General features: G+C 41.6%; 13 protein-coding genes across 26 annotated transcripts in view; 6 read left to right on the forward strand and 7 right to left on the reverse strand.

Annotated features, from left to right (window-relative positions):
* Window positions 1–6,726: 6,726 nt before the first annotated feature.
* Window positions 6,727–33,230, reverse strand: LOC308130960 (fibulin-2-like). 4 transcript variants are annotated; one of them, XM_080497505.1, is made up of 17 exons: window positions 33,150–33,230; window positions 29,668–31,089; window positions 21,581–21,695; window positions 21,072–21,201; window positions 18,670–18,871; window positions 17,637–17,855; window positions 16,790–16,900; window positions 16,140–16,238; window positions 15,203–15,334; window positions 12,309–12,443; window positions 10,889–11,029; window positions 10,440–10,568; window positions 9,738–9,863; window positions 9,137–9,253; window positions 8,917–9,045; window positions 8,419–8,542; window positions 6,727–7,821 (listed from the first exon to the last, which is right to left on the reverse strand). In XM_080497505.1, exons 2-17 carry the CDS (start codon window positions 31,001–31,003, stop codon window positions 7,464–7,466), a joined length of 3,603 nt encoding a protein of 1,200 aa, XP_080353631.1. In that variant the 5' UTR covers window positions 31,004–31,089; window positions 33,150–33,230; the 3' UTR covers window positions 6,727–7,463. The 4 variants fall into 4 exon arrangements, with proteins under 4 accessions (XP_080353631.1, XP_080353632.1, XP_080353633.1 ...); XM_080497506.1 differs by lacking the exon at window positions 15,203–15,334; XM_080497507.1 differs by lacking the exons at window positions 10,440–10,568; window positions 10,889–11,029.
* An 8,970-nt stretch (window positions 33,231–42,200) lies between these two features.
* Window positions 42,201–67,779, forward strand: nup210 (nucleoporin 210; the record flags this gene model as incomplete). Its single annotated transcript, XM_080496931.1, has 40 exons — window positions 42,201–42,364; window positions 43,264–43,403; window positions 44,364–44,495; window positions 45,100–45,196; window positions 45,459–45,609; window positions 46,904–47,036; window positions 47,248–47,406; window positions 47,662–47,730; window positions 47,830–47,936; window positions 48,871–49,011; window positions 49,137–49,274; window positions 49,443–49,598; window positions 49,811–50,009; window positions 50,866–51,011; window positions 52,234–52,452; window positions 52,588–52,761; window positions 53,272–53,464; window positions 53,655–53,761; window positions 54,326–54,430; window positions 54,937–55,038; window positions 55,268–55,396; window positions 55,638–55,765; window positions 55,842–55,977; window positions 56,063–56,125; window positions 56,579–56,758; window positions 56,842–56,922; window positions 57,055–57,186; window positions 57,447–57,605; window positions 57,976–58,067; window positions 58,230–58,404; window positions 59,204–59,379; window positions 60,992–61,212; window positions 61,337–61,473; window positions 62,228–62,342; window positions 62,845–62,991; window positions 63,650–63,900; window positions 64,008–64,212; window positions 65,134–65,256; window positions 66,026–66,106; window positions 66,628–67,779. 40 exons carry the CDS (start codon window positions 42,201–42,203, stop codon window positions 66,729–66,731), a joined length of 5,667 nt encoding a protein of 1,888 aa, XP_080353057.1. The 3' UTR covers window positions 66,732–67,779.
* A 7,335-nt stretch (window positions 67,780–75,114) lies between these two features.
* On the forward strand, window positions 75,115–168,170 carry LOC308130810 (IQ motif and SEC7 domain-containing protein 1-like; the record flags this gene model as incomplete). Of its 6 annotated transcripts, XM_080497294.1 has the most annotated exons (15): window positions 75,115–75,374; window positions 99,907–100,014; window positions 153,225–153,504; window positions 153,795–155,074; window positions 155,506–155,667; window positions 156,532–156,654; window positions 156,938–157,104; window positions 157,222–157,361; window positions 158,653–158,682; window positions 159,794–159,919; window positions 160,008–160,107; window positions 160,340–160,501; window positions 160,852–161,028; window positions 163,216–163,265; window positions 164,597–168,170. In XM_080497294.1, the coding sequence occupies 15 exons, from the start codon at window positions 75,115–75,117 to the stop codon at window positions 165,134–165,136; spliced, it is 3,705 nt and encodes a 1,234-aa protein (XP_080353420.1). In that variant the 3' UTR covers window positions 165,137–168,170. The 6 variants fall into 6 exon arrangements, with proteins under 6 accessions (XP_080353420.1, XP_080353424.1, XP_080353421.1 ...); XM_080497298.1 differs by lacking the exon at window positions 163,216–163,265 and having other exon boundaries at window positions 164,597–164,761; XM_080497295.1 differs by lacking the exons at window positions 75,115–75,374; window positions 99,907–100,014 and adding an exon at window positions 125,036–125,800.
* Window positions 168,171–169,059: 889 nt separating this feature from the next.
* gp9 (glycoprotein IX platelet) lies at window positions 169,060–170,200 on the forward strand. The gene is made up of 2 exons (XM_080497383.1): window positions 169,060–169,200; window positions 169,426–170,200. Exon 2 carries the CDS (start codon window positions 169,427–169,429, stop codon window positions 170,171–170,173), a length of 747 nt encoding a protein of 248 aa, XP_080353509.1. The 5' UTR covers window positions 169,060–169,200; window position 169,426; the 3' UTR covers window positions 170,174–170,200.
* Window positions 170,201–170,503: 303 nt separating this feature from the next.
* On the reverse strand, window positions 170,504–175,124 carry LOC308129944 (haloacid dehalogenase-like hydrolase domain-containing 5). Its single transcript, XM_080496081.1, has 9 exons — window positions 174,958–175,124; window positions 174,743–174,867; window positions 173,910–174,113; window positions 173,667–173,779; window positions 173,178–173,271; window positions 173,049–173,082; window positions 172,721–172,895; window positions 172,420–172,608; window positions 170,504–171,689 (listed from the first exon to the last, which is right to left on the reverse strand). Exons 1-9 carry the CDS (start codon window positions 175,079–175,081, stop codon window positions 171,293–171,295), a joined length of 1,455 nt encoding a protein of 484 aa, XP_080352207.1. The 5' UTR covers window positions 175,082–175,124; the 3' UTR covers window positions 170,504–171,292.
* Window positions 175,125–175,645: 521 nt separating this feature from the next.
* cnbpa (CCHC-type zinc finger, nucleic acid binding protein a) lies at window positions 175,646–179,634 on the reverse strand. Of its 3 annotated transcripts, none has more exons than XM_080497307.1 (5): window positions 179,566–179,634; window positions 177,384–177,498; window positions 177,110–177,175; window positions 176,805–177,003; window positions 175,646–176,673 (listed from the first exon to the last, which is right to left on the reverse strand). In XM_080497307.1, exons 2-5 carry the CDS (start codon window positions 177,493–177,495, stop codon window positions 176,556–176,558), a joined length of 495 nt encoding a protein of 164 aa, XP_080353433.1. In that variant the 5' UTR covers window positions 177,496–177,498; window positions 179,566–179,634; the 3' UTR covers window positions 175,646–176,555. The 3 variants fall into 3 exon arrangements, with proteins under 3 accessions (XP_080353433.1, XP_080353431.1, XP_080353432.1); XM_080497305.1 differs by having other exon boundaries at window positions 176,805–177,015; XM_080497306.1 differs by lacking the exon at window positions 179,566–179,634 and adding an exon at window positions 179,471–179,491 and having other exon boundaries at window positions 176,805–177,015.
* Window positions 179,635–183,048: 3,414 nt separating this feature from the next.
* raf1a (Raf-1 proto-oncogene, serine/threonine kinase a) lies at window positions 183,049–194,835 on the forward strand. 3 transcript variants are annotated; one of them, XM_080496414.1, is made up of 18 exons: window positions 183,049–183,568; window positions 185,156–185,382; window positions 185,767–185,879; window positions 186,018–186,120; window positions 186,208–186,365; window positions 186,762–186,851; window positions 188,372–188,525; window positions 188,988–189,107; window positions 189,269–189,293; window positions 189,824–189,933; window positions 190,067–190,184; window positions 190,391–190,475; window positions 190,590–190,766; window positions 190,859–190,905; window positions 191,017–191,135; window positions 191,397–191,528; window positions 192,893–193,027; window positions 193,682–194,835. In XM_080496414.1, the coding sequence occupies exons 2-18, from the start codon at window positions 185,182–185,184 to the stop codon at window positions 193,820–193,822; spliced, it is 2,028 nt and encodes a 675-aa protein (XP_080352540.1). In that variant the 5' UTR covers window positions 183,049–183,568; window positions 185,156–185,181; the 3' UTR covers window positions 193,823–194,835. The 3 variants fall into 3 exon arrangements, with proteins under 3 accessions (XP_080352540.1, XP_080352541.1, XP_080352542.1); XM_080496415.1 differs by having other exon boundaries at window positions 188,988–189,047; XM_080496416.1 differs by lacking the exon at window positions 188,988–189,107.
* A 6,500-nt stretch (window positions 194,836–201,335) lies between these two features.
* On the reverse strand, window positions 201,336–209,761 carry syn2a (synapsin IIa; the record flags this gene model as incomplete). The annotated part of the gene is made up of 11 exons (XM_080496242.1): window positions 201,336–201,470; window positions 201,865–202,011; window positions 202,144–202,246; window positions 202,459–202,533; window positions 202,619–202,761; window positions 202,875–202,937; window positions 203,026–203,115; window positions 203,265–203,421; window positions 203,741–203,832; window positions 203,913–203,970; window positions 209,415–209,761. 11 exons carry the CDS (start codon window positions 209,759–209,761, stop codon window positions 201,336–201,338), a joined length of 1,410 nt encoding a protein of 469 aa, XP_080352368.1.
* Window positions 209,762–213,318: 3,557 nt separating this feature from the next.
* Window positions 213,319–221,400, forward strand: LOC308130225 (transcription cofactor vestigial-like protein 4). The gene is made up of 6 exons (XM_080496455.1): window positions 213,319–213,400; window positions 214,271–214,426; window positions 216,086–216,248; window positions 216,918–217,143; window positions 218,080–218,194; window positions 219,070–221,400. Exons 2-6 carry the CDS (start codon window positions 214,345–214,347, stop codon window positions 219,267–219,269), a joined length of 786 nt encoding a protein of 261 aa, XP_080352581.1. The 5' UTR covers window positions 213,319–213,400; window positions 214,271–214,344; the 3' UTR covers window positions 219,270–221,400.
* Window positions 221,401–237,665: 16,265 nt separating this feature from the next.
* On the reverse strand, window positions 237,666–243,653 carry LOC308130745 (sodium- and chloride-dependent GABA transporter 1-like; the record flags this gene model as incomplete). The annotated part of the gene is made up of 14 exons (XM_080497189.1): window positions 237,666–238,115; window positions 238,270–238,437; window positions 238,601–238,701; window positions 239,019–239,121; window positions 239,315–239,446; window positions 240,109–240,221; window positions 240,337–240,461; window positions 241,143–241,246; window positions 241,345–241,479; window positions 242,168–242,300; window positions 242,457–242,566; window positions 242,728–242,828; window positions 243,044–243,175; window positions 243,422–243,653. 14 exons carry the CDS (start codon window positions 243,651–243,653, stop codon window positions 237,666–237,668), a joined length of 2,139 nt encoding a protein of 712 aa, XP_080353315.1.
* Window positions 243,654–263,935: 20,282 nt separating this feature from the next.
* Window positions 263,936–268,160, forward strand: tnnc1a (troponin C type 1a (slow)). Its single transcript, XM_080497091.1, has 6 exons — window positions 263,936–264,035; window positions 265,286–265,316; window positions 265,414–265,560; window positions 266,031–266,145; window positions 266,640–266,776; window positions 266,978–268,160. The coding sequence occupies exons 1-6, from the start codon at window positions 264,012–264,014 to the stop codon at window positions 267,007–267,009; spliced, it is 486 nt and encodes a 161-aa protein (XP_080353217.1). The 5' UTR covers window positions 263,936–264,011; the 3' UTR covers window positions 267,010–268,160.
* Window positions 268,161–276,563: 8,403 nt separating this feature from the next.
* On the reverse strand, window positions 276,564–281,405 carry LOC308130050 (dual specificity protein phosphatase 7-like). The gene is made up of 3 exons (XM_080496229.1): window positions 280,686–281,405; window positions 279,634–280,062; window positions 276,564–278,191 (listed from the first exon to the last, which is right to left on the reverse strand). Exons 1-3 carry the CDS (start codon window positions 281,080–281,082, stop codon window positions 277,881–277,883), a joined length of 1,137 nt encoding a protein of 378 aa, XP_080352355.1. The 5' UTR covers window positions 281,083–281,405; the 3' UTR covers window positions 276,564–277,880.
* A 4,603-nt stretch (window positions 281,406–286,008) lies between these two features.
* LOC308130801 (5-aminolevulinate synthase, non-specific, mitochondrial-like) overlaps window positions 286,009–288,358 on the reverse strand; it is an 8,955-nt gene continuing 6,605 nt past the window's right edge. For both annotated transcript variants that reach the window (XM_080497284.1, XM_080497285.1), the window contains 5 exons: window positions 288,147–288,326; window positions 287,725–287,889; window positions 287,371–287,639; window positions 286,960–287,122; window positions 286,009–286,761 (listed from right to left, as the gene is read on the reverse strand). In XM_080497284.1, coding sequence (XP_080353410.1) covers window positions 286,601–286,761; window positions 286,960–287,122; window positions 287,371–287,639; window positions 287,725–287,889; window positions 288,147–288,326 — 938 coding nt within the window. In that variant the 3' untranslated portion in view covers window positions 286,009–286,600. The remainder of the gene's footprint in view (window positions 286,762–286,959; window positions 287,123–287,370; window positions 287,640–287,724; window positions 287,890–288,146; window positions 288,327–288,358) is intronic.

The raw sequence follows: 288,358 nt of genomic DNA on the forward strand, positions 1-288,358 counted from the left end.
ATTTTTTTTTAAAAGGTTGATTCCTCTAAAATGTTTTGCACTGCATCTCATACCAAAAGTGTTTTGACAGGAAGTCCCCTGACAAACTCTCATCACCAGAGTTGCAGTAAATCTGCCGCTTGTTGTCAAATTGTCCAATTGGAAAGAGAATGAAAATGAAAAATTGACCTGTATGGAGCATGTTTGCCTGAATTGACCCAAAGAAGAAGTTTGCCAGTGAAACACATACAACATCACATGAACCATCCTGCAGTGGAAGGACTTTTGCAGGTGATGGATGGCTGGATGGATGGATGGATGGCTGGATGGATGGATGGCTCTTCACTCAAACACCTTCCATCAATCACATAATTTCAGTTCTCCATAAACTGCACTAGCTCCTAATTCAACAATGCAGTCACTTCAGAATTCTACTCGCTAATAATAATAATAATAATAATAATAATAATAATAATAATAATAATAATAATAATAATAATAATAATAATAATAATAATAATAAACTCTAATACAATGAAGTAAAACAACAATTTACATAATGCATGGCCTATTTAAACTGGACACGTGCACACACACCTACGCAGCTGATATCTACTGTGTGTGAGAGGGAAGCAGACCTCACAGGCTTCTCCGTCATGTGACAACCTTTTAACACGATAACACTTTCCACTGGTGCTCCTGGTCTGTTTTGTACACTGGATCTGGAAACTTCTCCGAGGTCCAAGAGCGTATACAGGCTTCCACACCATTCTCTTGGATTCCCTCAATTCCTCGTGAAGGGTTAGGGAAATTTCCCACTGCAACAAGACCATTATGTGGGCGTGTTGCTTGTGAGTCATAAGCGTGTGCATCAGTGACAAGTTACACAATTAGACAGAAATAACAACAAATCAACCTGTCGTTAAAAAAATATTTCTCCACGCATATAAAGTCGTGCAGATGACATGATTTATGCTGATTGCTGCTTGTGTTTATGAATAACAATATTGAGCAGCTGTCAGTCACAATGGAATTGCTCTCACCGCCACCTATAATAGGATTTACACCAGATAAACCCACAGACGTGAATCTCTCTAAGAAAACACTCTCCACACTCAGGAGGTGGGGAAGAGAAGACAAAGACAGAGTGTTGTCTTTAGTACAGCAGAAAATAAACACGTAATCATCCAATCAAATTCCAGCACTGTTGTTTCAGTGTGATTATTCTTATTTATATAGGAAAGTCCTGTGATTGAAACAAGGGCTACATTGCTGTAGGGGTAAACACAAACAAATGTACAAATCCCACAGATGTTTTAAAGAAGTGTTTTTTTGTGTGTTTTTTTTCTGGAAAGAGAACACAGGTTTTTCTCCCCTGGTGCTGGAGGGGGCAGAGATAAAGAGAGTAATAGTTAGACTGTGGTCACATTGGTATGCAGACAGTCATGAAAGCAGCAGAGTACCTGTTGCATCTTGCAAATTCATTCGCTCAATATTGTGAAATTTCACCGCTTAAATTGGGGAGGCCCTTTTCGTAAACCGCAATTGGTGAATGCAATTGGCAAATTATTTGTATTACAGATGACCCGCTGATATGCACACATGCTCACCAATCAATGCCAAGCTTGTGATCCCAATACATCATCAATCATTAGATTGAACAGAGGGAAATTCGGGTTTGACTGGCCCCGACTGTGTGGAGATTGCATGTTCTCCCAATACATTTGTGATTTGTCAGGGATGGGCAGTTTTGGTTGCTGTAAGTGTCACTTAAGAACCAGAGGGCCACTCACTGTACACTTTACCACAATAATTCTTTAAAAAAAAAAAGTATCTTAAAAAAAAAGGAGCTGTACATTTCAATTAAGTTTCTTGGATTAGCAGAATTATTTTACTCTTCTCCCGATGCACCAGTTTTCTTAATTACCCAGCGGTGTGAGTGTGAGTGCATGCTAACTCGTTGGTGGGCTGCAGACCTGTCGAGGGTCTACTCTGCCTATGGATGTGTGGTTGAATAATAGAATGTATAGAACTGTCTAGTCAGGAAAGGAGGACTTAAAAGCCCAGATATTGATGAGATTTGTGCTCATTTCATTTGAAGCACTGGGAAAAGGCAGTGTCCAACAAAGAAGCAGTTGAAGACACACAAGCGAAGCCCAATATATACCACTGCCAACAGGTGAAGACAATCACAACACTCAGGCACGGGTGAAAGGCATCAGGGAAAGGAGCAGCAATCAGACACAAGGAAGAAAAGTCTTCAATGAGAGACAGCATGAGAACGTCAATATAACACAGAAAAAAGCAAATGTGCACACACACACACTGTGCATTGTGCGTGTGAATTAGATTTTCAATAAAAAAATATTTTTTGACTTGATAAATCTGATTCTATTATATGCTTGGGGTTGCTAGCTTGTAAACTGATATCAAAATATAAGCATTTTATAGAGGTGAAGAAAATAATCCTACAAATCCGTGAATTTCGGAAATTTGAGCAAATTTAACCAAAACTATCATAGGAAGACATTTAAATATGTCTGTAATTTGGGTGAACTGACCCTTTAATGCTGTGCCTCATATTATACAGTCCGGCAGGTGTAACCCTCATTGATAGTGCATCAATGCAGCATATTCAGAGAAGAAAACATGAAGAAAACTTGGTTTGCCGTGTCAAAAGTCATACATGCCACACATATCTGGCATGACTGTCTGTCAAAATGGAAGTTAACAAGGCAGCGCATCATCGGCGGCGGCTCCTCTTCCATTGGTCAGAGAACCTGTTGCCAAAGCGGTCGACCTGTGATTAAGGCTCCAGTAAATCTTCCCACCCATGTAGCCTCGCCCAGCAGCTTCCCCCTCAGGTCACTCCACTCCTGCAGGGATGAGCCTCACTTTCTTCTGTGCCCCCAGGGTTAAATCTCACATACACTGACCTAAATATATGGCTGCTGGCCACAGCGCAGGTCACACTGCGTGGAGAAATACAGTTTTTAGTCCATAATCAGACCTATCTGTACACATGTTGCGCTCCATTGTGTTTTCCAAGAGTTGAATCTCAAGTTTATGGTGCAATATCTTAATAAGTGTGATAAGATGACATCTCGACTGAACTATCAGGCGCCTCAAAGTGACAGGTAACCTTGCATACCTCCCTCCATTCTCCTCTCAGGCAAATTCCTCTCCCTCTCTCTCTCCTTACGTGTTTTCCATCGCTCCTTGTCTTTTTTTTGTGTGTTCTTTTCCTTGTGCGTTAAGACAAGCTTGATGTCTTGTTTTAGACTTTTCTAACCCAAGGTTATTGGTTTTATGGCTACAATAATGATGTATCAGTTCCCCAATGTTCATCTCTGTGTAGGAATTTTTATTGCCTCCTAAAGCATTCAGTCATTACACCCTATACATAATTGCTTCCAATGGAAATGTTGACACATGACTCAATATGCAGTAATCGTTTCCTGTGGCATAAACAATAACTCCTCAAACTGACCAGTCACACCGGTAGAGGCGCTTCTCACTCATCAGAGGAGGGGAAAGGTCGCCTCCAAGCACTCCGCTACTGTATGCGCTGACTGGTGGGTAGTTTAGGCCCAGCTTAATCTAATGATGCATACTTCTTCGTGTTTATGGCAGCCAGGGGAGAGGGAGCACGAGCCTGTGCTTGTCTGCTGCCGAGAATGCCCATTAACACTCGTTTCCCCTCGGGTGATGACCACCTGAGCTATCAAAAGACGAGCGCGTCTGTAACACCGCTCTCCCCCTCCTCCCGCCAGTCATCGCACTACATCCTCGCCTCCACCACAAGCTGTGCAAGTTACCCACACTCGCATTGGATAGTACTTATTTTAATCGGCGAATGAATTGTCATCAATGTCAAGATGATATACAGTATAATTATCTAATGATTAATCCTGACTGCATCGTGCAGTGGTTAGCACTTTCACCTCACGGCGGGAGGCCCTGGTACGAGTCCAGGTTTGTTGTGTTTAGTTTGTGTTCTCGCTCTTTCTTCCTACAGTTTGAAAACATTGATTTAACGTTACTTGTTTGACAGATTTAACCATAGATGTAAATGTGTCTGTTATTGTTCATGCATTCACTCACAGTCGTTGGATGGATCCCAGAGTTTGCGCCCGGATGGATCGTCCAGGTGCAAAATGGCAGTTAAACACACAAAAATGTTAGTTATTACAATCAATCTAACTACAGAGAAAGAAAAATAAACAAGTGACACAAAGCAATACAGATCATTTGATTTTTTTGAATGTTACTGTTGCATTTTTCAAACTTTTATTTCTGATCCCCTGGGATCCCTATTCCAAATGCCCCTTTACAAAAAAAAGGCTCTTTACATTATTTCTGTATTGGAATCAAGTGTCTGAGGCGGTGCTGCCTATAGCATGCAAAAGAGAGTTGACCAAAAACAGTGACAAATAAGAGGAAAACAACTACAAATATTCAGACAGACTAAAAGGAGTGACTGTTTAGTTTTCCTGCTCCGGTCCAGCTGGTGGTGGAATGGTTAGTGAGCTTGCCTCACAGTCCAAATGTCTGAGCATGGACTTTGCATGATCTCCCTATGCATGTATGCTTATGTTTTTTTTTTTTGTTTTTTTTTTAACTCAAGCAACTCTGGGTTTTTTCCAAAAATCAAAAACAAACAGGTGTGAATGTGGGTGTATTTCACTGTGTGTATCTCCATGTTTATCCCGTGATGGACTGGTGACCTTTCCAGGGTGGAGCCTGTCATTTTCCCACATAGTCAGCTGGGATCTGCTCCAGTACCCTGCAAGCCTCGGGTCGAATATATTGCTTAACTTTGAAGTTGTGACATGTTGTCGATTATCAATTTATACTTCAAAAGAGAATATTGCAACAGTTTGCTGAGTGTAGATAAATGATGACACTGTCACACAAAATAATAAGATTGGATCAAAACAACCTGATAGATGTCTCCCCACGTTTGAGCTTATGCTTTATTGATCTTTATAGTTGCTTGCGGTGTTTTTGCTTCAATGCTTTTTCTCCAGATTGACATTAATGGAATCTATCGTTCAGGATTTAGTGATGACGAAGTTAGAAGTATTTCACGTTGATTTGTTGTTGTTCTTTTTTACTACACAGCATCCTTTGTCTCAAGAGATGAATAAAAATAATGATACAAATGCTGCATTGACAATGTGGGGCACTGGTGTGCACTTTTGCTTCACAGCATGTATGTTATGTTTATCAATGTCTCTACTTCATCGAGTTGTTGATAACTTTGATAACTGTTTTGAAAATACTGCATAATTGCATACATTTTAATTGATCTCAAGAGAAGATATTTTGCAGCAAATCCCCAAGCACACATCAGAAAGACAACAAATGTCTTTAATAGAGGGATTTTGCACCGGCCTATCAGTCTCATCCATAACCGATCACTCCTGTAACTCCCTGACAGGCTGTTATCCCTCGCGCTTTGTCCAAGGCATTTCACAACTTCCTGGCAGTGTCCTTAAAGGCGTAATGAATTTGTGTGTCTTCCCGCTGGGATACGTGATTCACTGTCCCTGACATACAGCACCACCTAATCTTGAGCAGCAGATAAAGCTAATTAGGGAAAAGAGACATCAATCACAGCTCCAGGCCTTGTTATGTCCTGTACATACCGAGAGTGGCACCTCGGTCGTTGGGTGTGTTTTGAAAGCTTGACTCAACCATACACACGTAGCTATTATTACGAGTTATGTCGGGGGGAAGGTCTTACACTTCAAGACTGTGAAAAGGAGTATTGAACATTTTCCCAATACCACTGGACCTAACTGGCTATTATCATTTTCACTAAGAGACGAGCTTAAGTCGCAGAAATTGAACCTCTTTTTTTTTTTTTAAACAACCTTTGACAGTAAAACTCCTGGGTGTCTCTGCTCGGATGTGCAACGTGCATTAATACAGCTGTCACACCCACACACACACGCACACGCACACACACACACATGCACACGCACACACACACACACACACACACACACACACACACACACACACACACACACACCCTTTCCTATGATTATAGCAGGTCAAAGAGGTTCAATGACCTCGGCCAGGAGATTAACTGTGCGGCTTATAAGAGGGAAAACCCTTTTTTGTTTTTGTGTTTGTCTTTATTCTATTAATGTGGAATTTATGACCTAAATAGGTCTTTTGTTGCTTTCGAGCAAACGTGTGCAGGACTTCATTTACCCTGTAGGTGGGAGTGTAACCCTTCCTATGCTGCAAACTTGTGCAGATGAGCTGTGAGCTGCTGAGCCTTCAGGACCTTACACATCGACACAAGAAAACCACCACCATTTTACCACACAAATAAAACATTACAGGGCCTTTGCTTGTATCGTACCATGTTATAAAATGAATTTGCATCGATTGGCGAGTGATGACAAATGACGATCACGTTGGGTTCACTAGCAAGGTGTGAAAAGGTAAACAGGCATGTGTATTTACTCTGAGACGTGCCCTGACTTGAATGGATTATACATTTTATAACTACTTCACTGGGGAATAATGTTGACAGTGTATTAGGATGAATTGGTTCATAAGCGGAAATAACTGAGCAAATATTGGGAAAAAAAAATACACATATCCTGAACAAATGATGCTTCTCATAGCTGTTGAGAAAGGAAAACACGTGGGTCTTTTTAATCTTTTACTAAAAGTTCAGAAATCTAACATAGAAATATGATACATCCATTCATAATATGTCTGATTACTGGGCTACAAAAATACACCACACAGAGTAACATTAAATTAGTTTTTAAAAACAAAAGCAGCAGTGCAGAGTACAAGAGTGACAACATATATCTGTTCTATAAAACTTTAACAATAAAGCTTTTACATCACATAGTAAAAGTATGATATGAGACGAAACTAGGATACATAAAAGCTGGCGGCAACTGGCTCATTGTCTTTTCTTTTTATATTTTACTCACATCTGGTTGCAATATTCAGCAAAACTGAATGTTATATATGTTTGTGGTGTGAATTATTTCTTTGTATCCAGATACCTTATTTAAGCTGCTTCCTCTTACAGGGGATCACCACAGGAAGTCCTTGAGATTTATCTAGCTTTTAGTTTCTCCTCATTATGCAACTGGGTTTTAAACCCCAGTCACACAAAACTCAAGGTGTGTCTTAACCCGACAAACTACCAGGGGTGAACAGTTAAGATTGAGACTTTAATATGTTCAAATGACACACTGAGTGGAAAAAATTATCTAAAATGACATGGTTTTCATGCAATTATATTCAAAACAGTTGACAAAAAACATGTTTTTCACGACATATTCCCACTTCTCTAATAACAATAACTCTTAATTAACTTAAACTGAACAGCAAGAATAACTACAAGAATCCATCCTGCTCGACAGTGGCATTGTTAAATAGTGACGTGAACAGTCCTCATAAACTGCATCAAGGTCCATATTGTCTGCAGCACACGCCCGCCGTTAAAGCGAGTTCCCGGTTATAAAGACGTAGATCTTGGCCTGGAAAGTGGTGAACGCCCCCTGTCTCCACAACTTCATCTCCACGTTGATCAGGAAATCTCTGGGACCCTCAACCTGTCGGTGAAGGTACACGGCGCCCGTATAAGAGTTGAGCTTCCTGGTGCTAAAGTAGTTCTCCTCGTTTCCCTGCGTGATGGTAACGATGACGTTGTCTCCGGCGTAGGCCGGAGACGGCCCGATGCGAAAGATCTGAGCAGGGATGACGATGTTGGACTGGAAGCTGAGGTAGTAGTAGGTGATTCTCAGGGGCGAGTTTTGACAGTCCAGATAGTTGGGACAGCTGATCCGCTCACAGCGCCTAAGTGGGACACAGCAAAGGTAATGCGAGGGAAAACATGTTCTCAGCAACAAACCATTTTACCCTGTAAAGGCCAGAGGCAACAGTTAAATGTATCTGCTTTCCTCTGGGTCCGACATGCCTCACTTATCCCCTCTGGATGTGATTATGCTTTTTCCCACAAGCGTTTCAGCAAATCGTGATGCACTTACATGATGGCCTCCTCTGAAATGTGCTCACCTTTCATTCAGTTCTCAAGGGAAAGAATATGTACATATCACTGACAGTCTCGATACTTAGATATGGATTTTTCTCTTTTTTTTATCCAAGAGGGAAGATCAAGAAATGTTAAGGGATAATCATTCAACAAATCCCAGCATAACACGAGAGTTAAAACATTGTCAAACCATTTTTTCCCCTCATCAGGCTTCTGGTCATGCGTCCTTCGAGAAAAAGCTCACACACGCATGCACGCATACGCACACACTCGGACTTATTTAATGATTGAGAATAATGAAAATGTACAAATGTGAAAGGCATGTGACAAAAATATTAAATATAGTCGTCAAGGCCTGAAAATGAACTGAACTCTAATCTTCAACTGATGCTTATACTCACGTGTCGGACACTTTGCGGTAGTTGGGTGGGCAGCTGAGTGAAAGGCAGCGGTATCCTCCTTGTATGTTGTAACAAGTCTCTGCTAAAGAGCAGTTGTGGGCCCCCGTGGTACACTCATCAATATCTGAAAGACACGGTTATTGCACAAGGGCTGGTTTACTGTCTGGAGAGGGGAAAACACACGTTAGTTACAGGATAATAGAAATTTCAGCAAAATCCTCCTCATGGGGGCAAAGACTGCTGAAGTAAAAAAAAAAAAATTAATTAGCACGACAAGATTTTTAGCCAATAAAGTTTTATGAGGGGTGTAATTACTTCACCACTGTAAAACTACCAATTATATTTATCTGAGCAGAACAATTACTGTACCCTGTGAAGAGCAAAATGGCTGTGGAGTCATTTTTAAGATCTATGTCAGAGCGGAGAGGCACATTTGTGCTGAATAGACTGCAGTACAATGCCTCATGCATTTAACTTTTCTTTGGTGGGGGTCTTTACCTCTGCAAGATCGTCCATTTGGAGACATGGCGTATCCGTATTCAGGACAAGCGCACTGATAACTGCCTGGAACATTCACACACTTGTAGGTACAAAGATGGCCGATGCTCTGGGTACACTCGTCAATGTCTGGGAGACAATACGGATAAATTATGAGAAATGTAACTGGAAATGTGGACAAAGCAAGTTAGGTCAAAAATTGTAATGTAACTTAAAGCACCATCGCAGGTGTGCCCATCCTCCCGGAGGTAGAAGCCCTGTCTGCAGTAGCACTGGTATGAACCGTAAATGTTGGCACACTCCTGACTGCACGGGTTCGCCAGACATTCGTTCACATCTACAGATTAGAGGTTAGAGATTATTACTGTCAAACGGATGTTCAGTATTTATATTCCAACACATAAACAAGATGTTCTCATTAAGCCAATTATGTTTCAGGGTTTTTTTTTAACTTCTTTTTTACAGCCTAACACAGCGGTGCATCAATCACCCAACACTCTTCAACAACATACTGTGTACAGGCCAGCGTCATTATCGGCTCAGAACGTGCTCTGGTTATCAACACACACACACACACACGCAGACGTGGTGGCCCATAAAACTCACGCACGCACATGTACCCACAGATGCACACACACACACACACACACACACACACACACACACACACACACACACACACACACACACACACACACACACACACACACACACACACGTACATATTTTCACACACAAATTCACAAAAACATACAGTGACGTGCATCGACATGTGCGCACTGATGCACACACACACCCATTCAGACAAGACATTAACACACCTTCACAGTTCTTGCCATCACCAGATAAGCGGAAACCAGAAGTACATGAGCATTCATAGGAGCCTGGGGTGTTCTCACAGGTCTGGGCACACAGCCGGCCGGGGTAGCGCCAACACTCGTTTATATCTGAGAGGAAGGAGAAGCAGCATCATTATGCCTTGCTAAGTGTATTTTAGGTTTGTGCGTTTGCACCCATGTGTGCAAGCGCACGTGTGCAAGCAATCGTGCGCAAGGTTTGTTGCCCTGCACAACAGCGTACGTGTGCATGCCCGTGCATGCTTGTGTTCATGTCAATGAGAATGTGATGTAAGGGGACCATCTGTCTGCTGATAGTCTAAACACTTAAGCAGAGTCCATTATTATGAGAGTCACAACACAGTGAATCCCAAACAGACAGAGCAGCAGCAGCAGCAGCAGCAGTCCTCTGCAGCAAGAGACGTGATCAGTAGCCCAGTGGCTCCTGGAGCAGCCGGCAGCAGAGGCTGGGAAACAGCAGCAGCACTCTCACCACAGAATAATAAACAGCATCAACACAGCTGGCACGCAAAGAAGAAATGTGGCCATGGTGTGTGTAAAGAAGGTGGGAGAACAAGAAGAAGATAGTGAAAAAGAAATGAACTGGATTAAAACATGTTTTGGTTTTTTTTTTCCCTCTACAGCAAGTGCTTTGTTCCTAGCTGATATATGCCATGTCTGTCGTACCAACACACGTCCTCCTGAAGGAGTCGTACTGGTAGCCGGTCTGGCATTCGCAGCGATAGGAGCCAGGCAAATTCTGACACAGCTGGCCCTCTCCGCATTGATGCAGGTTGCTTTGACATTCGTCCACATCTAGAAAAGGCACACGGATTGCAAAAGTACAGAGAAATCAATGCAATAATATGAAAACACTCCAAAGTATGTCTCAAATAACATGAGATTGGAGCAACGTTGTAAATTCTTCCTACTGATTTAGTTTAGTGTCAAACAAAATTCGCTGAATAAAAGGTGATTCTTTCGCTATTTTTTAATGTTTGTGAGAGTAAAATAACATTATATACTATGTGTAAAAAAAAAAAAACGAACTCAAATCTTTCTCGCTTTTGCTCCCCATGAGTCTGCGTATCAAATCTGATTATACATGCTTCATGTGTAATACCTCCAAATCTTACCAATGCATCTGGATCCATCAGGACTGGCATGATAGCCACGGCTACATATTATCTTCCTGTTACACATGTAGGATCCCACTGTGTTGATACAGTTAAAACCTGAACTGCAGGGTTGGGTCAAAGCGTCACACTCGTCAATGTCTGGTAAAGAGAGAAAGATAGAGTGAGTGAGATAAAGGTGAAGAAAGGTAGAAGAAGAGGAAGGCCCCAAAGGCACAGAGATGAGGCACAAGAGGCTGGAGCGCAACTCTTCAGCCATGCCGTGTCGTGATTTCAAAGCAAATACACATCACACAGTTGCATTCCCCTGGATGACTTTGTTGTGTGTGTGTGTCTGACATTTTCTCAGTTTTCTTATTTCTCAGAGCATTTCTTTTACGCCTCTTTTATAGAGGCGTCTGCTGCCTCAACATGCCCCAGTTCCTGCCCCTGGGGGCTAATTCCACAGCATCAGTTTGTACTGGAGGAGGACAGAGGATTGGCTTTTATCCACCCCTTTGCAGCCCCTAACAGCAACGTCTCTGATCTCCTGTCTGTGTGGCATTTAACCCCTCTGTCACTGCAAGTCTGCTGATTCACCTGCAATCCTGTGCAACTCCTAATCTTCACAGTCACGAAGTCACCTGCGGAGAAACCTCTTCTTTGTCTATCTACCCCGGTTTACTCAACCAGTATGAACAAAACAGCAATTCCAAGAGACAGTCTGCAGTCAAAAACCCTTACACAAATGTATATGACTTAATATTATGTATATTGAAGGTGTATGTTAAATAGTTTTTGTGTTGAGAGAAATACAACACAGAAAAACCTATTAGATGTAATTACAACTCAGTTACCAAAGTGATCCTCTAAACACTAATACTGAAATATTTAGTATATTCTCTTCATGCAGCATCCTAAAAAAATATATTGGAATACCTAAAATAATATAATTACTTATCAACATTATCTCAATTACTGAATTGGGGATTAAATTAAGGTTGAGATGGTTTATACATATGTTGAGGAGAGATAGCAGTTACGGAAAAGATAGGAAGCCAAGGAAGAGAAGAGGAAAACTGGAGAAGATTCATGCCGTGAAGGAGGAGACTGACATATTAGTGTAACAGTAGCGGGAGCAGACGGTAGGGTGAGATGATTCACTCAGGCTAAAAGTCCAAGTACACACCTTTGTAAGCAAATAATAAGGTGAGATTAAGAATTAAGACAAAACTACGTATACATTATGGAGTTATAGTTGCTTCTCTGGATCAAGGTTGAATTAACAGTACCGAATGATGTCAAGTTACAATTTGGCATCAACACCTGTATACAAATGTACATATATTAGTACTTGTCTTGTTTGAAAAAAAAAAGAAATATGGACAGTGATTAATACAGCTCGTGACCCAGTATAATGAAACAAAAAGGATTTTCTTACCTATGCAGTTTCCCTGTGTATCCTGATTAAAGCCTGAAGGACATCGAGGTTTAGGGTTGCACCTGAATGAGCCCTCTGTATTCACACACTCAAAGCCAACTCCACAGTTATGGCTTCCTTGACATTCATTCATGTCTGTGAAGCGAAGATAAATGAATGAGTTAATGAGGACTGAAAAACTTGTGAATTGCAAATAATGGAACACACGTGAAATGTTATATTTAGACCACTGGATGGCACTGTGGTTCAGTAGCAGGTTGCAGACCTTTCTTTCTTTGCTCTGTCTTAGGGCTCTCACAGCCAGTGGTGGAGAGGTTCATCAAGACAAAAATAATTGTATTACAACTTAGGGACCTTATCTATATTTAAAGTTTGTGATACAACCAGAAGAGGTTGAATGACAGCTTATTATTTCAACTAGAGGGGTATGTCTAATGAATTCAACCAGCGGAATTCACAAGTATCCTCCCTCCTGTGCAGTGTGTGAGTGAACATTGCAGTATATTCCCCAAGAGTCCTCCAACACCTGCCTACGAAGACATTTACCTCCTGCCAATCAAACTTCCACATCTGTTACCATAGTGTGAACTAAGGCTGGAGGGAAATAACAGCCTTAAAAGATCACAAAATGTGCCTGTGTGTATGCGTCCGAGTGTGTGTGGTGTGTATCCGTGTGTGTGAATAATGCATAAGCGTTACAATTTCAAGCAGGCCTGCAAGATTTCACTGCTGTAATTGCTGTACAGAGGCCTGAACCAGCTCTGGCAGGCAGCCCTGTAGATATAGGGTATGTCTCCAAACAGCAGAGATTGAGCATCTTGCTACTGACACAAACCTGGCAGAGTTGGCAAAAAGCTGAGCGAATCTGACACCAGAGGAGACAGAGGGAGAAAAACCAGGAAGCAAGATAAATGTGAGCGATTGGCAAACATTTCCCTCTCAGTGACGGTCCAAGAAACCCCGAAAGGTCAAAGAGTCCACTTGCTACTTCATTACAGGATTTAACCCCACTGACCCTGACGCTTTGTTCCTGTTGTCAGTGCCTCTAATAACAGCCTTGCACTAAGGATGCAAAGGCAATATTAAGTGAGGAAAGTATAACAGCCCTTTTTATTATAGACTTCTCTCTTTTGGGGGGGCAAATGTAGATGGTAGAATAACCGTGCTAAAATTGATATCCAACCATTTCCTATTACAACTGAAGCCCACTACAGCAGAGGTTGAGACCCAGAGATGGATCCTTGCATCCGTCTTTTTTAATGGGACCCCAATGGGGTCAATATAGAAAGCAAAGTATCCCAGAGAACCCTGCTCCATTGAACTTCCTCCAGTCATTTTCAAGGTCACCTGCAGACCTCGGGGCCTGCTGCAGCTGGACGTGTCTGCTTGACCTTCAATAACAGTTGTAAACTCAACCACTCCCAGAAGGTGCAGCTCCGCATTCTGTCATAAGATAAACCCGCCACCTTGCAGAGGAATCTAACTTCAGCTGCTTGTGTCTGTAATATCATTCTTTGTCATGAGTGAAAGTTCTGTCATGGCAGTAGTTTAGGGTGTGGATGTACACAACACTCAGCTGCAGAAACCACTTTACTTTTTTTTTGTTTTGCTACAATTATTTGTACATTAACCAAAATTATACAATGAAGTGATTGACACTTCATGCTGGAGAAACTCGAAATTTGTTGAGTTTTTTTTCAAGCAAAATCAATTTTTTTTGGTGCTGTCTCTGTTCACAAAGGTAAGCATGCGCTATAGATCTTTAAACACATTGTGAAGACTGTGGGTATTGATGCAAAGTTAAACAATGGATTCCCTAACAGAGACTTTCTATTTATAGATAATAGGAAAAAAAAACCTTGTTTTCTCCCTTAGCTGTGACTGTGTCGATTACAATGTAGGTGCACAGCTCAGATTTCTCATTTGGCCTGAAGTAGCACATGTTTAAAGTTTTCAAAGTTCTTTCTTGTTAAATGCTCATTTTGCCTGATTGAACAGTCTTTAATTTGCAAAGGATGCTGATTAGCAGAGTCTCCTTTCCTGAGCTCACAGAAAGAAAAAAAAACAGCAGCAAACCACTCGAGCAACTCATCTTCGAGGCGCCTCTGCAGGTGAACTGCCGCTGCTTTATGAATGAGACCAATTTATGATGCATAGAAATAATGAGTCATGCTCAGAGGTTTACTACTGCGCCGCCCACAGCGACGCAGCTCCAGATGCAATTCAGAGTAAGCAAATATTACAAGTGTCGATGGGCATAGTTGAGTAGTAGTTCGCAGTCTCACATACTTAAGTCTTAAACATACTTTTGTAAGACAATCCAGAACGCTATTGTTTTAAACCCCTCATAATCCCATTAACACCAATGTGTTAGGTCAGTTTGACACCATATACAGTATCTAATTATATGTACAAGTCCTTCATTTGTCAAACGCGTGCAATCACCATACCTTGCTATATCTAGCATGGAAATAACTCATTAAACCTTTGCTTACAAGCACAAGCACAAATACAAAATGAATGTATGCTCTTAAAGAGTAATCCAGCAGGATATTTAGCCCTTTCAAAGATGCTTCAGTTCGTAGTTGTAAAAAACTGTATATTCATAATGAGTGCAAAAAGTCTAGAAATCCCGAGAATATACGCCCTTTAGTTCCCAGTGTTTCAGAATTTCCTCTTGTCCTCTGGGCTCACATGTAATGCTACATTTGCACTAAAAGTAATGTATTTTCAAGTCTTCAAAACTTTCAGCAATTGTGCCTGAACAATGAGTTTTCCTTATATTGTGAGCACACGACAATACAAGTGTTCCCTCGCTGCCATTTACAACACGAGTGACTGTGGGTGGAAGGGAAAACTTTGACGCTGCTTAACGCTGATAAGGTGTAATGTACCTTCACAAATGTCATTGTTGACCTGGTATCCTGGGGGACAGGTGATCATTCTCTGACAGACATAACTCCCAGCAGTGTTCACGCAGCGCTCATTCAGCTGGCAGGCACGCGCAGACAAGCACTCATTTATGTCTGGATGGTGGAAAAGAAGAGAATTGAGGCATTTGTGTGTGAGTGGGAGAAAAGGGAACAAACAATGACAAGTGCACTGGAATAGAATGGGTTTGAGAAAGCAGCAGACAAGATGTACAAAGAGCCGCCGAGCCTGACGTGGCCTGTGTGGAACAGTCAGCACTTTGGAGCAGAATGAAGAGACAGGTTGGACCCTCTTCGAGGAGAGAGATTAGAGCCGAGGCCACTGGGCATAAACCCCCACACAATGAGAAATTTGTCACCACACTGAGCTGCTTTCTGTCCAACTGCCACAGTTTGCTGCTGTCACGCAGGAGATGGGCCAGTGGATGTGGCTTAACTTCAAGATATATCCCCTGGGAGACAGCTTAGACACATACAGCAGTCGCTGATCGGCCTCATGATAAAAAGACACAGTCCGCCACCATTGTGAGAGGAAATAATGGGTACATATGGTATGTGGTCAGGAGACTATATTGTGATAATGCATGGATAACTGAGATAATCCCTCTGGGGGAGAGTAAATTCAGGAGCAAGATGAAAACTTTTAGTGTGTTGCTGAGAGTGAAGGGGATTAGGGCTGAATCTCCTCTGCAAATCTGGAGGCGCTGATGAGAGAAGGAGACAAATCAGTCTCAGACCGCCGTGCCAAGAAACTCTCCTCATCTGGAACCAAACTCCCTTGCCTGAATAAGAAAACTGTTACGAGGGCTGAAATGGTGAGTCGCTTATCATGTCTATGATTTCCACATGCGACCCTGATGTGATGTAAGAAAACGTCTACTGTATCATAACCAGGTTTTACCTTCACAGGAGTGCCCATCCGCTCTCAGGGTGAATCCTGGTAAACAGGAGCACTGAGGACTTCTTCCCACTGGGGTGCACTGTTGCTCACAGATGTTTCCTGGAAAATAACACTGAATGGTGATGTCAAATACCTACAACGTCATGCTCAGCTATTCCTCAAAGCAGTACGAAGGTAGAAACAGGGGAGAGCGTTGTGTGTGTGTAATAGATCACTCATTGCTTTATGCTGACTCCTTTTTTTCGTCCAGGTTGATCCCTGACCTGGTCATATTGTATTTTATGGTTTCGGTCCACAGTGTGGTGGACCTCCACCCTACGAGTCATGGAAACAAAACAAGAGCAAGGGAATGTGACCGTGCACACATTATGATATGAGGTACTCATAGGAATGAGTGGTCAGCACCAAATCATTGCTTATGCTTTGTGTTTGTGGCACCGTTTCGCATTTTATGGAAAGGGTGAGTAGGAAATAAGAGCGTGTCAATGTATGGCAGCCAGCCGTTGTCACTTTCTCCTTGAAACATATTCAGCTGCAACAGGATGTATGTTCCAGTCTCTGATTAAAGCATAAGGATGAATGAAAGTGCTCATTGTGAGCTGTCAGCCCTGAAGCCAACCTCCACCATGATTAAGCTGTGCATTTCTAACCTTCACAGGGGTTGAGCGGGACAGCAGGCTGGGTGGGGGGCGGAAGTGGTGAGGTGGGATTCGCTGCCGCTCTGTCGACCTCCTTTAGACTGTTCTCTTCATCCACCGTCTCTGCATGAACATGAATAATGTCAACACAGGAGCAATGAATTACACTGTAATCACGGATTCCGCCTCTCCATCTCCAGCAGTCTTAGTTAGAGGCCAAGTCCTTCTGCATTTTCATCCAACTATAGGAGGCGAGTGGCAGCAGATGAAAGTTGTAACAGCAATGGAAGTGAGACAGGAAAAGACACTGCCTGCAGACAAACATTTGGTTTTATTAGTGAGCCCCAGCCCTCACTGTAATTTGCTGAGAACTCTGGCATTAGTATCCTGTTGAGACAGGCTCGTGTTGGTAAAAGCCACTGTTGATTAAAGTCTGGTACGTCACACTGTATTACCCGAAGACAAAAAAAAAAAAAAAACAACTCAAAAATTTACATCTGAGCAGAACTTTAAGTCCTTTCTTGAGCAAAAAAACCCCCAAACTAATAGTGAAAATGTTTTTCTTCCAGCTGAAGTGCTTCTGGACTGCTGTCAGTGCAGGAAAAGGATGTTAGTGTACGAATAGAATAATTGTCATGATGCTGTATCAGGCCTTGCAGACAGGAAGAAATGTAAAACCGCCCAGAAAAATTCTACCCAGTGAACGTGTAAACAAATGAATTCAGAATCTTTATGCTGCGTGTGGAGATCATACACCACATGGCATTGAATGGTAAACACAGCTTGACTGTGTATTTAAAACAATGTATATGTCTGCGACCACCGTGGGACAAAGTGACATCGGCGGCCGTCACTTTACCTTGTGCACACGTGAAAGCGTCCTCCTGCAGCACGTATCCATGGAAACACTCACATCGGAAGGAGCCTGGTGTGTTGACACATCTGTGGTGGCAGATGTTGCCCTCGTATATCAGACACTCATCCATGTCCTCCACCTCAACAGGACCCTCCACTCCATTCTGCACATCCTGCTCCTCTCCAATGGAGAAGGCCTCCTTCGGGTATTGGTTGTCAGACACTAAAGGAACAAAGATGAGAATTGCTTTTGTTTAGACAAGTAGAAACACAACAAGGTGGAAAACACCTTGGGAATGCACATAAATAACTGAGGGAGATATGCAGCATGGATATGGATGATTCTGTTTCTTGTTGTATTTGTACTGTTTGTTTTTTGTTTTTCAATGTGCACAACATCAAGCACATCACATGCAAACTCATTCACCCCCCCCCCAAAAAAAAAAAATTATGAAGCTCATACAAATAAGCACAAAGAAGAATACGACGCAGTAGATACACTCGCAGATATGGCTACAGCTTGTCTACTTTGTAGGCAGATTGTTGTATGAAAGTCAAAACTCGAGAAAAAAAAACAAGACAAAAAACAAATCTCAACAAAATGTTACTAATCACCCACGATCACACAACAGATCATGTTTCAAAAAAACTGTGTCAGCATAAATTTGATATGAGCCAAGTTCTTTATCTCGCAGCAGCCAAACTAAATTAGTGCAAGACGATGTCCAACAACAGAGTGATTTAATGGAACAGAAGAAAATGCCTTGCCAGGCAGGCAGGCAGATACTAGATCTCGAGTAATTATGGTACATGGAGTGACCAGGCTACAATGCCAATAGTGTGCACCATTTTTCACATGAATCCAGGGAGCTTTCTGCAGTGCTTCTTTTTTACTGCGAGTTTAATGGAAATGAATTGTCTGTCTTTTCAATCAGTACCCGCTGACATGTCCCACCTTCCAGCACCCCCCCCTTTCTCTCGTCTCACTTACACTTCAGGAGTGTGTATTTCTGACTGTGAACATTTGTCCACCGAACCTTTTTTGGGTGGTGAAGTGGAGTCCAGAGCTGGTCTCTCTCTGACAGTGTGCCAGCCATCTTCATCCATAGTCCTTCGCTCCTCTCCTTCGCAGCAGGTTAAAAAGATGTGTCTGCAATGGAAACCCAGGTACTGGTGGGCTTCACAGCGATGCCCCTCACTGCGGAACTGCAGGCCCAGGGAGCAGCAGCCACAGCACTCCTGGAGTTCAAACAAAGAATTTTGAAACAAGTTGTCGTGCGTCACGTGTGCTATGCAAGCCGCGACACATACTGCACTCATACTATATGCACGATTTCTCATAATCATTCAATCATGAAAGAACGGCAGTTGTTACACCACTTTACAGCAGGCTGAAATATCTCAGAAACCACTCTGCTCCCTGAAGAATAAATCTTGCAGCTCTATTGGTCTATGCGCTCCGAGCTCTTCCCTTAGTGGCTCTGTTAGTTCTATATTAGAAAAACGTCTAAAAATGTGACAGATAGGGTGAGATTTTTAACCACAAAAAACTAAGTTGAAATCGAAGATGCCAATGCAATGGCACTCTGCCTGGCAATCTCCTGAATTTAACTGTTATGCCTCACAGGAGAGCCATAGCCTGAAGATGACAAATCTTCCCTATTTTCCTCCTACTGAATTATTTTGAGGTTAAAGTAAAATACTTTGCCACTAGATGATGTAATGATCTGATGGTTTTGTTAAGCATGGTATGAATTTTAAATATTTTTTGGGAATCACTGTCTCCTTGGATCTCATCATCAGGTCAAACTGAGTTCATATTACTCAAAAACTAATGAATTTCTCATTAGAGTCAGTGTAAATTCTGTGTTTAGTTCTCATTTGCAAAAGTTTTTGTCTGAGTTGAGTTTGCATGTTCTCCCTGTCCATGCGCGGGCTTCCTCACAGTTCAAAAACATCAATTTGAGGTAAACTAGTGACTGTAAATTGCCCGTAGGTGCAAATGTGAGTGTCTGTGTCTCTCTGTTTGCCCTGTGTTGGCCTGGTGACGTGTCCAGGGTGCATTGTGCCTTCACTCAGAGTCAGTTGGGATTAGCTCCAGCCTGTATGAACCTATTTTGAATAAAGCCGATGGAAAAGTCTACAATTTCTCATAAAATTTCCCAAATTGTACCCAGTTACATGTAAACTTACTTAAAAAATTTCTCAGTGAAGGTACAAAGTACATTTGCCAAGATCTACTTATAGCGAGTGACTTTATAACCCTGCTGAATCGATTTGTTAATAGCGGACAATTATTTCAGTTTAACTGCTTAAATTATTGATGCTCAAAGCACATTTATCTGACAAACAATAAAGTACATGCAAATTGAAAATGTACAGATACATTTGTCTGTAAAAAGAATCACATTATTGACAACAAAAAAATAAGATAAAAATGAATAAGAATATTATAATAGGAATTAATATTATCATGTGTATAGCAGTCGCAACTTTAAATTTTTAAAGTAATGAAATGGACAACTTGTATTTAGGTATGAATAAAACTAAACCATTGAAACAAATATGCTCAATAAAGTCCAATAATATCTCTGCGTGAGTATTTGAATTATGTTATTTCCACCGGTTTTAGCATATTGAGGTTAATATTATCACTGCAGACTACTGAGCTGCAATTTCTGAGTTTCCTTGAACTGAACTGCCATCATTACAAATCTTGAATTAGAGCAACTCTCTCCCTGTTCCTCTTTGCAGCCTTTAGCCACATCACCTCGGAGAGCTCACTGGGGCCTGGAGAAACATAAAACTGAAGTAATGACCGCTGTGATGGAGCATGGCTGGAGGTGACATAATATCAGTAAAACTACATGGGTCACTCAGAAAAGTGGTGAAAGGCAACATTAAACCGCTGTACTGCACAATCGTGTCAGTAATGGCCTCAGCCTGCTCAAGTGTCTCGAAACTCTCCAGTGAGGTGGTGACTTTCATCACAGGTCGGACGGCACGTGAGTGGCTTTGGGAATCTGAACAAACAGTGTTTACACAATAATCACTGCACGACCCTCACTGAGAGGAATAATGGCCACCAATCTACCAACGCTGCTTTTCAAATCAAATCAATTATCAGAGGAGCCGAAACGCTGACATCTAACATTTGCAATTGAGGAGTTCTGCTCTGAAGATAACAGAGTTTGTATGACTGTGGGAGTCTTCACTTGTAATAGGGCCTAAATCATTTTGTCTCTTTTAAATAAGATAATTAAATAACAGAGACTTGGCACCCCGGCAGTAATCCTCACAGGGAATGTAGAATTAAATAGTTCAATTAGTAAATACTGTATTCATTTAGCTTGATGTGAAACGGACAAGAGCAAAGTTTGAGTTTGGGCCCAGTGAACTGTCCTGCCCTCTGTCGCGGTGCCTGGTCTCTGATACTTGCCTTGTAGGAATCAATCCCGCATTTACTGCTGGCCTCCTCCTCACACTGAGTTCCCACTCTGGCTGCATTAATTCCAGCCAAGCACCGACTTTCTCTCAGGGAGCCGAGGCAGCACTGTTGCTGTGCAGTCCTGGCAGGGAAAGGTGCGCATGAGAAACCACTGCAAAAATGTTTGGACTGAATCCGTGGCCTTGAAGCAACAACAACACTCCTCGTGAGTTTTGCCAGAGAGCTCAATGGAGTGTGTTTTCAAGTTACTGGGAATTCAAATGAAATGAAAATCTTGCTGTTTTACCAATCAAAGCTTTTTGGGGGAGATCTCTGTGTTTCCCAAAGGGAAATGAATGAAAGTGCACTTGGGCCAGCTTGAAAACACCCAATTAAACACACGTGAACACTTCTGTGTTGTTATTGCTTCCTCGCCTTTTAAGACAATCACCTTAATCCTCTTCGGATTTACCAAGATATCAAATCTAATGAGGTAGATTGGCGTTACATAATGGCCTTACCAGCACATGGAGTGCTTGTCTTTTGTGGGCAGATCCATGTTGTTGCAGTGGCCATTAGCAGAAGCCCATTTCTCCCCCGTCTCACAGCAGGTCCTCACCAGCTCCTTGGCAGACACTGTAATGAAACACAAACACCTAGATTTATCCCGCTCAGTGCAGCCTGTGTTTGAGAGTAATCGCACGAAATAATGTTTACAAGAATTCAGCTGCATTAGCAACACTTAGCAACCAAGATTCCTGTCAATGCGAAAGGCTGTAAAATCAGGTTACTGATATCTGAAATGCAACTGAATATTCTCTTATGTGGGACGCACGTCTCCAACTAATAGGTCTGTTTTAGTATCAAGCATCAATTTTGTAAGAAAAAGTAAGAAACTTAAGACTGAAAAAATAACTTCAGAAAAAAAATGAAGGTATTTTATGTTACATGCTGGTTAATCACAGAGTGGAACAGGGAGAAGGAATAACAAATTAGCACTTAATTTCAAACTTGGCCAGGGAGCAGACAGCAAAAACACATCGTCTAGTTTACGAGGAAAATGTATACGTGCTTCTTCAATAACAGGGCAGTGCATTCCTGTGTTGATTTGTAGCCTTCACGCGACCGTCTAAGACTTAACTCAAGACAATCACGTCTTCTCAGTCTGCCTCACCATACCATAAGTGTGTGTGTGTGTGTGTGTGCGTGTGTGTGTGTGTGTGTGTGTGTGTGTGTGTGTGTGTGTGTGTATATATATATATATTCATGTGAATCTACATAGTCATATCATTGTAACTGAAGTGTTTATAACTCATTCAAGTGACAGAAAAAACATAATTTAAAACTTGAATTTATATATTTGTTTAAATTCACATTATTATGCAACCCTAATATACTTGACTGGTTATCCACTTTCATAAAATAAAATAACATAGATAGGTGACTCAAACTCAAACACCAGTCTTGTGTTTGCAGACAGAATCATCAAAGCAAGAGGGTTTCAACTTCTGGGGATGGTGAATGTAAGTTAAATTAAACAGCAATCCTCACTGCAGTTCTTGAGCTAGTCTTCAGCTGTGAAATTGAGGGTTGGCTAATTTAAAAATTATATGGAAAACCTTATTAAAAATCTAATTGATCTCTCTCACATGGTCCACAGGCTATATGAGCCAAACACAAGTGCAGAGGTCTCAAAACGACAAAAACAGGGAAATGAAAGCAAAAATTCAAAAGTAAAAGCTTACATTTAAATTCCATGTCTGCTTAGTTTTGTTTAACTACCTTACCTACACAATAAGAACGAAGCAATTACTCACATCTGAGCAAGAGACTGCTGCAGCGCACATAATTGGAAGTTTTAGAGATGGGGAATCTAAACCATGAAAGTCACAATGACTCTTTGATACATAACTACAGTATCTGTGCCTCTTTGAACATGCGTGAATGTATATTAAAAGACAGAGTACCTAATTATTCTCCCGCCTTCTCATCCCTCCCATTCATTTTCTCCAGGTGGAAACGGCTCACTTCTCCTGAATAAACACAAACTCGCTGCATGTGTTTATGCAGTATGTGGGACGTATACAGAAGCGAAGTGCAAACAGCTCGAGGCCAAAGGACTTTGTCGTCACTAAAATAGCTACTAGTAATTAAAAAAAAAAAAGGTGCCCTATTTTAGACATGATAAATCTACTCCTTTCCTCTTCCTGATTGACTGATAATCCTTCCCTGACAGTTACTTACTCGATGAAGCCGTACACTAATTAACTCAGTTGATTTATTGTGGCTCCACAATAGAAACCTGAGATGTGATCTCAAAAGGTGGCTGAAGAGTGTCTCTCGCTGATCCAAGCCCGTCGTTATATGGGTCCATTAGACTGACATTCACACCAGATGCTTTGCTTTAGTGCAAATCCACAACTGGTGACGTCGCCCCCTCTGAAAATATGGAGCAAGAATAACAACCAAAAGGGGCAACTCTTAACATGTCTGGAGGTGCCATAAAGCAGCACGCTGCCACTAATCAGGGCTCATGTGTCTTCTCCTTTGTGGACCTGGCAGTGATTTACAATGCAGGTGGTCTGGAGAGAGCGGGACATGACTAACAGCGCATGCCAAGGGGTCCCCGACATACAAAGCGGTGCGGCTGAACACGCCAGATGATAAACGCTGAAAGATTTAAAGCAGGTCTGTGTTTGTATGTGTGTTAGTGTGGTGCAGGCCGGTGTTGAGCTCGGGAGGAGGTGATACAATGCTTTTTTCAAGCTATAACTTGAGCGCTTGAAATGATTTCGTGTCTTTTGAAAACACATAATCATTGTCCACAAACAGCTGGATGTGACATAACAGGGAGGGCTCTCCTGCAGTCGCCATGACTTCACTCACAAAACAGTCAATTCAGGTCTCGGTTATGGACGACTTTTGCTTTGAATTCAATGAGACTGCGAGCCAGCAATCGTGTGACCCGTCTTTTTGTAGTCTGAGCCAGGGTCGCAGCCGGATGATGAAAGCCTCGGGGGGGGCTTCGATGGTTTCACACACTCATCTCCAATCCAATTACATCTCCCTTTGGTGGAAGTGTAGTGGTTAGCTCTCTCACATGATATGCAGAATGTAGTTTGATTCCGGGTTAGTGGGCTTGGAGGCATTTCTGTTTTGATTTTTGAGTTCTCAGTGCATGCTTGGCTTTTCTCCAGGTACTTCTGTTTCGTCCCACAGTCCAACAACATGCATTTAAAGCTAGATGGCAACTCAAAAATTTCCCATACGTGTCAGTGTGAGTATGTGTGACTATTTCTTGGTATTTGTCCAGGAAACCTGTCTATGTTGTAGCCTGCATTCGCCCATAGCCAGCTGGGATTGGATCCAGCGCACTGACACCCTAAAGGCCTGTCAATGCTAAATATGCAGACGGATACAGACGGAGCCATTTTGGATAAGTAATTTGGTACTCATCCAAAGAGCTTACTGATGCTTAGCAAATGGTGTAATACCACTGATGACCCGTGGGAGCAGTGCTGTGTAGTACACCAATCAGCGAAAAGAACAAATAAGACAACAGAACCAATGATCCCTTAGAGGAGGGGTCTTCAAATCCAGGTCACGAGAGCCAGTGTCCAGTGCACGTTTTAGCTCTCTCTCAGCTTCAGAACACCTCAATCTGATGTTGAGGCGATAATCAAGCTTGTAAAAGAGCCCAATAATGAGCCCCTTATTGCATTCAGGTGTGTTGCACCTGTGAGAGACCTAACACTTGCAGGACAACTGCTCTGCAGGCCCGGAATTGTCTGAGAGGCAACACTATAAATATGTGAGCAAATGCAAATATATCTACAACATAACCTCACCTTGACATCTGAACAAAGAAGTTTCAATTGACTTGTATGAACAGTTTATAATTATCTTAAGCAAAGCTGACAACAAATTAGAGGACTGTCAACTGTTCTGGCTTCAGGCTCCTCTGTAACACCTTGGAGATGAGCCAAGAACAATATTGAACTTCTTAAAACCTTCAAACTAAAATGTATGCTGTTTGAGATTACAGTATGTCAACACACACAAAAAGCAAGTTCAATGTTGAACAAAATCCCCCAAATTGTCATATCAGTAATCCCAACCTTTATAGATTGGACAGTTTATCTACAGCGAGATATACCCGTGTGTGTATGAGTGATGCTTTGTATTTCTCTATTCTTATTTTTATTTGTATTGTTATTGATTTTTTGATGCACAGATGGGTTGCCATTTTTTTCAATCTCATTGTACTGCTCACAGTGACAATAAAGTTTCTATTCTATTCTATTCTATTGTATTCTATTGTATTCTATTGTATTCTATTGTATTCTATTGTATTCTATAAAAGACTGCTGCATTGTCATGCGCAAATATGTAATGAAAGAGTTTTCTACTCAGATTCAGTACAGCAACAAATGGTTGAGTTTTTGTAGCTTCCCTCCATTAACATGCCAACACCTCACTGCACAAAACACTGACTTTTCGTTGTCCTCCATTAGCCTCAATTTAATGAAGGTCATCTCTCATATTATGCATCATACCTGCCATCTGCCATGCTCAGGCAGCAAATGTAAACTAAGTTTGTGGGTCTTCTTCTAAAATCTGAAATGACAGTTGTCAACTCACATTACAAGGCATTATCTTAATGCCTTGTATTGTGACTTCTTAAGAAGTGTGATCTGACAATGCGGCATTGATTTTTATCTTAACATCGACACGTTAAAACATCATGGGTCACGACCCAGTTGAGAGTCACTCGTGTAGAAGATGAATGGAAAGATTCACACTTGCAAAAACTCATCCATCCATCCATTTTCTATAGTGATTGATCCACTCAGCATCATGGGGATCTGAAGCTGACCTCAGTTGACGGTGGGTGAAGACGTGTTACACTTTGGACAGATTGCCTGTCCATCACATGACAAACACACAGAGACAGCCTACCGAACACTTCAGAGTCACCAAGTAACCTAAAACCCATGTTTTCAGACTGTGAGAGAGAACTGAAGAGTACCCAGTGGAAACTCACACAAGGAAAACAGGCAAACTTCACAGAAAAGCCCCTCAATCCCAGACTTGACCAGGGGTCTTCATGACCTCAAGACATTTTCCACAATCTTGTAATTCAAACCTGCAGCCATCTGCCCTGTTATGTGTTATATATTCCAAGGTGTGTTCACAGGCCAGAGCGCGGAAAACTTTCCCAGAGGAAATCCATCCAAAGCCTGATTGTAGACATGATAGATAAAAATAACACGGTAACTTCCATTACCAAAAATGGTAGTTTGGATTTTACATAAGTAAATCCAAAGTAATTATTGTCTGAATTAGACGTCATTATATGAGTCATGCATATATTTTCAAAAGGTTTTCTGTGTTTTGTGTTTGGAGGAAAAATCACGACTGATTACCTGGATGACATGTCTTTAAACTAAATCTATGCACATGACGAATCGGTTGTCGTTGTACATTTTATCACCAATCTCCCTCTACTTATGCTGTGGGTGTCTTTTATGTGTGGTTTGCATCTGGAGCAGAAGCTTTTTTTTTATTTATAAGCATGGGTGACATGTGGATTGGGCGGTTTTTTAGTAAGGCCCTATTGGTGGGTGGGAAACATGCCTAAATGACTGGAAATGAAATGGGAGGCACTGAATAAGCATTGCTCACTGTGTTCCTCCAACTACAGCAGTGGTAATTTCGGATATGAACTCTTGCATGGGCAGCTGTGGAAGTAACCCTCCTTTTCATCCATGAAAATTATACATCCGCTCATCCCACTCCTCCGTGCAGCATGTTGTGACAGATTTGTAGATAAAACAAAGTGCATTTCCAGTTTATTGAACTTCACTTCAGACAATGTTGGTTTTTTTTTCAACCTTTTCATCCTTTTTTGCCTCCTCTCGACTTTGTCTAACATTCTTGTAATTTAGCAAACTGCTGTGGTTGATATTTGGAAAGAAGAAAGGAAAGTTTGCTGAGGAGAGACTGCGCGGAGGTGTGTTTCAGATGAGGTGATTACATGGGAACATTGGGAAACCAGCAGCCTCGCGGGAGATGGGTAATCACACCGGCTCATGAAGGAGCACTGAGTAGCGTCTGGCAATCAAGCCATAACAGTGGTCTCATTCATCACATGGGCATTATGCCGCTCACAGGTACAACCCCCAAGAAATCCTATACCCAGTCAGGCAAACATCAGAAAGCCTAAACAATCCCACCCCCCACCCCTCTGCATCTGGCTGCAAAGAAAAGGGAGCAAATGAGCACAAGTTATTGACAGAAAAAAAAAGAAAAAAAGTATTTATCTTCGGCCGTGTTCCACAGTAAAGGAAACCCATTTATATTTGGCAAAAAAAAAAAAATCCCCAGTGTTTCGTCTTCATGATTTTTCTTTTCCTGTACAAATAACTTTTGCATCCTCAGCTAATGACACTGAAACAACCATTATTCAAGGCTCTTATGAATTGGGTTTGTTCCTGTTTCTGCTAAAAAAAATTTCATCACTCTGGTAATGTTTACTTATTCTGGGCTCTCGTACGTTCTCTCCTGCAAAAAAAAAAAGGCGCCTCACCAGTTTTGAAGAATAAGCCTCTATGTTTTTTGTCTTTTTAAACATGAGCTGATTCCTAGACTATTCTATTATAATTCATAAAACTTATTTTGCAATGTGACATTCTAAGATACAACTACAGTATACACAAGACACATAAGAAAATAAATTCCAGAAGAAGTCCATCCCCATTCAATTATAAAAGTGGCTTGCCATAGTAAGTCATTACAAAATTGCACCATTGACTTGGTTACATTTCAGATATTGAACTCAGGCCCACCTCTTTGGGGTCAAAAACTTAACAAGATGTGACATCGAGGGAGGGAGCAATGCAATACACACAAATAGTCCAAAATAGTTTCATTTGTCCGATTTTCTCAGGGTTTTTTTGTGATGACAGAAGAAAATAACTTATTTAACATTATTCGTATTTCCCTAGGCTTAAAGAGTTTACATCTTTATTTTGTTTTTCACATCAACTTCAGTTGTACCTCTGGAGGTATACTCTCCTCCTATCCAGTCCCTCCGGATGAACTTGGCCTAAACTACACATACCTTTAGGGGCCAGGTGCTGAAAGGAAAGAAAAGTTCGGACAGGTCTCAACAAAAATCACTGTGTTGTAAAGTAGGTTAACAACGCAACTCAACTTTGCAGTTATCTGGACAAAAAACACAATTGAGAAAGATCTTTCTGAATCCTCACTCAGTTTCAATTATTCTTTTTGTTAAAGACAAGGCAGATACATTTTACATGTATTATTTAGTTCATCTGCTTTACAAGAAAGTCTTGAAAGTCAATACACCATTTAATTTTTTGGGGGGCAACTTAGCATAGCACTTGATTGTTACAAAAAAAAAATATGATGTCTCAATGACAAAAAGTGAAGTGAAATTATGATCAGGAGTTTTATGGGGTGATTTAATGTTTATATACTTTTAACTTGACCTCACAGCGCAGTGTAACTTTCCATCTTAACAACTCAAGAGGCGCTGGAGTTGATCCCAGCTGACTATAGGTAAAGGCAGGGCACATTACGGAGAAGGTTCATCCTCAATAAGCCTCAAATGCGTGATTGTCTGAGGAAACAATTACACAGAAGTAAAATCAACACAACCACAGGGAGAACATGCACATGCAAAATGGATCTCCCAAGCCAGAAGTCAAACAAGAGACATCACTTCACCGCTGTGCAGCTCAATGTGTAACTAATCAACTAGATATCCTTATAATCACTTCATCATCTGCTTTTCACCCCAGTGCCTGCAGCACATTGGCCTATACTGTAAGCCCTGAAGATGAGCTGATCTGCTGGAGAACGTGCTGATAATCACATGAAGGATTTAGATAGGAATAGTCTTCTTACAGGGGCAAAAGAGCAGGGGGGGTCGTCACAAATTCAACTGCTCATACAGAACACATTAGAGGTTATGATAATGGTGAAAAAAATGATGCCAGGCCTAATATTACATGTTATTAACAAACCTCTGGAGAAATAAAAAGGGCATTCTCTCAAGTTGAATGCAGGAAAATGACTACATACCCGATATAGTAATTTTCTCTTCCGAGTAAGGTGGATAAATACTATCTTGGGAAAACAGACTTTCGAACAATTGTTTTTCCTGGATCCCTGCCAGCCTGAATAGAGTGATTATGAATTCCCCCTCAAAAGACAGGAAGTGAGAGACAGAGAATGAAGGTTTCCTCTGAAAAAAAAAAAAATGTGTCTGCGTCTCATCACACTGCTGATGCATGCTGATGCTGAATGAATCATTCAAACTTTTCTTTTTGTTTCACCTTTTCTGATTTGTTTGCAGTGGACTGGTAACCTGTCTAGCATGTCCCCTGCCATTTGCTAAATGTCACCTGTACTATACCACAGCCCCACTGTGACCTTCTACCAGATGAAGAGAGTGGGGAGGAGTGGATGGCTTTTCTTTTGAATTCAATTGTTTTTTGTTTTTTTTATTTAACACTTCAAAGAGTACCGCTTCTGTATAAGGTTAAGGTGATATATAGATAATAAATCTATGCTGCCTTACCTTCTTCATCCTCCTTCCCATCCTGGGGCTGGTAGTTGTGGAGGGTTTGAGGTTGTCTTTCAGGCTCTGCGCGATCCTCCTTCATCCTGACTGGAGTTCTGCTCGTGGGGCTGAATTGGACTGTGGGGAATGAACCCTGTTGCTCTTTTCCAAGTGGCTGCCTGTATTCAGCCGACACATTTTTTTGTCCCTTATGGCTGACCAAATGGGAGCTCCCCTGATTTCTGCCACGGCTGCTCTGCCGCTGTTTGTTCGGGCCAAAGTGCCTGCCTCTTGGGTTGGATCGGACACTGTGCGTTGCGTCTTTCAGTGTCTCTTGCACCGCTCTGCTCCTGTCATTGTTATTTGTGGTTTCCTGCTGTGGCCCAGGATCTTCTGTGGCCTCTGTCTGTGTAGCTGTAGTTGTAAGTGATGTTGATGTTTTGCTTTGAGCCCCTGTGGTGGTTGGATCCATGTTCTGTGTAACCTCATCCTCGTGGCTCCTCTCTGGATTTGGGCTTTGAGGCTCATGTCTCTTGTCATCATGAGAGCTGGAGGTAGTGGAGCTTGACTCATGGTAAGCTGGTGGTACTGTAGTAGATTCCAGTGGTTGGGCCAGATTTTGAAAAGTGGAAGACGTCGACTCTGGCTGTGTGTAGCCGTAATCCCCTGTTGCAAAGCTGGGTGGGTCCTGCTTATACAGTGGTAAAGTGTTTTCCAGTGCCAGCTTGGAAAACTGTTGTGTGGGACTCGTTTGTCGGCTGTCATGACGGCTGCCAGTGTTTCTCAATGGTTTATTGTTCTCGGTGGTTGTTGGCCATACAGGCTTATTAAAACGATGCGGGTCACAGCCAGGGATGGGTGAGCACATTAACCTTCCACCTTCATCTGGACAGTGGCATACCTGGCAGTGGTCTATCTGGAAGGAGTGTCCTGCCTCATACTTCTTGTTGCCGTTGACACAGCCAATACGCCCACACTGCAGACATCCATCCGCAGGTCGTAAAATATCAATGCAGTTGGGAGGAATTTCAGGGCATGGAATAAAATAACAGCTTATCTTCCCTCCTCCCTGGGGACAGGAGCATTCGGTGCTTCCGAAATCCACAAAGTAAGACGTCCCCTGTGGGACTTTCCCTTCCCGGAAGCCAGCCTGGACACAGTCATAGTACTGGTAACCCTCACAGGTGCAGCCCCTTTGTGCACAGGCCGGACAACAGGCACTATTCTCTAAAACTGTCTCAATGCAGTTCTGCAACACAGGACAGTCCACTCCTGTGCAGTCATTCTGGCTGAGACACACATCCAAGCACAGGATTGTCAAGCATAAAAACAATGTTGCCCTGGGAATGGTCATTGCGCATAATAAGTAGGGTTCTTCCAAGTGAGCGTCTCTTCAGATGAGATTTTGTCCCAGACGAGAAGGAATTTGGTTGTTTTGGCCTGTGAAAGTAAACAGTAGTTAATACATATTCATAGTGAAATGTTGAAATTCAGCAATAGTGCCCTGTTATCCGTATCATCAAAAGCAATTTCTTTCTACCTAAAATCCTGTCTGCTTTGATTTGACCCCATGCCAAATGTAGATTTTTCCGTGCATACTTGTTTGGCACTGTGATGAATGAAAGCAGTGGTTTAGATTTAATTGCAAATGGAAATTTGGCCACTGCAATGGTTGACTGGGGAAAATATTTACAATAATAGTCTCAGATGTTGAAAACACACTGCTGAAATAACAAATCCTCCCCTATGTGACAATGCCATCCAAAAATATGTGATGAATGTTTTGCACAGAGAACTCCTTATCTGAGTTTATCCACTCACGTAGTGTAATCTCATCAAACTGTCTGTTTCCCTAAAGGGAAACAAATGTCTGCTGAAAATTATTGGTGGAATACAAACTATTGTTTAAAACCGCTCTACTGCTGGTTTATTTACTTGTCCTAGGTATTATTAAAAAAAAGCACATTTCAGGTGTTATTATTTTTGCAGTATTTGAATGAAGTCAATTCAACCTTTTCTCTGCCATACAGTGCAGAAAAGGAGTGTGAGGTTTGATCCCGTCAGCAAGTGATGTGACTTCAAATCAGTGAGCATAGTGAAAAGCAGGTGTTTTCTATTTCACTTTTCCTGTTTCCCCTCACTGCGCACATTTGTGCCAGCCGCAAAAGATTTATACAACATCTCCACCTCAAGAGTTTGCTTCAAAATTAAAGATTCACTTCGGACTGTTTTGCATCACCAACTTGTCTCTCGACACTTCCTGCTGAAACATTTCTAACCAATTTCACTGCTGCTCATTCCAAGGTTTTTTTTTTCTGTTATCACATTTCTTCCAGACTCTATTGGAAATGATTCCCCCCCGAAGAAGCTGTTGCAGAAGGCAAATGATATAGGCTGTGCTTAAACACTACTTTTTCTTCCAGAGACACTTTTGTTCCTGGAGGTATTGAGATAGTGGAAGAAAATACAGTCTCTGCACGTATTCAAATGTGACTTTTAACTCTTGTCAAAAGTCGGGGTATTTCAAGTGAATCTACCTCACTGTGAGGAAAATAGGCAAAGCAGCGTTTCTAAAGGAATAAAATGAAATGTAGCCGTTATCACAAAAGCCTACATGTCATGAAAATAAATCTGTTGCTCTGTCTTCTTACATAATTCAGGCTTAACTTCAGAACAACACAGTGCAATGCATCTCCATTTACACAGTCAATGATGTCTTTGTGTGCTGTGGGTACAAAATCATTTCACCAGATCTCGCAGTGTTTAACTGGCACCAGGCCCACTGCTATGGTGCTGTAACAGGACTGAACTCAGCCTAAAAGCACCAAAACCTGAGCTATCCACTTCTCTGCAGCATTCACAGGATGTGAAAGGGAACATTCAGCATAGTAAAAAAAAAAAGGCCATGTGATAAGGAAATCAGAGTGACTGGGCATGAGACAGATCCAATACTTTTAAACTCCTGTATCTGGCTGTTTACTGTGGAAAAATAGTGAGTTGTCTTGTTTGTTCAGCTATCAGTTCAGGCACTGTCCTACAAAATCACAGCCACTTATTTGCGTTGCCTCCACAGTAGTCGAAGATTGACCTTTATCCTTCTGATAGGCACGTGCAAAGAGCACTTTCTGCTCATCTTAATCCCCCCCAGGCTCCAGAAAATAAGTCAATATTTGGATGGATTAGACTTGAACACTTGAAGATTGGAGGTGACTTCAACACATGAACGTCACAGGCGCAGACCCCCACATTAGGATTACACAACTGATCATTTAACCCTCATTCCAGAGAACTGTCACAACATAAACCTGCGTGGACTAAGATGGAGTGAAATTATCTTCTATCCAAACCATAACAAGGCTAGACTTTGTGATCTAAGCGTTTACATGGACTCACTTTACATCGGTGCAATTTGTCAGGTGAAACTGAAAGTGCTCAACGAGCCGCTACTTTAAATATCATTAGGAGTGATTTTTCTTTCGTGTGGAACGTGTGTCGCTTACCTCGCAGTCGTGATCTTGCAGCGCTGGTGTGCGTCTGACACAAACTTGTGCGCAAAGTTAAAGCATTGACTCCGACTTGGGAGGCTGGGAGCGCCTGTTCTTTTTTTTTCTTTTTTTCTTTTTCACTGAGGGCGGGACAAACTCCCATTGAAAATGTTTCAACTCTTGTGGAAAGATGCATGTATTCCTTTTCACTGAAATGCAACAGGACTATACGAATATAAATTGATGCCACTTGTGATTTGATATCAAACAAGAATAATAGTGTGGTAGAAATAACTGAATTGTTCCCTGTTTGTTTGTGGCAAAGCTGTCTTTGAAAACTACGGCCCCGATTCATCTTAATCAGCCCTCTCTCCCTGCAATGCCAGCAAACCACAGTAATAAATCAAACTCATACAAGCGGTATTAGAAATCACGTGTTTGTGAGCTCCTGTTGCATTTTGGTTACGAGTTAACTGTATTAAAGCAGTAATTACTCAAATGTGATATACTAAATGGTACAAAGGAGTCACCCAAAAAGACACACGTAAACTTGATCTCATCAGTAGTCCTCAAGTTGGGTTTTTTTCTCCCCCAAATTTAATCCTGAGGGTCAGTGAGTCACCAGTGAGAATGTAGACAAAAGCTGTCTCATTCAATGATTAGACTGATCAGGCAGGCACATGGGGCACTGAGGCCAGTGGTCACTTTTGTTTCAGGGGTCTCCCTTGACTAATCAATGACAGGGATGACTCAGTGGCTCCATTATTAGTTTTCTCTCTTCATTATAATCAAAGACAGGCACAGCTGCACAGACCTCACGGCTTCTTTTGGTGTTTCTTCTGGTTCAATATCAACTTTATCTCTCCTCCAACGCACAAGTCAAGTATTATATATATATGATACAACGGATCAAAGGTGCGACATATCCCGCAACCTCCACAGCTAGAAGTCAAATCATCTTCAAAGCATATTGACTGAAGTGACATTGATAATTTAAAAGGGACTTTTATTAATGACAGTTTATTTTACAGATCAGGGTTAAATATTATCTCAACCTGACCTTTATGGGGTCAAACTGTGTTGTACACCCACTGGAGAGAAATATGAGGCCGACTGAACTCAAGTTCATCCCACCACTGACCAACTCACATCATGAATAACATGGACTTTTAAGATAAATCGTTGTGGAGCTGGCAGTTCTGGTTGTTACTAGTGCAGTCTTGCCCTGTGGTGGAGTCGATAGTAATAAGAAGAGTGAATACGAGTAAAATTACCATCAGAGTACTTTGCACTAGCTTTTCTTCCACACATGTGGTGCAAATGACAAAGATTGCATAACACATTACCCCGAGCCCTCAGCACTATTATGTCTGTTTTAGCAATTACCGCATCAGAAATAAATTATCCCTTGTCTCATTCCAACAGCTAAATGTGCTGGTTTCAGTTTGAAACTGTACACTTTTAACACCCTCAGCATAAAAACAAATCAGCTATGTAATAAAAAAGCAATGAGAGAAGAGAAATTAATCTATGAATGCTTTTCGCTGTGTGGTTTCAGGACATCTGAGGCCCCCAGACTCCAGAAAGAGATGTCCTCATGTTGCAGGCAGAGGCCAAATGGTCTATTCCCCCACAATAGTTAACCCCTCCTGACTCTTCTGGAGCTAGAAACTTTCAGAGCAGTAATGGCTCTGAGCTTGTGAGATAATGTCATCTGACACGCATTGATTTGCGAGAGCTAATTGCACCCCACACTGTTGTAATTTCTCATTCATGCATGTTTGAATGGTGACTTATGCCATAATAACTGCTTAAGTCCACTGACTGCACCTCAACCTTGAAATATTCCACCTAATGGGCATTTTCTTTTACTTTTTCAGATCAGGAATATCAAATTAAATTTTAATACACAATGTTTATTATTTGTTCTCTGAGCAGAGTGATCCTTCTTGCCTCAGGTCTTTTGACGATAAAACTGTCTGGATGTTCTTTGGGGTTTTCATTGCCAGTGATAGTGACATCATTGCCTACATGGGGGCTCCAAACAGAGCAGGCATTAATGTTATCTGTCCATTGTGTGATACATTGTCCTGCTCCTCTCCCATTGTTTAAACAGGTGCATTGGATAGTCTTTGTCAAACCTTTGTAAGGTCAAAAAGGCAGTCGTGAAATGTCTGAAACTGATATATTGCATTTGCATTAAGACTAATTGATCATGGCTGGAATCATCCTCACATATAATCTCATTAGGGTATTGAGTAATGTGTGTTCTATTTGACTCCCAGCAACTAGTACACAGCAACATTAGTGCTGACCAGCAAAAAAAAAAAACAACAACAAAAAAGAAACTGACATGGCCAATAACCACTGAAAACCTTCTGAAAGAAATGTTTTTCTTCTGTACTCAAATATGTTTTCTATCAATGCACTGCTGCAGGTCCCAAAGTTACAGTGTGAGGAGGAAGTCTTTAAAGTAAACCAGCAAAGACAGGGCGCTGATGCTCAATGGGGGGGGGGGGGGGGGGGGGCGACAGTATGGGGGGATTAAGACCCAAAAGAAATGTGGTGAAAGTGACTTTCCACCTGTGTGTTGTAAAGACATTCCAGGCTCCAGTTAAACTGCATGTCTGCGGAGGGGAACTGGCCCATAGACCAACTTGTGGTTTAGCTACAGCAAAATAAGTTTCAATGTTGTTCACTTGTCAAATTAATATTTAATAGATTTTCAAGTACCTATGTGTTAAAATTAAATATTAATTTAAATTAGTCTATCATTGTTATAAATGACTTTGAGTATGTGTATGTATGAGTATGGGAGTAGTGTTGGGTATTTAACGTTTAATGCCGCTTAAATTCAATCTATTTACCAAGATTGTTCATGATCACAAAGGCATAGAACTGTAAATGCAAAACCACTCAGCTCTATTTATCTAATGGCCGTAAATATAAAAGGCAAGGGAATCTAAAGCATGTACTGGATTGTGTAAAGGGATTTAAGACTGCAATGTGCACTTCCCGTTTCTATGTTTTATGTTATGTACACCATGTTGATTTGCAAATAAAAGCAAATAGTACTTCTCAAGAGTAAAATCATATTTAAGGAAATTATTTATCTTCTTATGTTATGGTTCACTTAATAAAACATTGCCTGGGATGAAGTGACTCCAGAAATGGCAGAGTCAGGATTCTCACTGCATCTCTTATGACTAGGACTGTTTGTCAGTTATCTTACGAGCCATTCTGACCTCTTTTACATTTCTTGGAACACCCAAGAATTGCCCCCTGACGCAAAGCTGATTACACTGAATAGTAACACCTTTTATTATGCCTACCTACAGCAGTTTTTACTGTCTCACACCTTGGGGACCTTCATGCTGTGTACTTCCCAAACTACGTGAAGCAGTGACCCTTCCAGAGCCTATTACATTTCTGTTAAAAGCAGAGCAACCTGTTAAGAATATTGCCACTGAGTAAGTGCTACGGCTCCTCGCACACATTTGTTTGGGACGAGTCAAGCACGGTGGCCAAGAGAAGGTCCCTTTTTCACAGCAGGAAGGATGTGACTGGTGATGCATGCCAGATGAGACGACACCAGACAAGATTGCAAAGCTGCTGCAGCCATTTGTGATGCATGGGAAATATCTTATGTGTAACATACGGGTGCTGCAGCATGCTTCTATTTGAAGAGCAGAGGTGAAAGCTTATAAGATTTCAGGTCTGGAACCCACCTGCATAATTATCGCTGCCTACTAGTAAAATGGGTGGCTATTATTTATAACACAATAGGTGATTTAGTGTATGGCAGGCAGGAATTTATTCCTGGAGATACCAGGGCAAAAACTGCTAACAAAACATTCCAACCATTATCTTTGCAATCACCCAACTATCTACCAAGTGAGCGAAAATCATTTGAAGCATAATTCTTTTGGAATGGGTTCAGTTCTGCAATGAGTGTTTTTTGTTTTAGTCCTGACTGAAATACAGTCACTGAGCGTGACATTCAGGTATTGTTTTCCATATTCACAGACATTACATCATTTACCCCTGACATCAGATGTAAGTGTGCTGCCCATAGAGCGAGTGCAAAGATGGATCTTAAACGTAAGACTGAAGCCCTCATAGTGCAGCCTTGTCAAAATAAATGAAAGCGGTATTACCTCCTCGGGTTTCATTCTCCATTGGCATCACTGTACCGAAGCAAGAAATGTCATTTTATTGCAAACTGAGAGAAACCATGAAAAAGTCAGACCAAGTTAAAGCAATCGTCAATTTAGACCCCATTACCTCTTTAGTATGCACGTTCACTGTGTATATCACAGATTGCTGCAGCTGGAACTATATGGTTGTTATTTAAGTGAGCCTACTAGAACACACCACCAGCTAGTGATGGGCTTTTATTGCTAATGTACTCTGACTCAAACAATATGTCACCTTTGGCACAAGGCAGCATTATGCAAACCACTTCTAAAACCACTGTGTATTTTCTAATCAAGTCATGCATCTCTTTGTGTCCACAAGTGGCACAATCCTCGAGGAGCATTGCTGTAATGTCTTCAAAGCAGATGAGAGGTTGGATCAGAAATAATGCTGCCATTTGATCTCAGTGTGTATAATGAGCAATCTGTGAACAATTTATGTTTTATCTCCTGACCAATTCTATGGCCAGAAAATAATCTCCTATATAAACAAACCAGGGGGAAATTAATTTGAGATGTTTTGGAGATCTGCTCCTCATTTTACACTGCATTAAAACTTCGTTATTTTGTAGAAAATCCCAATCTTAGCATGGAGCTTATTGTCTTCTAATTATTTTCATTTGCCTTGTAAGATGATATACAGGTAGCTGTGAGTGACATCTAGGGGTGAGCATTTGTGTACTGCATGTTCTTGACTGGAGGTTCAAACAGTCAACCAAATACATATGTAAAATGATGACTTCCAGTGTTCATGTGTAACTCATATGATTCTGCAGGTCAAATTCACGTATTTTTAATACTGAAATGTTGGTCTAATTTTATGTTTAAATAGATTAGCATCAAACCTTTACAACAAACCTTCACAAGACAAATATGCAAAGTTATCATTGGACTTGTGGAAACCTCTCTTAACGAGTACTCAGGTTTTTGTATTGATTTGTTATTGACAGTTTCAGAATATCATATAATCATCATCTTATCATCTAATTTCAACTTGTGATTGACTGGCCACCTGTTGTTAGTCTGTCCTGCCCAGCAACCGCTGTCAGCTGTCAGCCACATGGCCCCAAGTTGGATGAAGAGAGTACAGAAGATGGATAGATCAATAATAATACATTTTTTGAGAACAAAGGACTAAATTGGGAAGAAAATGGCCTCTGTTTATTTAATCTAAGTCGAGACAAATATTGTGGTGATGGTGATGGAGACTTTGTTTGTAGAGGTGACCAAATCTGAAAGCCTCAGCTTCTCCAGTGGCCACGCCGTGCAAAAGTGTGGGCTGGAGTTATTCATCAATAAATATTTTATTATTAAATTATTGTAGCATTTTCTCCAAGTCAAGGTCTGTCAAAGTGTGTGCTGCGTGTATTGTTGAAGTGATCATTAGCAGTGGAGGTGCTGCAGCTTTTTTTTTTTTTTTTTCTATTAAACTAATATTGTTTTATTTGGATTTGGTTAACTTTTAAACATTTTATTTATAATAATCTTGCTTCTCACGATGCAAAAGTGAGAGTAATGAAAAATAAAAAAATTTAAGGTATATTTTCACTGTGAACTGTGCAGCAAACATTATGTAAACCATCTGGTATATTAAATTAATTTATTGTCATTGTTTGTATACCATATGTAAATGTGTTGTGTAAAACTAACTTTGCACTGCGTAGGTTACTTTAAAATCATAAAACGTAAATTTTGAGGCTGTGGTCTTAATGTAATTACTAGATACACATTTAAAATACATATATATGCATACTATTCTTGAAATGTATATTACTGCTTGGCTCTTTGTGTGTTGTGTGTGTTTTCATTTGTAAATCAGTCTTCCATCCAAACATCCATCACTTCTCTATAACTGTCAGTTCTATTCAGAAATATAGACAAGCACACTGTCTTGCACGTTTTCAGTGTTTGGCTGCACGGGCACACCTGAATCCAATAAATGTATCATCACTAAGCTCTGCAGAAAGCCAGGTAATGAGCAACTCATTACAAACAGGTGTGTTGGACCAGAGACATGTTGGGGAAATGTGGCCTTCCAGGATTCAACTCCTGTTAGAAGCAGCATGGTCCAGGGTCGCATGTCACTTCATTTTAGTTAAATTTATCCATCTATTTTCATGCTCGTTATATCCAAATAAGGCTCACAGGGAGCTGGAGCACCTTCAAGCTGACATTTGGAGAGATGGAATACACCCTTGGATCCATCAGCTGTCTAATGCAGGACTAAGACAAAAGGACAGGCTTTCCCTTTGTGCTACTCACGCGCACATTCACACATATGGTCAATTTAGAAAGTTATTAGAATTTAGAGTCGCTCATTAACCTACTGACATTCACGCCTTTGATATGCGTGGGAGGAAACGAAAACGAATGCAGGCAGACGGCGATTATGCAAACTCCACACAGAGAGGGCTGCGATTCAAACCCAGATGTTCTTGGTGTGAGAAGACAGTCTTGACCACTGTGGTGTCCCAGAAGGGTCAACACAATTCAAACGCCACAATTTAAATAAAAAAAAAAAAAAAAAAAAAACACAACATGACTGTATATCAGTTTTAAATGTGTGTATAAGTGTCAAACTATGGGTAAATGCAGGGTACACTCCAGACAGGTCACTAAATCATCGGAGGGCAAACACGGACTCATATTCACACCAATGTTAAATTTAAAGTCAACGGTTATATTCAAATGAATGTTTTTGGATTGAGGGACAAAAATGGAGGACCTGAAGGAAACCCGTGTACACATGCAAAGTCCACAGAGAAAGGATTTAAAGCCACAGACATATTGCTACTCGACAAGAGTGCTCATTACTACGCCACTGTGCGGTCTCTAAAACGTCTTGTCCAACTGTGGTTTAAACTTGCTAGTCAAAACATTTCTTTACTTCAGCTCAGAGTTCTCCTGCAATGTCGGCTATGTCTTGTGTTTTTCAGGTTGTGTTATGTGTCATGTGCCTTGTTCAATTACACTTTGTTTTATTCATGGAGCGCCAATTAAATCATGGCAATTTCAAACAAAAAATTAAAATAAAATTATGTGCGCAAGCGTTGGCAAAAGTGAAGAAGTAAAACTCTCTTTTACCAGAAAGAAAGCCCGAGCTGATCGTGACTCACAGGTGGCGGGATTTCTGCTTGCACTGGTTAGACTTATGGGATATCAAGGGAGTAAAAATAGGACAAACAAACAAACAAATTGACACAGACAAAAGTGATGAATTGATTGGTGAAAGAGGTACACAGATTACAAAATTTAGCTCCACAGTGAGCAATCCCTACAGGAAGCTAGAGGGAGAAACAATATCAAGAAGAGAGCACAGACCACAGGAAAGGAATACATGTAGTTATGCAATGGTGATATATGAATGAACAGGGGTGGGAAAAAAAGTACTGTGCATCAAAGAAAGACTGCCAGAATCTATCGCAGCTTGACTAAAAGAAATGGTCCAGAGTGAAGTGAGCATGGCTGAGCTATAATCCTAATTAAAAAGGGAGGTTCTAAGGCTAAGCTTAACAATTACAAATTGTAGAGATTGTGTTAGCATCCTGAACTGAAACAGGAGGTTAGCACCACAAGAGAGGAGCTTTATCGCTGAAAGCTCTGCCTCCCATTCTACTTTTGGAAAGTCTGGAGACCTCCATTAAGTCAACCTCAATTGTGATTTTGTGCATAACATGTTGCCGTGTTTGGATTTGCTTTGACTCTCCTGGGTCACTACTGCACAATGCAATTCGATTCATCTTCTGAAGCCGCCCCCCGCTGATGATGAGCAGCAGGTCATCATCAAGGTCAATAGCATCCTGAACAGGTCACTCGTTAAATGACAAAGTCTCAGGTCAAACACACCTACATACATATATGAGCAATGTATGAATAAGTATCACCTTAAATGAATGTTTCTAGATTGTGGGAGAATCCAGTGAAAACCCATGCACACATGGGAAGAACATGGAAACTCCACATGTGAGTGTGCATATTCTCTGCTTTGCATGCATGATTTTCTTTGGATACTCCCACATTCTATAAAACATGCATCCAGAGAAAACGCATGCACGCATGGGAAGCACTTGCAAACTCCACATGCATGCATGTATTTTCTTCCTTTGCATGCATGGGTTCTCTCAAGATGCTCCCACATTCCTAAAAAAAATGCATCCAGTAAATTACAGGCACGCACATGGAATTTGCATGTTATCCATGTGTTATACTTGCTCACGCCAAACCCGTGAAAGTGTGAGCCTCTGTGTAGAGTTCCAATGCTCCAAACAGAGAGGCCTGGCCTTGACTCGAATCCACTAAATTTTTCCATTAGGTGAGAGTTCTACTCTATTCTATTCTATTCTATTCATGGAAATAGCAGACTGTACCTTTAAGAATCCCCCCTTCCCCCCTCGTGTGTATGACGTCACTGACTCCCGGCATGCCCACTGAAGTCCAAATATTGCTAATGGCGGGTATTGTACCAAACACGCGTAATTTATGCTACTGTTCGCTAACTGTGAGTGTTGGTGTGAAACTTTGAATTCAACCATAACGGACGCTTTCCGAGCAGAGGCGACAGTGAGGATAAGCACAGCGAGGCGGTGAATTGAGCGCGCTGTGGGTCTTTTGAGAGTGAACTAATCATCATATGTCGGTGGCTCCGTTAACTCCTCGAGTCAAACCGAAACTGAACAGGAAGACGGCGTGGGGGAGTTTAGCTTCGGTGGAGGCGATGCTAGCTCACCTTGCCGTCCCTGTCAGCGCTGCAACTACTGCACAGATTGCCACTTTAATGGGCCGGAGTAAGTTTTGGCTGGAGTAGAAACTTAACTTTCATTCATTCATTCATTCGACCTACGCTCGCTAATCAAACGCTCCGGAGTCGGAAATGGGGCCGTTACGATTATTGGCGGTGCTGGTGTTACCATTAATGACATCCGTGAACCTGGTTAACGGTTCCTCCAAATTAAACATTCCCAAAGTGCTGCTGCCGCTCGCGAGGAGCACGAGGATTAACTTCACTTTGGAGACGACTGAAGGCTGCTACAGATGGTGAGTACACAAACTATAACAGTGGTGAGTAGTTACGGTCATAAGTCGAAGGGGGGGCCGCATACTTGGTGAAGGGAGTGTCATGTTGCTCCGGGCATGTGACACCGCATGGCTGCAGCCACTCGCCCCCGTATCACCTCAAGCCTGTGTGGGGTCCTTAAGAAAGCATTTCATATAAAGTCACAGTGGCTTCTCACAGATTTGATCTCGTTTAAATGTTGTACTCTTATGGTACACATTAATTAGATTTACATTGAAGAAGTGTAAGTGTCACTTCAATTTATTATATTTAACACGAGTCATGCCTAATCAGCTTCACCTTTGATGAATGATTTATTTATTCATTCAATAGTGAAACTTTTAATTTATAATTAACTTTTTAGCTTGCTCCTCACAGCGAGAACGTGTGTGTCCATCCTCCAGGTACTCCAGTTTCCTCCCACAGTCCAAAAACATGCATGTGAGCTTATTTGGTGACACTTAAAATTGCCCCTTGGTGTGTTGTGGTTGTCTGTCTCCAGTGTCCAGTGACTCTGAACAGGACAGACTGGTATAGAGGATTGATGGATTTGAAACCTAGGGTTGTACGCATGGTTTCCTGAAAGTCCTGTTTCCTTCCACAGTTCAAACACATGCATGTTTTTGCATGACAGGGAAGGTATGTGTGGTCGTCTGTCACTCTGTTTGCCCTGTGAGGAGCTGATGACATTTACAAGGAGTAGAAGATGGAGAGTCTTCTCTTTTTAACAGCTTAAATGTCTATGCGTGAAGTTTTTGTGCTTTTTGCCCCACCCCCATAAATTCAGTTTGAATATTTGTATTAAACCAGTTTTGTTTGTCATATAAAATAAGTTTCCTATTGCTTGACTGCTTTTGTCTTCTCTGTCGGTGTATCCCAGGTCTTCAACAAGGCCAGAGGTCGCAAGCATCCAAGCTGTGAATGAAGAGGTCGACAGAGGTTGCTCGCGGAGAGCAGTTCTCCAAGCTCTCTCCACCCATCAATCCAGGCTGACCAGCATCATTTTAGCTGAAGATGTTGGTAAATAAAGTTGCACTTGAGTCATCAACTTGAGGCTCCTTATTCTATCTGAGACTAGAAGTGACACACGCAAAGTTTGTGCTGATAGATTTTAGCCTGTAAATAAAAGTAAGCATCCAGTCACTTTTCTATCCATTGACAGAGATTCTGATCTGTTGATACACCGGTAGTTTTAAACAACGCTTGGGTATGCAATGTTCAACTTTTTTCAATAAATCTGGGCTTTCTTATTGAATTTTAAATCAAAGGAGATGAACATGCCTGGAAGTTGTTTCGTTATTACTCAAACTAACAAGGCTGCTTTGGGGAATAACTAACCTGTTTGCTTATTTACCTTAGGTTACAATACAAAAGCTTCTTATTTGTTTGATTACTGAAAATGCCCCGAGTTGAATGCGCTTGATAACAAACTGAATAAGGGACTTTGCTCTGGCACTTTTCAGGGGTTTTTATGCAGCTTCTTTTATAGTTGTATTTCTTTTCTGCATGAAATATCTTTGGTCAAATTGACTACACAATCTTGCAACATTCACCATCTTCAAAGTATGTCATTTTTGTAGGATCACTTAAATTGAATTGTTTTGAAGTCAAAACATGTTATTGTCAGCAGGAGCGCACAAAGTTAAATATTAAAGTGCCATGTCTGAAGGACATTATCTGACACATTGTCATTCTGTTGCTCAACTCTTGGGATTCTTCCTTTTTTTTTTTGCTATTGCAAAATCATTTCAGCCATTTGTGGACTTGTTAGCCTGACATCTGATATAATCGCCTGTCTTGCAGCAGGCCAAAGAGCCTCATCCTTTGATGGATAATTAATAATTCCGCGCGTGGGAAGCTATCGAAGGCTCTGATCTGTAATTAGAAAGCAAATTTAATAAAATATTTTGTCGAGTTAAATCACTGCTCCCAGTATCTAGTTTTTCAATGTTGTTTTCTTTTTGGCTTTTTCATTTGCAGTCACGGGGCAGATACTACGTTGTGATGCTATCGTGGACATAATCAGTGAAATCCAGATCGTGTCCACCACCCGAGAGCTCCATCTCGAGGACTCGCCACTGGAACTTAAAATTCATGCACTGGACTCTGAAGGTGATCAATCTTTCTAATCTCGGAATGCATGTCATATTGATTTGTAAATGGAACCTTAGTCGTCATCAGAATAAATTATAAAAGAAAATTGTGTCCTCGCATAGCTGTTCCATTTGCAAAGACTCCACACTGTATTGTTTATTTGCTGCTTTGAAGAGTTTGCAGAGTAATGACTGAACTGGTTCGAGGCAGCATTTTCTTCCCCCTCAGGCTGCCACTGTGAGGTGGCTCTGTTCTGTTCGACTGGTTCCATTTAGGGTAGGCACACTTAGTTTAATGAGCTGTAGCTCCAGCCTGATTCTTTCTGATGATGGCTCAGGGGTCCGTGGGCTTGTGTTTTGTTTGCTTTGTCTTGAAAACACGTTTCAAATTCTTGAAATGGAGTAGATTGAGGTTGGCAAGCATGTCTCCTTGAGTGAAATTCCTCCTGGTTCTGTTTTATCCAATTTGATAGTCGGGATCTTTTAGGTAATTGCAATGACACTCAATTATATACTCTAGTATTGTGATTGAAGATGAATACAGTCTTACCAAGTCTCGTATGTACATGTTGGGTCATACATTTTGAAATGTGATGATATATCTTTAATTCTTTACATGTCAGGAAACACCTTCAGCACCCTTGCTGGTCTTGTGTTTGACTGGACCTTAGTGAAAGATGTAGATGTGAATGGATTCTCTGACTCCTACAGCTCATTACGGTAAGAATTAATTTTTTTAATGATTAATTTACTTAAACGCTGATGGAAATGTGTTTTTATGTTAGAAAAAGATATAAAGGGAACAAGGTTGTCAACTTCAACTGCCTATACACTTTAACAATATAACCAGTGATGCAGTCATTTTGTTGGTTTGCCACATATTCCTATTTGCCTGTAGGGTCTTGCTGAAGAGGCGTCGTCGTTGAGGTCAGATACAGAGCCACGCTGTATTTCTTATGTGTTTCTCTTTTCTCTTTTGAAGGGTTCTTAAATTCTCTGAGTCCACATATACTCCCCCCGGATACATATCTGAAATGGAGCGTGTTGGGAAACAGGGTGACATTATTTTGGTGTCAGGACTGAAAACAGGACATGCCAAGTTGAAAGCTAAAATACAAGAGTCACTGTATAAGGTAAGCTGTTTAATACTTCAAAGTGAGATTTCTCTGCTGCAAACATCACTAAGAAATGAAAAAATATCAAAATAATGAGGATTACAACAAAAACAAATATTATCTTATGTTTTTTTTGCCTAAATTTGTAAGGGCTGCTTTTCAGGTTAAAAATTACTTATTTTTTTCTGCTTAGTTGGAGTTCTCTGCCAGATGGCAACAGCAGGAATAATGAATGAAAACGGTGGGGGTGTCTTCTGAAGCTGAGGCTTGTTATAAACCAGTAGCATGGATTCTGTATCTGCAGTTGTTCATTTCCAGTGATTTTTGCAGACCTGTTCGCCACCTGTGTCCCATTAGTCACACCCTGTAGATCTCAGTGACTGACCTGTTACGCTGTGGTCAGGCTACATGTGCAGGCACTGGAACTCTTTTTCTTGGGCAGGTAGTAAGAGAGCAGACCGTTGCAGTCATGACTCTTTATAAATATCGCCTGCAGTTGTCTGATGGGGGAGTTTATTGCAAATAATTGCTTCCAAATACTTGAAGTGACTGGCTTACTCTCAACACCTGCCCTTATCATAGCAAGAGTCTTGGAGAATGGCCCTGTGCTGCCCACTCCCATCAGCTCCTCGGTCTTAATGAATATTGGGGCAAAGAAGGGGCTGTCGGACCAGATGGCAGGGTTGTTACTGATGGTTTCCTGCAGGCAGGAAATCAGGCTTCTGTCATTGGCATATTTTATAAATGGCAGGTCTTTGCTGCTGTAGTCTCCCTTTCTTTTGTATAGAAAATATTACGAGGGGGTAAAAATGTACCTATGTGGAGCTGCAGTGTTCAGGACAAGATGGTCTAAGAATATATTAAAGACATTAATCATCTTTCTCAGAAACTCCCTGATCCACAGGACAACTATTGTGCTGATAGTCAAGTTGCGCAGAGATTCAAGAGAAGATGCTGCTGAATCACGTTAAAACAAGTCCCGCTGTTTTGCAGATATCTGTAACAAATAAATGGAAAACTAAAGGGTAAAGATATTCAGATATGAATTTCTTCTTCTGTATGTTTGTTATATCCACTGGAATGAAAACATTTGTGTAATTGCAATCTCATACAACTCAGAGCAGAAGAGAATAATTATCCAAAAGCAAATATTGCTCAGAAGAAAATATTAAAAAACCCACCACTAATTATGTTGTTGTATTTAATTGCTTTTGCTCAGTTGTATGTAAAAACCTCAAGCAAGCTTTTTCTTGCTTGGTGAGGCACAAAACTGAGGCGTTGTTATTGCGTAACCATGGTGTTCATGCCACAGGATGTGGGTGCAGCAGAGGTGAAACTACTGATCTTGGAGAACATCCTGCTGAGTCCCGCGCACGATATCTACTTGCTGGCGGGAACCTCCATCCGATACCGGGTCCTGAAGATAAGACAGGGCACAATCACAGGTCTGAGAGCAAAGTTTATCGTTTTACTTTGCCCGTGGTACTTCTCCCTAATACATATTTTCCAGGCGAAAAGTTATATCGTATTGCTGTCAGTTTTGCAGAATTATGATGTGAAGTGGATGAGTCATTGATGTCACAAGAGTGGGCAGGTGGTCCGTTTGAAATGTCATTATAATGCAGACATGCCAATTTGTGTCTTGTCTCTGTTTAGAACTCTCCATGCCTTGTGATCAATATGAGCTGCACCTTCGCAACAGCGTGATCGGCCCTGATGGAAACCCAGATGTTGCCGTGGCCAATCTGGATCAAAGCACTTCCACAGTTACGGGGGTTCAGCTGGGACACATCAATGTAGTGTTGGATCATAAAAGTATCCTTTCTACAAATTGCTCAGCGGTTATTATGAGGTCATAATCTAATAGGCTCCACTTTCGAGTCTTAAACTCATTATGTAAAGTCAGAAAATGTGTATTAATTTATTAGAAGTGATTGATGTGTTTTTAATCTGTGATCCAGGAGTCTGATTACTGCTTGAAGAAGTAAGTGGCGAAAATTGAGTGAACGGGTTTGGCCCTGTCATCATCAGTGAGTGTGCGTGACTTAATTTTCCTTAACGTCGACTCAGGCCTTCGCATGCAAGGAGTGTCGCGCCTCCCCAACAGCACCTTGTATGTGGTTGAACCTGGCTACATAGGTCTGTTCCTTTCTGTTACTGTTGTTACTCAAATAGAAAGTAGTTCCTTTTGTACAACTTTAAAGTCTGAGCTAACTTTTTTTTCTGATATTTCTTTAGGTTTCAAGATTTATCCCGGAGACAGCTGGGTTCTTGAAGCGGACAGAGTTTATAATGTCCTCATTGAAGTATTCGATAAAGCCGGCAACAAAATCTACCTCTCTGATGTGAGTATTTGAGGAGTTTAGAAAAACAATTTTGTGAATTACTTGTGGGTTAGTGGGATTTCTTTGGATTTTATGGCTGTAGAATTGTCAAAGATATGCAATGGTGCCCCATTTCTTTCCCTCCTTCCTGAAGGTTTTGATATCTAGCAGTTCTTCATTATTATTACAATGTGCTTTTTTTTTTTTACAGTGAGGAGAAGCTCATGTTTCAAATGCTTGAGGCACTGGTTAATCTTGTCTGAATGTACAGTCATACTGAGGAAGTACCCTGGGCTGGCAGAGTGACTCATTTTGTAGATATCAGACACGATCTGTCTGCTGGTAGAACTGTGACAAAACCTATGCATGCCCGTCTTTTCAGTACAATAATATTTGAAGCTTAAACTGGTCATTGAAAAGGGAACAATAAATATATATATTTTTAGATTGAATGTGCTTGAGGGTGGCTGTTGATACCAGATGAGCTGTTCTGAAGGTTTCATTCTGCTGACACTGAGATTTTTACTTGGAGACACCTCGAGGCTTTGCACAATATCTTTCACAAATATCCAGTGAGCAGCAGCTCTGTGGATGAAGACGATTGAAGTCAGAGGTCAGGGAAGAAAGGGTAGCAAGACATCCGAAAACAAAACATTGTATGGTCTAAAACTGATTTCCGTTAAATCATTCACCTAGTGGGCTGAGAGTTTGTGGTAAACAACACGAAACATGGACTTTGACTTGAATTGCAGTGCAGGCTGGTGGTGTGGGCATTTATATGTCAGTAACTGAGCAAATATAGTAAACATGTTCGCATGATATCTTCATGTACCCATTTTCTGATGATTGCTCTCAGTAAGATGAAGTGTAATTTGAAATGTGAACAGTTGAAGGCTGTTGTGTCATTAGGGGTCAGTGTACCTGAATCTTGACTTCGCTTGTTTTGATTTTGCAGAATGTCCGTATCGGCACTGAATTCCCCGCTGAGTATTTTGACGTCTTGGAGTCTTCCACAAATGGATCGTATCATCACGTCAGAGCTCTCAAAGAAGGCCTGACTCTCATTGAGGCGACCCTAAGAGCTGTTGTAGATCAAGTGAGTTTATTAGCCACTCTGGCCTTTTTCAGTCTGGATTTTATGCAGAGTATCATTATAGCATTACGATTCTGGCCCTTTTCTTCTCAATGCAATGACTACCTTTGGCGTCTCTCCTCTTTCAGAAGGGAACCGTCTTTGAACTCCCCAACCCGGTCCACAATGAACAGGATGTGGAAATCTATAACCCCATAATTCTCAATCCCAGCATTCTCACATTTCCATGGCAGCCCAAAGTTGGAGCTTATCAGTACACAATAAAGGTAATTACTCCGTATTACGAACCTTGTTTAAATTAGCATTTTTTTTAAATGACATGTACAATGATTTTTTTTTTTTTTTATCATTTTACCACCAAGTCTGAGTATGAAATCCAAAATTGAATCATCATGCTGTTGCACATGATGTCTTCGATTATTTGCTTGTGGCAGGCAACAGGGGGGAGTGGAAATTTCAGCTGGACTTCCTCCAATACAGCTGTGGCCTCAGTGACTGTCAAAGGAGTGATGACTACAGTCAGTGACATCGGTGTCAGTGTAATTTATGCACATGATCTACGTAACCCACTACACTTTGGCCAGATGAAGGTAAACACCAAATCACAGTTTTGATTTACAACATTTTAAAGCAAAATAGAAAAACCAAAGAGCAATATTTCAAAATGTTTGTCCCTTTGTCACATTTTTAAAAGAAACTCGGATGATAACATTAAAATACAGTTTCATGTCTTTCTGCCACATCTTTCTTGCTGCCATTTCCAGCTCTCATTTGAACAGGTTTTGATTCCGTTTTCCTTCAGGTGTTTGTTGTTGAGCCTGTAGCTATGGACTTTGCCCCTTGCCCAGTAGAGGCCAGGTTGGGGAAGGTTCTGGATTTGCCCCTCAGGATTTTCGGCCTGCTCGAGGAGGGCGAGAAAAAGCGCGTCATGTTGAGTGACTGCTCCCACTTTGACTTGCTGGTCGAGGAGGAGAATCAGGGCATCTTTGAACTTCTGGATGGTAAGTCTGCAACTCGGCCGATACAAACGGCAGTAAATAACTAGATATTTTCATGAAGTGAAGCTGGTCTGCTGTCATCGCTTACTGTGGATGAATTCGCTTGCAGTCTTCTTAGAATCACTGTCAGTAAAGGTCACTAACCAGCTGATACTCATTTGTGGGACGAACTCATCAATATCACTTCAGTGTCACTTTACATCAGTTTAATCATGGTAATATGCAAGACAACGACTTTGGCCTCGAGATAGGTTTAAGATGGAGGCACGCATTTGTTGAACAATGCACCTGGTGTACACATTTAAAAAGGTGCCACATTATTTACTTGTGTATTGGTCTGATTGTTTAGTTTCAACACGTTAAAATGTTCGTTTGCCAAATTGTTTAAATCTGCAGTTTCACATGAAGGAAGGTTTCACTGTCAGTTGCAGTGTCATAATTTTTGGGAAAAGAACAAATTAATAGAACTGATAAATATAATTCTTATCTAGAAAACATAATTTCAGTGGAAAACTGTTGGCTGTGCTTGATTAAAAAGTACAAGGACATTTCTTACAAATCCCTAAGTGTTATACATTTTTTATGGATTTCTGCTTGTCATTATGGCATCTATCTCTTTGTAAGTTTGCAAGATCTATAGCTTTTAATTTTGGAATTTTGTATTATTAATCAAGTGAGTGCCTCAAATAATAATACGATTTCTCTGCACCCTGCTGTGGTTCAAGATTGAAAGATTAATGAGTATGCCTTTGTAAACTATTCATTTTTTATTTATTTTTTTTTTTTTCTATTTGGACAGCATCATACTGAATCCTCTTTTACTGTTTAGCCTCAATCAACCCTGTTCTTCCTGATCTAGGGAGGTTGGCTCCTGGCCAGAGCCACTGCAGTGGAGTGCGAGCCAAAGCCTTGACCCCTGGCTACACCGTGCTCACTGTCAGCTACACTCACGGCAATATACACCTCAGTGCCAAGATCACCATTGCTGCTTATCTACCACTCAGAGTGAGTCCAAATATCTTGTCCTTCTATGACTTTGCTCGTCAGTATTTCTTTGAAGCAGATTGGGTTTCAGTTTTATGTAGCAAGTATTTCTCCGGATTGTCTTTTAAGTGCAGTTTCACATTGTGCATACAGAGATCACTGAATATTTGTTACCTGTATTGACTTTCAAATGGCCAAAAACATACAAACCGTCGAAAATTTTGACAGATTACAGAGGGAAGATATGACCAGTCACATACATCAGTCATAAATAAACCATTTGAGGTAAAAGCAAAAATACATTTGAAAAAAAATTGAGTATCATCAGTATGTTGCTACCACACAGAACAAAAATGTTTGTGTGCATTATTGCTCATAATGTTCATCGATGCAATGTGATGATATCTTGTGCCAATTAAAAATGCAATGCAGTCTACTGTTTGTTCTACTACAACCTAAACATGTAACGTGTGCAATTGTTTAAAAATGGCTCATATTTTCAAATTAGAGATGACAATTGACAAAATAGTCAGGCAGCATTTAGATAATTCTTTACAACAACAAAAAAGTGCAACGCAACCTCTGGCCGGGTGTGTTTTTGATGACATGGTGGTCCAGAACGGTGTAAAGATCTTGAACTCGGCTTGAATTTTGCTGGTTTTTACCTTAAGGCACCCATTAGTTGGAAACATGCACACTCATGAACACAGCCAAGGCGAAAATGCAATAATCAGCGAGTGTTTGAATTTGGTGCTCCTAACATTCCTCGGTGAATTTTAATAATGCATCACGCTCTTGCTACACTGGTTTGTTGTGTATGCTTGAGTTCTCAGATGACACAAGAATGAAAAGTGACTTCAGCTTGAGGATAAGGAAACATTCTAGAGCGTTTTGACATTCCTAAACAAGAGATACGAGATGTGCTTGCACCCAACATTCCTGTTGTCAGTACAACAACATGGTGTATTTCATCATCGGTTTAAGTTCTAAACATTTTTGCAGTGTTTGTTCACTTGCTGTGCCCTGGCAGCTAGAGGTTGACCCAGTTTATTTTCTTTACTGTGTAACACTGGATATCTGCCTAATACCTTCACACAGTTTTTTTTTATTTTTTTATTTTATCAATAATGGCTTACTAATGTAATACTTGCACACATTTTTCACATATTTGAAATCGAAAGGTTTATTCTCGTTGTCTCATTTTGACAAAGTGCAATCTGTACATTTTGCTGCCATATTGCAGGCGGTTGACCCTGTGAATGTGGCTGTGGTGACTCTGGGATCATCGAAAGACATGCTATTTGAAGGCGGACCACGTCCTTGGGTTTTAGAGCCCTCAAAGTTCTTCTGCAACTTGAGAGCCGAGGATGAGGCTACTCTGAGCCTTACTCAGACCAGTCCCTCGTCTCACAACTATAATCAGCACTGGGTCAGAGCAACCTGCAGAGATCTGGGAGAGCAGGTAGGAGCCACTGAAAATAACACAAATTCCAACAGAGAATCTATCCTTATATTTTGATTTTGTCTATGTTGATCATAAATAGAAGAGCTTTATATTCCGACCTTTTGATCTGTCTGTGTTTTTGTTATCCTCTAGGTGCTGGAAGTGATGGTTGGTAACAGACCCAGTGTAACCAATCCCTATCCAGCTGTGGAGCCGGCCGTGGTCAAGTTTGTATGTGCCCCCCCATCTCGCTTCACCCTAGCCCCAGTGTATACCAACCCGCAGCTCGAGCTGACCTGCCCACTACTGCAGCAGAACAAACTTATGGTATGTAGGCCACAAGCGAACTTTTCTTCCTTTTGTAGCATTTAATTTCATTGACAAAACTATAACTGACGATATGACAAATGTAGAAATATAGATGAAAATATTAGCAAAACCCCCATAGCTTACTACATGTCTTAACAAATACAGGGGCTTGTTTCTTTCCTCTTTTCATTTCTATTTATAACAACCTCTTCCTCTCATTTCTCATCATTGAATTACTTCCATTGCTTCACTTTTTGTCATATTGTTTTTTTTATGAACTTTGTCCAATGTTGTAAAAATAGCAAACAAATGCCATTTTGTTTTATATAAAAGGTCTCCCATGTGAATTATCCTGTTCTGTGAGGAGGCTTCCTTGTCTGTTACAGCAAGCGATATAACCTTTATAGAAAATGACATATTGTTCAATTGAAAAAACAAAAGTTAACTCCACCAGAAAGTGTGCACTGATGGCATTTCTCTGTAATTGGAGTAAAATAACTTTATTTTTTATCTTTATTTTTTTCATAGGTACCTGTTTCGAATTACCGCAACCCCATTCTCGACTTGGCTGCTTTTGATCACCAAGGGAGAAAGTTTGACAACTTTAGTTCTTTGAGCTTGTTATGGGAATCAACTAAAGTATCTCTGGCCAGCATTGAACCCACAATGCCGATGGAGCTTCTGCTGCTCAAGGACAACAACAAGCAGATGAAACTTCACGGTAAACAAATGCATCTGCACATTGTTATTTGTTGGCGGTTAGACCTTTATCAAGGTTAAAAAATAACCAGGATGCTTTTAATGCTGAGAGAGCTGTGTCAAACTGAAAAACTACATTGACCTATCATTTCATTCCATTTTCATTATTCATGCAATTACGTGATTCTTTTTTTGTTGTCATCCGACGACAGGACGTCAGATAGTGATGGTCCATCGACACACAGGCATTGCCGCCATTACAGTGACAGCTGTGGGTTACCAAGATCCACATCTGGCAGCAGCACAAGTTCCCAGTTCAGTAAGTGAAAACCGTGGCACAAGTAGAAGGTCATGTCAAACCGCTTTCCACTTCCTCCCAGAAAGCAGAAGTGTTTGAGTGAAGTTGTTTTTTTTTTTTTTAAATGAGCAACTCAAGATCAGTTGTCATCCGTTTAAATAAAATAATGAATTTCACATAGGATGAGGAAAAAAAGGGTCTACTGTACAGACATGTTTCAAATAGTGCTCATGCAAAATAGAGCACACACCAATGCAGTAAAGGTATTGTGTGTACTAATCATTGTACCAAAAATGCGAAAGTGCATCCTTGAAAATCTATTCAGCCCTTGCATTTAAAATGCTTGCCTATTTTTAGTCGGATTATATTTTCATCATTGAAGTGTTCTTTGTCAACAAGCTACAAATCACTGTTAATAAATTTGCTTTCCTGAGTAGCTGTGTACGTGTCTCTCTACTAAATCCTACAAGGATTAACACTTTATTTTCACCCAGTGTTTTCGTCATAGTCACCAGCATGGTGTCTGTTTGCATTGTGTAACATTATATGCACTCCTGACTGACCTTGTCCTCTTCTTCCGGACAGTATGACCCATTGATCCCCGTCTCATCTACTCTGGAGCTCCTATTAGTTGAAGATGTAAAGGTCTCTCCTGACTCGGTGACCATTTACAACCACCCAGACGTGCGGGTAAGAAACTAACTCATCAGTGCCATAGGCTCACCTGCACATCACAATTTTTGACAACCTCACTCGTTTGAACAAGCTTCTTCAGAAGTATCATTTGGTACTTCACTGCAGGACATTTTCTTTTTTTATGACGAGCCAACTAACATAAACAACTGCATTTAATCTCGGTTATCCCTACTGAAACTATTGAAATGTCACTTTAGAATGCACCTGCCAAGGTAGGAACTCTTGGCCTGATGTGCCCAGTGGGCCTTCCTTCCATAATCCTGTGTGATATCGGGTTCATGCTCGATGGGTGTGGAGGTTAAATAAAAGCTAGTGACCTGTGTAAGAGGATTAGAAAAACGGACTGTGGTCAGCATCCTTCTTTGATGTTACGTGCATAACCAGCTGTTCATCAGAAAACCATAATAATGGCTGGGATTGTTTAGAAAAAAGAAAAAAAAATAATCAAGAATAATTTGAGTTGTGCTGGCACCTTTCTGTAAGTGTGTTTTGTTTTTCAGGCAAATCTGCTCCTCCAAGAGGGTTCAGGCCACTTTTATGTCAATACAAGTGTTAAAGAGATTGTGGATGTGACATTCCAGGAGGCCAAAGGCACCGCTCAGGTAAAAAAAAACAACACATCTGGACTTTGTTTGCAAGGGATTCCTTCAGTGGAATCGTGTTAGAAAACAATAAAACAAGTTCTATTATCACTAGTTCTAAGAAACATTCTTCTTTATCTTCCCTGTTTTCCTTTATGGATAAAGATCTGATTGCACCAGTGCCCACACAATGTTTCAATGAAGTGAGAATGTGCTAAAACCAAATATGTGATTTACGGTGTTTACCCAGGTTTCTCCCATCCATCCAGGCGTGGTGACGGTGATGGTTCATGACCTTTGTGTGGCTTTTCCAGCACCTGCCAAAGCCACAGTACACGTTGCTGACATCCTGGAGGTTTATGTGAGAGTGGTTGACAAGGTCAGTTTCCAGCCTGGTAATCCTTCATCATCGAAGGTCCAGTCCCCTGCTCGACTAGATAATCTCTATTATCAGAATCACACATTCCTGAAATGCACCATTGACGCCTTAGGCTCTAAATATGGTTATCATTGTCCAGCACTTTCCTTATTCGTCAGCCTGTTTTGAGGTTCATTAGGTTTGCCCTTCGTGCGAACCAAATGATTTCCGTATTGGTGGATGTAATTCTCCTCGATTGCAGGTGGAGATTGGCAAATCTGTGAGGGCCTATGTTAGAGTCCTGGACGATGAGAAGAAGCCCTTTCCAGCAACCTTTTTCAAATTCATGACTCTTAAACTCAGGGCAGGTTCAGCAATAGTCACTTTAAAGTAAGTAATGTCCAATTTGTTGTTTAGTTTTGGAATGTACTGCGTTTTACTAATTTTGAAATGTGTCCTTTTGCAGGCCAGTCGTCGAGTCGGCTGAACACGACACTGCTGTATTTCTGGTCAAAGGTCTGTCTGTTGGTCAGACGACCCTTTCAGCTTCTGTTCTGGAGAAAAGTGGAAGGAAAATAGCTTCCACTCCCCAGCAAATTGAAGTAAGACTTAGTTTTTTGAAAATTGCAGCTCGTGACTCTTGTATATGTTGCACACAGTGCAAGAAAAGATCTTCCTGTCTTTCAGGTGTTTCCACCGTTCAAACTCATCCCGAGGAAAATGACACTGTTAATTGGTTCAATGATGCAGGTATGTGTCATCATGTCAATGCTTGGCTCATTTTAAGAAACTGCTGGCTGTAATTATTTCACGAGAAGAGTTTGCCTGGTCTTTAGTTCATCTCCCAGAAGGCACCCCTGCTAGAACTCTTCTTGAGCATGTTTGCCTAATTGCTGCCGATTTAAGATTGCCTGCTATTTGCCTCATCGCATGCCCCAATTAGTAGGAATCAAAATACTCGTAATTGCTGAACATCAAACTCAGTACTACACATGCGGTGTACAATATTTGGGTTTGATCACCATTTTTATCATCATGAGTGGTTTAATATATCAAACATAGACACGCTCAGGAAATAATTTTAGAAACAAGCAGCGATCAAATCTCTTTAGTAAACAGCCGTGTTGTCAGACTTACTTAAGAGAATGAAGCAGCTCCTCATTTTGAAAAATCCCTGTTTTTTTTTCTTGCTATCCATTACAGATCACATCAGAGGGTGGCCCTCAGCCACAGTCGAACATAATTTTTTCCATTTCCGAGGAGGAGGTTGCTTCCGTTAATGCGATAGGCCATGTCAGGGGCAACGCCGTCGGGAACGTTACCGTGACTGGGCTCGTCCAAGCCGTTGATGCAGAGACTGGAAAGCTAGTCGTTGTGTCTCAGGTAAATCTTTTATCTGTCACGTTCACCAGCGTGTACCTCATTTAACATTGACGTACGAGTTGCTAATTATTTCGTGTCCTCAGGATCAAGTCGAAGTGGAGGTTGTGGTTTTGACAGCCATTCGAATCAGAGCTCCTATTACACGAATGAAAACGGGAGCAGAGGTATGAGTGACATGTACTGCACTGAACTCAAAATCATGACATTACTGTGAGTGTTGTTAAGGAAAGCTTTCGTATTTCATTGGTGAAATGCTGATAAATATTGACTCTGATGCACTTTCTCTCTTTTCCCAGATGCCTGTTTATGTAATGGGTTTGACCAACAGTCAGACGCCCTTCTCCTTTGGCAGTGCTCTGCCCGGCCTCACCTTCCACTGGTCCATCACCAAGAGGGGCATCCTGGATGTCCAGCCAAGACACATTGAGGTACCCTGCACTTTTCCCATGCAGCCTCTGCCACTGAGTAATTCCTATTTTTAGCTCTTGTTTCAATTTGATCTTTTATCAGATTGACTGAAGATATGCTGCCCTTCCATTACAGTCAGATCTTTAAAAGGCAGCGTCTGCATTGTCTCTGCCTCCCTGTCAACCTCCACCAAGTCCCTGCTTCATCATCACTGTTGCCTTTTTATTTGATTTGCTGCTGCTATTCCTGCCATTTTCATAATGGCCCTTGTCTTTCGCAGGCTAATGTGGAGCTTCAGTCCGAGCACAACTTCGGCATGAGGGTGACTGGCAAATTGAGAGGGCGGACAGGGCTGAAAGTGGTGCTAAGAGTTACTGACCCAAAGGCTCGACAGCTCGTAGACAATCTGCAGGAGCTCCGAGATGAGCTCCAGATTCAGGTGAAGCGCTGTGACTGTTTGTGAGGACACGTAGTGTCTACCTATTCTTTGCATCAATATCACAATCACCTTGTATGCACATATTTTATAAAGCTCTTTTATAGAGTAGTTTGCTTATCGTAACCATGTTCCCCAGCTGTCTCTTATAATCGAAGCGACTGGCATTTAACGCAGCAGAGCACTGAAATTGCTGAGCTCTGGAATGTCTGACGATGTTAACTTTGTGAAGTGATAACACTGCAGATTAGTCGGAGCTGAATGCATCCAACTTCAAACTGCATTAAAGTATGACATGTCACCAGTGCGGAAACATCAAAGAACGATTTAAGCAATATAATAATTGGAGTTTCAACATCGTGCTTTGATCAAGGTTTATGACAAGTTGCACATGCTTAATCCCGAAGTGGAGGCTGAAGAGTTACTGATGGCGCCAAACTCGGCCCTCAAACTCCAAACTAACAGGTGAGTCACAAGTGGCTGCACAGTGGGTGTTGACTTTTCCATGCATGAATGTAGATAGTAAGGGAAGCCTATCTAACGGCTGTATTTCCCTAAGCAAAGTGACAACGAACATTGACTTGCTGAGATAAACCTAGTGTGATATTGTATTTCTTTGTCTAATAGAGATGGTGTGGGTGCGCTCTCCTACCGGATGCTGGATTGCCCTGACCAGCTTGTTATCGCTCAAGTGGATGATAAGGGCTTGCTCTTCTCTGGCTCTCTTACTGGGACCTCTTCTCTGCTGATCACCTCACAAGAGACCTTTGGTGTCAATCAAACACTGATCGTTGCTGTGAAGGTCAGTTTAAGAGATGCTGCATGAAAAGCATGACAGTTTTGGTTTTTATAGCAATAATCCTGTCGATGTTGATAATAAAGGACCTGTTCTGACATGCACCCCTGCATGTTTTGACTTTTTTGTAGCAAGAATGAATTAGAGCATCAAGTTCTAAATAATTTATTCTAATCAAGTTTTGCTTAAGGAGGTTGTTTCTTTAAAGAATTTGCATGTTCTCCTTGCATGAGTGTGGGTTCTCCGGCACAGTCCACAAACATGCATTTTGGGCTAATTGATTATTGTAAATGTGGAAGTGATTGTATGTTTGTGGCTGTCTGTCTCTGCATTTGCCCTCTGATGGACTAGTTATGCGTTGCAGTTTCCTCTTTCTTCATACATACAACTGGGTTCAGCCATAGCACCCCACAGTCACTAGTGTAGGAAGTGGGTGGATGGATCTGCAATAGATGAAAGTTTTGACGGTTTTATCATTTAATTTCAGTATAGTGCATCTTTTCATCTGTTTTAGATGGCTCATATGAGGATAAAACGGGGCAGGTTAAGCATTTAGTTTTTTCAGTAAAAATCAACATTGAATTTACGTTACAACATTGCAATCCACTGCAGAAAATGCCTAAATAATATTTTGCCTTCAAATTGTTAAAAAAAAAAAAAAAAAAAAAATGTAACTCCATCATATGCCATAAACACCATACCATTGTGATCTGCGAGGAGCTCACTCCCAAAGGCAATAATGAAACTTAAAATGACAGCTGACATGATCTGCCATCACTGACTGTGACATTGATTCTTCCCTCAGGTGGTGCCCGTGTCCTATGTGCGCTTTTCTACCAATCCAGTGCTCTACACACAAACCAAGGAGAACCTGAAAGCCTTCCCGCTGGGGATAGTGCTCACCTTTACTGTCCACTTTCACGCCGGCACAGGAGAGGCTCTGCACAGCTCCAACTCCCTCCTCACGTTTTCCACAAATAGGTTTGTCACATAGCGGTTTGACGCGTTTTAACCCTCCTCAACATGTGTCAAGCCTCACTGTCCGGTACGGATTTCATTCATTCGTTCATAAATTGTATGACTTTGTGACAGAAATACAACGTCAGGACAAGTATGGGAGAGAGGAGGCTATGCTTTTCAGTTTGGGTAATACTCCCAAGGTTTAAAAGCTATTATCCCACTGTAATGGCCTTTATTTATAGAGCAAAACCCAAGGCCTCTTTTTGAGTGGTTTGAACAACCTCACCCCGCCTTCCGTCTTTCACTCTTTCAAATTCTGTTGGACAAGTCTGTCAACCCATAAAATCCATTCCTTTTACCAAAATGTGTTTTTCTTTCTGTCCTTTTTTTCCCGCTATATAAAAGTAGTGATTATATATTCAGCATATCTTTTATGATGCTGTTTCACACAAGATGCACTTAAGTCCTAAACATGGTCCCCTCTCATTGATGAACCTTGGAGTCCTCACAGTCTGCTGTGGCGACTGCCTGCTGAAAATAGTCCCAGTATGGACAAAACGTCAAAGATATGTTGGAGGATGTGCAGGGAGAGTAGACCTATCAGACCTAACTTTTTCTTTTTTTTTCAATGCCCTTGTGAGCATAAGGAAACCTTGAGATGTCATTTAGCTTGTGAAGTATCTTTTAGAAAAATATTCTGATGTTTCCCTGAAGGATCGACAGCACATTGGGCATATTGTGGCCATAATGTTTTGGCTCGGCTAACACGAGAGAAGTTTTGTAGACGAAGCCCTTGTCGTCATTGACTTTACAACTTTTGTTTTATTGTTCCCAATTATTCTGTGAATTCCAGCAGGAGGTCATGGCGCAGTTTAGATGATGTTTGATGGATTCACAACAGTAAAAACTGAGCTGTTCCATCAACCTCATTTGAGATGAAGTTTTTCTCCAGCTGAGTGAGTGCGCTGCATTACCAGGAGTGCTAGAAAGAGAGGTGCTTTGCTGTACATGCAACGAGGGACTCTCTCCACTGTCGGTGCAATAATTTGATTTTGTTACCTTGTTCCCCAGGTACTAACTGACAATTTTAAGGGTAAAGTGTCAAAATCAGAAGTCAGGATCTGACAGTGTTGGGAGAATGTTGGGATTGTGATTACTAGACTAGTATTGAATCTTATTGGGTTTCCTCGTGGCCAATTGGTTTACTGTTATCTGAGGCTGGAGCGGTTGAGCTTCATTTGTTCAGAGTGGATCCGTCAGAACAGGAACGAAAAGAATTAGGTTTTTGGGCGAAATAGACGAATCACAGAGGATCCAGAACTTTTCCAACTTGAGGTAAAGCAAAGAAACCGCTAAAATGTGTGTATGTTTTCATTAATTTCTCTTAACTTTTTCTCAAAACCTAAAAACAAAGCTGATGTCTTTTATCCATGCGGTTTTAATGTAGAATGGTATGCTAATTATTTTTCAAAATCTTATAAAAACTGGTGAAAATCAGCATATATTAAGCAAAGTGTCTTCAATGCACCCTCATATTAATGTCTCCATTTCTGAATCAGTAGGTAACCACATAATGAACATAAACGATTCTCTGATTTAAAAAAAAAATTGTTTTTCTTGTTCCTTCCGGCAGAGACGACCTTATACAAGTTGGAGCTGGGCCTGGTAACCATACCCTGACAGTAACAACCGTCAACATAGGTCTCACTCTGCTTGGCGTCTGGGACAGTGAAAACATGGGCGTGGCGGACTACGTTCCACTTCCTGTCGATCATGCGATCGGCATGCACGATGCCCACAATCTGGTGGTGGGAGATGTGGTCTGCTTTCACGTACAGTTAAGCAGCCCAGATGGTGAGAGATGATGCATGTTATTTAAGTAACAAGCATTTATTTTTCATTTACATCTAACAAACCATTCCGTTTTAGTGTGAATCGATCGTTTTCAAAGCGCAAAATCCTCCTCTTTTCTCTGCAGGTGTTCTCGGTACTTGGAGCTCCTCTGAAAATGGTGTTCTGCAGGTGGACCCGAAGACTGGCGCCGCTGTAGCCAGAGGCTCTGGAACTGTCACTGTGTACTATGAAATACCTGGTAGATTGAAGACATACAGAGAGGTGTGTAACATGCCTGCAGTCACACCAATCTCTGCCATTTCAATGACAGCCTGTATGATGAAGGATGAACTGCACATCGCTCTTATCTCGTATACATTTTAGTATGATGAATGCGCTACAAGAAACTCACTGAATGCTCTAATTATGCAAACGGCACACCTCCGGTTTCTGTACGTCTCCTCTTGACACCTCTTTTCTCCAGAGATTTTGATTTCTCTGCCAGCGCATCATCCCGAGTCTATCCTCCAGCTATATATCCTAATGAGAATCAAATTACAACAGGTGCATTGTATCTCCATCATTGCCTTTCAGGAACATAATAACACCTGTCTAATGTGTGTGCATGTGTGTGTGACTCGCTGATGTCGAGATTCTCATAAATGCCGGCAAGTGGAAAAGATTAATTGGCTTTCGGAGTTTTGCAGTCGTATTCCTCCGTCCCCGTGACCTGAATACAACCAGCAAATTTAAATGAATATATTTTTTTCTATTGTGTCCAGAGTTGATGAGATTTTGTGTTTTGTGTCTTGTCTTGTATAGACAAGTACTAACATGTATTTTAAAAGATTAATTAAAATCCGATCTTGTTTTTATCTGGGTAACGGGCAAAACGAATACAAGTGGAAATAATGTAATATTAAAACACTCTGACAACCTGACTTGATTGATGAAGCCTATTAGTTGGGGATGTATTATGTTGGTGTGTGAATCCTTTTAGTATTTACAGTCTGGTTTGTGCCTCTGTGTTTTCTAGGTTGTAGTGGAAGCTCCTACCACGATTACAGCGATGTCGCAGGCTGCGCCAGTCACAAACGCCAAGATGACAAAAGTCCTGCTGACAACCAGGGAGAAAGGAACCAATCTTATCGGTACTGAAGGGATTAATTTGCAGTCAATCTTGAATTAAAGAAGACATAAACACTCACATCTGTGTAAATGTGAAATGTCTAAGGTTGAAGCAAATTAGAGTAGCAAAACTCACACCCATTAACACCTCAGCTTAACCACATCATTAAGACAAGAAGTTGGATTTAATTTTGTTGGTTTTTTTTAATAGTGAACTCTTTGTTTTATATTGTTTTACTCCCATGTCTTAAGCGTTTTTCTGTTGGAGATCTGCAACTAGAAGTTTCAAGAATGATGCCTTTAAACTAGTTTTCAACAATTTGCAATGTTTTGATGTTTTCAGAGGCTGCAAAGTAAATGTTCACAACCTAGGAATTATTATTTAACAGAAAATAGCCAACAGAACTGTGTAGGCAAGCGAGGTAACCCTAGGTCACCTAACATTGTACTGGCATTTGGATTTATTAACATTGATCTTTTTTTTTTTTTTTTTTTTAACTCACTCGATTGTGTTTGATGCTGCAGGAACTTGCTCTTCCGCCCAGACTGAAGCCATCTCGCTGCTTCAGCCAGAGACGTCTGTAAGCTGCCATCTGAGCTTCACCAGCGACACCGTGGACTTTCCTGCCAGTCGAGTCTTCAAAACACACCTCGGCTTTGACTCCAGCCTCGGTAACGCTCAACTGAATCCGTCTAGTTGAAGCTGTGTACAGATTCTGAACAATATAGTTGTTTTGGTCCATGGAACTGTATTCACGTTATGTATTCTTGACTAGCCGTTGACCAGTTCATTCGACTAACTACTAGCTTTTTGCCTTTAACTGATTGGGCTCAGAGGTTCTGTATCAAAAAAAAATTAATGAGAGTTTTATATGAACAGAATTGATGCGTTATCACTGCCCAAGGTGCAGAATGGTATTGCTTACAAGAACGTAATCAATATGTGCTTGGCCCAAGGAAGGAATTTCGCACAGACTATAAAAAGTGTCTGTGAGATGTATTGGGCCGATGAGACTCCCTGTTGCTCGAGCGCTGGTCTAATTGTGTTTGGGGTTTGGGACTTTGGCCCGGTTGTTGGCTTGTCTATGATGGGATCCACTGAGTGAGCAGGACTGTGACCGCTCAGCTGAATCGGACCGAGTCTCTAATGACACTGTGTGACTTGTGAAATGACCCTCCCCATTAGAACCGAGAGAGGACAGTCCACTATCTAGATATATTTGGAAATTCGATCATGCAGAGAACAAAATGTTCATTTTGAATGCAAACGTGTGAACTTAACCATTACCTTTACCCACGTCCACCCCCCCCCCCCCCCCCCCCCCCCCAGGCCTCTACACGTGTTCCATGACCTTGCAGCCCATGACCGACCAGCAGACCCGTGTGCTCAGCATATCTATGACTAATGTGCTGGTGAAGGGAGGCCTGGAGGGCAACGCCTTCTCAGGGGAGCAAGTCAGCGTCAGGCTGCCCATGGAGCCAGGCCTCTACTCAGACCAGACTGAGCTGCTGCTCTCAAACCTGCAGCCGTCAGCTGAACTCACAGTCTACGGTCCCCTCGCCGTCCTGTCCAGCTTGAAGGTCAGGCTGCCATTGCGGTCCCACATGTAACAAAACATGCCATGCATGCACTGAGAATAATTCTGTGTTAATGCTCCGCAGTATAACGGCTTGCTTGGTACTTTCAGGTGGAGTCTACTTCGCCCAACATTGCTGTGCTGGAGAAGCAGACCCATCAGGGCTTTCCCAGTTTCTCAAAGTACAGCGTCGTGGCTGTGGACCCTGAAGCAGCATTCGCCGCGTCTGTTTCCATAAGCAGCTCGTCCTCTGGCCAGAGCCTCGTCATCCCAGTCACTCTGATTCATGTTACTGATCCGGGTGCTGCAATGCAAGGTCAGATATTCTTTCTGAGCTGTAAACCACATCGTTGTCTCCTTGTTTCCTACCCTGGCAGGAACCGCTCGTATTTTCTGCTTCATTCACTTTTGTTGTCACACTGGTTCCAATTTACAACGACCCTGATGGAAAATGTTTTACAGATCAAATCTTCTTTTCACGAAGGCAACAAATTAATTACCAAATATTGATTTAAATAGCTTCTAACCGGTTCGCTTCGGACACAGTTGCATTGTTAACAAACCTTTTGGAGCACCTGAAACTGTTCTAAAGGCTAAACATTACACTCTGAATATAAGAGGATCTCACTGGGAAAAATGACAGCTTGTATTTGGAACATTATGGTTCTTTAATATCGTTCTATGTTTCTGAATCCAGCATTGTTTTGTTCATTTGCCTCCATTACTTCTGAGATGTTTAGTCCTAAACTGTAGCCTGAGTTAATGAGGACAACAGGGCATACACTCGGTACAGCCGTCGCATTTTAATTCACATTTAGAAAATGTGTTTGGACATGGAGAAAAGGATTGAATATTTACTCTGTAATGACCTCTTTAGATAAATAATTAACAGACTCTGGTTGCATCAGACGTCTTTGGAGTAGTTTTCACTGTGGAACAGCAGCGATGGCAACTGCTGCTACTCCAATATCTCGTTTGAAATGTCACATTTCTAAAGCAAGAGATCCTCAGTAAGATGGTGACCTGATTCGGTTGTTAATTTACATTTTAGTTTTCCAGCTTCTGGTTGTGCTGTTGAATTTTTGGAAGAACACCGGCGAGGCAGAATTTCCGTAAAATATCGTATATTAACCACTTCCTTCACCGTAGCCGTTATGTGGTAATGTGTCGTTTGTTCTCAGCTTTGACAGTCTGTTGTGTTTCCTCCACCACCACCACCACCACCACTTTGTTTCAGCAGCTGCTCCTCCAGTTGTTGACTGGGAGGGCGGCCACTCCCTGCACAGCTTCATAAACTCCTACCAGATAATATTCTGCACCCTGTTCGCACTGCTGGCTGGTGCTGCCATCATCGTCATCGGTGGGTCACTTCCTTTTCTCTCGTTATCCTCTCGCGCTGCACCGGTCAAGGGGTTAAAAAGTTGTTTTCTCGATGATGCTGGACTGAATGTTTCCAAACACACTTAAATGTAATGATTGGAGTTACAGAGGAAAAGGACATCAGAAAACACAATACTTTACCTTTTAATGACTGTGAATTTATAACTAAATGAAACCTAAAACACTCCAAACAGGAGAATCTTCAGTCTGTAATAATCACTTAGGGGGAAACGACAAAACAAACTCGAAGTCATACTCCGGATTTCAAATTAAACTGGATTGCTGCACTTGTTTTTTTTTTTTTAAGATTTTGTCATCATTGCTCATGTACACAAGAAACCACAAAGTGACTCTTTGGGTGGAAGGAATAATATGCTGAGTGAATAAACACTGATGACTGATTGTTTTTGGCTTGCGGCCAAACAGGTGTAGTCATACTTTATTTCTATTTATTTTGTGGAGGTGGGATGTGTGTGGTTATCGAATTTGACAGTTATTTGCGTTGTGGCGTTTAAAAAACCTTTTGTTCTTTTAGCCTCCGAGGTTCAGTATTAATCATGGGAAGAAAGAGTGAAGCACCCAGTCTTGAATGTGGCTCCCCCTGGGGGCTTCTCAACGGCCTTCGTGTGTTAATTGGAGTTTTTATCAGAAAAGAATTACAAGTTTGTGTTTGGAAGTTGACCGTTGATCCCACTGAGAGGTTTTTTGCTGCTGACATTTTGTATTAAATGTGTTTTTCCTCCCTGCAGTCCTCAGTTCTTTCTTCTCCCCAAGACAACCATCCTATCACCCCGCGTTCATTCAGAGGACGCCCCCACCACCCAGCTCAGGTGGGACACTATAAAAAGGAGATCGAAACATTTATTCAATAGAAAATACTTTCGAATGTCGGTTTATTTCGGTAACTTTGGTCTTGAATAAGCGAAAAGACGTTTGTTCGACTGCGAAGCCGCAATGCCACTGAGCTATAAAAGCCCAGGGGAGTATTGATCAGGAAAGATGGAGGAGTAATCTGATCCCATCAAGTGCTTTCACGTAAAAATAGATTTTTTTTTTTTTTTAATGCACCCTCGCCGTGCATAAATTGCAGATAATTTGGATCTAAACAAAAACTAAGCATTGTATCAGTCTGCAGGCCTCCTGTTTATCATGACTAAAGCTGCATTTGTTTATATTCCAAAGTCAAATGATTCAGTTTAAATTGTACTTTTAATTATCTTGTCTAACTTCCACTTAAAACAGCGGATGTGTATCCTTGTTTTTGTATTTATTTATGTTTACCTTTTAAAAATTGCTTTCTTTCTTTTTCTGCCCCCTGAACCGTTTTTAAACTTATTTGGCTTATTTTCAGGTTTTAATTCACCGAGCACCAACTCCTTCAACCACACGTTACCCCGGCTGGACCCGAACAGCAGCCCCAGGTCTCGTCTGTATTCTCCAGACTACAAGTCCTGATAAAAGCCCCGGCATCACCGCCAACACCCCGGGCCATTAATGCATACAGAATGTGCCTCTGTCCCTCAGGATGAATCGTAAGGGGTGTGACAGCAAACCTCGGTACCGATGAGTAAAAGAAACCCCCTTTTGCAGAATCGATCAGCGAAAAGACGATGCAGAATGATAACAGGGCTATTTCCAGTTTTTCTTTGTACCTTTGTGTGTGGAAATGTGTGATGTGTATATATATATATAAATTAAGCGCTGATTTTTATGTTTTGCCATGGAAACACTTTTTATACAAGACCACTTAATTCATGACTGACAAGATTTGAAAATTGCTTGAAAACCAAAATGGCTGGTTTGTGCTCACAACGATTTGCTTTTTGCGTTTTAACATTTATTTTTGCTGTTTCGTCATATTTCACTTGTGAATTTTTTTTTTTTTGGTTTGTAACTCAGGTTTAACCACAAAGCAAATATGTCAGCTTGAAAGTATTTATTTTAATGAGCAACTAATTGCTGTTCCTTCTCCATTTTGGAAAAACTAGTTGTTCACTGAAACCGTCCTGCTCACTGGTGACGAACCCTTCTAATGTGTATTGTTCTCTCTCGACCGCCGTTCGTTAGGTCCCTTTCTCTTCTGGGCATTTTTGAGGGAAAGTAACATCCCAGTCATTCAAACGATACTGAGTTTTTGAGCCACACAACAAGCAGCTCCTCTCTAAGTGATTAATGTGAAGCAGTTATAAAATGTGAAACATTGTTCAGTTTTTGTTTTGTTTTTTTTTGTTTTTTTTTTATCCCAGTTGGTGCATTACAAAAGCACTCAAGTGTGATCTTGCTCGTCACTTCAGAGAATGAAGCGTCTCTTTCCGTTTCTCTTTTTTCCCCTCAAAGAGGCGACTGTAGCAGTGTGGAATCGCTGGGACATCAAAGTGTGACTGTGTTTTAAATTACTTATTTTTCTACTTCAAAGGGGGAAAATATGACAAGGAATTGTATTTATGTTTTTTAGTGTGTGCTTAAAATTTGTAGCTATGCCTTACAATCACATCTTAACGTTTTGGCACATGATACAGGCAGAGGTTTGTTTGTTTGTGTGAATATACTTTTGCCTTTGAAAATAAAACCTCGACTTTTCATGTTCAAATGCTGGTCCTGTTAATTATTCACACACACACACACACAAAATGATAACAGTTTTGTATTTAAATGTTTGACAGACAAAGTTATCGCTTCATGTAGTTTTTATGCAACTTTTCACCGACGCTCTCGGAGAAAACTGCTTCCTCTGCATCATTCGAAATCCAGATGTAGTTCCAGGCTGAAGTGAAACTGATTTGTCACTCGTGCAGCACTTTCCCCGCATCCCCATGAATTAATTTTCTGCATCAATGCCGTGTGAATAGTATGGTCAATTATTTATTTTGTTTTTCCCTCTTGTTGACATCTAATCTTGCTCATCCTCCTCAGCAGTGTTAATGTTTCCTTTTTTACAGAAAGCTTTTGGTAAATAAGGAAAACAAAGCCGGTGATGGTGTTTTAAGTTGCTGAGCAGATGATGGAAAAATAATTCCCAAGATTTCAACCTGATATTTTACTGATGAATGCTTGTGAAGGTTGCACATTTTCCATTCAGCTTAATTTAGAGACATTTCAAATACAGAACATTTGTTTACTTGATCATTTCTGTCCTCACGATGCTTCTGAGGCTTAGATTTCGCTTCATATCTCGCTGATGAAAGTGCTGCGTGACTATTTGGCTCTCGTAATTTTTGTGTTCAACACAATGATCCCTGGTCTGTGCAGACGGAGGTTTATGCCCATTTCCTCCTACAATGCAGCAGCACACACAAACACACGGGAGGTGAGTGGGAGTGTGTGCTTGCCTCCAGCTCCCTGAGGATATGTAAAGGTCTGCGACCTCTGATCAAATATCTCCCATCTGTCTGTGAGACTGCTCAGGACTTGCTGTGGTGTGTCCCAGTCACCTGGCTCATTTGTATGCCGTCAGCAGCTGCATCACAATCTCCAGTAGGTGCGCGGACCTGAATGTGCACCAAAGAGTCATTTGTAAAGCAGCAGAACATCAGCGGTGGCACAATGTGCCTCTACAGCCCCTAATAATGGATTTCCTGCACATTTGCACTAAATATTTAATTTTCCAGGGTTCCTGTTATTTGGAACTGCAGTTTTGCATTCATTTAACTGTTGTAATTTCAGCTCAATTAAATCTTCAGTTCATTAAATTCCACTTTGTGATAAATTCAAATGGCTTGTTTTTATGCCAAATTCCTAGCATTGTATAGATGATACATTTTAATATTTCATAGACAACAACATATGTTATTAGTTGTTTTATTTGGAAAAAATTACATAAATTTCCGAGGAAAATAAGTTTACTGATTAATCATATCAATTCGAATTGTGTCATCGGGCTATTGGGATGCTTTAGAATCACATTATGTCACAAAATAAAGCTCACAAATATGCACTGTTGCACAGGGAAAGTAATCCTGAGTGGGACATATATACAGCACTAACTACAGTCTTGCATTATTTGCCACATGCTCCTTATTTCTCAGAGGGGATGTGAGGCAGACAGAGAGCCTGTTTATGGGAGAGCTGCATAGTTCTGGCTCTGACCACAACAGAGGCCTCCGGGGTATTCTTAAGATGCTGGCTGGCCACGGGAAAAAAAAAAAAACATATTCACGTTGGTGTGTTGGGCTTCATAGGGAAATGCACTAACCACTGATTTGTTCCTCTGCAGAGGCACTCGGGTTTTAATTCACTGTCTGGTTCACTTAAACTGAAATTCAAAAGTTGACATGGCCATTTCTAAATTACTCTCATCAAGTGAATGTGGTATGTGGATTTTTTTTTTTTTTTAATCTGACCACAGTATATTTATAGCTCATTAGGGCAGTCGTCTGTGCTAAAATGACATTCAATTTATTCTCTCCATTAAGGCACCCGGGTTACATAAACTCCACCTGTCAGTCTGTCGGGTTCAGCGCCATCTCACTGTCCTGTATGGAGGGAGAACACTACTGTTCCAGATGGCTTCCTGTACTGTCAGTGGAGGGGATCAATGAGTTGGGTACTGAATGAGACCTGACAAGAATGGTAAGCCTCCTCCCACAGGATCTTCGGGGCGATTGGAGAGGGTCTGCCTGGGAGAGTACTCTCTTTTTCAGGGGATTCAAATGGCTGCTGCTGCTGCAGGGATCCCTGTGACAGCAAGTGTTTTTTGTGCAGGTGCAGTGGATTCAAACAAAGAAAGATCTGAATGTTCGCGAATACGTTTAAGCCATTTCCTCCTGTTTCTTCATGAATAACAGTTGCATTATTATTTGTGATATTTAAATGTGATGGTGAATATCCGCTTTATGCTTCCTGCAGTGCACTAAACGGTGCTGTGCTTAGGTCATTGCAACAGTGAATGTGATTGTATGCCTCTCACCTGAATATATGAAGGAGAAAGGTTGTAACACCATGCTTGGACATTGTGCATCAAATTTCTGCCACTGACAGGAAGTTAATTATAAAATTTACATCAATTTGACATCCACAGCAGGAAGTCTCATAGAACTTTTCACATCAATTTAAAGAAGACATTAGACATTTTGGAAGCTACAATTTCACAATTATGATTGATTTTGTTCAGTTTTACACTTTTTCATGAGACATTATATGAGTGACGGCAAATCATTGAAAATTGCCTGGATTAGGTTTCACATTGAATGTACTTCCTTTCGTGAATGAGATTCAAACCCAGATCCTCCACACTCAAAGTCAAGAGTAAACTTTACAACAAAAAATGCCTCTATTGGTGTTTATTTAAACAGATTTTAAGTAATTAAGTTTAAAATCATCTTGAACAGAATCCTGGGATTTGCTTCTTTTTTCTTTTTTTTTCAGTTTTCTAAGTCCTCAATGATTGTGTTATAAAATCCATTTGAAAAAAAGAAGAAAAAAAAAAGCTAAATGTCAATGCAAAATGAATCAAGCTACTTTATAGCAGTGCTTCTTTGAATTGTTGCTGAAACACCCCACAGAGAAGTTTCCACTCTATTGGTGTTTGTAACCTTTATTGCCTATTTGGAGTAATAGTTGCATGTATAGTGGGGCTAATATACTGCAATGCTCCCTCTTCTGTGCAAGATCCTTCACACAAACACTTTTGCAGGAGGTGCTTGTGGCCTGTTTGGCATTCTCGGGAAAATAAAAGTTTTCCACTCTGCTGGTTAAACCACTCAGGCCTTTTCCTCCATCACAGCTGGCAAATGTTGTGCGAGGACAAACCGAGAATGCCTCTCAATGGATCTGTTTCTCTGCAAATATGTGATTGATTTCACCAAATAAATGGCTCTGTTTGGCACCGGCACCGGCACAAATCTTGGGACTGGTCAGCCAGAGGAGCAAAAGTGGGTTTGAAGTGGTTGATATCCTGTGGTTACTGGCACCTCTCACCCTCAAGTGTAAAGCTTCCAAAAACCCTCAAGAGTCACATGGGCTTGAAGGTGGGTTTGTCTGAATTGAACATTGGGGTTTGGTGGTGTCATTATGGAGGAGCAAAATATGAAACTTTTAGACTTAACTTTGGAAAATATAATTTCATAATGTGATTTTTTTTTTCTCTAGTCTTTTTATATCTTTTTCCATCCTTCAAACACGGAGTGAGAGGAGGAGAAACGTCCCCGGTAGACGCAAGGGACTCAGTGGTTCTTTGATCTCAGGGTCAGTTTGAGGAGCTTTTCAATGCAGGTCTTCCATCTGATTAACTGTAGCACAGCAGATAGCAAACATTTGATTGCGAAACCATTAAAAAGAAGAAAGGCATCACAAGACGTGAGGCTGTTTCGATAAGCAATACACTTTGACATCCAGTCATTTCTCTTCCATAACTGCGTCATCCAGCTTGGCTTGAGCCAATGCCAGTTGATAATGGGTGACACGTCACCGAATCAGCACAGAGCGGAGGGGCAATTACTCACACACACAATTTCGAGTATTCAATGCATATTTATAGAGTGTTCTTTCTGCGACGTGTCCCTTTTAGAAGTTGTCCACTAATTCTTCTCGCAGCATATTACAGGTCATGCAGCCCTCCTGTCATGTAGCTTAGTGAACCACGGATTACTCCACGTCCCCAAACTGCTTCCCGCTGCGTACTATCTGCTGCTGCATTCAACCTCCATCATCCATACGCTGCCTTTCAGGTGCTGTGGCGTGACGGCGCCGCCCTGACTTTCATGGACAAAGCACTCAATATGTCTCTTTGCTCTGAGACTGCATCCAGGAACGCAGTATTTGAAGTGAGCGTTGAAAAATTGATCAAAAGAAAAGTGTTTGAGCTGCAGAATTTTTTGACAACCACACCTCAGTGTAAGTGTTACTTTGATTCAAAAGGAACATCTCAAAATGGGCTGAACTGCCACAAGATGCAGGGAGTAGAGGCAATAATACAAACTGCCATCGCTCAGTGTCACTCATTGATTGGGGCTCTCAGTTCCTATACAACTGTCTGTAACACCACATCCTGCAGGGGTTATTCTCAAATGGCAGATTGGTTTTCTTTCTCCTCGTAACTCTAAACTTTTCTTACATCTCGGGTGTGAGAGATCATAAAATAATCTTGATACCAGTTCCAGCATGTGAAAGCTTTGCTCTGAGGGCACGAATGTCACCTGGTAGAAAGGAAAAGGTCACCTGTGAAACCTGAGCGCCACTCCCGTCGCAGCAGAGCGGCTGGGCTGCTCTCGTCTCTCTTTGGTTGCCTCTTCTGGGGACAGTCTGTGCAAATCTGCAGCCTCCTGCCTACACACAGAACTGTGCTGAACACTTAAGTCATTTCTGATTCAAAAACCAACACAGGCTGCTGCCATCTCGCGCCATCGCGTCACTGGAGGGGATGCAGCCTGCTGGTGAAATAGCAACACACAGGCAGCAGAGTAAACAACTCTGCAGGGAGGACGCAGCACCACTCTGTGTCTGCTCGACTGTGCTACAGTGTTAAACACTGACGAACAAACACACCACCAAGTTCAAGGCACGAGTGCAAGAAACGAAGTGTTCAAATTAAGTTTGTTTTTGTTTTTTCAAATACTTATAATTCACTCATGCATGAGTACAATTTACACATTGTAATCTATTTTTAAGACCACGTGTGTGTGTGTGTGTGTGTGTGTGTGTGTGTGTGTGTGTGTGTGTGTGCGCGTGTTCTTCTCATAGGTGTGTGGGTTTTCTTCGATCTCCACCTACAGACAGAAACGTGCATGTGAGGTCAGTCGGTGTCTAAAATGAATGTGTGTGTGTGTGGTTGTTTCTGTGTTGCCTCTATGGCGGCCTCGCAGACAGTCCAGGGGCGCTACACAATAAAAACACAATTAAAAAGTAAGTTATACTTTGAATATTTTTTCAGAACTTGACAAATGTTCTGTACTCTTGTACTCTCTACAAAGTGTGTTTGCAGTGGGAGTGAATGCAGTCACATGGTGGTCACATGTGGATTCAAAACCGCTGATGTAGTGTAAAAGTACGACGTGCTTCAATAAGCTTCCTTTTCCGTGTTCCAACTTAAATCTTTCTGAAAAGTTGCCATCTATTGTTTTTTATGGACAACAAAAAGCTGTAGCCACGTAGACAAAATGCAACAAAGTTTTACTGTTTGAAATTCGTCAGATCTTTGGAAAAAAAACCCGCCAAGGTGAAGGTCCAGTATTATACAGTGTTTCAATAATTTCACATGTCAATGGTCAAACAACATTGTATTCACATTGTATTTCCACACGTCCAGACTGGGCTGGATTATAGGTGGCGCTGTAACTCTGTCGCAGAAATACACACAAAATGGAGAAGACGCAGAGCATGCAAAAATCCTCGTGTTCAAGAAATCCAACATATCGATTTATTAAACTTAATACCATCAGTAGCTTCTGCAGCTCGACTTAGAGCATGTTGTCTGCCATTGTTGTTGTTAAGTAAGGCAGGTACGGTTATACAAAACGGCATTGTCATGTGGGCAGGCCCTTTATCTACCCGCTGATCAGATATCAGGGAAAATATCTGATCTGCCCTGTATGAGCACACGGCCCCTAAAATGTGGAGGAAGCAAGTGAGGGAGATGACATGAGAACACATATTACTGTGAGAAAACCATTCTAAAGTGAATTTGCATAATATGTGACCTTTAAAGGAGTCGTATTATGCAAAATTCCCTTTCGAATGGTTTTCCAACAGTAATACGCGTCCCCATACCAAAGAATGACGAATGAAGACAATCTCTCTCCCTGGCTTGTTTGCATTTTTCCAAGTGTGTGCTCTAATGAGAGAATCAGAAATCAAACTCTATATTGTGTCATCAGATGTTTAGCCAATGCCAATCAAGAAAGGCCCTCCCTTTGACAATCACACAATTAGGCAGCTCTGCTGTGGCACATGGCACCACCTCTTTCTAATGTGTGCATGTGTGGGCGGGGCCAGTCCAGCTCACGCGGACACAGCAGATTCCGAATGCTGTTCATATGATCCAATATTCAAATGGATCAAGGAAAAACTGGATTTTGGCAATAAACTTCGAATCCAATGTTTTTGGACCAAACGAGAACCATGTGAAATTGTAAAAAAAAAAAAGCTCTATAATATGACCCCTTAAAATGTTTTTTTTTTTTTTTTGTACTTTGGAATGCAACAACGTTCGACGTAAATGAAGGATTTTGAGTCATTCAACTTGTATATCCAGCTGTAGAATAATGTTGGGGGTTTAAAAAAAAGGAAAAAAAAGCGGCTGTCCCTCCCTGCAGCGGCTGCAGAGTCATTAGTGGAGCTGCAGACTGATAAAACTTGAAAGTCCCGCCTCCTGCTCAGCCAGCGTCTGTTTACGAAAAGTCACGGGAGCAGCATGGACAGAACCGCTCTCACACCAACTGTCATAGCGACAGTCTGCTTTACCGCTACGAGCCGCTCGACCAACTCTCTCACGCACGCTTGATTCATTTGTTTTTTGTTTGACGTGTCAATGTAGTTGTTTTCTTTTTTGTTTTTCTTTTTTGTTTTACCCTTCTCGTTCTCTCTCTCTCTCTCTCTTTTTTTTTTTTTTTTTTTTTGCTTCCTTGGAAAAAGCGCGTGCGAGGAGTAATTTCTGAATCGGAATAATGAGCCCAAACCATGACGCGGCGCAAAAGGCGCAACCCGGTGAATTGTTGCGCGTGAAAGCTGGACTCCACTGAACCGCCACCCGGCTCCTGCAACACAACACAGATCTACTACAATTTATTTAATTATAAAACGCAGCGGCGAGAGGAGTGTTTTTGGTGGTGGGAATAAGAGAGGGGGGGTGGTGGAGGTGGAGGAAGAGGTGGAGGCGGAGGAAACAGACGGCCGCGGGTGCGACATGGAAAGCCCGACCGAGAACCCGAGCAGGGCTGCGGAATATCTGAAGGAGCTGAATAAGATCATAGAGACGCAGCAGGAGTTGCTGGAGAGGCAGAGGGGGAGGATCGAGGAGCTGGAGCAGCAAGTGTCCGACTTGTGCACGGAGAACGTGTGTCTGAAGGAGCAGTACCAGAGGCACCTGGCTACCTGCAGGCTGCTGCAGGGCACCAACAGCCTGCTCGCCCTGGGGAGCATCAAGGAGCATGGCACACACGAGAAGTAAGACGTACCACTGGCACACTTCCTCACGTCACCACTTTATTTTGTTTATTTATTTTTCTTGTCATCAAAGCTGGGATTAGTGCAAGTCCACCAACACAGCCACACAGGTGCCCTTTCACTTTGGCAGTTTTTTTTTTCCTTCTTTAGCTGATGGAGATAATTGTTTGTTTTTTTGTTTTGTTTTTGTTTTTTTTGTTTTTTTACCATATGTGGAAATGCAAGAGAAACAGCCATCCACAACCAGAAGCGAAGGGATATAATCTATTCCAAAAATACTGCTTCATTCAGCCTGAAAAGTGTGTAAAACCAGCCAGTGGTCAAGATTAATATACAGTACCATACTCTTTCGGCTTTTTAGTGCTTTTCCTATATTTATATACATAACGTCTCTGCTTAAATCTGCCTTGTCATCATCGTATAGCCACTGTCGCCACTCAATAACTCTAAAAGAGAATTTAATGTGCATATGTGAGTTGCACCAGGGGAAAAGCAGGCACACATTTCTGGTAAATCCATTATGTAATTTTGTTTTGGGACTGGTCTTGTCTGCAGGCGGCGGCTTGAGCTGCAGGTAGTGACACATGTGCTGGTAGTAGACACAGTCAGGGTTGCTCACCTTGCACCAAATCCTATTGAGAAGTTTGCACTCCTGTTGGCTTTATCCCCAAAATGCCCCATGCGTGCAGACGTTTAGCCCTGGAACTTTGACAGTGTGCAGAAGCATGTGTTTGCGTTTGACCTTTTGTCTCTGGGGGTTTGTTAGGGTCATGAAGATCAGTGGCAGCAAATCAATACTGTGACTCACGGACTGTATGTCTCTGCTGGCTAATAAAACTACACTCACCAGATCAGGACGTCGTAACACACGCCTTTAAGCATACCTTGTTTATACATTTGCCATTATGGCCTGCTTTCTCTGGAAAAAGTCAGTCGACGTTGTTTGTTTTGCTTGGTCACAGTGTCTGAACTCGGTTTCAGGCCAGCGCTGGTGGACTGGTTAGAGGTTACAGAGAAGCCTGTGATTATCCAAGTGAGCCTGATGAAATATGACATCTGTTAATAATGTAAAGCGAGGTTTATGGAGGATACGGGAAAGTATGCAGCGGCATACTTCAACAAGATTGTTTGTAATATCTGCAAAGGCCATTTTTAAATGTAGAAAATGGGATTTTAATGGCATGTTCTTGGAGATTAAACTGTCTAGCCACTGTTTCCCCCCCCCCCCCACATCCACTTATCAAGGTCAGGGACACAGTGGTAACAGTCGGCATAAGAAGCCTAGATGTATTTTTCCTTGCATCTCCTGGTTTTCCCGAGGGTTTTCCGAGGAATTCCCAATCCGGGAGCACGCTCTGCTAATCTGCCATTCTCTGCATACCTCCGCAGGGAGGACAGAGCAGCTTCATGGAGGCCCAGTAGAATATTTGTAAAGCCCACGGTTCTGATAAGTTCCTCCCGTTGTTGGGTGTTTGGTTTTTATCAGGACATGACAGTGCTTGCATGTCTGTCAGTGAGTAAGTTAGTCAACTGTGGAAAAGAATGAACCTTTTAAATCGCTCAGCCTTTATTTGCGTCGTTTGCAAATTACGAGTTGTGTTAGTTTTCTTAAACCTGGGTAATCCTGAAAAAAGCTCAAGCTTAAGGTCAATGGTGCCAAATGAAAACATGAACTTGATTTCCATATAAAAGTTGTGGCAGACATATAATCCACCTCGCCTGCTGCTCGAAAGGTAGCATTAGTGTACTGTGAGGGTGAATTTGTGACATTTTAATCTCTGAAAGCTTCAGAAATTGTGTTTCCTCAATGGCAACAAGGTTTTGGCAACATTAGCCTCGAGACAAAGGCATATTTTAGATCTCCCTGCAGCTTAAGGCTGTCAAAATAAAAAAATTTTAGTTTCAACTAATGTAAAAACATTTTTTTTTTTTTCAGTTTTTGTGAAAATGTAATTTAATTGTCAAAATGTACTTGCAAGCACTAAAACAAAGGTGAAATACTTGGTGTTGTGGTTTTTTTTTTACAGGTCTTAGATTTACTGATCCACTTGAGATCAAATCAGGCCGTTTGTAGCTCCTGAGCTAAAATGAATTCTTGTCAGGGAATGTTGGCAGTCTGTATCTGAGTAAATCTACTCTAAAATCTCTATTTATATGACAACTTTTAAATGTTTGTGTCAATTAGTTGCGCAAAAAAATATTTTTTTTCCCCCACTGTAGTTGTTTGCGAAATTATCACTGGTGTTTAGCCCATCGCCTTTTAGCTTCTTGTGGCTGTCGTTTGCTCATCTTCTTGTTCGATACCCCCTAAAGTTGGTATCGTATCTCATAGTCAAAACAAATCCAAGCCAATGAAGGGCAATTTTTTTAGACATGTAATGTCACTTCTCGCAGATTTATTTTAAGACGCGCAACATTTCCACTTAATTTTACTCCCACAGCAACGGGCGCTCTTCATTTTTTAGTGGATATTGGCGTCGTATATTTAAATGTTGATGCTTGCGATCATGGAACAAATTGAAAGAGTCAGGCGTTAATGTTGCTCGGACTCGATTAAAACCTCGACTTTGTTTGTGTTTTCTGCATTTAAACACCATTAGGAGGAGGCTCGCCATATTCAACATTCAGTCACATAAACATGTTTGTTTTGTTTTTTTTCCAACAATATACACAGAGCTCCTTGTAGTATTGAGCATATCTTCTTTTTTTTTTCTCCACATGCCTGAGTAGTCATTATTCTCCACTTTGTAATGAGGAAGTGGCTTCAGACTTGACATTTTGGGGAAATCCAAAGCACTGAATCTGGTTTCTGCTCATTAATGCTGTAATTCTAACAAACCTCACTAATTAAGACTTTACGTCTCGTTTGTTTAATCCGCCCAATAACTGAAATGTACAAGTGAGTCTACATTCAAGGTTAACGGAAGTGTCTCCTGGCTAAAGCTTTATATTTATTTCACCCTGCAGGCAAGAGAGTGATATCTTTCTTCTCTTCTGAGTCTTAAGGAGACATGAGTTTTCCAGAAATGACACTGTAAAATGAGTTTTGACTTCACATTTGCTCCACCAGGATGCCAAACCTTGACAAGATGGAACAGTCTGTCATAACTTTTAACAGCCTGTGATCACGACATGACTCCACACAGAGTTGTCAAGATGCTTTACAGTCTTGTATCTTCAGGCTGAGGCGTCTGTTTGTTTTTTAAATATCTTTCACTCATAATGTAATTTAACATTGTGTGGCTTCATGCTGACTGAACCCGGTCGCGACTGAACCCTGGACCATTTCACTGCGAAAGAAAAATGGGAGCTGCTGAGTTCACGCTGAGTGTTAAACTTTTTATTAGCAGGCAAAATAAGCCTGGTAGGGGAGCGCAGAGGAAGATCTAATAAGGTCACGCTGTGCATTCTGATGCTGTTGTTTTTTTTTACGTCTTCTATCTGAAGCGGCGCCGTTACCCCTTTACTGCCTAATGTAAATATGTAGTGAGATAAATGTATTGCGTTTCCATAACAACAAATATATTTTCCCTTTGTAATTCAGCTCTTTTGAGGCCTTGTTTGTCACCTGGGAACGGAGCGCATGCATGCAGGCCCAGCATGACGTATCTGTGTCAGATAGTCATCAGTGTGTGCGGTTGGTACAGTACAGACTGTGGTGTTGCTGTGCTGTCAGTTCTCGGATGGCACTGGTTTAAGATATGATCCGCCAGTGTCTTTTGTGAGCGGATGAAAAGATCGGAGGATGAAAGACGTAGAAAAACGCACCAGATGTCAAACGGTTACTGTGAAAGACGTGATGCACAAAGGGTTTCTTCTACTAAAATATACATTGGGATATTTGCTTCTATTTTGAATCGGCTGTAAATGGAAAGCTTTTCTTATGCATGTTCCGCCTCCCCCCCACCCTTTTTTTTTTTTCTTCCCCTTTGCCCTCTTTTAGAAACAAAGTACAGCGAGCAGGAAATGTGATGTGTTGCTGATAGTGGAAACCTGTGGTGCCACGTCCACACATTTGTGCTTTCTTGCTTACCCCGGTCAGCCAGGTCCTCAGGAAGTACTGGAAATCATTTTCTGTGTGCGCACTCACCCTGATGGGCAACCATAAACTTGTCCACCTGGGTGGTTTTAAGAGGCTGGTTGAACAGAATTAGTAGCGAACGTGTCTGTATGTTGCACCGCAGGATGAGCCATACGTATCAGGTTTCTTCTGTTCACGGCTGCTGCGCGTCAGCCTTTTACTTCAGTGATATTTATGCTGAGCGTGTAGTTTTGTTTCCTGACGGTCCACCTTTTACAGTTGCCCGTGTCACTTGTGCTCACGGTGGACGAGTCGTAACAGATAAGATTGCAGATGTTTACGCCTTCAGCACTTTTTCCCACCATCACGTCTTCGGTCTGTCTCATGAGTGAATATTGTCCATTATTAAGTAAAAAAAAAGAAAAAAACCCTACAAATTAAGCTTTAATGTGCAAGCAGTGGTTTGTAATTCAGGGGGAGGGCCAGTGGTTTAATCAGGGTGGATTCACCGCGATCTTCTGGGGTTTCGGGCGGAGAAGTGACTGCAAGTGCTTTCAGTTCTTATCTGAGAACTGATGGATGCATCTGCCTGCCCACATTTAGCATTCAAACTTTGTCCCAGGCCCAGATAGCCAGCTGAGTGTAAACAATGTTTGGGATGCTGACGTAATTGCTGGAGAGATAACTTCAACTGGAGATGACAAAACAGCTTATGTGCAATTTTATGGGCATTTTTTTTTTTTTGTGTGTTTGAATATATGCTGGACCAGGTTTAATAGGCTGACATAAAGGTATGTAGATTTAATATTTGCTGATAAAACGAGAAACATTTAGTGTCATATCTCAGATGTGTGGACTTGGAGTGAAGTGTGTTGGTCTGCACTGACAGTGTTTGTGCAAATGTGTTTAATGCTTGGCAATTCAGTCTCCATCCATCACAGTGAAGAAGCATAAGTAATATTCATTGATCAATAAATAATGAATAATGTGAGAAATGATGGCAAAACCCAACTTCCTCCATGTTAATGCTCTAATGGCTTTAGACGCTGATGAATGAGCAGCAATGAGCTTTGTTGAGTTGATCCAGTGCCAGATCGCAGCCAGTACGAGTGCCAAGAAAACAACCTCCCTGGTTAACATTTCTACAGGATTAAGAGTCTGTCTTAAAAAAAAACCCCAAACATTATGCAGGAAATACAAACTGTAATAAATATCCCTGTTTTGTCAAATGATTCACATTCAAGGCACATATTAAGCTGCTACTAAACTATAATTGCTTTGATGCGCAAGCCCCCGCTGTTGAATATGTTTGACAAGTTAAAGCAGCTGCATAATTATGTAAATAAGTGTTTTTGACGGAAGATGAATGTGTGTTTGGTTGCATTCTTAACGGTGAGCTTATAATGTTTTACTTTGATCCGTACCTCTTTTGTGACATTGTTTTTCTTTATATCGTTTCAGAAGTCTGAAATATTATATTTGTGGAATTTTTATTCTCCGAACTCTTCACAGCGCAGGGCATTGTAGGGTTAACTCAATATAAATAAGTAATGTTGGATTAAAATTTTGAAGCTTTGCTTCCCTGTAGAAATTCTGGTGCGTTTTATGCACAAGAAATGCTTTTTTTAAATCAATTAAATTAACCAAACTTTTATAATATTGGAGTTGAAGTTTGAGACTCCTGACTTAAGTCGTTGTTTATTGCACAACCACAACACTATATTCTGTTTAGCAAATGTTGATATGACAATTTTTTTTATTCTTGGATTTGTTACATGAATTATTTGTGATTTGTTTCATTTGTGTTAAAACACTGCTTAATTAAAAAAAAAAAAAAGGTTTTAAAATGGCTTGAATTAAACATTTTGTGTTGTAATTTGTATTTTTTTTTTTTCCTTTTGTGCACCAATGGGCAGGACATTGAAATAATTTCCCACATTCCAGTTCTGTAAACAACCACAAATGGATTTGAAATGAAGCAATCACGACGTGTTTAAATGCAGACTTTCAGCTTTAATTTGAAAGTATTAACATCCAGGCGAATGAAGGAATTAGAACACATTCCGTATGTCTCATCCACTTATTTATGGAAGAAAAAGTAATGTTTGTAAACTGTACGTTGATCTGTGTATTTGAGTTGTTCCACGGACGGAGACGGCCTGTGTCTGGAACCAAGCTGGAGGAGTTAATCGTCAGGAGGGTTAATCAATGATTACCGAAGGGTTTAATAAAGGTTCTTTTGGGATGTTGATTCTGGCTGATACTGTATCTCTTTAGAGTCACCGCAGGTTTTATATTGCCTCGTGTCTTGGCTTCCTCTGCTGTAATTTGCTGCCTAAGGAAGCCTCAGTTGACCTTACTAAGTCCCCTGGATACAGCCTGCGGACTGGAGATTGGCAAGTTCATAAATAGTTCACCCCGAGCCACTGTTAACGGCTTTAGCATGTGTTTTGGGACCCCTGGGCAGGAAATAATGGCATAATAGAGAAAGCTGCTTCTTGTGGCTGGCGGCGTCCACTCATTTACCCGGCGATCTGCTGAACAATCAGTGTGCCAAACCAAATTTACGAGCACATGGCCTCCCTCTCTTCAGCAAAGCCCCCTCTAATGAAATACCCCTGCTAGATTAATGTCTACGCTGGGATGATTTGCATTCAGACTCCACTATAAATCTCGTGCGATGGCCAAAGACAATTTGCAACTTGCACTCAAAATCAACTGGAGGCTGCCTTTATCGGTAATAGACCGTCCGTCCATACATTTCAGTGTGGCTGGGAGTAGGCCAGGTGGGGCTCAACTGGGCCTGTTGAGACGGAGTAAAGGTGGGTCTGCGTGCCTTGATGTCGACCGTTATCCCAGGAGAAAGCATGATTACAGCCCTAATGAGCACTGCTCCCTCTGTCTCATGGCGTTACCAGTAAAAACTACACCAAATGGATTTAGATAGCACATCCTACCACATTATGTTCGAATTACTAGACCGCTAGAAGGAATGGAAACATAATGTGAACGCTTGGGAAATTAAGAATCATTTGAAACTTCATGAAAATGACACACTAATTCATGAAGTATCTGTATTGCTTTGTTAGAAAAACAGCAACTATAGGTTGGTTTGGTCAATACTTGACCAGTAAATGTGGCTAAATCTACCACAAGAATGACCAGAATCATAGCATTTAATTTATTGAGAATTACAAACTGTATGTCTCTGGTCTTAACCTTTAAAGTGACCATGTTGGGAAACTTTCTCATTTCTGTTCTTGTAATTTCTTACAAAACACACACAGAATTCTTAAAAAGGAAGTAGTGTAAACAGAGTTGCATGACATATTGAAAACGTTGCAGCTTTCTGTCAGATTTGCATATACTGTACGACATGTGATATTTTTGTAAGATTCAAACTCTCTTTTAAGTAAGTTTAATAATGATGTCAATGAGTGACTTTTGGGGCATTAAAAAGTGGAGAATTTGACTATTAGGTTCCAATGAGCATATAAAGCTTCAGTTAAAAGCTCATATGCTTCTTGAATAAATGTGTTTATTGTTTCCCGTCTTGTGTGTGCGTGTATATTTGAGTCTGTTCAGCAGCTGAATGGCTTGAAATATCCCCTGTGTCGCTTCAGACCAGTACTATGGTGAAGTACTATATTTCACTTCCTTACCGCTGGCTGCACTGCACCAATGGGTGTAGCTTTACTGAACCAATAAAGACGGACCAAATGCCCAGCAAAAAGACAATTATTTCATAAACATGACCTTCTAAGTAGTCTGTATGACAAATATAATCCCACAGCCAGAAGCAGGTTTGCTTGGCTCCTTTCTAAGAAAACACCACATTTAATTTGAACATTCCTGTTTGTGTACTGATTAAACAGACACGACGTAACACGTTGAATAATTGGCTGTCGAGGTGGGAGGTTGATTCTACCTTTGTGCAGCGCTGGGTGAACTATTGCCTCTTTTTTATATTTTTTTAACACTGCTGGTGGTGGCTTTATGTCGCTGGTTTTAATTTTCTTATCAATTTCTTTCCAAGAATGCGTACATCAAAAACATGCATGTATTCCCAGAATGTGGTTTTTAGTTTGCTGATTGCGAAGTTGTTTGTGTCCTTTCTCATTTTGCGATGATGTTATCAGATTTAACCAGGAAAACAAGCGGCATATTAGCATTAAAGGGTTATTTTGCTGTTTACATCAAACTTCCCAGGCTAAGCCTGTCCCAGGTGAGAGTTTAATTTGACCCACAATATGACCTTACAATGTGTAAAAAATACAGATTTCTTTTCAAAATAACTGCTGTTCCTAATTTGTCTTTTGAGGGTGAGAGTGGTCGATGTTCAGATATAGCAGTTTCTAATTCGGCTTATTTTTAGAGAATTTAAACTTGTTATGTTTTTTTGTTGCTGTTTTTTTCCTGTGAGGGCGCTTCCAGATAGAAGTTGTTGTGCTTATTGCTAAAACGTGTTTGCCTATTTGTGGTTGGAAACTGTGGATCTTTCATCTCCAGACTTTGTCAAATGGATATTTTGTCTATATTTGCCCGTCCTCATGCACGCACATGCTGGAGGCTTTGCTGTGAATTTTGATGACAACCTGTACCAGCAAATTAGTTATAGAAACTATACATTTTCTTACCATTTTATCTCATTTAAGATCTCATTTATGTGTCTAAGCAGGTGTTTATTTTCTTGTTGCAGATTTGGAATTTTTCTACTTTCTTGGTTGTAGTTCTTTTTAAATGGGATCTTTTTCCCCCCAATACCCACTTTCACTCTGAATGTTTGTGCTTCAATCACTTTATGCTGTTTTCCGCTGAGAGATTGGATTGATGTCCAAAGAGGTAAAATGTGGAAGTCTTAGGATGAAATGCAAGTGGAAAGTAAATGCATAAAAACAATAATAAAGTGCAATTATAAGAGGTTTATTTGCAATAATCCACCGCTTTGGTGCTATTCAACTGATGGTATTATTTTGTTTTATCTATATCAACTCAAAGTCACTTATTTTGGACTTGTTTTCAGAAGCCTGGTTGCTGGTTTCCAGCAACACTACATAATGTACTTTTTTTACTAGATTGTGAAGAAAACATGCAAAATGGCACAGAGATCTCAGTTCTGAGACTCGTCAGACTTTTACAAACATCAATCTGAAAGAAAATGATCTGTTATTTTTCAGGCTGTTCATAATACATCTTGTAAAAAGTGCATTGAACAGCAGCCATTTCAGGATGTAATCAAATTTTTTGCACTACAGCTCAAGTAAAACTATAATGTTGTGAGGGTTATTTTGCTGTTATGTTACAGATCAGGCCCAAATGAGATCAACTGGGCTCTATGTGAGCTGCGGAACAAAGCAAACCATAAATGGTTCAGAGAGACGAAGGCAACTTTTTATGATGTATCTTCAATCTCTCTCTGCTTTCGTGAGCTTGCAAGTCTAATCTGCAGAGTGTAAAACCAAAACGCATCCTGTGAAGCTCGTACACGGTTCATGTTTAATTTGACTCCATTTTAACTTCAAGCAAGCTAATCTCTTTACACCCGCCTTCACCGTTCCAAACTGTGATCAACACTAATACAGCGCTCTTGTACGGGCTGCAAGGCCACGGGTGTAGTTGCCTGTTCTTTCTTTCTTCCTTCCTTCGCAGTTGCACCAATTATCCGCCTTGCAGCTGTCAAAACCAGCTGATGCAGCAGCTGAATCGAAGGCAATTTGTAGCGTAGTACCTGTGGAGAGCTGTTTGAAAGGCTGCCACCAGTTCCCTGCCAAGTGGGAGCACGTTGTGTGCATGCAAACGTGTGTGTGGGTAAGTGTGTGTATAACTGACAAGGTGGAGGCTGAGTCAACAGCTAGGAGCAGATTAGAAGCCACCGCTTACACATTGTCTTAGTCATCACTGATGGATGTAAACACACAGCCGGTGGAGCCTTTGACGATCATTGTATTGGAAAGGAGGAGTTTGGACGCACCTAAACAGCATGCATGGCGGCTCACAACGTAACCTCTCTGATTCTTGTGTGTGTGTGTGTGTGTGTTGTTTAAAATGGAGCTGGTATGTTGCTTCAGAGAGTGACTCGCTACTTCAAGAGTTTGCATTGCTTCCACTCATCAGTGTTGCACACTTATGGGTGTGCGCTGGTGTGGTGCTTTCTGTTCTTTATAACCCTGGACTTTGCTAGAGACTCTGCGGGCTCATCTAAATCCAAGCAATATGTTCAGGAATGCAGCCGAAGTGAAGGCGAGATCCGCTTGTGCCGAGCTCTTGGTGTCGGGCCCAGGTGTTTTACAGAAACATCAATAGAAGACTGGTGAAAAAAGGGCGGCGCTCCTTTTTGAGCACAAACCCAGGCTTTCTGTGAGGATGTCCAACAGAAATAATACAGTTTCTGTTACTCTTATTTGGAAAGTGTTTGCATTTGATAAGCTTGAAGTGGGCGTTTGCATGTTCTCCCCATGTGAGCATGGGTTAATTTCAAATACTCTGGTTTCCTCCCGCAGGAAACTCGAGAAGGGAGCACAACCAGAACATGCAAAGTCAAGCCTTTTAACCGACAATTTTAGTTCATATTTGGGCTGCACAGTGGAATAGTGGTTAGCCCTCTTGCTTCGTTGCAGAAATATTATCCCTTTGCATCTATGAATTTTCACCAGGTTCTCCAATGGGCTTCTACAGTCCAGAAACATGCATTTCATTCTAATTGTTCAGTCTAAATTGTCAGACATTTCCAGCGTGTATCCTGGCTTCATCCCACAGGCCTGAGTTAGACAAAGTGGCACAATAGACAGATGGATGTTTGGATTATTGGCATATTTTTCATCTTTTGACAAAAAAAAAACCCAAAGGGTGTTGAAACATGTCCGGAATACTTCAGCTTGACAACAAAAATGATGAATGTTGCTGAATATCAGTTCTTAAATTCCAGCCACCCCCCCCATCAAGGCATTTCACGGTTCCTGACATTTGCTTGATGAATGTATTGACTGCCGATACAGTGTCAGACCAGATGATGAGGAATGAGCGTGGGAGGAGGAAGCAGGTGCATTGTTTAAGCAGGTTTTTGGAGATGTGAGGAACTGCTACTCTCCTTTAATGCAGAGGCGCAGACAGCCAGTGGGGGTCATGCACCAGTGACTCCTTGGAGATACATAATTTGACAGCACCAGCAGAAGCAAACCACTACGGAGAACTGGCCCGACTCATTAGATGTGCTTTGCCAGACCCATTTGTGCTTGTAATTAACTGCCGATTAATACAGATCATTCAGGCCTCAGCGTTATGGACGCCGGGTGTATGCAGTGCACTGAGAAGCCCAACGCATCATGAATGCCCTTCAATACTGCATTTAAGTGAGAGAGAAAAAAAAAAGCCTTGAACCAAGAGGTGCAGACATAAAAGCGCACAAGGATGCATCTCTTCATAGAAGGAAGAGACAAATCTATATCAAATGCTGAAATGCCGTCTGCTTCATCTCGGCCGCACTGTTCTTTTTGAGAGAAATGAGTCTTATGAAATATTGACAAATAATAGGAAATGCGGTAGAAAAATGTCAAGCTTCACAGTGTTCCTCTGAGAAACCTGCCAGCGTGAGTGAGCTGCTGTTGTCGACCGCAGGTTTGAGTCATTGATCTTTCGGCGGCATTGTTGTGAATGGATGCAAGAGCCACAAAATGACAAGGAGCACCGTTCTGTTTTCAAGAGAAAGTTTTGTAAATTCAGTGTTACTTTGGATGTGATTTATTCCTTTTCATCGCAGCTCGGCGGGAGTTTGTTCGCAGGAGCTTGAAGCACTCCACGGCTGTCATGGCTGCTGCTGAATGACGGAGTGCATTCAGTAAACCCAGTAACTGTTTGGGTAACTTTGGAAATAACTCTGGTTTAAGCGGTTCAGTTAAGGATTTTACAGAGTTCATTATGGTATTCCTGCTGTTATCTTCTTAACGCGTAGTCAAAGATGAAGTAGGGCCTGCGTGTTTTGACTTTCAAGTTGAGGAATCGTGGAAAATATTAGAACAGAGGGTCTAATAGGAGAATAATTACAGGAATGTATAGCAGAACTATGTTTGTGTGTAATGTAAAGTACAAGTGGAGTATGAGCACTCGCACACCTCAGAGAAATTATAATTGCCTCTGATTTTCTTCTAAATTAAAGAACGGAAATAGTCACATGGGTATTTCCTTTATTGTCCAAGCTGTAGTTTTTTTTCTCCATATAGTGGGGGGGGGGGATGTGATAAATTACCAGAAGCCATTTCTTCAAGTTTTAAATGTACTCTGTACTATTTCACAACGAAAAGCATATAATGGGTTTATGATTTCATAGGAGCTGGTCTTCTTCTGCAGAGGCGCAGAAAGTAAAACAACTTGAGGGGAGTTTCCGAGGCCTCCGCGATGCACCGCATGGCACACTGTATGTGAACGGAAAAGAAAACCAGCTGAATGCACAGGGATTCATGGGTAGTGAGATGCATTGAAGCGTGCAGCTGTGTGGCCCACAGTCAATGGAGTTCCACTTCATTTGAAGCCAAATGGGGAGCTGTGATTAAATGAGCAGACTCCTGCTTTTCTGCAGTCGTGTCCAGTTGCACTCACTCCGGCAGGAAAAAAAAGCCGATTGATAAACTCTGAGTCAGCATTTTTTTTTGCGCTCGATGTGCCCTCTGTTCATTTCCTGCTTCGCAACAGGAAGCAGCTCGTTTTCATTGCAACATCTTCTGAGTTGCGCGGCTATAATGAGCGTTAATACTTATCAATCCACAGGCACAGTATATTGTTTAAGGAGACTCTTGGGGTGAACTCTTAATGCTGCCACTGGAGGCTTGGCTTCTCTGGGACCACCATGGGAGGAAGCGTTCTCACAGCTCGTGGAGGCCTTCCTGTAGAATGATACTTCCAGGGGGATTTGGCATTTCATGCATTATTTACAAGGCTTGGCGTGTGTACCTGATTGAGTCTCAGGATGCAGTGTTTCTGCACAGTGCAGAAGAAACATTTGAACTTGAATCTGAACTACCATTCCAGTATTGATATGCATGGACTGCATTTAGAAATGGTTATAACTCATATCTTCTTATTTCTGAGTCGTAAAACTGTTGCACCTCATGCTGTTGACTCACAATTCATCATAGTTGCATCAAAGGTGTTGCATTTTACCTGAAGTTCTGTAAATATAGGAAGCAGATGAACTTCATTTACTTAAGTCTACGGAAATAGGTAGCCTATGCAAACCAAAGTAGGGCAGGTATGAAAAACAGCATGAACACCTGCAGCATTAATGTACTTTCCAATTCAACAATATGAAGGAGAGTGATGAACCAAAAGAATGGTCTTCTGTCTCACCCCTAGGTGACCAACTAGCAACGTGCACTGTTTCCTTTTACTCTATCACCTCTCAGGTGTTGTTTTTTTATGCACAGGAGACAGCTGTTTTCAGAGGAAGCGCTCTCAAAGCATTCAACTGCCTTGTCGGTATCAAAAATCAGAAAAATGACAACAGCTAACTGGTGAGCACAGCAACGCATTTAGCAGCTAAAGAGGCTGATATCTCCCTCAGGAGCTGGCAGAGAAACCAAAAACAGACAGAACAGAATGGAAATTGGACCTGAATTTGCCAGGTGGCCAGACAGCCAAGACCAAAAGAGCCCTAATGTTGCTTTGTAACTGCTGGACGAGTGACGGAGCAGCTGTTTACTCACAATAAAGTCATTAGAAAGTTGACTCGATGTTAGTGTTGTGATCCCAACTTCTACTGCTGCCTTAAGTGAACAGACACACTTCACTTTAGCTACTCAGTGGCTCAGAAATCAAGAGCATATATCCGGTAATATTTTGCTTCTGTAGATCTAGGATGTGGCACCAGAGATCACAGCGGGGGTCCAGAGCCTCACTTGCACTTGTTAAAGAAAACCACAATTTGTGTTCATTTTGAAGGCTCCTGAACTTTTGTATGTCTGAAAGAGTTGTTGTTTCTATTTATCTTTATTAACTTTGTTTGTTGCCTTTATTTTTATCAGTCTGATTGAATGTCTTCCAGTTGAGGGATCAGATTGTTCTGTTTACACACTGAATTATGTTATGAGTGTCAGTTTAAATGGACGAGTCATGAGCGCATGATCCTACGTCCACATTAACCGGGGAAACCCCACGGTATTGAAACAGTGCTGTTTCCTGCATTGATCAGTTCTTTACCAACTCCGTTTCCCCCAAATCACACCCGGGAAGCATCACATTATTTAATTGTAGAGAAGTCAGAGCACCTTCTCTGATCACGTTGTGAATTACATGCATAATTGTAACTGCAAACACTGTAATCGAGTCAGAAATTGGAAAGGTGGTCCACTGCCTTCATTCTACGTGAACAAAGTGACTGATGACGCTTCACATTGCTGCAGACTGCCCATCTGTCTTCTGTTCAAGTGTGACAGTTTTCTAGAATAAAAATAAAAAGAATCTAGTACAGGTGGTCAGAACTGGTCCATTTGTTGTTTTTGTAGTCGGAGCTGTCCAGGGTACTGACCTCTTCCCCCTCGACGTAGTCTGTTCTGGGGATATTTTGCCTTAATGGATGGGCGGTTATTTAACAGACTGGCATATCATTCAGCAAAACATTTGTGATAGATCGTGTTGATGCGATCATTCTTTTCCTCTGATGAATTGTATTAAAGGCAGTCGATAGCCTCAGTAATAGCAGCTGTAACTGGACTACAGCTTGTGTGTCTATGAATCTCCTCTGCATTATATTGACCCAGCCTTTTGTTTTTGTCATTAATTCAACAGTCGTAATGAGACTTTCTCTAAAGACAACACTGATTCTATCGAGTTTGTTCTTCTCTTTACATTTTTTTTTTGTTTGGGCAAATATGTGATCTCAAATGAGAAAGGAGGTGTTGCAACAGAAAATAATCTATGATATTATGCAATAGCATTACATCCTAAAGCCATCCCGGGGGTGGGGTGGGGGCTGAACTACATAACCCCCTTACACAATGAATCTTTACAACTGCTGCACCTAATGATACAGTCGGCCATTGCACTGTATTTTCACCATGAATACCTCATTGTTTTCTTCTTGTGAAAAGTGAAGAGAGCCAACAAGTTGGCTCATAAATCCACCCTGATGCAGCCATGCAGTCGTTTTATTGCCCCTTAGTGCGGTGGTTTGCAGAACAGGCTACATTTTATTCTCGGCGCTGTGAAGAGTGTCTTCCTTTTACTTTTGCAGTGGCTATTACTGCAGCCTGTTTCTAAAAGTGCCCCTGGAAATTCATGGTAAGAATCTGTGTGTTTGTGTGAGACGGCAGGCACACGATGATGTGCACGCCTCCAAAATAATCCAACCTCTAAAGCATCTCTGCAGTATAAAGTCATGTTTTATTCATCTTTGGAAATTTGAAGGCATTTTATATCACTGATGTATATAAAATTATCATGTTTCAATAATAATAATGATTTATTTTATGAAAGTGTGATACTGAATTGACACAAAAACAAGCTTTGGCTTCACGACACAGATGAAGTGAATCTCATCCTGAAGCTGCTCTGCTGGACTGAGACCTGGTGACGGAGGTCATCAGAGTACAGAGAACCAGTGGTTATGTTAATGATGGCAATTTGACATGATTGGAGCTTTGTGACATGTTATCCAGCTGGAAGAGACGCACACTGTGACCATAAAGGGATAAACATGATGTACATCAGTACTTAGGTAGACTGTAGCATTTAAACACCACACTGGTGATAATAAGAGGCCAAGAGGACACTGTTACACCTCCGCCAACAAGCTGAACTGCTGGTACACTGCAGGCAGACAGTTTCCTGCTTTAATCTCCTGAGTTTCTGTTGAATTACCATCATCCTGAACCCAGTCTGCTCATTCTCCTCTGACCTCTGCCATCAATAGAGTATCTTCTGCTCCTCACTGAATGCAATTTTTGGGGGGAATGTTCTCTGGAAACCCGAGTAGATTGTGTGTGAAAATCCCAGAAGATCAGCAGAAATGCACTCGGACCAGAGATTGCTCTCAACTTTTTTGGGGCAGAGTTGTAAAAGTCGGTTAGAATATTTTGTTCCCTGTCAGTTCATCGTTTTTTGTCTGAAATGATCGGGCAGTTCATGGAGGAATAATGTGGCAACAGCAGAAACTTTCCCAAGGTAGATTGAAATCACGTCTTAATGTGATGTATTAGTGTTGTATGATGCATCATTTTATCAGTTATCATATAAGAATTGTTAATATATTGTATTTTATGTATCATTAAACTTGATATTGTATAACATGTTTTGCAATACAGAATGAAAAGTGTCAAGTTGTAATGATGCAGTTTATTTTGTTTAAGGTGGAAGCAAATGATTCAGTATTTAATTCAGACTGTAAAGTTTGTGACTGTTGCTCTATCCTCACTCCCCTAATCTGTCAAAATTAGAGGTTTTTCTCATGACTAATTTCCCTGATTATGAAATGAAAATTTTAATTAAGACTTGAGGAGGAGTCTCAATATGTTTGATTAATTTCCTGAAGCCTTCACCATCAACTGGGTTAGATTGACGACCTTGCAAGGTTATTTTTGTTACCATCTCAGCTAAGGTGGGATCAGAGCGTCTCGGGGTAAACAATGTCAAACTGGCCTGACTGTAGAAAGTAGGACAGAGGACATCTCTTCCACTTCACAGTTTTCTGTTTTAAATTTGCAGTCTATGCGAGCGCCGCTGCAGGGAAAGAGGCTGGTGTCTGACTTTTAAGCAGCCGTGTACATGAATGAGCCAATCGCTCATTGGTTTTAATTGAATAACATTTCAAGTGTGGAACTAGTGAAAGCGGCGCACGTTTAATTGTTTAACCGACTAATTGTGTGCATCCCAGGTCAGAATGATTAATAGCTTTTCAATTTCTCTGTCGGAGTTGAACAAATGTGGTCCATGATGGAGGAATATTGAGCGAACACGACCTTTATTTGACCTTCAAAGACACTGAAATTACCTTTCTGCGGCACTTTGAAGTTGTCTGTTGTCTTAGCCGATGTGTAGGGGTTAAGTTCAGGTTAGTGTGGATTGGTTTACTGTGACTGACAGGCTGCACAGCGGCGTAGTGGTTTGTGAGAGCAGAATCTGGGTGGGATTTAGGGCTTTTCTGTTGGTTTCCTCCTACATTAAAAAGAATGAATCTAAAATGCCTGCATGCGAGTTTCTGTTTTCCAAATTCGATTGAATGCTGAAGAGGATTGATCAATGGATGCATGATTTGCTGATTAGATGTTTGTGTGCACCTGATAATGTGATATTTCAGATTTGTCTTGCATGGATCCGTTCATATTTAACATCTGTGCTTTTTTCCCATTATAATTCATGTCCATCTGTCGCAAGCATGTTTTGTTTGAGATTATAATCTGGATTTTGCCCATTATTCATGACACGAAGTGCACCGCTAACTAAAATAGCAACACACGGCACTCATAAATAAGCACTTCCTGGACAGAGGAGACAGTTTGACACATGTATGTAATCTTGTGGGTGTCACATCTGAGTTGTAGCTGGCCTAAGGAAAAAAAAAAAAGGTTTCTCAGGAGACCAGAAGGATCTGCTCAAAGGTGCAGCAGCTGTCAGACGCAAACATGGCTGCAGTAATGTAGATGCTGAATCAAGTGATGGTGGTTAGTGAGGCATTTTATGTCACTGTACACGTCTTTTTGGCTGACATGCCGCAGCATCTTTGTTTGTACCAGCTCAACAAAATCATTGAACCAGCATTTTTTATTTTATTTTTTATTTAACTGTCTCTCCAGTCTGTATGTGACTTCTCCGTAATGGTCCCGCTGCTTCAAGGTGGGTTCACTCCTTTAGACACGGAAGCATCGTTGTCTCATTTAAAACACGTCTCGAGCTTGTTCCCTCTGGGAAAAGTGGACATATTGCTTTAGTAGAGAAACTGTTATGTAATTCTTTTCATTTGAGATTGTAAAACTAAATAATGCTGAGACGGAGTGCTACTCCTCTGTCTGAGGGATTGAGGCGGGCCCGATGTGGCGGCCATTACTGTTGAAAGTGGATATTACACTGTGCAGGAAATGATGAGATTTTTCCATGAAATGCAGTCCAAGGTCACACTCCGGTGTTGTTACTTCACCGGCTGCATGAACTTCAGTGGCAGAAGATTTGTAGCAGTGTCTCTACTGACGGCGTTAAGACGCGGGTTGATTTAAAACTGTAATGTGAATCTTTCATTGCTGTGAGCACAGCTATGGAATATGGCTTATATGCCGGGAGTAGATGGGCTCCTCTCGCTGGTAAACACACTCCTTATCTGCAGCTTCTCTCTTTAGGGATGCCTCGCTGTGGGATCCAAACAGCCTCTTGCCTCTGTAGTGCCGTGTATTTGGGAGCCAGCAGCGTCTAGACCGAGTTGAAAAGAGTGTACGGCAAAGCCCGTGTTGTGTTTTAGCAAAAATCATCTAGGCCATTTCTGTTCTTTCTGTAGGTAGTTGATTGTCTCGACTCCCCAGGCTGCTTTTCTTCTGCTCTAAATGTCCCATTACAAATCTGAAGCGAATCCAGAGGGCCACAGCCTGGAGATGTGTGCCAGTCTTTGTCTTTGTACACTCCCGATATGAAAGTGCGTCTTTGTCCGTGCATGCAAGAGTGAAACAAGTGTAAAGTGAAGTTTGTTTGCTGGAGTGTTGCAAAAAAAAAAAAAAAAAAAATGACTGGGATTTACTTTCTTCTGCAGCTTATTTCAGGTTTGACTCTGATGGATATGATTATGATACCTGCTGTGCTCACATATCGATTCCAATTATTTTTTGTGTTTTGACCATTATCCTTAGTGTTTCTCATTACATTGTTTAATGCCAAGATTAAAGTGTCAGATTTCAAAATACAATGTAAGTTGCCAGTTGAAAGGGCAAACTTTTGTTCTCATTAAAGCTAAAGTAATTATCTATTTTCTCATGTGTATTACTTTGCCTGCGTTCAACAACAGATGTGTTGTGTTCTTTACTTTCCCCCTTATCTCACAGGCCTTTGTAAGCACTGCTGCTGATAGTGAAATGTAAAAGCCGAACGGCAAAAGCAGAAGATGAGGCTTCAGATGAAAATGGTCCTAAAATCGATGTTTTGATGTGGTTGGAAATCTACCAAATGGCAGCTGTCTTTTGGTCGCAGCTCTTGCTTCTAAATTTGGCCGCATTTCTTACACTCATTCTGTTACTTAATGTGAAGCAAGAAACTGACTGTTATCACGCTACGGTATATGTTGCCATGCACATCTGTTTATATTGTTGACACCTGCATACAACACTTGGACTCTCACACGAGTCATGGTTACACTGCTTTCTGCTCATATTTGAGTCTTTGTCGAACAATGTTTACTTTGTGGAAGTGTGGGGGTGTTCCATGGTTGACTGACATTTTCAGTAGCCAATCATGCTGATTGTGCAATCACACACCCTTGTAAATTCAAGCTGCTATCCACTGCTGTTGGTAGATGCACGTGAAGCTGAATATGCAATTCTGTTGCCCGCAGGATGGGAAAACGCCCTCGGTGTGTGATCAGTAATCAGGCAATTTACATTGTTTTTCAGGAAGATAAAACTCTATAAAACGTCGTCGTGAAAATTGAGGAAATGTGATTTTCCTTTAGGAATTGTCACATATCTTCAATCCTTCACTGATTTCTTTAAACCATCAAAAGCTTTCTCACAGCATGGCTAAAATAATATTTTGTTATATTTTTTTTATTGATCCTGGGCTCACAAACATTGCAAAAAATCTAATGGGAGTGTATTTGGGTGAGTAATAAGACTTTACAAGAAAATGAATAAATCCATTGGAAAAAAACAAAACAACAAAAAACGGACTAAATTAGTGTCCTGTAGAACATGTCTGAAATATAAGAAGGTTTTATAACTCAAAAGGAGTTCTATCAATACATGCACTAAAAGCATTAAACAAGAAGAAATGAATGTGGAGATGCACAAAGAGTTGGTAATGAAATTAATTCGCCACTATCCAGACCAGGGAGTGCAGCAGCTGAGAGCCCCTGAAAGAGCTGAGAGCTGGAAAGTGGTTTCCACACAACAAACACGCATGCATTCACAGCACCCCATAAAAAAATGAATAGAACACATATATTCCACAAATGCACAGCCAGGTAAGTGCAGCCTGTCCTATATTTGTGAATGAGGCTCGCTCCAGCGGTGTGTTTTTGAGCTAATCATAGAAGCGGAGAAACGGAGACGGGCTTTGAATCCTGGGAGAAAGTGAATATTTTACACATGGGAACAAAGCAATTGGTAGAGCAAAATCCGCTATGGGAAATTGTAGTGTGCGCATCTTATGGGGCAGCAATAAGAAGCAAAGATCGAATGAAACAAATTATATGCATATGTAACAAATTGTGCTTGTTATATAACCTTGGGAATTGCACATGCATCACTGGGACAAGGATGAAATCAGGCTTTATGGGTTAACGTATAGGCCTTCTATTAAAAGATTTTATGATGGCTATATATAACATTAGGCATTCAAAAGGTTTGTATTGAAACTTTGAAATTCTCTACTTTTACATTTCTTTAATAATTTGAATGTGCTCCTGTGTCAAATGATCTTGCCATCATATAGATATAGTATAATTCTCTCTGTAAATATTGGGGAGCATCTATTTAAAGAGACATAGCTGCCTGGTTCAAAAATTGCTGTGACTGTTGCAATGAAATCTCTCTATCATCCACGTGGTTCATCTTGGCGCCGGGTTCCCTTTTGTACCCGACTTGAAAGCTGTTCTGAGTCACTACAAGTGCCAGAACAGCACTCTGCTGACAACACACAGCAGACTTACAGTCACTTACATCTCTCACCCTGTTAATGTGCCACATCAGGACACAAGTGAGCCTGGCTGTTGAAAAGTTTGTGTGTCACATGGCTTGGTAGGTTTCAACATCATTAATAATGAAAAAGCCACTGAACTTGGCACAAGTGATATAAATAAGTTGTGCGTGTGTGCGTGCGCGTATGTGTGTTACTCCCAATGAGAGAGGAATAACATGGCAGTGTTTAATTGGTCTGTTGGTGTATAATCAGAATGGATCTCTTCATTCAGATGTGATTAGGGCCTGGTGGAGATTTGAAAACAGTCTTTGACCTGCTTTTTATTGGATTGTTCCTCAGTTGAATGTGTGACGATGACATGCTCGCACGCCTCCAAACGCACTTTACTGCGGCACTCGTTCATAAACCCAGACGAGCATATGACACAAGCCCACAGCTGAGGAGCAGACCCAACGCTTTATCACTGCAACTGCGATAAGAATTCAGGATGAGGACGCTCTTGTCTTATTTATAGCTGTTTACTCGTGCCCGGTGAGGTTTTGCTTTGTGATGGATGGCGGTTGTTATGTTTCAGAGTGTCTGTGAATGAAGAGCTAATTGAAATCTCACATCATTGGGATGCTGCGTCCACGGCGGGGGACCGTCTGAGCGGCGTTGGTTGTATTTTTTTTTGTGGTTTTTTTTTGTTTATTGAACAGATTTGGTTTGACACACACGAAGGCCAGAGCAGCTTGTCAGCGAGCTGCAGCACAATGACTGACTGGAGGTATTCTGGAAAGCCTTGGCAAGGTCTCTGGCTTTTATTTCCCTGTAACCCTCCGCGGAGAGTTGGGGATGCGTAGAGGCGGGGATTATACAGCTCAGCCATTATTGTCCAGATGACAATGAGAAGAATACGGCTTGGCTGGGCTGTTGTTGTGGAGGTCACAACCTCCGTCAGAGAGAGTGTCTCAAAAGAACACCAGTAAGCAAAGTGTCCCCAATCAATTTGAACATTAACGAAGGCTGACTGCTTGTTGGGATCGCAGGATGATTTATGAAGCATAACGATTAGCCAAATGGATTAACATAAAATATCACAAGGAGAGCAAAGGAAACTGCGCTCCTGCAGTTTTGTGTGGAGATGAGGTATTTCCTGTAGTAGCTACAGGGCCACAGTTTTCCATCTGAATGCTGCACGTCTTGCTCCAACAGTACAAAGTGTTGACTGAACTGTGCTTAATCCTCACGGAAGTCGAGCCGAAGAAAGGGGAGGTCGTCCTTCGGTGGCGGGACAGGCCACGTAGGGCCGGGCCAGCTGATACTTGCCTGCGGTGATGAGAAGTGACAGCGCTCTGTTTTCAGAGCCGGTCTTGCAGCGTCTTGCACCCTCAGCTCGCGCGCCGCTCAGGGATCACATAAAATACATCCTCGTCTCTCGCCTCTCTTGCAACCCTTGTTGCCATGGAGAGCGATGCTCAACTTGGATGCGTAGGACACTGAGCCTGCCGTCTCTGTCCTTGTGCGAGTTCTTTTTGATTTCAGGTCTTAATCAGGCATTGTTCTGAACCCCCCCCCTGCAGGAATTTAGACGCAACACGCCATGTGTGGAGCATATGGTGGAAGGAGGTGAGGGCGTGAGTCGCATGTCTCTGTGGAAAAGCACTGCCATTTTTTATGAACTGCGGGTGTTTGTGCATTACTCACTGCAGTGACGGTTCTGAAACAAGCTCCGAGTGTTTGGCCCCACTACATTATCGGTGTAACTAAGTAAAGACGGGAAGAAAACTCTGACTAATTCAAGGTTCATAGCTCTCGACTCAGCCGGAGCAGAGACATGATTAGCATTTTTTGAATTAATAATTCATTACATCCAAACAGCAGCAAATGGCAGCAGCAATGACACAATTAGCTCTGATATTTCTCAAGGCCTCATTGCAAGAGTTCTCATACTGACACTTTGGACAAGATGAGTTAACGTATGGCAGATAATTACAATTTTTTTTTTCTTTGTCATTTCAAACGCTTTGACAAATGCACAACTGTGCGAGGAGATATAGCTTTTATGTATTTTTTGATGAAGAACTCATTACCGGAGGGCGGCCGGGGCGCTGCAGGTTTTAAGGCAGCGTGCTGACAGGTTGAGAAATGTGCTCGGCCCATCAGAGACATGCAGCCCAAAGGTGGCCTGGCTCCGTGAGAACTCCGAAAACAATACGGAGAAAGAAACAGGCTATCTGTGAAGGACATGAGAAATGTTGCAGTGAAAACAAGAAGACAAAACTTCAGAAACTTTTAGACACTAAACGCAAACTATGACTATACAGACAAAACAGAGGGACTCTCCTGATGTGACCTTTCCTTTCCTGTTTGTAACGGGTTTGTATTTCATTCAGCTAATTTTACTGTTGATCTTATTTCTGGCTTTGTCTAACACAAAGTGTCTTTATTGGGATAAATCTGACCCGAAAAAGGATAACACACTTTAATGAACTATCAATAAAAGGCCTATTTTCTGTCTCGTTGCTGGCACTTCTAGTATTAAGTGCTATTAGCAGCTCTCTGTTTGAATGCCACTTTAAACACTAGTCTGAAATACTGCAGATTCAGTCGCCTTTGTGCTACTTCATCAATAGTCATTTAGAATTTATATGCATTGTAAGTCTGCAGGATTGTGAATTAAATATCAATATAAAATGAATCGCCAAGTTCAGTTCCACGTAATTAGTGTAAACTTAATTTTTAAAGCCGCACAATTCAGGTACATTAATGTTGTGTAATATATTGCATTCAAGGGTAAACGTGATGTGTAAAGGAGTCATGCAGAACACAGTGGGCCTACCATTTATTCAACATGTTTGCTCTCTGGATGTTTGTTTTTGCTGCCGTTTCTTGTTGAACTTAGTTTTCAGATTATTGCTCAGCTAATTAATGTCGTGCAGCCGAGTGTATCATTTATCACATTAACCCACACTGTCCTGATTGCTCAGCTAATTTTGTCACAACCACACTACAGCGATGCCACTCTTCTGATCAGCCATAACATCATCGCCACATGCCTGATATTATCTATGTCCCAATTTTGCTCCTCTAAAGTAAAATATTTGCTTTGTGTATTCTGACATATTTCTAACGGAACCAACATTCGGAGCGCGCAAGTCAGCCTTCGCTTCCCACATACATAAATAAACCTTGGCCTCCTCTGACCCTGTTACTGGATCACTGCTTTTCTTCCCTTATGCCACTTTTGAAAGATACTGACCGCTACATACTGGGAACACGGAGCGAGAGCTGCGGTTTTGGAAGCGGCTTTGAGAGGGAGACGCTTTTTCCTTCTTCTGAGACGTCAACTTTGAGAACAAAGTGTTCACTTGCTATTCAGCATCTTCCGCCCTTTGACGATGAAAAAGAAACAATTATTGTTATGTACTTCACTTGTCAGTGGTCGTATTGTTATGGCTGGTTAGTGCAACTGGGAGAGACAATTCATGAGTAACTAAGCAGTTTTCAATTTTAGTAACTAGTGAAGTCACTTCATACTATTTAAAGGAGTAACTAGTTACTATTTACTTCATAAAGACAATACATTTGATTGATAAAGCGGTTTTTAATGAAATTCAGACACATATTGTCAGTCATGTTTTATCATTCAAAGCAAAAGCATATATATTTATAAGTTGTAAGTGTTTGTAACAAGTTTCGTTCTTCCTGTAGGAAACATGTGTCTCTGCCAGTGGACATTGGTGAGAAGCCGGGCCGGCTGGTGTCTGAAGGCTGCAGAAGAGTCACGCCCTGCCGCAAGTGGAAGTCGGCGTCCTTTGGGTACAGTAAGACACTATTTTTCGCCACGATATGATTGATGCCTAAATGGTCCCATAAGCAGCGTGGCATCTCGCGGCACAGTGTTTTTCTTGTCTTGCGCTTGTTACTGTTTTAAAGTCATTCTGGCTCATATTGATGCCTTGCTAATTGGCCTCTGTGTGCCAGATGTATTGGCCGTGACAGCCTGACAGTTGCAAACTTTGCTGCGCCCGTACGTTTGAGGTCTGCAGCTGTTCTCCAGTCATCCGCTTTCTTATGACACAGCAATTTTGACTGCTGCAGTGTTGTTGTTATTTTCTTCTAATGCGCGTGTACCGAGCTGCTCAAATCAAACGCACCGTCGGAGGGGATCATTAGTCGTGGGCTTAATGAAATATGATCTCTGCGTAAGAGAGCCTTCATTGTTGCTCACCCATTTGCCCGAGCAGAGCCTGGATGTTGAGAGAGTTTCTCCACAAACGAGCAGCGGGGAGGAGAGCATCAGTGAGGCTGACTTAGGGGGCTTCAAAAGGCTTGGGAGGGTTTCAGAGACGCCTCCCAGCGCTGTGTGCCTCATCATCAAAAAGCAATGTGCGCCTAATCCATAGCCCACTTCTGGATCATGTGCAGCCCAAAAATAAATCCCATTGCATAGTGGGAGCATGTTCTATTTTTAAAGAGCATTGCTCAGAGGTTTCTGATGAGTAGGAACATCTGCGGGTTGTTTTTAGACTTTTGTAAAACTGCAGAAATGAGGCGATTGCTATTTCTTGCTGACTGATGCCTCGCTCATTTGCACCCTTTCTCAGTGAGATAGTTGCTCGCCAAGTAATTTTCAAGCACAGCTCAAAGCTAATCGGTTAAATGGATCATGACTGTAAACAAGGAAGATGGCTGTGATCAGAGGTTGATTGTTTTCCTCTATGCTTACAGAGATACACAGTTTAGTTGATTACTAATTGATGAGAGAGCAAAATGACATTCATAATGTTATTATTCTGACTTTGTTGACTATTACTGTGACCCAGAGGTAGACTTCGGATTGCTCCAGTAGTTTGGATCAATTTGGGGAATAGTTAGTGGCATGCACATTGCGGTTTGTTTATTTCTTTGGCGTACTTTGCATTTGGAGACAGTTTGAAGGATAGAAGTGAATGTGAGTGGGCTGCACATAGAAAACTGAATAAAAGCGCCTCTTTCAATTCAAGTGTCAGAATCACAGTCGCCAACACACTCTGTGACATTTAAAAGAAAAAAAAATGAAAGCATAAATGACAGTTCTTTCTGAAAGTTTGCTAAATGGATCATAGCGTGAGTCAAACTGAAAAGAAACATTCATTGTAAAGACCTGAGACACCGCTGCTGCTTGTCATCGCTCACTTGGTTTTTCGATGTTATTTCTTTTCGAAAGGCAGAAAGCTCACTCATGGTTCTGTGCCACATCTGACCCGGGAAGTTGCACTTAAGACCACAGAGTCACTGTGATATGACGTTTTTTTCACGCTGTTCGAAAAGCAGTGCAGAGAAATGTTGGGTAATCACTCTCCGTTTGAGCAGCGTAACTCTGCGGGGCTCTCGGCAAATGATTGATCTTTGTAACTGTATTTTCTCGCCAAATTTGTGCAGCACTGACTGATCGAGACAGAGTAAAATATTAATTACAGTACAATTTGCACTGTGCTCTGCCATGCCCTCCAGTATGTTGAATCACTTCACTTGTTTTTGATGTGTTTGACGGAGTGCACTGGGAAATGTTAAGGATCATTGTAATCATGGGAGGTGTGTATAGGTGAAGCATGCATTTCTTTCCATTTTTGTTGCAAAAAAAAAAATGGCCGATTGGACCCATATGCTTGATGGTGCCTTTATAGAAAAGTTTCTGTTATTCCTGCAGAGTTTGAAAGAAAGAAGGCATTAGGAATTAATGGGACTTTTGCTTTGGTGTTGCTTACAAAGTCTGGCTTGTTCGACAGGCTGAGTGCCAGAGTGTAGTCTATCTCTGGGGAGGACCAATCAGATTCAAAGCAAACAATGCGGCTGGTACATTTGAAACTGCACAAACCTCCTCTTGGACTGTTGCATCTGTACATTTTTTTTCCCCTCAAACTTCACGTAAATTACTTTGTACCTACTCTTTTTTGCAGTCTTTCTTTCTCTGCATACTGCAACAAAACAATTACATGTACCAGTAGCGTTTGATCAGCTACGGATCTATACAGGTAATGTAATAGCTCTGTTGTATTAATTTATTTCCTCTGCCTAAATGTGTATGTCTGACTCAGTGTGGTGGGAGCGCCGGCGAGAATGATTTTGCATCTAAAGTTTAGAAATACTATCAGAGGAGGAATCGTGGCTGAATAAGCTCAGTAAACATTTACCTCCAATACCACAGATATGGGGAAAAAAACAATCAAAATGAAATTTCAGGAGCACAAATAGAAACTATTGTCTAAACAAACAGTTCTGTATCAAAACCTCCCTAATGTGCACAGTGCTCCTGACCAATACGATGTTTATTCTTGAGTATGCAACATGCTGCCTGAAGCACAGCAAATAAGAAATTAATTTCAGTTGCACTCTCTTTGCGTTCACACTCTGCATTTTACCCATCGTACCGAGCCCTCAGAATTTGTTAAAACTCAAGGTGACATCCTCAAATTTGTTTTAATGAACAAGAACACTTGATTAGATTCAAATTAATCGACAGAAAATACAGAAAAGCAACAAACCATTGAGATGGCGAAAAAGATTATTTCTTTAAAGCATGTATTTCATATTAGAAGAACTTTTTCTTTTTTTAAATGCCCCAAATTTGATCTAAACTTACTTGAAGTGTGGCCTTCGTTGAGGAAAATCAAAGAAAATTTGGAAATGTAATTCCATTAACCGTCAGCTTCAGCACCCTGGACAGCGAAATGTTTTATTTAATGTGACTCTGAGGATTCACACATGAGCACTCACTGGTATGATTATCCAGCCGCATGACTGGGATGTAACGGCTATGGAGACGCCGCTTTTGCAATGGAATATGTGAACCAGAACAAAGGTGGTAGATTACCTGACCTCTGTCAGAGCGCACACGTTAAATATACGAACAGGTTCCACAAGGTGTTTAATGTCCTTTGGTTCTTTCTTGTCAGTCAGCAGCTGGCAATAAAGCTGAGCCTCGGAGCAGAATGGAGAAGGAAGGATACATCAGCAAAATATGAATAATAAAAGAGCAAAATGCAATAAAACTGTGAAAAGGGAATTTGTGAAATGGAATAAGTGGAATTTCTTTCATTGGAATTATAAATTGGATTTATTGACTATCATTAGCTGCAAAAATGTCTCAACTGACAATCTAAGTAAAAGCAGTAAAAATGGTTTTCCCGAGCTGTTGCTTTCACTCTGAATTGTAGGCTGCACTAAATTAAATTTGAACTTGAGTGAAGTGCAGCAGAGAGATGCAATAAACATTGTCTGTGATAATATATTGAAAAAATAAACCGCAAGTCTAAATGCCTGTAGTTACTCAAAAAGGAGGACAAAGTTTACTTTAAACGAAGTTCAGTGTCAGAATAGCAAAAAATACTGTTGCTGCTGCAGGAAATAGCTGCTGCTTATGAGAATGAAACGGATTTCTGACAGAGGAAACATTCAGTTATTGGAATGCGGTAATCCCATCCATCGGTCCGTCAATCCTACACACATATAGGAGTCAATTTAAAGTCCATCATTTACCGTTACATGCATGTATTTGGATTGTAGAAGAAATCAAAGATGCAGAAAACCCAGACAGAGGAAGAACAGGAAGAGCATATAAATTCCACTCTATTAGGCCCTGTTAATAGCAGTTTCAATCAGTTTAGTTGAGCAGTTCAAGTTTATATCTATATTAGTAAATATTTGTGCAGTGTTGAGCTGCTGCAATGACTAAATTTCCCCCTGTGTGATTAGTGAAGTCCAAACTTACCTTGTCTTATCTCATTCCAGATATGTATTGATGGAAAAAGAACCTAAATCCTATATTGACTCTGTATAACCTAATGATTTGGGCTTTATTTGATACAGTAACAATTGGGTCAACCAAAGCAGTGCAATGGTCAATGTAGGGCGTCGGGACTTTCGGTAGAGAGATGCTGAACTGTTTGTCGTGACCTGCAGACACACACCTTATCTAACTCTTGACTGCCTCTCTCCATTCGTTTGTGGCTACGTGCCCTACTTAACCAACATAACGTCACCTTCACGACTGGCTACGAAAGCTGTGTTCTCAGTTATTTCATCCCTCTTCCAAACATTCAACTCCTCTTTGAAATCACATTGTTTTTCATGTTTTCTCTGCAGTTAGCTCCTCCACCTGTGCTTCCCTGCTATCGTTTCTATTGTAAATTGTCTTTTCACATTCACTGTTGTCCTGCTCGTATTGTCTCTGTGTCACTGTGTGTTTGTGTGTGCGTGCGTGTGCTGAACAGTGAGAGGTGAAAGCAGGAAGTATGTTTATGTCAGATTGAGAAACCGAAACTGGAGCAGTCAGCCAGTCCAATAGGACTGCAGGATTGCAGCTTATTGTGAGACGGGATAATTGCTCTGTACGCTTTACTGAGGGAAAAGAATCTGAATTTATCTGAAGGAATGTGGCTCTGACTTGAAAGAAAATTGTACAAAAGCAACATATTGTGTTCTATAGGACCAAATCTAACGTGGAAATGTAATGGACCTCGTCAGCCAAGGGGGATAAAAAAAAACCCAACCTTCTTCTTGTGTTGGTGCCAGTTCCTGAATTTTATTAAGCCACATGAATTAAAAGCATGTCTTGACTGATTTGAGTGTTGCATGTACAGTAGCTTCTGTATGCATTGCCTGCAGCTGCCTTCTGCTTCAGTCCCATCCAGAGTGAGGACCTCTCTTAACCGAGCTTAAGGCTGAATGAATGCTTCTAAATACCCAAGATGCCGTCCATCTCCTTCTCCTTCACGTAACACCTTTCTTTTGACCCCCCCCCCCAATATTCTTTCTTCTTTCACTCAATTATTAAAAAAAACAAATACAATTTCCTCATCTGTCAACCATTACCCTCCTTTTCTGTTTCATCAATGAGGGAAACACATCTGACTTGCTTAATAGATCCAGGCAGGGGTTATTCACAGAGGTAAAAGAAGGATCTTGGTGGTCATGGTGAAGCATAAATCTATTTGCAAGTGTTTACATCCTCCTCTTCGGGCTCCCATGGTATTACAAAAAGGTCATAAAGTTGCCCGCGATTGCAGGGCTTCACTTCTATTCCCGGTTCTGATTTGGTCTCTGACCATTACAGATCTGAAGCCCCCCCCCCCCCCCCCAATCTCCTTTCATGTATAAATAATCTATGTGCTCTACAATCTTCATTAAGTTGAATGATTATTTCACAAGAGAACCTGTGATTATCTCCAGGCCCTATAATAATACCACTGCAGAGCCTATTGATTCCTGGCAATGGCCCGTCTTCCTGCGATCACAGACCCCCACAGTCTCCCCGCTGATCCAGCCGCTGTGTTATTTGCTGACGACTGGAGGCAGCAGGGCAGCTCATGCGACTGTGATCCAGCCGCGGGGGGAGAATACGGTGGTCAGATGACTTGCGCTGTCGAAATGAAGTATTGCCATATGTAGGTATACGTGATGCCTGCGTCAGAGAGGATGTTGTTTGTTAAACTGCAGTGTTTCCTCTCTGTTGACTCCTGATAGCATGTGAAGTCATTTGGAAAAGGGCTTAACAACACAGTAAACATTTATTGTATGCCTCAGCAAACAGTCCTTCGTAAATGAATGAGTGCTTGTTGTGTAGACGGGTTAGTTGTGCAGTGTTGGGTTAAAAAAATAAATAAAAATTCCAGTAATCAAAGTGTCTTTCACCACTCATAAAATTCAGCGGGTTGTATGAATTCTTTCTTTATTGGACCTTTTTATATACTGCTGGTATTGTAAACTTCTGATTTGACCCGATGGGAAATCACAACTGCACGATGATTTAACAGGCCCGTGAAACACAGGGCCCACTTCCACAATGTGTTTGAACTCTCAGGAAAGCTCCCGGTCGTCTTTTGAAGTTTCCAGCTTCTGTTTCGTCGTCACATTCTCTAAGAGTTAATTAAAGGCTCCACACGGTGCTCAGAAGCTCAAAAGTCCCAGTTCTGATTCGTGAGCTGCACACACAGGCCATGTGGCTCAGGATAAGTTGGCTTGACTTTAAGCTGAAGTTCTTTTTGTGCTGCATGATTTGTACTCCAGTCACTTCTTATGTTGATTCTTTTGGCAAATGAAGAGACGCGGCAATGTGTTATTTATTTGTTTGTCAAACAGTTACTTCCTTATATTAACAATTCTATAACGTTATGCCTATTGTCATATCATATATTCCTAATTCGTCAGTCTTTTGTATAATAGTCATCATACATCAGACGTCTTGACAAGTAGTTTAATATTATTAACATATCCATTTCTACAAAGACCGTCAGACATCGATCATGGGCAACTATGAATAAATACAAGAAGAATGTACATGACCTGATTTGACATGACATTTGAACATACACGCAACAACAACTTCATGTACATTCGCATATCTGTACGGGCCATTTCCTCCATAAATAAAGTCCATATGTATACATGTTTGTAGCTTAAGGACTGTTGTCATATCATGAAATCTTAATATAGCAAATGGAAAAAAGGTGAGGAAAGCACTTGTTTGCACAGACTGGTAAAGACTCTTGATAGATTTGGATTGAGGCATCAAACTACATTCTTCATGTTGATTCAGTCAGTTTTTACTTTGCATACCTGGTCTATTCTGCTCATTCCTTGTGAAATCCTTGCATCACTTGAGATCAGCCTCTTGTGTTTTGGTCAAAGCCTCCATCTCCAAACTGTTCAACATAACTGCTTACCACCTTTTCCTTCTGTCACAGATCAATTCTGACCCTCATCTCCATCCAGTCTGTCCTGCCTGTGCTCTCTCCTTTTTTCACACGTTCCACTGCTTTGTACAATTGTCTCTTTATAACCTGCTCTGTTTCATTATAGGCCTGAAATATTGATAAGCAGTCTATAAAATACAGGAATCACATTCTGGTCCATCGTCTCATGTGGGATTATTTACCACCTTGTTTTATGTCATTGAAAACAAAGCGCGTTTGTATTGTGCTCTCTTGATCACAAAATGTTATGTAAAACTATGATTTTTATTCTGCTTCCAGAGTTTTTATGGTTAAATTGAGAAAATTATACCTTGCAGTCTTATTCGCATTGCGACAGCAATGACTACAACTAAAGATGAATTCTGATCATGTGAGAGTGTCGAGGGTCTGTTGAGTGCAGTGATTTATGAAGACATGAATATGGGTAAAAGCATGATCGCTGGACATGTGGCAAGTGTGTGACGGGGCCGAGACGGTAATACAGACACACACAGTCTTATTCACACCTACGGGGAAGTTAAGAGGCCAGGGAACATGAGTTTCTCCAGAAAACCGTGTAAACTCCACCCTCGAAAGACCCCCAGTCCTCGCTTCGAGGTGGGAGCGCTAAGCACTACACCTCTCACTCAACATGTTGTTCATTCATTCAGTTTGTTCTGTTCTTATTCAGTCGTCTGTGTGAAAGAACACAATTACCTCGACAGTCACAATGACCAAGATGTTCCCTAACACAGTATTATCATTACAACAAGCACATGCCCTTCTTGCAGCTGCGACCTCAACGTCTTGAATCTTGAAGGAGTTATCAGCCAGTGGATCTTGACAGCAATTTGTCATGACATTGTCTACAACATAGTGCCATCGAAAGACATACTATACTTGTAAAATATTGATTTCAATGTATTTCTTTATAGCAGATACAGGAGGGGGATTGGCAATCTGTGAGGCACACGCTTGAGGAAGCAGCACAATTATCGCCGGCCATGTTTTTGTGTGCTCCTCTACAGGAAAGGCCAGAGTTTGTGTTTCAGTCAGGGCTTGAGAGATGCAATGTTATCAGTTGTGAATGCATCTCCTCAGCAGTAATGTAAAAACTCCCAGATGTCTGTTGACAGTGCACAGGTGTTGCATTTCAAGACCGACTCATGTGTGACACGGGCGTGATTTAAAAAAAAAAAAAAAAAAAAAAGAGTTTCGGCAACACAAGTGTGTAGGGCGCACCTCGAAGGAGGTAGAGAAAATATGTCATAGCATATTTATTGTCAACCAGCGCTGTGCTGTTCATCGTATTACCCATCTCCACTTTCCCTGGTAAATTAGATATCGTGAGAGATTAGTAATACTGTGCAACTCCATCTCACGGCTTATCCTTTCATCACTTTCATGCCACAGTAATATCAGGCAAAAGGCCCTCCGACCATTTCAGATCTGTCTCTCCGTCTGATAGGAGACATTTGCAATTCCATAGCTTGGTATCGCTGCTCACATACAGGGGGGCGGATAAGGTGGAAGAACAAGGAGCAGCACACTTTTCCTCAGGAAATAAGACTGAAGAGCCCGTTGAGCTCTCACACTCAAGGGAAGGGATTTGTCCTTGTATGTGCAATAAGATATTAACAAGATGCTGCAGCTGAATCTGTGCTTTGGCTGTATGTTGAAGGACAAGATTAGATTCATAGAATAATAAATGGCAAATCACCTTATAATTGGCCTTTCACTTCAAAATCATGTGCAGTCTAGTGAAAAACATGTTTTATCTGCTTATGAGTCAAGAGGTTTATGAAGATAATAAAATGAAATCCTTTTACGTATAAAAGTAAAATACTGTGATAGAAACTTCAGCGTGAAACAGTCATGTTAATATAAAAGAAAGAACTAATTTTAATATCAGACTTCGCTCCCAATGTTTAAAAAGCTTCAGTTCTTATTTCCTCTTTGACTTCACGTCTGCTAATAACATGTCCTAAAAAGTAGATTTAAATAACATTATCAACAGGCAGTGTTCATGTAGGGCTTAAACATTGAACATGACAGTCTAACGACGATGAGTGTCATTGACAACATTCGTTGTATTTCTGTTTTTTACCCCGAAGTTTAATGTGAAGCCGCCTTTAGTTTCTCTGCTTGTCTGAAGTCAGTTGAAACTCTCTGCTCATTTCAATCAGGACTTAAAACACGACTGTTTACCACAACCCATTAGTGATTGATTAATTAAAGGGAGCACACCTTTTTTTTTTTTTTTTTTTTTACCTCCAGCTGCTGGTTTTATATCTGTCAGTTACTGCATTTTCTTTATGTGTGCTTTTTAATTGCTATTCCTGTCTTGTTTTAATGAACTAAAATCCAATTATAATGTTCCTGCAGTAGTTCATTTTTATGCATTTACAAGTTCTACGACAGTCTAAATCGTTATTGCCTGAACATTACCATATAATTTAACTTGCTGTGCTAACTTGTGGTGGAGGTTTTGAAGAAAAAAATATTGGTAGTTTTATGAAAGCATTAGCTTTGGTACATCTTTCTCTGCTGGAGTTATGAGGAATGTAAGAACTGGACCAGCTCCCTATTAGTAAAACTGATGTCTTATCGGGGAAAAAGGCTGAACCTGTGTGATGGTAATGAAGAGCCTCAGCTGAGTCCTGAGGGGGGTCAAGTCATGTCTCTGTCTCTCCTTCTTAGTCGGAGGCAGAGAGACATTTCTTTGTTTGGCCAGCTCTGAAAAGCTCATCTGTCTTCTGCCTCTGAAGTTCTCAGGCTTCAGGCCAAGTCGGTGACAGAAGGAGTCGTTGCACAGTGCTGCGCCCTTTGCCAGCGAACTGCGGAGAGGCTGCACAGCGTTGTTACATGGAAAAACAGCAGGGAAACAAAACCTTTCACCCCTTATCGCCAGAGCTGGGTGGAGAGGTGGTTATCTGAGGGTGGAAGTGGAGAGGGGGGGGTCAGTTTTCTCAGCTGTTGACGCAATAATAAGGGCGGGTATGAAAATGTTTTCGTGGAACAAAAAGTTCACGGGTGCGTTTGTCACCAGGCGAGGTTATTGAACACCGAGAGGGAGGAATGAGATAAGCAGACATGGACTGTGGTGTTTTTCATTCTGACCGTGGCCTGTTGTGATGAAACAGAATTTATACACCGTCACCCCCCCCCCTACTCAAAAATCCACGTACATTTGATTGTTGCTGCTGAATTGAGAGGGCAAACATTCCTCATTTGGTCTGTCACATGTGATCCAACAATAAACCTCCTGGGGGAAACGTTTTCTGACTTCAGTGATGGCATTGATCGTGTCACTAGGCTTATGCAGGCGAGGTTATACACTGCCATCTTGTGGTGTCCAGCTCAAAATGCTGCAGAAGCAGTTTTTTTTTTTTTCTTTTCTTTTCTTTCAGCCCACAATTTGACGCACTGTCTCTCTTCTTCGGTGATGCTTTGTTGTGGGCTCATGAGAATAGACCCCTGCTGAGCTTCTCGGTACAGGACAAAATATTCCTTTTTTTCTTATTGTGGGGTACAGACACCTCAAGGCAGAACTGTTCCCCTCTACATATTGTGTTGACGTATAGAAATTATAGTATTTCAAATGGATGGTTCCTCTGGAGAAGATGGCAGGCATGTGGCCACTCCGAGAAGAACAACAGATTGCTCTTTGATGGGAGTAAAGTGCTGCCTCAATTTTGAGGAGTTCGCGCACTGCTTTGTGACCTCCAGCGCTTGTGCTCTCAGTTATCTGTCTTTATATCAGCTGAAGCAACTCAGCACACACTGACAGCCAATTCAGCTAAACAAGCGAGGCACGGGAGTAAGCCAAGTGTCAAGTGGTGTGATTTTCAATTCCAACTGAGACACACTTGGGTCGTTTGTGTGTTTTTATGTGTGTGCGTGTGCCTTTTTCCTTGAACAATGATAAATTATACAGCAGGAAAACAGTGCTGAACACAGAACAGAGGAGGTTTTTAAACCCTTTTTAATCCAAAAGTTTGCTATTGTAAGAACTGATGAGTCATCTTCATGATGAAATGTCAGATAGTAATGGAAAGAAAACAATGTCCCATCACAAAAACCAGGAGTTTGTAGATTGCAGACTTTAAATTACCTCTTTGATGGAGGATAATTTAAAAAAAAAAAAAAAAAAAAAACTGTGGTTATCCATCTCCTGTCACAGATGATTTGCCTTCAAGAAATAGGAAGTCTTCATGTTATGCATTTTGTTCACAAAATTCTGACATAAGTAATCCAAATTAATCTTCCATTAATTGACTAATAGGTTGATGGTCTCAGCTCTTGCATAAGATCTTGACTCACACTCTGTCGGCTGCTTGGATTTCTACTGTTTGAGATTCATTAACGCCATCCTGTGACTATTGACTATTCCTGTTTCTTCTTCATTATACCATCAGCCCGGTTTCTATATATTTCGTTGGTATGAGTTCACTCTGTAGATTTTTCCCATCGGCTTTTGGTTAAATTCCTCGTGTCGGCCCTCCTTAAGCTCAGGCTTATCAGTGTGGACTTTATGTCATGATAAAAGCTGTGCATTTCATTGTGTGTGTGTGTGTATGTGAAATCTTTGTGGGCATTCCTTTTGCATGCGATCCTGCACAGCATCCTACCACTGTAACCTAACAACATCACACACTGAAGCCAGCTGGATTAAAAAGGGGGCCATATGGTAGAATAGGAGGACTCAGGAAATTCTCACGAGGGCAAACACATGCAGAATAAATGCATTTAAGCTGCCATATATAGTGATTATTTGAATTTTAGCATCACTATTTATTCAGGGTTTAGGATGCTTTCAAAAATACATGCAAATGTACAACATGTCAAGAATCTTTTGCGTTTCCCAATTCGGTCTGTAAATCATATGGCATTGATAGCATTTCCTGTAATTTGCATTTAAGGTGGTAATCATAACATGCAGTATTATCTATACTTATTAATGCAAAATAATATACTTGCATGCATGCAATATAACTGCTGTTTGTTGTGCTGCTTTTTCTCTGAAATGTGTCTAATCCATTTTAAGTGTGCAGTTGCGGTGAGGACTGCGTTAAAGCCCGTTTGAAACAGTTCACCCTCTTTTTAAAACATTTTTTTTTAAGTATTTATTTTTTACATTTTGACATTTTGTGCCACAAGTCGCTCTAAAATGCCTCGGTAATCTACATAAGCCCTTTTGATATGTTCAGTTCATCCAGAACCAGAGACGGTGAAGCAGTTCCTGGGCATTATAGACCCGACATAATGTCTCATAGTCACATTTTGTTCTTTTTGAACAAACGGAGGCAATGTTTTCACAGACAGAGGTTTACTTTGTTTTTGGGTTTTTTATCCCACAAAGACTGGTTTCTACAGAACTGTTTTTCTTTTTGCAAATATTGGTCTTTTCTGTCAGTAGTCCTTTCCTCTTTGGCCTTTGCCTGTGGAGCCCTAATTGGTTTAGTGTGCAGCTCAGCCCGAAGCTGTTCAGATGCTCTGTGTTGTTCTTTCCAAAATGCACTCAAAGACTTCTCTTTCTGCCTCTGCTTGGCCTCTGTCCATTATGACCGTGACTTGTAACACGACAAACTGTTGAAACGGGAATTTCAAGATGCCAAGCGATTGCCTTGTTGCTTTTACGGTTGTTGTGTTTCATTTTCAACACTCTCGTGTTCTGAAAAACAATCCAAAAACAACCAGACCCCTTTCTTGCACTCACACCATCATTTATTGGTCAATTAAAGTCATGTAAACACGGCAAATTCGGCTCAGGTCAATACGCTGTATATTTTATATTATTAGGGAAGCTAATTTAATTTATGCCATTAATTAAATGGTCTGTTTATGTCACTGTTTAATTATTATGCCTTATATAAAATTAAACTGTGAGAAAATTGATTTTGTAAAGACGAACTGAGAATCATTTAATAAAAAAAGAAATGCAGCACCATCTGTACAGGAATATGAATATTGAATATGAAATCATGTGAGTGCTTGTGGATGTAGTAGAAGGCTCGTCTTTGCTGCAAAGAGTATTTGTCAGTTTGAGAGATCGTTGTTGCTATTGTGCTCCTTTATTCGTATGTGCTTTGACTACCAATACTGTGTTCACGGTATATTGTAGTTGTACTATAGTACATGTTACAAGATGTTACCAGAACCTTGAACGTGAAGGGCTTCCCAGCTAAAAGTTCAGTTTCTTTACTTTGAATATTACCTATTTATTAATGGTGTAAGTATTAAAGAGGCTCTCATCTCTCTGTCTTGTCTGACAGATATTTAGATATTCACATATCAAACCTGTCTGCGAGCAATTAAGATTAGGTTACCTCAAAAAAGAAAAGGCAAAACCTTTGCAAGCACAAACGATAAAGTTGTGCACACACACACAGGTCATGGCTGACGAGTTCATTCTTTGTTTATATACATGAATATATATTTAGGCATCATTGTGTGAATTGCTGAGTTACAGTATACACGCATGCACGCACACACACACACACACAGTATGTCTCAGCAGGAAACCTCAGCATTGCGCTTGATAATTACAGGTTACACAGCTGATGTGATTGCAGTTAGATGATGCACGTATACAATTAGCCACTACACAAGTTAATTAACAAAAAGACAAAGGTCTGACATTATTAGTCACCTTGAAATTAGCACTTAATACATCGACAGCACTGCATGCCATCGAGTCTGCTTGGGATGAAACACAGCCTCCCTTGGAGACTGTGTGCCAGGGAGCCTGGGCTTTCTGTCTTTAGCACACCGTGTTTGAGTGTGTGTGTGTGTGTGTGAGTGTGTGTCTGGCCGGCCCTGGAGCATCTTGATGACAGATTTCCTATATCTGTCCTGCTTTGAATGTAGTTACCTTATAAAGGCGTTAACAACAACCTCACCATCTATGTACATATTGTGAATTAAATAACTGTGGCGTCCTGCACGCCATCCTTTTCGAAAATGGGCTCTTTAAAAATGATCTTACTCAATATTTATAGTTTCTTTCGGGTTTTTTGGCAATACTTGAACGTGATGCAATGCCGGTGCAAGCCCTGTGCTCTGTGTTTCTCTGACTCGGTGCATCTGGTGTTACAGAGTTAACACTTTGATAATCAAAAAGGCTTTGAAAGTGACCCAGCATGAATAATTTTTCATGACCTTAACTTTTGCGTGTTGTCTAATCTCAGAAAAGGTTACGTGTTGTGATGCCACACTCAGAAATTGTTGAAATATTCCAAAATGACTGACCTTCTTTTTTAAACTAACTATGAGCTGTTGTTTTGCTTACCTTCGTAGAGCAGCTGAATAATATGGTCACTCAATGATATAGGGAGACAGTTATGGGTACGTGATAGTCACATGTTTGGTTACAGAGTCTTTCATGGGTGGAGTTTGCATGTCCCCTGTGTCTGTGCATCGGTTTTCCAGTTTGCTCCCACGAAGCTTGTGTGTGAGGTTAAGTGGTGATTCTATGTTGCCTCTGTGTCTGTGTTAATCAGCTGGGTTCAACTTTAACTCCGACTTTCAGGATGAATAGAGGGATTTAGAAGATGTATGATTTAATGTAAAGTGTGCAAAGCTACAGTTGCAAATTCTTTCTGAGAGAACTGCTATAAAGATGCAAACTAAAACTGCTAATGTTTGCCTGAGAGCCTGAAATCAAACCCTTCTGTGGTACTCGCATAAAACTGAACCTCATTTCTCTTGTAAAAGCAGATTTTATGACAGAACAGTTGCTTTGTGTACTTATTAAAGTGACTATTTGGTTTTGTTTGTGGTTCGACTGATGTAATACTCTACTTCTTATTGGCATTCCTTTCTTGTGTTTTGTTGTTCACTAATAGTGCTGACTTCAGTACTTTACGTCAACACATTATAATTTTTATACAATCATGGTTATTACAGTCAGATGAGATTAGTCAGCATAATGTGGTAATCAAACCATTTAGATTTATTTCCCACGATAGATGTTTTTAATATTCTGATTTAATAATGTTGCAAAACAAATTTAAGAATGGCATACAAACAAAATATTGCAGTTAAACTGAGAGCTATCCATTCAGGTTCAGCTTCAATATAATTCATATGTTTAGGCCCACGATTATGTATGGATGTGGTCCGACTTATAGATAAGAACTGAATAAATTAAAATTGAAAGTTATTTACCCTTTATCCTGTTTGATGTATTCATACACCTAGATTACCTTATCCTCCTTTCTTAGTTCTTTCGTGTTTTTCTCGCTCTACGGGCGTAATTAACCAAAGCTGCACAGTGTCTTTACCGGTCTGCGCGGCTCCTCATTATGCTGAAAAGCCTTGTGTGTTTTAAAAAAACACCAGAGAGAAAAGTGCATTGATTCCAGAAGAGAGAGGGATGCAGAGGGAGGGTAGGGGGTTGAGTATGTGAGAAGAAGAGAAATTGGAAAAGAGGGAGAGCGGGCGAGATGAGAGCAGGGAGGGAGTGAAAACAAAATGGGAGGGTGGGAAGGGAGCAGGCATGATAATGAGCCCTACCTCTGACACATCCTCCTGTTTCTATGGAGACCAAGGAGCCAATCGTACGGCCCTGCTGAGGACTGTACTACTGAGGGTAGATAAGAGGGTGGAGGGAGGTGTACGCAGATGCTCCTCTGTGTTCATGAGAGGCGGTGAAAGCGCAGCAAGTCTCCCTGCAGCTCTCCTGCAGGTTGTGCCCCGCTTCATTCATTTACACGTGGGGGGTCACCCCAGACGTTGGTGCCCAGAGTTATCAATCATCCACTGTGATTTAGGACCAGACGGCTTTTCTGTCGCTTCTGGGATCTTCAGCACCCCACCCTACACCTCCTCCTCCATCACTAGCCCCCCCACCAGCTGCCAGCCTCTTGGATGCTTCTCGTTACATCACACGCGCCGCTCTCTGGCAGCCCATGTTTGTGACTGGGAGGGAGTGGGAGAGTGACTGCGAGTGAGCCCGTGTGCGCACGCCGTCCCACCATCGAGTCCCGTTGACCAGCGTACAGGATGGACAAGCCAAGTGTGTGGCGCGCCGTGGTGAGCAGCACGGACCCCAGGCGGACGCGTGACCCCGGGTCCCACTCCAGCCGCCCGGGCTCCGCCATGAGCTACCGGCTCTACGACATGTGAGTAGCATGATGAGCGGGGACGCCGTCGGACGGGCAGACAGGCGGGCCCGCCCGCTCAGGCGGCACCGGGGTAGCTCCCATTCATAAGAGGCAGCGGTCGAGTGGGCGGCAGTGGAAAACACGGCATCTCCCTCTCTGGAGTGTTTGCTGAGTCACCTATGGCATCCAGACCTTGCTCTGTCCTCTCATGTTCCCCTTTCTGTGTTCTTGGTAAACAACATCTCTCTCTCCCGGGGAGGGGCGACGAGTTGCAAGCGTACGTTTGTGTGAATGGTGTTCTCAGATTTCACCCAGATGAATTAAAGCCATGTGTTCTTCATGCAAAGTGACAAAACCTAAGTGTTGTTTTGTATTTGCATTATGACTGGAACCACAACAGTCATGTGAGAGATGCTTCTGGAGCCTCGGGTGGCTGAAAAAAAATGACTCATTTCTGCATGATGCTGTGACAGCTCGCACTGGGCACATGAGTTCCTCGCAGCTTCTGCTGTATATTTGTGGGTGTGATTGGTACACTGTGTGTGATTGGTACACTGTGTGTGTGTGTGTGTGTGTGTGTGTGTGTGTGTGTGTGTGTGTGTGTGTGTGTGTGTGTGTGTGTGTGTGTGTGTGTGTGTGTGTGTGTGTGTGTGTGTGTGTGTGTGTGTGTGTGTGTGTGTGTGTGTGTGTGTGTGTGTGTGAGAGAAAAATGCGGTTTGGACGGAGCTGTTATTTTTGGGGATGCGATGATTCCTACAGCCTGTGCGTGGAAAGCTTCCATTTCTTGTTCAGTAAATATTTTCTTGATTCCGCTGCAATGGACGGTTCAAAGTAGGAAATCATTTTGCATTTTGGTGTCCAAGTTATACTTTTGATTATATTTATGATGATGCACAGGAATTTTCGGCACACTCTCTGCCCTTGCCGAGTACGCAGTAGCTTCAGCCCAATAAGCATTTTTTTTTTTTTTACACTATTTGTCTGCAGAGGCACATTTAAGTTTGTTTTTCCTTGTTTCTAACATGTGTAGTCTGCATTACTGTGAACCACCCGATTCCTCCACAGTCCTGTAAATAAAACCAGGGACATGAACGCTTGCATTTTTCACGCATGTACTTACCAGCTGGTGCATACCGTTGAGCTGAATTACCCTGTCATGTTATGATCTAATACCATACATGGGGATCAGTCATCTTAATGAATACGAGACCTTCATGGGTCTCCACTGAGCCTTTTGCAGGCAAATAGCTGATACTGAATACTGATATTCAATGCCTCGCATCTCGGCCGTGTTTATTTGTGCACACTACAGATTATTAAATTAATTCTTGGGATTTTTAAATATACACGGTCCGCAATTTATTAGAATTTTACAACATGCTTAATTTAGAGATACTTTTGTTGCTTCATCAACATCGTTTACACAATAAAGCATCTCGGTCTGTCTGTGGTTTAAAATAGTGACTGAAGATTTTCTTACCAGCTTTAATCCAAGGGAGGCTTTAACCACAGCGAGTCACATGACCTGGCCAAGGGGCAGACCTCAAGAAGGTGAAGTGTGGCTCCAATCAATGACTTTGTTAAACGGACAGAGGAGATGTGATGCAGATTGATGCAAATTTCTGTCTGTCAAACACACCGAGGCTCACAATACTTCGATAATGAGGAGCTGGAGTGCGATGAGCCTGTTTGGTTGTAAATGTCATTTGATCATTGCTGGCAGCCCCCCGTCCCTCTGGAATTCTAATGCTTTGCCTACAAGACTGAAAGACCAATAGGAGGAGGAAGTCATGGGCTTTACCAAAGGCTTTCTTGGCCTTTAAAGACGCTGCACATCACTACTCTCGCCTGAAGGCATGCCGAGGTCGTCTCAGTCTGAATGCTCCAAAACACAGCATGGCACGCAAGGTGTATTTTCTTTAGTTTAGTGCAGTGGGGCAAACTTATGGGAGGCTTTTTGTTGACCGACAATGTACATTCTCCCTGTCAGGACAGCTGAAGCAGAGGTTTTTTTTTTTTTTTTTTTAAAAGCAGTGAAATGAGATTTGTAAATATGTTGTAATGCGTAAGGCTATTTGACAGAAAGCTTGGGTAATTGACTGTCATACACTTTACTGCTGCACAGCAGTGAGGCCACATAGTGTAGACAGATCCTCTGTTTCGCGTTGCTTGAGTCACAATTGTGACATTTGGTGGCAAATCAAGGTTTTATCGACAGTATCTCGTGTGAATTGGTCAAAAGAAATGATGCTGTAGTGCTACATCTACTGCATTCGTCGGTATTTCAGACACTATGACAGCGTCTTTCTGTCCAGTCACACTTGAGCTACTTAATCAGCTTGTGTAAAAAAAAAAAAAAAAATAGAATTCTGAATTTCTGGTAGTGGATTATTTTCATTATTCTCGATCATGGCAAAAGTGAGAATAGGTGTGCACGAGTTCATAATCCTGTTGTCCGTGGCATTATCATGCAGCAAGTGTGATCTTTGTGCATGGAATATTTGCTGTGATTCATAACCGCTCTTCTGTATTCGCCACTGCACTGAATATATAACATTTCGTATGCAAGGTGGCGAATAAACATCAATGAGCTTTACCCTTCATTCAGATAATGTCATGCTTTCTCTGAGGACATTCATGCCATGAGCCGATTTCAGCAGGAATGCACATTTTCTATTATTGGCTGAGACATTCCTAATGAAATGCTGCTGTTTAAGTGACGCCAATGCTGATGAGGGGGATGAGTGCGTCACCAGGGCTGTAAGCCTCTGACGACACATTCCTCCACTTTGAATTTGAGCATTTGACAGCCGAGTGTGCGAGGTCTGCAGACGGGGAGAGCGAGCACAGAGGCAACTGCCAACGCTGCTCCGAATGTGCCTCCGCCGTGGACAGCAGCTGGAGGATGGACGGCGCTATTGCATAAGACAACTGCATGCAGTGCATTGAACTGCCAGCACATGGGCTGGCATGGAGCGTGCCGTCAGTTTACATGGCGTCAGGAGATGAGGGAATAAAGCTGCATAGAGGGAAGTGAGTCACTTGTTAAAGCTGATACATGCTCCTAGTACGAACAGTCATGTCATTATAATAACTCTTTGATTTTTTTTCTTTTGTTCGTCTGATATAGGCAATGGCTGCCCGCTGACATAAACAACTGCTGTCATGTTATAAAGTGGATTTAATTACAGTCATTAATGCACCACGATGCTTAATTACATCTTTCTTCAAAGGACTCGTTTAACAAATTCATTCATCAACTGCCCGAGTCCCTTTTATTGTCTGACAGGTTACAGGACATACATGCCCCACATTTTCTTCTCAATCACTCATTTTCGACATAAAAGGCAAACTCAAAATACAATGAATCATTATTAGAGTTAGTCCATCATGAACATTTGAGTAAAGGTTATAGAGAGCCTAGACAGTCTACCGTACCGATTCCCCCCTCAATATTATTGTGACATTCTGGCTTCAGCTTGAATAGCTCAAACTTGGCTCAGTCAGCTCAAACCCTGTCATTTCCAACTCTAAAACATCGTCAACCGGACATCTGTCGACTGGCACAGATTTCTCCATGGCCGAGTGTGCAGCTGGAGCTGTGTCGGCCATGTGCGAGGACGATCAAACCAATGGGAGCCGTCGGGCTCTCGGGAGCACATCTCAGTGAGTTAAAGTTTCCCCAGAGGGAGAAGCTTGAGTTGATGTATTCGTGGTTTAAAACAGCCCATAATAAGCCCCTGCCTTTGCCAGTAGCAGCGTCAGAGGCGACAGCGCAGAGGAGAGTTTGGTGCTTCAGGGGGAAAAAAAAGATGTTTCTCCAGAACATTTTGTTCCTCTGGCAAAAAAGAATTAAGAAAAAAAAACTGATGCGAGGATATGTTTATCAGCAACAATGTTATATAATAATAACCATATAATTATATCACTGTGCATGCAATTCTGCATTTTGATTCGCATTACATGTTTGCTGCTTTATAACTGAAAAAATGTGCAACTGTCACAATTAAAGAAATTTCTACTGAATGTATATCAAATAGCTCTGCTATAAATGCTTATTTATTCTTTTTTTCCACATGACTGATATTTCTGCAGGTGCTCTAGTTGCACACGGTCTACAAGACATGCTAATCTCATAATAATTTTTAAACAGTGAATCATATTCATGCTTTCATATTCGTTCACTTTAAAGCCTACACACAAATGTTTGACAGATCACATCTTTGTATAGCTATTGATGGAGGTACAATCATCCCCTCTGTATGTCTGCAGTTCTCGTGGTCCTGCATCAAACTGGGTCCTCTTTGACTGGGAAAGACAGCATCCTACATCAGTTTGATGCCCAGCCTCGGGTTATAAAAATCCCTTCAGGGTAGCAGACAAAAACTGAAAGCTGTAGGATCCTTTCCACCAGACACAGATAATTTTTTCCCCCTGCATTTTCCCCAGTCTTTGCGTATTTCCTTGTCTGTGCTTTCTGCTTTAATATAAAGCCCCGCACTGGCGAGTGAGCGCGTTCTCATTGTGGATTTCTCTCATTCTCCCTGGTTCTGCCTTTGCACTGTTCTCCTTGTTCTCTGTTCTGCCTTCTTACCCCCCTCTAACTATGTTCTGCGTGGCTGGTTTCAGGCTGGCAGCTAAACAGCTGTACAGTACAATCTGTGTGATGCAAGAGCTTGTGCTCAAGCAGACTGTTCTGTAACTTTAATGTAAGATTAGCTCCCCCGGGCTCTTCTGTGAAATGATATTATCTACCCTGTAGTGTAAACTGGCATGTTAGTGAGATACTCTTGAGCGTCTGTTGCAGTTTCTTTGCTGTAAATGATTTCTCTTAATCTGTGCCAAGGGATTTTGTTCTTATAACTTGCAAAAGAGTGCGACATGAGAGAAGGTACAGTCAGTGTTTACATTGCTTTTTAAAAAACTTTTTTTTAAATGCATTAATGCTTGCCATTTAACAAGTAATATTTGATGTAACCCGAATAAGCATTACAATCACATTTGTATCATGTGGTCTGTGTAAATTAGCAAGAGTGACGAAGGTGTCATTCATCCCATCACACCACCAACCTCATTGCCTCCATTTGAATGCTAGAGGATGGAAGATGCTCCAGTCTGCCACCAGAGGGTGAACTTTTCTAACACATCCTTTCACTCTGACCGTCCTTCACACGGTTATTGTTGAGCTTGTGCTCTCCTGTGAAATCTGAGTTATAATAATGTCTTCAGCATAGATTCTTACAATGTACCGTTTACCTTCATGTGATGGTAATTACACACTTTGCTAGAATCCAGCTGCTTCTGTTTTGGATGGTTCAGCACTACGATTTCACAAGGTGAGGTCAGGGTTTAGGTTAAAGCTATTGACACCCCCCCCCCACCTACAAAGAGTTTGATTTCACAGCCTGCCCGTACCTGTCATCCTCCTTGAATTTTGCATAATCAGTCACTTTCTTGCACCAGGATCCTATTCTTGCTTTTTCTTTAACATCAATGTTTGGCTCCTGGTCCAGTACTTTTCAACCAGCTTCATGTTTCATCCCTTCTTACATGCCAGTGAATGGAAAATTCTCTGCAGCGAGCCATTTTCTATTGAAGGTTTTATTGACTGCGCTCCTCCTGCTCAAAGCGGGCCGTGGCGAAATCCTCAGGGCGGCTTATCCGTGATTGACCGTGTCAGTCGGAGAGAGAAAAGGGCCTTTTCACAGTAACGCCTAATATCAGCCTGTATCGGTATACTACAGCGTGATGCAGCATGGTGAGACTTGTGAGAAGGCTTTTCAATTGAGGTCATTTTCCTGATTAATGACTGAGCAGGTACAGTTACCAGTGTGAGAGGCCTTTGATCTCTAAAACAGTTATAAGTCCTCTTCATCCACCTGCATTGCAGGTGAGAGTTCAGTCAGGAGGAGGAAATATCTTTCATTTTTCATGCCCTCACTGCATCTTTAACACATACAGGCTTAAAATGTATTATTTGGGCAGTTTCATGCAGGGAAAGTGATAGCCATCTCTCACTCTGACCTCTGCATTTTCCGATATTTATCAAGCTGCTCCAAAAAGATGAGGACGCACATGAAACATATCGGTAACTGGCTGAGTCCCAGTGGCAGTTTTAGACAATTTTGAGATGACTATCTCTGCCAGACAGGGGAAAGTTGCAGCCCGTGGGCAACATACAGCATATGTCTAGTTTCTGTGTGGCTGTAAGGCAATTTCCTGGAATATTATTGGGTCTTTTCAAGAAAAGAGCAAAAATTGTAATAACTGTATAGCTAAGTGAATTTTAAGGTTGTAGATCTGCACTTCCAAAATGTGATAGCGTTAGTGAGGATTTTTTTGTGGCCCCTTATGATAATAAGAGCAGCATTTTACAGCGTTTTCCGAGATTCTTTAAGGTTTTTTTCCCAAAATGTTTCACTGCTGTTTAAAAAATGTACTTAAATAAATAAAAACATTCCCCGTGAGTAAACTGTCAAACACTCAAAATGTTAACTACTCTGCACATGTAAACCTACACTTAGTTGTAGGGGGAGGCTTGCATGTGAAAGAAGCAAAAATGTTGATTTAGCGAGCAGCTACACACACACACACACACACACACACACACACACACACACACACACACACACACACACACACACACACACACACACACACACACACACACACACACACACACACACACACACACACACACACACACACACACACACACACACACACACACACACACACACACACACACACACACACACACACACACACACACAGCAGTTTACCACGCAGACCTTCATGCCACAGCTTGCCATTTCAAACAATCAATCCATCCAGGAATCAAATTATAGCCTGTTATCCTTGTATACGCACTTGCTCAGCTTTCTGTCCTGCAAAAACAAATAATAGGCTGTCATGTGTGTTTCAATCACAGCCACCACAGCTTTGAAGTGATTCTGGAGTTGTTGCTCTTGTTGTTGGTTCTGCTAATAACTGATGTGGGGTTTCCTCGTGCTGTGCTCACTAAGGGCATGGAAAAGATCAAGGGAACTTGAAGGAAGGTTTAATCCATTGATAATGAAACTCTGACTTTATTTGCTTTTGGAAACGCCATGAAAAAAATAGTATTTAATGGAAGTTGATACATTCTATCTACACTCTATGGTAGGAACTATGTGAAATCTAAACTCTGTGAGCCTTTATTTTAAAAGTAATAATGGAAGACACTGACATTGTGCAGTCATTTGTGAGATTTGTGTAAATCATGAGGCCTAACTTGTGACAAAAGGCCATTGAATAGCGTGTGGATTCATTAATTCCTCTGTGTCTCTGCGGTTCTCGTGGGCTCATAGTTTAGCCTTTGTTCTGCTTGTGAAAACAGAGGAGGCCCATATTGTGCCGGAAGAGGTTTTAAAAAGAATCCTGTGGCGACTGACTTGTGAGCCCAAACGGATCTAATGATACCAATTAGCACGTGAATGTGCAAATATGCATAGATGTTAATATGTATTTGTTTATGTTTTCATTTGCGAGTACACTTGTTTGTGTAAACTGAAAGTATTTTTGCAGGGTGTTTGTGTTTGGACTCTGGACTGTGGCTGAATATTGATGAGAGGCCCTTCCACACCCTTTTTTCCCCCCCATGACTGCTGGGACTGGGTGGCACTGCAGCATGGCACTGCATCTCAGACTGAGAAAGAACAGCACTTTGGTTGTGTTCAAATACAAAAAGAAAAAAGAAAAAAGCCCTCAGCAAGAAAAGAGAGTGGTGCTTTATGTGTCTTTAAGCTTATGGCTCCAGCAAGGACTGCAACACAAGGTTTAAACGTGGCTGTAATGAAGACACACACCGATTTATTCAAGGCTTAAGCCTTTATATAGGCCATCCATTAAAGCATGAAATGAAAGACATTTTACCACTTAAGTTTTTGCTTCTAAACACAATCACATACCAGTAAGTATATATACTGGAATCTCTGTGTGGCCAAAATCACACCTTGTTCACATAGTTTAAAATAAGGTAATTTTACCCAGATTTCTGTACAAGGTTGATATTAGTGGTATCTTACAGTGTCTGTAAAAATCCATCTTAAATATGATGTTTGATGGACATAATGTTCGTTGCACTAGAGTTTTATATGCAGCGTTTGTACAGATATGGAAATGAAAAAGATTTAATTTGTGTTTCAACGTGCACAGGGATCGACTGGGAGTAAGAGATGATTTGCTAAAGAGAAAATACACAGTAGTGTTTATTAGACTGTCTTCCAGTTGCACCATTCAGCGATCGCCATAGCAGAACATCTACCACATCTCATGCTGTCCTCTGGCTCCTCCACTGTTACACAAACATGTTCAGTATCTTTTGTTTAACAATTCCCCTTTCTCATTTAATTTTCAAAGTTTTACAAAATCATTGTCAATCTCAGACATTAACACAAATATTCAATCTTGTATTCTGTCATTGTTTTTAACTCAACATTTTTAATTTTGACAAAACACACACATGTAGTTGCTTTCCCAATTATTAAGGCTTATCATTTCTAGAAATGACATCTTTCTTCATCTCAGTTTTACTGCTGAATTCAGTTCATGAATGGTTTTATTGGTCATAACTGAGTATTTGTTATTTGCATAAAGCTCCAGTTAGGATCTTTTTTATGAGCTTGATGAGTCAAACATTTCCTCTGCTAGAGATTGAGAAAAATATGACTGCAGTTGAAGCTCATATTTATCTGAGCAAAGCATGTGTATAATAAACTCATGTGGTCATACTACATTGCAGCAGCCCCTCCCCGCTGAAAGCCGGCCAATCACGCGCTCCTCCGCCGGGCTTCCATTTGAAGCTTCAGTAGTACGGGAGTGTTGCCTGGCAACCGGAATCGGCACATTTCTGGGAGGTCCTGTGTGGATGGCAGCAGCTGTAACGGGGAGAGGGAGACTGAGAGAGAGGGAAAGGATCAGGGGAAGGGGACAGAGACGGGAGGAGAAAAAAGATTCAGATTTTTGCAGGAAGAAGGTGACAAGATGGAGAGGTGGCATTAAGCTGGAGAGTGCTCAGGGAGACAGAGAAGGACCCAGCCTCTTGGCTCATCAGAAAGTTTGTTCGTGCAGCAGAGGAGGAGACAGAAGAAGAGGCCTTTGATGATCCCTGTTGAGTCTGGGCTGGTTCAGACAGACACGAGTAAGTTTTTGGAGAATTCTTCCTCGTATCCTGACTCCCACACACCCGTCTACCTGTGCCTGCTGGAGCCGTGCAGAGCTTTGGCTGTGAGCACCGTGTCTCAGAGGATCCTGGGCTGACGCACTGTGTGGAGAGACCCGCGCAGAGGACACACCGACTGACCTGAATAAGAGTTAAAACGGGAGGCAAAGCAGCCGATGCAGAGCTTATTTTGGGAGGTGGATCCCAGTCATCATCGTTTGGTCCCAATCGATCCGAGAGGATTCCCTCGTCGGCCTGGATTTCTGGCTTGGTGTGGACTGAGACAGGTCCAGGAGTGATGCGGTCGTTCTGGGCGGGTTAAAACCACTCAGGCTCTCAGAGGCAGTACTAAAGCTGGAGCGCCAGAGGTGGACAGCCCATGTCAGAGATTCACTGACTGGGGGGGAAAAAAAGTGCTTTCTCTCGTCTTTTGTGATGCTATTATGCCTTTAAATGTGGCCGGATCCTGCTGATCTCCTGCCCTGTTGATCGTCTCCACCGAGGATGTGGAAGTTCAAAGCCTTTTGCCTGGATTACTGGCATGTGCTGTGTCTGCACCCGCACAACAACTTTTTCAAGAGGTATGTTTAAAAATGGCAGTGTTGTGCAGTACATGTTGCGCTCGGATCACTCCTTGTACTTACAGTGCTACGTGTTTTTGAATGCCTCATAATTATCACCGAGTGCTCCCTGGCTGCTGATGTTGCTGCCTGCGCCTTGAAGTGCTACCAACGTTGGGCAAATCAATACGTTTTTAAAGCCAACTCTAGAATTACCTCATCAAACATGGCTGATTGATGGAGGAACTGTTGTGGCGCTGGGCTCCGCACGCTGACATGCCAGCTGACTGAAAGACAGTATGCATGGGGCAGCGTGAGCCGGCAGAAACATCATCAATTTGTCACGGAGAAGCAGGTTACAGATGTTATTTCATAAAAGCTCTCTCAGTTAAATAACTCTCATTCTAAAGTGATCTTGTTAGTGTCTATTTCGTGTTGGCACAGCTGAAGGGGACGTGTCGAGCGAGCTCGGTGTGAATTCATTCATTGGCGTCCCAGAGGACCTCTTCTTGTTCACCTTTCACCAACTGCATAATATGCGCCCGATTGCTGAGAATATCTAGAATATATGTTTCTTCATGAATCCATAACATGATTTCAGCTCATTGCTTCATTTTACTCTGCATGTCATTCATGCCATCAGATGGTTTTCAAGTGAATCACTGCAAATGTATTGTACAAGGGCATAAAGACCATGTTTTCCCTTTTTTTGTGAATAAATATTTTTAACACCGACTTGTGTTTGCCACAGCTTTCACTGAAAAACTGGAAGGCATATCGTTCCCTCTCACCTCATGTGCAAATTACTCATCCCCTCCTACTGGCGCCGTGTTGATATTCTACCTATACACTTATCAGAGGACACAAATGTGATGCAGCTTGACATCCTGTGCAAACTAGCACAGGTCCTCAAACGGAGCTCCATGTTTTGCAAATTCACACAAAACAAGCCTGATGGTTGGGTTTTGCACGTGACAAAGATGTTTTAACGTTTGGGTGGTCTCCGACCCGTTTGATCCTCTGTAATTCCACAATGAGCATTGTAAGCTGCAATTTGTGCTTCAGAGGACTGTAGTACTTTTGAATCGAATTATTCCTTTCAAACAACATAATTTAGATGCCAGTGTATTGAGTGTTACACACAATAACTCTAATACTTGAGTGCATTAGTGTCCTGCACCATAGAAATCTAGCTGGCTCTTTTCTGCAGGTATTTTCTTCAAGCACGTCTCTTGTGCAGATGTTTGATGTCTGAAACAGACGCTCGCTGCTTTTGCGAACATGCTGGATCTGTGGAAGTCAATGACACCTCCTTTCTGCTGCATCTCTATATGCTAATTGCTTCACACATGTGCGTATATATACACACAATTGTCCCAAGTGTCAGTATTCTGAAGGTGAGAATGTCCATGGTTCATTAATAATGCATCAGTGATTAAGCTGGCAATGGTTCTTTGAATGCAGACTTCAGGGAACCCCCCAGCTGTAGGTGCAACCTCAGTATCATCTAGTTATAATGTCATTATCTGCATTGTTTTCATACTTCTGATTATTTATCTATCGCTGTGTGTCTGTTATATAATGTCTTGGTATTTTATTTTCTAGTATTTACTTAAATCTTTCCCCCACTGTTGCTAACAGTTGATTTGTGTGTGTGACTCAGAGCTCCTGGAATTATTCAGGACAGTTGTTTATTTCTTTCCACACATTGTGGACAATTTATTTCCTGTCTAATCCTCGAGTCACTGGAACATCATGGTCACTGGGCGTAACTCATTACACTGGCCTGGCTTTGCTGTAACGGTTCAGATCGTATCCCAGCACTGAGGCCATGTTGTTAAAGCAAGGTTGATGTAGTAACTCAAAACAGCTTCTCCCAGCTGGTGAACTGGGATTCACCTCCCTCCTGCAAAGACTTCCCATTGAGATCAGTGTAATTGTTGGACACTGGCCCAACTATTACCAACAGCACAAGGACTAAAAGCTCTCGTGCTCTCTCTATCTCTTCATCTCACCCCCCCCCCCCCCACCCCACCCTTCTCTCTCTTCCCTCTTGTCCAAAATGACTTCCACATAAACAAGCACACATCAAACACACAACTCAGGCCCTGCCCATCACCGCTGGGGAGTGAGCATCATGGGAGCAGCAGATGAGTGAAAGATTGCATTGGACAGAACAAAAAGGAAGAAAAGGGGAAGGGGTGTCTGCAGAGTGGAAAGAGAGGACTGGTGCGTGGTTCATTGTGGGTGGAGAGCTTTTGTTAAGAAGAGGGATGATTTCCCTCTCCTATATGTACTGGGCCTTTACCTTACTTGGTCATCAGGCAACTTGCTAGAGCAGCAACTCTGAGCCCAGCATGAAGTGGAGCAGGGAGAACTTCGAAAAGGAAGAGACAAAGTAACTTTAGCAGCAGGAGAATGAAGTTCTCTGTGGCTTTCCTATGGAAAGTGAAGGATGTGGGGTGTAATTTGTGGTCGAGGAGGGAGTGAGCACAGACTGTACTTATTCTGGTTCTTTTAGGGGCAGTTGCTGCACTTCTGTATTTTATAAACTTCTTTTTTTTTTTTGTGAAACTTCTTTTTTGGTGCCATGAGCATTTTTTTGGTGCATGTCTGATGCCTCCGGTGATGTCACTGCTGTGAGGAATGCGATGTGGAAGTACTGCATTTCCAGCCGAACTATAAGGTAGGAGATCATCTGGTGGGGAGGAGTGCGGACCGCGGTGGCGTTCAGTATAACTGCTTTTCCGACTGACCGCAGCAGTCCGTGCAGATATTTCTGATGTCGGCCTGATCATGTAACATTCCTGTATATATGCTAAAACCCTAGTGGTTTTCCCTTGTACAACCATGGAAATGTATTTTCACCCAGCTGAAAAAGGCAGACAGGCAGCAGTAAAAACATTTTCAAGGACGGTTTACTTTATAGAGGGTATGTATCTGATAATAAAGACTTAAGAATAATCTGGCTTTTCCTTCTTCTTTTTTTTTAATCCTCCTTAAGCCTTATTCTCATTATAACTTTGTCTTGCTATAGCGGACAATGGAAGAAATGTCCTTTTCACAAATGTCTTTGGGTCAGCTGAAATATAACTCTTAAGTCAAAGAAAATCTCCATCCACCTACTTTTTTTCAGAGCTCATAAAAATGTGATTGTTATTAATTGGCTCTTGTTTCTGTTCCACTGTGCTACATCAACAGCCTGCAGTGTCACTGAAAATAGATTTGAATGTGCTGTAAAAGCATCAAACATTTGATGTTATTTTTGGTTCTCTTAGGCCACAATTAATCTTCATTAAAAAGAATGAAATATTCAGGTTTTGTAGTCATTGAGTTGCCTAAGATGTTTTTGAGATGCACTGAACTGTTTCCAGCAGGAACTAGGAGTCCTGCAGCAGCTGATTGGCCCCCTGCAGAGCCTCCATCACAGCACCACCAAGCCAGTTTGCAATCATATTAAAATATGGTGGTGATTTAGACACTTCTCGTTTAGTAGTTTTATAACCGGTCGCCTTCTAAATTCACAAAATCTAGAAACTTATAGCATCCATCCTTTCATCCTCAATGAAAAACACTTACACCTGCAGGGGATATTAGTGACCAGTCAGCCTTAAACATATGCTTTTGGACTGTGGGAACAAATCAGAGTACCTGGAGAAAACACTCACATGCACAAGGAGAACATAGAAAGTTCTCACAGAAAGGCCTCCAAGCCCAACTTGGACTCGAAGCTAGGAGATTCTCGCAGTGACAAGAGTGCTAGCCATTAAGCTACAGTCCTACAAGTAATCCTAGCCATTTTAAAACATCAGAATATTAATTATTCTCTGAGAAATCTAAAATACCCTTCTTGCTCCTCCAAACGACTGCAGGCTTTATTAAAGCCAAAGTGCTGTGACGGAAGCAGGGCCGCCACCCCTGGGTGGCTTAATGAATGTAAATGATTGTGTATGGAATTCATTTAATAATCAGTGATGCTGAAAATATGCTCATCTGTGCATTGCCATGTCAGAAGGAGAACACAAAGAACGGTCTGCGTTGGATTGTGATGTACAGATGCAGCAGTGCCTCAACACTGTATAGACTGATATTTTGGAAACGGATATTTATAATTTTTTTTAAACCAAAAACATGTCTGCTATTTCTTAGACTGAGCTTGTCCAAACACATCTGGTCAACAAATCCATTTGCTGTCGAGCGTGCCTGCTATCTTGATGAAACCGAGGAGTAGAAAATAAATAGAAAAGCCAGAGAAAGTGGGTGAAAACATCTGGAAAGGGTTAATACTGACCCAGAAAATGTCTCCGACATCGGAGTAGCTAAGCATTGCATGTATGTCTGACGGCATCATGAATCCTTTAGCTGCGACACTGTAGACGCCAGGGTACATTTGATCTGGCTGGTTGTGTGTCAAAGAGTGTGACGCCGAGAGCATTACTTATTTAATGCTTGTGGATCTGGAGCTTGTCACCAGTGCCTCCTCGTCCCAGGGTGGATATCCATGGGACAGACGACACAAACAAAGCTCTGTGGAATCACTTCTGACTGAACAGAGATATTAAACAACTTCGGGGAGACCTGCAGTTCTTCGTGAAGGGTAACCAGCTCTTACAAGTATCTGCTCTGATCGGCGTTGGCCTCCACTGGACCCAAATGACTATAACGCATGTATATTATGAGCGATAACAACTGACCCCTTTGTTGGTCCTCTGCTTTGGTACACTGGCTATATGACAAGGGAAGGTCATTTTTGGGCCCGTGAGAGGAACTGTGTGTAATGGAAAAGTAGCAACCTGCCAACACAAGCTTGCAGTTCCACTGTGGTGAGTGAAGAAAAAAAAAAAAAAAAACTTCTTCTAAGTGGAAAAGCTTAGCCATGTCTAGGATGGAAGTCGTACTCTGGTCAGACATGTCAGGATGATAGAGATGCTGGTAGACTGTTATTGTAGTTTTTGAGTCGCAGTTGGAGTTAAGGGAGTAGTGGGGCTGGTTTACCAGTTTTCCACAAGGTACCGGAGGCATTAAAATTGATTTGAAGGTTCCTTTTGAAAGCATTTCTTTAGTGAGGTGAGCCACAGTCACAGAAGCATGTGTTGATCCCAGGTGCAAGTTTGAACTTGATTCAGCACATTTTACCTGTTTGTAAATTGTATTTTTGCACTCATGCTCAGAGATGTGTTTATGCACTGGAAAATAGGTTTACATTGGGGCCATCTGTGTCTATGGGCTAGCTTTTAACTGTGTGATGCATCATTAAAAATGCAGTTTTATTAGTGCTTTTGACCAGTTAATATTCTGTTTCGAATGCCTTTTTTGTATTTTTTATTTAGTAAAAAAAAAAAAAATCCTGATCTATTTATAAATTGCAGTCTTTGTCCACACACCACTGAATAATTTACAGGCATAATCTTCTCAGGGGAACTGAGTTCTGAAAGATCATTTTACTATCTTCTTTGTATTCGTTTTCATGACAATCTTGAATAGTGTGACCCTATTTTTTTTAGGAAGAGGCAATGTGAACACGATGGTAATAAGTATTATATGCCAATAAGGGAAGAATAGTCTTCATGTCCTCTTGCTGCAGGGTGGCAAAATTATGGGAGAAGGTGTCTGGGCACATTGCCGCTGCTGCAGTATCCACACTGCTCATGTTAAGCTGTACAGCTTTTGAAATGCTAATCACACAAGGAGGCTAGTTTGTTTACTCTAATGCTGAAGAAGGCCACCCTCTAAAAAGAACACATCTCATGTTCAGGGTGTTTGCTGAGGTGTCTGATAAGGAAAATGTGCACACAGCGCAAGAACAAATGCATATTTTGGGAAATTGCACACTGTTCTCAGTGATGTCTTTTTTTTTTTCCCTGTCCATGTTCATGGATATGATCAAAACGGGGCCAAAATGTGTGCACCCTCCGTTCTGCCGGTTGTGATCAGTGGGACACTGAGAGCCACAGAAAGACACGTGCTCTTTCTCTTTCCATTGCATTTCTTTTTTTCAGTCTCGCCATTTTTTGACTTTTGATGAAATATTCCTTTGCATCTCTTCACAGCGCCTGCCTGGAGAATAATGAGGGTGTGTGCTGCATTAACTGCATTAACTTATGTAATGGCAAGCAAGAGGAGGGGTGAGATGGGGGGGGGGGGGGGGGGTAGCGATGGAGGAGGGTGGGGGAGAAGAGAAGAGTGATGAGCTCATGGTGCTGCACTGCAGCTCTTATACACACTCTGCACCTTGTGGTCCTCATGCCATGTGCTGTTGTAAATGCACAGATGCAAGTGCATTGTCAGTTTGTGTGCAATAACCAGATTGCACACAAACAGACTGAATTTGCATATAGGAGCAGGCTAAGAGTAGGCAGCTATGTAGCATATACACACATAAACACACACAGCCCTGTACCTGCTTTACTGTACAGTGACAGTACAGTGAACAAGTCAGTCCTCCAGAGCTCAGGTTGGTAATTGTTGCTAATCCACCAACACTTTTCAGCGACAAAACATGCCCCTCTCATTATCCTGAGTGTGCTTTGATTTATGTTGGGACTGGGAAAGGTGGGATGGGGTCGGGGGATAGGGGGAGTTGATAATGGCACAACAGCACAGCTACTCTATAAAATAGAGTGATCCCTTTGAGGGTGCTCACCTTGCTCTCCTATTACATTGCATTGGTGAATTAATAGATAAAATACTGCTTTTGGCAGAAGGCTGAACATTAAAATGTCATTGAGCAGGATCCCTAATGCTTATATCATTAGAACATGGATCGTTTATGCTAAGAAAGGGCATTTTGAGACTCAATTTTATATCCCTCTATTTGTTAATGTGATTAAAAGTCTGAAATGAAAATGTTTGATCTTTTAATGTTTGAGCATCAACTGGATCTTTCTTGCATGCATTGCAAGACCCCCTTGACATGAGAAATTAGCACGTGTTCTGGCGTGAGAGTGAAATTACCATGCAGCCAGGGAGGCTGGGACTGTGACTGGTAAACAACCATTAAAGTTAAATGTTCATCCTGATTGGACTAATTGCATTGGGCTGTGTGTAAATCGGGGCCTATGTTTTGTGTGCAAGCATAAACTATATCCTGCAGCGGTATGGACAGCACTTTCTCTTCTGTCAGCCGTCGCTGTTGCCTTGACAACTGGCCTCAGAGATCTGAGCACGTGCATGCAATTGTTATAAATTCTGGTTTCACTGCATGATCCAGGAAGAGTGAGATAAATGATGGTTCAGACTTTATTGCTTCTCAATGATGTTTTTTTTTTTTTCTTAAGCTCATTCATAACATAGAGATGTTGCCAATATTTAAGAATGATGCACAATCATGAAATAATCAGGGTTCAAGCCCAATCAGAACTGTGTGAGACCCTATTGGAATGCAAGAGACTATAATTATTATTTTACTTTCATCGACTGAATCAACTGCTGCATTTTTGGCGGTCAAAATGTGCTCAAATCTTTGAAAAGTTACAGACACATCAGAAGTGGCGAACCATTTCAAAATTTATGATTAGTGTGCATGTGTCTGGCAAAATGGCTCCATAGCGCCCCCTACATTGTTTTCACAATGTGTACTACAAGCAACACAGTTAGGGTTAGAGTTAGTCATTCAGTTACCTGACACATAAGAAAGGATCCAGCAGGCAACTTCTATGTTTGAGTTCATGAAAACCTTCCTGATCAGCAGGTTTTAAAACATTACTTTGTAACTTTAACCACACAACAAATTCAATAATGTTATTCCCATAGCTTAAAATTATACAGAAATGCTCTGTGTGGACTTTGCATGTTCTCTCTACGTGCATTGGTTATAACCGGCAGCGATCACGAAAAAAAACATGCATGTGAGGTTAACTAATGTTTCTAGCAACCTGCCTGTTGTATCCTCGGCCCTGCATGGTGCAAGGATCTGGGGCTTGAAAATACTCCATTGTTTGAGTTATTTCTGAGAAATGAGACTTTAAAAATGGCCCGGTACCCTAATGAAGACATGAACATGTCCCCCTGAAGCTCTCCAGGGCTTTGATTAAATGACTTCACTTTGTGTCTCCCTTCCTCCAAGTCCTTTCTCTGCTCATTTTGTCTTCCTTTATAGAACAATATAACTCCCATTGCAGCTCCTCTTTCCTGTCTTCTTTCCATTCCCTGTCCTCATAAAGAGGAGTTAGTCATTCATATATCCCTGAACTCTACGCCAGTCCTATGTACAGTGCACTGTACACCAGCGCCATCTGTTGGTTCAGAGACTTCCTGACAGGCAACAGCCTCAAGGACTGAGAAAAATCTCCTGTGACTACTTGATAGAGGTCTTATGTTAATCTCCCTCCCACTGCGTGGATAGTCTGTGGCTTTGACTGCATTTTTCACAACAAACACAGAAACCGGCAAAAGTTGCCTGCTTGATAATGGCCACAAAGTCAAATGATCTTGGGCATCTACTGTGAGTAAGTCAAGGGCAGAGAGCTAAGAAATGAAACAATGGGAGATGTTTTCAGTCATAAAAGGGGTCCTGAATTCCACTGTGAGCCATCAGTGAGAGTAGGTAAGACAAATGGAAGCAGATGGGGCTCTTTTCTTGTCAGGAGTCCCACAGAGGCTTCTGCAGCCTTGTAGCCTGCGTCTCTGGCTTCTCTCCCAGAGAGCTGCTGCTGAGATTGACTGCCAAGCTTTACTTAACTGTTTTGACGTGATAATAATTTTCACCTGGAAGGATAACTACTTTTTGATGGGATAAGAATGAAGACTTTGGACCTCAATCACAGAATACAGAAAGCAACAAATAAAATGTATCTGGCTCACAGGTTTCATTTTCTTTTGAATAATACAATTTGATTCATGCTTTTTTTTGGGGGGGGCGGGTCACTTTTTCTGCGATCACCAGTAATATCTTGCGAGTACCTTCATTATAAATTGTCTTTTCTTTTCTGAATACAAGTGGCTTGTTTCTGATTGATCTGAGCCACTAAAACAAGTTATCCAGCCAGATGTAATTCTTATTCTTTCACCACAGATGCGAAAGGATAGTTGGACAACCTGTTATCTAACAACATCATGCCGTCGCTGTCTGAGGATGTGGTCAGGCCGAGAGACCAGATCATCCCTTTGGCAACACCATGTGTCCTCGAGAGGCAGTTAAAAGAAAATACAATATGTGACCTTGCAGAGCTACATCACACAGACTTGGAACATGTCCTCGCTGAACCGCGAACATCAGCACAGCAGCTGAGTAAATGACCACCGATGAGGGCAGAGGCATGTTTGGAGGTGAGAGTGAACAGACAGCTGATGGCTGGAAAGGGGAAGAGAAACAGACCGGCAAATGAAAGGAAGGGAGCGATTCAAAGGACGAGCGAGGCTGTGAGGGACACAGCTGACACAGGGGGAGGGAGTGTGGCGAGAGCCTCCTCTTTTCATTGACGTTTGGTTGGGGGGGGTACGTGCTGATTAGTGGAGAGTAAATCAGTCACACGGAGGTTCCCTCTCTCTCGTGTCTGACAGGTCCATTGTAGCGCCGGCAAAGAGCAGTAGGGATTTATCATTAGAGCGCGGATCTCGTTTCATACAGTATGGGCCAACCTGGAGGCAGATGTATGGAGGTAGGTGGGCTCTGCTCTGAGGGTGCATGCGTGTGATCTCTCCGGCTGTGATGTGCAAGTTCACATCGGAGGCATAGCAGCTGCATACATTACTCTGCACTGCAGGTGTGTCACACACCAGTGTGCATGCATGCATTCATGATTGAACATTAAAATTTCATTTATTATTCCAAAATTATGACATTTTTCTACTAAGTTTCTTCATTTTTCATTCCATATTATTTTTGGGGGAGTTATGTTTAGAAACTTACAAAAGGGAACAAGCGTTGGAGATGAGTGTGCGTGCATTAAACTTGTATTTGTGTGGGAAGAAGCAACACGGAGTTGTTGAAGCTCGTACACTGGGGTGCCACTGCACTGTAGTCTGATGTCACACTCGCACTGCCAAGAGGAACGGAGAGCAAAGGGGAAGAGTTGTTTGTGTCTTTTGAGTCAAAACACGACTTTATCAAGATTTTCCATGCATTTAAGCGTCTCCAGAGCTCTGACAGGCTGATGTTTTTGTTTTGTCTTCATCTTCTCTCTTCATTGTCACTGAAGTAACATTTTGTGATCATGCTTAGTAATCAAGCTTCTAGTTTGAGGGACTTTCAGTATGTTTGAAGTTCAGTCGGAGGGTTATTCTTCATGGATTGCTCAGTGGTGTGGTGGTTTGCTCTCTCCCCACAAAGCAAGAAAGTGCTGGATTTGAGTCTGTGGAGCCCCGGAGGTGGGCCTACTCCCCGAAAACAAGTTTGAGATCAACTGGTCACGCACTATGTATACCCATGACAAAGTCACTAAAAGCAAAAATAGAAGCAAACATTCATATCAGCCACATATATGTGCAATATGTGTTTAAATGTACACATGCCTATATGCATATAGAGACTAATGTCCGTGCATGACAGTTGAATTAAACATATCAAAATGTATGAGTGAAAGTTTTAAAAGAATTGTGATGAAAAAGTGACACAACAACAAAACTGTTGATATAAGAGACAGTATAATGAACTTAAAGAAAAAAAATGTAAAAAGCTATAATTTATTAGTTATAAAAATGTTTTTAAAAAGTAAAAATCTTAAAACAGGAGAAAGATGGATTATCTGCAAATGCCTGTTTGAACAATTGTGCCAGGCAAAAAAAATGCCTGCCCACATATAAAAGGTACAAAAAAGTATTGAAGTATTATTCATCCTCAGAGTCTACGTTATTTCAAACCATGTTTTAAATAACAGCACTTGAAAAACATCTCCATCTGTTGTAAAAACTTTTCTTTGGCATGTGTGCAGGCAAATCTCAAAACTCCCCCTCCAGCATTAGCATGTCTTCGATTTCCAGCGCGTTCCCGCTGATTGTCCTGCTGCTGACATGCATCCTGCTGAGGTGTCTTCAATGAAACCTATAGCGGGACCTTTGCTGATTGCAGATCTGTGTGCATCATTTGTCCACGAAGCGCCTCCACTCAGACCTCCTCTCATTAGGACCGTTAAGAGAATAGATGGCTTAGTGAGGACATCATTAGGACCTATTAGATGCACAAGAGCGTGAGACGTCCTCTCGCTGATCAGTCTGACCAAACACGAGAGAAAACAGTGCTGCACTGTACTGAATGTATGCACACTTTGGCCCCTCTGTACATCACATGCTGCTCATTCCTTTCTCTCTGTCCTTGTCCATCATGCCCGTCTCCTCGAGCTCTGTGTTCACCCTCCACCGAGTCACATGCATTGTCATCCTGTTGCCCTGGTGCAGGATGTTGCTGAGCTACGTTTTTACAGTACAGCAAATAAAAGGTAGAATTCCCCTCTGAGACAATTAGGCAGTGTGAAGCATCTATGAATCTCAATAGCTTTTTTTTTTTTTATTACACAGAATTCCTAAGGGTTGCATCATTAAATGAGGTGTAATGGTAAAAACGGTGAACTGGCTTTTCTGGAGACGTTTGCTCATTATCCTACATTGTGTCCACATGGGGAAAACATCTGAAATAGGATCTCAAAGCTGCTTAAACATGCCGCTGAGAAGCTGATCTCTCCTGAAAGCATTATAGCTTCTGCTTAACAGATGTTTATGTGTTTCAACAGGAGGTCCGGCAGACAATAATGTAACCTGTCACGCTCACACCGGCCCTCCTGCTGATGCTGAGCTCCGAACACATGGACAGATTCTACAAGGCATAAGAAAAGATGTTACTCTAATATCAGATGTATGCTCCTTACTCATCCTGGCTCCTCTCAGCTGGCACCAAGAGACTGTTGGAGGATGCTGTGCAACAATCAATCAAGACAGTTGACCTTATTTACAGAGGATTTGTTGAACAGCTGGGATGACAAAGCATCGAGAAAAGCTGATATTGACTGACTGTAATGTGTTCCCTTTAACACAACACAAGCATTTACAAGCATTTTGAAGCAGCCATGCCTTTATATTTTTTTAAAGTGTGCATAAAGTATTGAATGTGCTTGATAAGTGGTTTAGATGTTGGAGATGCGAGTGTTTGGAGGATTAAATTGCAGTACCGGCAGGCTTTCTGAGAAAAACTCCTGACCTCCAGCCGCTTTTTGGGCTCTAGTTCTATGACGTAAACTATGAAGGTTAAATACAAAGAAATATTGTTTCTTCTAATACTAAGTCTGGCTGAGCTATTTGATATTTATATTACTTAGAAATGAACAATCCATCTGGAATGCACATGTGGATCTTGTATATGTAGCACACCCAACTCATATGTGGTCTAATATGAAGGATTTCTGCTTCCATTTCAACATGAGAAACGATGAACTTGGAGTGAGCTCCTAAAATTCAAGATGTTAATTGGATGGCAGGGGCAATGTGAGGAATTGAACTCCACCAACAAAAAAACCCAAAACATTTTCATGTGGCTCATGTTGATTTTTATCAGTCATTATTTGTCAGTGATAGATTGTATGTGGGTGTGAGAATTTCTCTCTCCTGACACAGCCTGCTGTCTTTTCATCGATAGCCCGAGGCTGTTCAGGAGTTCAGTTGATTAAAATGACACAATTTGTCTGGGTTTTAGTCGGTTAAAGGAAACCAAAACCAGCATGCTGAGATGCGTCAGCCTCCCTGTTACACCCTCAATTACTCAGGAAAAGATTCAACCCAGAAAATGGGAGGTAGAAAAACATCCCTCACACCCTCTTAGATGTCCACGTCCTCGTTTAAGCCTGTTTATTTTGGAACAGTGAATGAGAGAAAAGAAGATTTTTTTTTTTTTTTTGAAGAAGTGTCGGGATCAAGTGCTTCTCTGTTATTTTCTCACAGTGATTAAGACTTGGTCACTTTGGCTGAAACTTTCACTTCCTCATATCATTACAATTACAGATCGAGAAATTGGGTTTAAAGAGCAAGTTTGTTATCCTGATGGGTTCCGAGAAACAGGGTGGTCCTAATAAGTAATTTAGGGGCTTCAGATCAATATGCACTGCGGCACCCAGAGACCCTGTATGGACCATCAGTCAATACAACAGTAAGCTTTATGGAGCGTGCATCAAACCTCAGAGGATCGAGCCAAGGTAGCAGACAGATTTACGCAACATTTGAAATCTATTCCTTTGTAATGACAAGAATTCATCTTTTCTTATTCCGGGACTGTTCTGTTGAAAGGTTTGTATTAATGTTGATTTATGACACGGGCAGCAGGCTCCTTCCCCGACCTCCTGAAGGACTTTTGCTGTTATTGACTTTCAGTTTCTGCTGAAAACCATGAATTGGAGGGTAACAGAGTAAATTAAATGAGTCAAATATCATCAAGTGCTGTCAGGTAGTGTGTCATAGAGATGCGAGTTAATCTCGATCCCTCCGTGTGACGGTCTCGAGAGGATCCGGGGAAATGAAACAATAAACATAGCCGAGTGTAACTCCTCCTCGAGGGGTCGTTATCATGAATTTCAGTCTGCTTGTTATTCTCTGAATGTCTCGCCCGCTCTGTAACGCCAGGTTTCGTGCCCTGCCCAGCCCGTCTGAATGGAGCACGCGTTGAAATATAAGATCTGCTGACTTGCATCCAGCAGGTCTTGTGGAAACGTGGTATGAATGGAACTTGCATACTCAGGATATCTTGTTCCACTGGAATATGTCAACATGAATCCATTCCTCAGCACTCCTCTGACCTGCACAAAAGGTTTCCTCAGCTTCCTCTTGCGTTTGCGAGGAAAGAGGAACGTAGATCGAGGATGACTGCGTTATCTCTGCTTTTGTTCTGTGATTGATTGCTTCCTGTTGGTCTCTGTTGCTCTCAGACAAAAAAAAACTTAACTGGCCAGTCCACTCTTCATGTTTTTGTTGTATTCTAAACTTATAGCTCGCTGTTAAGACCTGCAAACCATGACTTCCACACCTAGCCCCTGGCGGACAGCCCAGCCCAGGGTCCAACTTCCAGCTGGGGCAGGAGGGGTCATGACGATCAACATATAACCCAGAGATGTGGGATCATGAATTATTTCTCGTTCAATCCAGCTTTCATTGTCGAGGTGCTTTCAGCTGTGGCTTTGGATTAATATTTAAACACATGTGATCAGGTTTTCTTTGTAGCTGGGAGCAGCTCTCATCGCCATTTTCTTTTTGCTGCTTGGATGTGAACTGTTTAAAAAAAAAAAAGTCAGGATTTCCTTTGAAAGCTAGGATCCTGACACAGCAGTTTTACTTCAGCTGCTGGGTTTTATAAATAGTTTTGTTTCATTATTTCAGAGAAATAAAAAAAAAAACAACAAAAAGTGTGTGTGTGTGTGTGTGTGTGTGTGTGTGTGTGTGTGTGTGTGTGTGTGTGTGTGTGTGTGTGTGTGTGTGTGTGTGTGTGTGTGTGTGTGTGTGTGTGTGTGTGTGTGTGTGTGTGTGTGTGTGTGTGTGTGTGTGTGTGTGTGTGTGTGTGTGTGTGTGTGTGTGTGTGTGTGTGTGTGTGTGTGTGTGTCAACGAATCAATAATGGAAACCTCTTTTAGATTAGCTTATCTGTTGAGTAAAATTGTTTTCCCGAGGCTTAGCTAAGCTTGAAATGAGAATGAAATGTGTTTCTATAGTCTTGAGCTGTCTTCCTATTCCAACACTGTATCTCCGAATGACTTAGACTTAACAATGTTTACACACCAGATCACGAAACTCATAGCTGCTTTCATTTCTCCACATGTGTATTCAGTCCTGCAGTTTTAGGCACTTTCCCCTGAAATAACATTATGTTTCCTGAATAATTCCTTCCCTGTCAGCCTAATGAGGGACATTAAAATGAAATACTCTGTGCGTTCTCTTCCAAGTGGAGCGCAGTTTGAAATGAATCTTTCAAGCTCTCAAGATGGTGGGTGAAATGAAAAAGACAGATTATTTAACATACGTATTATGGTGGTCACCAAATGGCAACATGTCAGCGCCTGTAATCTCCAATCAAAGACTGTTAAAGGTGTGATTGAGCAGACATGAGACTGGCTGCTCTTCCACGCAGTGCCAGCACAAACAGCGAGTTGTGCCATTGCGCAGGGCCGAGCGAGGAGCGACTCATGGAGGCTCCTCAGGGCTCAGTAGCTGGAGTGTTTATGTTGTTGATTTTGGATGCCATGGAGGCTCAGTTGGCCTTGCCCTGGTTGGGCGGCAGAGCGCAGCAGTCCTGACTATGCGGTTCAGGCGCTATGGAACACAAATTGAGGAAAGCTGGGCTAAAGTAATTGAACAGCTGCGTGTGGAGAGTGACAGAATATAGACAGTCTGAGCATTACAGGAATGTTGAGGTTTTCCATTGGCGTTTCCTCCTTTTATCGTCTTTATATTTCTCTTCATATTGAATCCACAGCAGTGGATCATATATCTGTATGGAAAAGTTGGATCTACTGTAAAAGTATACACGCCCACATTTTTTGTTATATATTTAAGACAATACCTCTTTTCAAAGCCTTTCACACTCTCTGAGAAACATAATGACTCTACAATCAGCTCAATACCATAACATCATTTCATGCTTGATGGCAAATGAAAACGTGTGAGTGATGTGACTGATTGGGCAACACATGTTCAAGATCATCAGCTGTTTATCTGATAGCTGAAGCAGGCCACGATGAATGGAATCTGATTGAAATGGCAATTATTATCATTGCAAGCCTTACAGTCAATTTACCCAGTTCAGTGATGTAATTTAGCTTGTAGCTCTAAAATGATTGCAGTGACACACACACACACACACACACACACACACACACACACACACACACGCGCGCACGCGCACGAACACAACAATAATTATTTTCGGAACAAGTAGTCTGGTTTATGCGAGTGGATGGATATGCTTTTATTTTTCTGCGGGTTAGTGCTGATGGATGGCTTTTGGAAGTCAGGAAAGCAGAAAGATGTAATTTTTTGGGGGAGTGTTTGGCTGATGTTGCAGGAATCACTCGTCTAGTTTAATGATTGATAGGCCACTATAGTCCCATTCAGCAGGAAACGGACACTTAAGCAAGGGTTGTGCAACTTTAGAAAGATTGAAAACGGATGGAAACTTCAGATACAGCTTCAGTTTGGATTTTAAAATGTGCACAGTCACTGGTAAAGATGAAAAAAAAAAGTTAGTATTGAGGTAAATTGTCATTTACCCTCGTAACTCATAACACATTTAGCAATAAAAGTTGAAAAAGCTAAAAAATAAAACATTCATTCAAGAAACTCATTCATCTATGCAGGGGAAAATGCTTTAAAATAGCATTACATATGTTGAAACTCATCTTTGCTATGACCTATGGTGCATGTTGTGGCCTACAAGACTTTTTCCCGTGTGATTCGAGACAGGTGTGAGTAATATACTATGCCTCAAATAGATTGCCCCCACCCCCCACCCCTACCCCCGCCTCCCACCACCCCCAACTCACCCACTAACATCTCTCAACTAGAAAAACAAGCTGCTCTGTTTCATCCTGGTGCTTCCACTTTACCCCCCCCCCCCCCCGTGACAAACATGTCTGATCTCACCCATCCCGAGTGATATCACTGCCTGATGGCTTCTCCCGTTGTGCAGTATCATTCCTAACCAGTGGGTGGCGATATCACTCTGGCAGGCCCTCTGCGGACTGGGTGCCATCATGTGATGGCTTTGTCAGGTCTGTTTTGTCGTTCTGGTTGCGGTAACGAACTCCCGGGGCCCGTATGGCCTCCGCGGGTATTTATACTCGCTGTGGCCTTTGACACATTTACAGTCGTGGCTGCTCCGAGCACAAACCGCTGGGGACGCCGCCTGAGTCCGGCACCGTTTTCTGACCTCGCAATGTTACAATGTCATTGAGAAACCCTTCTCATCAAATGTGCCACAGTGATAAAACCTAGAGAAAATGAGATGAAATCAGCAGGGCATTCAGCAGCCATCCGGCTGCAATCATCTCCACTCTTTGTCTCGTTCTTCACAGTACTGCCTCCCTCACAGTGTTTACCAAAGCGTGTCACCTCACATGGGTCTATTTTTAGCAGGGGAGAACAGTGCTATAGTATGTTTCTGTGGAGAGGAGGGGGCTGCAGTGAAGAGCTCCAGAGAAAAACACGGTGACTGGAAAATATTGTAAATAGAATCTTCTTGTAATAAAGCGTAGACAATGCACGACCTCTATTTGTATTCTGCATAAATGGAGGGAGGGGTGGAAAAGAGGGAGATGACGTGCATGTAATCAGCGGTGTTGTGCTAGTCACAGTCACAAGGTCAATTTTAATAAGACATGGTTGAAATAAACACAGATTTATGGTTGAGCTGTGAATAAAATCATTCCTTTCGATTTTATTCCAAATTGTAAAGGGACTATGAAACACAGTAAAGTGGCCTCTTTTTTGAAAATACAAAATATACAATTAAGATCTGTTCGGAATTGAAAGGACAGACAACCATTACACCTTTGTTTTATACTGAAATCAACATGAATTACTACTTTTAAAAAAATCTCATGGCCCAAAGCCCTGAAGTGGAAAGTTGTCATTTCAAGGCTGGCAGAGAAATGCCCTTGAACATTCATATTTTACCGCAGCTTTCTGTCTCCACCTGACTTGCATATGTTCCTGGAATGTGAGAGGAAAACCAGAGGACACCCACTCAAACACTTGGAGAACAAGAGAAAGAAAACCTCCACCCAGAAAAGACTGAGGAGCAAACTTTCACCTATCTTTCTGTATTCATGCTGCTCATGCTGTACATCCTTTAATGTACACTGATCCCAGTGGCTATTGTTCTTATTCTACACTGATTCCAACACAAACAGTGATCAAACTATAAGATAAAATGTAAGTATTTCGAATAAAATGCCAATATTCTTTCTTTACTTCTTTACTTTGAATTTCCTTGGATCTGAAAATATTCCAAAACTAGTCAGCACTGCAAGTTCATCATACTTTATGTCTATCATTGTGAAAAGATATTTTTTGTTTCAATATTGCTCAAATAAAAAAAATGCTAAATTTATCTCCTGAACTCTTGCCTCAAGTTTCCCTACATCTGGACCAATAGATTCTCATTCAGACTGAAGTTGCTTTCTACTACGACTTACTACAGTGATGCACACGGAGCGCAGGAGAGAAAAGCTTCTCAGACATCACTTGCCACTGATGATCTTTGATCATTCCCATCAGATCCCACAGGCAACACATCTGCTCCAGCTTTGCTGCCAGGATGTGATGAGCAGAGGCAGCATATCCTTTAATTACTCCTATTTCAGCTCTATTTATACATCTGCTGCCAGATCCTTCTTATGCACAGAAATCCTTTGTTCCTGAGAATTTACAGGAAAAACGTGTTTCTTCCATTTTTTTTCTTTCCGTACAAAGTCGTCTGTGTTCATGAACAATCCCGGGCCACTACATCTCATTTAGTACGCTGTTGTATCAAACTATGACATCAGCCGGCTGTAATTGTTTCCAGACCAGACCCGGGCTGAGTTTTCATTTTATTTTCCCTTTCTTAGCGCAGGTTTGAATCGCTCTTTATCCAGCGAAGGCAGATAATAAGAAACGATGCATGAGGTCATGCAGACAGTGCACGTTGCAGCGAAACCTTGTGACCGAGTTTCCAGGAAGCTACCACTTCGCCCTGCCGCTTCCTTTGCTGTCCTTTTCCTCTGTTCTGTCTTTTTTCATTCTCATTGCAATGGGAAAATCAAAATTTTCCCTCCTACTGATAGTATTCAAATGCTACACTGTGGGAATGCACCTGATAAAGGCATTTGTGTGGAGTTGACCTGTAGATGCCTCCTTGGATTGTGCCAAGTGTCGTGTATCTAGTGCTCAATGCTTTTAAAACAAAAAAGGGGAAAAGAAGGGAGGGCGTTGGAACCGAAGTGGAGGGAGGGGTGATGGAGTGGGAGATGAAATGCAGAGAAACCATATGTATTGAGTTGAAGAAATACCGTTTTATGAGCAGAGAGTGGGCCTCTGCTTGGAATTCTCAATGACATCATTCTGGAGTGTAGAGCGCCGCACAGGCCAAACTCTGGAGATGGACTGAGCCTTTACCAGACAGGGCGACTAGACTGGGTCGTAACGCTGGAGGAGGAAGAGAGAGGCATGGAGGCAGGCAGGCGGAGACAACTGCTCCAGGCTCACTTAGTTTTAGAAAAGTTTTACAAGTCCGCTTTACCTGGAATTCATCTAATTAGATCACGTTGGCGATCAAACTGATGTTGCGCCAGAGCAACATGCTGTAACAACAATAGGCTTATGATCAACACTGTGACACAGCATTATTGCTCCATATCCATCCATCCATCCGCCAAAAAGAAATCCCATATTTGCAAAGGGTGAACATGCAAATTCCACACAGAGAAGCACCTTTCGGGCACAGATTTGAAAAGTCTGCGAGGTGAAATTGCTAACCACTATACCACCACTCCACCCTGCAGCTCTCTCAACAAACAAACTCCAGTGAGCTGCTCCCTGTGGTCCACCCTTCAAAAAAAAATAAAAAATCTTGAGTTTGTCATAATATTTAAAACCATTCACACATTTGTAAACTAACCTTCTGCCTACATGCACGTCTGCATGGCGAAGTCTTGCAAACAGACGATGCGAGAGTTAATAAAAGCAAGTCTTTTTGCTCCCGCCTGTATTTGGATCTCAGAGTAGCGAGATTGCGTGATGGGTGAGACTTCTAAGTTGAGCAAACTGTCTGCAGCTCCACAAGGCATTAGCAGCTGTAGCCACCAGAGTACAGGGCCAAGGTCTCACACTGAAATAGATCAGTTACCAAGTTGCTGTCTGTGTGCCTTTCTGCACATAATAATTCTGCCTGAGCCACACGCACACAGCAGGGAAGTCTGTGAATATATACCCTCTGTGATCCATGACGTATGCAAATGTATGCCTTCTCTTCTCCTTTTGGAAACTCTTTGTTTTGCTTTGTCTCTCATTCTGCGTCTCTCATTTGAAGTCTCAGACGAAAACAGTCCCGAGAAGGTGATCATTTCGGGGGCTCAGGTCTGTAATTAGAAGAGTTCGGCATCTTCCTCTATAGACGTGTGTGTGTGTGTGTGTGTGTGTGTGTGTGTGTGTGTGTGTGTGTGTGTGTGTGTGTGTGTGTGTGTGTGTGTGTGTGTGTGTGTGTGTGTGTGTGTGTGTGTGTGTGTGTGTGTGTGTGTGTGTGTGTGTGTGTGTGTGTGTGTGTGTGTGTGTGTGTGTAAACTGGCTCCATGTGGGAACCATTCTCCTCTGTTTCCTGTGCCTGTTGTCATTAGATAAAAAATACCTTTGACTTGGGGGCAGTTTACCCCAACCCCCTTCTCTCAGAGGGGCAATTAGTCACTGGCCTGTCTTAACAACTCTGTGAAGTCCCGGGATGAGGCGCTGTCATTCTGGCCTCTGTTGCATGTTTTGGAGCTCAGACGCCTTGATGGTGAAACTCGTGTGGCTTTTTTTTTTAATGCAATGTAAGATTATCCCTGAAATTAAACGGCACTGTCTGGAAGAATGAAAACAAAAGAACTAAAGGTGGACAACTTCTCCCAGTTATGATTCTGTGCACCAAAAAGATATGGACTCCTTTTTTTTCCCCATCCTTTTCTTAGTGCACATCTTAAGTCACTTCTGAGTCCTGAAAGGCTCTATTAATAGAAGTGCTCTCTTTTATTTGCCGTCGCTGTCCAGCAAGTCATTTTTCTTCCATCTAAAATGGGCTAACAAAAAGTTCCCGACATTGAAACACGCCAAAAAAGCCAGTTTCCTTCAAGGACAACTTTTTATTTATGCCCGTGTCTCGTGACACTGTCTACATATCTACAGAGGATGAAGTTGCCACCTCCCTCCTCTGTTTTTAGCACCTTTACTTTACTGTATTTACTTTCCCAGAAACACGTCTGAAACACATGATTTTCTTTCTTGTTACCTGCTCCCTGATCAGTGTTGGTGTCCCCTCCTCGTGCGACACATAAGGTATTTCATCTCCTCCTCTCTCTTCCTTCCCTGAGCCACTACGCTTTCACACCCACTTTCCTGCACCCCACCCCCTTCCATACAGCCCAGGACCTGGCAGAAAAACTCGCACTCCTCCGTCTCCCAGCCTCCACCCCCTTGTACTCCCACCAAGCCTCGGCGTACAGAAGACCGAAAGAAAAGAAAAAGAAAAGGCAATAGCTTCAGTCATCTGTTAGTCTACCGCCACTTAGCACTGACCATGTACGCCTACCGTCTATAGGGAGCCGCTCTCACCAGGCTAAGGAATGGAAGTGTCTGGAACGCTACACGCGACACCAGATGGCACTTCTGAGATGTGTCCGTCTGCTGAAGAGACCTTTTAGGCTTTCATGGGGACCAGTGAGGGGGGGGACATACGGATGTTTGGAGTACACCGACTTGTGAGTGCCGGCCAGCATGTGGTGTTTGCAGTGTAATTCAGAGAAGACCCAGTCCCTGCTGGAGCTGGAGCTGAATGGCTGGTAAGAGGAAGAGGAGAGTGAATACTGTGTGTGTCTGAGTGTTTTTTTTGTCACTTGATGAGATGACACCTACAAATGTTTTGGTTTTTTTTTGGTAGATACACACTGTTTGTTTGTTTGTTTGTTTGTTTGTTTTTGTGGATGAGTGATGTGTTTATGTAGGACTCCACCAAATCCATGATAGAAGTTCACTGAGTAAAGCTATGAGCCCATTAATTTTTAAAGTGTGATTTGTCATTCCAGTTTTGACTCCATTACAGTGGAAAACGGATTCTGCCCTTCTTCTGAGTCACTGTATGTGATGGCTATCACACTGTTTGGTCTTACTGTACAGAACCCCCCCCCCCCCCCCCCCAATAGAAATTTGAAGGGCAGTCCTGTGGTGTGTCGCGGCCCTCCCACTTGACGGCCGTGACTGTGTGCTTTTTTTTCATGGTCGAATCTTCAAGGGCAGGTGCTGAGCGTAGTATGCAGGAAGGCTTAATTATTCATTAGTGAAGGATAACGATGGTGTTGCTGTTGTTGTTGTTGTTGTGTGGGTCTTGACAGGAGGGAGGAGGAGGCAGGATGACTTGATCAGACAGAATGAGTCCTGGCAGTTAACAAGGGAATAGTATTGATCTCTGAAGTACGCGAGTGGCATCTACAAAATAGCAACCTACTCGCCACACTTGTGCAGGAGCACGTTTCGAAAGTGCTGCACCGATATAGCTTTTATTTTCTTGTCTTTGTAAGAGAGATGCTGCTGAGTACAGCTTATTGATCGCTCTTAAGAATTAGTCCGATTAGCCAAATCATAAAAAAAATCTTTGTGCCCTTAATGCAGCGAAAATTTATTTATATATATATAAAAAAAAAAAACCCTTAAATGTCAAATGACGGCTCATGATTTGTAAAGACACCCAAACCCTAAAGCTTTCAAACTGAACTGTACAACTTACAGTAGTTATCGTCCCTGAGTCTTATGAGACTCCAGACGGCGTTATTCTGTCTGCTGGAAACCCTCAAGAGTTATACTGTCAGTCTGCTGGCCACTGCAGCTTTCCTGTTTGCAGCTGTGTCAAACTATAAATTCCCAGCTCACTTCTTGCAGTCTTTTTTTTTTTTATATAGCTTTTACAAAATCCTCCTCTTATTCAGCTATTGGTTTTAAAATGACAGGTACCCCTACATGCACTTGGCTTCTTCACCTTTTAATGCTGGACTTCATTAATGTGCCGCTGTGTGGTCTACCTGAAAAAAAATCTATTCCTTTCTGCTTGTGCGTGTGTATTTATGAGCTCTGTGAGTCGGCTTGAAATGAGAGAAAACATCTGCTTTTGTTGCGCTTGGACCACATGTCGTCTCTGTGTGGGGTGGTGAGCTGTGTGATATCGAAGTGCGGTTTGATTTTATTGGAACGGTCAGTTCAGAGTCTGTGTTTACATACACACAGAAAAGATACGCGCATATATAAACAGACGGATTGAGGCAGGGAATCCAGTTATGCATTCATACATTTCAAGTTAATGTCATTGGCCTTATTTTCTCCTAAACACCTCTAAATGAGGAGCAATTACACAAAATATAATGAAAAGAAGTTTCATAGAATGGGTCTGATTCCAGTTTAATTTAGAGCAAATGTTTCTAATGTGTTTTGATGCTGGGTTTTTTTCTTCTTTTTTTTTTTTTTTTTTTAAAGAAAATGTCCCTAAGGTGATTCTCATTCCTTTCTGTGCTCCCACTTCAAGAAACCAAAAACTGCTTAGAAGCTCACAATTGAATTAAGCTTGGGTTTGTGGACTGCTTTGTGACTTGGTTTGGGACTTGCACTGGTTCCACGCTGCAGCGCTCTCTTCCTCTTGAGCGCCCGCCTGCACTTCATTAGCCTTCTTCTATTCCCAGAACTCCTGTAGATGTGACTCCTCTTTTCCGGGATGGAGGAATGTTTCTCCCTCAGGTCCGACTGATGGAATGGGTTGAGGCCTGGGCAGGGGCCCGGGCCTGTTTGTTCAGGATGTGTTGAGGGGGAAGGAGAGAGGAAAGGGAGAGATTGTCGAACCCCCCCCGCGACCCCCCCAAATCCCTCGATCCCGTGGCTGAAAATCACTGCCAGCCGTGCTGACGTGCTTGTCCATGCCTGCTTACGGGGGATCCTGTTGGATAAGGAGCCAGACGGACGGACAGTTGGTGTTAATATTGCTAGATCATATTTCAAGTGCCGCACAGTCGCTATTGGGAAGTCGTCACACGACAGCCTGTTTCTCGCTCCACAATCCAACGTGAATTATTCATACAGTTGCTAAAGTTACGTGAAAATGTGAGTTTCTGAGTTCTTTTCGAACTGTTTCATTCACTCCTGCTTCTAATGTGGATTAATGTCACCAAACTTCCTGCTCTGCTGTAGTTCACGCCCTCTTTTTCCCTCCAACACCCACTGTAGCTTAAAATATCAGCCCTTTAAAAGCTGCTCTTTCTTTTTTTCCCACCCTTTTTTCCCCTCCGTCATGGGCATCTGACCTCACTCTTTAGGGTATTCAATGACCTCAGAGCTGAAAGTACAGCTCTGTCTTCCATTTACTTGCAATCCCACTGTCTTTCTACAACATGAAATGAAGGTGCAAACAACCAGGACTTATTGGGAAATTGTTGTTTCTGGAGTTTTTATTGTTTGTGGATTTAAAGGGGGTGATGAGACTGCAAACTCCAGAGATTATACAAGCAGCATTCAGTTCGAGTTTTCAGTTTAAATGAGGTTTTGTGTTCCCTCCTACAGTTACATTGTCCTGTTACATAAACCAAAATGAAAACTTACTTTGGGTTGTAAATAATTACACAAGCAATTAGTGAGAACAATGGAATGTGGATTATGCCTAAACAAGACTTTTTTTTTCTTTTTCTTTTTTTTTAAACAAAGCGAAATGAAACTGATAGTCTGCGGCCGTGATAGCAGCTCTGTAAGCCTGCACTTAGACACAGAGCTGGGAGGCAAACGCCTACATCAGCATACAAACATGCTCATGTTGATAATAACAGGAGGTCAAGTAGGTGTAATGTTTGTAAGCAAGTTTGCGATCTTGATTCGTCGCATAAAGTACAGCAGAACAAAGTGAGAAGTGCCAGACAGATCCAGATTTGCCCCGTTAGTGGTGCGAGATGAAAATTGAAGGTCAAAGACTTCTCACTTCCTCTTTGGATGGTGGGAATGTGTTTACTAAGTTAAAGAAACAAAGTTAATGAAAAAGTCCCAAAAAATTGTTGAGATATTCTCGTATGCATCGGTGTAGCAAAGTGGCCAGCCAGCACATCTACAAGGCTCAAAGTGTTTTGCATGTATGTCCTCTATTTATAAAGGAAGCAGTGAAAATGCATAAAAAATACAGCATCTTTGCTAAATTAATTTTTGATGTTTGGAATATTTCCAAATAGATTTCCATTAATGTTTTCTGTTTATTTTCAAAATGTTTGTTGAATAATAATATCTATTCCTCTGCCATTGTTTTGTTTTGTTTTGTTTGCATTTTATTATAAAAAGTCCTGATGATCACCCTTTTATACAAGTCAGTGATTAAAGTTCTTATCAAAAAAATTACAAGACAAGAAGTGACAGCGTGCAAGGTGAGACTTTTAACTTCGCAGATTCGCAGTTTGCCTTGACAGATGGGCGGGTAGATTCGCCCTGGTGGCGATTATGCAAGGAAGTATGATTTTTTTTTTTTTTTTTTTTTTCCCAGTGTGGAGTCAAGTCGGGTGTTTTTGTAGCATTAACATAATCTTCCTCTTCGACTCTGTCGCTGCACTCCGGCCCACACTCAGACTCTGTCTCTATCCACTCCCCTGAGGGAGTCCGTGAGCATTCAGGTTCTCGTGTGCCACGGTGGCCGAGGCTGACCCCGAATGAGAACATGCGATGCAAAACAATTCACCGTCACTCTCCCCAGTTAAAATAAATGGATTGACCTGATCCACAGTCATTTGCATCCAAATACTCTCTTGGCCATATATTGTCACACTCATTTCAGTTCAGTCGCCGCTCACAAACAGTTTAATCTCAATTGGGTTGCATCAGTGGAATGATAATAAACACATTAAACAACAGGTTTAAAAATATATTGAGTAGGTTTGAAAATGGTCATAATATGAAGAAAACAAACAATGTGAACATCCAGAAACGTTGTGGATGATTTCCCTAGCTTTCAATGACACATCACTGTTGGCACTGCTACCACCTGCTGTGCAGTTTTAGGTGTTGTCAGTTACTGGGGACAAATTGGCATTAATGGTTCCTCATTTGTCTGGAACAAGTAAGTGAATGAATTTATAATTACAGCTGAATATTTTCAGAAGCCTGCCGATTCTTATAATGGTTGTCAGTGTGTAGCAGTCACATTAGAACATGGTTTATTTCTGGATGAATGTATGACTCATTTGCAATTACTTGCTCTAAACTTTTGATATTTACTTGTTGTTCTTGCAATTTCGAGAGCAAACTGACTGTTTATGGTGTTGTTTGTTAAAAAAAATCAACAGAAAAGGACAATTTAAAGGCTCTGACTGTGATTCAAGTTTATTAAATGACAAGTTTGCATTGTAACACAGACAATATATCTGAGTCTGAAATGTCTTTATTATCATAGACTGTAGGATGGTTTCCTTTTGTTACTGCTTGGCTGTGTTGAGCGGGTTTTCAAATCAATAAATCTGTATACAGTTAGGGGCTTATGAAACAAAACCATTGTACCCTCAAGAATAGTACATCTGCATTTTGAACTTTTGACCACATGCAGTTCCACTTTTTTCGCTCGTTGTCAGTTGTTGTTCGTGTGCAGGCAGTTGTTGCTGTGAATGTTGAGGTTGTCTAATGAAGGAAGTGGATTGTGTACACTGTATGGGTGTGTCGAGTCACAGTTCAAATACATTAGGCTGCCAATGCAGCCTGTGAAAGCTGTGCCGGGAGTGTGAGAGGAGAAATATTACCGTGCTGTTAGTTATTGGGCAAATCAGCACCTCATTCTTCAGCACATCGGCTCCATCAAAGGGAGGTTTTATTTGCTGTGCTGGTCTGCTCTGAGCTGGACTTTGTATCCTGCATCGGAACAGTGTGTCGTCGCTCCTGCAAATATGATGTAATTCCCGTTGGTCGCTGATTGGCTTTTAAGGTGGCATAAAACTTTGGTTTCCTTCATGCGGCGGTGTACTCTGGACTTCACTTGACTGACAGAATGGTGGACAAGATATGGAGGAAGAGTTGGCACTTCATAGAGACCAGACGGTCTTTTCGCACTAAGCGATCTTCTTGTTGTTCGCCAGAATGTAGGAGTGAGTGAGTAACCTCTTGTGTTTTTTTCTCTCATTATTTGTATAAGAGGTAATCACTCTGGGACAGTGGATTGCTCGGTAGATGCCATATTTGAATATGGTTTACATGACATTTGTTTTTTTCTGAAAATAGTTGATCAAAATCTACAGCAGCCAAAATTTCATTAAGGTGTACACCTGTAAAAGAAAAAAAAGAGCTCACAGCTGAATGAAATTTGGGTTATACTCTTTCTCATACAGCTGTAGAATCGGTGTGTTCCAGAAATGTCTCTACTATACACACACACACACACACACACACACACACACACACACACACACACACACACACACACACACACACACACACACACACACACACACACACACACACACACACACACACACACACACACACACACACACACACACACACACACCAGTCACTCCTCTGATGCCATACTTAACACGTCGTACATGAAATCTTAACTGCTGATTTTAAGCTTTTATTTAGAATAATAAAAGAATTTTGATGGAAGTGCCTGATGTTAACCTCCTTCTCACACACTGAGCATAAAACAGGCAGCTATGAATACCTTACCTCAATAAAATTTCTGTCCAATTCCAGCTGAAATATAATCAAATTTTCATCTCTTACTTTATTTCTAACCATCACTTCACTTTTTCCTGCAGTGTGGAAGGGGATGGACGGCCCAATGAGAGCGGCCATTCCCTGGATGGTGGAGCCACATACGGCCAGGGCCCGGTGACTCACGGCTCAGCCATCAGCCCTGATCGATTTGACAGCCAACTTTACAGCCACGGGGTCCAGCCTGGGCCTCAGAGACCTCGTCGGCCCAAGCTCCAGCACTCACAGTCCATCCTCCGTAAGCAGGCTGAGGAGGAGGCCATCAAGCGGTCGCGCTCGCTCTCTGAGAGCTATGAGCTCTCTGCCGACCTCCAGGATAAACAGGTACGTCTCAAAAGCTTTGCTGAATTGTTTCTCTCTCTGTTTTTCCATGTTCTCAAACCCAAATGAAATGATGTGTTTTGAGCTTTAGGCTTATCACAGCACAGTTGGGTGAACTTATTCGTGATATAAGAAATGCAAATGAGATGTTGGATTGTTGCTGAGCCCCTGACAGCAGGGAGAGGCAAATTATCTATGTGGAGAATGACTTTGTGAACCATGTGCAGCTAAGAAAGAAAATAATTAGATATCCCCCGTGTGTGACAAGCTGATTTATTCCATCTTCATTTTAGGTGGAGATGCTGGAGCGCAAATACGGTGGGAGATTCATAACCCGGCATGCAGCTCGCACCATCCAGACAGCTTTCCGCCAGTATCAGATGAACAAGAACTTTGAACGTCTCAGGAGCTCGATGTCGGAGAACCGCATGTCCAGACGCATTGTTCTGTCTAACATGAGGATGCAGCTCTCGTTCGAGGGCCCGGAAAAGGTGCACAGCTCCTATTTTGAAGGGAGGCAAGTGTCCATGACGGAGGATGGCACTCCACTGTCCATGGTGCAGTCTGAATGTGGAGATATTGAGGTGCACCAACAGGCCAACATGGCCGCTCACGCAGCTCCACAGAGTGACCTGACGGATGCCATCACGGAGCTGGAGGACGCTTTCTCTCGACAGGTCAAGTCTTTAGCGGAGTCGATAGATGATGCTCTGAACTGTCGCAGCCTGCAGGGGGATGAGGGTCCTGATCCAGATGCCATGGGTTGCACCAGCGTGGAGGGTGAAGTACCCTATCAGGTGAAAGCCCATCGCAGGGTGGCTGGACGGATGCACGATGAGTCAATGGCGTCCTATAGCGATGTTACTTTGTTTATCGATGAGGAGGACATGGGCCCTTCTATCGCTCTGTCGAGGTCAGGGGATCATCCCTCCAGCACAGAATCAGACTTGCGGTTGCGGTCAGTCAACTCCTCCCAAGAATACTGGCCTATTGACCCCAAAGATGAGGGTCGTGACACAGACACTAGCTGCCGCAGCACTCCTTCCCTCGAGTGCCAAGAGCAGCGCATTAGAATGGACCATCTTCCTCTCTTGACCATTGAACCTCCAAGTGATAGCTCTGCAGAGCTCAGCGACCGGTCTGAGCGCAGCTCTGTGAAAAGGCCGCCCGTGTACGAACCTCACGGCCACATTGTGACATCGTCCCAGGCGAGCCCCAAACACATATCCCACGGGCCGCCGCCACGTGCTCCTTCCCGTGACGACGACGCACCTCTGCGCCATCGCCACCGCCAGCTAGAAAGCCACTTGGCGATCAACGGCTCGGCCAACAGGCAGAGCAAGTCCGAGTCGGACTTCTCGGACGGAGACAACGACAGCATCAATAGCACATCAAACTCAAACGACACCATCAACTGCAGCTCGGAGTCCTCGTCCAGAGACAGCCTACGGGAGCAGACTCTGAGTAAACAGACTTACCACAAAGAGACTCGCAACAGCTGGGATTCGCCCATCTTCAGTAACGATGTTATCCGCAAGAGGCACTACCGCATCGGCCTGAATCTTTTCAACAAGTAGGTACTCCTTTCTGATGGCGCTTGACCACTTGTGATGGGGGCACATTAATGTACAAAATGTTAGAGTACAAATAATATGTGCCATCTTATTTAGATGAAGTTTTAGATTTGAATCCCTCGACTCTTGTGTTGGTTTAATGACAGAAACTTTGATAAAGACTCACTCAATACACAAATTGAATCAATATTATGGTTGCAATGAGACATCTCTAGGATGTTTTAGTGCTGTGGTAATGTTAACCACATTCCATTTTGGTGAGGTCCATCAGCATAAGTTCAGTACATAAGTTTGCTTCCTATTATTTTTCCCAGCAGTTAATTTCATATCGAGGTCAAGCGTCAACTTGCCTCAACAAGTGAAGGAGTGAATTTTCTCATCATCTGTGTCTGTCCAGTAAAGTAATAAATGCCATCATGGATCTTTCCAGGAAACCGGAGAAAGGCATTCAGTACTTGACTGAAAGAGGATTCATCCCTGACACGCCAGTCGGTGTGGCTCACTTCCTGCTGCAAAGGAAAGGGTTAAGCAGGCAGATGATCGGAGAATTTTTGGGCAACCGACAGAAACAGTTCAACAGAGATGTCTTGGAGTAAGTATGATGTGTGCACACAGTTGTATTTGATAGGAAATTGAAATTACTTACATTAATGTTGACCTATTCATGACATAATATACTTTGACTTGGCTACTCTTAACTTCAATTGTGAGTATTAACCCTGACTCTTTAACCTTTAACCTGACTGCTTATCTTGAACAAAGATTTTGGAACAACTTTCTAATTGTGTGAATCTCTTTGGAATTCAGAAGATTTAAGGTAAAAGTACATTAAAAACATTGATATTCTCTCAAAACACAAATCATACTGAATCCAAAAAAACATTAACATGTATGGACTAATTCATTGAGTGGAGTGAGTACAAATGTGCTTTTTGCCTTTGTGAAGGTATTTCGATCCTAAAGTTGGAATTTCCAGTAATAACTACATGTTTATGTGCCTGTTTGTGAAATATTACTTGTGTGACCCTCTCATGGATTTAGCATATCCTCTTAACCCTGACTTTAACCATCACAACTGAGTGCCTATTATTTAATCTGACTCTAAGGAGGCGCAGCCTAACTCTAACCTCAATCTTTGTAACTTAGCCCTTTTACCATCTTCTAACCTTATGAATAATTCCACAACATTTTATACACATGCAGGTTAGGTCATATTCATAAACACATGTATTCATGCATAAACATTTACATATTTGTTTCTACATTTAAATGTCATCAAATGTGGAAAAAAGGTTTAACATATTATTGATGAAACCATTTAATGCATTTTAAAAAGTGTCTGTTAAATTCCATTGCAAATGAAAATATAGCTAAAAAGTTATTTTTATAACCAGGGAAGTTCTTCTTTCCATCTAATTGTTGGTTTCTGTCTGCCTCCTGTCCCTTCGTGCTCCAGCTGTGTGGTGGATGAGATGGACTTCCAGAGCATGGAGCTGGACGAGGCCCTCAGGAAGTTTCAGAACCACATTCGTGTTCAGGGTGAAGCCCAAAAGGTGGAACGACTGATTGAAGCCTTCAGGTACATTTGCACTTTCAGATACAGCGTGTCAAAGAAAAGAGTTCAGAGAAAACACACACCGAGGATTGTGATGAGAAACAGTTGTAAGGAATTTTAATAGTGCATCGTCATTGTTCCCGTCAAGATGATTGTTGACAAAGAGAACCTGTTGCATTTTGACTTCTGCTTCCTTCACATCATGTTGAAACTGTTTCCCCACTTTGAGCCTTCTGCTTGTGCTCTTACTATTGATGTAATTTCAAGCTGAAACGACTGAGATTGCTCTCCTGTCTCACATCTGTAGCCAGCGCTACTGCATCTGTAACCCCACGGTGGTGCGGCAGTTCCGGAACCCCGACACCATCTTCATCCTGGCCTTTGCAATCATCCTCCTCAACACCGACATGTACAGCCCCAACGTCAAGCCCGAGAGGAAGATGAAGTTAGAGGACTTCATCAAGAATTTAAGAGGTGAAATACACAAAAATGCAAAATACAGTTCATGAGTTTCATAGTTATAGCAGTGGCTTACTTAAAGCTGGATTACAAAATATAAATGTATCCGAACTCTGCTCTCCTCTGTTCCAGGTGTGGATGATGGAGAGGACATACCACGGGAGACTCTGGTGGGCATCTATGAGAGGATTCGTAAGCGAGAACTAAAGACCAATGAAGACCACGTGTCGCAGGTGCAGAAGGTCGAGAAGCTCATTGTGGGAAAGAAACCAGTGAGTAGTATTACTTATCTTGTCACTAAGATGTAACCCCCCCCAAAAAAAAAATCATTAAAACTTGTTTCTTTTCTTCATTGCATGGCAGACATCAATCTTTATTGATCTGAAACAGTTTTACTAACGTGGTCTAGAATTGTCCCCATAAGTAGGAGCACTACTTCTCTTCTTACACCTAATCCATAATTCACAGAGTTTAAGCCACAGAAGCAACAGAAAGATTTAGATAATTCTTCATACTGTATGAATAGGGACACGCCTGCGTTTTAGACCGTCGTGCTACTGATTTCAACACACCCAGAGTCATTGAGAGATGAAACCCAGTGCAGCAGTGTGATGAAAAATAGACACATTATTGTACCTACATTAAGAGGTGGAGCAGTAACTAACATAAGCCCAAGTCAGCGCTTAAGTCACAAAAGCAACAGAGATGTGGAAAAGTTCTTTCTGTCTGTAGATATTGCTTTGTGAATAGGGACACGTCTGTGTTTTAGACCTTCGCCCTGCTGATTTTAACCTTGAGAGTTGATTCTCGGTGCTGAAGCTGGATTAGAAAAATGACCACATACTGCCAGCTTAGCACATAACAGTACCTACGTATTTTTAGGGTGGGGGGGGGGGCCCCGTTGCCTCCAAAATGTCACTTCAGTTTAACTGACTGTTGAAGTACATTGCTTCGATCTCATGACTCAGTAGTTATTTGTCGTTTTTTGCCATGTACTCTGGAGGAAAACAGCTGTATTGCCTGTATTCAGTCCTCTCAGGAGCAGCAGCATGTTTTTGGCATTACTCTGTCGGCTATAATGTCTGTCGTTTGTGAAGGTTAAAAGGGTGATCAACCGTCATAGCCTCAGGGAGAGGCTCGTCCTGCACGGAGGCCTTTGTTTCATTCTGCTTTCAGCAGAACGGAGTCGGCTCTGCTCTCCTGATAATAATTGAATGTATTGAAAAATGATCCCTCGTCACCATTTAGCTGCATAAATGAGAAGGCCACTTGGTAAAACACTTTAACATAGAAACCACAGTGGAGTTTCTCTTTATAATAATCAAGTCCACTCGTGGTGCATTGAGAGTGCTTCTCAGGGACAGTCTGTCATTATTTCAACATCGTTACAGATTCATTTAAGAACAAAGATAGATCAGAGCCTCGTACCCATTACTGCTGAGGTGCATCAATCTTTTAAAAGCCAGTTTTGATTAACGCTTAATGATAAATAACATAAGAAATTCATTTTTGTATTCAGAGAGGCAGTAACTTCATGTAACATTTTTCGTCCTTTCTCTTTAGATTGGATCCCTCCACCATGGCCTTGGATGTGTAAGTAGACAAAATAATAATCGTTCATCCATCATTTCACTGTATGTGTAGTTTTCTCTGTCTTTGCAGCAGTTGGCGCACATCTTGCGGCTTTTAGTGGGTTTGCCTTGAGCAGCTGAATAAACTGTCTGAAGTGTCACTCTGGTTAGAGAGAGATGAGCTCTGAACTCCAGATACAGAAATAAGAGATTTCAACTCTTTTGATTTCAGCTACAGTGTATATTTATTCTCCATTCAGCAGGCGGTGCATCGCTCTTCATTTAAGCAGCCATTTGCTGGCTTAGTATGAGTAGAATAAGATATTTTTTTGTCCAATGTTGCTACAAGCAAGTGATTATTTTCTTGTTAGTCAGGGAAAACCTCAATAGATTACATCAGTGCAAATATGTTTGAATCATGACATTCTAACCAAAATATGTATCCCCCCCTGTATTTTGGGTCTTGTTCTAGCTCCTCTTCCCATGATTTATTTACCGGTTAAAATTTTCTGCCAGGGATATTTATTCAAGCTTGAATTGTCACAGTTGTCTGAGTGGAGACATCATCCTGTTTCATATCAGTGTTTCAGTAGTCAACATATCTAACATTCTTTTAGAGATTACCGGATTCTTTACTGTTTACAGGTTTACCTAAATTGATGTCCTTTATACTTTAAAAAAGAGAGAAAAATATGAAAAGATAATAATGCAAAGAAAAAAAAATAGGGGAATTTTTTTTTAATGTGGGCCATGTATTAATTGCCATGTATGTATACACACATCCACATATACTGTTTTATTCCAGGATCATTAAGTAGAGGTCAGCTGCTTCTGTACAGATCATTCACATGCATGCCAGTTCATTCACTGTCAGTTTATTAGGATTATTGGTAGTAAATTTGTTCAATTGAAAAACAGACTAATATCGGATCATATTGATAGTGATTAGTAAAAAAGAAAAAGAAAATCTATTTTCCATACATCACCATGAAAAGGGAAGAAAAGTTTCCGTTCTCCCATTGTTCTTTAAATCCTTCTGAGCAGAGTGACTTCTGTTTCCCATTACTATGTGAGCTGGGGTCATAATTACCTCTGAAGTGCTGTTGTCTGTGCCATTTTCCTATGCTTTGTAGGTGTTGTCGCTGCCCCATCGCCGACTGGTGTGCTACTGCCGCCTGTTTGAAGTTCCAGATCCCAACAAGCTCCAGAAGCTGGGTCTGCATCAGCGGGAGATCTTCCTGTTCAATGACCTCCTCGTGGTAATAACTGTCTCCTTTAATCTCCTCTCCTCTCCCCTTCCTTTCGTTCTATGCTGAGCCTCATGAAATTTCCTTTGCATAATTTCAGGTCACCAAGATTTTCCAGAAAAAGAAGAATTCAGTGACGTACAGCTTCAGACAGTCCTTCTCTCTTTATGGGATGCAAGTCATGCTGTTTGAAAATCAGTGTAAGTGGTCCCAACTCTTCTTGTTTTTGTATGGTCTGTGCTTTGCAACACGTTATCCGACGGTGTTTGCGTCACATGGTTTAATGCAGGGACACTTCAGCTGTAATGGGAGGTCAAACCTATGTTTATACTTCCTAAACGTCAGAGGGATTTCTCCAATGTGTGCGACTGTGGGTTTTGGTAAATGACGCTTTTGTAAATGTCTCTTCCTCTGTGATTGTCATTGCCCCAGATTACCCAAATGGAATCAGACTTACATCAGCGATACCAGGTGCAGACATCAAAGTGCTCATCAACTTCAATGCGCCGAATCCCCAGGATCGCAAGAAGTTCACAGATGATCTACGGGAGTCCATCGCTGAGGTCCAGGAAATGGAGAAATACAGAATAGAGTGTGAGCTTGCTTTTTATTCTCTCACCCATCCCCCACTTGTCTACCTCAGCCTGAGTAAAGTGAAAACAGGCCGTGGTCCCCATTACTCAACGGCAGTGGTTTACAAGAGAGATTGTTTACAGAGTTCACAGGATGGTGACCAGAAGTGACGGCACGTTATTCTGAGCATTGATTTTCAGGAGTAAAGTTCACAGAACTGTGTACATCTGAAAAAAATTCATCATAAGTTTCAGACAGTAAACAGGGGCTTGGATGCCTAACAGGAAAGTTTAGAAATCCCTCCCCGGCCCAGACGGAGAGGTAAAAATCGCTGCTACTTACCTCAGCATTTCCATGACTCCTTTCCACAGCTGAGCTGGAGAAGCAGAAGGGGGTGGTGAGGCCCAGCATGTCGCAGAGCTCCGGCTTGAAGAAGGAAGCTGGCAACGGGAACATGAACCGCGCCAGTCTGGATGACAGCTACGCCATGGGAGAGGGCCTGAAGAGGAGCGCCCTCAGCAGCTCCCTGCGCGACCTCTCTGAAGCAGGTATAGCCAAAACGACTTTGCTTCTATCAGCTGGTTCTTCCATAAAGAAAGTAGCCTCCTTGTGCCATCCGCCTCGCTGTGATGATATCAAGGAGATAAAAAAATAGCAAAATGTTGTTCATGGCACCATACATTGATTTTAGAGTTTTGCCCTTTAAATTCATTACCTAATTCCTCCATGATTGGATGGTTTGGACTGTGTATTCTATTTGTTATATGTGTAACCTCTTTTGTATTCAGCATACCTCGGTTAGGGAGAGCTTTATTGTGTGCTAAAAAAAAAACAACAACAAAAAAAACCCACACAATTTAAAGATGTTTTATAGACTTATTCGTGCTGAGGTTTTTCTTCTAGACTTGTCTTACCAGTGATGAATGAAATTGATGGGTAGTTTTCACTGTGGATCATTTGGATAAGTTTACTTCTGGACGTTTCCATTCATCTTTTTATTGTCACTTTTTGTTACTTGGCACTTCTGCGTTTCTAAGTTTGTTTGTTTTTTTTTTTTATTTTATCCGAACGCATTTCACTTTAATCTGTTACGTTTCATTCAGAAATCATGTGTCATTTCCTTTCGCCTATATATCTGTAAGTCAGACCAAAGAACGCTGACGTGTACCATTCTGAAGCAGCAACAAGATTAAGATGCACTGATCAGCCATAACATTATGACTACTGGATTCATAAGGCAGCAAGTCAACATGTTGCCTTAAAGTTGATGTAGTGGGAGGAAAAATTTTGTAAATCTGACAAAGGTTGGATGAGTTTGTTTGAGCATCTTCGAAACTGTAGCTCCTATGTGTTGCTTTGGTCTGCAGTGATCAATATCTATTAAAACCTGTCTAAGGAAAGCAAGGTGATGAACGGTGACAAGATCACCGGTGGCAATTCATGTCCATGAAAGGCCTACCGCGTATCTTCTAGAACCTAAAAGATCTGCTAGTGTCATGGTGCCGGATACCACGGCACACCTTTAGAGGTCCAGTGGAGATCATGAGTTGGTGTTAGGGCTACAGTATTAGGGAGGTGCTTGTATTGTTATCGCTGATCTGTGACGTTAAAAAGTCATTTCACATCCATAAATATCGGTGTTTAACAAAGCTGCCGTGCTGCTGAAGCAAGAATACATTTCATTCATTACAGATTAACGGCTATGTGACGTTATCAGGTGACTAACTTGATAACAAAATGAAATCCAGTTGAGGGTGTGCCTCACGCTTGGTGACATGACGTGCTCTGTTCTTACGATCACTACCTCAACAGGAAACGATAGGTCAGACAGTGAAGAAGTCTGTAGGAGTCGCTCGGCCCTCCTGTCTCCTGCTTTCCTCAATGCAGGATGTGGCATGTTAGTGGGGTCATTTTTGTTAAATGTTTTTGTTTTTCTTTCTTTTCCTGCCATGCTCCCATTTCATGTGTATTTACTGTGTTTTGTCCATACACATCAGGTAACCTCCTGTTTATGTGTAATTATTGGTCATATATCATTGGCTGAGTGTGCCTAACAATGGCAAAAGTGCTCTGTCCACCCTCAGACCTGTATATGCCTGTACATTCCATGTGCAGCAACCACTGTATTGCTTTTGATGTCTCTCCTCCTTTGTGACTGTCACTGAGACTGGCTTTTGGCCAAATCTGACTAGTACAAAAACCTGCATCTTCCAGCAACTAAAAAAAAAAAAAAAAAAAATAGGTTTCCAAAATGTGTCAAGCTAAAACAAATCTGAGAATAAAATAGTTGTGGCAATAACTCTGAAGTAGATTTTTACAAATGGGTGGCAATCTTGAGGTACAACTTCACTGTGGACTTTTCTTGGTCTATTCATGCATGATGCATATTTAGATTTATATAAATGCATTCAAATAAAATTCAAGCACTGCCTGACTTGGCCTCCGGCTCCGAATGCGTTTAAAAAAAAAAGAAAAGTTAAATCACATAAATCTTTTAGTGTAAAACTTGAGTGAAGATGTCACTTCACTGTAAAGAAAATCCCAGCACCACCTGTCAACCACCACCTCCTCAGACCCGAATGCCCTCTCCCCCCCTGCCCGCCCGTATTTGGTCCTTACTCACAGTCACAATTCACTGCACTGCCCCCTACGGGACTGGCGGGCGGCCTAAACTTCTGTAGTCAACCCAGAAGTGCTGTCGATCTCTAATCTCTGGTATTGCATGTCTCGGCCAGGCAAGCGGGGGCGTCGCAGCAGTGCAGGATCACTAGACAGCAATATGGAAGTAAGTTTTAAAGCAGCTGGTATCCAAGCTACTCTCTATGTGATGATGTGCACTGTGAAACACTCCATTTATTTTTTGGTCTTACACCTTCTTTGCTTCATAGACTCAGTCCATTTGTTTGGATCATTTATTTTTCTTCCTGGGATGCCTTATAACCTGCTTGCCTCAGTTAGTGTGCATGCATGGGTTGCCTGCCTCTGATCCTGCCCCCTTTTTTTGGAAACCAGAGGTCTCCTGTTTTTGGTCATGTTATATGACCAATATACACTTTTACCTTCAGACAAGCATGACTCTACTAATGCCTCCTCTGATCCCTCCCCTTGTCACTTGTCTCTGTCTTTCATTCGATCACATCCAAAGCGGTTTTCATTTGGTTCTTCAGGGCGGTAGCTTTGAAAGACGGAGGAAATCTGTGCATCACTAGCTGCCACACTGCCTGTCTGAGTCCTTCATTCTCTCTTATTCTCAGTTTCTCTCAAAAGCTCTGAGGTTCAGGGAGGAACGTAGCCTGCATAGTCTTGAGGTCTTCTGATTTCCTTTCTTTTGGACTTTGAAAGCTGGGATTTCATTCATTCATAGTTCACCCATTTCATGTGTCCATTTGTTCACGTGTTGGGTTGAAGTCTGGGACCCAGGAAATGTCATTCTACTTTCAAAGATATCTGACGGTTTTTCTCCAATCTCAAAAGAAGCATGTCCCAAAAGGGAAAAAGTGTCTTTTTCTTTTAGGACAGCCCATACCTGCAATTGGAATAGTGTCGGACTCAAAACGGGGGAAAGTGCACAGGCCTGTTGTGAAGTTTGCACATGAGAGCTTAGTTCCTCCTGCCTTCTGACTTTTAGCTGAATGCTGATGTGTGGATGATGAGTTTGCCTGTCACACTCTCTGCATGTGGAAACTATGCCTCAGTTAATTATAACAAGTTGCATGTGTGACTCATAGAGGTTTTTGGCACACTGACTGCAAAGAAGATTAAATGTTGTTTTTTTTCTCCCCTCTCTTTATGTCGTTATTGATGCTCCTAACAGTATTGATATAATTTTTCCTGTTACAGATTTGCTGTTTCAGCACAGTTAGCTCCTCAACAGCAGAGCTTTGAATTCAGGCTTCCTTCATCAAGCTGAAATATTCGTAGTGTTTTTGCTGCCTATCATGAAAACGTTTTTAGTTTCTCATTTGCATGCCCTATAACATTTTGCTACTTGTTTATCTGAAATAAGAAAACTGTGAATTCATCCCGCTGGTGCCTTGTAGCTTCTAGTGTAGCAGGTGTTGTGCAGTCGTACAGTTTCTGACGGACATGCTGTTACATTTTTTTTCCCTCCTGCAGGGGTCCATCATTAGCAGTCCTCACACGCGAAGGAGAGCCACAACACCGCACGAGGGCGCACCCCGCGGCCATCCCGCCATCCCTAACTCAGCATCGACTTCAATCCTGGGGTCGCTCTTTGGCAGCAAGCGAGGGAAGCCTTCATCTCAGAGCCACCCTCCTTTCCCCGCTCCCGGTCACCCCACTCTCATATCCCACAAGCCCCACCCGACCAACCTGCATCACACAGCACAGGTGGTACATTCAGCACAAGCCCCACACCACGGCCACCATTCCCAATACTGCCAGGTCCCACAGAACCCCCCACCTTACCACCACCACCACCACTACCACCCCCCTCCCCACACGCAGTACCACCAGCACCCGGCCTACAGCTCACACACTCACCAACACCCCCACTCACAGCACAGCCATTACAGCCAGCATTCCCATCACCCCTCGCACCCCCCCCAGCATGGTCCTCACCACCACAGTCAGCAGTCGGGTTCGGCGCCCGGTGGACCCAAACCCAAACACAGTGGCATCAGCACCGTAGTGTGATGCTCCGAACGCAGAGAGGAGGAGCAAGGAGGGGACTTAATGAAGGAGGGACAATTGCTTACACCAAAGGGACTGACAGCATAACTCTATGGCCTGTCCACTGTGTTTCTGCTGCTGTGATGGGAACCAATCACACGCAGTCACCTTTTTCACTTCCAGGTCCAAATAATATGCAGGATGGAAATCGGACTCAAATCTTCCACTAGGGGCCTTTTTAGTAGTTTGCCTGATCAGGGGCTTTGTTCCCCCATTCGGTAGGGAGGGTTTTGCACAGGAAGATGCTCTTTGTTTTCCACACATAGCCCCACACACACCGCCTGGACGTAATGGTTGAGCGGAAAGTGTGTTTTCTCACCGAGCCGCTCCCCGTTTCTTCATTCCCTCAATTATCCTGTCTTACCTTCGCATTATCGGGAGGAAAGACGGCCTGAGATGAGAACATGGCTGACTGTTTTCTCTGTCACAACAGTAAAGTTTCTTGTGCACAAGCTTCCGAAAGTCAACTCTCAAATCTTTTGGTTTTCGGATCCTACCATCATATGAATGCTATCTGTCGTTGCCTCCCGTAGAGCTCATATGTAGTGAAAAACCTTGATATAATCATTTCACACTAACCTAAATCAAAGGACAGGTAAACAACTCGACCGAGTCAGTCATAGTAGTTCTAGTGCTGTATTTACTGTAGATGACAGCTATACGTGTTGTCTCCTAGCTCTCATAATTAAATGTGCCAATTATTAATCCATAATCTATTTAGTCAAGACTTCATGTACAGTATATTGTGTGTAAAGTAATTTGTAAGATTATACTTACAATTATTATCAGCAAAAATGACTTTTATCAGTATTATACTGACTCTGTGGTAACAGGATGTAGATCTGAAAGGAGTGAACTCTCATTCAGCCCGGCCTATAATCTCCTCTAAAAAGTTTTGCCTTTCAAATGGATCAGATGGAGCCTCTGGACGGCAGCTGTTGCATAAAGGCTTCAAAATGCTGTGCTGTCACAGCTGAAGCCTCAAAGCAGACTTTTCCTGTCAGCCCCAGCAGTTAATCAACAAGGCTGGCTGCTTGGTAGGTCCGATTACCGTACTTCTCATACTGTGGATACTTAATGAATACGAGTGAAAAGACTTTTTTTTGTGTGAGTTTGTGTGTGTGTGTGTGTGTTTAAAATCTTTATGGCTCAGTTCCTGTTACACGTGGACCGGCTCATTTGCGTTGAACACGATAAGTCTGTTGCCTTTAACATTTGCAACAGCTGCTGTCTTTGACTCTTGAAATAAAAAAAGAATTTAAAAAAACTTACATTTTCTTTTTTGCCTTGTTTAGAATATTTTCCATTCACTAACCGCATATGGTGAGTAAATAAAAATAAATTCTTACATAGTGAAGTATTTTTTTCATCTTATTTTCTATTATATGTGCAATATCTTTGTACTGATTTTGTACATTAAGAAGAAGGTGTCCATTCTGTTTGTGAGGTTGTTTTTTTTTCCCCTTCACATTGCGTCATTATTTATTTATTTTTATCTTTATTTAGCCCCCCTGTCAGAGTCATTTCTCTGTAAATTAATGTCTGGCTGTCCTCATGGTCTTATGAGAGGTAAAGGCTTGGAGTTTAGTGGAATGTCTAGTAAGTGATTTTTTGCATGTAATGTTATTGATGTGAGGCTATCCTCTGCACATTGTATAACAAATCAGTGTTACCATAGCAAGTTTAAGTGCAATCATGTTCAGAAAATGCAGACTTGTACTGAGAGTGGAAGTCTGTTATCTTGTTGTCCAGGATGAGATTCAGGTGAAAATAAAGTTTTTTTTCATTAAAAGTATATAAATACCTACACAGTTCACAATGGAAAGAAGAATGTGTGTATATATTTTAATAAAAGGAATATCTTCCTCTTTGGGCTGAACAGAAATATTTTGCTGGATAAGCACATATGAAAGAACACTTTCATTTTTTTCAGGAAATGCAGTTATAATATACAAAATGCAAACGAACAAAAGAACTGGGTATATGTAAAGAATAACTTTCTACATTCTACAAGATAATAGTCTATTCTAGTGTGTAAATTAGTGACAGTAAACTGTTTGTCCCAATATTCAGGTTGTAAATGTATTTTAGCATTCACAAAGAAACCCATTATCACACGTCAGGCTAACCTTCACATGTTTCTCCTTATTTGAATTCACAAAAGAATAAAGTTTAGATGACGAGACATATCACAAATGGGACATTAATGATCAACTGAATGTGTCTTTCCAATGATTTCATATCTTTGCTACAAATCTGAAATCTTGGGACGATGTGAAACCGATGTTTATTTGTTGGCGTGTTGTAGTGCTTCAAGTGTCCACAGTCATTCTTTGTGAGAACGTTCCCTGACAATGCACTGCATGGATCCGATGCATCATGTGTCCTATTCACTGTGAGCTGATGGGAAGGAGAAAAAAAAAATCAGCCTTTAAATTTTGACTTCTCTGGTTTTGATTTATTTGGATTTTTACATTTATTTTTCCTGGTATTGACGTGTCCCTATTGTTCCATGTTAGCCTGGTAGTTATTGAAGCTCAGCATGCATTTCATCTACAAAGCCATTGTGTAAATTACAAAAAACATGAAGAACATTGCACTTCTGTTGCTGAGGGCTTTCATCGTGTAAATAAGGGATTTCGATGTGCAAACTGATTAGCCCCTTGAACATGGGTTTATCTTTATTAAGCTGTAAAGGGACCAAGACTTGGGTTCAAGGAGATGTATATAGTGTGTAAATGATCAGTAGTTTATTCTGATATCTGCAGTTAAGATCAGGATGTAAAAACATCACCTTAAAGATGGATGTGATAGGGTGATATATGAACATATCGATTGTCTCTGCGTCCAGATGTTGGCATTTTGCTGTGGGAATTAAAAAAAAAAAAAAAAGACTGTTAGAAAGTTTTCCATTTACATCCAGCTCTTTTTCATACATGCAACACGCACACGCACACACACACACATTCACACACACACGCACACACACACACACACACCTACCTATAATGTACACACATCCTGCTGCAAGCTGTTCAGTCTGGCATGAGACACATTGAAAAATAAAAAAAGGAAGACAGGAATGGCCTCATTTATATGTGCATTCTGTTTGTACAGTGAGTAGTGAGTCAGTATGACCCCAGTTATTGTAAAACTTCAACTGTGACAATGTTGAGAACGGAAAATAAACAAATATATGACTTATGGTACACGTGTTGTTTCTGCTTTCACCATTTAACTTCATAGTTTTAATATATATTGATTATTGAGTCTGGGTGATCTGCCTCTTTAAGTCAAAGGACAGTTTTTCTCCATCAGTTGTGTAATGCATTTCACATTTGAGTGTTATCTTCAGGCACTCATATCTTACTATTCCAGCCTCCAACAATACTTTCCACTATGCCATTACTCCACCTATAGGTGAAAAGTGTAGTGACTGCACAGTTCCTTAGTGAGTTTAAATATTTTAATCAAACACTTGCCTCTTATCTTCAATGCTATGAAACTGTAAAAATAGTGGTATTCGTCTTCCTTGTGTGTCTGGTTTTTACTTCAACATTTCCATTAGGACACATTCTCTCTCTTGCTGCGAGCTTTTTCACTTTATGGATGCCAAACAATCCCAAATCCAGATAAAGCTGTACATGCTTCTGGCTGTAATTTGCAGTAAAGTGTCCGCTGTTACCCTGAGCACTGCATTGGATGTTCAGAAACAGTATGTGGGAGAGCTTCAGATGGCCTCTTTCACTACTTTAGTTGATAAACTCTTATCTCTTTGAAGCAGATGGATTCCCTTCATGTCATATACACACGAGCTGTACAGTGTTATTGGTGCTTTCCTCGCTCCTGATGCTCATCTGCACTGGGCGTGTTATTATGAGTTTTACAACACACCGGTGAGGGCACACTTTGCGGTCAAAATAACTTCTGATCCGCCTGAAAATGACAACGCTGGTGAATCCAATATGAAGTTATAATGATGACTGGCTCTAAAGGAAGAACATTTTATGTTGGCTTCACTCTGAAAGGTTGGTATTTAAATTTGCTGTGACATAATTTGAGATTTACTCAGTAAGGTTAGTCTGAATAAATGCATTTTTAATTTTTTTTTGCATCAATGTTTAAATCAAATGGTTATTAGACAATAGTCTTTGAGAATAGGATCACTTCTGCCAGCAGCATTTCTTGAAGTGTTGTGTTGCAGAGTAATTTCTTATTATGCAGTATTATTAATACTTTTGTCTTAACTGCAGGATGCGATCCAGTTTAGGCTTAGCTCTATTCCTCCTGTTGGCTACAACTAGCGCACTCTGTAGCGGAAAGGTCTGCCTCTGTTCGGCCCCCCGGCATGCTGGACTACTCCTCAACTGCACCTCTCTGAACCTCATGGAGCTGCCTCATCTGCCCCCAGACACCACCGAGCTCAATGTGCAGGACAACCAGCTGACCTCTGTGGCGCCAGGCCGGTTCGACAGGTTGGTTGGCTTGAAAAAGGTCTCCCTGTCTGAGAACCCTTTCCACTGTGACTGCCGGATCCAATACTTGAGGAACTGGTTGTTGAAGAACAAGGCTATTGTCACAAAGGAGCCTGTGTGTGTCAGCCCTACCTCTGTGGCCCACAAACTCATCACTGAACTGAGTGACGACTTCTTTTCTTCCTGTGCTTCGGCAAAATGCACTGATGGGACCTACAACCTCATGCTGGGAGTGATGCTCTGCGGCCTCATTGTTCTGCTTCTGTGGAGCTTGACACTGGCCAGAAAGTCCACTTTCACTTTGTACATAGACAAGAGACACTCTGGATTCGGGGCGGACTCTTTGCGCTCGCTGAAGCCCATACACAGGAGGAGGCTACACACGGGACTGTCGGACAATAGTTCAGACTTGGATTCTGCAGTTTTCTATGAGGATCTAGAAAGGCCACTTCTGAACATGGATTTACTGCCTCAGGTGCTGGATGTGTTGCACAAGAAACACAACATAAAGATAAAGGCTACATGAGGGACTTCTGTCCACCACACTGGAAATGACAAACACTACAAGAGGCAAACAAAGCAGTGCAAGAAAGTATATTTTTGAAAATAAAGTGTTTTTTATGCTAACTTACAACAGACTTTGCATGTTATCTGTGTATCTGTGTGTGTGTGTGTGTGTGTGTGTGTGTGTGTGCTAGGCTAACAGTTTTTAATGTAATTTCTGTTGAATAATAACACAATAAATGTAGATAAATCACAAAAAAATTACCTATCATATGATAAATGTTTCTTGAAAGGACCGTTTCAAATAGAAAGAATTCCACACAAATGGTTTGTGCAACTATTCATTGTATTTTTGTAGGGTATTTGCAATGAGTGTCGTTTTACAGATGTCAGGGTAAGCGATTATGATGTTTCTAAGAACACCACGTTCTGGTGCATAAAGAGGAATTTCTAAATGATATTCAACATGATATGGCAGGAAGATATGTTTAATATTTAACAAGAATGAAAGTCTCTGATCTGTGCAAATACTGGTCGAGTCTCTCACAACAAGACAAACCGCAGACAGACAGTACTATCAAGGAACAATATTGCACATCGAACAGTTGTTTTACAGTACACACATTACTCTCATGGTCATGCATAGATTTTCAAGGATAAACAGGTAAACAAATGACCGAAAATGCAATAATAAAAGTCACCTTGAGGAAAAAGATCAGACGCTGCTGGAATCTGTTCCTTAAAAAGGAACCACCAGTGGCTTGTTGTAATAAATATGGGATGGTATAATGATTTGTAACAATCTAGAACATTACTGCCATCTAAAAAAATACTGAGTCGGGTCAAATAAGGCAAAGTTTTTTTTTTTACAAGGTTCCTTAAAGAAATAAGGTAAATAAAGACTATCACAAAACAATATAAAAGCGCAGATGATAGTAACAGTTACAAGTTTCAGATCTTCTAAGGTTTCTCTTTAAGTTTGAAATATTAAAAGAGGACGTGTATTTTGTCAATGCCCTGTCAGTTGGTAAAAGTCCACAGTGTTAGGCTCCTACAGCTTCATGCATTAAGTGGTCACCCCAGGTTAATGCCCCGACTCGCCCCTGCTTGGACCTCCTTGACCAGCTTGAACCCGTCAGCTCTACTGAGGCACAAACTTTTCCTGCTGAAAGATGAGGTCGACAGCTTCTGCCACATCCTGCACGATGTGGCCCGGCTCCACCAGCGCGGGGTCGAACCTGAAGTCCCGGTGACCGTGGAACACAGTCTCCTTGATGCAGTGGTTCGCGTCGGTTGGCACTTCTGCTTTGGGATTGTAGACCCCTGTGCAGACCAGGACAGACTTACAGGACGTCGCAGATGGCAAAGCTAACTCGCTTTCCCAGAGGCTGTCCATCTCCTCCTCCCTTGGCACGGCCGTGGTGGATCCAGTGGCAGCCACCATCTTGGCCACGGCTTTGGGGTTCTTCCTCGCAACTTTCTCCTCCAGGTAGCGGTTGTAGAGATTGGCGCCGTAGATATCAGTCATGAGGTTATCACTAAATAAAGCACAAAAGATCAATAATTATGCATCAAAATAGACAGTCGATTTTATTAACACTGCACAGTGAGGAAAAGGCACATGTTCTACCTGTACCTGGGATTTATTGATACTTTGGCTTCCTTCCATAATGCAAGTTAGGTGATTGCATTCAGAGCAAGTGTGTGTGTGTGTGTGTGTGTGTGTGTGTGTGTGTGTGTGTGTGTGTGTGTGTGTGTGTGTGTGTGTGTGTGTGTGTGTGGTGTGCATGCATTCATGTGTTATCCCTGTGTTGGACTAGTGATGCGTCTAAGATGTGTCCCGCTCTTCACCCAGTGTCCGCTGAGAGGCTCCAGCCCTCCCTGTGACCCCAACCTGAACTAAGCAGGTATAGAAAATGGCTGGATGTGTCACAATGAAGTGAATGCCACAGCTCGTCCCCATGATAGTGATCAAAGAAAATGTACAAAAGATGTAAAAGCAGAACGAAAGCAGACACGCAACAACAACTAAAATGTTGAAGTGAAACATGCAAGTCCTGAATAGTTTATGCTTATTTGCACTGATGTATGCAGTTTAAAGGGAAGAGTTCTGCTTTGTCACACTCATTTTCTCATCACATCACAGGACGTGCTTATTCTTTCTATGTTCCTCAATTACTGACAGGGATGCTGTGATTACATTTACCTTGTTTCTGACAATCACTAATCACTGAATTTGTAATACAGATATCTGACCAGGTGTCTCACCCTATAGCATAAAGAGAGGTGACGGGAAGTTTCCATTCTCTCTGCATGGCCTGGCTCCTGATGAGGTACTCTGCAAAATGGTAGGTCAACTCGCTGGGTTTCCCCATGAGAGCCTCGTACTTCAGGTCTTTGCCTGTTATCTTCTTATAGATGTTCTCCAGGCACACGAGAAACGTCCCGTGACCAAACCTAAGACAAAAAGGGGGTCGCAATAAACAAAGAAGTCTGAGTTCAGGGATCCTGAAACACTTCAAAGACAAAAAGAAAAAGAAAACTTTTTAAAGTTTTGTTAAAAGGCTACCGTGGAGAATGTGCCTCAGCCATCCACATGAGGTCCATGTTGCAGGCCAGAAGAGGAAGGTGACTCGTCTTTTGGCTTTGATGTACACTGTTGAGGTTACCGTCGGTCAACAAAATGTCAGTTATCAGCTGCAGATTGGTCTCCCATCGAACTGGCTCCCCAAACAAAACCACGGCTGTGTGAGGATTCATAAAAGACACAATATCCAAGCTTGTGAGATAGCGATAGGACCAAATGCTCAAAACTCATCAAAGTAGCAGTTGGCAAGGGAACGCAAAGATTCACTGCATAGAAATGTTTTAACATATAAAATGGTAAATAGTCTTACCTTCAACCTTGGGCAGGGTGATGACAGGATTGGACTGGAATGAAGAAAAAGACACTAAATATGGGTTTTAGTTTTATTAACAGTGGGTTACATTGATGTTTTTGTTTTTTCAGTGCTTCAATATCTCACCGGTAGTTTGGGCCTCCTGTTGTGATCCACCATGTCCAGTAAAGGGTATGATTCCCTCAGCATATCAACACTGACAACATTATTAAAGCCCAGACTGAAGGCAGAGTGTCAAGGATGAATAAAGTTGTTTGAGTCAATTCATCTTCTGTACACAATCCATTTTAGGGCTCGGGACACTTGATTCCATCTGATTGTGGAGGAAAAAGGTAAGGTACACCCAGGAGAGGTTCTACTCAGGGAAAACCCACACATAGAGAAAATGCAAATCCACACAAAAATGCCCAAGTCTTCTTGCTAAATAGTGAGACTGCCAACCACTGCATCTCTGTGTTGATATATTATAACATATGTATTAATCTCTTCCTCGCTGTGATTTAAGTTGTAACCTCGTGATTTAGATCTAACACCTAGGGCTTAGCAGTACTTCTCCTGTTATTTAAATCCAAGTTTAAATGTGATATTAAGATAAATTGCAATATTTGAGGATACTTTTTTGCAATTTCCAGAACGGGTCCCTGTCCTGACACCAGGACACACTTGTCATGGAACTTCTTGAACATCCTCAGGGGGCTGTGGGACATGATGACTTGGTCTTGTGTAATCTGGAAATAGCACAAGTGTTAGGAAAGGTTAATTGCAGAGGAGTCTGCCCCACGTCAATCAATCCAGTGTGTTTTTTGTCCCGACGTATGTTTTAACTGAGCCTAAATGTGGCAAGAATTTATAACTCACAGGCACTCCCAGGATGTGAGCGAGCTGGTCTGCTTTTGTTTGTCTGAGGCAATTCCCTGCATTTGTGACAAAAACAACTGGCACCACAAATTGTCCCTGAGAGTCGACCAACTTCTCAAACGCTTTCTTTGCTGCAGGGATTGGCATCCTTCCACGGACCAGCACGCCATCAATGTCAAACAACAGCCCAAAGCTCGGCTGTGGCTGGAGGAGGGAAGACAGAGCTATCAGCCAAAATACATGAAACAAGTCAACAAGTGCATTTAGTTGTTGGGGTGTGGAATAAAACAGGCATTAAAACAAAGCCAGTTGACTAGAAATAAACATTTAAATTGTAATTTTATATATTAGTTATTACTATTATTAGTTGGGGCACTGTGATTTATCATTTCTCTATTGGCGCATTTCCTTAGTAGTTTATGTGTGTGTTTACAACATATAATGTGGTAAAATAAACAGTAAATAGGAGACAGAATTGGCGCTTGATGACAATAACAATGGCCAACAACAGGGGGTCCTACTGGTGACACAGCAGTACATACTTAGCAGAATATAAGTAATCCTAGAGCTCTCAACACGTCAGTGGAGGGTTTCTATAAGCTTGTTTTTCTCTGCGATTGGGGCTGATCGGCACATAGAAAACAGGGTGTATCGGAGCTCGTTCTCGTGAGAGAAACACAAGTGATCTGCTGTCAGATCCCCTGCCGTTTCCTCCGTGTGAGCATCAAACAGCTGCAAACACCAAAACCCAAATAGAAGAATAACGGATACAAACTAGAGGATCTCTTTGGTAAACATGTAAACAGTCTATTGTCCGGCAGCTGCGACCGTACCTTGCTATTTGACTGAGTTCCGCAAAGCCCGCACCGAGAACCGACAATCCCAGCTTTTCGCCCGGCTTGACGGTTACTCAGGGTATACAGGCCCCGGTAAAACGACAGAAGTCCCCTCATCTCCTCTACTTATCACAAAAACAAACAAAAAAATTAATAAAACAACAAACGTGGATACAGGACGAGCCCCGTGTGAAACATGAGCCGGCTCGCACCGGCCGCGCGCTGCTTGGCTGGCTGGCTGCTGCTGCTCGGATTGGGTTTTTTTTTCTTTTTTTCTTTCTTCCTCAGCTCTTTTCTTGTCCGTAATTTGACTGGGCGAGAGCAAAATGACGCCATGTGAGAAGTAGGAGGGTCTCTTGCTGCATCTCCGCCGGAAGGAGCTGCATCTGCACTGCAACCCCCGCTGCCATTTTAGACTCCGAGGTGGAGCTTTAACCATTTCTCCTGCGGATCGCCACGACCTGGCTGCGATCGTGGGGATTTCCCGATCAGATCGCGAAATGGACCGCGCATCCGCACCCAAAGATCAATAAATATCCAGATTTAAGCCTTTAATTTTGCCCAGACGTCATGATTTGCACACAAAGCCAGCCCATCGATGTCACATGCTGCAGTCATGCCCCGTCCTCCACTGCAGGGCACCAGCAAGGAAATCTTGTTTAAAAAGCTATTAAAACTTCAACAGGTTTGCATATTACCCGAGGATAATGTGGAGATCCATAAGTGCAATCTGCAGAAAAACGCTGATATGCCATATGTCCATCTCAACCCTTTAGATTTATTAAAACGACTCATGACTTGACTTTGTGGGTTATAATGATCAGGGTTTTTCAATCAGTTTAGTTGGACATCAACAAGGAAAACATACCAGAAATGTTCAAACCAATGAAACCAGACATGTTCTCCCCGTGCTCCTCCAGCTTTATTGATAGTTTAAAATTACATTTCTATTTTCTAGGACTTCAGTTGCACTTTCCTTCCGACTTAAAAACTGAGTACAAGCAAATGGTATTTATACAGTAGTCTAAGTGATATTGTACAAAAATAACATTTTGATTTCAGTGAAAACATTTTTTTTCATTCCCAAATAACTCCAAATTCTGCTGTTCTGACAACTGTTGTTGATGTTAAATTTTGCCAAGGTAAAAAAAAATAAAAATAAAACAGAAAAAGAAATCCAAAGCCATTTTAAAAGGAAAAGTCTACCTTGGTCTAGCAAGTGATATTTAAATTGTAAACAGATTGCTATAAAAGAGCATGATTTATTTAATACCTCCAAAATTTTTATATCTTAGTAATATAACATGTAGTTTGTTATCGCCCACTTAGCTGCGTGTAGGGGCTGAAATGCATGTTATGAACTGTTTCCTTGTCATACTCTCTTGGCCAACTCTTATCCCACTAAAAAAAAAACAAAAAAAAAAACAAACCAAAATGACCACATATGGAAGTTTGGTTTCCATTTACTCCCTTCTTCTGCCTCATTTTACCGAGACACACTTTCACAAGCTCAGAGGTCCTATAGATTCCCATATGTTTAGTCCCATTTATTCGTCTCTGATCACCAGTGGCTTGGAAAGGGGGGTTCTTTAACAAAGCATTATACATAACACCGCTACCAAACTAAAACATTTTTGTATTGAATGCAGAAAGATTTTTTTTCACCCCTTTCATTGTATTACATGTCGAGAGGCTCACTGGCGTGGGACTAGCCTCTGTTAGCCAACCTTTGGCCAGTGAAGAGGATTCAGAGAAAATAATACAACCAACCATCAATCTGAAAAAAAGGAGGGGCAACAGAGGGCACTGATTATGCGGTGGCTTCAATGGTGCACTCTTTTGCCAGGTGGCCCGCCTTCCCGCAGTTGTAGCAGTTAGTCTCACTGGCTTTACTGCAGTGCACAGCGACGTGACCAATCTCACCACACCTGGAAGAGACGACAAAGAGGTCAGAAAAATAGACCCGGAAATCCCAAAACAAAAATTGATTAAAAAAAAAAAGAAAAGAAAAAAAAACACACGCATTGTTGGTAATGCAGGCCAGAAAGTAAATACCTACCTGTAACATTTCACCTTATCGCAAAGCTTCTGGATGTGACCGAACCCGCCGCAGGAGTAGCACTTCTGCTCGTTGGCGTGGTCGCAGTCACGGGCCATGTGGCCGGCTTTGCCGCAGGTGTAGCAGAGCTGCTCCCTCTCCTTCTTGGGCTCCTTGCAGTCCCGGGAAATGTGGCCACTTCTGTGGCAGTTGTAGCATGCTAAACCCCCATCAACAACAACAACAAATCGTTCATTAAAACCTGCCCACAAGGACAATGCTCAAATTACCAGTGGAGAAATGCGCATCGAAAAAGAGGTTCTCACCATCCTCAGTTTGGTCACAGTCCCTGGCCATGTGTCCCTGGTCTCCACACCGATAGCAGAACAGCTCTACAATTCAACAGAAATGTATAAAGATGAAAAAAGTCTATGCATCCATCAAAAAAGGCTACTTTAATCCACTACTAATCACAAACCGCTACAAGTGGACAGAATATATTAATGGGAAAAAAGACAATAATAAATGCATTGACATAAATGTGTCATGTAATGATTTGTTACGTTTTTTGATATTGATGTGATCAAACTGATTTAGTACCCTTAGCTCGTCCTCGACCCCTGCCGCGTCCACGTGAACCGCTGCCACTGGGACAATTCTTGACCCAGTGACCAGAGCGGCCACATCCAAAGCAATCACTGCTCATATCCATCTCCTAAACAAAAGAAAAAACAGAATATACAATATTACTGACATTATGTTGGCAATAAAAAAATTAAAAGGAATAAAAGCAATTGTCACCATCACTGGAACTAAATCAAGTTTCCAAACGTGTTAATATTTTGTGCACCATTGAAAACTATGATCACATTCGTCTCAAGCAGGACAGAGATACCAGCTTATTTTTTCCAGGCGTAAAACATGGTTTCTTGTTCAACAATTAAGCAGCTTAGTATAATGCGAAAACCTAAAAGCATTAACAGCACATTACTCTTGTCACCGATAGCAAAATCTGTCTAACCGACTGACAATCACACCTACATAATGCGCTTTGGCTCCACGAGGACACAGTTTATGACACATCGAGTGCCTGTTGATGAACAATTGACTGCATTCGCGTGTCTGAGCTCCTCCAGTCAAGTGAAACTTCTCACAAACTGTAATCATATCTTGTTTATTGTTGAGAAACATTCACGACATACCTAAGATATTACTAGAGTTCAGTTGAGTCCAACACCTTTACAGCAAAACCAAGTCTAGCATATTTAACTAAAAGAGAGAGGGGGGGGTCTAATCTATTATCAGACAGGGGTACAATTTACAAAACTGGCCAATCAGGCTACAATTAACTACTCAGCTAACTTACACTGCTTCCCCAGTGAGATCATGATGTGATCACCAAAGGTCAACCTTCAGTTTTCTGAGTGCTGAAGACATCAAGCCAAGAAAAAGTTAATGAGTAATCCAGTTTCTTGGTCCAAGTATCATACACATCGTCGACTCCTCATACAAGTACTTTTATACCAATGAATACATTTAGTAGATTTAGACTCTTGTTTAAGTCAAAATTTTCAATTTCTTACATTAAAAAAATTAATAGAGTTCAACTTTAAAACCTTGATATTCAGGTAACATACTGACACTAAATTTCAAGTTTAAGCATGTAAAAATAAATTAGTGGGCAAACAAATATGTCGAGCTTACTGTAATTCAACACGTCCGGTTGGGTTTGGGTTTTTTTTTTTAACTAACAATTAAAAGACTATGAGATTTGAGCCAAAGATCGAAGTCGGTTACTTTTACATCATTTCAACAAACATTTCTTTGTTTAAATTTGTTTGCTCGACTTAAGAAGCACATCCTATACAAAATAGGCCCATTTTGAGTTTCTTCCATTTACTTGAAAGGATTTATTTCATCACCGTCTAACAGACCGCATTTCCCCAGGAGCCACATGGGTGCTTTTTTCCCCCGCAGAGATTTGTTTGTTTGATCCGGCGTGCGGATGTTGAAATTGCCCTGCGTGTCTGGTCGAAAGTGCTGCTGACCATAGAGATGACCATGAGAGCACGCCGTGGATTGTATGCTAACTCGGGAGGCTAGCGTCAGAGGACAGCACGTCGCATCGTGTAGTGTTGCCCCAACATCTGCACATAAAATCAACAAACCCGCGGCCTAGTCGCGATTAAACACACCGGAACTCGCTCTACAAACTGTCGGCGATCCGCCCGTACCGAAAGCGTTTTCCAGATTGTTCCGATTCCGACGTGTTTTAGAGCAAGCACGGGCAGAAATCAAATGCCAAAGGTTGAAGCGACGCTAGCTGGCCTAGTCACGTTGATTTTCCTGCGTACTCGCGAGACACCGCCGTTGCTGGCTAGCACATGCTAACGAACCACCTCACGACCACGACCAGCAAGCTCGCTTCGGTCGACGATCAACCGCTTTACAACCGTAACAAACTGGCGAGCCGGTCCTTGGGGCGATAAATGGACGCGGTACTTGGATTTCGCCCGACATTTGAGTGATTATATCGTATAAACAAAATTTCCCGCGCAGGACGCAAACTGCAGGGTCGTTGTGACAAGCTAGCGCTAGCAGGCCGGACCGAGATCCCGATGCACCGTTAGTTAAGCCAAATATCAGCACGCATTGACAAAAGAACCGGCATCAAATCTTCTATTTACCGCGTGTGTCGCTCTCAACGCGTCGTGACTCCAACAGTAACACTCAAACGACGTTTTTTGGTTAAATGCATTTTAATGCCCCTTTTATTGCTTACCTTGTTCGGTATCTAGCTCTGTCAGTGTTTACGCCTCCTTCTTTGCGCTACATGCGGTGTGAGCAGGAGTTCCTGAATTGTCATTCACAGGATCCAGTAAGAAAGACGCGCTACCATTGGCTACTCGCTCTGGAAGCAACCAATCACACACGAGGATGTCTGGACACCGCCTCTATAAATAAGCCAATCGTAGACAAGGAAGGTCGTTTTTCCCTTAATCGACTCGCTTTATTTTGCACTTTTACTATTCCTGCCTTCTAAATAACTACTAATAAATATATTGGAGGGTGTAAATTTTCAACAGCAGACACACTGACAATTTTAAATTTTAGTTTTCACTTTAATGTAATCATTAGTTTATTTGAAAACTTGCTTCACACAAATTTGCATATCAACGCTCCATATGAAGAGCCAGGATCTATTCCTCCATATCATTTTCTTGCAATCTATTAAATTCACATATCTTTATAATTCATAAATGTTCAACTAAAAACGGATGGACGTATAATAGTAAGAGTACTGTGGTGATGTTTACAATAAGATCTGATTATGATATGATGTGATATACCAAGAAGTACAACTATATTGAAGTTATGTTCATCTAACATATTTCACTATAATATAAAATATAGGATACATTAAATGGTTCACAGTCAAGTAATAAGACCAGAATTAAGATAGGAAAAAAATAATATGTAAGCAAAGCAAAATGTGTCCCTCAGTGTCATCAACAGTTTCCCACTTTCGTTTCATGGTTTGTTTGTTTTATGTGTTTTGTTTTTCTTTTTTTGGAATACAAAACCAATAACAGATTTGATTTTCAGCAGACTTTTGTGGATCTTGAGCAGAAAAAAAAATGTATGCACTGTGCAGAGAAACATAGACCATGCCTTCAAGCAAACATTTCACAAGCATATACACTTAATTGCATAACATTCATTGTGGAACAAGTCTTGACTGCATCATATTTTGAAATGAGGAGGACTGATAGAGACACAATCTCTGGAAGCTGGAGGCATCTCAGCTAACTGGCCTGAGTGCTCTGCCAGATCAATAAGTGGGAAAGATGCATTCATCTCACTCTTAAGGTGGTTTGACTGTTAAGCTCTGAGATAGCAGTTTCTGTTTACCAAGGTCTTCCTTTTGTGGATCACATTCTTTATGGAAAGGCAGGTAAGATGCTCACAACCTGTGATACTTAGTTCTGATTTGGATACAATTATATATAGTAATGTGCTGTTAGGGAATCCTGGTGGTGCTGTCACATGAAGGGTGGGGTACCTTAAAAACATCCACAATGACAAAGCCCTGCCCTCATCTTCACAGAAACACAGTTTGGTATTTCTGTTATTTGTCTGTTGTCTATCAGACCAGATCATTTTCTCTAAGGCAGACCAAAATCTAAAGTTAAATTTTTAGTATGACTACAGAGTTTGGCTTTAAACTGGAATGAGGCTTAAATGTCTGCTTTTGATGTCTAAGTAAAATTGTGTCTGCTGCTTCATGGAAACAATGTGTGCTGGACACATGAAGACATTTTGACCAGGATGCTGATAAGACTTTCTTCTCAGACTGTGTCAGCTCCAGCTTCAAGGACCTATGGACCGTCTGTGATCGGGGTGCTTCAGGGGACCCAGACCAGGCAGTTACAGCGATGGTGAACACATGGTGAGTACAGAGGTTATGCTTTACATTGATACTGTTATAGGGCCAAGATGGGGAAGAGTAAGGTGTCAAGCTGGCTTTTAATACTTGAAAGAATAATGAACTTCGGTAAATATTTTTGACTGAAATATTTCAAAGATGTTATTGTCTTTTGAATGAGATATTCAAAGGTAAAAGGAACAACTGTGGTCTGGACAGTGGTGTGTGTGTGTGTGTGTGTGTGTGTGTGTGTGTGTGTGTGTGTGTGTGTGTGTGTGTGTGTGTGTGTGTGTGTGTGTGTGTGTGTGTGTGTGTGTGTGTGTGTGTGTGTGTGTGTGAGTGAGTGTATTTAGACAAATGGTTACAAATTAAAATTAGAAAGATGGTAATCCATGAAGCCATTTACAGAAAATTTAAAAAATATTTTCATATTAATTCTGAATGAAACTGGTTTTGGATTAGTTTTGGTAGAAATGTCAAAAGGTCCAAGCGAGAGAGCATCTTTCCTAAGCTCATCAGGACGGTTCACTCGTTCATTGCACGGTTCATACTAGTCATACTATTGGGCTTCATGCACACTTTTGTCTGATTTTGATACATATTTGGCTCTCGTACTCCAAATATTTTTTTTTAAATGCAATATTGAGAATTTTACTGTATTGCTAATAATGCTTTTTTAAATAATATTAATCATGCTAGTTTATTGTGATTTGCTTAGCTATTCATTGTGTTCCAAAATATCAATCAAGGCATATACACCTTTAACACAAGTCCTCAATCTTGAGCTCATAAAGCACATGGATAAGTGTAATATTTACAATGAACAGATGTTAAAATATAGTACATACTAGTGAAAATGAAATGACAATATAATCAATATTTCTAAATAATCAAAACCCAGATATCACACTAGTGGAATATACATATATTGGTGGAATATTTAAGCTAGAATGATTCTGATCCAAGGCTGCATGGTGGTGCAGCGGTTTGCACCCTTTCCTCACAGTGGGAAGATCTAGGTTCAAATACTGGCTGGGCCTCACTGTGTGTTTGTAGGTTCTTATGTGTGCATCGGTTTCCTCCCACAGTCCAATAACAAGCATGCAGAGTTAATTGGTGACTCTAAATGGCCCCTGGGTGTGAATGGGGGTGTGTGTTTGTCCTGTGATGGACTGGTGACCGATCCAGGGTGTACCCTGCCTTCGCACATAGCTGGGGTCAAGCAGTGTGGAAGATGGATAATTCTGATCCAAATCTTTGTATTCACTAATCCGCTTTTCCATCCTCCATTAGTCACTTCTTAATAATTCTTCTCAGTGATCATTCCCAGATAAAATGGCTCCCTTGGAAAACCAATCAATTATAGTAGTGGAGATATATAAACGAGAAAATGTTTACAAAATCCAATTTTGGTGAAAAGAGCTTTGAAGAGAAAGATTAATTGACATTGTTGCAGTGTCGCCATGCTTCCAGGTGATGGCGCACTTGGTTTTAAGACGGACTCCTCTGAACCGGTAGTGAGTCAAATCGTTTGCTTTTCAAGAGACACTACCATTTTCAAACCAAATCTGACTTGAAAACAATTTCACTTTTGTGCACAGTAAGTCACTTTTGCGAGTAGAAACCTCTTATCGCAGTCAGAAATGCGAGGGGAGACCACAGAAGTTGACTTTAAAGTGTCCCCGGGTCTGAGAGCTTTATCCTCTGGAGGTGTGATTAAAGAAATCAAAAGTGTGTTTGTGCAGTAAAAGAGCCTGTGTGTGTGTGTGCGGAGTGGGAGGGCTCTGGGCCCGTGCTGCTCGTTACGCAGTGTGACTGATGCCTGCAACTCTTGTTATGACTGCGAGGTCCTGTTTCAATCAGCGGCGTCAGACGGCCGCACGACACCGACCCGGACCGCTTCACCTTCCCCTGGATAAAGTAAATAATATCGATCCGGTGGAGCGCGGAGAAACTGGGACATTAGCGGGATTATAATCCGGGGTCCGGGGACTCTCGGAGGAATCCTCCTCTCCGTCGTGTCACTTTCAGGGATTTTTTTTCTCGCCTTCACGGCGGCTCGGAAATCTTTTTTTCTCTCTCTCGCTCTTTTTTTTTACATTTCCTTCTTCCCTTCTGTGTTATTTTGACTGCTTGGTTAAAAAAGGAAAAGGAAAAAAAGAGCCGCCTGTGACCTTCACGTCCGTTTTAATGCAACTTTTAACGGTTCCGGAGACCGTTCGAAGCGACTTTATCGGGGCTGGACTTTCTGTTTTTCCTCCTCTCCGTTTTTCTTTGAATGCGTTGCAGATATGATGATGTCACCGACGCCACTTTTTCCTGAAGTTATGGCGGAGCACAACTTTTTTAACTTCTCTTGGTGAGCATGTCCAGGCTATCTCCCCGGCTCTTTAAGCAGCATTTTGCTATCCCTATGTCTCTCTCTCTCGCTCTCTCTTGTGTGTGTGTGTGTGTGTGTGTGTGTGTGTGTCGTTCGTGAACACGGAGGCTCGTGAAAGACGCTTTTCTCGTTAAAAAGCCACGGGGGGAGAAAAAAAAGCACCGTTTGAAAGCAGGCGGAGTTGAATGGAGGATATTGGGGAGAGAAAAGCAGCTAAAAATGATAGTGTCCGCTTCTGTGGGCCTCCGGGTAAATTCTCAGTCATAACTGGATCTACAAGGCCTTGTTAAAAAAAAGAAGCACGTAGCACCTACTGCACCCGTTTAACTAGCCTGTTTTTTTTATATTATTATACTATCACTTAGGAAAAAAGGCAGTAACATAATGCTCACCTGCTGCATTGAACTCATGTCTGACTTTTGCACAAACTTTTAGTTTGCAGGCTGTCTGTGTTTTCTTTCTTTCTTTCTTTTTTTTAATGTTTTATTGTTTGACTCTGCACATTAAATTACAGACTTGAGATTCCTCTCTCTTGTTTTCTAACTGGATCACAGCTAGAAGACCCACAGTGCTCTGGATGTCCAGCTTCTCTGTCCTCCAGACAAACCAGTATGTCTGCTGTGACAGCTCACCTCTCCACTGTAAATCATCTCTGCAGCCTGCTTGCTTGCAGACCTTCTTTTTGAGGATTGCACAGTGAAAGTGTGCATGCCAAATGTGTTGAGTAAGAATGAGTAAAACAAAAACATTTCAAGTCTAGCAACAATTTATGTTGAGGGGGGAAAAAAAAAATCCCATGCTCTTTTTTTTCCATTGTGCGGTATTTTTCAAGTTATTCTGGTCCTTTGTTTGTTATTCAAATGGGCCGTGCATGGAAATATTCGTACTCTGTGCAGTATGTGGGTGAGTTTGTGTTAGTACTCTGTTGTTGTCTGACCGTGCAGACAATACATTCTGTTGAAAGCATACCCTAAATAACACAACTGACCTCTGGGGTGGTCGGAGATTCTCCAGGTCTGACTGGATTAGTTTGTCCACATAGTTGCACTGCTTGCTTCAAAAGGGAAAGTTAAAGTCTATTTATAAATGGGGAGGAGATTGGTTTTAACACACACACACATGAAAATCCTACATTGTCACTATATCTTGAGCTTGTCCTATTTTGAGTTGCAGATTGCCTCTGTAACACTTTCAAAATAATGACTTTCCCTAATGGTGCCATAATCCAAGAAGCTTGGCTTAGAGACTTAGTAAAAAAAAAAGTAGGTTTTTGTTTAGCTACTTATTATTACTGCCACTAGTTGTAACAAGCATGCATTTTAGACACAAAGCTGTTTTCTTACGAATAAAACTTTAAATATTTAACATCACAAGGAAGAGTGTTTGATCATTTGCACAGAAAATGGCAGTAGCACGACACCTATTTCCCCAAACATACCAACCTTTTCCCCCAAACATATGTATTTTTGTGTTTTGCAGGTTGACATTGAGAGTCTGCACACCAGTGATAACTTTGAATAGAACAACAGGATCAAGTTATGTGTTTTTATCTTTTTTTTCCCCCAGACCATCGAAAACACCCGTCTTTAACAATGGAGCACCTTCAGGGAGCGTGGAAGACCCTGAGCAACGGCTTTGGCATGAAGGACTCTGCGTTTGAGGGGCCCTGCCTTTCCCCGACCATGGTCCAGGGCTTCTCCTGCCAGCGTCGCTCCTCCGATGACAGCAAGATGCCCGACTCCAAGACGAGCAGCACTATCCGGGTCTACCTCCCAAACCAGCAACGCACTGTGGTGAGTTCTGTTCGATAGTGCAACGGCTGTCACAACTTTGGATTGGGAATCGGCAAATCATCCAAACGTAAATCTTCGATACCACTTCATCCGATTCAGGGCCGCAGGCGACAAGAGCTGATCACGGCTTACTGTGCGTGAAGTCAGGCTACACCTTGGATGAGTTGAGAGTCCATCACAGGGCAAACACAGAGAGACGGGCAACTCAAACACTCATACTGAGTGGCATTTTAAAGAGACTAGTTACATTAAAAATGCAGGTTTTTAAACCAGACTGCATGGAGAGAAAACCCACACACTCTTAGCAAATAATGTTTACTTTAATGTAGACTTTAATGGGTTTTTTTTTAAACTCGTTTTTAAAAACTTTTTTTGCCCCATCAGGTAAACGTGAGACCTGGAATGACTCTTCACAACTGCCTGATTAAAGCGTTGAAGGTGCGAGGTCTGCTGCCTCAGTGCTGCGCCGTCTTCAGACTGCATCCGGGACAGAGGAGGTGAGCACGGGACCGATGTGGATTTGTGCCCACCACCAATAAATGCAGATCACTTTTTTTTTTTTTTTTTTCCTAAATCACACCCCTACCTGTTACACTTGTTCAGTTATTTATCCAATCATGTATATGCTTCATCAGTAAAAAGTTCCGGATGGACTGGAATACGGACCCGACCTCGCTGATCGGGGAGGAGCTGCTGGTGGAGGTTTTAGATCACGTTCCTCTGACGACGCATAACTTTGTGAGTCCTTTGACAGCGTCCTCAACATTTGCCGCGAGAGTCACTGCCTTGAAGACTAAACGCACATTTGTCCTTTTTGGTCTGCAGGTTCGAAAAACATACCTGAAACTCGCGTTTTGTGACATTTGCCAGAAGTTTCTTCTGAATGGTTTCCGTTGCCAAACGTGTGGTTACAAATTCCATGAGCATTGTAGCACCAAAGTTCCCACGATGTGTGTGGACTGGAGCAATATCAGACAACTCCTGTAAGTATATGATGGGGGGAAATATTCAGGGGGACAAATGATTCTTTTCTCACAACATATTTATTTTTTGCACATTACATTTAGAGTAATATCAGGAATTACTCAGTTGTAACATTTTTAAGATTTCCTTTTTTAAATTATGATCAAGAGATAATTTGCTGTTGCTACAGATTAGCTATTATTATTTTTCTGCTTATATTTATACATAGAGAAAGTGTTTTTGCATAAGACCCAATATCTTTGGATATACCTTTGCATGCAGGCTGCAGGAGTGACAGTAGTCATTCGAAGAGTCATTTCACGAACAGTGAAGAGTCAGCTGGCATTTCATTAAGCACTTACACTTTCCCATGAACTGTACACTGCCAGTTATTCACACTCCGATTCTATCCTAAGGTTGTGTCCGACACCCGGTGAGAGCAGCGCCCCGTCCCTGCCACCGCTGACGTCCCGGCGAATGAGGGAGTCCTTAACACGGTTTCCAAGGTGACGTTTCCACAATCCATAACCTGAGTATTAAAGAATATAAACTAGATCAACACCACAGAAGCACATAAGCCATCTGCTGCTATCCTATAGGATATTTTTTTGTTGTTGTTTTGTTTTGCTGAGTTCAAGTCGTATTGTGTCAGACAAGTAAAAGCAGAATAAACAAAGTAACTATTGTTGATATTCTGTGATTTATAATACATGTATTAAATGTGCTTTCTTTGCTCATGAAACACTCAACAAGCATAAAATCTTGTATTGTTGCAGGATGAGGTTTTTCTTTTCTCCTGTTTTTGTGGCTGCACATCTTGACATGTTCCCACCACCTGTAGATGTGTCTTTTGAGTTGTATAAAACTATTTATATCATCCCAAACTGCTCTTATACCACATGCACAGATCAGTGCGACGCCACAAAGCAAAACAAGGAGAAGCTTTATTTCTTTCTTCATTGGTGAACTAAAATTAGAAGGTTTTGGGTGGTTGTACTATAAATAGACCTTGAGATATGTGGTATTTGCTGTGCTTGACTGTAGCACAACAGTAGTAATGTTCTAATATCTACAGGACTTTAATCTTAATGAAATAAAACCCTGTTTTTAATGACGTCCTCAGCTTTATGGCGGCTTACCGGGCCAGGGCCTGATGTAACGAGGTGTGAAAAGGGTCTGTTGTTTCAGCAGCACTTAAAATGGTTAAAAAGCACTCTGAGCTGCCAAATTAGCGCTCACAAAGTATTGAGTTGTTCCATGTCGTGCATTCGCAGAAACGCTCTTTTGAAACGTAGTTTTTGCAATGCCAAAAGGGGAATTGTTCTCAAGCAGTGTGTAGGTGTGATATAATATGATCTCTTGTTTGTACACGTCACGTAGCACAGTTTCCTCTGTCCCCATTTTAACCAGCAGCTACAGTTGAGTACAGTTCGTCCTCACACGGGAAGAAGACGAAGACATTTGACTGAATGCAGTATAACTCTGTATGTCCGGTTGAATCATTGTGAATGGTTTAATTTGTTAAAAATGCACGTTATGCTTGTAATATCTCAATTCAGATCAGCATTTGGGTTGTTTGGAGATTAACATATTTGGCTGGTGAGCTTTGCACACTTCAACCTACCAATACTGTTTTTGGCCAACATCAAGAGCAAAATAACCCAGTTGTCAAGTTTGCCAAAAATGGCACAAGGGGACGGCCACAAATAAGATTAACCAGCAGCTCCGTCTCCACTTTTATTCTGTTTTCTTCATTTTACACACTAAAGTGTGCTTTAGTTGTGTGTTGTGGTATTGGAACAAAAGATGCCCAACTGTGGAAAGTGAGAGAAAAAGACAGAAATGAAACGAGAAAACCCCTCCACACAGTAGTACACAGCACCGCACCCACAATGGCCTAATTTCTCAAGAAGTTACAGGACTCAACTTTTGTCTCTGGTAAAGCGATCAGTGTTTTTCCGTATTTTGTAGCAAAATAAAAATGTGTAATTGTTTCTCTTTTTCTTTTTTTTTTTTGCCCTCACAGCTCGGCCCACCGATATTCCACCCCTCATGCCTTCAACTACATGACGTCGTATCCACCCACAGGCGGCGGCCTTTCCCAGAGGCAGCGCTCCACCTCCACACCCAATGTCCACATGGTTAGCACCACCCTGCCTGTAGACAGCAGCATGATCGAGGTAACTACACACCATATGGGCCCCTTGGGGGCTCCTGCAGGTTTTGAGCGGCCGCTCCTAAAATATCTCTTGCCCGAGAGTGTTCTTGGCCCTCCTATGTTCATCTCAGGCATTCCAACTATCTTTCGTTTTGCCTTTTTCTACCTCTTTATCTACCTGGACAGAGCGAAGCCTGTTTTTCTAATTCCCCTGATAGCATCTGTCTGTGTGGTTTTCAATATGTGCGACATCTAATTTCCCCCCCTGTTCAGTTCCAGTTTCTGCCACTTGTTGCGTAATCACCTCACAAGATGTTTTTTTTTTTTGTTTGCATGCTTTGTAGACATCTTGCCCTTATTTTCTGTCCAGGTAGAAACTTGTTCATCACTTTTGTCGTTGTTCTTTCCTCACTTTCCTTTACTCTGTCCCTTTCCCTCCTGTCTCCTTTACTGCCCTGTTGTTGTGTACCCTACTGGGGAGTAGCTAGACTGCCTGAATACCTCTGCCAGCTCCTGGTGCCATAGATTCTGGCTGAAGAGGAAAGTAGGTATTGTGCACTTCTCCCAGTCTTTTGTTGAGGCCTCACCTGAGAGACCAGAAAAGGTTAGAAAAGAAGAGTGTCTGTGTGCAGTCTGAATGGCATGCCTTTCAAACGGGCTATCTGCAGTCATATCTCAGCACTTTACTTTACATGACGAGTGACGGCTCAGCTCGGAGATATTAGTTTGAGCGAGCTAACCAAACTTTGTGTTCTGTTTCTTTAGGATGCGATGCGCGATCATGACTCAGGTAAGTGTCTGCATTCGATTAACCTCATGTTGCATCACTTCTCCTCCCCCACCTTCAGTGCACATTTCCTCTTTATATTGATGCTTTTAGATCATTCTGACTGATTTAAAAATGTGTGGAGAAAAAAAAGTGACGTTTAAGCTGAGCTAAATCTTTAACCCCGTTATCACTGGGAGGATTTGGCACATGTGTTCCTTTTAATCACAACTCCTAGATTGATTTTGGAACCCCAAAAGAATTTAGAAACTAATGACAAACAATATGCCACACATCTGTATAACGAGCTCCACTTTACCTTAAAAAACCCACTAATATTGAAAGTTGAAAACGCCTTTAAAAAGGGGGACAGGAGCAGAAATCCAGTCAGTGTAGTTGTAAGACGGTTACACATCTTCACTGTCAGTCTATTAGTTTTATATTTCACTACAGGCATGCATCATTATATGCCTCCTGATGGCTTAAAAAAAAAACCAAGCCTGGATTTAGACACAGCTAAAATTGCCTTCTCCTTCGGTTTTGTGTTCCCGAAGCGGGGAGTTCTCCCAACCAGAGCCCTACGGGCTGGTCCCAATCCAAAGCCCCTGCACCTGCCCAGCGAGAGAGGGCCACATCTTTCAACACTCAGGAGAAAAATAAAATTGTAAGTTTGGCATTTTCATTTACATGCACTAAATATCTTCTCAGCCCCCTTGTGTGGCCTGCACTGTGAGATCCCAGCCGTGTGTGTAGTTTGTGTGTCAGCAGTCGCATCTTTGTGATTTCGGTTCATTCAGAGGCCTCGGGACAAGCGTGACTCGAATTACTACTGGGAGATCGAGGCCAGCGAGGTTTACCTGAACTCCCGCATCGGTTCAGGCTCTTTTGGAACTGTATACAAAGGAAAATGGCATGGTAGGAATGCTTCACAGATGGGGCAGGGTTCTGTCAGGTGTAACACTTTCACATGTTTTTCCCACACTTTGAAATGTTCACACTACGTCATGTGACACCGACGGTGGTGTCACATGACGTAGTAATGATGTGGAATTCCTCTCCATGGGAGCGCTGTGAGTTTTCATGGCTTCGTGGAGGCTAATCCTCGAGTATTTTTGCTGTAGGTGACGTTGCAGTGAAGATTTTAAAGGTGACTGACCCGACGCCCGAGCAGTTTCAGGCATTCAGAAATGAAGTCGCAGTCCTGAGGTGAGGAAATGTGTTTATTTCATGTATTGGCAGCGTTCTTGGTTCATCATTACTAACATTTATCTTATCTGTGCTCTGCTGATTTCCTCTCCCCGTCTGTTTGTCGGGTCGCAGGAAAACTCGACATGTCAACATCCTGTTGTTCATGGGCTACATGACGAAGGACAACCTGGCTATTGTCACCCAGTGGTGTGAGGGGAGCAGCCTCTACAAACACATCCATGTTCTGGAGACTAATTTCAAGATGATCCAGCTCATAGATATCGCCAGGCAGACAGCTCAGGGCATGGAGTACGTCGCGAACAGTGGCGCTTCCCTTAAAAGCTACATTAAAAAGATAACTAACTTCATCTAACCTTTGTTCCCTTTTTTTTTTTTTTTAGCTATCTGCATGCAAAGAACATCATTCATCGTGACATGAAGTCCAACAGTATCCTTTCTACTAGTGTTACAATAGAAGCAATTGCTTACACTATCACTGTTAAACAGTGGCATTTGACTCCCCTCGATATTTCGTTATGATTCCTTGACAGTGGCGCAGACATTTTCTTGCATGAAGGACTGACGGTGAAAATAGGGGACTTTGGTCTTGCTACAGTGAAGGCCAGGTGGAGCGGCTCTCATCAGGTGGAGCAGCCGTCCGGATCAATCCTTTGGATGGTCAGTAAAATGTCTTAAACCTCCAAACAGCAGTGAAACACATCTTATAAACACCCAGTGTGCATCAAAAGCTTTTTCAATGCTGTGCAGTGATCAAATAGATAAAGAGGTGTGACAAGCAAGTGCCTTCAGTCAGTGAGGAAGAACGTAGCGTCATTCTTTAACCTCAGTAATACACGTAGCTCTATTGAAACACTTTTTAGTGGTAAAGAGAATTTTTTCAAAATATGAATTGCTCTTGTGTTTGTTGTATGTGGACAGGCTCCCGAGGTTATCCGGATGCAGGATAACAATCCGTACAGTTTCCAGTCCGATGTCTATTCCTATGGAATTGTTCTCTTTGAGCTCATGACGGGAGAGTTGCCATACTCCCAGACGGCAATAAGAGATCAGGTAAAGAGCATTTCACATCTCACACCGTTTCTCAATCGCAACCAATAATCTGCCACTTCCTTTTTCACACCGTGGAAGTGAGATAGTGTACCCACAAGTCTGCTTCTTTCACACGAGATATAATGATCATAAAAAAAAGGAGTCATAAATTATTTACAATAAACAAAAAAAACATCTTGGTCAGTAAATAACTTCAGTGTAGCCACCAAAATCCTTATGACACTTTTCTACAAATGGCATCAAATGTAAGTGTTGGCATCAATATCTTGATGGCTGAAAGGCTTCTAAGAGTATTTTACTGCACAAAAATCCCCAAGGATGCTTTGAAACTTCATGTGAAATGATTTCTGTGGGTTTGCTCATGTATGCATCCCAATTACACTGAAGCTTCCGCTGGGATGCATGGGTCAGCATAGATGAACCATCGACACAGAAATCAATGTCCACCTACACGAACAGCAGGTTTATGAGCTTGTTTAAAATTCAAACTTCCACATTTGCAAGCAGGCACAAACAGAGAAGCTGCAGCAACGCGGTGTTTCCCCAAAGGGGATTGATAACATGATTAGTCATTCGTGTTTGTCAGATGCAGTGCAGAGGTGAGATATTCGGATTCCCCTTTATCTTCAACACACTTAACGGTTTCTGGCCAGAGATGTCTTGTGTTAATTCTGAAGATTTGGGTGTGTGTTCTACCATTTCTTTTTTTTTTTTTTTTGGGGGGGGGGGGGGGGTTGTATTCTTTTTAGTTTTTATTATATGACACCTTGAATCACATATTCAGAAATGTGTCTGAGCTCAGGTCATCAACCTGGGCCTGAAGTTGGTAGAAAGTTCGAAGGGGGTTGTGGCACTGGCCTAAGGCCCACCGTGGAACAGAGGCGGACGCTATGGAGCCCAAGTCCTAATTTTAGCCGCAGTAACTCAACCCTGTATGTGTGAGAGAAGTGGTGCATACGTGTGTCTCCAGTTCATTTCCCAAGTTTGCGAGTTCTGGCCCGGGCCCGGACCTCCACTGAGTTCACTTTGTTGTGTTTGTGTTCAGACTTCAGTTCTGGGTAAAGCCTGCCTAAAAGTATTGTTACGATCTTCTGCTTCACTCAACTCTCCTTGACACCGTAAAATGACTTTGCACTCAGCTGATTTGGCAAGCACATAGAGTACTCCTATCATCGCTCTCTCTGCTGCATCATGTACTTGCGCTCTTCACAATAGCGCCAGTGTCTGAGATCTCTGTCACCTCAGACCTGTACGCCATATTTATAATATCGCTAATAGATTTTAGATTTGGGATTGATGCTGCAAGTTGCTGACTGATTGACGGAGTTTTAAGCTGTGATTACAGTTGCACTCTTCTCTCTCAGATTATCTTCATGGTGGGGAGAGGATACTTGTCCCCAGACCTCAGCAAGCTCTACAAGAACTGCCCCAAAGCCATGAAAAGGCTGGTGGCTGACTGCATCAAGAAGTTGAAGGACGAGAGGCCCCTCTTTCCTCAGGTGAGCCACTCTTTGTGCCAACTGTACACTGTCACCATAGGAGAGTTTCATTCCACTATTATTTAAGCAACAAATATCACCATAATGATATTAGGTTTTAGTTGATACTGCATTACTTGATAGAGCTACAATTTGTATCATGTAATCTACACGTAAAAGTGCAAGTTCTTCAAGTTATCAAGGCTTGATAACAATAAAAGTTTACTTTTGTTTACAAGTTGTTGTCCACAATCACCACATGTTTACCTGCATACACAGCAGAGTTTGTTCTTCAACTTCAAACACAGCAACAATATTACTATAACACTAACCTTCCCTGTTCATACAACTCACTCTGTGGCGCAAAATCCTCAGGAGGATGTCGGTGAAGATAGCTAATTAGGTTTGTGCGATCCTCCTCCATGCGGGTTCCATTTTTTAAGGGTTACAGTGTCTTACTGTCATTATTGGCTATATTTATAATCGAAACTAACAGGACAAGGGGGGAGAAGCAGCACTAAAGAAACAAAGATACTGTATATCTGAGCTCATAAAGGGCTCTACACATAGTGTCTTCAAGTGGATCATTTAAGATGACGATTGTCCTTGAACCTTGTATCGTGTGACCGTGATCATACCCAACACACCAATAACTTCTCTTTTCTGTGGTTTTAGATCTTGTCCTCCATCGAGCTTCTCCAGCATGCCCTACCGAAGATAAACCGCAGTGCCTCAGAACCGTCCCTGCACCGAGTCGCTCACACCGAGGACATCAACACCTGTACCCTGACGTCCACCAGGCTGCCCGTTTTCTAGAGCCTCGGGCCGCGACACCCCTCCCCACCCCCACCCCCACTCCTTACGCCCGTCCTCCTCAGAATATACAAAATACTCCAAACGTTCAGTGTTCCCAAATTCTCTGCATACTGATGCTAATATAGACCAACAGATGCACATGCAATCATACGTATCCCCATGCTAATTAATAAAATGTGAGAGGAGAGAACAGAGAGAGGCGCATCCGAGATGGATTCGGGCAAGGGCTTGAGTGGCCATGCATTACCTTTGGATGGACACATGAAGATGCGTCGGCGATGCCTTACCCGACACGTATTGAGAAGTATGCAGAGGCCTTGTGTGGGCATTCGTCTCTGTCTAAGTTGTAAATATATGCACGCATGCCTACCTAAGACAATGAATGGACGTTGAAGGAAGCGTCGGAGAGACGAATGCGCCTCTGGATTTGTGTTCTGTGACGTGAAGTGCGGCCTCCGATCAGGCCGTCCTGGTTTCTGGTGAAGAAGACTTCTTGAACTTGCCTGCCTTAGGAGGAAACAAAGCCTGGATGAAGATCCTGCACAGCTTCACCTCTCCCCGTCATCACAGAGCCGGTGGATGTAGTCCATTTAGTTGCACAGTAGTAGTTGATTTTGCATCGTCTTAAATGATAAAGGGGTAGACATGGGGATTTTTTTTTTTTTCTTGTTTAATTTTTTTTGGGTAACTTTGGATGAATTGTAGCCTGTCAGACAGTGAGCGTAAGGGATGATGGAAATCTGCACATTTGCGCAAAAGCAGTGATTCTATGACTAAAGTGATCTGTAACATATCAGCACATTCTTATCCGTCCTCTCCATCGACAGGTCAGCGTGAGCTGGACATTTTGGCAGTTGTCTTAAATATTTAAAATGATTTGGAGACTGATTTCTTTTTTTGTTTTTTTGTTTATCATGTCACTCTCAAGAGGTAAATTTTTTTTTATTGTGAACTTGGTGAGAAAGTTGTCTATTCGATATTTTAATAAAATTAAGTTAAATTTCTCTGCCAAACTATTGGTCACGTTTCTTTTTTTCTTTTCTTCACACGGTAAAAGACAAGTACAAGTCAACACGCTCACACTTAATGGAGGTTAGTGATGTGGCTTGCTAACAAAGTAAAATCCCACACATGTGCAAGACTTTGTGGCAGAGTGTGATGTTTGCAGTAGCATTGGCAACGTGGTGTAACCTCACTGGGGATCCAGTCCAGACACGCCATCATGGGAATCCACCATTGGCTGATGCCCGGGAGGGCTACATTGCCACTGGCAAGCTCAGTGGAACAACAATCATCCAGCAAGGGAGGGACCTGTGGTGGAAAGAGAGAAGACAGTTATATTTTGTTTTAGTGTAAACATCCAGCGTGCAGTTCCTGCAGGGCAGGACCACTTCGTTTCATTTTAGGCCCATGTGCAGATTTACTGTAAATATGGGAATATTTGCTGTTATCCACGAATGGAAACAGGTGTTTATTTTGTTTGTGGCTTTCTGAAGTGAAGGCAAAACATGACATGTCACGGAAGCATTTTTGAGTTCTTGTTATTTCAGTCAAACACTTGCCCATGAGGTAGGAAGAAAAAAAAAAGGTTTGACATGATCAAAAATAGAGCAATAACATAGGAGCAAAGCCTGAGCTGTTATTTTAAAAACGGCTCTGCTAAATGTGTTTATCTGTTCTATTTCTGCATCCTGACAAGCTGCATAGGCGGGTCAAAATGAAACCCACAGAGCCTTCAGGTCGTGGTTCACTGCCATACAACAGCTCCGTCTACTGGGGATCCTGCACGAAAATTGTCCACCGGTGGTGACAAATTGAACAAAAATGGCCTCTGTGACTTGTGTAGGTTACTCCAATTTTTTAAATCACTTCAAACACACTTAACCATTGTTTGCTTTTATAAGTACAGTAGCTTTTAATAAGACTGGGTATCTGGATACGAGGAGATCAAATGAGTACATAATCTCAAGAGTGCCGAGAAAGTTTACTATGGTGAATTAAATCAATAATTTTAATGTTTTGTTGCTGAACTGGTCTTCGATAAAATCTCATAACAAAAAAGAATCAATTTGCTGTATTGAAAATTGCCAACAAGCCAGGAAAACTGACTCGAATCTAAGATTTTGTTTCAAAGTGGGAACCAAAATGATTAAAAACTCATAATTGAATCTATCTGAATCATCAGTTTTTGTCATTTTTAAGCTGACACAAGTCTGTTGATTGTATTTACTAGAGCTACATGTGAGTGTGCAACTGTCTGTTTCTGACCTGTCCAAGGTGGTTTATGGCTGTAAGCACCAACTTGCTGTTGTTTTTCATTTTTTTTACATAATATAGATAAAACTATAACGATATTATCAGGAAAGTATAAAATAGACTCTTTGGCAACATGAACACGAGACACGAGGAAACATCTGCTCTGATGTTTTTCCAACTTCACTGTGCTGAAAGGCACAATTCCCATCAGACAATTCAGGCTCAAAGGCTCGTCAAAGGTACATTTAGTGAAGATGATTTGACAAATACAACTTTCAGCCGCGGTGCTCCAATTGTGTCAGTCAATGCAACATTTTTCTTATTCTGGTATGCTCTTCAATACTGGAAATAAACAGCTGTTCAGTGCAATTTAAGTGCTATTTTCCAATATTCCAACTACTGTATATAAGATCCTCTCTTTACCTGCAAATGTAGGTACTAAATGTGGACTAGAAAGTTATTGTGGTGCAAATGAAATGTTTGTGGTTGTATACATTTTAAGCCTGAGTGAAAAGTGCTTTATGTAACTGCCACATCTCTGATATGGTCTCCAGTCCTCTCCTGCCTCAGATCCACCACCAGATGGCAACAACAAACGCAGTTCAACTTTATCATGCTACGTTTGTGAAATCAATTATTCTGAAGTGTAAAATTCAGATGTAAGTAATGCATAGATTAACTATTTTTTAACATGTCTTTTTAAGAGAACCCCGTTTCAGAGGCCACTTTTGGCTTTGGGTTATGATAGTGATTCATCTGTTTGTTTGTTTGTTTTGTTTTTTGTTTAAAATTTTAAATAAAATTGAATATTCAGTAATCAACTTAATCCCTTTGAGATTCAGCCATACGAGTTCATCATAGTCATCAGTTTCATCATATTAGTTGACGAAAGCAGTGTTGCGTTGTGTTGCATTATATTATGCTATTATGTGTTCTTGTTGTTGTTATATTATGTATCTTTTTTGCATTTGAGTTCATATTTTATTATATTGTAACACATTCATTGTGTAAAGGTCTGCTCTGTATTTTTGTATACGTTATACAACATGTTATGATATGCTATTTTTTGTATGTCATCTTGTAAAATGTTTTAATGTAGTATATGTCATGCTGAACTTTCCGACTGTTATGTGTGTGTTATGTTGTTACATTAAGTTTCAATGGTATAAATCTTATGACATTCAGAAATCTATATTTCTGACACATCAGCTCATTTCTTCTTTCATTTTGGGTTAGAAGTGTTTCTCTTCACCTGAGTTTTTCAGCAGATGGCAGGTGCCACGTGCCCCCACAGGGCGCTGGTTGCTCATGTTGTGATGCAGCCTGGCAGACAGCTGGCAGAAGTCTAGACCGACCAAGATCATCAGCTGCAGTTTCAAGGACCTCGTGGAGTTCCTCCTCTTGCTTCTTTAGTGGCTTTTACTTCAAGTAGGTCAGGTCAGAGCGCTCCCCATGAGGAAAACAATCATCAGCAACACCTGGAAGTCTGAGAAATGCAGGTTGAACATGTTTGATCTGTGGGAGACATTATTTGGCAAAACAGACCAGTATAATTAACTGTAAAGTGACTTTAAACCCTACAGTCTTATATAGTCATTTTCTTATATTAAAATTGTGCTGGAGAATCTCTGGAGCTATGCTAATTGTCGATGACTAATCTGGAGCCAGAAAAGTACAAGTATTGACAGCTGTTCACAGAATTTGCACCAGATTATCATGTCATGATCAACATGAAAATGAGCAGAAGTAAGACATCTTATGAGTAAAAGAGCAAACCTCTGCTTGTAAAGAATGTTTTATGTACAGCGCTGAGATTGATAAAGTATTTTATGTCCTATTCATATCAAATATGTTTTGCCTAATGTTAACAACGGATGGATTATGGACTAAAGAAGAAACACGAACAATAATGACAAATATGGCAACAACAGGTCCAATTTGTTGGTCATTTATGGTTTATTGCAACACAAATTTGCCAGCAAGATGCTAAAGCTGTTTAATAATCGCTGTCTGTATCCAACTGTTCACATTTTGTTTCCCATTACGATTTACGATTTATTACCAAGAAACATTGTTACAACAAAGATATAAGCTACCAAACACAATTTCTTCTGACTTTATCTGCATAGTTTCATAAACAGTATGCTGAAATAGATTCACATACAGGCATTAGAGGAGCTGATGGTTCATATAGATGAGAAAATCGCTGCTTTATTCAGAGAATAAACTTGCAAAGGACTTCTTCAATTTGTGGATCATCTCAGCATCAGCAGTATCCGTTGCCGTGTGGAAAAACGATGTGTCTTTCCCTCCAAATGCACGTCTTAGAGACTGGGATTTGCTGAAATACAAGTGAAATATTAGTTTTTGTGGGCAAAGTGAGACCGAGCATGTGTGTATTTAAAGGAGAGTTTGATATACTATATCTGAATAATTCATAAGAATTACTTGTGGTATAATTTCTTACTTCAGCTGGGGAGTTCCCTGTAGTTTTCTCCCAATCTGGTTCTCTTCCAGCTGCTGCCTGTGGTCCACAGCTGTCTCTGGGGGGCTTGCTGAGGACAACTGAGCTCCTGGTTCCTGCTGCGGCTGAGATTGAGCCCGGTACTCAGGATGAACAGAAGAAAGTGAGTTACACTGGACCTGTGGGACTCCTGATGTTGGAGCATCATGATTCACAGCCTGAAAAAGTTGTGCTGCCGGCCTTAGCTTTGTGTTCTTATCGTTTGCAGTTGATTCGAGGGTCATCTTCAGAGCAGGCTTTTGAGAAAGAAATCCTTGGGTTTCCTTTGGATTCCCTAATGCCGGCATAAAAAATACTTATGACATTCAAGCAATGTGATTAAACGATGAGTACAAAAAGAAATATGTTGTTTGTCTATGTATGTTTAGCAAGTTTGTGGTTTATTTAGAAATATTTGTATCCCACATTTTTAACACAGAAGACAGAAACGTCACAATATAAAGGGAACAGCAGCAGAGGGGAGTCAATATCACAATACAGTCATCTCTACACACCTTCATGCATTGAAAACATTGCAGTGCAACATGTGGACGGTTGTCTCCTGGACTGTGGAAATGATGAGGTATGTGAGATTTGTCAGCACAGGTGTTTCCTTTAACAGCAGGCGACACACAGCACAACAAAACACATGTGAGGACGCAAACATATTGCAAAGGAAGCTTTATTGCCAGTGACAGAGGGGAAAGATCCATAGAGGATGTTGTTTTTTTCTCTCAACAATATATTGTATTGTGATCTGGATTTAAAACAACTCGACACTGGCTTTTAAAAGTACCACGACCCATAATAGTTACAAGCCACCAGGTCTGAAGACAGAAGTATCACCTCAACACAAGCTGAAAAGACATGCCCGTTTACATGGATCAAAGGTTTAATCACAGTCATCAAACCAAGGCCAAAAGGTGCAGCTATTAGCAACCTCGGGACCTTCACATATTCTTCCCTCGGAAATCATTGTCATGGCATATTTCCTATTAATCAGAACAACACATCCATAAAGCCTCAGGCATGGCTTTTACAAGGATACGCTCACAGATACAATGGCACTTTATACAAGTTAGCTTGCTCAACATGTTTCTTTTTTTATTATTCACTACGATGAGAAATAAATTTTGGAAAAACGGTATAGATCTCTTTTTACAATTAATTTGGTTGCTTTTTAGCTGTTTCACCATTTAGGGGTTTTACATGACATGGCCTCCACAAAAGCCACGGGACAACGACAAGTGATTGAGAAATTTGTGTAAAAAAAATGACACAACTTTGTGTGTGGATGACTATAGCTTTTTGAATCAATTCGATGGAAGATCTGATTTGAAAACAAGCACATTATTGATTTAAAAGAAACAAGGTTTGTATTGCACTTTCTCCATCAATTCACAGGGATCTGTAACATGGGCACGGTATGACTACAGATGTCCTCACTAAACCCTCTGAGCACTTGCACTGTTGTCATGGCAACACCGCCATGATAGCTGATACCCGGTGCGGGAGCAATGGAAGTGTGTGTGTGTGTGTGTCGGGGGGGGGGGGGGGGGGGGGGTTAAAACTGGCATTAATGTGGCAGGTCATACATTATACACCTTCTCATTATCAGGAACCACATGACTAGATGCAAAAAAAGACAATGACAATCGAGAAACGGCATCGGTTCACGGCTGTGTGATTCGAAACTGGCAGTTTGAGAGGTTAACTATCACCTCAGAGCACTGGTCTCAGATAAAATTACACACTGCGAGTAGCAAGCTGCAGGATAAGCATTCCCCTCACTGTTATTTACATTATGGGTTAAAGGAGTGCAAAGGCTAATGGAGAGAAAATAATATATTCTTTGGTTTAAAATTATACAAATATATTGACGTTATGTGTTTAGACACTTGCACAGCATCATACATAATAAAATCTCAGATAAATCTTTTTTAATATCTATTATATGTTCCTCTACTGTAAATAATCTCTTCCTCTGGTAATTCTGTGACACTGATGGAGATGGAAAAATGAATTTTCAGAAAGGCAAAATACTGAATGTCTCAACTGTATGTGCATCCTATGGAACTTATAATATGCATTTGTTATGACACATTCACAATGCATGAATCACAGGGAACACAGCCTAGATAAACACAGCGATGTTACGTGAACGTCCCACTTGATCAGACATATATAACTGACTTGCACCTGCGTTTGTATCAGTCATGCAAAACAAAAATAAATATCTATTATCATATGTACGAAAATAATCACCACTACAGTCGTACACACCCACCTACCATATACATATTGAGATATACACAAACTTCAAACTGTACGATTGCCCACAGTTTGAACAATATCTAAAGGTAAACACCAAAAATAAGAAAAAAAAAGGGAATCGGAGGGGGCAAATGAAAGATTCATAGCTGGGCCAAACAGGTAGCACAGAGCAGCACTGAACTCAGTGTAGGCACAATCTGCTTTACATCATCAACAACAGCCCCAACGGAAAAAACCACAGCTATCAAAACATAGGTGACCTATACAAGCACACAAATCAACAGGTCAACAAGTAGACAGTACATTTTTGACACTGCATAGAGTTAAAAACACAGTCCAGGCCAGCTCTCAGCTGCATGAAGCTCATCCCACCGAGATGTGATTCTTGCCATTAGCCTCCTCACACATGTCTGCGCTTGGTTTCAGCTAAGGTACGTCATTGTTGTCTAGATTCTGAAACTAGCCTTCCACTTGGGTTACTCAATTGGCCTGGACTGGTTTTGGACCCACTGCGACGCCATTACAGTCGAGAATGTACTGCAGACAACCTTGAGGTGGGCGTCCCGCACCATTCTTAGTGGCTTCACCGATAATTTCACCCTTCTGGCCAGTTCCCTAATAGGAAAAACAAAACAAAAAACAGAAAAAAAGTTACTCCTGTTGCAACAATTAGAAAAGATTTCTAATGGTGACACTTAAACATTGCATGATGTCAGACTGACTGGTTGATTCAACGAACATTATCTTGCTCAAATAACGTCTGGGTGTGTGCGGAATGAAAGAGATTGGAGAGAATGAGAGAGTGCAACTTGGACTGAAGACTCAGTTAGTTATTAGGGTCAAAATGCCCCACCAGGGGGAGACATTCAAAATTTCAATGTAAAAAAAAGAAAAGAAAAAAGAAGAAGAAATAATTTGAATCTTATATGTTATTAACACAACATTACTCGTTGGTACCTGACTAGACCAGCCTGTTGTATTTAAACACTGTGCCTATGTGTTGCTGTACCTGGGATGGCTGGATGGTGGTGGGTCTCTGTGGAGCATTGGCCTCCTTCTCAGCTAACTCCATCATTTTTGCCAGTACCATATCAGCAATGAGCTGCCGGTCCTCAGCCTGGTGTTCTCCTACCAGAGGCATGGCGGACCCCACAAACTGTGTCACATGAAACAAAGAGGGTGGTGTCAACACAATAAAGTGCAATCCAGGGAAAATTCAAACTGTGGTAAGCTCAACAGACTACAAACAAATGTCAATTTGACTTGATAGTCAGTCTAGGTCTCTTACCTCTGTGATATAATCTTTACCATCCTTCCCATGGATAGCTTTGACTGCACAGATTTCCAGACCCCCATAAATCTCGGAGCAGGTGTCGACCCACAGTTTGTACCTGAACATAAAACCAGAGTCACATCGATGCTGAAAGACCCACATCTGAGTCTGGATCTGCTTGAAGTTTAATCTGAAGGGGCATGATATGGCTTTGCTGTAAATGGCACTATATGTGAAAGTGAAAGGAATGAAGTGCATAAATGAAACATAATGGCATGAGTCACACTTGCTCGTACTTGTACTATATTGAATGGCCTATGAAACACTCACCTGTCAGTCATGGCCACCTGTTCGAGCATCGCTGAGCCGGTGTTGCTCTTCCAGTTACCAGATATAGATGTTCTCCTGATGTGGGTGAAGGACCCAAATTAAAACAAGTGAAGTTATGTTTGTACATATAAGTGAAGGAACAAAACGTACCAATACTTACATGTAGGCTTTGTAGTCAGTGCCGATCTTCTGGATTCTGATGTCGTATTTAGAGTCTATAAGAGGTTCTGTGGTCGTGTACGTCTGCGTGAGAGCCACGACACTGGCTATGTCCTGGAACTTGCTATGGTTATCCACCTTTACCTGTAAGGAAATACAATTAAAAACAGGAGGGGAAAAAAGAGTTAACATGAGGGGTCAATTTAAATATAGTAATAAAGTCTTCTATAGACATAATTTTGGAAACATTTATTTACCTTTCCAACACCAGAGTGAGCATGTCCAATCTTCACAACAACAGGGAATGATGGCATACTGACCTAGAGCAGGAAAAGATTTGTGTCACTGTGTTGGATTTCTGTTAAATATCATGAAAATTGATATTGTGATATTTGTTAGGATTCCCACCATCTCCTTGTAATTAGGGTAAAAGGTCTGCTCAATCAGTGGGAATTTATCAGCCCCCAGTTTCCTGTAGGTGTTGATAAGTTGGGCAAACTGTAAAAGAGAAATCAAACAAAAGGTAATTGTTATAATATTTTCCATGCAGGGATTGCTGTAATTTAAAGCAATAAAAGAAAGCCATAGAACATAATTGTTATTGCTCCTTTGCTGCCTGCACTCCTCCACAGTAAAGCCTTTCCTACCGCCCACGGCTTGTCACAGAGGTTGTAGATGGACTCGAGGGAGTTGATGCTCGGCACACCGCCATACTGGAGGCCAATGATCAGGTTGCGAAAGTCCTCATTCTGGGTCATACTGAAGGCATGCTGACGAATGAGGACAAAGTCTGGCTTGAATGACCTAAAACCACAAAAAATACAACGACAAAGTGAGACAGGCTGATCGGAGACGACGCAGACTGTGGGGAAGTGTAGGGGATGAATCACGCATTGAGCACTGTGGGTGGAGACACATCCATTAAAGACTCAATACTGATTTGTATAGTCCAATCCATTTGTGGAGTGTCTTTGTCCCATGAGAGAGAGAGAGAGAGAGAGAGTGTGTGTGTGTGTGTGTGTGTGTGTGTGTGTGTGTGTGTGTGTGTGTGTGTGTGTGTGTGTGTGTGTGTGTGTGTGTGTGTGTGTGTGTGTGTGTGTGTGTGTGTGTGTGTGTGTCTCACCTGATGACTTTGGTACCATTCCTAAAGACTTCCATGTTAACGTTGCAGGTCCCGTTCGCGTGAGCCACCACGTTGATTTCATTGAATTGAGCCTTACAATTCAAAAAAAAGAAAAAAGCACATAAACTTCTTTGCACAGCTTCATGGATCTCTCTTGCAACATTAGACTCACCTGTTCCACTTTGATGTCATAATCCCCCTGGATTTTCTTCCCCCGGAACAATTTTGCCCTGGGCAACAAGAAATGTATAAACTTTTAATGCAACTGTGGTATAAATAATAGAATTACACACATTTCTAACAAATACAATAAGGAAAGACTTTCAATCAAGCTTGTATGTGATGATGCTCTTATTCCAGAACCTGATGTTAAATGTGTGTGTCTTTGTGAGCACAATGCAGATAAAATGTTTCTGTTCTTGCTTCTCCAAACACAAATACACACGATTTATAACACTTCTACCACTCAACCTGGCAACAGAGACAGCACAGAAATACTGCAATGCTGCTAAAAACAGGATAAATACTTCAACAACAAGCAGCGCTGGCCAGGGAGTTGATAAAAAAGATGACCAAAAAATCCTGTTGCACACACAGAGCTCAAAAATTCTGAAAAAGGGTGCACTTTTCATGACTTATCAGCACTTTTTTTTCAGCTTGATTATCAACGTCACACTCATATCTTTTATTATTCGGTTTACTTTGTGCAGAGAAAATTTTCAAGTGGGATTTGCGATTGAGATGGATAGTAACCCAAATCCCCACAGCGATAAAAAAACCCCCCAACAACAACAACAACAAAAAAAACCACTGAGAGAGCCATAAACTCATTGCTGGCGTTCGATATCTTTAGCTTTCTCTTATCCTAATGTGCAAGGGGCTGGCCCCTGACAACATCAGCTCTGATTGCAAAGACTGCTGGGGTAAGTCAATACTAAGACGAGTCCAAAAAAAGAACTCATCCCATCTATTTTCCTAAGTTGCCATAGAGATGGTCTCATTGTGGTTTTCTCTTTCCAAACTAACAGCCAGATGCTTCATCTGCAACAGTGGCACAGACACCAAAGAAGATTTATCCAAATACAATTTAAAGAGTGTAGATGTCTCAGAGAGGCCCGTGTTATTATATTATGCCAATGTGTTTTGAGCTTCTTACTTCCTTTTTTCATTTCGTTTGTATTGCACTGCTGTCGCGTACCCTCCTCTCCCTGCTTATTTAATGAGGTAAAGCTGAATAATTCATTCACAATCTAATTAGAGCATGGGGATCTATTTATCTGCGAGAGAAAACAAGCATTAAAATATGAATCATAGCTCGTATATTTGAGAAAATGAGAAGCCTGCTCTGCACCGAGATGAATGCTGTTTTGCAATACACAGACAGACGGAAGAAGACGGTGTTTCCTAAATATGACCCCGAGAAACAAACACGGAGGCGGAGACACATGAAGACAACAAGCCTGTGATTTCATTTCACACAGTCAAATATTAATTTCTTGTCAACACTGGGAATGTCCAAGTAAACTTTGTAGGATATGATGAGACCGATCACTTTTGTGCATAGAACTTCAGGATTTTGGATTAGAGGCCGCACCTCCAGAAAGGACGTGATCTTTCAAGGCAGTGCATTAATATGCGTTAGTAATTGGTAGTCATCTCACAGCAACCACATCCTTTGGTGAGAGTCTGTCTAAGTCTGGCCTTCCTGCAAAAGTCAAGGACATTATTGTTATAGACTCAGTTTGCAGTTTATTTGGAGGACTGTACTACTTCAGCAGTCACATACGCCAAAGTTCATTGTATTTCATTTGCAGGTGATGATTCCGTTTGCTATTCACAAGGTCTTTGAAGCATATTTTATTATTCTGATCACATTTCTACCAAGTTAGCACAGACAATGAGAAGATCTCCAGTTTGCTGTCTCCCTATATTGAATTTTTCTGTTCTCTCTGTATATTTTTGCATTGGATTTTTTTTCTCTGTACTCTCATCCACAGTATAAAAAACATGCTTTTGAGATCATTTCAATTTATAGAATTGCCTGTCAGAGCTATTGTGAGTGTGCGTAGCAGCGAGACTGTCTTGTGACCTGTCCAGGTTGTTTCCTGCTTTCACCCATAGACAGCTTAGATCGATTCTGTCACCCTGCGACCCTCCATGGTGCAGACGATGATTGGATGAGTGAAAGTTTTTTGTAGTAGATGCATTCTTTTTTTGCTGGTTATACCTAATGAATAACCACATAAATTTATATTCGCTGTGATTTCTACTTTCAACCTTGACTGAAAGCCTTACAAATGGAACGCGGTGTTCACAGTGAAAGGAGCAGGGCACCAATTGGCTTAATGTTTATCATTTATTTGCTGAAAAATCAATACGGGTGCACTTGGATTCAATAGAAGATGAGACAACCTAACAGAATGAGACCAAAATCTGGTTCAGTTTTGTTTGTGTGATCCTGATGTCCAGGCTGAAAAGAAGAAAAAAAAGCCACTTTAATCAAGCTAATGGCTGCAGGTTGGTTGGTCACAATGACAAATTACATTTAGCTTGGAGTGAATTTACATTCAAATGATTCACTCGAGAGCTTCATATGCGGGAAATATTGGTGAATTTTAACGTCTTGCACATTACCTGCATAATATTCACTACCAAAACAGGTCATTATGGGTTAAATGAGATTACATTTGCAAACATGGTATCACTGAAAACAGTGTTTTTCTTTTGTAAATGTGTACATTGGGAATTTTTAATAGGGAAATATTTGTCTCTACTTTCAGCAATTTTGTAAGGAGAATAAAAGAGCAGCACATCTTATGCAATTAGTGAGACAAGTAACACAGTGAACCATCTGCTCCTCCTGTCACAAGAGCAATTTATAGCTTTTCAGGAAGAAAACGAAGCTCTCTGACTCGCTGGCAGCCTCGTCTAATATACACATTTTGTTTACCTTTTCCTTTTTAATGTTTCACAAGAGTAAACTTGATTAATTAAAAATGTCAAGATTATAGGTACCGGTATATATTATTAAGATATGGCATATACCAGAGAGTGAATTGTCACCATTTTGAGAGCTATGAAAGAATTCACCTTTTCTACAATGGGGTGCAAATTGTGACTGAGTGGGTAGTAACACTCTAAAATGAGTTCATTCATTGACATGCATACGTTTAATGCATTTAAGTAGTGATATCTAAATTACAGTGTGATTACTGTACGACAACTTGATATCTAGTGAAAATGTGGTAAAGCGATCTTCCGCCTTCTATCACACTGAAACCAGGTCAGCTTAATACAAACATTTCAATAGTAAGTTCAGTACTTTACTTCTCCAATTCCACGTCCTCATGAGATTACAAATCATACTATATTTTTGAATGTCTTTCAGAAACTGCCAAAGATACATATTCATCTTTGGAGTTTTGACTGAATCGTCTGATAAACAGCGTTTGAAGCTCCTGCCAGATACAATTAATCAACAGACGTCTTTCCGGACTGGGGCCTGTGCCGGTGGGACCACCAGGCCTCCCAGCAGCGGTAATAGACGAGTCTTGACTCTACCTGTCAGGCAGTGAGCTGCCGCACAGAAGACAAGCCGACATTGCAGAAAATATCAGGTGCTTATTCAGACTCGTGTGAAAACATTTCATCTTTAGTTTTTGAGTACTGAATCAACTGAAATGCAAAATCTCCTTGGTGCACTTTCCATATATTTCTTTATAGTCCACAAAATATGAAAAACCACCTGGGTTTTGCAAGCCAAGTAACTTTACTATTTTAACCAAAAGTAACTTGTTCTGAGACATGACATTTAGGTGAAAGGTCTCAGAAAGGCAGCCAAAAGAAACCACATGTAGTAAACAAACATGTGCAATCTCCCCCTTCGTGACATTGAGCTGCCATAAAAAATACATGCTGCACTCAGACAGGCGAAGCCTGCTGAATGAATTATTTCAGCAGAATCTCCAGTGGTTGTGCAGTAAATGGAGATGACAGAAGAGACGACGGAGGACAATAGTAGTGTACAGGGAATATGAAGGTAATGAAGTGTTTTAAAACTGAAAAAAACCCAAAAAATCCTGCAATAAGATGTCGATGAAATAGCATCGAATTACCTGAGATTTTCATCACATGATTAGAAATTACTTTGGCAGTGGGTCTGAAATACCCACAGTGAAAATCATGGCGAGTGAACCTTCATTCTGCTCACAGCCCAACATAATTGCCATTTTCCATTAGGTAGCCTATGATGAATGATGAGAGTCTCTGTTTAATACATTACATTGTCTTTCTCTGCCAGATCTGCAGAGCAGTGGCACCATGTTGGCACATCCCACTGTAATTGTTATCCCTCAGCGAGACACGTCCTTTGTACTCGTGACAAATGTTGAAGAAGTTACAGCAAGAAGGCTGGTGTCATTTCTTTGTTTCATCTTTTTGCTGGAGGATCAGGGTTTCAATATTTAAATAGCCAATCCTCCACCGACCACTCACACACACACACACACACACACACACACACACACACACACACACACACACACACACACACACACACACACACACACACACACACACACACACACACACAGAGGCCATCTTGCTGGAGACTCTGCATGACACACAACACAATGTATAATGTTGACAAGAAAAACAACAGACAGTCTACCACCCAGAGTCCAATGTGTCCCTCCATCCCGTGAATTTGCAAAAGGATTCACAGAGCCGAGTTTCAGTTTTCAGTTTTCTCTCTCAATGTAGCAGTGATTGCCTTTGAATATTACACAGGCGTAGTAAACGTCCCCTCCATTCAGCAAATGTTGACCGTTGAGCAACAGAGTTGCTGGGTTTATTATTTGATCAGATATGAGCATCCACATAGAGTGTTTTCAATCTAAATTGATCATTGATCATTCAGATGGCCTTACCCCCAGAAGACTGACACTAAGCTTGTTTTCAGCTACCTCTGAGCAAAGTCCTCGGGGACAGCGAGTGGCTTAAATATCTGAAGATAGGCCAACTCTCTTCAGGTCAATGACACGATGGACTTTACGTCCAGGATTGATGGACACAGTTTTTGGAAAGCTGTCCACCATGTGCTGCAGCCTCTGACATTGATTTCCCTGTATGTTAGTGCAATGTATGTCATGTGATGTGCTGCCAGTGAGGAGGGGGAACCCCACTGATGGAGGGACAGCACTGCAGTATTTACACTTCCTCCACAGAAACAATATCCAACATAGTACCATGATTTAGGAATGGTCAAATACCACATTATAGAGTGATAGTGTCAACAATGTCACATAATTCATGTTTATTCAAATTGATGAAAGAAAAGGCTCTTAAGAGGGTAGATGTCTAGAAATACAAAGAAAAAAAAACGAACGGTGACGAATCAAAGCCTGCAGTCTTGGTGTAATACAATCATTCCTGAAGCTCAACGAACCGTATTTTGTTAAGCAATGAGTGCCTTTATGTGATATCATAAAACTGGCATGGCACGCCATCAAACCGCAGCAGTAGAGCTCATTCATACCTGCAGGTTGCTTTGTACAGATGTTTCAGTGGTTCTTGCCTAATTACTACATTCAGAGGCACCATGAGGGGTGAAACTACAAAGCAAATAATGCGAGGTGACCTGTGTGAGGTTGAGTAAGGCGACATATTGTCTCACCACTCCTGCTGAGGTTCGTCGATGACCAGGAGAATCTTAAACTTCTTGGATGTCGTGACTTGGGTCTGCTCCACCAGCCCTGCCGAGGCGGCTGTCTGCTTCACAACATTGGTGATGGAGCTGAAGAAACCGGCTCCTGTCGACTGGGACAGCTGGGGTTTCCTCTCCGGGGCAGGGGAAGTGGCCGGAGGTGTCGGCGCGCCAGTGGGAGACTTGGCCGGGGCGGCGGTGGAGGAGGCAGGTGCAGGAGTCTGTGCAGGGTCGGGCCTCTGAAGGTCTGTCATGTAGCCATTCGGCAGGTTGGAGATGAAGGTGCTGTCCGAGAGGCGCCGGCGCAAATAATTCATGGCTGCAGCGGAGACAGCGGGGGAGTCGACGAGTCACTGGGTGTGGATAACGATGCTGCAGAGGACTCCCTGTCCTTATTGTACAGCTAATAATGGCTGAGCTCGTAGTGCAAACTCCCAGTGAATGTATTCCCTCCCAGCTTCAGCGGAGCATCCTCAAAGCTCCCCCTTACTGGCACTGACGTTTCACTCCCACTCAGCCAATCAGCGTGGCCTGCGCTCTCCTGAAGCAAATGATGCTGTGCCTCAGCTTCCTCTTCTCGCCCTCTCCTCTCCTCTTCTTTCTCTCTCTCTCTCTCTCTCTCTCTCTCTCTCTCTCTTCCTCACTGACTTCCCTACCCCTCCCCCATTTTCTTCCGCCTGAGAGGCGTCATCCTTCTTTTGAACCACGGCATGGAAAATAGAGGGGTTTCCAGTGGAAGTGCAAGAGGGTACGCCGAGTATTACATCACAGTCGCACTACTCCGGCTCCCCCTTCTGCTCACATGTCTCTGCTCCGCTTCGTCGCACAGCATTTCTGTGTGTGTAAAATGTAGCCATGAAATCTAAAATGGCTGTTGGGACTGGTGGGCAGTGTTGAATGGGGGGGGGGGGGGGGGGGGCAGCAGCCTCCCTAGACACAGATGCATGTTTCTAAGTGATCCCTGAAGGTGCTGCTATCCCTCAACGTGGACTACAACACGTCTCCCTCGTGGCAGGATTCATTATGTAGATTCTTATTCATGCTGCAATATTCTGTACTCATAAAATCACAAATTCCCCTGAAAGACAAAATATCACCTTTTTTTGTAAAAAAAATATTTTCAAACCACATAAACACGTAATTAATGATACCAACAATTGTTGCAGCTACTTCACTTCTTCCAAAGAAAACCTTTAACTGGCAAGTCAACCTTTTGTTGAACTGGATCACATACGAAGGAGACAGATGGTTATTTTGACAAAGTTCAGAAAACACATCAATACATCAATAAACTGCAGAGCCTGAAGGTCAGCACAAATATATTCCAGGGAGGAAACACTATGAATCTTTAAAGGATTTGCTTAAATGTTTCTGCATTTGGGGAGGATTCAAAGGATTTCAAATCGTTACTTCAGCAAATGCACAAGTCTTAATGGAAAAGTTTTTCCCATGACTTAATTTGAACCATGAAACTTCATGAGTCATGAAAACCTAAGATACATTATCTCAACATATTTGAATATCACTGGATCAGATTGTTTTTATATATATTTTTAAACAAAGCCCATAATTAGAATTACATTTGTGGAAATGCATCAAACTTTTCAGTTTATACTGTGTGTTATGAGCACATGTACGATTTAATAAAAGAAAGTTTTTCTTTTTAGATGCACCTGTATTTTTTTCTTTTTTTCCATAATAAACAAAAAATAAGGCCCATTTGCTGAAATCAATGATGTTTGTTAATATGAGTGGATTGCATTGATTTTACATCTGAAGTTAAAACTATTACTTTTTCTCTTCTCACCAAGCAGCACCATATTTGCACATTCTGTCCAATGGAGTCCATCTCTGGCATTGTCAATAAGCTGCCCCACCTTGACTGTCCCTGTGATCTCTTCATTTATAATCCTCTCCATTCTGCTCGCTCACAGTGAAACTGAACGTCTCCATCTCTGCCACCTCCATCTCAGCCTCCTGTCTGTTACACTGACAGTGATCCATGATGCTAACATGCTATTGGAACTACAATACAAGTCCGGGGGCTGATAGTGGAGTGATGAACACCACTGCCTCAACTATACAACATTTATGTTAGCATAGAGCACAAGTTTGCAATTTTTATGACCAAAAGAGCCAATTTGAAAATGTTTTACTAAATTAATTTTTTCTAGAGCTTCGAAAACATGTTTAACCTTTAAAACAAAGATAAGTCAGCTCACACAGTTGTATTTCATTTTACATGCCAAAAATATATCTTGTGCTTATTTTATAAAACCCTATGAACTTTTCTAGAGGTTCAAGTTATTTAACATATATTTACAATTTTAGGATTTATTTCTCTTTTTAGCAAAGTTAGCAGTTTATTTTACTTGTTAATCATTTCTCTAGTTTAGCTATTTTGATTGTTTTGGACATTTTGATTGTTTTCTTTTCTAGCTATTTCTGACTATTTTGGTCATTAATTAGCCAGTGATAATAGAAGTCCCAGCCACTAGTTGCTTATTTATTTTCAACAGTCTTAGGTATTTGAGCTAATATATGTTCACAGTTTATCCATTTGAACTGAAACTTTGAACTTTTCTAGGTTTAAGAAAATAAAGAAACCCCTGCATCTAATAGTTTTAGTGGTTATTACAAAACCCCAGCTATCACATCAGAAAACTTTCAATGGTGGCCACAAATGAATATTTTGTGACCTTAAATTTGCATTTCATAGCCACAAGACAGTTCTTTGGGGCCACATATTAATATTTAACTTGTGATCTATATCTGTGAACAATGCTACATAAATGACTTACTTACTTACTTACTTACTTATTTCACTACCACAAAATAATATTAAGCAATGACCATGAAATAATAATTTATGCCACAAAATACTAATTTGAGGCCACACAATAATATTTCAAGACCATAAAATTTAAATTGTGGTCACAAAATGCATATTTGAGACCACCAAATGTTAATTAATGGGCATGGAATACTAATGTAGGACACAAAAAACAAATTTGTGACTACAAAATACTAACATAAGGGGCCAGTAAATATTCATTTGTAGCTATGAAATACGACTATAAAGCCACAAAACATTAATTTGAGTCCATGAAATATTAAAGTGAGGCCACAACATGCCAAGCCAAGACCGCAAAATATTATTCATGGGCATGAAATACTCATTTATAACATGTATTAGTCATTTAAGGGCTCAAAATATACATTTTGTCATGAAATACTAAGGTGATGCCACAAAATATTAATTTGTGAACATAATATAAATTTTTATTTTTAGATGTCACTTCTGGTTCTCACCCAAACGTGAATACAAACAGTTTAGTTTGCAGACAAAAACACTGATGAGGCCAACGGGAGCTGTCAGTGTAAATAATCTTGAGAAGAGGGCTGCAGATTGCTCTGGGTGCTCTGCGTGTGTCATAGCGACACCAGCTGGCAGCCACAGTGAACTGCATCCTCAGCTTTGTTGACGTCTGCAGCCCCGCTTCTGCAAGTCCGAGATCTAAAGCAGAGAAGATCTTAAACCAGGTTGTGTTCCACCAGCCCAGTGAAAAACCCACTGGAAATCACCCAGGCGATCGTTCATATATTAATCCCAGTGATGACACATCAACACATCTGCTGGTAGGAAGCAGATGTGTTTGAAATTACTCACAATTTTCAAGAGAAAAACATTTTCCATCTGGCTCAAGGGAAGACATACAAAACTCACTCTATATTTCCCTTATCAGTCAATTTTTTTTTAAAACGGATTAAATGCTTCTTCTTTTTTTTTTTTTTTGACGTGCTGGAGTGATTTTCGAGGAGCAGATTGATCCTCGCTGTGTCCGCTAGGGCCGCTCCGCTCTTTTGTCTGCGGGGGGAAAGTGAGAGAAGCCCGTGTACAAGCGAGCTGGACGAGCCGAGCTCCTCAAATCTGTGAACTCACCTTTCTCCATGAAGTGAGTCACGTTTTCTTCTCGCACCGCACGTGTTGTTAGTTCGACGGATGGACGCGCTGAACGCAGAAAGTAACTTGTAGACGGTCGTTTTGTTTAGCCTGCCATAATCGAGTGTTTGGAGCTAACTTGGCTAACGTCAGATCGTACTACTAACAAAGTCGGGAGAGTATTCTTGTCAGTCAGTGCAACTAAGATAACAATCGTGACTGCGTGTGTTGGAAGATTTCGCTCGTGGCAGTGACATTAATCCGCCGAGTAAAGCTTAAAGATTTAACTTTTCGACAGCAATCGTTTAGCAGTGAGCTAGTTTTAGCGTCGTCCAAACTTCGCAGAGATGGCGAAGTCAGTTTCCGATTCGAGCGAGCGTCACTATTCAGGAGAATAAATTAGATCTAGATCTAACAAAAATGTTTACTTTTGGCATTTCGACAAGCAAAATTAATGCGTCAGAGGTCGGGGACTGCTTTTCATACGGATTTAGTCCCCATTTGTTGATATAGACCTGATCTGGCGTGCTCTGTCATGGCGATTCATTTTTAAACTAAAAGCACCAGTAACATGTAAACATTTAGATACTAATAAATATTTAATCGTATTTTCAGTATTGCCAGAGTCATCAATACAAACTCCGTCGCTCGGCGTTACACTTCTGTAAACTTTCATCGTCGAATTGGAGGCGAACTTCACGTCACCTGTACTATCAGCGCAGACGACCTGTTAGCTTCCGTTAGCTCAGAGCTGCAATCGTTAACCTGACAATCGCTCACACAAGAAACCCCCAGACGACCCCAACAACCTCGGATTATATCTGGACCGTTTGTACTTTCAAGCTCCCTGTCTGATTTGCCCATATCACCCTGTCTCTTTCAGGCTAGAAGCCCGTTTGTTGTCCACGGTGGTGTAACCTGCTAACGTCGATGTTAGCACCGAGCCTGTTCGTGTAAATGCTTTTCACTAGAATGGACCTGTTGAACTCTCAGTTCCTGGACAAGATGAACAATAACATTGGGAGACTGCACTACGAAGGTTAGTCTTTCTTCGTTATCTACTCACTTCAGGCGTATTCAAAGTCTAGAATTGCCCGATTTGTGAATCTTGACACGAAAATCCGTCACGTTTGTTTTGGTTTGCGTTGCGTTTTGACGCACGTCTCCGGCTGGAATCAGCAGCGTCACATCGTCTCTTATCGTGTGAAGTTTGATGTTAACTCTAGGCTAGGAAGACTAAAGTACACTTTAAAAATAATGAAATTAATCTTATAGATTGTTGAGTTTGATCACTTCCCCTTTTGAATGGTGCCACACTTGTAAATAACATGCATTTGTGGGATGGGCAGCATGGAAATTCTGACATATGTTCTTGGCCATTGCCAGATTATAATGTCTTATAAAGCAAATCAGAACTGTTTAAGAACTTCACATCTTAACTTTAACCCTTTCCATTTAACATGTGAGAAGTTGAACTGTTGCAGCTCCATTTCATCTATATTTGGTGTTACTTATCAGCACTTTCTGGAAGGACTCAATGGTTCTCTTCAGTTTGACTCACCAGGGTTAACATTTTCTGATTAGTTATCTCAAGATGTTTTGTGACTCACCTTTGTTTCATATGTATTATGTTGTAGTTCTGTGTTTGCAGGGCATGGATGCACTTTACATGGAAACATAATTTATTGCTGTTCTGTCACTTAGAATATGTATATTGTTCATGTTCATGATAGATTTCCAATATATTGTGAAGCCCGAGTATTCATTCTATTTCTATAATTCTATATAGTGTACTTATCTTCTGATATTTTGTTTATTGACCATTTTACACTTTTGTGTACCATCCCCCTTTGATGGAAGGTCACTGCAGTGGGATGTAATAAAAAAAAGTTTTAATCTTGTTGAAGAAGTGCAACTATTCCCCGATGAATACGGTTAAGTTTCAAGATTACAACTTGGATATTTAATCAACAACATGCGAAAGAAATTAATTGAAGATTACAGGTTGCAGTGATGTTGAGTTGGATTTTATTATATTTAGAGTTGTTTTAAATATTTACATATAATATTAATGTCGGAGCCTCTCAATATAAATCAAACCAAATTGTCGCCTTTGCATACTACAACCGGGAAAAAAATGGAATTGTGACATTACAGCTTCTGTGATGATCCCCAGCAAACCTGAGCATCATAACCTCTGTAAAGATCTAATTTATAACAAAGCTGTTTTATCTTATTTGGTTGTATGAATGGAGCTAATGATGTGATCAGGTACACTACTTTACACTAGATGCAATGCTATTAGGCTATTGAAAAGTGTTCATTGGTGTTTGTAGGCCTCATATTTAGTTAAATACAAAATAAAGTAATACTTCTGCAAACCAAAAGTTATTTTTTAATCCATGTTGCTGTTTTTGCAGGGGATTTAAGCCTTTTGTACTTTTTTATTATGAAGTTGTGATTACTTTTAGTTGTTTTGTTTGTATGATGCATTCTTTTAAAATCAAGCTTTGATTCGATATTAACTTAAAATTTACTTGACTGAACAATAAATGACACCGATCTCCGTGCCGCAATTGCTCTGAAGTACTTATTTTACCGTCGGCTTTTCTAGGACAGAATAATTCTCAGCGGGGTCGGCGAAGGTAATTACACCAACTCCATAATTTGTGGAATTAATTGTTCTTCCGATCTCCAGACGAGTCCAGGATGCCCTCCCTGTCCACCGCCATGTCCAACACAGCGGGGCTTCCTCCACACTGCCCCAGCAAGCGGAAGTACGGGGAGGAACAAATGGAGGAGCGAATCAGCTGTGATGACGACCACATGACCAAAATGAGCAGATTGTTTGCCACTCAGTTGTAAGTAACTCTCATAAAATATTAATAACTTCTGGCCAAACAGATCTGCTAATGAATGTTTGGTGGTATTGATTAATAGGGTTTATTTTCCTTATTTATATTCCCAAAATATTTGTTTCTATTCTTGGCTTTATCGGGACAAACAGTATCGATATACTTTAAAATGTTTTCATGATCTTTAATGGCGATTTGAGGGAAGTGGTAAATCACGTTTTTATATTGGTAAAGTAAACCTTGTAAATTGTATCTGATGTCATTGAAATCTGACTTTCGAATCAGGTGCGTGGGAAAAATCAATACATCCTGTCTGTTTTTAGTTGACTAACTCTATGCTTTTATTAGCATAACTAATTTAAATTTGCACAAATCGCTGGGCGTTAAAATGTCTACGAGCTGTCAGAATATTCAGCCTGAAATCGATGAATAAAAGTCTGGATGTGTTATGACTGTAGAGAAATGTCAGGAAAGCCCTCGGGCTGATCTGATTTGTTGACATGAATGAATAACGCTAACACAACAAAATCTAAACTTAGGGCATTATATAATCTTTTGGGTGAAGAAAGAAGAAAGCCACCACTTAAATCAAAACTGTTGCCGAAGGGAAAAAACTCTTTATGGAAGTGAATCTGTTGGTGTTTGTATGTGACATTTGTTCATTCGTGAATCCAGGGCCCGTCCCTCTGCTGGAGACAACCGTAATGAGCACTGGAGCCGGGGCCACAGCCCCGTGGAGCGCATTACTTCCTCCTCCAACGGTCTCCATGGGAACCACCTGTATGCTTCCATTTCTGGCTATGCTGTGGAGCAGCCGCTGGCCCTGACCAAAAGCAGCCATGACATCGGAGTCGGAGGAACCGAGCGGTCCGTCATCAGTGGGACTGCAGAGCGGCAGCAGGTTCGTCTAAACTCGGATGACCAAACAGATCACTGCAAAGAAGAAAGAAAAAAAACAAAAAAACATATCTAAATCAGCTTCAGGCCCAGTCCGTCTGCGTGGCCTTGAGGAATCCTCTCAATGTGAAATCCTGCTCAGTACAGACTCCTGTGTGGGTGTCTGCTGGCTGCCTGTGTGGATCATGTGCTACAGAAGCACAATAGTGCTCCTTGTTGATGCTTTTCATCTCTTGCACCAATGGACTGTATTCTCTGTACATGCCGCAGCTGCATCCATTTTCTAGTTTTTCACCTTTTCTCGTTCAATCGGCGACACCCGAACACAGACGCAGTGCAGTAATACACACAACTGACATGTGAATGAAAGTAAAGAAAGGCGTTGCGGCTGCAGGAACAGGATTGTACAAGTCGCTGTTAACAATTTCTGTAATCAGCATTTTAATTTTGTTTGTTGAAACACTGATGTCATGAAGGGAGTGAGAAATTACCGAACATAAATATTTACACTGGCTGTGAATGGAACAATTAGTAAGAGGGTGACCGGTTCAGCACTGTGTGTATTTTCTACCTTGTTTTTATGCGTTCTAATTTCTAACCAAGAGAATGTCAAATACAATCATTTGAAGAGGGAAACCGTCTCCTGACACCCTGCTGCTCCTGAATGCACATGCACACGAGAAATGTTTCTAGCCTTCAGCTAACTCCGACAAGACGAGCAGAGCAAATCACTTTCGTCTGATTCATGTGGAAAAACATCAATCTTTGTCTGAAGTTGACTTGATGTTTTACAAACACGGTTGGATATTTGAAACGGTGAAATGTTTCAGGTCGCAGCTTTCGTGTCTTCCAAGCTTACCTTCAGTCATAGCGATTGAGGAGAGGTGTGCCTGCACCTGCTAATTACTCACAATGTTGTTTTTTTTTCCCCTTCCCACAGAATCGGCCCTCTGTTATTACCTGTGCTCCCACCAGCAACCGTAATTGTAACCTCTCACACTGCCACATGAACGGCTGCTCTCCGAGCCCGCCCGCCGACCAGAGGAGGACCAACGGTAAGCTTTCATAACGCCGTCACGTCATACAGTGAGTCATCGGCTTGACGTCTTTCGCCCGTTGAAGGATTCAAAACCAATGCTGCTCTAATAATGTGGATTATGTGGCCTCGAATGGCAATAGTGTTTGTTTTATTCTACAAGATGCACAATATTCTCGTAGATGTAGAGGACTCACTCATAACATATTGACTACCAATTCTGATGTGTTTGATCATTATGTACCAACGTTAATTTATATATATGGTAATAAAGAAGTGTATAATATTTAATTGTATATTTATGTTAATATTAATATTGCATGACTTGTATCTGAGATGTCAAACACATTTTAGTTCCGGGGGTCACACACACACACACACACACACACACACACAGACACACAGACACACACACACACACACACACCAATTTCATCTTGAGTGGGCCGTACCGGTAAAATAGTGCCATCATAACCTTTACATTACAATTTTAGAGTTTTTATTTCTTGTGGCGCTGAGTATACATGATGACGATGTTTATATTTCCACAAGGCCAAACAGGCAGTACAGAAAATGACTACACTTGCAACATAAAGCCAGTTTCACTGTGGACTACTTTTGGTGAAATGGCACCAAAAAAAAACATGCATCATGTGTGTTTTTACACACTCGCGCTGAATGAATGGCTTTGAAGCTGGTTTGATAGCGACGGGGTAGCTGGCGTTCATGGCAGCAGCATCGTCATCGCGGCTCGGGTCTCAGTGTTTTGTTGTGTCCAGTTTGTGTATTCTAGGTCACAGAAGTTTTGTTGTGTTCAAAATGTTTTTCTGAGACACACAATGTGCTTGGTAATAAACATATTCTTTGGTTCTTCCACTCACGACGCGACTGCAGCAAACACGGTGTGCGATCCCGTGATCGAGGAGCACTTCCGCCGCAGCCTCGGCGAGAACTACAAAGAAGCGGAGCCTGCGTCCAACTCGGTGTCCATCACCGGCTCGGTGGACGACCACTTCGCCAAGGCGCTGGGAGACGCCTGGCTCCAGATCAAGGCCCGGGGCGGGGGCCACCAAACTCCAGAGGCTGATTCATGAATCAGAGGAGTAAATATTACAATCACTTCCTGTGTGTGTGAGTGGAGATTAGCCACTGTCATTTTCTTGCCAAGAATCAACTTCCTTTTAGCCAAGAACAGTGTAAAGACATAACGGTGCTCACGTTGGCTGTTCACTGGTGGGCCTCGAGGTCGACCCTCTTCTAGAAACACGCGGTTCAGATTTGACATCTGAAAAAAAAAAAAAAACGACAACAAAAAAAAACGTATTTGTGGAAACGCGTACAATCGTTAGGTTTTATTTTCTGGAATGACGCTGAGATTCACAAAGTGATGGGCTTGTCAGGAGCTCCTGCTCCCTTTAACCCGCCTTTCACTCGATAGCCAAAGAAATCTCCCGCCTTTCCCATCAAGGTGTAAGCCATAGGTCTAGTCTTTACCTTCATGCTAAAAAAAAAGAAAAAGAAAAATTACACTGCTTTTTTGAATCTCTTACTTGAAAAAGGACAGCCGGGTCTCATTTGCACTATTACGTTTGTGCTTTGTAGGTAGCAGGTTACCTGTGTGGAGTTGGAACGAGTGCATTCATGGATGCATGTTTGTGTTTTTGAGATTGTGATAATGCAAGTCAGGCTCTGCCCCACCCACCAAACCCCACCCACCCCTCCGCTTGGTGAAGACGCCAGATTGAATCGTCTTTCTGTTGGTGAACTGGACGTATCCACTGTTAATAAGATAATAGTAGTTTTCTGTCTATTCACTCACTGTGGGCTGATTACTTAGTGAACTAATATCAATCAAAGTAGATATCTCTAATTAGAAAGCATGTTCCAAATAGCTGGTTTCTATTACATACCTTTATGCTATACTATATATTTACTCAGAATTTATTTTTTATCTGTAACATTTTAGAAACATTCACTGCTGGTACAGTTGTACTCGATATATTTTTTTGTATCCGGTTTTCATTACTATGTGTAACTGTATGTCTGATGATCCGCCTACAGATCACAGCCTCTGGCCAGGTTGTCGGGACGCAGCTCAATTCGGCTGCGTCGCTTTTTTTTCTTATTTTTGTGGAGCTGGACGCGATAGCTTTACACATGACTGAACACGGCTCAATCCCATCTCCTCCCGCACATTTTTATTCGGGGCTTTATTTATTCTCGATGTCAAGGTAGGGACGGCAAATCTAAATCTCTGATCCGTTTCTTCCCCATAAGTGAGGATTTCTGTTACTTCAGTGACAAAACTTGTTCATTTCCCCTTTTTCAAATGCTTTTTTTTTTTTTTAATGAGGCATCAACATTCCACTTTGCAGTCTCTTCGGTCACGTTTTGGCGAGTGCTGTTACAAACATGTTTTTTTTTTTTTTTTAAATGATATGTTGTGAGCTGCAAAAATTTATTTTCTTTAAAACAAACAAAAAAAGGTGTTAGTTTTTAATGCAGTGGAGTTCTGTTTAAATTAAAATGTCCCTTTTTTGAAATTCTTCTATAGAAGCATAGATAACCTTTTAGTCAACACTGATTGAGATACGGTATTTAAGGTTAGATTTTTTTTTTTCTTCAATTAACTGTATGAGAACATACGTACCTTTGTATTAATAGTTGTTACCTACACTATCCTGTCTTCGTATTTTATTTTACTCATCGGACTATCATTGCGCCGTGCGGAATGATCACAGATATTTTGTTGCTCTTCAGAGTAGTGTACTCGCCTGTAGCCTGGGTGCTCATGTATCTTCTCACCATGTAAAAGTGGATTCTCTTCTCACAGTTGTTGGACGAATTAGCAAGTGCAGGAACACAACGGTTTATCGATCAAAGACTTTCTCGGTGCTTCATCAGAAAGATGTCTGTGACAGTTTTAAGAAGTTTTTTTTTTTTTTTTAGATTACTGTGTGTACCATAGTAGAAAAGTTGGGGATTATCATTGGATCTGCTTGTTTGACACAAGTAGTTTTCAGTAATATGTTTTGGGGTTTTGGTCCATTGTTATTTAATTTCTATATTTAGACTACCTGTTTCTAAAAAGACGGTTTGCAGAAAGTACTTGTTCCAGGTGTCCTCGTCATAGAAGAAATGTTCACCTTTATCCTTATTTCTCTGGAAGAAAACACCACTTTTTTTGTACTTATATTTCTTCCGAATAAACATATAATGACTATACCCACGTATTCCCTGTCATTTATTGTCATCTTGAGCGCCATTTTGCAGTTACGACGAATGCGGAGTAAAATCTGTGTTTTAGAAAATGTGTATTTTGGTTGCAACCACAGAACTGCGTCTATCAGTTGAAATAATGTTTTTGTTTTTTTTTAAATGCCAACAACTTGTATGATTATATAATAAGGTCATGCTATTTGCACCATTACCGCTTTTCAGTTATTTCAAAATGTGTAACATTTTAATTACTGCTGATTGAGATTATTGCTTGAATAGTTTCCAGTTCTTTAAAAAGTAGTTGAAATGCAATTATGTGATCACTTAGAAAAGTAACTCTTGTGTTACATTTGACCATTTTGGGAAGGCCTGTCTCTTTAATTTGCACATTGTAATTCAAGTCATTGGATCAGTTTGAAGGGGGTGCTCTATAATCAGGATGTTGGTATTTAAAATGAGATTTATAAACTAATAACTGAAGAATTAAGCTAAGTATAAGCCTGGATATTTCTTGAAATGTTCTGTCTAGAAAGCATTTCTAGATTAGACTGCAGTTTTAGGGATGTTGAGTCAGTTTTTTCCCCCCAATAGATAGTGCAACATTGGCTTGTAGCTCACTGAGACTCGCACAAACACATCTTTCGTTGCTGATAAAAGGTCGTGGACACAAACACCCACTGAGTGCATCTGCTCTGCTGCTGTGTGAGATTCCCAACATCTCTGTTAGGGTTGCAACAGCTTGAGTCAATATGAAGGAGGTGGCTGTGCTGATTAGAGCTCTCCTTTTTGGGCTGTGCAATCAAGAGTTATTGTTTATTCCCTGTCTTCAGTGGACACTCAGGTCCACTGTTGTAAATTGAAGTAGTTTATTAATACATTAGCCAGACCACTCGGACATAAAGGACTGTACAAATGTCCCTCTGCTCCAGATCATGCGTCATGTTTGTTTGCCGTTTGTCAAGCTAATATTCCAGGTAAAATGTAGAACTACACAACTTTAGGCTTCAATAAATACTCTGAAACAATTAAAGAAAAAAGAAGTTGAAGAGGAGAGATCCTATTTTCTCATGTTTGATTTTTCTGTTTGATACTTATTTTTGACATGCAGTTTGCACAGAAGCACCCAGGCCGACGTGTACATCTGCAGTCTTAGTTTGGTGACTTGCAATATCTCCATCTGAGCTCAAACGGCTGTATTTCCTGCAGTATTGGCACAGTGAGTCAGTCTCCCCACACTCTCTACCTCCATATTTAGGGCTTTGTCCCACTTGATTCCTGTGATTCACTGATGAAGGTTTCCAGGAGAACATAAAAAGCCTGTTGACAAGGTGGTCTCCCAACAGCTGTAAATTTAATGTCTTTCTATTTCTTCCTAATCTCTGTGCATGTGCGCAATAAATTGTACAGCCAAGTTGGCTTGTGCTCTGCAAGCAGCTGACGGCTTCCCTTAGACATTAGAGCCGAAGCCTTTTTTGCACCGAGTTGGCCATAGATTGTGTTTGTTTGATTTAGAGTCATGGCAACATAAGACTGGGTAATTGCTGCTGGAAAAATCCATCGCTTTTAAAGTGAGAAAAAGGCACAAAAAAGAAGAAGAAGAAAACTGCGATTGATGACTCACTGGTGAGGCTTGTTTCATGCAGACTTCAGCGTTGACCTAGAAAAACATTTTTATTTCATTTTTTTTTGCACCCACATATTGTGGCATCATAAAAAAGGGATAATATGACTTAATATTTAAGAGTTGGATTGGCTGACTTCTACCCTCCCTCCCAGCAGATGGCGATGTTACACTGCTCAACAGGCAACCACAAAATTTGCAGTCCCTGGAGATCAAACAAAGAGCCACCGTCCTGGGAAGATTGATATGGATGCAACATTTTTCATGATGTCTCTTATTGATGTGAAAAGGTTCTTTGCATGTAAAACGGAGCCACAGGCAGGAGCCCTTTGCTTTCAAGCTGGGTGCAGATGTTACCCAACATGGCTCCTGCTCCCAGACTCCTGCATTCAAGGATCGCAGCTGAAATTTCATAGTAGATGCATTTATGTGTTGGAGGCATTGTGTTGGATTAGCATAGCTAAATTTTAAGCTATAAATAGAGTCTTAAAGGGCTGAATGGAAATGTAAATGAGTATACCTCCACCTCAGTTTGTCAAATTTGAATTGACTGAGCACCATTCAAAACTGAAATCTTTAAAGTAGAAAAGAACAATCTTTTTTTTTTTTCCGTCTTCCTTTTTGGTTGTTGTTGTTGCTCTCACCCCTCGGGCTCAAATCTGCTCAAAAGCCCCTCCAACAGACCACTGCCTCCACAAGATTAGACTCAGCCATTCACCAACCACAATGCCTCTGCGTCTGCTGCACCATGCCTTCCAAGGAAGCCTGCTCTTGTGGGATTACAGAGAAGAGATCCACGTTTTCCTTCTCGCGCAAAACCCAATGGCAGATCCCCACATAGACACGCACGTGCATGCACACAAATACCGGGCCTCGTCGGTAGTCGACAAGAAAACTAGTGTCTGAATCAAGATGACACATCAGGGTCACGCCAAATTCGACTTGGCCTCCTCAATGTGTGAAGGCCACAAGGAGCATGACATCTGTGCTTGCGATGGAGGGCTCATCTCTCCATCTCTGCCTCCTGTTATTGTTGCAACAGGATGGACTCGGACATCGTCAAGCCACACATATGTTGAACACTGTCTTTTCCATTTTGCTTGCCTTCTTACGTAAAACAAGCGAGCCAATGGAAATGGTTTATCGCAGGGTTCTCTGGTCACGGTATGGAGTAATAATTAATCCAATTGAATAGATGCACTACTTTACTACAGGGTAAATGGGGAAAAAGTGGCCCTTGTAGTGGCACATATGTTGGCTTGCATATTGCTTACATCTTGGCCTACGCAAAATGGGTGATAGAGATCTCATTCATTCGTTTGCATAATTCCGAATTTGTTGTGCCTGAACAGAATCGGAGGCTGCACCCCGATCTACAGCATCCCCGAGTGCACAACGTCTGGGGAATTTGCATGATTGCCTGTAGATTATTTGAACATCATCTATTCCCCCTCCTCTTTTCCTTATTTCTGTAGCTCTCTGCTGTGAGGATGCACACACATCCTTGGGCAAAAGAATCTAAAATAGATCATACGAGCAACTGGAGTAGATGCACAGGCACAGGAAGCAGCTCACGGGCAGACTTGAGTCATGCTGGCAAGATCATGCACCCTGAGCTGACAGCCCAACACACCCGATTACCAAGCACGTCATTTCTAAAATGCAACCGCAGCCTCACTATAGGTCGTAAACAAAAGTGGAAATGTTGAAATCACATGCACATTTATTCACATGAGCCTCTAAATTGTGGCACTAATTAAGAAGAAAGTGTGTGCGTACGCGTTTAGAGTGAAGTGATGAACGTCTACGGCTCAGGCTATTGTGGTTCATTCATTGTGTCATGTGGACTGCTGGCAATGGCATAACCTTTGTGGAGGGAAGGGAAGACAACACGGTCACTCTGGATAACAGTCTCGCAATGAACAGAAACAGACCCTGTCAGGCCGTCTCAACATCAGTTTTCAGCTGCACACCACCGCAAACACACTCTCCCAATCGCTCCTTGCGTTTTCCTCCCTTCACCCTTCCGTCAGTGGAGACAGCTCTGTCTTGATGAGGTCTTCTTGCGTGTTGCATGCATGCCACGCCAATATGGCAGGCCCCTCTTTTTATATATATATATATATATATATATATATATATATATATATATATATATATATATATATATATATATATATATATATATATATATTCTTCTTTACATCCTTACGCTCTTACGTGCTGTCTCAGCTCTTATCTTTGACCTGTTTTGCAAGCACACGTTGGGCCTGCTGTCTCACCGTATGGCGCTTGTCACAGCGAGCGATTTCCCACTGATACGGTTGGCGTAAATCACATACATTTATATATTATTGATTTGTAAATGATTGATTTAAAGGGCCATCTGCTGCACAATAGTGTGACTGTCGTGCAGTTTTGTTGTACCCTTCCAGATAATGAATCGCTTCCAATTAGGGCACACAAATGATGGGATAATGCTTCATGTTACTGAGACAGCGTTTTTAGTACAGGCTCAGGCCCTTATGTGACTATTCAAATTTTCTCTTCGAACAGCGGGTGTGTATTGAGACAGTGGGTTTTTGGGCATCGGACAGCAGATAGACTTCTCTAAGGGGCATTCTCATGTCTCATTAGGAGCCTTGTTACAGCTGCTTCACTGAGTGGCCTTAATAAGGAAAGTGACCCAACACCAATAAGAGCAGTGATTTTTTTTTTCCTCCATCAGACATCTACTACTGTCTTCCATGGACCCATCTCCCCCCCCCCCCCCCCCCCCCCCATTTGCCAGGGCACTCTCCCCCACCTCTTTCTCTCTCTCACACACACACACACACCACTACCACCACCACAACCACTCCTCCCTGTGTGTTTGGCAGTCACACAGTTGGCCATGTGTGTGCTGAAGACGTTACATAATGCCCTCCTTTCACTGCACTCCAGATCAAAGAGAACAATCCAGCACAGAAAAATCGGCTACTTGCTGATTTTCTCTTCTCCTCCACCATCACATTGTTTTATCAGACTTCAGTACCCAGAGACTGTACAGTAGACCGCGTTATTATCCGCTTCAGCATTCCCCTTCATGTTGAAAACCAAACAGAGCAAATGGAAAATGATCTGAGGTTTAGAGTAAAAGGGGAAAAAAAAGGTTAGAGGAGATAGATAAAGCACGACGACGCAGGTGTGTAGATCTTGCGTCTCGTTTTTCATGTGCTTTCATTCAGCTGCTTGCTTTGGTATGCACACACGCAAAGAAAGGTCAATTTCAACACAGAAAAAAAAGGTTTATTCTGACCTTAGGTGCCTTCTTAAAAATGCCAAAGAAATATTTTGTCATTATAGTTCATCCAACAGTATCTTTCCCACATTTCTACCCCGTTTTGTACATCCCCTCCCCAAAAAAAGAAAAAAGTGACGCAAGAATGATGAAAATATCTTTCTGGGAGCGATTCCGCTCAAGATTTTACCTAAACATTCAGCCACACGTTCACAGACTAATCCAGGAAGGAAATAATCGGGGGGGGGGGACGGAAACAAAAGCAACCCAAATCACTTGTTTTTCTTGCAGAAACAAAGATCTCCGTCAAGTGGAAGAAACGGGCGACACACAAAGAGAGAAAGAGAAAGAAAGAGAAAAGAGCAAGAGAGCATCAAACGCTGTCAGAGAGGCCGGGCCTGTCCACAGCCTTGTGACGATTGAAGTAATGAGCGTGTGCTGGGGGAACGTTTACCTCAATGCCAAATGCAGGCAGCACATTTTTGGGACTATAGGGTGCAAATGTCAAAATAAAGTGCGGCAGAAAATAGCCGGAGATGAAAACGTTTGAAGAATATAGGAAATCTAAAAACTGTGGTTGGTGGAAAGGGTGGAAACTCCATGCCATTGGTGGTGGTGGTGGTGGTGTTGAGGGGTGGGGGGCGACATAAAATTGAAATAATTTGAAAGGCTTTACAAATACAAGTGCATTTATATTTTATCTTTATATCATTAGTGACCATATAGTTTAAGAGTCTAGACTGTTCCCATGATTTCTGCCTATAGCTTACTATACTGTATGTTGAACCTCAGCTAATGTCAAAGTATTCGATTTCCCTTCTGAAATGGCTGGGATCAGCAGCGGCAGCTCTTATCTCCTTTGAAACCCCCCCCCCCCCCCCCCCCCCCCCCCCCCCAGTGATGGAGGGAGGTTCAGTGGTTTGAGGGAGCAGAGCGGCTGGGTTATCTCTGGCCCTCAGCCTTGAGGGAATGAGCAGGTGAACCAGGGGGAAAAAAAAAAAAAAAGCATCTTTAGGACACGGCACAGGTTTGCAGTGGTGCATAGCAGACCACGAGCTGTGCGGCTGCGGCATCAAATGAATGGTGGAGAAATGGGAGAGGGCAAGGCTTCAGAGCGGGTTTGGCGCACAAACCGTTATCACACCTGACAGTGTCTGGTTTGGGATCCAGTGGTGCACGTGGCATACGTAAGCGGCTGGTCATCTGTAAGGCAGAGTGATAGGGTGTGACGTGTCACACGCCACATTAGACCCAGCCAGAGGACGTGTTTGACAGACCACAGGAACTTCACTCCAGCACAAAGCTTCGTCTCCACTCATACTCTTGTCAGACCTACTTGCTAGTTTCAAGCTCATATACGGCTTCAATTACAAGGTATTGACTTTTGCTCAGTAATCGCACAGTTCTACAATTGTACATTTGTTTTAGTTTGTTTTTTTTGCTAAATATACAATATTAAGCCTTATTTATTCAAGTAAAACATGTTTTTTTTTATTATTCAAGTAAATGATTTTTATATAACATTTGCTTCACTGCTCCTATCTTTTATGAAAAATATACAGCATCATTATATTTGACATTTAAATGTGAATACAGCTTTTTTTTGACATGTTGAATTCACTTATTAGAGTTCGGACTTTGGGTTGCATTTCTGTGCAGAGTTTGTGTGTTATTAATGTGTGTGCATGGCATTTCAGACAAAAAAAAAAAAAAACGTGCGTGAGACTGAGGCCACATTTACACGTACCTGAGTATCTGAAAAAACTGTATTTCTCTGCGTTTGGGCCACGCATTTTAAACGCAGCTACGACTCACCACAAACGGTGATTCCTGAAAACTCTGTGCTCACCCGAGCGTTTACGGAAAATCACGATGGCGGAAAAAGGATGCAGATCATGTAAGTTAAAGCAATAATCTGCATTGAACAACTTTAAATCATATAAAGTCCAAATGCACTTTTTATAGTCCATTTTCGGAAACTTGTAGCTCTTTCCCCCACCACAGCAGACGTCACTTACTTGCGCCGCCGTCGCATTATTATGACGTTGATGTGATCCATCGTGATTGCCTTTCATGTACTACTTTAGGAAGCCTTCAAACACCTTTCCTTAACGTACGTGTAAACGTGGCCTAAAGTTCACCCTTGGAAGGGGTTTTGGCTCCAATACCCTGTGACCCTGAATTGTACTTTATAGCCTACATAGTGTTGGAAATGGGTGAATAAGATAAAGAAAATGTCAACTATTTCCAGGTAGTAGAATACAATAAAGGTAAAAATTCAGCATATTCAGCTTTGGAATGGCTTCTACTGAAAGTGGGAGTACATGAAACATGTTTGTCCTACATAACTGCTGCTCTCAGTGAATCTTTGTCACATTTCTACAGTCGCGCTCCGTTCAGTCCAGGTATACGTGTGGTAAAACGGATCAAACCATTGTGGTGCAAAGAAGTTGTGCAGATAACAGCATGTTATCTGCATCACTGGAATAACGTCTCCCTATAATTTAGTTTTGAATCAATCATTTTTTTAAAAACATTATGCATTGACTGGTGGCAAATTAACAGTTTTACCAAAAAAAGGGGAAAAGAAAACAGCAAAGTATTCTGAGATGTGACTCATCAGGAAGTGGACTAATGTAAATAATACAAAGACCTTCTATTCGAGGTGTGAAAATATTGCCTGTTGGAAAGTAAATCTGGGATATTAAGTGCTATCCGCATGTGTCGTGATGAGTAATGTGTCATAAAAAAGTTGGAGGAGCTCCAAGCATCCCTTGAATAATGTCTTTGAGAGAAAATCCGACATTAAAGAAAGGACGCCAGAAGTAAGTAGAATAAAGAACAAAAAACTTTTAATGAGCTTCAGATGTTTAGACCTGTTGAGTTGAGGAAAAAAATGTTAGCCACTTCTTTTTTTTATTAAATTAACTGAAAACAATGAAAGAAAAAGAATCAGTCCTTTTAAACATGAGTAACTTTAACTTTTCGTTTTCAAGTTTTTCGTGCTGCAGACAGGTAGTACCAAGTATCTTGCAAAGTTTATCTTATTTCCTTTGTGGATTAAGCCTGTTTGTAATGTCAGAGGTATCACAATTCTTACTACTGAAGGGATTTAATATCAGGTTGTTGAGCTCTTTACATTTGTTACTGTTAAGAGGACTGTAATGATAACAAATCTAAATTTGTTAGGAGCAAAGTTTCAGCTTCCTACTGGGAAACCTTGTGTGTTAGTAAATAATACTGATTAAAAATGCATTTGGGAAGTTTGAGTTCAACCAAGTCTTTTTAGCCATTTTTGAGTCTCGATGAACTGAATGAATTTAAATCCTGCAGCTACGGTATATCTCTGATGGACTGGCGATCTGTCCAGGTGTATCCTGTCCTTGGCCTTAGTTAGGTGGGACTCTCTCCAGGAGAAAGCGGTGTAAAAGATGGATGGATGGGTGCTGGAGCCAGTCCCAGCTGGATATAGGTGATAGTAGAGCACATCATGGACACAATAGTCACACACACTCACATTAACATTTAGAGACAATTTGTAGTCACCAATAATCTCAAACACATGTTGTTGGACTGTGCGAGAAACCGCAGTACAGTGAGAAAACCAAAACCTGTACAGGGAGAACATGCAATCTTTGAACAGAAACCATGTATACAACACACCACCATGACAAGAAAATATAGAAGATCAATAATATACAAAAATGTAATGAAAAAGTGCATATTTTTCTGTTTTCACAAAAGCATGTTTGTTTGTTTGTTTTATTTGGCTGAGTAAAAGTTCAGTTTGTTGTGCATGTCTCAGTGAGGTAATGTGTTGTGCTGTTTGGCTCTGTCTTGACCTCATTGACCCCCCCTGCTGTGCGCTTGAGCCCTGTAGTGTGCAGGCTGCTCTCAGACTGTCTTACCTGTCATTGTTTCGCTCCTGGGAGGGAGAGTGCCGAGCCGAGGCGCCCGAGGAGGAGGGAGGACAGACTGGGCAGGCTGCTGTGGCCCAGCCTGGTCCAACTCACTCATCAGTGAGCACGGCTCCCAAACCTCCCTGACAGATCAGAATAGAAAGCATGCGCCACATCATAGCCGTGATTCATCGCCGCCCCAAGTCCAAGCATGTCCTGAAGGCCCTCAGACCTCTTAATCATCGTGTGCATGTGTGTGTGTGCTGTTTAAGGAAGAGAGGGAGACAGACGGAGAATGAATGAGCTTGTTTGCATATGACAATGCTCCTATAAAACTTTCCCATGTCAGAAGGAGTAGACTACATCCTAACAGGCCCTCAAATTGTCTCCCAGAGCACAGTAGGTAGTTGTACGTACCTGGTGTGTTTTTCCTCAGTTTTAGGTTCATATTTGAGAAAGGGTGGTTTTAATTCATATGTGTTAGCTTAAATATCGGTCTTATTCTGCATGGTTAAATTGTGCAGTCAAGAGCATAACTGCATGAGTGAAAATGTCATGCAACAGTCGGGATAATACATGCGAAGCACGTGTGGAGGTCACTTGGTCACATTTGCATATGAGGATATGCCCAAAATGATCAAACTACTATTCATTTGCACACACAAATAAAGATTCTTGCCTACAATTTCTACAAATCATTTGTCATGTGTACGAATATTATACATTAAAAAAACAACAGTCAGTTCGTGAGCAAATTTATCACGCTTCCGTGCATCAACAGGTGTAGTTTAAGGACAATACATTTTCCACTTCACCTGTCCCTCACCTTCCACCTCACTTTCAGTTCCCAGCTGCAGTGAACCGAGGAGACTCGGCCTACATCCCGAGGAGTAAAGAGTTAAGTGTGTGCTGGCGCAATCTGACAGAACTTATTTAGAATGCAGGTCTTTACGAAAGCTGCGCCTGGAGCAGCTGCCTGGTCCTGTCTTCACACTTAACCGGAGCATTTGTGCAAATTCACATACACTGGGCTGCATGCACACACGTCAACATTTCTTACAAACGTGCATGCCTCTGTGCACGCGTGCATGCATTTACGCAAATACGGCAGTGAGTGCACGTAAGCGTGCTACATGCACGTGCAAATGCACACCGTTTTTCTTCCATGCTACACCCACACAGGTGCTTGGATGTGCGGCAATGCTCGTCAGTGTGGGTTACGATCCAGGCGATTAGCCGCAGAATAATGAAATTCAGTGGAACACGGAGTCTGTTCCCTCTGTTGTCATTTCTGTGTAAGAGCGGGAAAACAAATAACTCCATTTGATGTTGGCAGAGATTTTTTTCCATTTGTCAGCTATAATCAAAGTCCCACAGCCGAAACTCCTGCATAGAGAAGCCCAGGGAAGAGCGCAGGGCCCTTTGGGCAGGGAATCCAATAGGATGCCATTAGAGGAGCTTCACTGGAGAGCTAGCCCTTCCTCCCACTGGCTTCACATCAGGGCACAAGATCATCCAGAGCACCCACTGTGCGTGACATCCAGGCAGCGTAACATGTCCTACCCACCATGTGGAATTTCTTCCCTTGGCTTTTAAAATGACTTATTCAGTTAGCTTGCTCTTCGAGTAGAAATATTAGAACCCCTTTGTAAAGACTTCCCAACATTTGCACAATATTTAGATATAAGCCTCCATACAGAGACGCACGATCTTTGAATATGCAGAGAAATCTAGCACAGGAACAAGATGATTGTTTAATTCTCTTGATATTTTCTGCTCCCAAAATCTTTTTTTCAGTGTTTCACTTCGCCTATTCCTCGGCCTGATTTGCATTCAGTTTTTGACCCAGCCAGTAATCTACAGTGACTCCTCCATAAGCCTCTGGCACATTGGGGAGATGTTATAAGCTGTGACAAAAGACAAGAAGCGCTAGAGCAAACTGAAGGTAGCAGGGGACAGTTTCCTGATTAGCTAAACTTGTCCTCTTTATCGTGACGTTAAGTTCTCCCCCTCACTCACACAGATTCAGTTTCTTCTATGCAGTGTTGCTTGATTGAAAATACAACCCGCCCAACCCCCCCCCCCCCCCCCCCCCCCGATTTGGATTAAACAAAATCAATACAGGTATGTAGGATCATCTGTAGTAAATAGATGGTAATAAGAGTTAAACGGAAAACAAAAGCCAATAGATTTACTAGTGCAGACATTTCCATTATACACTCGACAAGATAGACAGGTGATACCATTAAGAGCAGCTGAAGAGGGAAATGTAATGGAAATTAAATCTGCATAAAATTAGAGATCTGTTCCAGCAAAACAAATACATCTCAATGCAAACTCATGACATGGTGACCTCTTTGGCAAAGGCTTCTGAATCTGATAGCTGCATTCAAATCGAAATCATATACTCGAGCGCTGCGCCCTGAAATACTCACATTTGCTGTGTCATGAGAACATATTATGAAACAGCAAAAATCTTTGGGAATTCACAGTTTCGCGTGCCCCACACCCGGCAACCCGCTAAGCCGAGATCTCATCCGGCTGCAACAGCACAAACCTATGCTTAATATGCAAGCAGCAACACAGTGTGTGCGTGTGTGTGTGTGTGTGTGTGTGTGTGCGTGCGTGCGTGCGTGTGTGTGTGTGTGAGCATGTGCAAAAAGACGCTCAGCCTCCTCAAAAGTGAATCGGTAAACAAGTTCACATCAGCAAGGTTCATATTCATATTTTGAAAATGGAGCTCAATTAGCATATATGCAGAGAGGTTTTGCATGGTTGACATCCTCTCAGCCCCTCTGCTGGAAATAGCCATGCACACAACATCCTCTGATTACATTGATATGTAGATTCATGCATCTGCAAAGATTAGTTATTCATTAATGTATTTGCTTTGAATTCTCGGGTGAGCGTACCTCAGACAGAAGTCTGGGGCAAGCCAAATGCATCTGCCGAAAAATGTCACAAGTGATCACACAAAATCCACATCAAAAATATGCAAGTTCGGTGACCCACAAGCACATAAACTCAATAGAGCATTATGATTAAGAAAATCCTTTGGCACTGGGGTCAAAAACAGAGAAAGTATATAAACATAATTATCAGCCTTTTCATCTTCACAGCAGAATTATTTTTTCTTGCTCTAAGTGGGCTATGAGGATTAATCATTGCAGCCTGTGTGAGTTTATAAGCCGTAGCGTTCTGTCATCCTTTCATAAAAGCATCATGGATCACCAGTTTGCTTCTTCAGTGTCCTCTCTTGCAGCCACACTGCGAGCACTTTTTAACTTTAAAAATAGGATCGCCACAGAGAGTGCCAAGAAATGCTAAACACCAAACAATGTCCCCTTGCTCAGATCTGGCCACAAAACTGGAGCTGATCGGTTCAGAGACGCTGCGGACAGAAAATAGTATCACAATCATCAACGCTATCGACATCAATTTCAGTGTGAAGCCATGATGGGTTCACTATAGTGTGTTGTGTCGGCTTACGGTCAAGTTTTTGTTCATATAAAATCACAGCCAGTGAACTTCTCATCAGTCAAATGATGAAACAGTAAATTAAAATTAAATTCCTGAGATTTGGAGGGTGGGCCCTTTGTCCCAGGAAAGGGAGGGAAAAAATGGATAAAAGAGGCAGAAAACTGACTCAGGTTATTATCCAGGCCAGTGGTGTCATATATTGAACTGGCCAACCACAGGGTCCGATCTATGACGTAGCACAGTGTCAAAATGACAAAGAACAGCACAACTGAAAGTATTTTTTCTTTTTTCTTTTTTAATAATGACTATTTTCATTTCTTTGCCATCATTAAATGGGAGAGAAACTTTGTGGCTTCGAAGATTTCATTTTTATTTCTTTTAGTTTTCATATTATTTGTATGAAGTTTTGAGAGAAAAAAAACCCTCTTTGCACTTTAATAGAATCTTTGTTTTTTTTTTTTTTTTTTTACAGTTTCAGTTCTATTGACATCTGTTTTGGGAAATTGGCACTACTTTAAGGGCATAAACTGTTTTTATGAAGTCCAAGATGGTTGAGATGCTTCAGGGTCAAGAAAAGGATTACCGGTAAACTGGGTCAAATATGTTAATAATATCGTTTCTTCCATGATGGCTTCCAAAACATGCAACCTAATGTAAATGTCACAAGGTGCTTGAAAATAGTGAAGTTAATGCTGTAATGGGTGAGAATGGTGGGCCTCAACCGAAGAATAATTGTGTTCTGCTAGATCGCTTCGAACTAATAAAGAGTATCCTCCTCCTCCTCCTCCTCCTCCTCCTCCTCCTCCTCTGCTGCCCGACAATGATGATCAATGGCTTTTGTGGACATGAGACATAAGTTTGGGTTGTCTCGGCGGTGACTGGTTTTCATAGGTAATGATGCTAAATTACACAACTGGGAATAAAGGATGATACTAAGTCATCCATCAGGGGTTCGTTCATAGGAGCTGCCATTAGGGGCATTCCTTAAGCGCCAGTCCACTCAAACGCGCGCGCACGCACACACACACACACACACACACACACACACACACACACACACACACACACACACACACACACACACACACACACACACACACACGCACACTCTCTCTTTCTCTCTCTCTCTCTCTGTTTCTCTCTCTCGCTCTCTCTCTCGCTCTCTCTCTCTCTCTCTCTCTATCTCGCTCTCTATCTCAGACACACACAGAGACACAATTTGCCACGAGCTACTAGAGGGGACATCTCATTCTTTTATCCATGGCGAGTCATTGTGGTGGTGTCAGCTGGTGCCGTCTCTTTTATCACACTGGAAGCTAATGGAAGCAGCAACTGCAGGAGGTGGGGGAGAGGAAGATGTAGGAACGCACACACACACACACACACACACACACACACACACACACACACACACACACACACACACACACACACACACACACACACACACACACACACACACACACACACACACACACACACACATACACACACACACACACACACACAGAGCCATGAGAGGTTGGGGAGATGGGGCGGGTGGGCACGCCAGGCCCCGGGGCAGGAGTTGTTTTGTGGCTGTGTTTTTCTTGCTTGCTGAAGCCTCTCTATCAGTTTGTGTTTCTGACACTCAATAAACTACAAGGAAGCGCTTCAGACTCTTTCCTCCACTTACATTTTTTCTTCTTCTCCTTTTTACCGTGATCATTACTTTTTGTTCCCCCTACTGTGGAGTTGAGCTAATCTCCAACTGAAAAATGCCAAGGAGGTGTTTTTATTTCATTTTGCATGTTCCACCTGGCCTCATTCTGGAATAAACTGTCACACAACACTTTGTCTTTTCTCTCCCCTCTCCTTACATTTCCATTGGTTCCACGTTTTCTTATATTTATTGACTGGAAATGCTCGTGGGGTGGGCTTATTTACGAGAGAGGGAACAAGAGCCAATTACCGCGGGAGGATTCAGCGCAGCATGCATCTTTTGATAGAATAGTTGGGCTTGACCTAATTTTCTGGTAACAGTGTCACCAGAAACGATGTTTCTGCCTGCTACTTTAAGCACACATGCTACAAGGGACATATGCCAGGCATGTATTGAATTTTATATTTTCTATAACTCTTTATTTTTTCAGTCTTTTTCTGTTTGTATAACATAACAATCGTGCTTTATCATGTGACACCATTTAGATACATATCATGTTTATATTATGTTTTACATTAGGCAGTGAGACAGTTAAAAATATACAAAACAATATTGTTTTACTAGACATAGTTTCTATTTTTAATATAATCATCAGTATCTTCATTGTCATCATCATTTCGTATATTTCTGTAAGATATGTGCTTTAGCTTCTGTGATCAAAATATTATTGCAGAAAACAGCAACTCCATTTTTTCAACATTTAGACAAATACTTCCAATGTAGTACAGACATTCACAGTTACATGTTTTACACAGTACGGTTTTACAACAAAGTTCCAGAGAAAACTGTGGTAGAGTAACTTTATACAAAATTCACAGGACATGAACTGTAGCCATTTCACATTTTCGCTCAGTTGTTTTGCTTTTCAAGGTAAACATGTTCTGTTCAACCAGATGCCGTTCACAGTAGCTGCCATAGAAGCAAACTAACATTGTCCTAACACGCCATGGCAAAAGTCTGGGGAAATTAAAGCTTTGTGCTTTTCACTAGTAAAGCAAAGACAACATAAACAAAAAGAGAAACAGACCACTTGCTTACTGGCCTGCACTTATACATCTACATATGTATTGCTGAATACATACTGATCAAACTATGATTGATCATGACACATAAAGAAAAAAAAATAATGACTGTACTTAAACACAGAGTTGGTCCAGGTTTTCTTTCATTTTTTTTTTGTGCTAGCGTTACAAAGTTGTATTTTGTGGTTCTGCCCAGTCATGTAAACAGACTATGGCTTAGTTGTAATTGGTGCACTGGCTTAAAGCCTTCTCTGTCCTTCCTTCTTTTTTTTTGTTTGTTTGTTTGTCAGGAGACATTTCAGAATTTTTTTTACTGATGTTCCTGAGGAAAGCATGCAAAACGTAAACAGGATTGACTGTCAGCATTACGGGATCGTCAATGTTTGTAAATCACTTTTCTAACCCTGTGCTTTTCTTTTGTTCCTTCTTTTTTTGTACTTCTTTGTACCCTGTGCTTTGCCAACCAAATACTAACTGGCATAGTTTTTGCTTTTGTCTGCCTATTGATTTTGGTCCTCCATCACAACACATATAGTATAAAACATCCTAAAAATAATTCTAAAAATGTTTTTGATCACATAAAAGTTTTCTCTCTTTTTTTTCCATTGTTTTTTTTTACTGAAAAACAAAAATAAACAGAAGGAAAAATAACAGTCTCTCTCACACACATAATCTTTTGCAACAAATACTGGATTGCTCCAGAACCCCTCAACATGAACATCTTATTGGCATTGTGCTTACTCAGAGCTCCCCGTTGCCTTGTGGCCTGTATTTTACCTCACAGAGAGCAACATTTGGAAAAGAGACAACTGTGTGAGGTTTAGTAAACATCCACAATAAAAATTGACGCCATCCCTTGCACTCTTCAATGATGTCAATTTTGTTCACTACTTCATCTACTATATTCACACGGTATTTACTTGATTCATGAAGATATTCAACAAATCTCTAATCTATATCTCTAGGATTTTTTTTTCTTTTCTCACAGTATTACACAGTATGTTTACATTTCTTTTTTTTATTTTTTTTTTCCCCACTCAGAATCATAGTTGGATTTGTGGACACTAACAGTCTTTGAAATTGTTTTTCCAAACCAACAATAACACATCATCAGCCTGGATCGACAAATGCAGAGAAAATTAAACATGGTTTGAAAATCTGTTTAGATCACATATTGCCCCTGGAGGTAGGTGAATCAATTATAATCTTGGAAGTCCTTTGTAATGTTCTCTTTTGTCTACATGCTCCATGAGGGTTTCGTTGTTGCCTACACGTTGGCCTCGGCATTGGTCAGGTTGGAGGTCGGGCTGGTTGGGTTTGGTGGGCTGACGGGCTCTGTCGGGCTGGTTGGATTCGGTGGCGGGCTGGTTGGGCTAACAGTTGTGGTGGCGGGATTAGCCGGACTGGCTACGGTGGTAGAGGTGGTGGTGGTTATAGTGGCAGTGGGACTTGTTGCCGGGTTCACCGGGCTGGTTGCGGTGGGCGGGCTGGCTGCTGGTGGAGCGGGGTTAGCGGGGGTCACCGGGCTGGTCGAGTTGACGGGAGCCGGGCTGGTCGGGCTGGCTGGGTTGGCGGGAGCTGGGTTCACGGGGCTGGCGGGATTGGTTGGATTGGCGGGGCTGGACAAGTTTGCGGTGTTGGTCTCCACTTGCTGCTCCGGTCCGTTCACCAGACATCGCCTGGTGACTGCGGGAGGCTGAAGCATTATCCGAAGTCGCTGGGAGAGAAACACGACACAAATTAATTCGATGAGAGCGAGGGGATGTTAGGTGACATAGCCACAGTGTGAGATAAGCTAAAACGCTGTGACGCAAGCTGGCAAAAATGTCACATTCACCCAACAATTTAATAAGAGATGATTTCCTTCTTACCTCTTTGTAAGTACCCTTGAGCCCGAGATACATGTATATCATGTATCCTGGTATGAGAATCATAGAGGACATCGCCATGAGCCAGCCTACTCCCTGACCCCAGCCTGGGAACACATAGTCTCCCATTTTGAGAGGAACCATTTGTACGGCGCTGAACAAGAACACCCCCTGTGGGAGACACGAGACGCTTTATGCATCCTGACACCACTGGCTACAGGCAGCGCTGTCTCGGCCTGACATGACTGCAGGCAGGTAATATTGACTTTATTTATCATTTCGTTTTTCATGTCATGACTTTACATGTACTGTTCTATTAGTCCAGAGTACTCACAGCGACAATGAGAGGGGTGAACACGACCCAACACATCTTCCACCATATACAGGGCTTGTAACCAATCATCTCCTGGATGTTGTCGTAGAACTTGTTCACACCTGCGAGACAAATGAATCGATGATCGAAATATTCATATCCAATCTATTTCAATTTGCTGCTGGTCTGCCATGCATGGTGATGAGGATGGCGAGGTGGAACACATGAGTGCTCATGACCTTGAGACTGAACTGCGCTTGAAGCAGTGGAAATATCTCTGGATAGGTGTGACGCTTCTTAACATTTGTTTTCCCTCTTACACATGATGTTTATCAGCATGATTTGTGAAAATGTACAAATTGTTTTTTTTTTCTGTAATCATGTTTACAGTTTTGTTCCTTTATTTTACTACATTGCATGAAATATTAATGATACACACCATAGCACCAGGATATGGAGATGCATTCAAAGAAGACCAAGAAGAGGAGACACATTCCACTGGCAGAGTAGTAGTCAAACAGTTTGAACACATAGATTCCTCCCTGGTCACAAGAGAATGAATAAAATGTTATTAAGAGATGTTATGTGCAAACATTTTTTGCAACTATGATAAATCAAGTGTACAAATTTCCTCTTGCACGCGACATAAATGCACATCTTTCACTTGCATATCTTAATTACATGTTTTATCTGATATCATGAATGTGGTCACGTGAGAGAGCTGCCCTGCTGTACCTGCGTGATGTTTGATAGTCCGATCACATAGGACACCAGACAGACAGCAGCGATGAAGATCTCTCGTCTACCCCTAAGAGCTCTGGGAAACTCATCCACCAGAGCAGTGATGAAGCCTTCAACTGTGCAGAACTGAAGGACAGAACCATGAAAACAGCATTAAGGATAGGAATGAATATATGCACTACTCACACCTTGCTTATTTTTAATATGCAGAGTGTTTGTCCATTTTTTTTTAGAGGTCTAAGAACATTAAGAAGAATGTACGCTCTTCCAGAGAAACTTTATTATGCTGGTTGAACTGACTCATGATGACAAATGACAAAGTATTGCAGTGTGCAACAAACCGTGGGACAAAAACACTAACATAATCTTCTGAATGAGCAAGCATCCACTTCTTGGAGGCCATTTTGGTAATAGCCCTGATGTGCAAAAAGCGATGCGGCTATGACATTTAAAATGGAGTTATAATTTATGTCTTCCACTCTGAGGTACTGTTGGTCACAGCCAGTGTATCACTGCATCTATGTTCTTTTTCTAACCTGTGTGGTCTTGTCCAAACCCAGATATCATATGCAAAATAAAGACAGACAGACAGTGGGGCCTGCGGGCATATGGAGGTGATATAGTTGCATTAAAAATGCTTGACAGCCAATGTCAAAGCCCAGCTATATCTGTCCACAAGAAGCAAATTGCATGCTTATCATGCAGAGCGCAGGGGTGAGCTGCATGATATGTACCTGAATTTAAATATTTAGGTCAGCCCATTAGCAGATCATCTCCAAGCCCCTTACCTGGCTGTCAATTCCCAGCATGAGCAGCATGGAGAAGAACAGAATGGCCCAGAGAGGAGACACAGGCAACTGGGTTACAGCCTCTGGGTAGGCCAGAAATGCCAAACCAGGACCTGGACAGCAGAAATCACATTTAATTTGGGTTATTTTCATTGTATGCAGATGCACACTGCATTTAGCAGTCAGTGTCTGTGACAATCAGAACAGAAGACAGAGATGTGTAGTTACCTGAAGCTGCTACATCTGCGATGTCTTTCTTTGTCACATGTGCCATGAAGCCAACAATGGAGAAGATTACAAAGCCAGCAAACATGCTGGTACATGAGTTGATGCAACACACAATAACAGAGTCTCTGGGGAGAGAAAATGTAAAAAAAAACAAAAAAAACAACAACAACAAAATCTCCTGTGAAAGATGCAAATTCACATTGTTCAAAATCATCTGCAATGACCTTCCCTCAAAAGTGTCCCCAAAAAAGAATTTTGCCGGAGCAGCTGTGAGAATGCATCACTGCTCTGTGGCCCTTTTGATTGAATGCAGATGTTCAGCTACAATGTTTTCTTGGTGAACTTGGACAGCTGCAGGTTAGGGTTTAGGAACTCGTATAGGAACGGTGATATACATGAAAGAAAGACTGAATCAATTCAAACAAGGCCACAAACTGCATAAAATGACTGCAACTATATTTATGTAACTGATTGTTTATGTGACCCAGAACCACGAGGCTGCTGCAGAAAACACTCAAGCTTCAATACCTTCTTTTTCTCCAGCTTGCACACTAACAGAAAGAAACAGCCTTCATTTCAGATTGTTATTATCGTCAGGCCAGGAACTCAAATTAATAAGGGCTTTTAAAGGCTCTTATCAAGTATCCTTGAATACAATCATAGGGTGTATAATATGGTGAAATAGCAGCAATTTAATTACTGCCATCCTCAGCTGTGATGATTCACTCTCACATAATAAATTTCACATCTTCCACACTTATCGGCTCATACATAACATTATTTTCGTGGCTCATCACCAGTCTTACCTGTAAACATTGTTGTTGAACGGATTGTAGCTGCCTAGAGCTATAAGTGACCCCAGTCCCAATCCATAGGAGAAAAAGATCTGGGTAGCTGCATCCAGCCATACCTGACAAAGGAGCACAAAGACTTAACTGTGTGAGGCTGAGTCCGGCTCACTCAGCCGTTCAGTACAAAGGTATGAATCATATAAGAGTGTATCATTACCTCAGATTCTTTGAGCTTTTCAAAGTCTGGGGTGATATAGAACAAAATTCCCTCTTTAGCTCCAGGTAGAGTCACACCACGGATGAAGAGAATAAACAGCATGAAGTAGGGATACGTAGCTGAGAAGTAAACAACCTATAGACAGCGAGATCATTGTATCAGACATTGTTTCTTCAGGATATGTGTGGTTCATGAAATATTCAGTTTCCAAAAACAATTTTCATGGTGTTTGTTAAGACCCCCCCCCCCCCCCAAAAAAAAAAATAAATAAATAAAAGGAACGGAAGACAGAATATTCTGCAAAAGAAATCTCTGCAGCTGCACGTTGAATCATCTCTCTCTGTCTCTGTGCATTTGTGACTCTGCGCAAGCATTTTGTGAGCAAAAATGTGAAGGGGGATGGGGGGTATTTTGTGACCAAAACAAATTTTATTTTCCATGGTCATGTGATGAACTAGACTTTCAAAATGTGGCATCACAAGGGAGAGAAGCTGCTCCAAGTGAGGGGAGAGGACAAAACCAGATTGCAGCGTATGGCTGTTTGTTGCTCCTCCTATCATGAATCCACACTCATTACAGACAATGTGTCAGGAGAAATGGAATTAGAGGAGCCACCATGAGGCAGAGAGGGATTAGTGAACATGAGGTTTTGGTGTCTTCTCTCTGATTTTAAAATCAATCTGGACAATACCGACTGCAGGCTAAATGATTGATCATGTGATATTAGACTGATTAATATTGCATAGCTGTCACATACTGCTCCATTGAAGGAACCAATACAGCCTAAGATCTCTTGGATAACCAAATCTGGCAAACGGCTTACCTTCCCTGTCCAGCTAACCCCTTTCCAGATACAGAAGTATACGAGGACCCAGGCAATGGCCAGTGTTATTGCCAGTGGCACTCGAAGCTGGCCTGGTTTTTCCAAGCCATCAGTCATTTCATGCATGTTGCGCCTATAAGTCGGAGCAAGCAACAATAAGACTATTATGCACACAGTGAAATAGCCATGCAGCAAGGGAGGCTGTCTTTTATGTAGCCCTGAGAAGCATGCAGGATACTTTAAAGCATTGCTGATGTGAAAAAGCAAAAGGAGGTCGTCAATATCTTACTCCCAAAACTCGAGCACTGCACTGGTGAGATTGGTGGTGTCTGCAATGCTGTAATTTGTATAGCATTTGTCTGTGTTCCATGGATTGTTACATGTGCTCCATGGAAGGTCCTGAAAAACAAATGAAATGTTGTTGGTTTTTTTTTTTTTTTCTTTCTCTTGATACCACTGAGGATTTGCAGTATCTTTCAAACATCACAATACAGGGAACAGCCTTGACCTTATGGTGGTTTCAGGTTTGAATGAATGAACTGAGCACACTGAATACTTACAGCGGTGAAGGAGTTGTACAGGTAGTAAATGGCCCAAGAAATGATTACAATGTAGTAAATGTTGAGCCAGAAGGACAGGACAGCTGCTGCAAGGCCCACACCTATCATGAAGAAATGAATTAGGTTGTGTGTGTGTTATGTGACCTCTATAAATCCTGGTCATAATGATCTCAGTTAGAGCAACAGATATCATAAATATTATTCTGGGATTGACACCCCCCCCCCAAAATAAATAAATAAATAAATAAATAAAATAATTAAATTCTTTAGCTATATCAGGTATTAAAACATCATTATATAGAATTGTTTTATATACCTTTAAACATAGGAGCCAATTTCCACACTCCAAGCCCCCCAATTGAGGTGTATTGGCCAAGGGAGCATTCCAGTAGGAACAAGGGTACCCCAGCAAATATGAGGGTCAAAAAATAGGGAATCAAGAAGGCACCTGGGTGGACAGAAGTATATCAAGTTATGCATTCGCAAAGGCAGCCAATCCTGAGCAAAAGCAACGTGACGCAATACCTAAAACACTGCAACACCACGTCAATTAATTAGTCTTGCACATGTAGGTGGTATTCATTCTTTTCATGTCATCGACACGGTCAGTTAGGTGAGATCGACTATGTGTGCAGCGCGGAGCATTAAGGGCCGCGTTGTGTGCGTAAATTAGTTGTGGAAAAATGATGTTTACCTCCACCGTTTTTTCCACAGAGATAGGGGAATCTCCACACGTTTCCCAGTCCAATTGCATAACCCACACACGACAGGAGAAAATCAAATTTCCCTCCCCATGTTTCTCTATCGGGTATCTCCTTTTTCTTCTTTTCGGGTTTCACGTCCAGTGACTTGGGTTTGTCATTATTCGTAGCCACCTCGTTCAGTTCTGTGACTTGTCCATCCGTTTTGGTGCCGTTCGTCGCCATGTCTCTGGATTTGGCAGAGGTCCTGGCAGTCGGACGGGAGGCTTCAGCACCAGTCCACGTAGACAGCAGCTTCGCGGTTTTTAGAGCTAACCTTTGGACCGAATGTCTGAGGATGACGCCTGTGCTCACACGGCTCGTCAGTCGCCGTTAACCTGGAATCGTGAATAGAGTAATTGGTTGCTGTTTTGTTTATGTTTATCTGAAGAGGCGCAGGAAAAAAAATGTGCTTGTTTATAGGAGACATGGGTCGAAAATATTGATCTTATACTCATTTTTCCAGATACCACAATGCCCATTGAAATCAAACATACACAATTTAACTTCAAAATGTGCATTTCAAAACGCATCTTCACATATTTCAAAGCCATGACAACATTTTCATTCATATATCAGATTCAACAAACACCAAAAAAAAAAAAACCCACAACGTCGACGTCAAAGTCATTCTGACTTCCCTCCACAATTAAAGAAAAAAAAAAACCAGACGACAGATTGCACGCAAACTGATTGTTGCATTTAAAAAAACAGATTAGCCGACACGGTTTCCTGTGCAAAATATCTAAATAAATAGGTCTAAAAAGAGATCACAGACTGACATCACGTACAGAAATGACAAAGAAAAACTTTGAGACAATTTTTAGAAACCAAAGCATGCACTTCAAGCGCAAAGACGCACCGTAGCAAAGCAAATAGCCTATGAGAATTAAGCACTATGAAGTCCACCAGTTACCACCTACAGATTCTCCCGACAGTTGTCCATATACAGAAATGAAAGGAGCAGGGACACAGAGAGGTCTCAAACAATCTGGAACACAAAACGCATCATAGAGACAAAGGGATGTCCAATGCGTAAAAGCTTTACGCATCTGGCTCCACAAATAGCTTCTTTATTCTATCCGACTATATGAGAACCACACGCGTATTTAAACGCACGGGAATGCGTCTCCACATTTGCAACATCCAACAGAGGAGGAAACAGCAATCAATCCGACATTTAGTTGGATATACCATGTAGGTTCAGCGCTCATCAGGCAATCATTACATTGACACCAGCAACATATTTACACAATTAAATAACACGGACTGTCACCGCAAACACACATACATTCACAGACACACACAAAAAGAATCATGCATTAATCAGTCTCATTTGGTTCATATATGCACACAAGCACAGACGCAAGAATTCAGCACCCAATTTACTCACAATGAATCTGTGATCTGTGCCGCCGAGGATACGCTGCCTGCCACAAATCTCGAAACGAGGTATCCGTAGATTCCTCCTGTGGGTCAAGTTGTAAACTCCCAATATTTCTTGAAACATAAATGGATTTTACTTCCATTAAAAGACTTAAAGGGACCATGCAGCGTTAGAGGTGTCCAAGCAGGAGCTGTCCAGCGGGGAGCAGTGCTGAAGACCAGGAGGAGGAAGAGGAGGAGGAAGAGGAGGAGGAAGAGGAGGAGGAGGAGGAGGAGGCTGAATCAACACGGGTAGCAGCCGCTTTGCCTTGTGCGACTGTCTAACATCAACAACCAGAGACTCAACTCCCATCTACACAGCCTCAATGTCATCTCAAAGTCGCCCCCCCTCCTCCACTCCTCCTCCTCATCCTCCTCGTCCTCATCTATAGGCTGCACTCACGTCGCACTTGCCGCGTGTTTGTTTTTAATATTTCAAACTGTTTCACTCTTTCCATTTCATCCAATAGTGACATTAAGGTATTCACATTTTCCCCCCGCACCTTTAAAGCAAAGCACGCAAGTTTTCTAATGGAAAAACTATTTAAAACAAAGGCTTGGAATTCTTCCATTTCAATGCGATGAAAAAAAAAAGTCAATTATTTCAGGTGGACTACAGATTTTGGTTTTTTTTTTCTTTTTGTGTCACGTTGTGAAGCAGGATTTCAGGCTCCTCCGAGCCCAGCAATGCTAAATGTGACCCCCTCCTCCTCACATATAACCCCCCCCCCCCTCCAAACGCATGATCGAGGTGCAAAATAGAAACATATGGGGGGGTTAATGTAAGCAGCATTATCAGGTCCAAACGCGTGAGGTGAGGCCAGTCAGCTGCTGTCTGCAAATCTGGCAAATTGTGATAAAGGGAGGGAACACTGGCTGGTTGTCTAACTCTGCCTGTAATCGCCCAAAGCCCGGCGTCTTCCACAAATGAGGGGATCATCTGAGAAGAATAAAGTCGTGGACTTCAGCTCGCAATTCGAAAAAAAAAAAGAAGAAGAAAGAAATACATAAAAAGAGAAAAATAAATATTTGGCAATGGCGTATCTGGATGGGAGAAAACGCGCAGGACGCAGGAGGACGTGGATTTGTTTTATTCTTTTCTCCCACACCACAATTTTTCCCTTCAAAGAAAACCATCTGGGAAGTGCAAGAAAACAAATCTTAAAAGAGTGCTTCGTCAGTTTTCCAGTTTTTAGGTAAGTGTGATTTAAATAGACTTACATTTTTTTAATGTAAAGTTTTTTTCCATAACTATTCTGAGTGATGCCACGCTGTCTACTTGTTGGCGTTTAAACTTTTCCTCCATGCTTGTAGTTTAAGACTCCACACGGGTTTCCTGATACCAAAAAAATGATAAAAAATAAAAATAAATGCGTTTTCTAATTGAAAGTTGAGTTGGGGGGATTGCTCTCGGACCGGGGTGGTGTAAACTGCTGGAAATGCTCTGGCAAAAGGGGCGATCGGGAGCTGTTCAGGCTCCAGTGTGAATGTTCCTATCACAGGCTGAGAGGGCACCAGATGGCAAACCAATGAGGGGTGAACTAACCTACTAAATGATACCACATGAAATGCAGCATTTAAAATCCCATCTGGCTTGGCGTCCCTGCGGACATGCAGTGTGAAACATGACACATATTTATACACCTGCTGATGGAGCACACAGGCATGTCCAATAGACTGGTGACATGGACTCTCAGCCAGCTGACCTCCTCACCCTGCAGCTTCGGTTTGATTCAGCTCGCTGCCCTTTTCACCACCAGCCCCTCGGTCTCTTAATTTCAGACGGAAGCCTGTATTTGACACCTTGTGAATGCTGTATGTGCTCCATTAGGCTGGAATTACTTGTCCTTTCTTGTAATGGCTTTTAGAGTATGTGACTGAGACAGAGGCTGGGGTCGCCCCTCTTTACAGGCCCACTGGCTGGAAAATCTTTTCAATGCTGTGGTGGTATTTGGAGACTTGCGATTCACTTAGCCGTTGGCCACATTTCTTCACTTTTTCACAAGAAGACTGTAAAACCTTAACATATTGAGATGTAGAAACACAACAGACTGGTGTCATGATTTAAAAAAAATAACAACACATCAAAGCAATGGTGATGTACTGATATACATATGTTTTTCAGCTCAACTTCCAGATATTAAATCTCATGCAAATGACTGAAAATGTTGCTCAGGCATTATGTAAGTATGATGACATATCCCTGCATGAGTCTGCTCTCCTTTTTTTTTTTTTTTTTGTCAGTCTATGTGAAATTTTTCATTAAAAACCCACCTCGAAATGAAATACCTGCTTGGTAACCTCTGAGCATTTCTCAACTTTCAAATGCATCTTCATGGACACATATTTTTCAACCCCACTCTGCAGTTTGAGGCCACAAAATGAACTGATTAGCATGATGATTAGTCATTAGTATGCTAATCATAAGCAATTCACATATTTTATTCATATTGTCGGGGAGTTGTTTTTCTCCTTCTGCAGGAATTGTGTACACATCCCATTTTATTCTCATTGTAAACATTCAAGTCAATGTGGTGATTTGCTCACATTCTGCAGTGTGGATTGGTCTTTTGCATTCTTTCACTATTGCTACTCTAATATATTTGTCAATACAATTGGATGGCTAATATGATTTTAAAAACAGTTATTTTTATAATTTCTCTGCGTGGCACGCTCATATGCCACCAATACAGCAACAACAGAATAATTACCTTGAATACACTGACAATAGGTTACAAACCATCTTTCATGCTAAATCTGGTTAATGAAACAACGCTAAATTAAAAACAAAAGCAGAAGAACACAATTCAAATGCAAAATGTATCTTCACAAAGATTTACAAAACCTCTGTTTTGACAGCAAGACGATATCCAACAGGGTATTTAAAATACAAACATGTCTTATTAGGTAATCCCACAAAGAGTTATATTGTCTGTCAGAAGCCTGCGTCTGCAGCGTCTTTTCTCTTTTGCACTGTGATCGCTGCTGTATGTTTCTCCTGACTTATAAACGCAATACAGCTGCAGTGGAACTCGTTCTATTGATGATAGAAGAATCGGTATACATTCACTTCACTGGGGAAGCAATGCATAACTGAATAAAGGCTCACTCAGTGTTTCAGCATGCAGCATGAATATAATTTGGTCTTTCCTCCCGGGGATGATTGATGAAATTTACCTCACACCTGCACATGCTGTGAAGAATCGCCTGAGACAACCATCGCATCCAGAGCATGCATACGGCTTCTCGAGGTTTTTTTAGTTGCCACTTTGTCATCTCCACAATGTATATATCTTCTGAACATACTGACATCACTTGGAGGCTGGGTGGTCTTATTTGTCTACGTTTCTTTAGTGTAGCATTTGTTTAGCATGACCTAAATTACTGTGAAGTGAGTGCCTCAGCAGCTCTGTCTCGCCTCTTTCTTCTTCCTCCCCTACGTTTCTCTCTCTCTCTCTCTCTCTCTCTCTCTCTCTCTCTGTCTCCTTTAATGCCTCCTGTTATTCTTTCTTACACACACACACACACACACACACACACACGCACGCACGCACGCACGCACACACACACGCACGCACACACGCACACGCACGCACGCACACGCACGCACGCACACGCACGCACACGCACGCACACAGGCAAAACAAGCTGAGAGGACATTTTTTGATAGCAAACAGCTTTTGCCAGATTATTTACATGCATAGTGAAGTATTGTGGGATGTAAAAATCAGTGAGGTGGGCTGTCTAATAATATTTCTGGAATAGTGGCTGAAGCATCCACTAATTTTGGAGGGAGCTTTTAGCTTTAACCTCCCCCCCAACACCACACACACACACACACACCACTGACTTTACCTTCATGGAGGGATCAACTATGCGAAGAAGTTAAATCCCACAGCTATATGATATCATTTTCCTCTTTTGGGATTCGGGTGTAGAATTTGCCACTCATTCTAAAGAATTGCTGTTACCACAAATCCATGGAGTTCGGCAGCCATGCTTCAAGAGACATGCAGCCTCGTTATAGGTTTAACATGTTTGGCATGAACCACGTATGATGCTGACGGATTTACCTGTGCTGATTTGTTGACAGCCCTGTGTGACAACCAGCACACGGTGTGGATTTAGTAAACATATGACCTCCATGATAACCAGTATGGGGGCACTAAATCGCTTCAAATTTTGTACATGTGTTGCTAGGCAACAGCATAATCGGTCTCCGTCTCTCCCTCCTTATACAGCTTTCTACTGGGATTGCTGTGCCTCTATCACTGAAAATGGTTAATTAACTTCTACAAAAAAGTCCATTAATGGTACAGATTAGGCTTCTGAGGGTGAAAAAGCACATCCAGGCTACACAGAGATATACGCCAACATATAACAGTATGTCAGAGATTAAAAGCGCCTTTGAAACGAATGATCCTAGAACAGTGTGTTTCGGTTGTATTCGAGCAATAGCAGCTTGAATGGATTTTAGAAACATTATTGTCCCTGTCAGACAGGTTGCATGGTGAACTAGACAGACACAGACTATTTTAAAGAGATCCTCCTTTATGCTTAAATCTTAAATTAAGTGTACAAATTAAATACATTTATTAAGTTTATCCTGGTAAATACATGTTGAAATGCAACATAGTTCCCAACTTATTGGTGCAACTTTGCATATATTCAAACATAACACACACAAATCAAGCAAGCGTGTCAAATATGTACTGTGAGGGTGCATTTGTGAAAACATGATGAATGCTGCAAAATGCAGCAAACAGAGATCTTTGTTTTTAACTTCACTGTATTTTAAACAAGGAGGCCTCTTTTAAATGACAATGTTGAAATCAAGTGTAATTTTATTAAAACCTTTTCACATGAATGTAGAGTTTCCCTGTATAAGACTATCCCTACCTCTTTACACTAAAGAAAAAATAAATAATTGGACGTGTCCAAGTATTTGGATTCAAAGGTTATTATGCTGTTATTTCACTTGTTGAGATGAGACTGGGGTCTATGTGCATGAATTGAGTTTGACATACTTGGCAAACATTTTGTTTACTTTAACTTGGATGATGTGAAATTGTACCTGTTTTTGTTTTTTTTATTTTAAATGTTATGACATTAACAGCATATAATTATCCTTACAGTTAAAATGAAAAAGAAATGTGAAAGGCAATTCTTTAAAAAGAAAAAGAGAATTGTGGTCATTCAGACCGGTGTGTGTGCACACGCACTCACACAATCATCTCAATATGAAAAAAAGTAACATCTGTACACAGAACTTGCATGACAGACTAAAGTTCAGTGAGCAGAATATTATAATTTTGTCCATATTAATTATAAAGCAATGACAACATTGCTTTTATTAAACTAATTGGATGTTTGTCTTGTTTTCTAAATTCAGCCTTTACTCTCACAAGACAGCCTAATGAGATACTAATTTTGGATATTGGATTTACTTCAATTATTCATCCCTTTTTTTTTGGTAAGCTATTCTTTAACAGATCATCCACACAGAGTCTGCTATTCTGTTTCTTTTTTTATACCAATTACCTGTGTCCAAGTCTAGAAATCCACTTTGTTGTTTAACTATTTTTTATACATTGTAAGCACATTAGTTAATTATATAATCTCTGTGATTATCTTTCAATATAGTTTGATATCTTGAATATCTGAACACTAATAATTTCTTTGAGAAGATTTAATACATTGAATTTAAAACCGCATTATTGAAATAAGTGCAATTGAATCTCTTTGGTTTGTGGTGCATATTTGCAACTTCAGTTTTCACAAATGGGCTAAATGAATTCTTGGTCAGAAATGTGGAATCGGAAAACTCCTGAGAATAAAATGTCAGAGGTGTGTTGTTGGGTAACAGCTACAAATTTGCTCTAATTGTCTCCGGCTTCTTCTAGATGTACTCTCTTGTTGCAATTAGCTGCTACAGATCAGCTCTCAAACTTCTCTGCTTGCCGCGGATTCTTAGTCTCATTAAATCGTTATACAAGGGCTTTGTGGAGTTGAAGAGAGAGGGGGAAAATAAGGATTAAATCTATTTGATTAGAAATGAATGACACAATGTGCACTAATCAGGTTCATGATCTTTTTAGCGGGAAAATTCATTACGAAATATAATAAGGTGCCTTTGCATTACCGAGATAGCTCATAATAGGGCTAAATATTGTAATAATGTAAAGCAAAAGCCTTAGAAATTTAAAGACGAACTAATGTGAGGGGCTTTAGATATATTCTGAGGAACCAGTGAGCATATTTCTGTTTGTAGAATATAAATTGCTAATTTTATGATGCAGCATTGTGACAAACTCCCAACACAATGTGAACAACGATCATTTTTGAGGATCTTTGTTTTGATATGTGGATTTTAAAAACAGGTGCACTACTGGCTCATTAAACATTTTGCACCTGAGAAACTTCCACAGAGAAGGATGCAGCAGTTTCATGACACTTAAAGCACGTCGGTGTCAGGGGAAGTGTCGCGGGGGGAATGAAAGGTCCGTCATCAGCAAATCCAAATAGGAAGGATCCACGACATGGAACACTTTAAATGGGGAGCCTTGACAGAAGCCTGCAATCCTTTCCCACCACACTGCCCCTGCTAATCCCCTCCATTCAACCACATCACTATGGAAACTGACTGGATGTCTCAACCTTGTTGCCGAACTTGTGCCACGCAGACATGTAGGTGGTGCTGGGGTGGGGGAATGGCTGGCTGGCCCCCTCTTCCACTAACGCCAACAGGTCTCCACACGCTGTGACATTATTAGCTGCTGTACCGATGGAGTTAATGTATTGTGTGTGTGTGTGTGTGTGTGTGTGTGTGGGGGGGGGGGGGGGCACTGGAAGAGGCATGCTGTGCTCAAAGCAGCGCAGGACGAAGTCCCTCAGTTGTTAAAAGAAAGAAAAAAAAATACAAACTTGGTGAATACTTTAAGGTGGCTGGAGAAAATGTTCATATTCCTTGTGCCTGCTACCTTTTCCATTTCATTCCCCTTTCCTCAGGCAAAATTGCAGGAGAATATTTGTCATGGTTTTAAAAGGTTTATCAGCTTCAAAGCTGAGGGAGCCGCTTGTCCAACCCATCAGTGAGACCACGCAATCCTTCCAGCGCCGACAAGAATGCGTTGGGAGCATGTGGACAAAATTTTCCCAGCTTAAGCTCCCAATTCAGAGCCTCCACATAAAGCTGGGAGAGACACATTTGCATTTGCCGTTGACGTCATGTTTAATCCATCCCAAACCACTTCTTCAGCCCCCCTTCAACATCTTGGAGAGGAGCCCCAGTAATTGCTAAGATGTTTACAATCACGTGCTGCTGGTCAGAAGAACACAGATTCCTCAGATCACAGGTAAACACAAGCTAAACCACCAAGTTTTTTGGCTTTTAACTTCCCAAATAGTTCAGAAGGAGGTTAAGACAGCTTTGCAACATTGACCCGGCCAAGGTAGCAGCCTTTGTAAAACTACAAAATAGCAGTAAACCTACTAAACCTGAATATAATAATCTAATCAGAAAGGCCATGATCCTCCATCAGCATAGTTCTCGCTTGAGATGTCTTTTCCCAGCGATTCCCTGAGTGTGAAAGGCCCGTTTGAACCTTTTCTGTCTTAACCTTTGCTGCATTTTGAACACATAAATAGTCCATGTAGGATATCATCTAGTTTAAACACCACAAGCACATCCAGGACATGAGTCACCGGCATTGCTAAATTTCATCCCAAAGTTGACCTCAATGATTCAACTTAAGATTGCATGGTGTTTAGTTAGATGATTTGTCACACATGAATAAATAGAGTTTAACTATGAAAGTGTCCATTTATCATTATTTGTGTTTTTAAATTTCACAGTTCCTTGATAAATACTGATGTAATGTTTTTTTTTGTCAGTTTCATTAGCCTTTATTTAGTCAGGAGAACCACATTGAGATTGATTATGTCTTTGACAAATGTGTCCTAGCAGCAGTATATAAAACAAGCTTATAGCCTAAAAATATAATAATGTTCTTAAAATAAGTAAATAGCAGAGAGGCAAATTAAAAAATTAAAAGCACAGTCACAGAGTAAGAGCATATGACAGATAAAACAAAAAAAAGCCACCAAATAGTTAAAAAATAAATGAGCCAAAACAAGAACAAGGTGAGGTTTTTGTTTCCAGGTGCTGTTAAAAGACCCAACACTCTCCCAGTGAGACCAATTTTCTGTAAAACATTCCATGAACATGGAGCAGAACACATGAAGGCTGTTTTGCCCAGTTCCGTACGGACAGTCGGAACCGTGAGTAAAAACAAGCCTTTAGACCGCAGACTAGAGTGATTTCTGGGTCACATGACTACAAAGGTAAGGAGGCAGCAAACCAAGGAAAACAGTGTCCACTGAGTGAAGACACTAAGAGGCTTGAGTCCAGGATGGCATCTGGGGGCTTTTTAGTTTTCACGTCTTCTTCCGGTTTCCTCCCACAGACCAAAATGATGCGTTTGAGGTTAGTTGGTGGTTTTTACATTTCCTGTGTGTGTGTGTGTGTGTGTGTCTGCTGACGGCCCGGGCTGTGACACCCTGTCTTCACCCGAAGGCCGCTGCGATCACCTCCAGCGCCTTACGACCCTCAGTTGGATGAAGCAATGTGGGAGATGGATGGTTGATTCAAAATAATCATAAAGTTTAAACTGGAGCAAACAAACAACAGCCACAGAGGTGCACCCTTTCCTAAGAATGTTGTGAAGAAGTTCCAAGTGAGGAAGAGGAAGTTGACTTTTTATTCATGAAGAATGAAAGAAAAGTGACACATTACAAGGTAAAACTTACTTATGTAGTGTCACTTCTTCTTGCCGTAAATGTGCAAAAAAAGATGTGTCCATTCATAGTGCTGGATTTTTACCAGAGCTTTCTTTTTATGATGCACCAAGTATTTTTTTTTTCATATAATGCATGCTGTTTTCATTGACATTCAAGTGTTCCCACCATTTATTTATACTAATTTATCCTTGGCATGACAAAATATATTTTCTTCAATTAACACACAATGTATGACAGTAAAGCCACAGCATGATCACAAGAACGTACCCATTTTTTCAATATTTCCAGCCCTGAATCAAACACACAAACATGTATTTATATGTCATTTATTTATTTATTTATTTATTTATTTATTTATTTATTTATTTATTTATTTATTTATTTATTTATTTATTTATTTATTTATTTATTTATTTATTTAGCTTCTCCAAAATAGCCCCGAGCACATAGTAAACTATGAAATAAATAACCAATGCATTTAATAAATGATTCATAAGTCATTTATTCCTACGACTTCACATCTAGGAATTCACCAGTCAGCAGGATTTGAACATTTATGAGTGTATGTCAGGACCAACTCCTTTGCCTCTTGCAAATGATGCTGTCATAGTTTGGAAAATATCATCTTTAGTTTTGGTTTTCACAATCTCTTTTGTTCTCAATGGATTTTTTTATTTTTTATTTTTTTAACATTGAAAACACATAAAAATAGTAAAAATAAACATGTCTAATACATTTTTTAAAAATCTACACAAAACTTCTAAAGGAGAAAAAAGACCTCACTTTCTTCAATACTGAGATGTAATGAGCTATAAAACCAAACTGTGGGGTGGTGGTTAGTGCTCCTGCCTCACACTGACCATGTCGAGTTGGACTCATGCCTGTACGGAGTTTGCACGTTTTCCCCATCGTGTGTAGGTTTGTTTTTTTTTCTCACTTTGACTTCGGTCAAGAAACTTAACGAAGTAACTCCTCGGATGTGTTTGTCTGTGGCAACTGGGACTAGCTGCTCCTTCACCCAAGACCATTATTCGTTTTAATATATCAGTAAATAAGGTGCAGTGGGTGGCTGCTTGGTGCATAACATGTCTGATGAAGTCAAATTTTGACAGAGCAAGCGAGTACAAATGTAACGAAAAGGTCACTGAGCAGCATGACATTTTATTTGAAGAGAAAAACAAAAAAGTTTGTTCATTAAAAAAAAAAAAAACTTTCTGTGTTCAGATTTGTATCTAATAACAATGGTGTAGAATTTACTTTAATATCACAGGTCATTAAAATCCTTTTTCATAATCAATGACACATATCTGTTGTGTATTTCCTGAACAAATAAACTGTAACACTGGTGTGGCGAGGGTCTCCCAGCAGACATGTTGACAGCCCCTATTTGTCAGTTTGACATAATAGAGCGAGCTTGTTAGATTCATCAATCTTGGACCTCCACAGGGGGGGGATTCATGACTTCATAATCTTGATAATGATGTCTAACTTAATTCCTCCATGATCTTCCATGCCTCCCCCACTGCACAGTAAACAGCACAAAGTAAGCCACATCTTATTCAGAAACCAATGGCGGAAATTGATTTAATGTTGCTCAATTAATCAGAGGGATGAGTGTTTATTAAATAGGCAGATTTTCCATCAGCGGTTTTGTTTCCCACTGAGGACAGTACAGAGTTTGTGGGCTTTTGGACATCTGTCTTTATCAGTTTATTTGTTGTGCAAATTGTGGGAGGATGAGCCCTCATAACAATTTATTGAAATATCCTAGCAAAAAAGTATTGTTTTTCAAAGAAATGCCTTTTTTATAAAAAAAAAAATTTTGGTACAGTGAAAATTCAAGGAATTGTGTTTGTATTTTCTCTAATGATTATATTGCATTTTTTTTTTTAAAAGTTGCTGATCATCAAGACACTGAGTTTTTGCGAAATTGAATCTGCTTCTCTTATTAAAACAAATCATAGCAGACAAAATAGGAACTGTTATTACTTTTATTTAAAAAATAATGTTTTGTCATTTCATACTTAAGAAGGTCAACTTTGGCAGGCTGATAGCTTTAAAGATGATTAAAATGTTATATATTCATATAGTCCAGCAGGAGACCTTTGCTGCAGTCAAGACTGTCGGTATGTCGGTATTTTAGAAGTGGATGCTTTGTCTCATGTCATGTCATATTTTGGTTGGACAGACTGGACTAACTAATGTTCTTTATATTATAATATATAATATTTAATATAATATAATATAATAAAAATCTCCAGAAACATGTATTTGGGAGTAATTGATGGCCTTAAATATCCTGTAGCTGTGAATGTGTGTGTGTGTGTGTGTGTGTGTGTGATTGTATGGACTAGTGACTTGTTGGTTGTAGGTTAAAGTGTTATATGTCATAAGATGGATTGATTGATACTGTATCAGGGTGTTGGGATGAATAAGCAATAAAAAAGTCATTATCTTATGCTAGTTAGATACTTTTATTCCGAATTATCCAGTGAGTCTGTTATGGTGTGCACATTTTGTCAATATAGCACATTTTCTCACTTCAGCAGTGTAAAAACACTTTACAGTGCCACATTCACACATTAATGACAAGGTGCTGAACCTCCATTGGGATTACTATGGGGTTTAGTGCCTTGCTATAGGACACTTCAATATGCGTAGTTAAGGTATTGAACCACTAGCATGGGAATTGGGAGACAACCAACTCTATGAACTGAGCCTTGGTGCTAACATGTGATACTCAATTTGAATTGAATAGTGTTGTCTCATCAATAGTACGTTTAAAGAAACTCGGACTGGGATAAAGCATCAGAACAAGTTTCCTCAGCGTAGCTCTCTGAAGGTTAGAACCCACCATATACAGTATATACTGTATGTGAGCATGCAGTGGTGTATATTTGTTGTCTTTTTTTCCTGTAAACACCCACGCGGTGTACCTTACATTGCCACCCTCACTTCATTTTTGACTGTTCGCCGTCTCTGAACATTTTTTCGTAGTATTTGTGCGAAAAACAAGTTATTTCTTTCAAAAAAAAAATGTTTTTTTGTTCCTTGTATCAAAATCTATTTTTATCTATTTGTGCAAAGCACTTCTGCTTCTGCATTAGAGCAGATGGGTTGAGGTGGCTTGGCACCCAAGTACAGATGCATTAGCAGTGAGAGGTGGAAACAAACTAAAGTATGAAAAATAAACACGAGCACCCAAAAGCCATTCTGAGGCCACGTGCTCACAATAGAGCTGCTGTTATGTGAAAACCTGCCCTTTTGATTTCATGATGATTTTCGCTCCCGCATGTGAAGTAGCTGAATTATGCTGTTTAACCTTTTGCACTGCGTTGCGATAAAGAACGTGGATCATAGTCAACCTTATGAGGGAGGCTGTCAAAGTCAGACATGTCACGCATGGGGGGGGGGGGGGGGGGGGGGACGAAACCAGAGGTTGTGAATCCGTGCAGCACCTTGTTGTACGTATATTCATACACATCCGGAGATGGGAGATGAGATTGTGTAACCGACCCGGTGTGTGTGTGTGTGTGTGCGTGCGTGTGCGTGTGCGTGGTGCGTGGGCACATATGCCGATGTGTACCGGTGGGAATGTGAACGATGTTTAATGCAGCACCTCCAACGTATCCATCTACTTAAAATGGGACAAACGCGTGAGCGAGAGAAGTCACTTAATTTCGTTGTTGGCAATGGCATCAGGAAACATTGACCTTTCGTTGGCTCCTCGAGGCCATGAAGTGAGTCACATGACAGCCGGATATTTACAGTGCCTCTCGTCACTGGCCTTGTCAAATCACAGCACACTTCACTGAAGCCTGCTCGGCCCCGGGCTGGACTTCAGCTATGCAGACAGATGCATAGGTGTTTTATCTCTCGTCCACTTTCATTCTTTGCGCAAGCTTACAACAAGCCGGAATAACACAGAAGAACATGGGGGCATCAGGGGACATGTGTGTATGGTGGTGTGTGTTTGTGACAGTTTGTGTGAGTGGGCTTGCACAAACAAGCAGGGGGAGACTTACGAGAGGAGACACAGACTGTCTGTAGGACCAATGAATTTCAGGCCAATTTATCTTATGAATGAGCCTCTGGAGGGCATTCATCCCCAGACAGTCCCATGAATTGTATAACTAATAAAACTGTACATCTTGCATCTGGAGCCTTCCTGGGTAGAAAGTATTTTTTTTCCCGTATCTGTTTTGATATTCCTCTTCACTAGAAATGTATAGTTCAGCCCCCCTCGGTTGTGATGCATTACTCCTGCTTTTCAACGTTTGATGATTTCATATTTCACTATCTTAACCTTAAAGTGGCACTTGGATTTTTGCTTCTGCTTGCAAACCACAAACTGCAGCACTAACATGACACAGATTTTTTATTTCTTGTTGAACCAGGTTTGCTCAAGCAACACAATTTGACAAGCTGTGAATGTTCCTTACCTGATGCTGTTGATGATCACACTAGTATGATGTGTCTTGCGATCTCACCTGTTGCAGCTTTAATGTTGAATTCCCTTTTGCTGCCTTTTCTGTTTCAATGCAGGGTCTAGCTTTCTGAGAGGTTGGCTCATCTTCCAGTTCTGAATGTCACAGGATCTTTTGATGTGAATGTCGAGGCCATTTCTTGCACAAATGCACAGTGGTAATAATAACTTTGTGTAATGTCTTTCGTGATATGCGTATTGATTTTAATCATCCATATTCCATGTTTTGCTACCTTTTTCATAATAATGCATGCAGACACATTCACACCACAACTAACTCTTTCAGTTTTTTTCAACTTGAATCAATTATGACAACATATTCATGCTGTTGTATAAAATATTTTAACAGTTATAGTCTTGTCAAATCAGAAGACATTGCAGTTCCTGTACTAACTGGCTTTTTTTTTTTTTTTACATACTTTCCAATGTATCTGCATTGGAAATTATAATTGTCTATAAGAAACAAAATTTTTTAATCAGGGGTTGAATTATAAAAAGTAAAAAATTATATCTTACATATTCAGAACAGCTTAATAACCACATGCTAGAATATGTTTCTATTTAAATAAGATAAATTAGAATTAGGGGGTAGAAACTTGGAAGAGTGAAAAATGGTGACCTGGTTTTCTCTCGACACCAGCAGAGTCGAACTTTTTAGATTTAATAGTGCTGAAGTTGTACCGCTGTTCATTTTACTTACAAATGTCTGAAACATTGTCAGAAACCCGGAGGGCCCTCGGATTCCATTTCAGAGAGCAGCTATTTGAGGCGAAGAGGAGAAGGCAGCGACACTGACAAATCCAAAATGGGTGTGAGCACGGAGGAAATTTTTTTCTTTTTCTTTTTTCTTTTTTCTTTCTTTCTTTCTTTCTTTTTTTTTTAACAAAGACAGGCAATTCGTCTTGTCATCTGCTCCACTTACAGGAGCTTAAAAATAAAATTGTTGCAATCAGTCACAACACTTTCTCTCCAATTTTATCCCTTGTGTTCGGATGACTGAAGGGTTTCTTGCTGTTTTGGCTCCCACACACCTTTATGTGCACTGATTGTTTCCTGAATAGTTCATTTAATTATTGAATCAATTTACCCACAAAAATTATTTCATGTTATATTGAGGTGCAGTAAAATAGTACTCACGGACATTTGTCCTATGTACTTCATGATCATTTGACTAGGTTTGATTATATTCAAGGATAAACAGAGGGTCCAATGTTATGAAACAGCAAACAATATATTATATTATGTGTTACTTGGCAGGCTTACAGTGTCACATGATTACTGTCAACAACGACACAGTTGCAGAGCGTCTGAAAAACTGTTGGATTTCAAAGTGTCTCACTGCTGCTCTCAGAGCGGGAGTCATTTCATGTAGTGCACTCCATCAAATCAGACTGGAATCAGAAACAAAATAAGGACAGTGGTGAAGTGCACAGCTCTCTCTCTCCAGTCATGTGTCGATGGGGTGTTTGACGGTGAAGGCTTTTTTTTTGTTTTGTTTTTTTCACTAACTTTACACCAAACAAGCACTTTATCAGGAAAATCAGTGCAATCCAGGGCTGCAGATCTGCTGTGAATCCTACATATATTTTGCCCAAATTGTCAGTCACATCAGGTAACGTTGGCTCTGCTTTGTGTTGAAATATGCTCCTTTCATTCAGTCTCTTTGGGGAACTGCCAGATTTTAAAGTTCGTACCAATGCTGATATCAGGAGGAAATATGTTGCTTGTTTAGAGTGTAATACTATTGTGAAGTTTGAAAAAGTATAAATGTACATAGGGAGTCTTCAATCTTCTTGACAGCGTTTTCCAACTCGGGGTCAAGCTGTAGCGGATCCTGATTGATTGTAAAAGCTCTGGAATTGGACAAATCACTTTCAGAACGCCCGTACCAAATCTTCGCCACATAGCTGAAACACATTTTCTCGTCTGCTTGAAGGGAATTTCATCTGCCATATATCTGAGGGAAAAGTCTCTTCTGGGTGTCTAATACACTGTTATGGAGGTCACAAAGGGGGGAAAGGAGGGGTAGAAAGGAGGGGTGGAAAGGGTGGTAGGCGACTTGGTGGTCCAGTGGACTGGAAAACGTTGCCCCTTGGCAGAAAGTTAGTGTGTGGCTGGATCTGCGCTGGAGCTAATATGGCCATTGGTTCATTAGAGCTCTGATGTAAGGAACACTGTGTAACACCAAGTTTCAGAAAGGACCCACTGAACGCAGTCAAGCAAAGTGAAGAACCCCCCCCCCCCCCCCATCTCCGAAGACAAATCCCTCAATTTAGGTTAGACGTTGTCACCGCTCAGAAATTGGGCTTCTCTACTTAAAGCGTTCGCTGGACGGATGGAGATGCTTTCATAGTCAAAGAAAAGACCATATATCATTCAGTCACATGCAGAGCACTCACAGCCGGCCATGACAGGAGCTGCTGACAGGTTGGTCATCAATGAAAGGAGGCAGCGAAATAGAGAAATAGACAGGAAGGGAGCGAGAGAGAGAGAGAGAGAGAGGAGGAGGAGGAGAGGAAAGAGAGGAGAGAAAGAAAGAGAGGCTGACAGCCTCAGCTCCCCTCCTCCTCCTGGCAATCAAGGAGGTGAGGACACAGAGGGGAGGAGGAGAGAGAGCATAGGACCAATGCTTCAAGCTCAGCTGCACGTCAACACAATCAGTATATCACATGAGTATTCAAAAGTGGCATTGATGTATGCTGTGCATAGTAGTAGATCTTTACAAACTCAGCTGATTCAGAACTGCCAGCATGAGATGTCGCACCTCGCGCATCCCGACATATTGCGCGCTTGGAATCGACGTTTTCTGCAGCTTGACGGTGAAACCCCAACCTGTCCAATACAAAGTCAGTCAGATAACAACCATTGTCATGTTAAACAGGAGCACAATTTGCATGCTCGGGAAACTTCAAAACATGGCACCTAACCTGGATGCGTTCAACTCATTTTCGCCCCGACACACGAAACATAATCATGTTAGATTTAGTCCATTTTCATGGCTGACTGACGCCGGTGCACAAATAACAATTGTTAACCCCGGTTGTGCGCCAGCCACATGTACATTCAGTCTTGATGTGTGCACGTATGCAAATACAAGGCAAATAATAGAAAATAATACAGTCACTCAGGACAAAATGTGGTGGCAGGAAGGCAGAGAAGGAGGTGGAGGGGGAAATAGCCCCGCTCATCTCCTCTCATTTTCTGCCCGCTACTACCCAGCAGAGTTTCTATGGCAACCCCTCAAAAAGCGGTGTGCGGTGAATTGTGGATTTGAGATGCGCTGTCTGATTGCGCTGTGTGAAGGAGATGGCTGGCTCTTTCGTCAGCCTTCCTCTGTAAGAGGAAATTGGTGGAGAGCTCCAATGAAACAGCACTCCATATACTTTCTTTGATGTGTGTGCCAGTCTTTTGGTTCGAAGGCATGTGTGTGTGTGGGTGTGCATGTGTGTGCGTGCTCAAGGAAGCTTTACATTAGAATCTAGTGCCCCCTGCAGAGCTGCTCATCACTCTTGGCTCCCACCAGGCTGCACTCCGCTCTCCAAACGAATCTGTCTGGCTGACCATGTAGACCCATCAGTATGCTTTGGGTTTCAGCTGATTGAGCCGATGCCACTGATGACGATTCATTTCTGTTCTCGGTTCCAGCAGCCTCGTACGACACGGCACCAGTGATTAGAATAATATTCTTGACAAATGGATCGGAAAACATACACAGAATAATTTTTGCCTCTTGCCAAACACCCCCCACCCCCCAAACACACACACACACAAAGCTAAAAGTTGTGCATGAAACTGACAAACAAGTGATGTGAAGTCTTTGTCAGAAGACCAGTGTTTTTATCTGTGTGAGTACATGTATGTTATTCAGTGTGAGCTCTCTCTCTCTCTCTCTCTCTCTCTCTCTCTCTCTCTCTCTCTCTCTCTCTCTCTCTCTCTCTGAGTAGCTGTATGATGCTTGTAAGCTGTGCCAGTCCCCATTAGCATCCCATTATAAACCAGCATGATCACTCCTCACTTAGAATGCCTGCCACAGCGTGCTCTGCTCGTGCGTGCGTGCGCTTTTTGTGAGAGCACGTGTGTGACTCGCACAGTCAAGTGATTGAGATGGCCTTGTTTCAAAGAAAACCTGAGGAAAAACAAAACAGGCGCAGAGCCTCTTGCACTGTGTACAGTTCAATTTAAATGTGTCTGCAAGTGTGTTTGGTTTGTTTGACCCAGATTTCTCACCTACCCCACTATTGATAAATTGGATATCCGGAGGCAGGCTTGTGCAACAATTTAATTCTGTTCATGTGTAGTGAACAGCATCCTCTGCTGGCTCAGTTTATGTTGCACAGAAAAAGCTACATAATGTAATTTTGTTCGGTAGGCAATACCCATGGACATGGATTTAATTTAAGACATCATAATATAGACTGTTGTATTCAACATTTAACTCACATGAAAACCTCCTGTCAGTCTGACAGAAATTTGACACAGAAAAGCGGTTTCATTTTCTTTATCTAAACAGATATTGGGAAAACCTTGTACGGTTACCTGTTTCAAATAGACTGTCAATAATAAATATAAATGTATACAAAAAATGTCAAATGTCTAATTTTAGACATACATTAAAAAAAAATTGATCTTTAGCATTGAGCTAAATTCTGCACACACAATACAACGTACTACAGACAGTTATCAATATCAATGCCTGTTATTCTAGATTTGAAGTGGGCTCTCATGAGGGCCGCAGTCCTGCATGGTTTCAATGTGTCCCTGATTTAAAATGCCTTACTGTAATGAGTGGCTGGTTATCAGGCCTTCTGTAGAGCTTCATGGTGATGTGTTCATCCTGTCCAGGTGTGGCAAAGCTGGGACACGTTGGAAACATGCTGGACTGTGGCCCTTCAGGACCAGAAGTAGATCATCAGTTTTTTTTCCTCAGTAATATTTGTGGGCTGTCCTGAAAACCCGCCTGCAGAGAGGAAGGAACAAAAATATGCTGTGCCATCTGAAGTCTTGAAAGCAGGGGGGGGGGGGGATAAGTTCCCAGCATGATCGCACATAAAAATGGAAATCTCAGAATCTGAAGAGTGACTTGCCTTTTCTTCAGTTGTCATCTGGAACCTTTAATTTTGTTTCTCGTTTTGTCTTTTTCTCTGCAGATAACAACATGTGATTTCCACTGGCTGGGAACACAAAGGAAGACTTGTCCCATCAAATCAGTCATTTCCACACAATGCCTTTTGCCTCATTATTGCAGTAACACGCGTTTAACAAAAAAAATATATATTTTTTTTAAACAATGATGCATTGCGTCTTAATGCACTTTGTTACCGGTGTGTAGTCCTTGCCTCCATCCATGTTGTGATGAATGTAGACCACCTCGTACCGTCCCTACCACACCCACCCTGCTACCACACATACACACTGACAGAGACGCAGCGTCCCCGGCCTTCCCTGGAGTCGCTGGTCCAGGTCTAGAGGAATGTTGAGTGTCTCTACAGTACCCCCCCCCGCCAACCCCTTGTCCCTGGAGATTAGGGCTTGCCATGCATGCCCCCTCACTTCATTCCATTCCAAAGTGTGCCCCCTAAGAGCTGCTGCATTTTTATCTGAGCCCAGTGATTGTGACAGATTGGCCAAATGACACACATACACAGACACACGTTTGTACGACACAAAATGAGGCACAAGCAAAGGGGAGGCAGCTCTGCCCAGGGAGGGACCGCCAGCCTCTGGCTATAAAGCCCTCCCAGGACGAGGCCAGAGTCCTGCCCTGAGCTGGACGGTACCTTTCCTCCTTTTTTGCCAGGACACTGTCAGGACAGGCAGCAGACGAAGCCTCCAACATGAACGACATCTACAAGGCAGCGGTACGTCCTCCATCGCTCATAAAGCTGAAAAGTGTGTGGCTGCTTTTCATTTCACCAAAACTCTGTGAGAACTAATCTGGTATGACCATGGTGTTGTGATCGATTATTAACCAAAATCTTCAACATTCATCATCAACGTTGACAGTGTATGGCATATATGATGGTGTTCTCCCTTTTGTGTGTAAAAACACAAGGATCAAATGTTGTGATTATTGTTGTGTATAATGCCTGTCTTCATTTCCTGACATCTGACATTAGTTGAACAGTTGACAAATCCCTCTTGATGTGGCTTGTTCAGCACATCACTTCAATCACCAGCTGATGTCAGATGAGCATTAGCACCATATACGTCTCTCCATGTTCCCCTACTTCTGGCCTATCAGAGGTGACAGGAGCCACTCATGAGGTCACTGATGGGGCACATCCCCGGTCCGCTGTCCCCTGCTTCATTCATTACTCCAAATGGAACGATCCCACTTCAGATGGCTAATTTTGGCCAGTTGCTCAGATGCTTCTGTGTCCGGTGTTCTCTGGTGCCAGAGGAGGGCTTCAGGTTTAGATAACCCCCCCCCCCCACGGCTGGATTCCTGCATTATCTGTGAGCCTGGGAGCTGTGCGGCTATCTGTCCACCACCGCCAGGACAGGCAGCCGGCTGTCTCATCCATTTACATCCCCAGTCAGCACTGCTGCCGAGTCGGTAAAAACACACAGGAGTGTGTGTTACATACGTTTGTTTAGATGGATTATTTCATACATCGTCACTAAAAGGGCATAAATACGAAATAGTCTCTACATTTGTGTGAATGTTTAATTCATAGTGAACAACAAAAGATAAGTCTTACATAAGCAGCTGTCTCCCTCTCTCATTCGTGGTAGCTTTTCCAGGATTACTGTTCCATTGTTGGTCCAGATCCACAGCTATGCTAATTTAAAGCGCTGTGTATTGTGTGCTTCATCTGCGGTTTCTGATCCTCCTGTCTGTTTATTTTTAACTCCTCCTCTTACTGGCTCTCACATATGATATATAGATTCTGTGTTTTGTCAGGGGTGGCCCCCGTGTGCGGGACACCTCTGTTGACTGAAAAGTTATCAAAACAGACGAAGATACTCTTGAACATATGCTGATGGAAATATTGCTATGACTGTATCGCAGATTGACACCTTGAGCTTTAAAAAAGACAAATTTAGAGTCTTCAAAATAATTCTATGGTGATTTCATATATGTGCTCTCTCGTTTCTGGTTTTATAGGTTGAGCAGCTGACAGATGAACAGAAAAATGGTGCGTAAACTGCATGCAGCATATTTTTTTTTTTTTAAACTTGATTCGCCAATATTACCCAGGTGTTGCAGGGCTGCCTTCTCGTGTACCATTGCAGAGTTCAAAGCCGCCTTCGACATCTTCGTGCAAGATGCGGAAGACGGCTGCATCAGCACCAAGGAGCTGGGGAAGGTGATGAGGATGCTGGGTCAGAACCCCACACCAGAGGAGCTGCAGGAGATGATCGACGAGGTGGATGAAGACGGTAATTCAAAACACTGCCCTGGTGCAGCACATTAAACCCAATGGTTGTTGTTGTTGTTGACCTTTTCATTCCTACATGTCTGCCCGCACGTCTATCACCACACAATAAAGAAAAAATTCTGAACCTGAAGTCAAAGAGAATAAAAACAAGTGTGCTCAGCTGAATTAAAGAGGAATATGTATCAGATGACATGCAAAAGTCTTGGTTTTAAAGCTGTAAGATAGCAGCAAATGCTCACTCTGTATTGTAATGTCTGTATTTTAAATATCAAAACATCGGAAGTAAATTAACTTTCATTGCTATCATACCAGAAGTACAATAACATTTTGTGAGGATTTCTCTTCACAAAGAGAATACAACATTGAAGATACAGATAGAAAAACTGTAATTGGGTTCAAATGTTAGCATTCCAGTGGTAAAATGTCAGATAGCCCAGTGTAAGATGGTGATGAGGTGCATTTTGTGTGCAGGGAGTGGCACGGTGGACTTTGACGAGTTCCTGGTCATGATGGTGAGGTGCATGAAGGATGACAGCAAAGGCAAGTCAGAAGAAGAGCTGGCAGAGCTGTTTCGAATGTTTGACAAGTAAGTTTCATTTCTACATCCTGTTGCTACCTTCCACCAGTATCCCTCCTTTAAGAATTAATGCACCAGCAGCGGTTAACTGGCACAATCTCAAGAGGACGCTATTATCTGAAAATTGCTGCGGTCTGGTGATCAAATTGCTTTTCGTAGTGTGGTTCCAGCAAAGTATGCTCAACGTGTGCAATTATGTGTACTGACAAAATGCCAAGTAGCTCTGCAGAGTACAGCATGTAGTTTGATCCATAATCCTTTTTGACAGCTCAGAATATTTCAAACACCCACTCCATGTAAGCCAGACACCTCGTCTGAGCATCAAAGAACAGACTTTTTTCTCTCCCTCTCTCTCGCAGTAATGGTTCCTAAATGCTTAAATTCGGGATTCAATCGGTCACATGTCACCCAGAAACCCGCCAACTACCCTACTGCCACCTGTAAAGCAACGTCCAGGTTTTTTTTAGGCACCAATAATATACTTTCCTGCTTTGATCACGCAGAAACGCAGACGGTTACATTGACTTGGATGAGCTGAAAATGATGCTGGAATCTACAGGAGAGGCAATCACCGAGGATGACATTGAGGAACTGATGAAAGACGGGGACAAGAACAATGATGGCAAAATTGACTATGATGGTGAGAAGACTGACCTATTTCAAGCATGAGAGAGACGTGAAAATTGTTATGTAGAGCAAAAATCCTTCTATAAACATCATTCATCATTCAGTTTTCAGAAATACATGCTAGACAGGCCGGTCACTTTAAAAAAAAAACTTTTTTAACACAATTTGTTTGAGGCTCTGCTATTCACCCACCATGACTTCCTTCATTTCACAGAGTTCTTGGAGTTCATGAAGGGAGTGGAGTAATCCCGAACAAGAGAAGATCCAGAGTGTTATTTTTGTATTTCTCTGAAACTCCACGGCCATCTGTGGAAGACCGCAAACCCAATTAGACGTTCTGATAGAAAGAAACTGACAACTTTGCAAGATTTACTCAAATACTTCATCTAAATATGTCTGTGTTTCTCTGTCATCTCTTGCATTGTTGTAAATGTACAGTTTGTGGAACTGTTTGGTGCCCACCAATGCTGAATTAGTGTAAATGTATCAAATTTACTTCTATTTTATATCAAGGGCAAAAAGTATCCCACCCTTTGTGTTTGTTTCTGACTGAATCTTATCTCCCAAGTGCCACAGCCAGTTTACAAATCCTCTTACTGAGAGACTGATATTGTTTACCTGGGCAGAAAGTGTATGTGTGCACAAGGCAGAACATATTTGTGAGTCAACATAGATTTACACTGAGTTCTGAGAGAAAAATCATACTTTGCAACAATGTGCTGTCTGCATTTGTATTGATGTGCACACTGTATGCATTTTCTGTTTTGTCTAAAGTTTCCTCAGGACTTTTTATTCCCCTGGCGTGTCTCTGGAATGTCTGCATGTTTCTACATGAGGGGTTTGCTTGGAATGTGAGTTCATGCAATAAACAAGGTGCATTTGTCAGAGCAGTGGTTTTACCCGCCTCTCACTTTGAATAATCCCATTTTTAGTTCAATTATTGGATTCACTTTAGGAATAATGCGGTCTGCACGCCTGTGTTCAAGTCTCTCTCTCCTCTCTCTCTCTGGTGATGCTGTAGTCTTGTCCATTATCAGCTGCATTCTTCTCTTGCCTTTTGTGACGATTAGTTGGATGACGCGATGTAGAATATGAACGTATGGTCTTTAGCAACATAGATGTTACCTTTCATATTTGCCTTGATAAGATTGTCTATGATGTAATTCCAACCTGTTTCACATTTTTTAAGCACAAAACAGTCTCACAGCAGGCATATTGCGGAGCAAACAACCGTTATTTTTCCGGCTCATTTTTTATTTTTGCCATGTCGCTCACTGCAATTTAGAGGCTGTTCACATTCTTGCCTCTCTGCCCTGCTCTGCTGTTCAAGGAGCAAATAAACAAGGTCTGAAATATTACTGTTTACATGTCAAAACAAGACACACACTGGTCTGAAATCGAGTGGTCGACTGCAATTTTTTTGACTCATCTGCACAAATTTTATTCTATAGTGGCTCCTATCTATGGTATGTGAAGTATTTGAGTCGTTGTGGTGTAGGTATCTAGTTACACAGTCTATTGAGACAGGAGCTATTTATGTCTAATCATGTTAGTGCCCATGTTAGGGGATCTGGATTGACTGGCAACAGTTGACAATCAGATCCCTTTGTCCATATAAAGAATGCTGTTTGACTACAAAGAGACAACAGATCTATTGTTAATACACCTTTAATTCTGACATGAATCACATCCCACTGAAATACCCAGATTATGAGAGCAGAGTGATTAATTCCACACAAGCAGGAATTTAAATTTAGAAGAACTCCTTTTGTTAGAGATAATAGATTTCAAACATCACATTCACAGAAAATCTTCAACCCCCCCCAAAAAACAACAAAAAAAAAACCGCTCCCCAAAACATGTAAATTATATGGTTGCACAAAGCATCACTCACTCAGACCTGCCAGTGCAATAAGTTCTGTGGCCACACGATGTCGCCAGGAAAACACACTCTTATCTGGTTGTTCGGTTCAGTTACTGCAAACTAGAGATGAGAAAGAGTTTAAAACAAATCCACACTTTGTCCAAAGAAAGGTAACAATGAACAGTCAAAGAGAAGACTGGGAAGTCAGAAAATAATGATTGCTTTCAGCAATAAAGACATTGTTCAACCAAAGTAAAAGAGAACAATTGAAATTGGAGTATTGTCTTATTATGCACAAAGTAACTAAGTAAAAGCTCTGGCTGTGTTTTAATCTGACGTTTTATATTAATTTCACGTTTTCAAAAATTGTGTAAGATGCACATGGGACCAAGTGTGTGTGTGTGTGTGTGTGTGTGTGTGTGTGTGTGTGTGTGTGTGTGTGTGTGTGTGTGTGTGTGTGTGTGTGTGTGTGTGACGTCAGTGGCCTGACTGATGTGACTATCCAAAAGCCCTCCCACCTCCCTCAGTCTCATCCTGCCTCCCTGGGGGGGTCCCTGTTCGCTCCTCTCTCTGTGTTGCTCATGGAATGATAACCTCAATTGCTCTTTGAGAAAATCCTGAACAGGCTCTACAGACTTGCAGATATCTCCATACTGACTGCAGTGGCCATACAAAATACTCCATTATATAGTAGATGTAACAGCTGGGTGAAAGGATGACATTCGAGGTGCTACTTCTCTTAATCAAACAGATTGGACAGCTTTGCTATGCGAGTTATTAATAAACTGACGTCTGCAGCGTGGAACACGATGAGTAGTGCTCTTTCTCCACCATCAATGGGAGGCTGGGCAGCAGCGTGAATGAATCTGGGGTGTGGCGCACTAGCAAGCAAGTAGGGTGGAGAAGTGATGCGGTTACATAAGACAGGCCTGATGACTCATGCCTGCGTTAATAACGCACACACACACACACACACACACACACACACACACACACACACACACACACACACACACACACACACACACACACACACACACACACACACACACACACACACACACACACCCACACACACACACACACACACACGCACACACACACACACCCAGATATCAAGGACAAGCCCCATGCCATCATTTTCTACAACATGGATTCACGCCCGTGTGACAGTGACCACTGAAAGTGACTGACACAGAGGGGATTAACATAGGTAACAGGAAGCTATCGACATTATATAACTGACTTCATTCAGATTTATCGTGCCAGCATGGAGAGGAAGTGGGTTACAGCAGTCAGGACTTCACGCAGACATATGGCTCCACATAGTGAACGCTCACATAAACACACTGCCCCACTCTTTTATTGATTTATAAGTCCTCTACCCAAATAATTAGATTACATAAGAGTCCAGATCTAATGTCCCAAAACTGTGTTACCAGGCTGCACCAACTTTGTGATGTTGTAATTTTTCCGGCGGCTCAGTGTGATTTATAAATGTAGAAAATCCCCGGAAGAGTGAGGACTACCCCTGACAGGATTTAGAGTTTGGAAGGCGTTAACTACTCTTACCATCTTCTTCCTCCCACACACGCCGACCTCGTTTGAAGCCAGCAGGCTTCTGGGTTGAGAGAATTCCTGTTTTTCTTGCTTCTCGACATCACATGTCCTTGGAAGTTGCCCAATAACAAATACAGCAAATCAAACTTCAGATATTTCTCAGGTTACTCTCCATTCAAAATAAAATGGAATAAATGAATGACATCTGTCACATTTACCATCTTATACGATCATTTATTATTTTTATTTCAGCTCATCAAGTAATTTCTTCTGAATGACACTCTGTTTTACAAAAATATTTTTCATCTTCTGTAAGGACCATTCATTTATATAGAATCATACAGAAATCAGATTCAGCATAAATACTCCCGTTTGTAATAAGAATATGATTTTTGGAGGGTTGTCTTTTTTCAGAGAGCAAACTGGAGGTTGTTCTTGTTCCCATAAATACACAATAAGGAAGTGGAGCACTTTAGACAAAGAGAGAGTGGAAGGACTGCAAATCAAACTGGAACAGACAGAATATTGTATCATGACGCTCCATCCCACTTCTGGTGCTGAGAACACTGAAGTACTGTTTCTGCACTGCCCCGGCTATAATGGCCCATAGAACAGCAAGACGACGGGTCACAGAAATCTCAAATTCCACAATAACTATTCATTGATTCAGTTGAATAACAGCAATTGTTTTGTTTTAATGCACCACTCATGGGGGGGTATCTATTTTTACCACTTTAAAAATGGAAACATGGAGTTGTGCATATGAAATGATGTTGGAATTGTTCAAATACAGTATGTTTATACAGAATGCAGAATTAAAAAAAATACTATACAAAATTAAAATCACAAACAAGGGCACACTCAAAAGAGAAAACTATCACAGCTAAATTAAGATTAAGTGCTTCACAGTACTTTACAGAAGCAATATTCATATGCAAGAAAAACTTTCCATGACAGTGAACAACAGCTGAACAAGTTCATTGTGCTTTGCTTTGTTGCCTCATAGCAAGGAAGTTGCTGGGCGTGTCTGAGTTTGCATGTTTTCTTCTGTGCCTGTGTGGATTTCCTCCAGGCCCATACTGTAGCAACAATCAACATAAATCTATAACATTTCATTTTGGATTATGAAATGAGACTGAGTGGCTTTTTTTCAGGTTCGATTGATCATGACACAATTTAGCTGTGAGGTTAAAATGCTGCACTGCCTCTTGTTTTGTTGTACTATTGTGAAATTGTATTTCATCATTACAGCAGCCTTTCTGAAACCAGACTAAAAAGGGAAACTGAAACTGTTTGGACCTGTTGTACAAGTTGTTGTTGCTGTAAATGTGTGTGTGTGTGTGTGTTCAACTGTTTCCTTCTTTTTCACTAAACTGATTGGTTGTTCAAACTGTTGATCGTTAATGTTATCTCTCTCTCTTCAAAGTCGTCAGCTGCTTTGTTACAGGGAGTCACTTTTCTTCTCACTTCCTATGAATAGAAAACAAATCTAGGAAGGCAGTTACACTGATAAAAACCAGTCACAGTTGAGTTGACTATAAACAAAATGATTGGCTGAATGTCCTTAAAGCTCTGTATGATGTGATTGGATTGATGGATGTTGACCTCTAATTATGTAGAGGGAACAAAAACATTTTACAAGCATGTTGAATGAGGAGGCCTGCTGACAATTAATTTGTTTTTAAGTGGCTCATAGAGATTCCTGTCCTCTGCACCACCACACCATCACCACTCCGACAACCTCTGAGGTCGAAACATCCTGAAATACAAGACGGCCTCCTGGCTCACTCATCATTTTATAAATGCGAGCAACATATGGCCGTGTGTGAATAGCATAGCAGCAAAACAGTTCCCGGCATGGCCTCGTCTGAAGTTCCCGATCGAGAACACATGATCGACAGATGCCCTTTCCTTCGTGTTGGGTTCAAACAGGACACAAGGAAGGCTTCCTTTTCATTCACTTTGCCAGAGATTAAACTGCAGACAACTCTCACTTTGTTCTTGTGCTTGGTGAGCGCAGGCTACTGTACATCACCGGATGGTGAAATTGGCCTTGAAAGGAGAGACTTCTGGTATTAACAGATGGCTGCTTCAGTCTGCCACTAGGATTCCATGTGGCTCTGCTTTACACATGACCCAGTATTGTCTTTGCCAAAACTCACACTCAGCTTCCTCCTCGGGGAACATACACGTCTTTCAGAAAAGATTGATGGTTCACAGAGACTGACTGAGTTGGGTTTTTGAGGGATGTTTTGAAACGATAGCATATCTGTCGTAGGTTCCCAGAGAGATATGAAACCGACTTCCTGCGAGAAAGTTGAGCTCATTACTGCCGATATCTTCAGTTGCGACAACACGGTGTGGGTCGAGTAACAAAACACAGGGTTTCAAAAGTTAATTTTATAGCGTTGTGACAAACTGCAATGTTGGGTGTTGCTCAGCCTTTTTCAATGTTTCCTTCCTCTCTGCGATCATGAGAACTGGACTGACTTTGTATCAACGCTCATTCCTTTATGAATCTGGGGAAGTACGGAACATTTCCAATGGATTCAACTGTTGGTGGCAATCCCCCCAAAGTAGGAGATGAAATTACATTCCTATACAGTTACACATGGCACCATCAATCCATGGAGTCATGGGTATTTCCATTTTTCATGGAGACTATGAACAATTCGAAATGTTCATGTTTATTATTGACAAAAGCTTTTGTATTTCTGTATTTACTATGATTAACAGTGTAATTAATTATTATTATTAGTAGTAGTAGTAGTATTGTTGTTGTTATTGTTACAACAACAACAACAACAATAATAATAATAATAATAATAATAATAATAATAATAGAATTTGGCTACTCTCATTGGTTCTGGCATCACATTATGTAATTTTAATCTCAATGGAACATTAAATATATATTTAATAAAGAAATAAGGATAATCATATTGATATTTATAATTAATAGAGATACATTGGTTACCATAGAGGTGCAATGCTGAGCAATCACTTAACAATTAATTCTGATGACAGAGATTAGTCTATGCATTTATTTGGGTGATCTGTTTGACTGATCTAAGTATTATATTTAGGTTAAACACCCAAAAGCTTTATTTAAATGTGAAAACACACCTCTGCACTTACCCCTCTCTGCCTTTCTAGGGCAAAGCCATGCTCAGCTGTGATGATGTCAGCTGCAGCATTCGGCCAAATACTGAGATTAGGATTATTGTCCCTGGCCCTGAACATCTGCTGTACGCAAACAAAGTGAGACCACAGGGAGTTAAAAAAGAAAAGAAATAAATATCCCTGCAGTAAAGATGGCAGTCATTCAGATGAGAATAGCATTTACAACAGGATGGCCAAATATTAATAGGATAATAGTGACCCTGTCAGTAAAAACTAATATTTTATGGAAACAACAGAGTGAATTGATCGTCAGTGACTATAGAGTCAGAGTGAAAGAAGGCGGATGGAATACATGAGCTATTCCTGCTGTTGTGCATCAGAAGCAGAAGCAGCTGTGAAATTATTGTCAGTCATGCAGTATGCTAAGTATGCTCCTATAACCAAAGCAGGTGTGAACCAGCTCTGACTGGCTTCTGCTCAGGGCGTGCACACACACACACACACACACACACACACACACACACACACACACACACACACACACACACACACACACACACACACACAGACACTGCTCGGCCTAAAACACAGTCTTTTGCACATCTGCTTCCCCGGCAGTGACTGCTGAGTAAGCGCTACGTTAGCCTCTGCTTCCCTTCATGGGGGATCATAACAGGACAAAAATACTCCACTTATCTGTCACACAAAATATATTGTGGCAGCTTGAAAGGGAGAGAAAAAAGAAAGCGAGGAAAAGATCACCCACAGACATCCTTTTCCTGTTGTTAAAAACCCCTTTGATGAGGAAAATTACACTTTTCTTCATCAAAGGGTTTTATGGGTGTGTTTTTTTTTTTTTTTAAGTTATAAGTTGAGAGCGGGCATGAGTTTCTCACTGATTTTCTCGAGCATCTTGGTAACGGGATAAAACAAAGACAGCTCAGACCTCACACCTTGCTTTGAAGCCGGCTGTGGAATATGAGATGATGTATAATTACAGAATGCAAAAGACTATTTTTAACTCTCAGCTAAGATTTTCGGCACACAATGATAATATCCCAAAAGCACTGAATGGTAGCCGTACAGGAATCCAATAAAATAACGACTTTTCCAAACTGTTCTGCCACACACAACAATAAAAACAGGCACGTGACGGTTTGAATAAATTATTATTCAATGGAATCGTACAGCATTGCAGATATACAGTAGATGTACAGTGCCAGTCACAGATAAGACCATTGTGATTAATGGTCCTCAATCCATCACCCGCAGGCACAGGACTATTATCTTTCATGCATTGCAGCCACCTTTGCCCTATCGTGGGTGTCTTTTCAGACCTAATCACAGGTTTACCCTGCAGGTATGTGGCCTGCCAAGTTCAGTCATGCTGGAAAACCCATCATTCAACAGCTTTTATTATCACAACTGCAAGGTGTTGCTGGGCACGTCCCTACACGCACTGTACTGCTGCTCTGAAAGGTGGAAGTTTTTTTTTTTTTTTTTTTTTTAATTTGAGGCCTTTACGTTACTCTCAATCCTCTCGGTCTCAAAGCTGGAGCTGAAATGGTTTTAGTTCCATGTTAAAGTCATTCAGAGTGACAGTTATTGGACCGGGAACTGCGACACAGATCAACTGCAGAACGTCGCCCCCACCATTTTTATTTTTTTTTCCGGGAAAGCTTGGCTTCCGTTTGTGAGATAATTTGCTCTGCGGAGGAAACCCACTGCATCATCTTTCTGTCATCTGGCGAGGAACATATAAATAAATCTCCCTGACACGGTAGAAACTACAGCAAACCCACTGACTTCTCAGGGAGTTGGAATAAAACACCAAGCTGAGAAAACACAGAGAGAGCTGGAGTTGAACCCGACTGCCCTACATTAAAAGGTGTTTCTATTGATTCAAGTGGGGGAAGTTTAAGGGGGAAAAAAAAACAACTCACACGAATACTCCTTCAAAGCACTTCTACTGAAGCTACAACCTCAAATTTGATCAAAAATAAAGCCTGTGTTGACAATCGCAAGAAAAGTCAAATCATTATCAAAAGTTATCATTTGAAGATGAGCTGTTGTGTTGCATCACATCAACTAGATAGAGACGGCATGGTGGTGCAGCGACTACCGTAGTTCTCATGCCTCACAGTTCGAGGATCATGGTTTGATCTGCTTGCATGCTCTCCCAGTGCGTGTAGGTTTTTTTTTTTTTTATAGGCATCGGCTTCATTTTAGGATTGGCTGGCCTTACCAAGTGTAAGAATAACAAATAGTAGAGGATGCAAACCAACACTAAGATCCAGAACTGATGGGCTGCAGTGATACAGAAGATTAACTTTAAAGCAACACTACGAAGGCGACTTTGTGAAAAGGTGGCGGATTTCCGAGAAGATAAAGGTTTCTGTCTTCCTTGGTTTTGAGTTTCACATAGGTCAGAATGGATTTTGTAAAAGTTAAACGTGACCTTTTTATTTTCTAATTTTCGCTTTATAAAAGGCTCCTACCGAATGTAAGATACCATATTTGGTAGTTCAAACATTATGATGCACTCAAAACATGGCTTTCATTGCTCTTGGTATCATTACTTTTTGATAAAATGATTTGAGTGAAATTACAGCAGAGCATGTATGCTAAATTTCCTCTGTGATTGGCTTCATGCTGTGAACATGTTCGAGTTCTCGTTTCCTTTTTTTTTTTTAAACTATATTAATTTGCGGGATATTGCATTCTTGACTAATATTAAAACCACAATAAAGAACAAACTAGGCACTTAGCTAAGAAATACGTGTGCGGAGCGATTGTGTAACACGAGTCATTAGATTTTAGATCTCCTCGAGGGGCAGAGGAGAACTGTCGGAAGTCTCGCATGTGCGGCGGAGTACACGCAGTGTCATCTCCCTCTTCCTTTGAGCGCCGTTTGAGTGACTGCTGGTGGGTGTGCCCGCGCTGCGGCATTGACAGATCTGGCCCTGTCACTAGTCTTTGTGTCAGAAAGCCTGTGGGAGACAGGAAGTCAGGCGTCAAGAGTGGACAGAAAACAGACATCTGGCCACACCTACAGCCTCGGGGCGAGACAGCCCACAACGACTTTCGACACGGCGACTCCTCCGAGAAATCTTTGATCCCGACTCAACCACATAACCACTTTTGTTTTTACCGACGAAAGCAAACTGAAAAGTCCAAACAAAGACAAACACATGATAGTCAAGTAAAAATATACAATATATTTGTTGTATAAACTTGTACAGAATGTCTTGGACATTGAGATTTACATACACTATACAGAAGGGTCCAAAATAGGGTCACTTTTATGTCCTTCATGATTTTCAGAAAAATGCTCCCTCATAACAACCACGTCTTATGTACATCTTTACAAACATCCCAAAACAAAACAGCCCTTGGGTGCACTTTAAGAGGCCATGATGAGATACAGATGCCTGGTATAAAATTCCCTGAAAATGTCTCTCTGTGAGGTAAGAACACATTAGTCATACTAATTTCCTTTCATTTCCTCTCATACATCAAATTCACTCATTTGTTCGGAGATGAGACTGGCAATAGAGAACAGCTAATTACACACCACGGTTCCAGTAACATTATAGTGCCACAGAAGGAGTAGCTGCAGACTGAAGACTGACGGAGTAAAAAAAAAAAGTGGACAACCACTTGTTTGTACACGGATTAATCAAAACAATTGTTCGGTTCAACTGTGACAAAAGCCAGTCCTATACGTTACACCTCAAAAAGCCAACTGACATGTGCTTCAGTTTCATGTTAAGATACAGTCAAGGCCTCTCAACGACGACGACAATAGGCAATATGACCCAAAAAGTTACAAAACCACATCCTTGGTTGAACATACCCACATGCAAATGACGCAGCTATAAGCATCAGAATAAACACGGAGCGTCTCTCTCTTAAGGTAATTCATTTAAGCTTTGATATTTTTGAGGAAAAACATCACAGCTAAAATATATATGGTGCATTGGCAAATTGATGTATTCAGATACATTTACCCAACATTACAGAAGGGACTCTGAGTGAAAGCACAAGAAAAGTCCCTTTGTGTGGCGAAGTCAGAAGAGAAATCTGGTCATTTTTCATGGTCGGATTGCTGCAGTAGCTTATTTCCCTCGGCTAAGAGTACCAACACAACATTTCAGATTGGTCCCCAGAACACATTCTCATTGGCCAAAGACTTAGACCACCAAGGCAACGTTCATAACTGATACAAAAATGAAAACATCCATTCTACAGCTGGTGAATAGCAATTAACAGTCAAACGACAGGTTTATTAGAAAAGTTGTGAAATGTTCCATCATCATGGCTGTACATGAGCATTTGTTAACGCCATGTATGGTTGAACAGCAAAATCCATCCTTGTGTTAGACATTAAGGCATCGCGAAGGGATCTGACAGTTTTCTGCTGATGGTTGCCGTTCCTTTGGGTGCAGAATACTGTAACCGACTCACTTGCTTGTGTCAGCCAGTCAAGACTTCCGACAGGTTCGGGAAAACCTCGGAGACACGCGCGCACACACAGGAAAACAGCAAAGGGAAGCTGTGCAGTCGATCTTCATGTGGACTCCAGCGTGTCCAGCTGAAACACGTTGTGATTGGTCGGCGTGGTGAAGAAGAGCTGCTCCTCGCTGGTGGAGCGGTTGTCGCAGGGACTGTGCAGCCCCAGCGTCCTCTCAAAGTCCAAGAGCTGGCCCATGAAGTTGAAGTTGGGTGAAATGTTGGACTTCTTCCTCTTCACAAAGTCGTAGGCGTCATTCAGCGAGAGGTTGAGTCTCTGCATCAGGTAGGCCACGGTGACGGTGACGGAGCGGCTGATGCCGGCCAGACAGTGGACCAGGATGCCGCACTGCTTCGACCGGGCCTCGTCTGCGGGGGGGGGGGGGGGGGGGGGGAGAGGAGAAATCTTAGCCAACAGTGTTCACACAATAAGTGAACTTGCTGGACGAGCAATTAGTAAGGATGTAAGATATTAGGTTAACGAGCAGCACATACTGAGATTCGGATATGACTCGCAATAAATACAAACAATTAATTATATGATGTTAATGTCTTTGCGGTTTGAGATTTGTTCTGAGTAACGGTGCTCTCTCTCTCGCCCCCTAATTATCACCACCATTCATTTCTGTGCTGCCGTGTTTTCTCGTGTGACCAGAAAATGCTAAAGAATAATGGTTTTCATTCAAATAATTATGATTTAGTTGCACATTTTTCTTCTTAAGTTATTCTCTCATCTTTAAAAATATAATTTTGAATTTGCAAAGCATGATTACAATGTTCCTGGAAAGATAATTCATAGCAATCATTCAATAGCTACACACTTTACACTTCACTGCACACTACACTATTACACTACACGATAGATTCACAATATAGTGTGCAGCACTATGTTTACTCCTTTAGCAATGACATCTTCAGACTATTTCCACATATTTATTTTTACTGCCCGTCAATTCAGTTGAAGCACAATTTATCTATCAGCTGCTTCATCTTTACAATGAGCTGGTATATGTATATTCTATTCTATTATGCTGACGTAACACACGGATTTTCCAAATTGAGATCAATAAAGTTAATCTATTCATCAAGTATGGTTCTCTACTACGTCAACTGAAGTTAACCTTTTTTTATTTCTGTGTGATTCTCATTCCTAGTGGACAGAAGAACCCCAGATGCCATGTCTGCAAGTTCACTTCTGCTTTTAACAATCCATTCAAGCAAGAAAACAGCTCACTGAACCGTCGGCGACCGACGGATATGAGCAAACAACTGTCAACGAAAGAACTTGACGCACAAACTAGTGAGGCCCGGAATCAAACGCGATCCCAGAGAGGAAACAAGTCTTCCTTCCTCATTCTGACTCTCTGAGCCTCTTTAGAAACGAGTTTGTCGCACACGGCGTATCGCAACCACCGCAAAACAAACAAAACAAAGAGGAGAACAGTGGTTTCAGGTGCAGTCGTGGTGAGAGCGCGCCAAATGAAAAGCAAAATTGAAAACAGAGGGCGTCCTCGGTGCTGCCAAGAACAAAGAAAAAGATGTGCTCACTTTCAAGGTTATTGTGGTGTTGCCCTCATGAAAGCAGCGCCGCGTATTTAGTCTTCAACAACTGACAGCAGCCGCCCAACAAACACCCACGCACCAGCCCATCGATCATCTACAATCAAATTGATGCCGGAAATAGTTCCTTCAATAACCCAGTGCACGTAAACAAACAACAGCGCATGACCGAGGTCATTGTTTGTGGCAAAACAATCAACACATATAAGGAAGTGTGCCTGAGGGTTCAGCAAAGACAACTCTCAACTTACCTATGAATGATATTGCCTCTGGGAAGAACTGGGAGAGATTCTGACTCCAGTGGTCCGAAATTGGTATCTGTTTGTACCTGAAGTGTCCGTCATGTTCGAACATGTTGGGGAGATTGGGTGTGACGTTCAGGATGTACTTGATGTTGTACTGGCCCAGCACGTCAAGGTTCGTGGAGTCTTTGGCACAGCCGAGGTAAAGGTACGGGAGGATTTGGACGGGGAAGGCGGGCTGATTGCTGGGGATGGGGCTCTCCTCGGACTCCGTGGCACTGCTGGGCTCTCGATCAGACTCGCCGTCGGAACAATCCGAGCTGATCCGAAGATTTCCGAAGCCCAGGACTGACGTGGGGGGAGACGAGCTGGGACAGGAGCTGTCCAGGAGGGTCTCACAGTGCTCGGGATACTCGGTGTGAAACTTTACAAATCCACCTGGACGGGAGTCAAAACACAACAGTCACATTCACACCGTTGGATCATTTTTTTAATGATGCATCATGATTTATTTCAGTTGTATCTTGAATGGAAAACACTATGTGGGGTGATAAAGCTGAACTGTAAGGACCCCCCTCCTCCTCTTTCTCCTCCTCCTCCTCCTCCTCCATTCATGAAATGCATGCCTGTTCCTGCTGGAGCAAAACATGGTGCAGCCATTTTGGAATTTTAATTGAAAATCTCAGAAGTGACACACAAACTTTTGAGTAGCATTCAAACGCAAACCCACAATGGACAGGAAGCGCCTCAGTGCGCAGGAAACCTTGTTGTTTTGGGGGGGGGGGGGTTTGCGTTTCTTCAACACAACACACATTTACAGTGTTGGTTTCACACTTAAAAGTTGTCTGGGAGTGTGAAAACGTGCTGTCAAATTGACTCCTTTACACTGGCTCCTTTTCTACTCAAAACAATTCTTTCGGAGTTTAATTCTCAACGGTTAGAATAAACTGTGCGCAAAAAGTCGCTTTGACTGCCAAACGTGCCAGTGAGGTGGCACCACATGTTTCCAACAGTCGACAACTCCAAAACAATTCATCGAGACAAGACAGAATAGCATGTACCTTCCAGGTAAAAGGCCTTGCAGCCGTCTTCCCACAGTTTCTGAAGAAGTAACCCCAGGACGGAGGCTGGCGCGCCGCTGTCCTGCCAGTCCGCCGTGCACTCATCGTACAGGACCACCGTGTCCGTCTTGCACCTCCGGACGAACTTCTCCTTGTCCTCGTGGTTGGGGATGATGGTCCGGATGGGTATGTTGCCCTTCTTGAACCTGCGGAGCATCAGCCCCGGTATGGCCAGGTTGATGGCGGTCTCGATGTGGGACGACTCGTAGAGCTCGTGCGGTCGACAGTCCAGCAGCAGCGGAGAGTTGTCGCCTCCTCCTCCTCCTCCTCCTCCTCCTCCGGACTCCAACTCCGCTTGCAGCCATTCCACGCTTTTGCTCGGCGTCACATCAGACATATCGGACTCGATAGCATACTACAAGCGAGCGCAAACACTTCCGACGCGGTCCATCGTGAGGCGATGAGCTACATTTCAGAGACGAGAAGAGAGAAACAAGAGCTCACAGCCTCAGACGTTGCCCCGCCAGTGCATGGCGCTTCTGCCGCCCGAGCGAAGAGATTTCCCCCTTTTCTTTTTTTTTTCCTCCTCTCCACTTCCATCAGTCAGTGGGAGAGCTGCCCCCAGTGAAATCCGGACCTATTTACACTCAGATTTACTAGATACGAGCAAGAACTGGGAGCCAACGAGCTCTTGATCAACTTCTGCAGCTCCGCATCGTACCAGGGTCCATGCGCGTTCTCCTTCTGCCATTCAGATGCATGGGAGGCTTTTTTTTTTTTTTTTTTTTTTTTAACTTGACAGCAGAGCAACTCAAGAGGGAGGAGTTAGATCTGTGCAATTTTAAAGTCATAGCAGGGATGTCACTAAAAGTTTGGCCTCTAAAGCAATGTTCGATTAATTTCCCCCTTCTTGGGAAAAAAACCCCCAATAACTTAAGTTCCGCTTATTTATGTTCACATTGTGGGAAAAGTTCTCATCATCTTCTGTCTGGTAATATTTCTACAGGGTAAAGAAGAAGACAGATTAAAGCAGCCTTCTTCAAAATAGAATACAATCTCTCATTTTGCACGCATCGCGTACACTTTTCTTTGGTGTAAAAATAAGTTTATCACTTGTCTTTTTAGGTTTGTCATTCGGTGCCATGCTCAACATTTAAAAGAGCTCATTTGAATTTTTTTTTTGTAAAACTTTGTCAATTTTGAATGCACTTTGCTCATTTTGTGCATTTTTTTTCTTCACCAATTTGGTATTCTCCCGGCCCTATACACTGTTAATTTACAGTCACACATTCATATTCATTCATACACACTTACACAGCACTGGCAGCTGCTATGCAAGGCGCTTGATGCCTCTGGGAGGAACTTGGGGTTTGGCATCGTTTCCAAGGACACCAGCAAAAGACTGTACAACTTTTATAGCAAAAATAAATAGCGAATGGGTTTCATTTACTTCACTTTTACTTGTTAATCTGACCCTGCTCATTCCCACATGCAGCCAAACTGGGTCCAAGCAAGCATAATTCGGGATATAGCGGTGGGTGGATGGATGAAAGCTCTTGTGCCAGTGATTTACGCAAAATGATGCATTTATAAAACGGTGGGTGGACATGCATCGTGTTTATTACAACTATTATATTAAATTTCATGCAATATTTGCACGAGAAAGCAACTTAATCATCAGACTTAACAATAGAATCATAACACTGAAGAACATTGAGGGGAGCATCACAGATGAAAAGTGTCGTGTGATTTATATACACCCCTCATAATCATATGCAATTATTCCAGTGTTGCATCAAAACACCCCTCCCTCTCTCTAAAACACATGATTTATATACTGCTTTTTATTCAGCACCACACACGAGTATGAGTTTCAACTGCATAATTTGATATAACACCACCTGTTACCTTTGAACATGTTTCTGGGGAAAGACCCCGGTGTACATCTTGGCTCATTAAACAAGAACACATATGCAATATATTTACTCTAAAACCCACAAACGTGCACACTGAAGCACAAATGAACTGCATCCAGATGATGGAAACGACTCTCTTCCTTCTTTCACTAACGTACTTCATTACGGAAGTATGTTATCTTTGATCATGATACGGCCCTTAATCAGATTTGACACGCCCCTGAAACTGCTCTCTTCCTCAATTTTCATTTTATTTCTGAGGTGAAGTGTAAAAACAAGCCCTCCGACCCTCTCTGCTTCCTCCAAAACTCTTCTGCATGCTGACGGCACAAGGAAATTGAGTGTCTTTTCTCACAACAGCATTCCCATAGCTTGTTACTGATGTGTGTAATAATCCAGAGAAAGGAGAGAGAGAGAGAGAGAGAGAGAGAGAGAGAGAGAGAGAGAGAGAGAGAGAGAGAGAGAGAGAGATGCGTGCAGTGGGAATCCAGCCATGCAGCTCATCTGTCTGCACACGTGAGTGGGGGAGACACAGATGTGCAGGGCATTGGGATTAACACAGAATGAGGAATGGAGCTAAAACCTACACTCACACGCACACACACCACACACACGCACACACACACACACGCACGCACGCACGCACACACACACACACACACACACACACACACACACACACACACACACACACACACACACACACACACACACACACACACACACACACACACACACACACACACACGCTTGCAGCTATAACCTGATCAGGCTCCATATCATTGCCACACTACTCTGCACCACCATTTCAGCACCTGCCTGCCACAGAAACGTGCACATGAATTCAAGAGAGAGCTAGAGAGAAAAGAAGAAGAAAAAAAAACCAAAAACAGATACACACATGTTCACACACTGACTGTGGCCCTTCACATGCCCACACATACCGGTATGTTGCTTCATTTCATTCTCCTCCAGGGGGTGAAGAAGTGAATTCACCTGCCTTCAAACTGCTTGTATTAAGAAGCTAACGCAGCTGCATTTGCAAATGAAGGGTGGATAATGTATGATAATGAGGCGAAACAATGCAAAAAGGAGTGAATAATGACAAATAACACAACAGCCTGTTATGCATCTTAACGATTTTACAGTAGGATTTTATTTATTCATAGGAGAGAAAAAAACGTGTTAAAATTTCAAATTAAGCTCTATGAAATATATCTCGATAAATTGGAAACTTGCTCAAATTCAGCAAAAAATAATAATAAAAAAATCTGAATCTAAATGATAATAAAGGATTGTGTTTGGATATAGTCTATCTTGCACGATCGCATCCATCACCTCACTGCTCCACTTCCACAAACACTTGAGTTACATAATGTGCTCCAAACGTGAGCTCATCTCTCCCAGAGCAAAGAGAGGAAACGGCTTTGATTTTCAGAATCCCAGGTTTTTGCATGTCAAGTGCTGCTTTAAGGGCTTTCACGTGTGCTCGGTGGATACACAAACACACTCCTGTCATGTGCAGATGTACAGTGGGATGAATTCGGAGATGAGACAGATGGGAGGAGAGCTTCCTCTTCATTGATGTTTCTCTGCATGTGGGAGTAAAAGGCACGCACTAATTTAATCAGTGCGTCTAAAAGCATGGCGGTGTTAGTAGTATGAGGTGAAATACATGTCCACATGGCTTTATATACAGTGAAAGGCACGTGAAATAACCAGTCCTCGGCGATGAGAGCAGATAACTCAGTTTATTTTCAACATCTGCATTTCTGATCTTGAAGTTGTGCTACACTGACGCACACTGCGAGCACATGGGAGGGTGTATGGTGCATTTTATCACAAGAAAACTGATCTCCCATGTTATCTGGATTGGAAACACAATATCCTGTTTTCTGCTGATACCCTCTAGTGGTCCGTCATGAAAGCTGCTGCGCCACATGAGTCATCTGCAATGGGAGGAGGCGTCTGATGTCACAGCCTCACATAAAGCAAAGAGGAGGGCCAGTGCGACCCCGTGTGGCCAAACGTGGAGTTTTACACAGTGCATTTCATGAATGAATAAACCACATGTGCAAAAATCTGCCCTTAAGCTTACATGAACGGCACTTTTAGATACACCACTGATTCACATTTTTTTGTTTGTTTTTCATTTGTACACCAACACAAAGGAACATGTTTTTGAGGTGTGAAAAACATCCTTTACAAACAATTATTTTGCAGTTTATTTGTTGCTAAATTTGTAAGACATTGCAGCAAAAGTGACTTCTGAGATAGTAAAAAAAATACTCATGTTCTACAGTATGACATGTGATGTTTGGCACACATGAAATATGATCCAGGAATACAAGACAGCACCAATTATCTCAATGAGAAAAATATATAGAATAATACATATATATATTTCATAATATATGATAAATTACATGGTTGCACAGTATTCATGATTATGAGACTTTATATTTCATTGTATGTGCCACTGATTTGTTGCAAACATGCACCAACTAGCCATAATCATATAAAGTGGTTCAGCTTGTGAAATCTAAATTGTGTTCTGTGCAAATTCTAAGGCTGTGAGGAAAATGTGTGAAGGTTGATATATATATTTGGCTTCTATATCTATAAGATATAGAAGCACCTTGTTTATGGACATCAGCGTATATTCAATTACTGCAAAACTAAAATAAATAGCCTGCAGAACCATTTTTAGAAACAGAAACGGCTGCCCATAAAGAAATCTGTCATTTCCCCCAACATGCAATGCAAACAGATGGAAATGTGCGCAGAGCTTGGCTGAAAAGGACGGTCTACACTGTGGTCACTATTTGGTGACTGATTAGACAAGACACTGGATGAGATTGAGCAAAAAGCCAAGATGAGTATAATTACTGACAAAACGGCCCAAAACTGTCATACTGAATGTTGCCAAAAGGACATGAAAAGAAGTGGAAAAATTAGCAGCAGAATTTTTTTTTTTTTTGGTCAGATGAAACCAAAATAAACGTGCTATTAGATGGATTCCAAAACTGTTTGGCTCAGACGTGGTCAGAGTGACAGCAATGGCACAGAACTGATTAAAACATGGAAAGCGAGGATATTGATATATGAGGCATCATGTGAACAAAAAGTGTAGAACATTTACACAGATGGAGCAGTTCAGGTTCGTAGGGCCAAATAATGAAGCAGCAGAAGCAATTTTCCAAAACGTGATAACATGCTGGCACAATCACACACACATTTTTTGTTTTTGTTTTTATAAAACCAACAGATTGAAGACGCCACCTGATTCATTGTCATCCTGACAAATAGTCAAACAAAACACTTTGGTTATTACAGTAAAGTTTCAGCAACAAAGAGGATATGAAACCATCAATCAGTGAAAAACAGCAAAGATCTTTCAACACATCTGAGCAGTTCTATGGTTAATTTCCTTTTATAATCAATTGTATCCTAAAAATACTAGAAAACACTGAAACATTTCTAGCAAAGAAATATGGTTGACTTGTTTCAGTTTGTATGTTTGACCATTTCTTAAACATTAATTAATTCCCTTTTCTTTTTATCTTTATTTTTTTTGTGGTTTGGTCAAAACCATCAACTTTTACTTGCTGGAAATGAATCGTGATAATTTAACAATTTGAACATTGCAGATATGATTGTAATATTTCATACACTGATTGTGTATGTCGCTGTTTGAAACTTTTCAAACACTATAAAGTCCATTATAACAAAATGTACCTTTCACGACTGTGTACTGATCATTAACTTAGAAACTACCTGTGTCTCTATATATGAGCAGTGTAAAACATTTTTTTTAAATAGTTTTAACTTAAAGCTTCATTAAAAATCACATTTTACTGTTTTCACACGTGCATGTGAAAGCAGTAAATTAATGTAAAATCCAAGGTTTTACTAAATGAATCCACAAAAAGAATAATGACACCTGACACCTCTGATTAGAATAGATAATTAAATACAATATTAATGTTTTACATGTTGTCAGGCCACAGCTGACAGCATGTGACTGAGGCCTTTGAAGTAGGACTTTTCCCTCTCGCTCATCAGCTCAAAGTGAAGCGGCTGCTGGCAGAAGTTACACTCGGCCGAGGAGTGCGGTCTCAGCTCCAAACCCACCTCCGTCCACGTCTTCACCAGCCGATCTGTGGAGACACGGCAGCGTACAAACATGGTCAGAACTCCTCTCTTTTCTCAAACTTTCCAAAAAAAATCTAGCCTTCTTTTGACCAGCGGGGAAATGTAACCGAATCATATTACCACTTTTTTTAAGCATTACTAATGAAGCGGATACAAGCATAGGCGACAACATGATCACCTAATTGAATTTAAAGTGGCCATACCAACAAAGTAGGCCATCATCTGGGGGGAGTGGTGTGGCGTGGGGGCGATGCGCAGCAGCTCCTGTCCTTTTGCCACGGTGGGGTAGTTGATCGCTTGAACGTAGATGTTGTACCGAGACATCATGATGTCACAGATCTCGCTGTTTTTCTCTGCATCTGAAACCTACCAGACATGTGTGGTGTATATGTCAGATGCACAGAAGTCACCAGACCGTTCACAATCCCATGATCCACAAATGTTATGGCACATTGTAAAAATGTGAATTAAAAAGAGAACGCAATGATTCACAGAACTCATGACACTTTTTTTTTTTTGTTGCATAAAATAATACTTTTTTCCACAAGTATGGCACTGTCTGTAGATGGAAAATAATAATGGCATTTGAATTGCTAAATAGTTAAAGCTCTTACTTGGACAGGGATGATGTGGCTTGGACAGTGGACCACGGGGAGGCCGGAGTCCATCAGCATCTGTCGCAGCAGTTTGACGCTCCTCTGATGTTTCCTCCTGAGCATCTGGCCTTCTTCACTTTTCAAGACCTTGATGGACTCCTTGGCCCCCGCCAGCAGCATGGGGGGCAGCGAGGTGGTGAATATGAAGCCGGCAGCGTAGGAGCGCACCGTGTCCACCAGCGCTTTGGTGCTGGCGACGTAGCCTCCCACGCAGCCGAACGCCTTACCTGGAATCAGAGCCTCGTGATAAACGAAGGTCGGGGGGGACGGGGTTGTGAAATGTAATTCCTCATTAGCTATGCTTCCACTTACCAAGAGTACCAGAGATGATGTCCATTTTATTCATGACTTTATCTCGGTCTCCGATGCCTCCTCCTCTGGGCCCATACAGACCCACAGCGTGAACCTCGTCCACAAACGTAATGGCACCAAACTTGTGGGCAACGTCACACATCTCCTCAAGTGGACACACGGCCCCTGGAGAGAGCGCGGAACCTCATCAGACCATTTGAACTATGTACTGGGATATAAAAATGGGGATTTCATAAAAAGCTAGGGTATTTCATTTTAATCAATTTACAAAGACAACCACACAAAATGTTGGCAATCCTCAACTTACTGGAACACATCCCTTAATAAAACATGACACAAACCATTTAAATATCCAACCTTTTCTAAAAAAAAAAATAAAAAAGAATACAGCACCATCATAAGAGGCCTGCATGCGTACTCACCGTCCATTGAATGCACAGTTTCAAAGGCAACGATCTTTGGAGTGGAAGGGTCAGATTTCTCAAGCAGCTCTCGGAGGTGGCTGACGTCATTGTGACGGAAAATAAACTTCTTGGCCCCGCTGTTTCTTATGCCCTGAATCATTGAGGCATGATTGCCTGCATCAGAGTAGATTTCACAACCTAGAAGAGGAATAAACAATACGGGACATGTC

Source organism: Blennius ocellaris (genome assembly GCF_963422515.1).
Source record: "Blennius ocellaris genome assembly, chromosome: 5".
Taxonomy (NCBI): domain Eukaryota; kingdom Metazoa; phylum Chordata; class Actinopteri; order Blenniiformes; family Blenniidae; genus Blennius; species Blennius ocellaris.

Excerpts from the sequence above, each read along its gene's own strand:
- cnbpa (XM_080497305.1), bottom strand. The coding sequence starts at position 177,495 with ATGGATATGAGCAGTGATTGCTTTGGATGTGGCCGCTCTGGTCACTGG. Across the intron at positions 177,016-177,109 it reads CTGTGACCAAACTGAGGATG|ATGGGGGTTTAGCATGCTAC; the intron begins GTGAGAACCTCT and ends TTGTTGTTGTTG. Across the intron at positions 176,674-176,804 it reads GATAAGGTGAAATGTTACAG|GTGTGGTGAGATTGGTCACG; the intron begins GTAGGTATTTAC and ends CGTCTCTTCCAG.
- gp9 (XM_080497383.1), top strand. The coding sequence starts at position 169,427 with ATGCGATCCAGTTTAGGCTTAGCTCTATTCCTCCTGTTGGCTACAACT.
- LOC308129944 (XM_080496081.1), bottom strand. The coding sequence starts at position 175,081 with ATGGCGTCATTTTGCTCTCGCCCAGTCAAATTACGGACAAGAAAAGAG. Across the intron at positions 173,272-173,666 it reads GTTCTGGAAATTGCAAAAAA|TCTGGGCTTTAATAATGTTG; the intron begins GTATCCTCAAAT and ends CTCTGCCTTCAG. Across the intron at positions 173,083-173,177 it reads ACAGGAGGCCCAAACTACCG|TCCAATCCTGTCATCACCCT; the intron begins GTGAGATATTGA and ends TCTTCATTCCAG.
- raf1a (XM_080496414.1), top strand. The coding sequence starts at position 185,182 with ATGGAGCACCTTCAGGGAGCGTGGAAGACCCTGAGCAACGGCTTTGGC. Across the intron at positions 191,136-191,396 it reads CCGGATCAATCCTTTGGATG|GCTCCCGAGGTTATCCGGAT; the intron begins GTCAGTAAAATG and ends GTATGTGGACAG. Across the intron at positions 191,529-192,892 it reads AGACGGCAATAAGAGATCAG|ATTATCTTCATGGTGGGGAG; the intron begins GTAAAGAGCATT and ends CTTCTCTCTCAG.
- LOC308130050 (XM_080496229.1), bottom strand. The coding sequence starts at position 281,082 with ATGTCTGATGTGACGCCGAGCAAAAGCGTGGAATGGCTGCAAGCGGAG. Across the intron at positions 280,063-280,685 it reads CAAGGCCTTTTACCTGGAAG|GTGGATTTGTAAAGTTTCAC; the intron begins GTACATGCTATT and ends ACTCCCGTCCAG. Across the intron at positions 278,192-279,633 it reads AGAGGCAATATCATTCATAG|ACGAGGCCCGGTCGAAGCAG; the intron begins GTAAGTTGAGAG and ends CCCCCCCCGCAG.
- LOC308130225 (XM_080496455.1), top strand. The coding sequence starts at position 214,345 with ATGCTTTTCACTAGAATGGACCTGTTGAACTCTCAGTTCCTGGACAAG. Across the intron at positions 214,427-216,085 it reads TGGGAGACTGCACTACGAAG|ACGAGTCCAGGATGCCCTCC; the intron begins GTTAGTCTTTCT and ends TCCGATCTCCAG. Across the intron at positions 218,195-219,069 it reads CGACCAGAGGAGGACCAACG|CAAACACGGTGTGCGATCCC; the intron begins GTAAGCTTTCAT and ends ACGCGACTGCAG.
- LOC308130960 (XM_080497505.1), bottom strand. The coding sequence starts at position 31,003 with ATGACCATTCCCAGGGCAACATTGTTTTTATGCTTGACAATCCTGTGC. Across the intron at positions 9,046-9,136 it reads GGATGGGCACACCTGCGATG|ACATTGACGAGTGTACCCAG; the intron begins GTGCTTTAAGTT and ends ATTGTCTCCCAG. Across the intron at positions 7,822-8,418 it reads TACCGCAAAGTGTCCGACAC|GCGCTGTGAGCGGATCAGCT; the intron begins GTGAGTATAAGC and ends TGTCCCACTTAG.
- tnnc1a (XM_080497091.1), top strand. The coding sequence starts at position 264,012 with ATGAACGACATCTACAAGGCAGCG. Across the intron at positions 265,317-265,413 it reads GACAGATGAACAGAAAAATG|AGTTCAAAGCCGCCTTCGAC; the intron begins GTGCGTAAACTG and ends GTACCATTGCAG. Across the intron at positions 265,561-266,030 it reads CGACGAGGTGGATGAAGACG|GGAGTGGCACGGTGGACTTT; the intron begins GTAATTCAAAAC and ends TTTTGTGTGCAG.